This window comes from Takifugu flavidus, chromosome 4 (genome assembly GCF_003711565.1).
Source record: "Takifugu flavidus isolate HTHZ2018 chromosome 4, ASM371156v2, whole genome shotgun sequence".
Classification (NCBI taxonomy): Eukaryota; Metazoa; Chordata; class Actinopteri; order Tetraodontiformes; family Tetraodontidae; genus Takifugu; species Takifugu flavidus.
In genome coordinates, this window is record NC_079523.1 from 16830392 (window position 1) to 17085391 (window position 255000).

General features: G+C 45.3%; 11 protein-coding genes and 4 long non-coding RNA genes across 26 annotated transcripts in view; 9 read left to right on the forward strand and 6 right to left on the reverse strand.

Annotated features, from left to right (window-relative positions):
• Positions 1-15481, forward strand: part of igsf21a (immunoglobin superfamily, member 21a) — a 113132-nt gene extending 97651 nt beyond the window's left edge. For both annotated transcript variants that reach the window (XM_057031474.1, XM_057031475.1), the window contains exons 6-10: positions 4328-4799; positions 7926-8011; positions 10096-10288; positions 12025-12063; positions 14292-15481. In XM_057031474.1, coding sequence (XP_056887454.1) covers positions 4328-4799; positions 7926-8011; positions 10096-10288; positions 12025-12063; positions 14292-14368 — 867 coding nt within the window. In that variant the 3' untranslated portion in view covers positions 14369-15481. The remainder of the gene's footprint in view (positions 1-4327; positions 4800-7925; positions 8012-10095; positions 10289-12024; positions 12064-14291) is intronic.
• A 1470-nt stretch (positions 15482-16951) lies between these two features.
• On the forward strand, positions 16952-19781 carry klhdc7a (kelch domain containing 7A). The gene has a single exon (XM_057031473.1). The coding sequence runs from the start codon at positions 17075-17077 to the stop codon at positions 19307-19309; it is 2235 nt and encodes a 744-aa protein (XP_056887453.1). The 5' UTR covers positions 16952-17074; the 3' UTR covers positions 19310-19781.
• A 4309-nt stretch (positions 19782-24090) lies between these two features.
• Positions 24091-30075, forward strand: dhrs3b (dehydrogenase/reductase (SDR family) member 3b). The gene is made up of 6 exons (XM_057030786.1): positions 24091-24711; positions 28261-28404; positions 28552-28671; positions 29061-29299; positions 29401-29526; positions 29642-30075. The coding sequence occupies exons 1-6, from the start codon at positions 24514-24516 to the stop codon at positions 29724-29726; spliced, it is 912 nt and encodes a 303-aa protein (XP_056886766.1). The 5' UTR covers positions 24091-24513; the 3' UTR covers positions 29727-30075.
• An 11377-nt stretch (positions 30076-41452) lies between these two features.
• Positions 41453-42806, forward strand: LOC130524505 (uncharacterized). Its single transcript, XR_008950155.1, has 3 exons — positions 41453-41768; positions 42270-42467; positions 42636-42806. It is a non-coding gene; the product is annotated as an uncharacterized LOC130524505 (long non-coding RNA).
• A 5498-nt stretch (positions 42807-48304) lies between these two features.
• On the reverse strand, positions 48305-57906 carry lrrc38b (leucine rich repeat containing 38b). The gene is made up of 2 exons (XM_057030751.1): positions 56311-57906; positions 48305-49187 (listed from the first exon to the last, which is right to left on the reverse strand). Exons 1-2 carry the CDS (start codon positions 56936-56938, stop codon positions 48940-48942), a joined length of 876 nt encoding a protein of 291 aa, XP_056886731.1. The 5' UTR covers positions 56939-57906; the 3' UTR covers positions 48305-48939.
• A 4352-nt stretch (positions 57907-62258) lies between these two features.
• On the reverse strand, positions 62259-69366 carry LOC130524831 (uncharacterized). Of its 2 annotated transcripts, none has more exons than XR_008950257.1 (3): positions 69117-69366; positions 68981-69041; positions 62259-63308 (listed from the first exon to the last, which is right to left on the reverse strand). It is a non-coding gene; the product is annotated as an uncharacterized LOC130524831 (long non-coding RNA). The 2 variants fall into 2 exon arrangements; XR_008950258.1 differs by having other exon boundaries at positions 68848-69041.
• Positions 69367-76844: 7478 nt separating this feature from the next.
• ephb2b (eph receptor B2b) lies at positions 76845-156298 on the reverse strand. Of its 4 annotated transcripts, none has more exons than XM_057029516.1 (16): positions 156117-156298; positions 126355-126434; positions 120176-120860; positions 102492-102647; positions 100431-100766; positions 90282-90406; positions 88691-88853; positions 87226-87334; positions 86605-86669; positions 85307-85420; positions 84859-85106; positions 83162-83377; positions 82683-82832; positions 80883-81076; positions 80125-80280; positions 76845-79665 (listed from the first exon to the last, which is right to left on the reverse strand). In XM_057029516.1, exons 1-16 carry the CDS (start codon positions 156169-156171, stop codon positions 79557-79559), a joined length of 2961 nt encoding a protein of 986 aa, XP_056885496.1. In that variant the 5' UTR covers positions 156172-156298; the 3' UTR covers positions 76845-79556. The 4 variants fall into 4 exon arrangements, with proteins under 4 accessions (XP_056885496.1, XP_056885494.1, XP_056885495.1 ...); XM_057029514.1 differs by having other exon boundaries at positions 85307-85429; XM_057029515.1 differs by having other exon boundaries at positions 86605-86672.
• A 125-nt stretch (positions 156299-156423) lies between these two features.
• Positions 156424-186992, forward strand: lactbl1b (lactamase, beta-like 1b). 3 transcript variants are annotated; one of them, XM_057029517.1, is made up of 8 exons: positions 156424-156760; positions 178341-178407; positions 180021-180192; positions 180653-180759; positions 183036-183193; positions 184035-184282; positions 184375-184480; positions 185271-186992. In XM_057029517.1, exons 1-8 carry the CDS (start codon positions 156627-156629, stop codon positions 186247-186249), a joined length of 1971 nt encoding a protein of 656 aa, XP_056885497.1. In that variant the 5' UTR covers positions 156424-156626; the 3' UTR covers positions 186250-186992. The 3 variants fall into 3 exon arrangements, with proteins under 3 accessions (XP_056885497.1, XP_056885501.1, XP_056885498.1); XM_057029521.1 differs by lacking the exon at positions 156424-156760 and adding an exon at positions 174940-176662; XM_057029518.1 differs by lacking the exon at positions 156424-156760 and adding an exon at positions 174940-176662 and having other exon boundaries at positions 178341-180192.
• Positions 186993-187142: 150 nt separating this feature from the next.
• On the reverse strand, positions 187143-192297 carry nmur3 (neuromedin U receptor 3). 2 transcript variants are annotated; one of them, XM_057029523.1, is made up of 4 exons: positions 192067-192297; positions 190661-191231; positions 190299-190438; positions 187143-188477 (listed from the first exon to the last, which is right to left on the reverse strand). In XM_057029523.1, exons 2-4 carry the CDS (start codon positions 191164-191166, stop codon positions 188059-188061), a joined length of 1065 nt encoding a protein of 354 aa, XP_056885503.1. In that variant the 5' UTR covers positions 191167-191231; positions 192067-192297; the 3' UTR covers positions 187143-188058. The 2 variants fall into 2 exon arrangements, with proteins under 2 accessions (XP_056885503.1, XP_056885502.1); XM_057029522.1 differs by having other exon boundaries at positions 190299-191231; positions 192067-192296.
• A 6202-nt stretch (positions 192298-198499) lies between these two features.
• si:ch211-220m17.5 (guanylin family protein) lies at positions 198500-199689 on the forward strand. Its single transcript, XM_057030190.1, has 3 exons — positions 198500-198773; positions 198892-199084; positions 199182-199689. The coding sequence occupies exons 1-3, from the start codon at positions 198612-198614 to the stop codon at positions 199238-199240; spliced, it is 414 nt and encodes a 137-aa protein (XP_056886170.1). The 5' UTR covers positions 198500-198611; the 3' UTR covers positions 199241-199689.
• Positions 199690-207064: 7375 nt separating this feature from the next.
• LOC130524446 (guanylin-like) lies at positions 207065-208536 on the forward strand. The gene is made up of 3 exons (XM_057030594.1): positions 207065-207217; positions 207313-207499; positions 208183-208536. The coding sequence occupies exons 1-3, from the start codon at positions 207146-207148 to the stop codon at positions 208251-208253; spliced, it is 330 nt and encodes a 109-aa protein (XP_056886574.1). The 5' UTR covers positions 207065-207145; the 3' UTR covers positions 208254-208536.
• A 7246-nt stretch (positions 208537-215782) lies between these two features.
• LOC130524780 (uncharacterized) lies at positions 215783-216821 on the reverse strand. Of its 2 annotated transcripts, XR_008950246.1 has the most exons (3): positions 216362-216821; positions 215877-216267; positions 215783-215813 (listed from the first exon to the last, which is right to left on the reverse strand). It is a non-coding gene; the product is annotated as an uncharacterized LOC130524780 (long non-coding RNA). The 2 variants fall into 2 exon arrangements; XR_008950245.1 differs by having other exon boundaries at positions 215783-216267.
• A 6950-nt stretch (positions 216822-223771) lies between these two features.
• On the reverse strand, positions 223772-233725 carry alpl (alkaline phosphatase, biomineralization associated). 3 transcript variants are annotated; one of them, XM_057030692.1, is made up of 12 exons: positions 233567-233725; positions 231606-231783; positions 230977-231096; positions 228010-228125; positions 227322-227496; positions 226324-226499; positions 226091-226231; positions 225935-226004; positions 225717-225851; positions 224931-225122; positions 224731-224850; positions 223772-224516 (listed from the first exon to the last, which is right to left on the reverse strand). In XM_057030692.1, exons 2-12 carry the CDS (start codon positions 231676-231678, stop codon positions 224251-224253), a joined length of 1584 nt encoding a protein of 527 aa, XP_056886672.1. In that variant the 5' UTR covers positions 231679-231783; positions 233567-233725; the 3' UTR covers positions 223772-224250. The 3 variants fall into 3 exon arrangements, with proteins under 3 accessions (XP_056886672.1, XP_056886674.1, XP_056886673.1); XM_057030694.1 differs by lacking the exon at positions 233567-233725 and adding an exon at positions 232911-233242; XM_057030693.1 differs by lacking the exon at positions 233567-233725 and adding an exon at positions 232907-233242.
• A 5413-nt stretch (positions 233726-239138) lies between these two features.
• On the forward strand, positions 239139-240253 carry LOC130524674 (uncharacterized). Its single transcript, XR_008950181.1, has 3 exons — positions 239139-239193; positions 239666-239753; positions 239856-240253. It is a non-coding gene; the product is annotated as an uncharacterized LOC130524674 (long non-coding RNA).
• An 8015-nt stretch (positions 240254-248268) lies between these two features.
• Positions 248269-255000, forward strand: part of ece1 (endothelin converting enzyme 1) — a 10773-nt gene continuing 4041 nt past the window's right edge. Inside the window, exons 1-10 of the mRNA XM_057031306.1 lie at positions 248269-248412; positions 249777-249863; positions 250510-250648; positions 251252-251464; positions 251630-251754; positions 251859-252005; positions 253101-253166; positions 253558-253746; positions 253847-253989; positions 254069-254183. Coding sequence (XP_056887286.1) covers positions 248284-248412; positions 249777-249863; positions 250510-250648; positions 251252-251464; positions 251630-251754; positions 251859-252005; positions 253101-253166; positions 253558-253746; positions 253847-253989; positions 254069-254183 — 1353 coding nt within the window. The 5' untranslated portion in view covers positions 248269-248283. The remainder of the gene's footprint in view (positions 248413-249776; positions 249864-250509; positions 250649-251251; positions 251465-251629; positions 251755-251858; positions 252006-253100; positions 253167-253557; positions 253747-253846; positions 253990-254068; positions 254184-255000) is intronic.

Genomic DNA, 255000 nt, shown 5'->3' on the forward strand with positions numbered 1-255000 from the left:
GTGACAGCGCTGACGTCCTTGATCACGGCGCATGCTGCAGACATCCAGCATAATTTGCAAGAATATGTCGGGGTGATGAATGCGCTGAGAAGGCCACACGTGCGTGCGCACACCCACGCCGATTGTGTTACTGTGTGACACCGTTACATCCATTAGCCGCTGACGTGTGATTGATTTTTAGCGCTAATTCAGTCACGCCGTGTGGTCGTTAAAAAAAAATAGCTAGATCAGATTTTGGGAGTGGACACATTAGCGTTATTGATGATCACGCTCGATGTAATTTGTCTTGCCAGTGACACGATGACAATGATGATGATGATGATGATGACATTACATGCACTCATGCAGGATGTACATACAAATACAACGTGATGTAATGTGCGTGTCGCGTGCAGATGGATTCCAGGGTTTAAAACATTTTCCCTTTTGGAAATGGCGACGTCTTTAAAGCCTCCAAGGCGGACGCTTTGCTGATTGATATTACGTTAGCTCACAGACACACTTTTAAAGTGGCTGCTCACCTTCTTCCCACTTGGTCATTATTCATCATCTGTGATATATGTTAATGTCCTGGAGACCTCAAGTGCACCCTCTCCCAGCAATTATGAGCCCAGCGAGAGGGGAGTGCAGGGTGACAATGATTTCCATCTCTCGGGTGCCTGCTGGTCACCGATGTGATGGCTGAGGTTGTTCCCCCCGGCTGGGATTTCGCAGGAAACGCTAGGTCATTCCAGTGAGCGTGGCTGGACCTGTTCACCGCTTGGCAAGAGTGCAAAATTATTTAGGAAATGTGAAGCTGTCATCTGATCATCATAATCTCTGAGCGTGAACACTTGTGTTGTTTGATGGGCCAGAAAGCAACAGAAATGTTCACGCCCAGAAAAGGGCAGAAATGTCAGCATGACAACAAATGGACTTGAAGTTCACCGATCCTGCTGGAAGCAGCATAAAATAATTTCCAAAGTGGCTGATTTGGAAATTAATGAATGTTCTGTGCAGCAAACAGTTTGAAGTGAGACAAACGAATAATTTAAGACGCCACATAGCCGGCAAGGCAATACTAGATCTACCATTAATTACAATGGGGAAAAGGCCGTTACAAATCTTCCTATATTTTAATTTTTATTGGGCATTCAAGCATGAGCACAAAACGTCCCATTTAAACTGCGACTATTTGTCGCATTAATGCAGAAGTCCACAGTCACGGTGCGTGAGAAAACCCTCATTACCGGCTTGTAAGTGCTTGAATGTTGTTGCTTTGGCCCAGTTATGTGGCTGCAACTTCAAACAGCTTCCTTTGCTTTTTGATGAAACTCATTTAGTCTGCGCTTGCACTGCTGCCCCGGGGCAGATTGGGAAAAGAGCTGTCGTCAACCCAATTTTCACTGTAATGTCATTACAAGCTGGGTCTCAATAGTTCCCCAACTTATAGAAAATAGCCGCCGTCATTGAGAAACCAAGACTACTGTTTCCAGGTATCGTTGCTTTCTTTTTGTTGGATTACTAAAAGAAGCTCTTTGCTTTAAAAATAAAATCTCTTCTCTATTTGATGTGTTCTCAGCCCTCTGGCATCTCTTAAAATAATGATTAAAAAAGTGGGTTCCCTGAGGAAACGCAACTAAACTTTTTGGATGTAAGATTGACAAATGAAACATTTGAAATCCAGGCAGCATCTAACGTGGCCACATTTTGGCAAGATATTCAGGAACGCCGTCAAGGCCGTTGGGGCCGCGGAGTGCGCGGCCCGTTTTACAGCAGCGCCCATCGGACACGTGTGTTTTGTGGATTCGGATGCAAAGGATGAGTAGTCGATGAGTCCAAGCTGTTATTTGACACGCATCTCTAATAGAAATGAATCGTTTAATAGTAATCATTGAATAAAAGGGAAGCTATTCCAAGGGTTTGGCTTGGTCTCGGTGCACATCGCAAGGTCAGTGTTGCGGAGGCAGCGTTTTCTGAGCGTTTCCAAAAGAACAGCTCCTCCTTCAAGTGGTCCCAAGCGCTGCTGGGCCCGACTGTCTAATGAAACCCAGGAGACCCATCAAAAATGCTCTTCTTCATTTGTTTCCTCTCGCACGGCCACTTCCGGCTATTTCCAGACACAGTAACATTTATGCTTGTTTGCGAAATCATTATTTTGTCCGTGTCCTCCGGCGCGTCCGGCTTCATCTCCTCCGCTTTGACGTCTACTGCAGCTGATTGGAAGGGACGGCACTTGTAGAATTCGGCTTTAAGATCTATCATCATGTGATTCTGCAGAGCAATGCTCCCCACACATGAGTAACAGCTTCCCAGTACTACACATTTAAGCACCCTCGGAGCACAAGCAGGCCCTGATTGAAAAGAAGCGAGATAATAAGAGTTAATAATGAGACTCCAAGCTGAAAAAGTCTTGGCAATGTTTCTTTTTCTTCTGCCTTCCTCCCTTTTTTGAAACCTTCATGATAATTTTAATAACATAAAAGATAACTTTTAATAACATAAAAGTGCACATGGGTTTAAGGTGCTGTGGAGGAGGCGCATACGCAGGTTCGTTCACCGTTTTCTTTTCACAGCAGACCTGACAAAAGAAGACTGGCATTAATTCCTTTTCATTTTAACTTTGCAGAGTGCTGTCCTGCAGAGTCCAAGTGCTCTCATTTAAATGTCCACTTTTCAAAACGATACTTCAGACAGAACTCAAGCTCTTTTGTGACTGATTTCTTACTTAGTCTATATATAACTATGAGGTTTATGGAGGATTTTTACAGATGATTATTTGGTTCCCTGCAGTAACACTGCTAATGAAGATCAGCTAATGTATCCAGAAGACCCTGCACCTGTAAATACTAATTACCACCTTTGCCGGTTTGAATTTCTCATAAAATGTGCAAAACTAATGTAGCTTTTAGGCAAAAAAAGGTTGTGCTGAGGGATGGATTCAATAGATATTTGACTGAGTTGAAAGAGTCTTTGTATTAACATAATTACAGTGATGAGGCTGAACTGGTTGGAGAAGTTTGACCAAAAATCCTGTTGCTTTCTACAGCCTTCTATAGAAAAACCAATTATACAGTAGGATGTAATTCTCAATAAACTGTCAACCATATTACGAATTATTGATCATTCTGTTACATTTGAGGGGAGCTGCAGAAAGACGTCATATGATGATACATTACTGTTGTAATCAAAGGTGAGTTTTGCCATCGTCAGCAAGAAAATCGACCTTTGTTGACAGTTCAGAGGATCTACGATGCTAACAGATGCTAACAGGAAAAAGATTAATGCCAGTAAACATCTCCTGCTCTTCATAAGTCCGCTAAATTTATTAATTCTACCGTCACAATAAAAAAGGGAAATGAAGATGCAGCAGAGGTGTGAAGTGAGTCAAGATGTTTACCTCTATTCCTGTAGCCATCTATTATTCCTCCCGTAGTCTGAGCTGGATCTGAGGAAGGCGGTTTTCACATGGCAGTGGGGAGCATCCAAATAGGTAAAACATTGAATTCTCTGGAAGAAAAGAAAAATGTCAAGGGTTACTTTCACCAGGCTCTCATCTGTTGCCAACGGTGCTGCTATTGTGCAGACATTTGTGCATTTTTGTACGACTAGCTACGTCCGGGAACGTGCAAAAACCCTCGAATTCATGTAGCTCACCTTCCACCTGCTGGGATAATGAATGAGGCGCATTAATATGGAGAGAAAAAGCCGTCTTTGCGTTCCGTCACCAACCAAGAGGAGCATATGGCTACGTTTCAGCAGTCGTTTAGCCTGCAAACAGAAGCTAATGCTAAAGTTAGAGTTTTCCCTCCCTCCGATACTTTATCACCGATAGCTTTACTGTTCGTACCAAAAAGAAAATGAGACACTGAATTATTCCAGTTCTGTTAAAAGTCATGATGCTACCTAGAGATTAGCAGATGTCTCACAGCTGTCAAACACCTCAAAATAACAAGTTTCCTTTAATTTACGAAAAACCAAAAAAGCCAAAGTGATGTAGTCAAGATTTATAATAATCGGTTGGACATTTTCGCTGCAACCAATCAACTCCTGAACGTTGAGTTGACTGAGGTCACGACAACCTTCGTTAAAGGAATCCGCAGGTTGACCCTCACAGGTTGAGATTTTCCTCCCAAAAACATAAACACCAACACCAAAGGTGTCAGCTGAGAGAACATTTAGAGCAGCGTTACCCCTCCGGAGTTCTGCTGCTTGTATTGAACCTGGAATTCCCAACCGGCAGCAGTCACGTGTGTGTAAGCCAAGCGTCTGTTGCGTTTACTGACTGGAGGAATTCTGCCTTTGCTGTGGCCTCTCTGTAATTCACATCTCTTTGGTGTATTTTAAGGTGTATTTTAAGCGTGACGGCGAGCTGATAGAAGTGATCTCCTACACGACCAACGACCAGGCGGCCGGTTCAGCGGGATTCCGAAGAGCGAGACCTCTCGTCAGCCGGGACCACGACGAAACCAAACTGCAGCGTTCTCTCTCCCTCCTGGACCCCGACGGACGCTCGGCTCGACTCTACACCGACAGCCCCCGGCGCGTCCACGCTCAGGGCCAGCAGGCCCACGAACCCAGCCCGGCGACGGAGGTCATCCCAGAGACCGTCGTGAGTCGGGAGTTCCCCCGCTGGGTGCACAGCACCGACCCCCTCTACTACTTCAGCTACACTCACCTCCCCCAGAGCGACGGGTCCGTGGTGGTGCAGGCCCGACTCACGTGGACCCTCAACCCCCAGCTGGACAACGACGCCCTTTTCAGCTGCGAAGTCAAGCACCCAGCGTTGTCCATGCCCATGCAAACAGAGGTGACTCTAGGTGAGGATTCCCGATTCATTGGTTCTGACCTCTGCTCTCATTCCTCACCATCCTTTTTCTAATCTGGGTCCAAAACTCTCCACTGACGGGCCGATTCATCGAGCTGTCTGTCGCTGACGAGTCAAGCTGAATTAGACGAGTCAAACTTAGACGTCCTCCGTGTTGTAACGTTCGATAAAGACGGTTCCACGGTGGTTCCTGCTCTTCATGTGCACCTGAAGCCACCGGACAGGAGAGATCTCCTAATCCTGAGGCGATATTAGGGCCACGTCGCATTTGGATGGGAGGGAGAGAGTGGCGGAGCCAAATCGCACACTTTCTTAGCTTATTCCAAAAACCAAAATGACTTGCAGTGCATCCAATTAACATTTCAAAGGAACCTCGTTGGCACTGTCCTCCTGGAAAGCAGCCATGCGCTACCTACACGGCGAACAGAGACATTATCTTCCATGAGATGGCAGCAATGGGTGCCGGCTGGGTGGCGCTCTGATGGGGTTATTGGCATCGGTTTAGTGCAATATTCTTCTCATTATTTTATCTGTCATCGGCACCTGTCAACTAATTAAAAGTGCCTCATTGTGCTGGTGTGCAGCTGAAGTCGCGTTTGATCCACCGCATTAAACCCGCTGTAATGGATCTAAAACATCGCTAACATCGCGTTATTCTTGCAAAAAAAGCCAACATATATGTGGACTGAACAACAGTCTGGGCTGTTTGCGGGGGCAGAACGGTTACGGGGATGTTCCTTTGCGTGCGTCCACCTGTAACGTGTTGTTGCCTGTGGACCAAACTGCAGCCGAGTCTCAGAAGACTATTATCATAGAGCAGAAACCAGCCCACAGTTCCACCAGCACTTCATCCTCCTTCCATGAATAATGAAACGAGGAATTCTGAAGCAACAGTGTGTTTCTGACTGGGAACGCAGCCTATAATATGGGCGGAGGCGTCTGGACACTTTGGGGGAAGGAGCCACGTGACATTCCTCATAAATGTCAAAGACTAATATTTTGTCCAGTCTTTTTATTTTGTTTTTAATTAATAGCGCTTCCCTTTGTTCTTTATGTAAACCCGATGGAGTGGGAACAGGAAATGGGCTCTTTTTTTGGTGCTAATTGGAGCATACTTGAAATTCAAAGCACTCGCGTACCTGCTGGGTATGTCGACAACACAACTGTGCAGCAAAAGATGCAGGTTTTGATGTTAAAGGCTTTATTATAATAGTAAGAAAGCTAATTGGTCTTCTTCATTATTTCTTATTGAATGTGATGGTCCAAAATTGCTCATAGGCTTCTGCTAATTAGCATATTTCCTTTTCATGGTAAAACTTCAGCTACTAAGTGTGTAATTGCGCTGAGGGATGGTCTCGCTGTATATGCACGCACGTGCACGTGTTTGGACAGGAAATGAAAAGGTTTTTTCTGGTGCCCACGTGTGATAAATCGTTCCCCGATTTAATATTGCCACGTGAGATGGAACGCCAGGTTTACAATCTGCCATTGTTGCCCCGCCGTTAATGCATATTCATGAACCTGGTGAGTCCGTGCGCCCCATGTGAATGTGGGTGCACGGACCCACGTCTGCCACGTGTGCACGAGGTTATTAAACCAAGTTATTCCTCCTCTCTCCTCCAGAACACACCGCAGCTGTACTTCACTTTAGTTATCTTCCTCTGCCAATAGATTCAGAGGTGTGTGTGTGTGTGTGTGTGTGTATGCGTGTGTGTGTGTGTGTGTGTGTTGTGTGTGTGTGTGTGCTGAGGAGAACTCCCCCCCACCCATTCAGATGTCTCTTCATGTATTTAGAGAGGATTGCAGTGATGTGTAAGGTTATTTGTATGTAAATCAATATGTGCGTGTTTTTCCTAAATCCTCAATAATACTGTGTGTAGATTCAGAGGTGTGTGTGTGTGTGTGTTTGTGTGTGTGTGTGTTGTGTGTGTGTGTGTGTGTGTGTGTGTGTGTGTGTGTGTGTGTGTGTGTGTGTTTGCCCATGCACAGCTAGATTAGTTTGGCGTCTCCAGCCTGTTGTTCGTGTCCTCGCAGCCTGTCTCTGTTTCCCGCCCTTGAAGGTGGATGGCAGTCACATGGTCGTAGACCGCCAGCCTGTGCACTGTTTCTTTGTCGGACTCTGGCCCGTCTTGAAGTGAATGTTGTTTTGAAAGCTCTCGGGTAGACATCTGAGGCAGGGCGCTTGTTTCATCTTGCTGTTCGCGCTGCTGCCTGAATCAAAGTTGGTGACGTAGGACGCCAACTGTCGCTGCTGGAGCGAATCCCAAAAAATCAGCCCCCTTCTCGCCTCGCCGGTGTTGGGAGCACTCGAGCGACCTGGGTGGAATTTCAGTTTTTTTTCAGTCTTTTTGTCAAAACCCGTGTTTGCACGAAACGACGCCTCTCCCAGCGCCGGAAACCGAAACGGCCGTGCTTCATTAGCCAAAACGGGCAGCTGGCTGCACGCCAAGCTTTTTTTTTTTTTATTCATCCTCTTTTTTTTGTGATTTCTATTCCAACTCTAATGAACTGAAGAACCTGTGGGAAGGATAGGAAGGAGAGGGACACCTGAACTGTGTGTGTGTTTGATGATGCCGTTTGTTTAAGCTATGGATGTGCGCGGCGTATGAAGCAGGCATCTTAAAGCAAATTATTAATGGTCTCAACTCATGCAGAAACAGCTTATTCATGCATTATGTGCTACTCATAGCACTTAAGCTGTAATCAAAGCACTTATCATCCTGTAAATTATTAATTTTATCTGCGCGCCACGTTAACAAAAGAGTAATTAACCCCCCCAATCTAAAGATCTGCTTCCGTCTCCAGCTCCCACTGTGAGTGAAACTAAAGGAAAGCCATGTGGAGTTTTCTCCCTGGCTTCACTTTCCACCCCGTGGTCTCCAATTCTCCACAGTAATGAGCGTCTACCCAATTTAGTTGCTTTTATTTCCATGGGGGATACATCTGGCACAGTCCTTTGATTCAAGGAACCTGCGAGGGCCTTTTTCTTGCCCTGTGACCTTAATTGAAAGGAAATTGTGTTTGCCTCTATCCTGTGTGACAAAGTAGGTATCCAACAGGATTTTCTCTCCACGCTCACCACAGTGACCTTGCTTTGCTTTCTATGTCCTTGTTTTAGCGGCTCCAAAGGGTCCTAAGCTGCTGATGACCCCCACGAGGGCGAAGGTGGGCGACACGGTTCGTATCGTTGTGCAAGGCTTTCAGGTGAGATTACCAGCAGTTTAAAGTCTCAACCGTCAACAAATCGATGCGTCTTGTGGGAGGTAGAAGCACAGGACAAGTTTGCCACTTTGATGCATCAATTTGGAGGCAACCCGAGGCAATTAGCTCTTGCTTTTCTTCCTCGGGTCTGTGAGAACGTGAAGGTTTGGAGCTATTAAGTGAGCAGGGTAGGAAAGCTCAGACGTGGGCGATGCCGAGGAGCTGAAGCTGGAATCAGCTTGTTGAAGAAAAGGCACCGCGGGATGGGTGAAAACAAAGGAGAAGAGGGGGGTTGGGGGGGCTGGACCCTCCCCCGAAAGGGGCAAAAATAACAGGTTGGGGGGAAGACATATTTGAGCCATTATTAAAATTAGAGTAGCTTGTTTATGTGGTATTTCCCAAACCGCCCTTTAACGGACCGTACCACTCCTGAGCCTTCAGGGATTTCTGACTCGATATTCTGTGCCCGACGCCGCTGCGACACGAGGGCCTTGTGACTGCTCAATTATGAGTAAATTTGCCGTCTCTGATGCATTTGTCAGCCTCTCTACGCACGCTTCCAGCGCGTGGCCTCAGACGTGGTCGCCTCGTATTAATAGCTTTTTTAGCCTTCTTCTTGTCTGCCTGACAGTTGGCTACGCTAACACCTGGCTCGGATTTGCCCGCCGCACTGACGTTGACGTAGTGTTTGTTGTTTCCCTCAGAATATCTGTTAGCATGTAGTGTTACCTGGCATAGTTATTTGGTATCATGTCCAGTGAATGCAGGCTACACAGCGCGAGCATTAGCTTAAACACTGAAACGTGAGCAGAGCCAGTCGGTGTGTCAACTGTCCGTAGACGTAAATTCACGTGAATCTGGCATTCCTCGACATTTTAGCGGCTCAGATCTGTTCGTAGCTACTAACCAAATCTCCAAGTGTGAATGTAGCAACACAGAAAAAATGCTTGTCACTGTTGGAAATTCCAATTTTAATTCATGTTGAGCTGTATTATGTCAAAAATAAACCGATGCCTTTAAAAGCGTGATATAAGCGGATCCTAAACATGACAAACCATTAGAAATGTCAGACATTTAGATGGTTCAATGAATTAGCAACAGCTTTTTTTGGGGGGGAGGGGGTGTTAAAAAGGCCCAAACTGCTGAGTACTCAGGAGGTCAGATGACAGGAGTCAAAGGTTCAGGTGGTCAAACTTGGAATCAGACTTTAGCTCAGGCAGGTAAACAACGCTGGTGTTACTGGAACAACACAAACGTGCAATGACCCAGTCAAACATGGGGCTTTGAGAGACCAAGGAGGAGATGATGAGACGCAGGTGCACACCGTCCTTCATGTGGTCTCACATCCAAGGAAAGTGGGCGACAGGTGACGGCAGGGCCGTCGTGCTAGTTGCATTTCCGTCGTTCCCATCAGTGACACATGGCGTTTGGAAAGTAAAGTTAAAGTTACTCCAGCTCACTCCAGCAAATCCTTTTCCCATCATTTATGTGTTTTGCCATCAAGTGTCCTTCACGTGGAGGGTTTTGTGGGTCCTTTTCTTTGTCTTACGTCTGTGCTTGACACGGAGTCCCTGACAGTTCAGTTCAGTTTGATTCATTTTAGTCAAGTCAGTGGAAGCAAATCTACCTCGAGTGGCCTCTGAGAGCCATCAGCTCTGACGGAGCGCCGTTTAAGGGCTGTTTAAGAGGATAAAAATGGTATTGGTGTAAAAAGAGAGATGATGCATTTATTGAACCCATAATAACTTTGGATTTAAAGAAAAGAGGGCTTGATCTTCCCTGAACCTACTTCATCCCAGTAATAGAATATTTTTGAAACGTTATGTTTCCATTTCTTTGATGTCATATATCCTTTTATTTCAATTCAATCAGGGCTTTTTCATTGCCTGGATGACTGTAAACCAACGGTCAAGTTTTCATTGTTTCACAGCTAAATCGGTTGTTTCTTTACGTTTCCATTTTCAGCTGTGTGTGTGTGTGTGGGGGGGGGGGTTCAGCTGAGTGGCAGAACACCCCCCCACACCTCCTTTATCTGCTTTCTCTTCTTCGTCTCTCTCCTCTGTCTCACCTGGATTTGGTGTTGCTAGAATGAGGTGTTTCCAGAGCCCCTGTTCACCTGGACACGAGTGGGGGGGCGCTTGCTGGATGGCAGCACGGAGCGGGAGGGCAAGGAGCTGATCCTGGAGAGGGTGCCTGCTGAGCTCAACGGCTCCATGTATCGCTGCACGGCCCAGAACCCTCTGGGCTCCACGGACACGCACACTCGCCTCATCGTGTTTGGTATGTATGCACAGGCGCACCACTCGCCCTGGCCCCGGTTTCAACTGGTTACCATTGAATAGATATCAGAAGAAGAGCTTAACTGGACTCTTCGTTGATGCTCTCAGCCTTTCTGAGTCAGATCGATCCCGAAAAGGTGAATTAAGATGCAAAAGCATCACAATGACGGGATCACCGTGGCACTCTCCTGGCTCCCACCGGCCCGTTATCCTCCGGGACCAAGTGGAGCCCCTCCTTCCTGGAAGCTGCCCTGGAGGCTCATCGGTGACCGCTACAACGCTGCCGTGCAACAAATCAGCTAGGATGAGCGTCTGGCATTAGTCCTGGACTGAATTCACAAAAGATTCTCCTGTGTGGTGAGATGATGCCTCTGAAGCGATGATTCTGAGAGAGAATGACAACTCTAACGGGGCCTGATGGCTCTGCTGAGAATTTGACCCGTCTCTCTAATCGCTCTGACATGCTTCAGTAGAGCAATTATGGACTATTTGTGTACCAGAGATGTGTGTTTGAAGACCCACAAGACATTAGTGGGCTCTCAAAGAGCAATGGCATGATGTCAGGGGGTTTGACATTGGCACTTTGGAGCTGTCGAAGCAGATAGTAGGAAGAAGGACAACTTGTAACACACAAACAGGAGCTGAACAGCATTAGCAATACGATGCTATTTCCCTTCACCTTAAGTGGTCCTAACAGGTATTAAGACATGCTACAAATGTTCAAACTACCATACGGGCCTTAAAAGAACTCCCATTAAGGTGGATTTATCATTCATGAGGGGTTTTTCCTTGGGAGGCTTTTTACTCTGACGAGCGCTAATGTCTATTTAACACCCTGATGCACCCGACAGTGTTATTGGCTATGTGTCTGCTATGGCCCATCTGCCTACCTGCTCTTTGTAGATAGTTTTCACTCACACTTAGAGGAAGGAAACGATGATTAAGCGACCTTGGCTGCATCCCCAATTGGCTTTAAGACAAGACAGTCTCTCCTGACCAGGAGGCGTTCGCTCGGCAGAAGTGTTCTTTCTATATTAGCGGGGACCAGCCTGGAACTCTTTCCTGATGTAAAGCACCACTCGCTCCTTGATGATGCGCCTCGGTGATAAGGCCCTCTGAGATTACAGGGACATCAGGCAGTCGAGTGACACGCAGACGCTCGCGCGTGCTGAAGACCTGTTGAGAGGCGGGTAAACAGGGGCGTGAACGTGAGCGTGCACGGCACAGGAGAAAGAAAGAAAGAGAAAAGTTTCGCATTGCACCGCATCTACCTGTCTGCAAGCTGGAAGGTGCGCAGCAAGCCTTTGGTCTTCCTCCTGTGTAATTACCTCAACCCTCAGAGGAGTTGGGAGGGATTCGAAGGAAGCGCACTGTTGGAATGTGTTGTGCAGAGAAGACACTGGCAATACTGATTAAAGGTTAAAGGCAATTTCTTCCCGAGTTCACGTTCCTGGGCTGCGTGAGCCAAACTGGAGAGTTGTGTAGTCTCACAGCGACCAGAGAGGCTCTGCGTTGTGCTGGTGCAGCGCTCCGTGTTCCCACTTCCATTAGCAGGCCTGCTCCTCCTCATCGGGGACTGGGCTCTTTATATGTGCTTCGGGAACTTGGGGATTTCACTCTCATTGGCCAGGCACCGCCTCCGTCGGACACTCCCTAATCCCGTCCCCTCTCCGGCCGGGTCTTTCCGGGTCGCTGTCATTTGTGATCGTCTGATCTTTCTTCTCTTTGTCCCAACAGAAAATCCGGACATGATGAAAAATACGCAGAATCCCAACAGTAAGTATTTCAGCCCCACTAATCGCTCCTTTCCGAGGCTTTTGCGTCACCCAGCGTCCTAATGACATCGCGGAGGAAATGCCGGCGGGTTTTTCGCTGTTTCAGCGGTCAGAGTGCCGACGAGCGCACGTTGGGCAGCGACAGGCTGCTGCTCGGGCGACTCGCGCAGACGTAGCATCAAGATGAATCTTTGCCTGTCGTGATTAGGAAGTGAGCCTGTCACTCGGCTTGGAGGGTGGGATCAGCGGAGCGTCCCGTGGTCGCCGTGATTCATTCGCAGCTCCTGAGATCATCATATGTAAAGATGAGGAACCGTCAGTGGAGGCTGCGAGGCTCTTTGGGTCCCGGCGCAGCTCTTTATCTACTCGCTCGCAATCTTTCTTTCATCTCCGCTGTGGCCGCTTGGTTCCCCGTTTCCACTGCACGCTTTCACCGATGTGTTCGCGCTTGTGAACGCCAACACACACATGTTGGTAAGAAAGAAAACAGGCTTGACAACAAAAGAGTGCAGGTCACGTGACTGAACTCGAGACGGGACAGTTAAGACGTGTGTATTGAAGTCACAGAGAAGCATAGATGATGCTCCAGAAAGCAAAAATGAGAACAAGAGTCTCGCGACGACGGTTTTCCAATGAGTGGAAAATGCTTTTAGACCACGCAGTGCACCGTTTGCCGTGCTGTCCTTTGACTCCTGCTTTTGTCTCGGCATGCAGAGCGAACAGATTACCCAGCAGATGGCGAGCGGGCCTGTCTTTAAGCCGAACGGCCCCGTAGTCAGATGAGATGCTCCGGCTTCGCCTTTTTCTCTCGCTTTTCCTGTTTTCCATTTCTCCCACACTTGGTTTTCCCTATCTCCTCCCCATTTCCTGTCCCTGCTAGCCATATCTTCGGGAAGCCAATTTGAATATGCAAATGCTGCATGAAGTGGAGGAGCAGGTGTGTCACAGCAAGGACAGAATGGGGTCAGTATGGGACACTCGCGCGTGCCGTGCATGCCCAATGAATTTTGTGTACAAGGCCCCAAGTGGTTACTCCCAAACATGGCTGGATATCCGCGTCGCTGACTGCTTGCAAACGGACACAGTTCAGGAAATGAAGGATATTTATTTGGTGATGTCAGAGTGCTAAATAGAGAAGAAATGTGAAAATAAACAAAGCATTAAGATATCAGAATTCTGAGACTTCTCCCTCCACGATTATTTTCTGCTGCTCGGAGAAAGTCAGAAATATTAATAACAAATGACATATTTAGCTTATTTTAAGGTCAGACCCAATTGAGCTGAACGTTATAAATGTAAAAGCACGTTAGTGCAACAATCTGCTGCAACTGAAGCCCAGACTGGCGAAACACCCGAAAGTGGGAGCCAAAATGTGAAGGCAAACAGATGGCTGGGCGTCTCGCATCTACAATTCCAGACCGCAAAGGGACCTCAGCTGAGGATCTTATGCTCGGACGAGCTTCGTATTGACACGAAGTGGGTGCATCGTATGATGTTGGGTGACCCCGCAGCATGCGTTAAAAATGCAACTGTGTGACGGTGTGGCTGGAGGTCGGCGGATGAGCTCTGGAGCTTCCGTCGCTTTGCTCTCTGGCACTGACGGACATGATCTGTGGACCTTCTGCTGCTCAAACTGTCCACACTTGCACTGTCAACATCATTATTATTATTGTTGTTGTTTTTATTGCGGCGTCAGTGACCGAGAGGGTTATCTCATTCCTGTTCCGGGGCTACTTATGAAGGAAAGTCACTCTGTGCAGTGTGGCTCTACCATCAGCAGGGGGTGTTGCAGCTCCTTCACCTTCACAGAGCTTTGGACAAAGACTCCGTCGCTAGCTGCTAAAGCTTTAGCATTACATTAGCGTTCATGTTAAACTAAAACCAGGGAGTTCCTCCTGGGCCCGTCTTTGTTAATGTCACATTTGAGTGGCGCTGATGTCATTATTGTGAGGCTCCACATCTCACTCAGCTGTATGAACATCATTTCCTCTCACTGTTGCTACAGTAACTGGGCTACGTACAGCACACCCGTGCTTTTGTTTTGCATCAGATGTTATTGCTGACATAAAAACGTTAATTTGACGACGTTGTGGCTGAGCGGCAACGGCTCGCGTGGCTTTCAGACCTTTAAAACCAATAAAAAGGCGCGATAATAAAATACCTTCTCGTAATTGTGAATGGTATCCTCAGAAATGATTGTGTCTGATCAGCTCTCTCTGTGGTCTGCAGATGGTGTCTCCTGCGTGCGCACGCTTGGACCACCATGGGTGGTGCTCGTCCTCACGGTGGCGGTGTTGGTGACATGAACCCCCCCCCATCGAAGCCGCTCAGGCTCATCAAGTCTCTCTGGCACACGCATACGTACCTTTGACCTTCTTGCATATCTACACACACTTTGAACCTTTTTAGACGATCAGTAGGCCTCCTCGCGTCAGTCGGTCAGGATGGTGCACTACATACTTTTTCTAAACAAAAAAAGAAGATGGTGTCAAGAAAAACGTCAAACGGACACGAAAAGTGACAATTTTAACTGTATAGTTCCGTCTCGTCACACCTTTCCTTTCTTGTTCCATCGTCTGGACTTTAATGCGGTGGATTTGGAAAAGAGCCAAAAAAAGGCAGTGGATTTTATTTCAAGTGAATCAAAATGTTATTGTTGTTGGCTAAAATGTGAAAAGTGAAGTTTGTTTAAGGGCTGTGTCACCCTATCAACCGTACCTGTTTGTTCAACCCTGGGATGTACCTGATTAGCACTCAGCTAGTAAAAAAAGACAGTGGCTGCAAAAGAAACAGCTTCTTTTTCAAATGCACATTTACAGGAACTGTTTTTCCTGATGGCTGGGAATGTACAAGATGATTTAAATGCAGTAAAACTGCCCCCCCCCCCAACCCCCTGGGGAAAAAAAGAAACGCAGGGGGGGAAAAAACTTTTTAAGTGTATTTTGTGTACATCTATGTAAATACTGAAAATAAATGAAGAGGCTCTATTGGTTATGGCGAGGGCTGATTGCTGACACGTATCGCTCTTCTTTGTGCTTCATTCTGCATCATTCATGCCTCAAAGGGAGGTCCGACGCTTCAGCCCACTTTGTTACTCATCCAGGCCTTTAAGGGCAGATAAAAATCAACATTTCAGTTATGTCAGCTGTTTTGGGGGCTGCATGTGAACCATCGTTTTATTTTTTTCTCCTTTTTGGCGTGCTCTATTTCAACGCAACACAATGCAATTCATCGCCGCTGGCCTGTAATCGAGTTGTTTCCCTGTGACCATAAGTGATCTGCTGTGTACAGTAGGTCACTCACGTTTCCGCCGTTCTCGCCACCTTCTTAGGGACGTGCTCCCCTGAGGCTGCGCGTAAACAGGGTTGTTGCATTTGTTTCCTTTCGCCTGTATTAAAATGGACCGATGACGAACCCTTCCAAGCCTTGACTTTATTGGACCACTGTGTTGGGCACGCGCAGCATCCCTCTGCTAAGCTACAGCCACAGCTCTGTTCATTCATGATGATCAATCCAACGTTTCCATCATGAGATTTGCAACTTAAAGGCAATGTGGCCTCCACCAGGTGGAGGTCACCACAAGCCTTTTGAATAGAATAAATTAAAAATAGAATATAATATAAAACTATAGAAATATAAATAAATGAACTGAATGAATGAATGAACTGAATGAATGAATGAACTGAATGAATGGATGTCCCAGTATTATGTTATTGCAGTGTTGTTCCAGTCCTTCTGGTGGCCCTCCTCCCCCCCAGTGAGGAGTTGAACAGTCTGATGGCTCGTGCTACATGCTAAAGCAGCAACTAAAAAACTAGTTATGTGAGGAACCTCTTTTTAATAAAGTAAAAGCTTTACACGCAACTAGTCCACCTGGTCGTATGTTAAACCGTCTCCAATACGTCTTTCGTGACAGACCATTTTCACCTGCCCACAGGGAGATGTTTTCTTATTTACCTGCCGAGGACTTTTCCCTTCAGTCACGATTGTCCTTGATGATTTGGGACATCACAGGGAAGCGACTGTGTTTCTTTTTCGTCTTTCTTTAGCAGATGGAGAAATCTGAGCTGCTTCAGTGGGTTTTGGAAGAAAATATGGATGTTCGTGCCGGAATGTTCAAGGCAAGGCAACGTTTGGCTTCAGCAGCATTGGGAGTCGCTTACATGAGCCGGAGCGATGATGAGGATCAGGAGCCACCTCAGTGGCCATCTGTGAATTATTCAGCATTCGGCCTTGTTTGCAGAATCCAGTTTCTTTGTGCTGTGCAGGCTTGCTTATCAGACGAGCAAACACACATGTCATCTAAGACACCGGACACACCCTACGTGCACGTCTCCCAGGATGCAACTTTAAAAGGCTTCGCTACACGCTGTTACGATCACTAATAACTCGGCTACCGTGTCGCAGAGACGCATGTCGGGACTAAAATGTCCCGTGTGCCTTTATTTGCTCTTCCTCAGATTATCTGCTCTTTTTTCATGACAAACGACGCCTTCACTGCCTCTTCTCAAGAGCATCATCGCCGCCGGCGCAGAATGCAATCTTTGATTTGCCATGTGATAGCGCACGTAGCCACATCCTGGTTGTTAACGACTTGAATTACACCACCCACAACTTAAACATCTTTTTTTTATTTCCTGCCGCTTTATTTGTCCTATAAAGATTTTTGAATAACAAATTGTGACCTTTTCCCAACAGCAAAGATCAGATTAGAATATCTTCATAGCACCAATGAAGTCGGATGTGAAAAGCACGCGTGACTCAGTAAATTGAGCAAATATTGATCATGAAGGTATTTAAATATTCTGTGTATGGTTTGCCTGTCTGAATGCCACAGGTGGTGTTTGGGCCCCGCCCCTACAGGGCCGCCAATGCAAATACTGCCTGGGCCAGTATCATTTTACAGCTGAGCTCAGGGCCAGAGGCACAATAACCCTGCACAGAACGCTACTGTAAGCCGAGAGGCATCCATAGTAGCGTCCAAAGGGATCAGCCAACCACCTGCGACAGCAATGACCATTGCAGAACTCCTGGGGTTCGACATGCGCCTGCTGTGGAAGCTGAGCGTCTCGGCGGCCGCGGTGCTGCTGGTGTCCTGGGCCTACAGGTTCTACTGCTCCAGGGATGCAAGAGAAATCCACGGGAACAAGCGGAAGCCAGGAAACGCCACCTGCCAAAACTGCAAGACAACGTTGAATCATCCGACGTCAGCCAAACATGACGCAGGAGAAGAGGACAAGCAACCTGGACCTGTGCAACTGGACGCCGACCCGCCTTCTGACGGCAGCAGGGAGACTCGGTTCCTCGTACAACGAGCTAAAGAGGACGGACTAGCTGTGTCATGTTGTGATGGACACGCCACCTCGAAAAATGAAACGCTGTCTCATCAGGAGTGCCCGAAGGTGACCACCTCTGATGCTTCATTTGGGTCGCCTTTGAACATTCTCCATCGTTCAACAGAGCGTGGGGCGGCGTGTACAACAGGGCGCCACCCTTCTTGCTATTTACAGAATCTGGAGGGCATCGTGGGTGTACGCAGGGAGTTAAGGCAGGAGTCGGAGTGCCAGGGGGCTTACTCCAGCTTCCTCTCCAAGGCAGAGATCAAAGTGGAGGATGCTGCTGTGCTACTGAAAGGACCAGGAGACCAGACACTACGCAGAAAAATATATGATTATTATGTTGAGTCGTCCTCTCACTGTGTTACAGAGCCAGATTGTGTCCTGGGTCGCTCAGAATCCCAAGCAGTCGAGCTGAGAAGCCTTCCATTACCGCCGCCTTCTACGAGTCCCATCACTATGCGGGATTTGATTTCACCACAAAGCATCTTTGAGAATTCCTGCGTATTTGAAGCCACGACGCCGCGGCACCCCCCGGCGCTCCTGCGCAAGCAGAGCTATCTGTCTGCGACCGAGTGGTGTGAGCTTTCCATCCCTCCGCAAACATCGAGGGTGACAGCCGCGGTGCCTCAGTCTCCGGCATCAAAGAGCAGCGAGTCCGCCTTCACTCCCAACGTGAACTTTAGCTTTGAAGACAGCAAAGATCCTGAAGAAAGAGACAGGACAGAATCTGAAACTGCAGCAGAGGCTCCGTTGGCGCACTGTTCACCACCTAAGCTTGAACGTGCCGTTTTAGAAAAGTTTAAGGGCAAAATTGATCTGGGTAATTGTTTGGAGGCGCTGGACGTGGCCAAGAAATATAGCCAGACCTCTTTGAGGCAAGCAGCTTTGGGAGTTATGTCGGAAAACTACCTGCAAGTGCTGAGGGACCCCAACATTTACGGGTGGCTGTTGGCTGGCGAGCGCGATCAAATCCAGAAGAAGAGGATGAGAGGTAGAAGTTTTGTCATGGTGGCCCACATACACCCTCAAGACGGGTCAAGAACCTTTGGAGGGACGACAAGAGAGAAAGAGCAGAAGGAGTCTGGCGCCATCTACTATTACGACGACCACACAGACACCTGGCACACTCACTGCCTCATCCCGCAAGAGATCGTCTCGAAAGCCTGCGCAGTGTGTACAATGGATAATTACTTATTTGTGGCGGTGGGCTGCCAAGGCGCGCACAGTGGAATGACACCATCAAAACGAGTGTTTTGCTTCAATCCTCTGACATCCATTTGGAAAGAGATCAGTCCGATGAACGAAGCCAGGCCCTGCTGCAAGCTAGCTGCTCTTGGGGGCTTCGTCTACGCCATCGGAGGGGAGTGCCTCTCCTCGGTCGAGCGCTACGACCCGCGAGAGGACAAGTGGACATTTGTGGCTCCGCTGCCGAACAACACGTTTGCTGTGGCGCATCAAGTAACGGTTAGCAACGGAGAAATTTACGTCTCCGGAGGGACTTTTAAGTACATGCTTTTGTGTTATAGCCCCAAAACGAACAGCTGGAGGTCCAGTCTGCTAGTCGGCAGCAAGGATAAAACGGCCGATATGGTCGCCGTGAAGAGATGCCTTTATCGTTTTGATATTAATCCGATTTTGGGCGTCAGCGTGTACCGCTATCACACGGGGGTGCGGCTGTGGTATAAATGTTGTTCCAGGCGGCTCCTGCGCTGCCCTGCTTTCCACTGCGTGGCTCTAGAAGATACAATATTTTGTATCAGCCACCAGTTCACCGTGAGATTTCTCGCCGATGAGATCTCTCCTGCTTTCGGAGACGAACACTTGAGCGTCCTCTCAGCAGCAAAGGGTATGATTTTTCCCTTTGTCCTCTCTCTCCCTGATAAGAAACCCGTGCAGACCAGCGTGTAACCAAGCCGAAGTTTTCCATGATGAGATAAGGTGATGATGGAACGTCCCTGCTGGAGCTCGCTTGTGTCTTCTGAGTGCGACGTGTTTTGCTTCCAGGTTTATGCTCCATCTGACCCCGAACTGCAAGCACAGATTCTAAACCACAGAGCTGCTGAGTCTTTGATGTCGCCGTCTTTGCAAGCCTATCTGAGCCGTATTGAAAATGAGGTCCTTAATGGCAGTTAAACTGCCATTTGCTCAGATTTATGTAGCCTGTGTTATCATGTTGGGGTTTTTTTTCCTAGATTTGCCACATCTCAGCACAGAGCTGCTTTTACGTTGCACCCAATGGTTCAGGGCTGCAGATGTACAAGTAACTCATATCTCGTAGTAAATGAGGTCATTTAACGCAAACATAAGAAAAAATTTGCCTATGTGCTCATGGTATATTACTCTGCATGGCATGAATAAAAGTTCAAATCTGGAAAAGTTGCACTGCAGTTATCCGTCTCTAAAAATGGCATCATGCTGCAAATGGGTGTGTCCAGAAGTATAGATGAGTGAGCATATGAATGTCATCCAGTGCTCAAATGGCGCAGCACTCTTAACGAATTTAGTCAATCTTCTTTGGTGGTCATTGGTTTTAATCACAGCGGAGCAGATTCTTCGTGTAATCTACATTAGGAATGTCCATAACTTTGCTTTGTCAATGATTTACAAATGTAATTTGATGCAAAGTTTTTCTCCCAATGGGAGGCATCGCTCCAACTGAACGCTAATAACAGGAGCAATCAATTATCAGTACATTGTACATTTTCAGCAACAGGATTGGCTAATGTGAAGGACAGGAAAATACGCATTTTGGGCTCATCACTGGTCATGCATTTGTGCTCCCTCTCTGACCGTAAGCGCTTCAACGACAGGCTCAGGGAGTTCGAAGCGACGTGCTACTATAGCACCACCATGTGGCTCAAAGGCTAACGCCAGCAGCTCTCTGGGTGAGCCTCCCTTCTGCAGCACAGTGAAAACTGTCATAGTGAGGGGTGAAGCAGAGGACCTCAGCTCCGCAGGAAGACGACAGATGGTTAACAATGGTGCAATGCTAATCGTTCCTAATTTAACACCGAGTTTAAATGACGAAACAGTAAATGGATTTGGAGATAGACGCACGCATCCACGAGCCGAGTTAGGCCAATCGTCTTTTGCATCATTCTTACTTATCGTGAGGTAAAATGAAATAGGCACATAACGATTATCAGGAGTAAGCTTAACATGGAAGAATTTCAAATCATTAGCTTTGTAAATATTATACAGGATCTTTACCTTACTCTACATAAGGCAGCATGTCAGGGGATTCCAGGGCCACGGAAACATGCACCAGCCGGGTACTACGGTGGAATTTGCCTGGAAGAAGAATCTGGGATTTGAAGTAAGGTGTACCCCAGATCCAGAAAGCAGCAGAAGGAAAGCAAAAGTGGGGGGAAAAAAAGCAGGAGACACATGTGCAGCAAATAAGAAAATGCAACCAAGTAAGAGGATGGTTAAACAACCCACAGTAGGTTGTAGGACATTAAGAGAATTTAGGTTTAAAGGTCGTTGCCTTCATAATAATCAATCTCAGAGTGAGACAGCAGCTGTGACAGGTGCAGTTTAGACCCAAAAGCAGCACTCTGGAAAGCTGGGACCGTTGGTAATGACCTTTATTAGCATACGGGCTAACAGGAACTCAGGCAGACAAGGAAGCACAGGAAATAGTCCGTTCTTCAGGCTCAGGGCGCACACAAAAGTGTGTGGGTTTCAGGCTCGGGGATTAGGTTGAGCAGAGCCAGAATGCAGAACCGAGGGGGAGGACGTGAACCCTCGGAACCGTACAGTCCCGTTTACAGCGGGCAGGAGTGACAGAACGGGGCTTACAGGAGAGGAGGCCGACGATGTAGCGGAGCAGACTGGGGATGAACAGCAGAGAAGTCGGGACCAGGTGAGCAGACAGGAACCAGAAACGCTGAGGCAGAAGTCGGGGACGGAAGGATGGTGAGTTTACCGGGAGACAGGTTCGGCAACAAGAGGTCAGGCAAATAAGTGCTGGAGAGTCTTGCACAGAAACTCAGAAGAACAATCTGGCAAAGACTGAGAGTGCTGGGGGGGCTTATAGTCAGGGCTGATTGGGAATAAGCTGCAGCAGTGCTAGCAGGTGAGTGGAGTTGAGCTGACGGGGTGGGAGTGGCTGGCAGGTAGGGTGGAGCAGGGGCAGGGAGAGTGGAAAATTACTGGGGCAGAGGGACAGGAGGGAACTGGGGAAATGGGGCTCTGACAGCAGCAAATTACCTGAACAAGCCTTTAAGTGCTCCATATGCTTTTAAGCAATTTTCATGGCTCTTGAATCCAGAAAAACGTGCTTTCACAAAGACTTTAATTTAATTGCCTTCATCTGACTGTTTAATTTTATGAAGAAGTGGCTACAGTTTTTTAAATGACTTGTAAGTGCACAAGAGGCGTTCAATTCACGGCAAAGCCATAAATGGGCAGTTAGAGGTTAATCTCAGCTCTCAGCAGGGCAGATCCATCAAAGATGTCTGGCTCGAGGTCCCAGAGAGGCTAGTTGTCTGCATTAGAGCCGCTGGCTGTGTTTGGCAAACCGTGTCAGGAAGAATAAATAAAAGGACTTGGGGTCGTGACTCTCATGCAGGGAATCGAGTAATGAGCTCAGAAGAAGAATCAGTGGAAGCTCTCTCGTCACCATCGATCCACGCCGCCGTGCCTTCTCCCACCATGAGGCTGTGCTGATGTAGCAACACCCTAATCACCTTGCTATAAATTGGCAGCAAAAATGCTACAAAACTCTTATTTTGGCGTATTTGGAACCTGCAGCGTGAAAAGGTATTTGTGGATGGATGAGGTGTCTCACTGACCCAAACTAGCACGTCCAGAAGCACCGCGTCTTGCAGCGTCACCTGGATTTTAACAAGAAAATGGGCTACAAACCAAAACAGGCAATTAGCAGAGGATGCAGTCCTCATCAGAGATGAGCAGAGAGCCCGAAGGGTGTATGAAACAAAGTTTGAAACAAGAAGGTTACAGGCTCTTTGAACGAGCTGGGTGCTCGGTGCGTAGCTAATTGGAAAAACTCATTAGAGGACAAAAAAGATACTTCTAAAACAGCTTTTTAAAAGAATCCTTCTACCAATCATTTCATGATAACCTGACTACAGTGTGTTGTACAGACAGTTGCGTATGTGATGTCACAGAAACCATGTGTAGGTGCGAGCAGCCCTGTGAGGAACGTCTGAAATTGGCCGCTCAGAGTACAAAAGTCCAGTCCCCTGGATACAGCCTGCAAACGGATCAAAGTGTAATTATTTAGAGCCAGTGTCCACGCGCAGCAAAAGGTGCATCGTTAGGGGGAAATGTTCTCACCCCCCGGCTGCCCGGGGCCTTCCCACCCTCCTCCATGGACCGGCGCTTCACCTCCGGTTGCCCAGGAAAAGAATAATGATGTTCTTCCGTGTCTTGATGAGGGCATATTTTCCAAACAATCGCAATATCAGAAGTGTGCAGGTGCCTCCCGGCTCGCGGATGGCTCCTTCCCTTGTCTGGTGTCCAAGCAACGAGCACGCTTCCATTCTTCCCGCTGCAGAGCGGCCTGCTCTGAACTTTCCCCGCTCATCTGTAGATGGCAGTGATAGCATGGCAATAATGATCCAGGCCCTCCGACGTGCACGTTATTTACAGTTTTACCGTCGGCCTCGAACCCAGTCGTGTGTCTTTTCCTTTGACAACAGATACTTAGGGATGAAACCAAACTACAACTTGTTCGTAAACTATTTGGTCTTTTCCTGAATCTTCAAATAACCCCCCCCCCCCCCCTTCCCACCAAAGAAAGACAAAGAGCATGTGAAGTCGTGTTGTCTTCGAGTTTTGTCGCACCCCATGAGAGCCTCTCTGCCGTCCCTGAGCAGCTGAGCCGGTACAAAGACACCTTTGTGAGGCTGCTCTCTAAAGCCGCTGAAAAGCCCAGAAATGCCCCAGAAGAATCGCAGCGCCAAAAATCACAGGCGGGAATCTTGTCCGTCCACACGATGTGTTCAGGGGGCATCGCGCCATTTTCTGTTTGGCACCCTGCTGAGCCTGGGAGCCCCCCCCACCGCCCCCCCATCCATCCATCCATCCATCCATCCATCCATCCATCCATCCATCCACCCAACCACCCATCCATCCATGCATCCATCCATCCATCCACCCATCATCCACCCACCCATCCATCCACCCATCATCCATCCATCCATCCATCCATCCATCCATCCACCCACCCACCCACCTATCTATCTATCTATCTATCTATCTATCTATCTATCTATCTATCTATCTATCTATCTATCTATCTATCTATCTATCTATCATTTAAGTTTGCACTTTATTCACATGTAAATGATAAAGGATTTTTCTTGTTTGTTTGTTGAGCTACTTGTTGTGCTTGTTTGCTTATTGTCTCCTGAGTTGGGGAGGTCCATCGACCCCCCTGAGCAAATCCACCCATCTGCTACTCTCATATACCAATAATTAGATTGTCCCGCGCAGGTCTTTCGATAAGGTTCAAGTCGATTAAAAGTTAATTAATTACCCAACAATGGACACCCACCTGGAAACCAGTGGGGCATTACTGTGGGGGGGGGAAGCCTAGATTGAAAATCACCGCTGTTGTGCATGTGCACGTACATGGAGGGGGTGGGGAGGGGGCAAGGACGCAGCCAGCCACTTAGGGAGGACGGCTAGGGGAGCAAAATATCCATCCCCATTTAACATGCCAATCAGGATTAATGTGCTTTCAGAGCGAGGCTCGCCCAGGTTCCGCTGGATGCAGCGCAGCCGGGTTAGAGGCGGCGATAAAAGGCAGGAACCGCATAAGAGGAGCTCAACACAGCCCCGCGGCTCCAGTAACGCACGGCACGGCGCGTCGCTCCGACTCCGACTGGCGTCTCCGCGCGTCTACGCGTCTCACGCCGCAGTGGACAGTCGCGATGATCGATCGTTCGCACGCTCCGACAGCGTGATGCGCGTCGACTGATATGTCAGAGCAGCTCCGAGTCGCCCAGCTCTGCTCCTCCGGTCTCTCTCCGCCCGTGGAAGTCTTCATGCAGATGACATTTGCTCGCTCACGGAGCTCGCTGTTCGCTCTCCTACACCAGAACCTGTTGTGAACTTTCTGCAGTGAATACGTGATCCCGGCGATGATGGATCTCCTGGGCGCATGCCACACGCTGCTTTTCCCAGTTCAAATGCTTTACCACGTAATCAGGGCAAGTTTGACTTCGCTCTTGCCAAGCAGAAGAAAAGACCTCGCCAAGGAGGTGGTTTTGATCACCGGTGGAGGACGAGGCATCGGGCGTCACCTGGCCAAAGAGTTTGCCAAGCAGGGGGCCAAAAAGGTAAATCCACTCCATTGTTGACAACTTGTTGCTCCTCAGTAATGTAGGATAATATTCGGATTATGCTCAGTTTGTTCAGCACACACGCACGCACGCACGTGCCCCCCCCCCCCCCCCCCACACACACACACACACACACACACTCACACACTCATACACTCATGGCAGCCTAATCAGTCCTGTCCAAAGTGTCCATCCTGCCTAAAGCTCCATGCATGAAGCGCCTTAACTTTTGAGTAGCTAGCTGGAGATATTGACCTTCATTGTAGTTCAAGTATTGCTCAATAACTGGGGTCAAGAGGTCAGCTGTGGGCAGCTCTAATGGCTAATTGATGTCATGAAATCGCTACAGTCCATCCTGTGGAGGAATATGTGCCTCTTCAAACATTTCCTTGTGGTTTGCAGTTGGTTCTGGACAAAACCTTTCCACTCAAACCCTGATCAAAACGACGGGAGGATTCCTGGCACCTGACAATAAAGTGGTGCTTGGTCTTAATTTAGTGACACGGTTGCGATTTATAAACGGGGTTTCTGCAAAACAAAACCATCTCAACAGTTTTTGAGGAGCAGCTTATAGTCCTGGATTAGTCTCGTGGAAGAGCAGCAAGTCAAAGCCTGTAAAGTGAGAAATGACTTTGATTGAGAGCTTCATTCGCGGCTAATTTAGCGCCCTTGCTATCATTCTAACCATGTAGCACATGACTGACTTGGGCCGCCTCGCTGCATGTTTTGCTTAATAGCCCTGACAGGTCAAAATTGATATTTTAACTTGAAATTCAAAGTATCCAAGAAGAACCCGTGCCAAAGCCAGGCACTTCATCCGTCAACATCATGGCACCTTCCCACACTCGCTATTCCTCACCCCCTTGACAAGGAGCTGCCATTTGGGCTCAGCAAAGACGGACACAGACTGTCTGTGCCTTCACTTTCTGTACTGGACGCTGTGTTCTTTGTGGTTCCCATCCTTTGTACACACAGTCTGTCTGTGGGTGAAATGGGAAAAATGACACGACTGAGTGCCTGACGAGCAGCTGGTGTCCTTTTAGCGACGGCTCGTTTGTATCGAGGAGCTCGATTTTTGTTCACCTCAGGTGGGAGCCATCATTACGCAGTGAATATAACGCTAGCGATTCCCCTGGTGGGATGCAGCTCAGCTGAAAGCTGCCGCTCTTAATTATGCGTGCGTGGGTGTCACAGCTCCATCTCAGAGAGTCCTTATTCAGCGGCTTAAAATGATTGCTTAAAGCCCAGTGAAATGCTAACTGTCTGCCACTGCCTTTCAATGCAGTCTCCATAGGGCAGGAACCAAGAAACAGGCAGGGGTTTAAAGAACTGCCTGCAGCTGCACAACAAAGGTTGTCACCATTCTTTTCACCACCTCATTGTTGGGTATTGTCAAGGTGTGAAGGCTTTGAAAGCAACACCTTTGGTAACGTGTATGACATCTACGCCGTCTTAAAGAGATGCTAAAAGGAAATAGGGCGGCAATTATGAATATCCACTGCGAATGTTCACTCGCCCCGATTCAAGCCCTTTTGTTATTGGCTCGGAAGTTCAAATTATCCCTCCTTGTAGCATGAGAAAGAACTTAGTGAGCAGGAGAGCTGGGGTTTTGGAAGTGAAATTAGGGCCGTTGATTGAGGGAACTCTTACAGAACTAATAGACCGGTAAACCGAGTCATTCGTGTCACAAACCGCTCCCAAGTTCAAGGCACTGTCAGAGATCCTTCAATTCAGTAGCTAGTGGACCAGTTGCACGTTGTGCTGCACAGCAACGTCCTCAAATTTCCTCCCAAAGTCTTTTGCAAAGCAGGGAAACAAACCCAAGGTTGCAGGAAGCAGCCATTACATGCGGCTGTTAACCTGAAAAGATCACTGCCAGAAGGAAAGTTCAAACCGAAGCGCTGATAACAGGTTTTTCTGTGCATGTGCAGGAGGCGGAAAGCACACCGCTCCCAGCTGGGTATTGCCCCGCGACTGACCTTGTGGTCTCCGTAGTAATTAGACAGCAGCAGGCGACTGCCTCCTGAACTCCCGCTGCCCCTGCTGTGTGTTACCTCTGTGCTCGCCTATACAATGGGTGTGAAAAGTAGGGTTCCTACCCACCCATACATTCAGATCTGAGAGATAGAGTGTCACTGTAATTCAGCTGGGGCTACCAGGGACACTAGAGCCAGTATTGAGTGGCATCTAGACATAAAGTTTCAGCCTCCAGCTCTGTGACATCAGCCCGCTGAGCAGATAGCGCTGACTCGGTCTTGCTTATCCTCGCCTTGGCGGATAATTAACAACAAAAGCTACTTGAACAAGCCCATGTGAAAACACTTTTTCCCATAATGCTTTGGCCAGTGCTTGATTGTTCTGTGGAGCTTGTGTGCTTGTGTGACAGATTAAGTGCTGGCGTTTAATGAGAGCTGTCAGCATTGTTTGCAGTGCTCAAATCCCATTAACAGCTTTGACTTGTGTATTAAGACCTGTCTTCCCTTGTTGATTGCTCCAATTGCCTTGTAAATTAAGCAAACGTTAAAAAAAAAACATTCAAAATGAAGTCAAACAATGCACGGGCCCAGGGGGAGCCAATTTATTAGTGCTTTGGATCTGATAAGGAAATCAAGAACAAATTTCAGACTAATCTTTTGCGTCTCGGGAGTTTAGCGGCATCGTTGTTTCTTCACTTCTGACTATTGATTCCAGACGTTTCTTGACACACGAGCCCTGTGTTGCGGCAGCAGCAGCTCAGTCGTTCGGCGCAGACGTTGGCAGCGTCCCAAAGCGCGCCCATGCAGCAGCACGACGGGTCCAACGTGTGCAAAATAAATAGTTTGACCGTCTGCTGTAATGGACGTCCTGCAAGTGTCAGGAGACACACTCTCGCGTGTGTACACATACACACACAATCTTTGACTCTCCCATACACACGATCATTTACCCGGAGACTTTTTGCTCAAATATTAACCTTGGTCACGGGCAGCCAGCCAAATCCCACACTGGCGTCCTCAGCACTTCACACACACACACATATACACACACATATACACACACACACACACACAGTGGTTTCAGACTCCCTGACCAGAGATGACAGGGCTCATCTGCCCAACAGGCCGTGTAATCTCTTTGAGAATTTGTGTTTGAGAGATGAGCATGGCTCACCCCCTGATTTCATTACCTTTCCCTGACCCCAAAGACTGACAGATCTAATTGCCCAATCACTACCCCCCCCCCCTACCCGCCCCACCACCACCTCTATCCAAACCCATCTTGCTTGCTGAAATGACTGGTCTTGATGATGAAGAGATGATTCATTCACAAAGCCCCCCCCCCCCCCCCGCTTTTAATCTTGTTCGTAAACTATTTGCTGCAGTGAAAACGGCCTCTGTTCTCTGACCGAAAGAAAGTTTTTACACAATGACCCTCATCGAGTCGCGCAAACCCTACAGAATGTCGCAGCCACAACCCGTTGGGTCCCTTTTTAATGAGCGCGGCGCTTCGGATGTTCGGTGTTTTTCCCGCTTGCCTCCAGACTGAACGTTCTCTGCCATCCGCTAGGTGATCCTCTGGGGCCGGACAGAGAAGAGCCTCAAAGAAACGGCTGAAGAAATCACTCTATCGGGGGCCGAGTGCCATTACTTTGTGTGTGACGTGGCCAATCGCGAGGAGGTTTACAAGCAAGCCAAGGTGGTTAGAGAAAAGGTACGGCAGCATTTCCTCCTCTTCTCATAGCTGCTTTCCCATCTGGCACATGGATTAGGGTTGGGGATCTCCGGGGAAGCACAAATATAGAATTAAAAAGGGCAAATCTAGCAACTGCAACGCACCGACTGTTGTTCTTTGTTTCAGGTTGGAGATGTTTCAATATTGGTGAACAACGCAGCTGTGGTCCACGGGAAAAGTTTGATGGACAGCGATGATGACGCACTTCTCAAATCCCAGCACATCAACACCATGGGACAGTTCTGGGTAAGACTTGCTCAAGTTGGAGCAACAAGAAGGGGGAATTTGCCCCCCACCTGATTGTTCTCGTCAGTTTCATTTCCCAGTTTGAGCATGACCTGTCAATCACAGCTCTTATTTTGTAGTAATAACCCAAGCATTTTTAAATTACTTCCTCTACCACCTGAACCATCAGAGGGATTTTGGAAGTTTTCTATTTCTTGGGGTGGGAGATCAAAAGGCTGTCATGGGCTGTCAGAAATTCCATTATCAACCAAATGGAAATTGGAATTGAATCTTTTCCTCGCCAGTTCCCTTTAAACCCTGAATATATTTCAACTTTTATTTCCATGCCTTCCTCGCCCCTTTTCTTTATTCTTTTGCTTCATTTGCTCTTTATTCTCTGCTCATTCCAGACAACAAAGGCCTTCCTCCCTCGTATGCTTGAGCTCCAGCACGGCCACGTCGTGTGCATAAATTCCATCCTGTCCAAGTCCCCCATCCCCGGGGCCATCGACTATTGCACCTCCAAGGCTTCGTCGCTGGCCTTCATGGAGAGTCTGACGTTGGGTCTCTTGGACTGTCCAGGCGTCGGCTGCACCACCGTGCTTCCTTTCCACACCAACACTGAGATGTTCCAGGGCATGAGAGTCAGGTATGTCAAGCTCTTTGTCCCCACAACCCCTCTGAGTGGGAACACGTTCGGCCTGAAATGGTCTGCCTCAGTGCCTTAAAAAGTGTTCTTTTATTTTGTAGGTTTCCCCAGCTCTTCCCGCCTCTCAAACCAGAGGTCGTAGCTCAGAGGACTGTGGATGCAGTCAGAGCTGACAAGGCTTTCCTCTACCTGCCTTGGACTATGCATGCGCTTGTCATCCTTAAAAGGTAAAGAAAGATGACCAAATAATCTTTTTGTATCGATAGAAAGATGCATACTGCACGTCTTTTATATCGGTAATTGCGGCTCAATTTCTGTTCCTGGTGTTTCTGGACTTTTCAGCTTCATGCCACAAGCTGCACTTGAAGAAATCCACAAGTTTTCTGGGTGTTATACCTGCATGAACACATTCAAAGGGAGGACATGAGCTGCACAGGATGTGAAAAGAACCTCGAGAGCTTTGGGGTGGATGAGGGAGCGGACCGCAACCCTGATGTGAAGGGGGCCCCCACATAGTATGAGACACTTTGGGAATATGCTGGGTGGCATCTGCAAGTACAATTCATTGATAAACTCTCCAGGGTGTGTGTGTGCGTGCGTGTGCGCCTGTGTGAAGAAATCGATGCCCTTCTTGTTTTGAACGGAAGCCATGTGTAGGTTTGTGCAAGTAGTTATACTGTGAGGGTTTTTTAAGAAAACTTTTTCTAAACTTAATTTTTATGCTCTTTTCATGTCTTTGCATCAAACCAAGATAATAAAACAGAGTTTTAGAGATGCCCCCTGTTTCTTTGCTCATGATACAATTGGGAACATTTGAGACATGCATTTTTTTGTGTGTGTGTGTGTCTGTCGTTCGATTCCCCACAGCGATAAAACATCTGAACATGAGATCGGTGTCGTAGGGTTCCAGTGCCTTTACAGGAGATCATTATTATTATTATTATTATTATTTGGTCTTTGCTGTCAGAAAGAAGGGCCGAAAGTGCGGTGACGTACTCAAATAAATCATTCTGGATCCAGTACAATAAATAATGTTCTGGAATGATTTATCTGAGTATATCACCCCACTAAAATTTAGTTATATTTTTTTATATTTATCTAATGTGATTAGCATGATAGCCAAAACCTCCAGTGGTTTAAGAGTTCAGTGTGGCTAACGAATGATGGGGTATTTTAATCTGCATGAGTAATGTAACTGTAAAGGCAAATGGTCTTAGTCGTGTCTGTAGAGCTACATTAACTTGGATTTTTCAAGGTAAGGTAAACAAGTAGGGATTTTATTGTACACTGAATGTAGAATAATATGTCCTCATGAACTGTTTGGACTTATCTCGTGTCCTGACCTCTCAGCCAGGATTACTGTTTTTCCACTGCTGCTGGGGAAAGACGGCAAACATGTTTTCCTCTCAAAAGATCTCATTCTAGGCTGTGAGAGGCTCTCTGTCCACAATAGATTGGCTCCACATCCTAAGAAGTGTTCTATTTATTTCTTTTCTGCATTAGAAAGTGGGGTTGTTCTGTCTCCTGCCAAGGAACACCGAGTCCTGAACTGATAAACATTGAAAAGGCTTCTACGCTCATGCTGCACCCTATTTAAGACAGACTGATGTGTTTTGAGAAGCGGAGGCTTCTTGGTTCAAGTCCTGGTGCAGACAAAACTTGGGAGGTGTTCTAGGGCCGGGGGGGGGGCTCGGACCCCCTTGGAGCACTGCTGAGGTATCCGTGAGTGAGCTACTGAACCCCCCCTGGCGACTCCTTCAGGGGTGTATCCTGCCTTCGCCCACCATATGCAGCTGGGACAGGCTCCAGCACCCTCGGAGTGATCCCCAAAGGTATAGAGCAGTCAAAAATAAGACAAAAAAGGGAAGAAAGATGCATTTTAACGAGATAAACTGCTTACTTTTGCAATGCTCAACGGCAGTTTAGAAATGGCCACAACAGCACACATGGACCATCAACTGCAATAAAGAGGATTACTTTTAGAATGGTTAGCGCTGTTTCCTCAGGGTAGAAAGGTCACGCCTTGTTCCCCAAGTCCAGGATCCCTCTGAGTGTAATAAACCCCAGAAAGCACATGAAGCTGATACATCCAGTCGCACAGAAAATCCAAAAGAATGGCTGTAAAACGTGGGATTTGGCCGCCCTTTGGCCAGACAAATCTGATCAACATTTATTTAAATCCCAGCGAACCATAAATGCCCCTCTGAGCTCTCACAATAGAGCCACGCATGATGATCGGAAGGTGACCTATTGTTGCGCGAGAGGAGCTGAGCGGCTCTGCACGCCAAGCTTTAGCAGCCTGTTTCTCATCGTCCCGGCGGACTTGTGAAAGCCAGAGAGAAGACGCAAGCTCAGATGGAAACAAGGCAGCATGTACTCCACACATTCTGGAAGAGGAGGGCTAAAATGGTCTCACTAGACAGGTTCAGAGCAAGGTTAGCCAAATACGGAATAAATCAAAGTGGGCTTGGAAAGCTTTTTCCCGGTTGAGGGCGCTCAGCTCCAGGATGACTGACCAGTCACAGGTGGAAACAGAAGAATTAAGGTTTGGTCCTGCGGGGAGAGCTGCAGCAGTCTTGGCTCTGAATGCATTCCCAGGTGTTTCAAATGCATATTTCAGTTTTATTTTGGCCTCCACTGTGGTTGTAAAACAAGGGCTTAGAGCTCCGCACCAGCATTTCTTTCCCCTTATTTGCCTGTCAGGAGATCCTAATGATTTGCACATTAAAATGAATCAGAAACAGGTATTTTGCTGAGTTCTCGAAGAGTTGAGCTATTTCTTAATCAAATATAAACTCTTCTCTTTAATGGTGCAGCAAAAGCCATGAACTGACTTTCAGTCTTATGGATACAACACAAATAAAAATATACAAACATATCGCATATCTAAAAACCAGTAATTCCTTTTATCACCACCGTCGATGCTTAAAACAAGTATGTTCAACAAACTACACGTCTCTCTTCCTCTCCTCTACCTCCAGCCCTCTATAGGAGAGACCAGCATAACTGAGGGGACTTTTCCCGTTTGATATCCAACCGTTCGTAATTCCAACACAGGGGGTTTGGAAAGTCTGCCTCCAACGATCCGTTAAATATATGAGTCTGGATCCGGACTACTCCATTTGGCTTCCAGCGCGCTGATGCTGAACGCATGTAAAACCCCCTGCCAGCGCAGGATTCTGTCGTTATTCATCTCACAGACACTTTCGGATCCCATGACTCCCAATTTCCTGGCTGCTGGTTCGATGTGACTGAGGCCTAATATGCTTCCTCCTCCTGTGTTTCGCTTTAAATGTATTTGACATCCACAGAATACATCCAATTACCGCTGAAAGAAAAGTGCCAACAGAGCGCAATGACAAACTGTCGTCAGTCGCTGGCGTCGAGGCCGGTGGTGGGTGACTGTAACAAGCCCCGTGAGATCAGGTGTCCTGTTGGTCAGCAGAGAGCACCTGGAGCACGTAGCTGAAGAGCCTGAACCTGTGGGCAAACAGAAAGGTAAAGAACAATAGTTCACTAAGGTGTTATTTGTTCTAATCCGCTTTCTCCGGTCAACAGCGTTAGCCTTGACACGGCTTTGCTGCTGTGCACATCCATCACAGGGTGGGTAGTATGATAAAAGGGCTTAGGCCTAACCCACAACAGGGGGCCGGCCGAGAAGCCTCAGTTGACCTGTCAACTGTAAGAGTTATTATACGCTGTGGTGTTAAAGGTCAGGGGCAGCAGCGAGCGCGGGGGTGTCAGCCTACACCCGCACAAGCCCGCAGCAAAGAGGTGAGTCAAGGACCGCAGAGAATCAGCTGCAGTTCCCGCATGAACGAAGACAATTAGACAACATGGTAACGTCACAGAGCGGACCACTGTCCCACTGCGGACAAAGCCAGCACTTCTGGACGGCTTTCCCACTGCAGGAATCCAATTTCATTTCCTTTTACTGCTTTTTAAGGGTGGATTCATCGGGCTGCTGTTTCAGAATACCAGCCAAAAAGCCGAAGCTCTGGGCTCAGAAATTCCCTCCCTCCCTGTCTAATAACGGCCGTCTCTCCATGGCAAGCGTCAAGGAAGCCAAAATGTTAATCATCGCGGGGAATAGACGCTGGCGCTGTGCATAAATATCGTCTCTCATTGGTGCCGGCATCACTGTCGCTATGGTAACGCCTCCGTCAGCACCAAGCCACATGGTGAGTCCCAGTTCACAGTCTGACTTTTATCCCAAATGGATGCAAGGCACCAACTTTTGGGGTCTGAGGACTGCACCCCCCCACCCCCCACCCCTCCTTCAGGCGAGTGCACGCATGACACGTGACCCGTTTTGCATTTAAATTCTCCACCTCTTGCTGTCATGCGGTCTGTCGTCCGCACATGCCTGCAGGCACACATATGGAGAAATGCGTGCGCGAGTTTCCCGAAATCCCACAGCGCTCAACAAGATTCCTTCAGGTCCTTCACCTACATCACGAAAGCTCTGTTGCACATGTGCTTTCCAGTGTGGTGCTGTTAAACGGAAAGAAAGTGGGAGGCCGGCTCCGAGGGACAAACGGAGCAGAGCAAAGCTCCGAGAGGAAGGGCGTGAGAGGCCGCAAAGCAGTCCACATAGCATGGATGGGCTTGCTTGTATTTATAAAGCCCACTAGGCACCGCGTCAGGAGATCTCTGCCTAAAAAATGTTGTTCCCAGATGGACAGCCTCAGTCGGATTTATTTATTACAGAGCAGCTTCCTGGTTGATTACGCAACAGTGTCACAGCATGGACTGAACTCTTTGGCTCTCAGTCTGTTGCCAGCCTGCCTTGCTCAAGGTGAATCAGATGTGGGTCAGGGAGAGGACAGCGTCCTCTCCCTGACCTCATCTGAAATCCAGAGCAGATATCAAGAGCTTACATAACTGCCTCAGGAATGCTCTAATCCTGACAAAGGGAGACCTTAGATGGTCGCGGGCTTCTAACACCCACAAGAATAGCAAGTATTCTAAAAACAAATGAAATAAAGATTTTAAAAGCTGTTGTAAACCAGCTGGCAGGGAAGATGGTACATTTTTGTGGAAGTGCGTGTGCGAACGTGTGCAACTGAAAGTCACATGACCAGCGTTGGCAGCATTTGAACTACACCTGAACTTAGATAAATGGAAACAGACTGCAGCCGTTTGCGTCAGGATGAAAGCATCCCTCCGGAGAGCCGTTACTATGGGATGTGAGAGGAGGATGTGGGTTATTAAGCAGCACACGAAGAGCATAAAAACACTTCTCTGAACGTCGGAGTCAGCACGGTGCGATACGTCGGGGCGATAAAAATCGCACCCCAAGCCCTCACATCTCAGAGGCGCAATGGTCCTGTTAGTTCTACCCACTTTTGGTGGAGGTCACAAACATATGGTCCCTCATCATACCCTTTGTGGTATCACTATCCTCCGCACGCAGCTTCTGTAGAAACAGATTTATGTTGGATAAGATACCGGCAGAGTCGACAGAGCACATCGATGCGCCCGTGAAGCAGAAACCGCGAGAGAAAACGTGGCTTCGGCGGTTTGTGTTTGTACCCGTCACACGGTAGTGAGTAATAGCCTGCTCAACACTAGTGAGGTGAAAGGGCTGCTGGGAATGCATGTGTGTGTGTGTTGAAGGGGGGGGCACACATCCTGCTGCAATTACCCTGTAAAAGGACAAATGAGCCCTTACAGCCAAATATTTAGAGGATGTCCGATTGGGAATACGGGCAAATTGACAGATCGCTTCTAGTGTTTTGAGCTCATTGTGCACGTGCAAACGTGCATGTTTTGATGTCTATTTTAGTTGTCCTGAGAGCTTTTTTAGCTTTATGCCATGGAGAAGGGAAGCCTGTAGCGATAACTTTGTTTAGAGGAAAACGAAAGCTTGGTGAAGCTTGGGGTTGTGAGTTTACAGGAACTGGTATGATCAGAAATGCCTTCTTCTCGTCCCTGCCGCTGGGCTGCTGCTCCGAGTGGAGGAGCCCGCTTGCACCAAGACTGAACTGAGCAGAGGAGTTTCAACATCTGGCTTGTATCTACAGTTTACGGTAATTTAGATGCAGTTGATGGTTTCCAGTAGATCCACAAAGAGCGAATTGTTCTGGGTTTGGCCCTTGTCTGACTTGGAATTGAAGGGAGTGGTGCTCTGGCGCCTGACGGCCACAGCTGGGCCTGTCTGTCAAATCCTCATGTGTCACACGGGTCGGACTAATCCCCGGCATGAGAAATTGAGCGAGAGGTTCGGGTGGTCAGCGCATGACTGGAGGGGCTTTGATGAAAGACGAGAACTGGGTATGGGTAATGCTAAATCAGAGCTCTGTCTTTGAAAGGAACTTCCACTTTTCACAGCTTCCCCCCCTCCTACGGAATCAGCTAGCTGAGGAACATGGAGTCATTGCACCCAACATTTTGAAGGGACCGAGAGATGACAAACACTTGCCTCAGCCAGCGAAACCACACCGCGGTGCCTCTCCTCCCCCACCAAGGTCCCACACTACACTGCAAGTTTGACAATTGGGTTCAGCACGAGGTCAAGCTCTGGGTTTGACAATGGGCCAACCAGTCTTCAATGGGAGTAGAGCAGACAGCTTTCCCACAAAGAGCTCACTCACAGAGAGGGGATTCTGGCTTCGTGGCCTCTGCAGTTATAATTATACTGTCTGGGGTTAAAGGAACATCTCTCCCACCGTAATCCAGCTCACGTCTGCCTCTCACACCGCGGCTGTCTGTACCTCGGCGTATTTGCACAATTACAGGGGTTTCCGCACGTGATATATTCGCATGACGGGTGTTATTTGAGTGAGTCACTGGTGAACAAACTTGTAGCTGCCAACGACCTCCTGGATCTGTGTCTCATCGCTCCGAGGCAGAAGACGATTGCATTTACTTGCCAGCTGCTCTGAGGCACGAAGCGTTCAGAGCGGAGAGCCTCAGGATTAGTGCCGCACACGGAAAAGGGGAACTTGTGCAACTCACTGTGTTCAAATCGAAACTACAAGTAAGCTACACACTTCTCGCGAATGGGCATTCACCCTTCTAGCTGTTCCTCTTTTATTATTTGTGCTGCGGACCACTGGTTCGGTCCAGTTGAGACCCGGGGACACTTCTTTTCTCCTCTTTACTCCTGTGCAGACGTGCATCTATTCTGAAGTGCACGTCTGTAGGATGGGAGTGGGCTACAGCAAAGGTCCGACAGTGCAAGATCACCTCTTCTGAGTGGTGTTCTTGGTGCTGGATACTGTTCAGACCATCTCCACAGTAGCGCAGATATATATTGTATAGGCTACAGGCATATGTGAATCACACACACACACACACACACACACGCACACAGAAAGGTTTCTACCATATGACTGACTGTATATGCTGTGTATCAGGTTGGTCATCATTCTGCAGGTACTGTGAAGGCTCCTGTGAGTGTTTCTGTGTTCCTCCCTCTGTGCCGGTGTGCTGCTGGCGAGTGCTGACTGAGGGACATGGATCTTGCACACTGAGTGTGTGAACTCTGGCTGAACCCCTGGGTGTACTGTTTCAGGCACGCTCTGACAACCTCGCCCCAACGACCCGGCTCGCGACTGCACAGTTCACAGGGAGGTCCTCCACTCACGCAATGCCACCCCCTCCCCTCCCGTCCTGCTCCCGACTCCTTCTCTCCCTCCTCTATTTCCCCTTGTGCCCCCCCCCCCCACCGTACCCTCCTTCACCTTGCTTTTCTACCCTCCCTCTCTTCTCAAATTCTCTCAATATCCCCTTCCGTGCTGTTTTATTTCCCCACAAAAGTTCCGGCCGTCTTTGCTCCTTCTTAGTGTTTCTGCGCTGGTGTCAGCAGAAGAGAAACAGAGCCGGCGTTCCAGAGACGCAGGTCCTGCGCTCCTGCCAATTGCAACACTCTGCTTGTTTGAATTCCAGGACATCCTGGTCAGGCCTGTCTAATCAGCCGCTTTGTAGATAAGGGACGGGCAAAAACAACAGGTTTTAAAGCAACACGATTCCAGACAGGATCTTGAGGAATTATAGAAACTGAAAAGCAAAAATACATTCTTTCTACAGTCTGATCCAAGTCAGGGAAACTTTGGCTCTATACAGACTAAACGCACGGTCCAACACATTCAGTCAGCAGGCCAGTTCGGTTTTACATAAACGATATGGGGAAAATATGAAACACATCCTGTTTTGGTTATGAGGTCACAGTAGAACAAGTTCCCTCAGGCAAACGCGGCCCAAAAATGACCTCTGGTTGTCACCAAGCCGAGGATCCTTGCAACATAACCGTGCCGTATTTTGGGACATTCTTTGACCTTTGACCGGGCGGTTTCTGGCTTAGAAACGGAACCTTTCGAGGAGGAACACAACTGCGAAGAAGCGGAATTGCTCTCCCGAGCGGCGTCGTGCAGCGCTCAGAGCAACCACCAGCCGTTGCTCTCAAGGGGACCTTCGCACTCTTGTGGCCACCCGATGCGATTGGAAGCCAGCAGACGCATCATAAATCTCTCAAGTATTCCATCTCTATCAGCGGTGCCTTGTGCCGTGTCATAGGTCTTCAAACCCCTCACCGCTGATCACCCCACCACTCATCTCATTAACTCCCTGCCAACCTGTCCCCAACCCCTGCCGCAGGCTTTCCTCTTGACATTATGGGAGGTACCACTTAGCCGCTCAAAAGACACATGCTGTGCGGCCTGTGCAAACTGCCTGATTGGTTGGCCACCCCTGACTTGCTGTTTGGTCTGTGAGTGTCGAATGATAGACTGTCCTTCATTTGTCTCTTTCACAACCCAGTACAGACTTGTGTGCTCCATCTGCACGGCGTGCACATCCACCTGGTGTTATTTGAAGTTCACTGATGGACAGCCATGAGGGGAGGGAGGCGTGAAGCAGCAACGCGTACGTGGCTGGACTGCGCCTGGCGACGAGCTTGTGCGTGCGGTGATCATTTCACATCCAGGAGACGCACGCGCGACGAGCATTTCAAGGCACATCTTCCTCTGAGCGTCGAGGCAATATTTACGGGGGGAAAATAGTTCTCCTCACCCCCCCCACCCTCAGATTGACCCCTGTTTACCCAGGCCGTGCCCTCATTCCCTGCACACCCCGCGGAACTCCTGCTGGAACTGGGTTTGTGTTACATGGCCCCCGGGGGGCTGGCAGCAGGGGCTGGAGGCCGTCAAGAGCAGGCCCCTCCAGCCACGGACAGCTCCTCCGCTCTCGCAGAGTCAGCGAGGGAAAGACCTGAACTTGGAATGACCCCAGTAAGCAAAGTCCCCCATGGGTTCATCCACAGGCCAAAGCTCCGGTTCCCCTCACCCTTAAATTTTCCTGCTCTTCTCTTTTTTTTGGGACCTGTTTTTCCAACTAGACCAATACATTTTCCAGAGAGGTATCACACCACCCCCATCCACCCCTGCCCCCATTCTCACTTCCTCCCCTAACACACCACCACCACCACACCCCCCGCTCAACTCTCCCAGAGACAGTTACCTTCACAAAAAGCAAAAGGCTTTTATCTTTACTGCCCCCCCATATGTTGCCCCCTCTTTACACATGCACGCTAAAGTGATGAGAGTTTAGGGAGCTACAAACAAGTAGCCAAGTAGCTAAGTGTGAAAGAAAGAAAGAAAGAAAGAAAGAAAGAAAGAAAAGAAAGAAAGAAAGAAGAAAGAAAGAAAAGAAAGAAAGAAAGAAAGAAAGAAAAATTCTCAAATGGTGGTTTCGGAATCGTCATTAACGCTGTGTGAATGTGAACTCTACCGTACAGGAACTACTCTAATAGCAATGACGTTAGCATTGTCCAGGCTCATCAAGGAGGTAAAGCTCCAGCTGACCTCGAATAGATTCCTGGTCTAAACTTGATGGAACCCCTTATGGGTGTTTCAAAAGCATTCATTTCATGATTTCATGGATAAAACGGACGTCACAAATCCGACTGCAGGCGTCTTGTGTAAGAGGATGACGTGTTTCAGACATGCTAATGCTACTACGACATGATAGCTTGCTAATCATCGCACCAGCACACAGCTATTGGTCACGGGGAGGATGCTGGAGCCGACCCCAGCGAAGGCGGGGGCCACCCCAGCTCATCCCTATGGGAGCATGCAGCGGTTCGCTGCCTTGCTCGCGGGTACCTCTGAAGGTTTGCTAACCCGAGAATCCAACTACAGTAATAATTACAGAGCTTGCACACCAGGCTGTTACATATTTCTTATCTTTGAGTGAGCAGAGCGTTTAATAAGTGAACTTTAACTTTTCCACCAATGTTAATTAAACGTCTACGAACAATTGATGGTTGTCGTTGCTTTAATTGACACGTATGACCTGGCGTTACATAAGGTGCTTGTTAAGTTATAACTATAACTAAACTGATAGTAGTTAATACTGCCAGAAACGCCACGGCAGGTTGCTGTGATGACAGTGAGAATCATTCAAATCGATTAAAACTACATGACTGATTTTAAGGTATCATCTTTGATCGTTTCTTCTAAAAAGCAAATGTTTTCATAATGAGTTTGGTTCCCAGTTATTGCTCTTGGGAAGAACTCCAGTCTTTTGCATATGACACTGCCTCATCAGGGAAGCCCAGACAATTAGTGGACTCGTAAACTCATCCGTACTCTCGGTGAACCTGAACGTGTCTGGCAAAGAACCAGGATCAGTGCTGGAACCACAAACCAGGCCACTTCATCCGCATCGTCTTCATCGTCCACTCAAACATTCTAATGACAGGAAGTGCAGTAGATTTTATTTTTCTCTCTGTTTTCAAAAATGTTGGCGCGAGTGTGAGTTTTATTGAATTGTGTTCATGTGTGTTTTGGATGTATTGAGGGGACCTGATGTTTTCAGATATGGTAACAGGTGACCTTGAATACTTGATTGCATTTCTATGTTTCTATAGTATATTTACGACTGATGATTGGTTTAAAACTAATCAGAAATGTTACAGATAAAAAGGAAAAAGCATCTAAGATTAAAAAAAACCAAAAAACTCCCGAGTTGTCCGGTAATGCCTTTGCGCCCCCAAGTGGCGACCTTGTGTCATTGCTTCAGCCGTTATTACAGCTGAATTGATGGTTTCATTTCCCTTTAACCCTTTTTTCCTAAATACACCTCTGCTATTTGAGAAGAAGTTACTTTTTTCAGAGAAGTCAAACATCTGGAAGGCATGATGATTTATATATAGAAATACATTTTCTTTTTACATCAGTGTAGAGTAAAATGTCTTCGAGAATACCTTGAAATGTTGAATGGCAGTGTAGTTGAGTGACCTTTCCTATAATTTGTTCTAATTCACTCTGATTTAATTTGTATAAATGATCAAAGTGTGATATTATGGTGCAGATAAAATCAGTAAAGAGATGAAAATAGATCCGAGGCCATTTTGTGTTTGAACTGATTACAGAAGAATTCACGATGGGGCAGCCACGAAAAAGCCAGCAAAAAAAATCAACACAATTAATTTGACTTTTAAACAGCTAATAAAATGTTCCAATCTCCATATTTTGGGCACTGATAAGGAAATAAATATGCTGGAGAATATCTGATCCACGTAGCGTGGTGCCACCTCTCAGGGTAAAGTGGAATACTTTCAGCCCCCAGAGGACTTCCTGGCTGGATCTGCAAACTATGTCTTTTTGGACTTCAGTATAAACGGTTTACTTTTCAATTGCATCAAAAACTGAAGGCAGAAATGGTCTAAGACGAGCACGTTGTGCCGTTCTTGCTGCGCAGTAAAGTGGCTCTAAAATGGGATTTGCCTCAATAACTGCAGTTGAGAAGATGTGCCGGTGATTGATAGGATCAAATACGCACTTCCCATCATGTCTAACTGATGTTCTCCACTGTCCACTGGGTCATGTGGCGACTCCCTGGGTAGTGAGTAGTGCTGAGGGTACAAGCGTGTGATCTGAGACACAGCCAGGGACGCTGACAGCTGCTCCACAGCATCAAGCAGGTATGGAACGAGGCCCCTCGAGGGCACAAATGATCTAGTCCTCACTGATAACCACTATTTATTTTAATTTTAATTTTAATTTACTATTAATGTTAATGTTGTATTTTGTGTACGTGGGATGAATGTAATGTATCGCTCCTGCCACACGGGGTCAGTGTGGTGTAGAGTTGTCAGGTACTGAGACTTAGAAGAAGAATATACTCACCTGAGGTACACGTGGTTATGTCAGAGGTTTGAGGGGGAGGGGGGGTTTATTCTAAAAGAGGATGGGTTCTATTGAAATAGGACAGAACAAAACATGCTAACCAAAGATTATGTGGCCAAATGAGGGCTGGTGCCTCATTGTTTGGGCCTGGGCTGAGAAGCAGAGAGTGCTTGGTTTAAGGCCCAGTGAGGTGAGGTGCCCTTGAGCAAGATACCAAACCCACAAAGGCTTGTATAGAGACTTATCCAGTGTCTTTGCCCTCACCGTGACCCCTAAAGAGATAAAGCAGTTAAGAAGAAGAAAAGTGGGGAATGTAAGATTTCACCTTCTTGAGTGTAAGTTGACAGTTCATTTATTTCCAATAGAGATTACCTTGAAATTCACACCAAGCTATTGTGCACTTTTAAATACTGAGCAGGAATTCACCACATATTAAATTGTAATTCACCAGATTCACAAAGGAGAAAAGGCGTAAGGGCAATTTAACCCTATACAATGGCCACATAGATCTTTCTCTTATGTAATGCTGTGTGGTTTGAAAGGAAGGAGAAAATCATTTAACCTCTTGAATCATTGATTTGTAATGCGGACGCCCCCCCGCAAACCTTCAGTCCAGGCCTGATTTCCTTCTACAACGTCGATGAATGACCTCCCTTCATCAAAACAGGCTGTTCTGGATTCAGAGGACACGCCTCAACGGTCTAATTCAGGTGTCATTAACATGCAATCACAGTTGTAGTTCCCTTCATCCGCTGCGAGTGTAGTTTTCCAGATTGTTGTCATTATCACTGCTATTTTTATTCTTATTATTTTATTATTGAGTCATCCCTTTCCAGGGACTCCAAGAAGGCCGGGTAAGGACCTGTCCCCAACCTGGAGGCGCAGGGGAAACGACCCTCTTGTTCACCACATGGCGGCTGAGCTGGGGAGCTATGAGTAAGCCTACGCCACCCTCCCCCTGAGGAGCTCCAGACTTGTAGAGACTCCAGCCCTTCTCAAGAAGCAGGATTCCAGAGCCCATGCTGTGTGTGGAGGTGAGCCCAACAATCTCTACCTGGTACCTCTCAACCTCACGCACAAGCTCAGCCCCCTCCCCACCAAGGTGACGTTCCATGTCCCTATAGTCAGGGGTTTAACCTGAGGGTTGGGTTGCCAGGGCCTCCTGCCACGACCGCCACCCAAACCCATGGATCTTCCTGCAGGTGCTGAGCCTTCTGGAAGATGGGCCCACGAGGCTGCACCTGGCAGGGTTCCGTGGGCACAGACCTGGCCACCAGGCCTGCATCCAGAGTGGGGCCCTGGAAACGACGATCCTGGTGATACAAACAACCTTGATTGTGTCCTGTTCGTGTTGGGTTGGTGAACACCCCACAGTCAACTCACTCTTTGTTGGTTTAAATATTCTAAATTTTTAATTTTAAATTCCTCTCCTCTCCTCCCGTGGGACTCAGCAGTCAGAGCCGGTCTCCGTTCTGGTACCCTCTGTTAGAACGTGCTGGTGTCCCTCCAGGACTTTCCTTTTTTCCCTTCTAACCTTCATGAATCATCAGAAAGAGGATTTTTGTGTGTGAGGCTCCACGTCCTCAGATCATCCAAACAGATGTGAAGCTCTCTCCACCCCAGCAGGGGCAGCGGTGGGCGCCGTCTGGTCTGACTTCCACATCTGGACCGTGGCCAGCTGCTCCACCTGTCTGTCCTTGTTATTTGCTTTCTATAGTTACACAGCGCCCTTGGACACTCTGACGCAGTTTCATATTCTGAGTGTGTCGGAAAGCGATGGTCTTGATATGGAGGAGAGGAGAGGAGAGGAGAGGAGAGAGAGAGGAGAGGAGAGGAGAGGAGAGGAGAGGAGGAGAGGAGGAGGACAGGACAGGAGAGGAGAGAAGGGGAGAGGAGAGTAGAGGACAGGAGAGGACAGGACAGGACAGGACAGGACAGGACAGGACAGGACAGGACAGGAGAGGATAGGAGAGGAGAGGAGAGGAGAGGAGAGGATAGGAGAGGAGAAAGGCTCTGAAGAGGAGCGTTTTCAGCCCTATGAACGTCAACGCCTCTCCCCTCATTTCTTCAGCATTTGCTGTAAATCAAGTGTCCTCAGATCCTCCACAGCAGATGTGAAGATCCCTCAGTCTCGCTTCCCTTCCTGCGTCACCTGATGTGAAGCCCAGCAGCGGCACCATCTGCTGCAGCCCTTCATGAGAGGAGCTGACGTCCACATGTCCACTGCGGCCAACTCATCCACCTATTTGTCCTTGTTACCGCTGACAGCAGGTTCTGCCCCCTTATCCACCTCCACATTCTTCAGGTCCAGTAAGCTCCTGAAAGCTGTGGACTGTAGCGTCCAGGGACGTGGCCCCTGAATCCAGTAGCATCTGCCCTTGAATTCACCCTGAAGGGCTCTCGTGTTGAGACCGTGGATCATTCTAAAGACATGGTCACTCTTGCCCAACCGTTTCCACTCGATCAGCAGTCCACAGGTGTACTGGACCACCCCTGATCGTAGGACTAGAAGTCCCTGTCCCTTTACTCTATTCCTAGTGAAACATTCAGTTTGACATGATGAGAAAATCCTTAACAGCACTATTTTAGCTCCTGGAACTATTGTCAGGATACTTTTTATTATTGTCTGTTGACGTCTTCATTATCTCCTGATTACTCCTGCTTGTTTTTTTGGCCCCAGTATGTTCGACTGAGCCCCAAACCAAATCCCACCCCTTCGGAAAATAAACTGGACCCCAAAAAGTTCAAAGCCTTTTTGAGTGATTCTCCAGATTCTTAATAGAGTCCAACATCCATCGAGGAGACACTAATACACTAAAAGACCCCTTTACTCCTCCTCTCTGTTCAGGTACATTTCCAAAAAAAAGCACACCTCTAGCTGTGTCACCATGACAACCGAATGGGGTAAATGGTTGCAGGAGAATCCTCCTCACGACCACCAACCCCCCCACAGAACCGGGTGTTGCACCAACCCAGAACGTCTCAGCTGGTTCCTCCTGTGGAGTTTTATACTCTTTCAGGTTCTTAACTTGTCCTCTTTTCATCATGTCTTGGTCTCCAGTTTGACTCCTGGGACACTAAATTGACAACTTTGATGTGAGCTGCTCGGCTCTATTCAACCTAAAGCTGTCACCGTCCGCATTGGACACGTGTTTCATCAGTCAGAGTTTAGACCAGTGTGAAGTGGTGAGCAATAGTCTCCTAACTGACAGGCGGAAAAGAAAAGAGCAGTTAGCGCGACAGCAGCTGTCCCACGGTGTCTTCCTCTTGTGTGTCGGTAGCATCTGAGTGACGACTGTTTCCTCGCTCAGCGACGGATCTTATGAGACGCTGTTGTTGCACTAATTAGTGATGGAATTCATGACAGACACGCTTATAATAATATAATGAAGGGGAAACAGCTCCTCCAGTTAGCTTGACCTAGCGTAGCAAGTATTTATTTTACAGAGAGAAGGGTATATGTGTTGTGCAGTGAAAGTCCTGTAGGTTTATAATGTTTTCCCTCTCAGGGTCACCGGGATTAAATGTGAAGCTAACGGGCTACGCCAGGCCGCCGTTCGGTGATCTTGTGCACGCATTGATGCGCACGGTTACCCACGGCTGTGATGTCCTCGCTTCATCTCTACCCTCGTTGAAGGATTTTCCAGCATTCTTGCAGAAAGAAGGAAGGAAAAAAAGAATAAATTCAATGAATAAGAGGAATTCAGGAGGAACTTTTAGGTTTAAACGTCATCAGGATTACTGAAAAGGATCTCTGTGAAATCAAATGTTTTCTTTAGCACGAGATGGTCATTTCTAAAGACACAATTCCAGAACCCATTTTCTACTGAATGACAACAGAAAATCGTTTAAAATGGACTTTTTGTTGCCTGTAGATGGACTCTTAAGCTCAATATTGTGGAAGGTTTGGAATTAGTAAGGTCAGCATATTTCCGTCCAGAAGGGGGCAGTAAGTGACTGACTAGCTGCAACAAATCAAGCTGGTTACGGCACCAGGTCCGTCTGCACAGAACCTGCATGTCAGTCTCACAGTGAGAACCATTTTGTGTGGTTCTTGATCTTTGCAACCGGACCCCTCTGCGGCCCACTTCCTGCCACGAGCCTTATCGCGGTGTGACCCAGCGGGGCATTATTGATTCAAAGCTTCCTCCCTCGGGCTTGGATTTCATTCTTCTCTGCCCTATTTGCCTCCTCCCTTTATGGGTCACGAACAGCTAGTAACACAAAACAGACAGTAAAGAAATTCATGGCACTGTTCAATTTTAAATGAGCTGTTAGCCAAAAATCTTCAGTGTGTTTAGGCCATATATTTATTGATTTGCTTCTTTTAGTAATCCTGTCTTATTGAGTTATTGTTGACCATATTTAGTCCCATAATTGGCTAATTTGTGAGTGACTAGATAAACAAGTCACGCTGCCTCCAGCTGTGCTCCTGCTCTTCGCCAATAACGCGTCCAAATCTGGTCTAACTATTCCTTAGCGGTCGGTACGGAACACAAGTCAAGGCAGCCCCACGGAGGGCCGCGCTTGCCGCCATCCCTTTATTCCCTTTCTCCGTTTAGAGAGGTTTCCAAAAACTTCGACCTCTTGCTGTGTCGCCATGACAACCAAATGAGGTAAATGGCTGCAGAAGAATCCTCATCACGACCACCAGCCACCCTCACAGCGCCAAGTGTTGCACGAACCCAGAACACGCAAGGCTTTCTCCAAAGTCCTTTCCCAGCTGGTTTGGAATTGCACAGCGGTGGTTTGCTGACTCTTCTCCGCGGCTGTGTGTTTACGCTGTGTTTCCAGCGCCGCCTGAGGGGAGAGGACCCATTCTTGCAGTGTAGCATCTTGGATTACGTGACAGCGCTTAATAAATGTAAATGCCCCCCTCAAAAAAATGAGGAGTAAAACACAAACCAACTCCAAAGAATAGGAGCTGCATTCCGTGGCAGAAACTGGAATCACGTATTCCTCAGTCAGGCCTTTTCCCAAACAGTGCGTTTATTTGCACGACTGCAGCATCAACGCAGCGGTGTGAAATTACACCCTGCCAACAGATCAGCCCGCCTCGGTTGCAGCTGTAACAGAACTCCCAGGAAGTGGGGGGGGGTTCCAACATCAGATCGCCATTGTCCCCGTTGAAAAAGATTCCTAAGACTCGTTCCCGCTTGGGACCTTTTTATCCTTTGCAGGTTATTTATCAAACACATTATCAACCAAAGCGGACAGACAACATTCATGATAACAGATGTAAATTTATTCTTAATAATAGATATGAGCTATTTCTTCCTGTGATTTGCTTACTGTGTATACACATCCTCAACACAGACCAAAGGGCAAAAGAATGTATTTTATTGCCCCTTCCCCCTCCCACCACCCCACATGGCACAGATACACCAATCATGTATTTGACATTTGGACATTTACAAGTGCGGCGTCACGCTCCTCTTTGCTGTAGCTTTGTGGGGTTGAGCCATCGTGACGAGCCTGACACGGGTCTGGTTGGGTTTTGAAAAGCTGCCAACGGTGTCTGTGCTGAAAAAATAAAAGTTTCTGAAAAGATTGAATAGAAAAATAGACACAAATCTGAACATAAAGCTATGGGAAACTCAACAGTACATGCTTCCTGTCAACTCAGCGCAAGTGAACTGTCATGCTAACAAATGCTTTAAGCTAACAGCCAAGCTAAGGTCATCCTTTGTTAATATACAGTAACTACATAGTAGTTAGCTATAATAATGACATGTATAAAAACTCTCCCCCTTTTGCCTTTACAGCTAAATAAGCAATTTCTCATCTGTTCTCACTCAGAAATCACGTTTAGCTAATTTTTTAATCGGTAAGTTGTCTGTTTTTTCCCGGGGCTGTCAGTGCTATTTTGGAAACACAATCAGAGGTTACATGCATAGACATATATACCTCTGTCTATGCCAAATATATTGCATTAAGCTGATATTTATACTGTACAATTCGTTGTATGTAATTATAATGATCTATATTAATCTTTATTTTCACGAGTCATTCAAAATCCCATCAGCTATCTGACTGTGGCGCTACAGAGAACCGCATTGATGACCAGGAAATGACATGGAAACCCAAATATAGTAGCGAGTCTCAATGTGCACCTGCTTTAGTCCGGCTGAATTTGGAAATGCAGCCCGTGTGTCGCGTAAAAGTCTCCCGAGACTCAGATGTTGACTTTCAGTCTCTTTTGCTGTAACCGCCGATGCGTTTAACGGAATGACTCGGTGTTCCTTACGGTGAGAAAGCCAAATAACAAAATTCAAACATGCTTCATGAGGCACGGAAGCATGATTCAGCTACGACAGCTGTGAGCCTCCCTCCCCCACCCCATGTAGCCCACATGCGTTATTTCTGCACTGCGTGAATTGTAATCTGATTGAAGTGCATTAAATGTAGTAACTACCCCATAATAGGCTTCAAAGTCAGCAGGTGGGTAAAGATTCGTGTTGGCAGCCATTGTAATTGAATGGCGAGAGACGTTGGAAGTCCATACGGCAGTAGTTTATGGCGTTGCTGCTACCAAACATAGGCCTCCGTTGTGCTGTAGGAGCGTCAGGAATGTGCAACAGACCTTTGAGTTGGGACCTCTGAGCATCCCAGCACACATTTACACCTGATGAATGCCAATGGAAGCATTGGGGGCGGAGCTTCCTGTCATCTGTGCTCTACGGCCACTCTTGTGCGAATAAATGGTGACGTGCATGTTTGATGATACCAGGTACCAGGTACCAGGTTAGGAGAGACTCCTGGAGGAGTCCCTCTGGGACTGCAACAAGTCCTCCTTCCACTTTCACCCACCGCCGTCATTCAATTCTTTGGCGGGCGAAGACAAAAGCGTAAAGTGCATTATTTGACACAATTGTTCTACACATAGAGTTTATTTTAGAACTGTATAGCTCATAACGTTCAGTGGTAATGTTCTTGTTATACAGTTTTCCCCATTTGGTTTTCTTGGAATACACCTTTTTTTTGTACATCGATGTTTCTATAATTAAACACTTTTTTGTTTGGTTTTACCAACAATGTCTCTATCTGAATGAATGCATGAGAACTAGCACGATCATCTCTGACGTTCCGCATCTACGATCTACTCGTCAGTGTTAATGTTTAGCCAGTGTCACCAAATTACGTCAGATAAAATCACATTTGTTATTTTTTTGCCAGCTTGACATCCTTTTCTCTCTTTGATGTCACATGACAGAACCTGTGAAGGGACGTTGGATGTTGCACGAGGAGGAGCTTGGAGCACAGATCCGAGAGTCTGCAGCCGGCCACACGTCCTCACAGCCAAAAATACAATCTCTAGAAAATAGGGTTTCAGTGGATCGGGCCGCTTGCTCGTTACAGACTCAATCCTCAGGAATGTCCTGCGTTAAGAGTTATTAACATGTTCATGTGCAAAGAAAATGTCTGTGCAAAGAAAACTGCAAATCCCACTGCATCCCTGCATTTGCGTCAGTCATCGGAGCAGGTTGGGCCCTTTGAAATGGAATCTCACTCCTCACTTTCCTCCTCATCCCCCTTCGTGCCTTTGCTCCAGCGCTGGAAGCAATGAACGGTGGAGGCCAGGAAGAAGCTCGTCATGATGGCGACCACAGACACGGAGATACCGGAGAAAATGATGATGAGCAGGTCCGTTAGCGTCAGCGAGGCCTGGCACTCACGGAAGCTGTCCTTGGAGAGCTGGGTCAGGGACACGCGTCTGCCGTCCATGGGGAGGGAGCACTCCATGTCCTCCACTCCTGCAGCGAAATGGGAAATAAGACGAAGCAGATTTACTCCACTGTTGAACCAGAGTAACTGTGAATAATGCAAAGGGGGTTTTCCAGCTCCTACAGTCCGGAGCCACTCGGAAAGGATCTCACGTCCTGCATTAATGCGTTCATGGAGGGATAAAGGTCTAAATAATACATCCAAGAACTAAAACAAGGACGTTTAGATGGTTGCTGGTGCTTGGGAACCGCACCACGATGGAAAAGTATGGATTAGCATTTGTATTTCCAGCAGGCTAAAAGCGTCTTTTACATTTTGATCTTTCCAACTGCTTCCCATCGGTGCGTCTGCAGGTGCAGAGCATCTGATTGAACACTGGAGTGTAAGCTTCAGCTATGCTGGAACTCATAACTTCATCCACCCACAGCTCTGTGCAGGCTCACCGTACACGCGAACACACGTGATCCCAGCCGACTGCCGTGCATTCAGCCTCTCACAACAGTCATTCGCTGTATGGCTGAGCAGAGCGAGAGGTGTCCTGGCGAGTCTCTGGTGTTCCTGCTCTGGCTGCAGGTTACAAATGCTACACCTTGCAGCTCTTACCTGCTAGGATACCAGTGCTTCCCTATTTTAGACTTATATACTTTTATACTTATATTTTATTCTCTATATACTTCCGGTTTTTATATCTTCATCCAGCAGACAACTTTCATGAACTGGCCAAAAACGGAACATTTAACCGATGGCATCAAAACCAAAATCAGATTAATTTTGGACTTTTGGGACTGAACGCATTCATCCAACTGTAACAAATAACTTTTATTTGAAAAGCCTTTGAATTTCAGCCTCTAGGTGATCCCGTTGCAGTGCGAGAAATGTGGGCTGCATAGCAACTGGAAGAAGGAGCCCCTGCTATACAATCTAGCTGCAGACTGCGTAGCTTCTGTCTATGTGACCTTCATTCAAAACGTGCACGGAATGGCGTGATTTCCAAGGCTCTGATGGTGGTTAATTAGACTGAAGCCTCACAGCGGAGTGTGAAAACTCCTGCTTGATGAGGTAAAGCTCCTTGTAGAAGAGGACACAGTCACTAAACTCCTGGAGCAGCAAGCGAAAAGTGTTGATGATCATTTTTGTCTATTCATCTCAAAAAGCCTTGACTTCAAGAAAGAATCTGAGTAGAGAGACTCAAATTTGAATCCAAAGTGTTGCACTGTGCACAAGACTCTAGTGAGCTCCTGTTATCCTGGCGAGGTGCTGTGTAAAAATAAGTGTGCAGCTCATGGGTGGGTAGAGGTGAAGCCTGGCACTGTGGGTGGCTGCTTTTACTGAACGTGTGCATGCTAATGCGCGCGGCTGTGCTGGCAAGCGTGCTTCGCTCGCACAACTCCCCGTGCCATTAGGCCGTTGATGAAATGACAATATAAAGGGTAATTACCATTGTGAAAGAACTCAGTGACAATAATAGTTGCCAGTACCTTTGAGTGTGCGCTTGTTTTTAATTTGTAGGTTAAAAACAATCATTAGCGTAGCGCTTCATGCTATCATATGAAATGCTTTGATGTTACTTGTTTGTTTGTCTGGTTTCTCACAGGGACAATAAAAAAGTAGCACGTGTGTGTGTGTGTGAAGATGTGATAAGTGGGTGTTCCGTGTGGGGTTGGAGATGTTGGAGTAGGACCCACATGACATGACCCACAGGGGATTCAGCAGCCCTGAAGGGACTCGTGAAGCCGTCGGCCTGGTAAATCACATTTATTCTGCCTTCACATCAACGTCCAAAACGCTGCATCACAGTCAGTCGTCACCAGGGCGCCGTTCTAACACCGACGCTCAGAAGGAAGTTTGGACGACGGCCTTTGATGGGAGGCTGTTGGAGTTTGGGATGTTCTTTAATCGTCATGTTTACAAAGACGGCTCTGATCCAGGACCTCTGCAACATCTCCAACTCCCCATGGAACATACCTTCTTCTGTCTTCAGGGACGACCAATCCGGAACTGAGAAATAGTCTTCTGGAAATCAGGAAGAATCTTTGATCCATTTTTGGTTCATATGAATAAAGTCATAGTTTATCACTGCATGTTACGCAACGCTGTTTTATTTTTTTTTAATCTAGATTCAATTCTTCCTTATGTAACTGTTGGGTGAGAGTACGGTTTTTACATTCGGCCTTACTCTCTGCGTCCAGTCGTCAAAGACCCGGAGCACAAGCACAAGCTGGACACGCTCGGCAGAAGCCAGGAGCAGCCTTGGATGAACCTCTGATGAAGTGAGTGGGAAACAGCATTAGGATGTGTTTCCAACCTGATATGCGGCCAATATTATCGGTCCCTTGGGTGCCAAAGAAGTGCACCCTGGTTCCTTCTGAAGCAGGTCTGGTGCACGCAGGACGACCAAGGGATCTAACCAAATTCAAAGACTGCCTATGAAAAACTGCTAAATCTAAGGAAACAGATAAAAATACATTGCAGAAGTCATAACGATACAGTGGCCTGTTCAATGCTCCTTAACATTAATCCAGCAAACTCTAAACCTTAAATCAAATCCTCTCTGAACCTTGTTGGATCTGGAACCACATGGCTAAACATTTTGTTTCCTTCTCAAATTCCAAGCTTCACTCTGTCGAAGCACTAAAATGTCAGCAGTGTATCGTAAAGGACAGAAAGAGGGAAACGCCCACTTAATCCCACAGAAATACAGTAGGAGTTGAGCTGTATGCTGAAAACAGGAGGTCTTGGGGTCGGCAGCTGTGGTCCAGGGGATAATGCACATAGCATTAAGCAGCTCCTCACCTCAGGGACTTTGTCTTTATCTGTTCTTGACTTTCTAAAACCTGTGATTAATGACATCTCGGCCTAATATCATCCTGGTTTGGCTGCTGCAGGACTCAATAACAGGACTTATTGCATTTATGGTTATAAAATCAGCCTTTCCCCTCCCCAGATTTTCTTAATGCAGCCATCCCTTCTGTCAACATCCACCCATATTATAATATATACTATATATAATATTTTGGCTAGTTCAGATATCAACTTTTTAGTGGTGCAACTCTGTTGCATTAAGAGCTAAACTTACACAAGAGTGGGCACACATTTAACCGTCACAGGGGATAATTACTAGACAGCTGTGGCATCTTCTGGAACACACACCATAATTACTAGATGTTGGCACAAGATGGGCCCATCTTTCACAGAAAAGGATGTCCAGATTTACTCATTGTGACCTAATGTCAGATGTTAACTGACTACCACGGTGGGTTCAACATGAGATTCTATTTGGAACTGCAGTGGAAACGTAGATAAAACGAGCCCCAGCTGTTACAACTTTAGACCCAGAAGTGGGACGGCTGGGAAATTCAAAGATTAGAATGTCACTAACTACAGGCTCCAAAAAACTGGGACAAAAGAGTCTTTGACATCAGGACATTTAAACCCAAAAATATGTCCTGTCTGCTGGGAGCGGAGGGTTCTCGGTTCGAGTCCCAGGGCAGACAACACATGGAAGGTGTTCTGGTGGTAGGGGAGGTGCCAGAACAGCTTCAGAGCACTACCCAGGTATCCTTAAGCAAAGTACCCAACCCCCAAATGCTCATCTAGGGCCCTGCCATGAACTGAGAACCCATCCGGGGGAAGGGGGGGCGTAAATCTGTACTCCTTGTTAGGAAGTTATGATGGCGGCCCTGACAGTAAAATTAAAATAAAATGTAAGGATTGTGATGTAAACCTCCGAGTAGAAGCGCAGCACGTTGCTCTGCAAAGGTATAACTCGTATCGTGCATTGGCATTATCACGTATGTCTGGTTGCACATCGTACCTATCTGGTGCGGCCAGTTGATGGATTACATTCAGGATTACAGCAAACCAAGGGGAGAGGCTCTCTGCCGGCTCTGTTGTGATTGATATGGCTGGCTGGGGAGGACTGATAGGATAAGCTGGTTTCTGCTCCCTGCCTCAGCACCATGCTGTCTGTCCACATGAACGTCTCCACCTCTGGCAACGGCCGAGCTGCTGCAATCCCCAACTTCCTGCAGGATGCGGCTTGTGCGTAATACAATGCAGTCGTAATTACAGCGACGGGGGAAACGATTAATCTGCACGTCACAAGGAAGTATTTGACAGAAGCAGACTGCTGAATGTGTGTATGAACGCACTTAATGATGACCATTTACGTGGCACTAAAGTGAGGCTGAGTCACTCAAGAGGGGATTCCGCCTGCATGGAGAGTCAGTGACATTACCACCATATTTAAAAGCTCTTTCCACAAATGCGCACACATATTTACTTACTGACTACTGGAGTTAGCGAAGAAAAGATTGTAATTAAACGAGAGATTGTCTGCACTTCCTTATCAAAACCCAAAGTAAGGTTTTATTTAAGGCCTTCGACAAATCTTGGTGAATCCAAATCAGCCTGGTGTAGTTTTAGGACACTCGGCACCGAGACCTTATGTTCCGGCTCATCCATCATGCATGAGGCAGCACGCTGCCAATTAAACAAGCTTCTGGCTTTTCACCTTTTATTTCTGACACTGTCGGATCATCCCTTTCTGCCTCCATGCAGACGGCAGCTGATGCCATCTCGCTGGGAAATTCAGTCCGCCTTCTCAGCGCCACTCTCTTCTAACTTTAAACAAACATCAAATTAGGCCAAGATAAAAGAAGCTGTCAGCCGGTGTGAACTGAATAGATATTTTCTCATCGCACAAGCCTTTTTCCCCGGGTCGAAAAGATGGCAGGTACAGACATGTGAGACCTGCCATCACTTCGTTTTCAGAGCTTCTTGTGCCACATGGTGAACTGTCTCATGGGAGCGATTTAAAAGGCTAAGTGGAAAAAGCCTTCTGACTTCACAGGAACTGGCACTTTGTGGTGAAAGCAGAGTTTTTGCGAATAATGTGGACAGCACGGCCACAGTGGGCTTTAGGCTTTTGGCATGGTCTCATCTGTGGGCAATTCCGGCTCCAATTACCTTGGCCAAAATGCTATCCACCTGTGTCACTCTGAATTATACATAGCCTTTGTTCACCCTTAAAACAGGAACACACGTGTATCATGCTTACACTCACCCACGCTTTGAAACATTGATGGACCCGAGTGGTTGCTAAAAGCAGAGGGACAGATACGGTATATACGGTATGACTGGTCCTATTCAAGGTTTCTTCCTGTTCAAGGGAAGTTTTTCAAGGCTCTGCGCATAAAGTTGAATTTCCACTGTTTGTTACTCACCGCGAATGCTCAGAAACCACAGGGAAAATCAAAAACGGGTTCAGCATAGCTCAGTAGCTTCTACATGATGCAGCTCATTGCAGAGAAAGAGATGGCCGTCGTAGAGCCTCCCCATCATAAATGCACTAGTAGATATCACTGCCAAATGCATTTCATTGAAACCAGCGGGGGGTTCGGAAGACCAGACCATGTTTCAAGCGACCAATTACTTTCTAATGAACTTGTTATTTCATCAAGCTTGCCCAGAGATTCAGTCAACAGTGGAAAAACTACAGTTATTGCGAAATAGGTGTTAGCGCCTGTTATAGATTGGAATTCCGTTCTTTGATCTGTTTTGATCGCGTGATAAATGCCAGTCAGAATAGAAGGATGAGATGAAGGAAGTGGTCCCACCAACTGAAGCCTGATGATAGCTGTGAGTGTCAGCATACTGGAAAAGCTCTTTAAGGGGAAACCGCGCTGGAAAGACCTCACCACATTTTTTGTTCATCATTAGATAAATTAGGTTTGAGATTATGAGCTCTTCATCTGAACGCTACCATGTGTGATAGTTCAAGGCATTATAAACCTCTTTGCTGCATTAGCATTTGCGCTCTAACCATTCCTGTTTTTATATCTATATTTCTACAAGCACGGTTAAGTTGTTTAAGCCATTTCGGTCGTACGATTGTGGTCCAAACAGTAAATTAGTTTTAGTGTTGCTGGTGGTGACAGACCTTAGGTCAGAGATCAAAGTTAGGTCGGCGTTACAGCTCCAAACCTCAATAAAATATTTGCTTTCATTGTGCCACACTGGGGACAAGAATATTAGATCACACAGCAAATGAAAGCTTTTGTAGAGTATTTTCGGCTCATTGAAGGATATTTTTGTCCTCTCTCAACATTTAAATTGTAAAATGAGCTTTAAAGTTGTTGCTTAGTTGCTTTTTTTGGCTGAGATATATTTATAACTTTGAACCTTCCAGCATAATAACTATCACACAGTAGCACCGTGTTTGTGTGTGTGTGTGCTTTGTCTGGTGGTCTTTAGCCCCAGAAAGCTAGCACCAACTGAGAGGACTGAATTTTGGCAGCCATCTTTGAGCTGGCTGGGTTAATGGCTGCTTTATTGTTGTTGAAACCTTGCCTGACATGCGTAATGAAACTGACTACACCTCGTACATAACAACACTGAACACCTGCTTTTGAAGCCTCATGGAGAGCTAAAAGTGGGTCCTCTTGCCAAATTATCTTTATTTCCTATAGAGCAAACGTCAAAAGAACAGCAGAATAAGTCAGAATATTAGGCATTATTGATAATAATTAGGATGCAATAGCTAATCAGACTTTCTACAAAGCAATGTTAAATCCAGATTATAAAAACATACAAAAACAAAACACCATTGTTATTTGGGGAAATGAACTGTACTGCATGGCTCCCAAACAGCATAAACACAACTCCCACAGCCTTTTGGATTATAATCAATACACCGTTGTTCTGTTTTGCATAATCTAGCTAAAAATACACCGGCATCGCTGATAATTCCCTTCCAAGTAAATTTGTACCCCTTTATCTAATGCGGTCTTCCTCGAGTATACTAATAAAGGTGTGTTTTTTTCTTTTAAATATAGAGTAAATTTAAACAGGAGGAGTAAAGTAATACCTTTGCCGTTTCTAGATTCTATATTTCAACTGCACCAAATGTTAATATGAAAGAAAATCAAAGCACCCTTGTAGACTAACTACTGTTTCGCTTTTAAAAAACATGCACATTGTGGGCTAAAATTAGTATAAGGGCAAGAAAGAGGGGTTCCCTGTCCTACGGGGAAAACATAAATAGAACAGAGATGTGTTATGGTAATTGATACCGCTTTAGGATGTGCTCGGATTAGCTGTTTTTGGATCAAGCCCCTGGAACACAATCGCACGTGTGGATAATTAACTTACCATTTGGAAGCTTGTGACTGTTCTCCATGAGCCATGTGAACAGACTGGCAAAGTTGCAGTTGCAGATCCAGGGGTTGCCCTCTAACCTTACCACTCGTAAGGAGGGTAACTGATTCAATGCCCCCACTTGAAGTGTTGACAGAGCATTACGCTCCAGTTCCAATTCTCTGAGAGAGGTCAGGCCCATGAAAGCCTCCTCATTAACCATGCTCAGGTAGGGATTGTTGCCAAGTCGTAGTTTGATCAGGCTACGCGATTCCCCAAATGTCCCCTTTGGTATTTCAGTCAGATTGTTGCTACCCAGGTCCAGGTAGACCAGTCTGGAAGTAGTGCTGAGAGTCCCTGGTTCTATGTAAGACAGGGTGTTGTTCCGGAGGTCCAAGTACACCAGGTCGCTGTATAACACTAGAAAGTCCGAGGGGATGCGGGGTATCCAGTTGTCAGCCAGCAAAAGCCTGCGGACATCCAAAGGGATTTCATCGGGCAGGCGGGTCAGCCCACGGCCACTGCAGTCCACTGTGTGGGGATCTGGGCACAGGCAGGAGGCTGGGCAGTTTTCCCCCCGGGTCCATAACAGAGAGAACAGCAAGATGAGGATGTGTTGGAGCCAACAAACACATGGCAACATGGTCAAGGGGCTGAAATGAGTTAAGGGGAAAAGAGTCTCAAGATGAGGGCAAGTACTAAAGAGTGGGCGGGGGGAAGAAACAAGAGACTGAGGGTCAGAGGGCAAATCAGGGCAAGGGAGGGGAAGGGGAATGTAAAAGAGGGAAGAAAAGAATTAAAACCTCTTCAAAGAGCATTATATTGGAGAGTCAAATATCTCAAAGGAAAGCTTAGGAATCGCAAGGTGGTACACCAAAGGTGAAAAAAGCCACGGAAAATCATGAAGAAGGTTCCTGGCATGGAAGGGACGACTCCCTGCTCCAAAAGGAGCAAAGAGCTTGAGATAATGACCAGAATGAAGCAGAAGAGAGATGGAACTGAAGCGAGAGCAGAGGGTAGCTTAATAGAGGTAAATAGAAATGACTGAGCTCTGAGATATGAGAAGCTGGGGGCACAGACAAGGGAGAGGGGGATGGAGGAGGGGGCTCTGTCCGCCACACTACCTCACAGTTGATCTGATGGCGTTGACAGACAAAGACAATAAGGTCTCTGACACAAAAGGATATATTAGGCTGTGACTCAAGCATGACAAGCAAAGAGTAGCATCACTGTATCCGTCCATTTGTAGCAGGTTTCTGTGAGGAAGAGCCCGACGGTGTAAAACAAGAGAGAGAAAGCAGCTCACGGAACATCGCTCAAGTGTGGAAAGGCTGTCCCCTCTTAATATTCCTTTACTGTCTTCCAGCGCACTGCAACATGCTGTGAAACCACAGCTCGGCTCGTGCTGTGCTGTCCAGCGCCGTCGTCAAGGCTTTGTTGCTGTGCAGATAGTGTCCAAATTCCCAGGCGAGAGCTGCATGCGTGTGGATCATAGTGCTGAGCTGCACGCTGCCACATTAGTCCACTGTCTGCCTCTTGGATCTAACATGGTTTATCTCGTGCCCTCTCCCCTATCCTTATTTCCATGGAGGCGTGTCTAAACGGCACTGTCAACATGTGATGTCACTTCCTGAGGTGTAAAGAAATAAAGGTCGTTGTTTGTATAAACAATGCAAACATTTATTTATTGAAAGATTTGCTCAGATATCAATTGCTATTTTAGGATGGATGGATGGATGGATGGATGGATGGATGGATGGATGGATGGATGGATAGATAGATAGATAGATAGATAGATAGATAGATAGATAGATAGATAGATAGATAGATAGATAGATAGATAGATAGACAGACATATGGGCATTGTCCTAGCTTAGGTCAATCCTGCTCAAATATCTGTGCTAAATATTTGGCAAAAATATTGGCAACTATTTCTTAGACAGCAACAGCAGAGAGAATAATAAAATCCTGTTTTTGTTTAATTGTTGATGTTGTGAACAAAAGTTTCCCTACAGCAGTTTATTCCCATTTACTGTATGTTGAAGGTAGACTCTGCGGTTTTAGAACTGCTAACAAGTTTTGAATGTAGCCGCACGAATTTGCCCCCGCTAACCAAAGCCAAAAAAATAGCACTAGCAATAGCAGGCTAGCATTATCACTGTAAACAAGCCAAAGTTAGCCACAGCTGCGACATTGGTAACATGAGTAATTGGTAATGGAGCGTTAACTAAATGATTTCACTCGTATACTACTGTCATGTGACAAAAAGAAGAAGAGAAAAAGCTAGTCAGGCTATCCCAACAACTGGACCATCACCAGATGTGCTGACTGCGGGAACATACAGGCTCTCCAATGAGCCCTTAAACTCCTTCAGCCCTATATATTTTTCTGAGGCGTCATCGCTAATTCAGAAATCCAAGACCACCACGTGTCTTTCAGATCCCATCCCAACACACCTGTTGAAGGATGTTTTACCATTGATAGGCAGTTCTATCCTGCACCAGATCAATTGTTCTTCAGTGACACGTTATGTACCCCTGTTTGAGATGTTTCAGTCAGGCTCATCACAGCACAGAAACAGCACTTCTTAAAGATTGATTTGATTTGATTTGATTTGAATAGAATAAAGGGTGTGTTTGAGGACTAGCTGGACCTAATTCAGAATATAACCATTTTGTCAGCTCCATTCATGTATTTTTACTCCAGACAGTTAAAGTCAAACCTCACCCCCTTCGGTGTGAGTGTATGTGTGTGGGGGTTACTTTGTTTATGCTAATGAATGTGATTAGACCAAGGTTGTTATGAAGACTGATGAGAGGCAAGAGTGAATATACCTTAACTGATAACATATTCTGTATATATGTAATGTAAGTAACTAAAGGCCTGTTGGCAAACATATCTTTGTCACAGGTTATCTACTAACTAACACCACTGCTGGTGTCTCCTGAACTCAAAAGACTCTGCAACTGCACCACTGATGTTGACTCAGAGGAAAGAGAGTGGCATCAACAGATTTTCATCCCAGTCAGCATGCAGAGCAAAAATTAGCTTTTCTTTCACACGTTTTTTTTTTACACTTTTAATACCAGCCCGCTCGGCGAACTCATTACGTGATGTTGCGGTTGGCAGTTTTGCTGTTATTCTCTGACAAAAAGCTTTGAAGGCAGTCGGTTGAAAGTCAGGATGTAACTGATGTCCCTACAAGTCTGCTGCACTGAGACTGCTGCAAACACAGCAGTTGCTATTGTTACAGTCCACTTGAAGACCTGCCGGACTCCTCTTCAAATAAATAACCCAAGCATATCAGGAAGTGATTTATATACTTACACCTGCATTTACTGTAATCCTTTATGGAACCTTTACTTAGTGTTCCCTCCCTCTTATTAGTGCTGTATATCTGAATATGTCAGCTTAATTCACACCTAAATGACAGGAAGGTGAGTGAGGAGCATATGCAGAGGGGTATCTCTAAATTCTGTAACTTGTGCTTCTTCTGCCAATATTGTTTCTGGTCCTGAGACGGAGAGGTCATCTTCTGACGGGTGGGTTGTTTGGAGGACGGCCGATGTTTACCCGCTCTGCATTCTGTTCAGGCTCGCCACGCACGAGCAGTGTCCGATAGGCCCCCACTTCCTCAGAGAAGCAGCCAATCCCAGTGAGTAAAGAATTCAACAAGATCAATGAGTGGCATAGCAGGTCTTCTTCTTTTACACTGCCTCCTGGGTTTCTGATGGGGGATGGGGGAGGTCCTCAGCCGTCGCCGTCTGTTTACATGATGCTCCCAGCCAGGTGTGTCTGGGAAAGTCCTCAGGAATGGGGACGCTGAAGCTGGCCTGGTAGTGCTGGTGGTATTCCTTTGCCAGGATGAGGGAAGTTGCATCCTGAAGGAGACTAACTAATGCTAATTTTTCAATATATTTATTGTTTTGTTGACCTATGTTACATTGCCGGTACGTGGGGAGGGAGCTGGAGCCTAAATATTACTGTTTGCTATCCATTTACAATGATCCATAATAGTTAACTCACTAGTTATTTTGGTCTTTTCTTAGAAAATGTTAAATATGTCAGCTATTTTTTTCTTTCCTGTCTGTGTCAGCCGAGTTACAGAACTTGATGACCCAGACTCGGGCACACTTCAAATGCAGATGGATCCCCTTGATATGCGCCAGCACTTGTGACAACAATGGTGACTCTGTTGATGAGGCCATCTGGGCAAATGTCCTGCTCCCAAAGTTTTGTTTCGTTTTGTTTCGTTTTCTGCCGCTTATCCGGATCTGGGTCGCAGGGGCAGCAGCTTCCGGAGGGCTGCCTGGGCATCCCTCTCCCCGGCCACTTCCATCAGCTCTTCTGGGGGAACCCCTAGCCGCTCCCAAGCCAGGTCCTGGGCCGGCCACGAGGCCGCCTCCCGGAGGGACATGTCCGGAACACCTCTAAAGGGAGGTGTCCTGAAGGCATCCTACTCCGAGCCCCTCCCGGATGTCTGAGCTTCTCACCCTATCTCTAAAGCTGAGCCCGGCCACTCTGCGGAGGAAACTAATTTCAGCCGCTTGTATCCACGATCTCGTTCTTTCGGTCATCACCCAGCGCTGATGGCCATAGGTGAGGACTGGGACGTAGATCGACCGGTAAATCGAGAGCTTTGCCTTCCGGCTCAGCTCCTTCTTCACCACGACGGATCAGTTAAGCGCCCGCATCACTGCTGACGCCGCTCCAATCCGCCTGTCGATCTCCCGTTCCATCCTACCCTCACTCGTGAACAAGATCCCGAGATACTTGAACTCCTCCACCTGGGGCAGGACCTCCTCCCCAACCCGGAGAAGACACTCTACCTTTTTCCAAGCGAGGACCATGGACTCTGACTTAGAGGTGCTGATCCGCATCCCTGCCGCTTCACACTCGGTCGCGAACCGTCCCAGCATTTGTTGGAGGTCCCTGTTTGATGGCAGCAGAAGAACTACGTCATCTGCAAAAAGCAGCGACGAGATTTTCCACCCACCGAACTCGACACCCTCCACTCCCCGGCTGCACCTAGAAATTCTGTCCATAAAAATTATGAACAGAACCGGTGACAAAGGGCAGCCCTGGCGGAGTCCAACCCTCACTGGGAACGAGTACGACTTACAACGGGCTATCCGGACCAAACTCCTGCTCCTTTGGTACAGGGACTGGACGGCCCTTATCAAGGGACCTTCCACCCCATACTCCCGGAGCACCCCCCACAGGATGCTCCTGGGTACCCGGTCATAAGCCTTTTCCAAGTCCACAAAACACATGTGGACTGGTTGGGCAAACTCCCAACTCCCCTCAAGCACCCCAGCAAGGGTAAAGAGGTGATCCGTGGTTCCATGACCGGGGCGAAACCCGCATTGTTCCTCCTCGATCAGAGGTTTCGACTTTTAGCCTAATCCTCTTTTCCAGCACCCTGGCATAGACTTTCCCAGGGAGGCTGAGGAGTGTGATCCCCCTATAGTTGGAACACACCCTCTGGTCCCCACTCTTAAAAATAGGGACCACCACCCCGGTCTGCCAGTCCAAGGGCACTGCCCCAGATGTCCACGTAATGTTGCAGAGGCGTGTCAACCAGGACAGCCCTACAATATCCAGAGCCTTATGATATCCCGGGCGGATCTCATCCGCTCCTGGAGCTCCGCCGCCGGGCAGCTGTTTCACTACCTCGGCAACTTCTGCTCCGGAAATTGGATGGTCCTTGTCATCTGACTCTGTTCCACCTTGAGGATAGGTGTTGGTAGGATTGAGGGGCTCCTGGAAGTATTCTTTCCACCGCCGGACAATTGCCCCAGGAGACGTCAGCAACTCCCCACGCACCCCCCTCCTCCCAAAGTCATTGGGAAAACTCTTGTGACAGCACCTTAACATTAAACATGCTAAAGGAGCTCCAGTGTAAGGTGATGGGCCTTGGAGTTACATACACATTAATTATGGATAAGAGAGTAGTTTGGTTGTATAATGTATACATTTCACTGTTACTAAATGATCCAGGATGCAATTAATCTCGTTAGATAAGAACTTATACAGTCATCTTTTCCTAATGCATTATAACCTGTTGTTTAAATCCCCCCCCCACACACACACACACACACACACACACACACATACAGTGAGAAGGTGTGAGAGTAAAACGCCAACAAAATGAAAAGTGCAGGACAAACCAAGAAATCACTGCAGGTTATTTTTTTGCATGTCACAACCATTCTCAGTCAACAGTGAAGCTCCCAGCAGACTCAGTATGAGTGGGCCCTCAGTAGGAGGAGGAACTCCCCCCCCCCCTCCCCCCCGGATCAGCCAGTGTGAGAGCAGAGAAGCTCACCGCTCCTCTGCTGTATTAATGAATAGCCCATCAATAAATGATGAATGTCAAACACAGCGTGCTGTTTGGCCTGCGAAGCTGATGTAAACTAAAGGTCACAGCAGGCCAGGAAACACGATGTGGCATGGCGGCAAAACACTGCGAGGGGAGTCGAGAGGATGTTAAGAGGACTCCACAGCAAATGTCACTTTGTCCTTTTAAACTCTTCTCAAAATGTGGCGGCGGTCATTTAAAAGGCGGGAGCAGCTGCCACTTCTTAAGCCATCCTCTGACATTTGGGATTCTGGGCTGCATGCCCTGCACTAGTACAGGAAGTGGGATGACAACAGAGGGTATCCTCTTAGACAAGGGCACATGGGGAAGGGATACAGAGGGATACGTGCTCTGCACCCAACCCCCCCTTTCTTTTTTTTCTACAAAATTACAAGATTATATTAAGCAAGACCTTGTTTGGTTTTTGGGTTTTTTTAATCATTTTTTGACAATTGAACTGATACAGTGGATGATAGCGTCCTGTTACAGAGGCTGGAGCAGGTCACTGGGATTAATGCTGGGTGAAAGAGGAGGAGAAGGAAAGATAGGACGGGGGAGGGAGAGAACTTGGAACTTGGTCAGTGCTGCCAGAGGTAAGCGTGCAGAAGTCTTTATTCTGAATTTTGACGGCAGCATCAGCGCAGTGTTCTTCCTGTCAGAACACAAATCACAGGGAATTAGCAATAATACATCCAAAAAGTTTTAAACAGATATCTTCCCGGGAGCTTTTTTATTTAGTTTCTATAAAGGACCTAAGAGAGGAATGTGACTGTAACAGATGCTATATAAATGAAGCTTAATTGGATTTAATTCTAATGACTTACAGTAAAGAAACAGGTAAAGATGTCCAATATTCAGAAAATGTGACATCAGCTGTTTTTCAGTTGTTTACAATTGTCGTTCCAAACCCATATTGTGTGATTAACTGGCCTTCTAATATCTGTGGGAAGAGTTCTTTCTTTAGCCAGTTTTACCAGCTGGAGGTGAGCGAGTGTGACTCACAGCTATTATTGCTTCAGAAGCCTCGGTGTGTAGCTAAAGCCCACAACTGTCCACACTCACTAGGCCGAGCACATTCGGAACAGTCCAAAAACATCATGACTACTTCCATTTCACAGACACCAGGAAAGACACGCGGTCTTTAAAATCATGGAAGGCCGCGGCTGCTGCACCCTCTCTGGATCCCTTGACAGGAAATGATCCAGCTTCTCAAAGCTCTTGCTAATAACTGGAGTGAGTGCCACGCCACAGTGTGAAGAAAGGCCTGTTCCCACAGCCATGGAAATGGTGCTTTTCCATTTTGATAGCCTGCGATCTGTGCTTTTACATCTTGGAACAAAATGTTTCAGCTATTATATTTGCATTACTCTCAAAACCCAATGCACATCATCTCTAAAGAATAAACAGGAAGTAGAGAAAATGTGCTATATTTGTGAGGACTGAGATCAGCGTGTGTTTGCAAACTGCAGTTATTACAAGACGACAGAGCCTCTGTGTAGTTAATGCCTAAAAATATAAAGAATTTATTTGCTTGTACATAAAAATATGAAATATTTATTTGGCTTTTTTAGAGGAAAGAGTGAAAAACAGAAAAAATGGAGCGAAGGCAGAAGTAGTGAAGAAAATGCCTGCTTCAACTGGCTGACACAGTTGCTGATGCAGCACTTTTCAAACAGGATCCTGTTACATTTAAGTTCTTTTATTCAGACTCACTACAGGTTATTTGGATTCATCTCGTCTCCTTAACCGCTTCATCCCTCTCGGGGTGCATCGAGCATTTGTGGGTTGGGTACCTTTCTCAAGGGTACCTGGGCAGTGCTCTGAAGCTGTTCTGGCCCCTCCCCCTAATACCAGAACACCTTCCATGTGTTGTCTGCCCTGGGACTCGAACCGGGAACCCTCTGCTTATGTTCCATCATTGATAACTTCCCTAGATGTGTTGCGACCATCTGATCACTGGGTGTAAGCACTGGTTATTGGTCTCCTGTGTGCCAGGAACCCAGGAAGATAGCCAGACAAATTGAGTTAAAGTTCTGTGCGCTGGATGGGAAGATCGCTGTAAACACCCTCTGGCAGCTGAGCACTGCAGGACTCGGGAGCATCGACCCAGACAGCCTCGCAGAGACACAGTAATGAGGGAAGGGTGGTTATGTGGGACGCTGTGGGCACTTTCTGAGTTCAAATGTCCTCATCTCAAAGGGTGACGCCTCTAACACTGTAAGAAATCAACATACACAGGGGAAGATTCAGGTGAAATGCATGAGTGGGGGTGTTTTCACGAGGAATGGTTACATTTAAAATGGTGTGAGCGGTTAACGGGATCCTGGCGCTGTGAGCGTCATGTTGTCCTATAGTTCCGTCAACGCCGAGGCCTTGACCTCTTCTTGGCCAGCGGTGCGTATAAGTGCTGCTTTGTCAGCCCGCAGGATGAGCTGTGATTGCTTCCAGCTTCCTAACTGTGTCATCTGCCAGCAGGAGGGAGCGTGATGAACACAGAAGGTGCTGAAGCCACAAGATGGAAAAATCCTACGAGTGATTTTAAAGCTTGCAAATGAACTAGTGCCCGGATATGAGTCGAAAAAATGGCTGTGAGGACTTAAAAACAGAGACTAGAACCCCTATTTGTTAGCATTTGCTCTATTTTTTCCCCGGTCACGTTGTTTGCTGCTCGACAAGGAGTGTGTCCCGTCAGCCTTTGACTCTCCTCTGACTTGTCAACACTAACACACACCTCCCTCCTCTTGCCAACTGCCAGGGCAAATGAGATGGTTGGTTGGTCTTGGGTTTGGATTACCACTCTACAACCCAAAGCTCTGAGGCTGCTGCTGCCCCCCCACCCCCCACCCCCCTTCCCCCCACACCACCCCCTACTCCTCCCTGTCTGGAGGTGTTAGTATCACAGTCAGGGTTTAGTCATGTTTGCAGACGTCTGAGTTTGTGTAAATATATTAACTAGCCGTTTTAGCTATCTTCTGTACTGTATGGCTCACTAAGAGCCTTGCATACAACCCTAAATAAAACCTCACTAACTTGCCATCATTAAATATCAATAAAGTCAGTTTAACTTCTGTCGGGTAAATGAATCAAATTATTTTTCATTTTTCTTTAATTATATCAGCAGGTATTGAGAAAAAGTAAGGACAAACTTATGCGGATTTAGGGTTTTTTTGTGTCCCTTGTGTCTCTGAGTGATCAAGAAGGTGGAATTTTCAGTCCCTGCACACCCCCAATCACCACTTGGTCTCCATTGTCGGGAGTAAGTCGGCTTAGTTCCCAGTTTTTCAGCAATCAAAAGCAGGAGGCCAGAAAAAGTGAGATTTCTTCCTTTTTATATGCCTCAAACCCAATTCTGTGGATTGCAGCAGCATCAAACGTGCAGGGAAACCTCTTCAGGATGAAACCACTACAGAAGAGCTCAGCCTGATGCTGCAGCTGCTGAGGTATTTAACTCCTGAATCACCCCGGTGACTCGTCTGGCCGTGATGGACACACACACTCACGCACACACGCACTCACACACCGCTTGATGACGGGAGTGTCCACACTGTCCCTGCACTTGCAACACACTGAAGTTCTTGTTGTGCATGGAAATTTAAAACAAACAGCGCCAGCATGCACGGCTCCACATCCCAGCATTTGCCTTTCTGGATCAGAAACTTAAAGAGCATAAACAAAACACACACACACACACACACACACACACAGCGAATGAATTACATCATTGCAACCACCAACATATTTAGCTCCTATAATGACTGACAGTCCTGTGAAGTTCTGGATCCAAATGCAACAGCAGCAAGTACAAATATCGTCTTACAAATAAAGAACAATAATGAACAATAAAGAACAAATAATGTTAATAAAGTACCGTAATTAACCCAAAGAATAAATGAATCCAATTGGGACGAGGTGAATAACACATTACTATGGCCTTTGGGCTGAAGTAATTCATAAATTTAATGAACAAAAATGTCATCACTTTTGTGTCCACACACACACACACACACACCACACACACACACACACAGAGCAAATAAATTACATCATTGCAACCACCAACATATTTAGCTCCTATAATGACAGTCCTGTGAAGTTCTGGATCCAAATGCTACAGCCGCAAGTACAAATATCGTCTTACAAATAAAGAATGAACAATAAAGAACAAATAATGTTAATAAAGTACCGTAATTAACCCAAAGAATAAATAAATCCAATTGCGACGAGGTGAATAACACATTGCTATGGTCTTTGGGCTGAAGTCATTCATAAATTTAATGAACAAAAATGTCATCACTTTTGTGTCCACACACACACACACCAACACACCCACCCACACACACACACACACACACTGTCACATCAAGGACAGCCTCTTCTCCAGCAGTCCTCAGGCTGTGTGGAACGGTGCTAGTGGAAAGGGCAGCGTGACCGGCTTTCCAAGTAAAGTCTTTGCCCTCCATCTGGCTATTGTCAACATGGCGAAACCCAAAAAGTGCTGCTCATGATAGCAGACATTTCAAAAGAGACAATAGTGTTCTTGTGTATGACAACAACGTATGGCTGCAGGAAGAGGTAGAAGAATAAACACATAAGATTTGGGTCATATGGAGAAGAAACACCAGAAATGTCTTAAAAATGAATTTTAGTTCATTTTCAGCCTTTCGTTTATGAATCTAAACCTGAAACCAAATTTGTTTGAGTTGGACGTCGCCCATACTCGGTTTGGGGCAGCCCACACGCGTGCACGGAGCGCTCAGGGTGGCGTGGCGTGCTGGCAGGACGCCGTCGACACCTGCTGTGGCCACAGCAGCCACGTTTCTGCTTTCGTAGGAATCATTACATGTGACACGAACAGAGGGAGGGAGTCACACCTCGTGCACCCAGCACTTATCTCCTTGGCAACTATCTCCACACGGTTCGACGTGCACGAGCTTCTCTCTTCGTGCTCTGATATGCGGAGATCCAAAGTTAATGTGTCTTTGAATTCCGTCGTTCCTTCCGCCTGGCTTCCCAAGTACAAGGTGCCCCGTCTACATGGACAGAAGCGTGCACGGTGAACAAACCATTATTTGCTCAATCAAATCAGAGGTGATGACGTGCACGGTTGGAAAAACAACCGATATTGACGGAGATCTGTAATTGCAAAACTGGGACCTCGAAATTTCTTGTGTGGTGTTTTTTTTTTAATACCAGGCACTTCAGCTGCTGTCTGGGGGGGTGGAGGTGGGGGGGTGCGGAGGGGCAGCTGCCACACAGAAAGGCCTGTCAATCAAACCCACCCCTCTGGTGCCTGACAAGGTCATTAAGCATCATGTGACATCCTCATCCCCACATCAGCATGTTAGCATGTATGCAGATTCTCCTGATCTCTAAAAGCTAAACTTCAAAAAAAAGAAAATCAATCACAGACTGGGTCTGCGAGAACAAACAAGTTTCCTGGGTCAACGGACAATTCTCCGAGAGTCCGGTCCGGATTCAGAATTCCTGGTTCCATTTTGCCAGTCAGCTGAACCAGATCTATTTTTGCATGTTCCTGAACCGCAGGGTCCTCTCACATGAATGAGTGTGCAGAATATGTGATATCATCAAAGTGAGCAGAGCAGAAGAGAGAGCATCCATCCACAACAACAACAACAACAACAACAACAACATTCCTCTCTGTTCATTGAATTACATCAAAGGACTTCAGAAATGATCTTTTCAATAGAACTGATGATGGAAATTCTCTTTTCATTACTTTAATTGTTGAATGATGTGAAAAAAACTGGGTGGATCCCAGCCAAAAACTGGGTGGATCCCAGCTAAAAACTGGGTGGATCCCAACTAGCCCAGCTGGATCAGGAAGAAGGCAGGAGTGAGCAGCTCATTGTGGGGCCATGTGTCATCATTGGTAGCTTGCTCAAGGGTACCTTGGCACCTGGGTGTCTGCGAGCGTAAGGTATCGGTAACCCCCCCCCCCCCCACACACACACACACACACACACACACTCAAGACCAATATTGACATTTTGGAACAATATAGAAGCTATGTTATAATTAGCCACCTTGGGTAGTAGCTCCTCCAGCCATTATTATATTTGAGGATTATCGTTTATATTACATCAATTTGCACATTTCCCAGTATATAACAATTTGATGTTGTTGTTTGTTTCAGGAGGGAAATACACAGTTTCATCCGATTAACACCTGACCTTTGCTGACGACCGCCGGGGAGGGACACAGGCAAAGGTCAGAGAGGAGTCATCACGTGGTTTATGACATGTCGTTATCAGATGGAGCGTATGCACGTTCAAACCATTCTGTCTGTGGGACGCATCTTTCTACCTTTCATCCCTCTGCTCCTCACTCCAGAAGAGATTCTCTTTAATGACGCCGGGTTGGAAACCTGAGAGGACAAAAGGAGACGCTCGGGGTCTGTCATTTACTGATGCTGCACATGCCAGGGCAGTAAGTGTCTCACCTCCGTACGTCGGTCCCTCTAAAAGCAGGATTTGAGCTTCAGTGGAGGAAAATCTGAGAGCAATAAATGTCCCCATCAGTTCTCCTCCAGTCTGGTAGACGTCAGCTCCACAGGAGCTGCAGCAGGCTGCTCTGCAGTCGCTCAAAGATCCCCTGTTAGTAATCACAACACCGTCATGCCTGGCAAATGATGGTCTAACCGGAGTGTGTGTGTGTGTGTGTGTGTGTGTGTGTGTGTGTGTGTGTGTGTGTGTGTGTGTGTTGTGTGTGTGTGTGTGTGTGTGTGTGTGTGCATGTGCGTGTGTGTGTGTGTGTGTGTGTGTGTGTGTGTGTGTGTGTGTCAGGAGCACAGACATGTGAGTGTAAGATGGATTGAAGTGGTGATTTGGAGGGGGCAGGATACTCTCCCCTGCTGATACTAGTCAAAACAATTCTATTATTCTTCTCCCCACTCCTGTCTTCCTCCTCTCCTGTCTTCCTCCTCTTCAGTCTTCCTCCTCTTCAGTCTTCCTCCTCTCCTGTCTTCCTCCTCTCATGTCTTCCTCCTCTCCTGTCTTCGTCCTCTCCTGTCTTCCTCCTCTTCAGTCTTCCTCCTCTCCTGTCTTTCTCCTCTTCTTTTCCTCCTCTCCTGTCTTCCTCCTCTCTGTCTTCCTCCTCTCATGTCTTCCTCCTCTCCTGTCTTCTCCTCTTCAGTCTTCCTCCTCTCTGTCTTCCTCCTCTCCTGTCTTTCTCCTCTTCTTTTCCTCCTCTCCTGTCTTCCTCCTCTCCTGTCTCCTTTAAACCGCTGCAGTCCTCGGAAGGTGACTTGTTCTTTAGCAGGGAAAAATAGCTTCTATCAAACAGCGCCCTCTGGTGGTGGACTTTTGATACCTTGCAAAACAGGCAGATAAAATTCAAGATTTAAGATTCAAGATTTACTTTATTCATCCCCGTAGGGAAATTGAATTGTAATAGCAGCCTAGACATGGAGGGATATAACTGTAGTGTATTGACACAAATAGCAGCAGGTGTATTTACAAAGTATAGAAATAGAATAAATAAAATACAAATAAGATTAGAACGGAGGCATAGAAATAAAAACAATAATAAATTATAAGCATATTTACATAAATATAGAATAATATAGAAATCAAATTACAACATAAACATTAAACAATTATTGTAATTAAATGGGTTTGGAGGGCACCTGAGCTGATGCATAAATCCAGTCAAGAGAGCTCAGCTCTGACAGAGAAGGATGAATTATACATTCTAACGACGGACGGCAGGAACGACTTCCTGTACCGTTCCTTAGAGCAGCGAGGCTGCAGGAGTCTGCTGCTGAAGCTGCTTCTCAGTTTGTCCACTGTGTTATGGAGGAGGTGGGAGGGATTGTACAGTATTGTCCGCACTTTTAACACCATCCTGCCCCTCACCAGCTTGTCCAAGTTTGCAAGTTTACAGCCAACAACAGACCCTGCCTTTTTGATGAGTTTGTTAAGTCTGTTGGCATCCTTAGCTTTAATGCCTGCTGCCCAGCACACTACAGCAAAGAAGATGGTGCTAGCCATGACACACTGGTAGAACATGTGGAGCATCCTGCTGCAAACACTGAAGGACCTGAGTCTCCTGAGGAAATAGAGTCTGCTCATGGCCTTCTTGTAGACAGCATCGGTGTTTGTGGACCACTCCAGTTTGTCCAGCTGAACACCCAGGAACCTGTAAGATGGGACTATTTCCACATCTTTCCCACTAATGCAGACTGGGGAGGGTGGGGACTTGCTTTTACTGAAATCCACCACTATCTCCTTCATCTTGGTCACATTGAGCTGCAGAAGGTTCTCCCTCCTCCACCTAACAAAACTCTCCACAAGGTCCCTGTATTCATCCTCTTGTCCATTCTCCACACATCCAACTATTACTGTGTCATCAGAGTACTTCTGGAGGTGACATGTCTCAGAGTGGTACTGGAGGTCAGCTGTGTAGGTGGTGAACAGAAAGGGGGAGAGCACAGTTCCTTGGGGAGCTCCTGTGTTGCTCATCAGGGGGTCACACACAGCTCCGCAGTCTCACAAACTGTGGTCGACCTGTCAGGTAGTCCTCGATCCAAGAAACAAGGGGAGCATCCATCTGCATCTTCTCCAACTTAGCCCTCAGCAGTCTTGGCTGGATGGTGTTGAAGGCAGAAGAGAAGTCAAAGAACATGACCCGCACTGTGGTGTTTAGTCTGTCCAAGGAGGAGTAAGCCCTCTTTAGCAAGTATATTACCGCGTCATCAACCCCCACCTTGGGCTGATAGGCAAACTGCAGAGGGTCCTGAAAGGGACTCACCAGAGGTCTGAGGTGGGACAGCACCAGCCGCTCCATGACCTTCATAATGTGGGAGGTCAGTGCTATTGGCCTGTAGTCACTTGGTGCCACAGGATGGGTCTTCTTTGGCACCGGGACCAGGCAGGATGTCTTCCAAAGCACTGGGATCCTCTGAAGATGAATGCTCTGGTTGAACAGGTGCTGCAGTATTCCACACAGCTGCCTGGAGCAGTTCCTCAGCATTTGTGGGCTGATGCCGTCCGGTCCAGCAGCCTTTCTCTGGTTGAGCCTCTCCAGCTCTCTCCTCACCTGGCCAGACGTGAAGGATAGTCCTGTCGGGGGGATGGGTGACATGTTGGTATCTATGTAGGGTGTCAGCAGGGGGGAGGGGGAAGAAGTTGGCAGAGGTGTTCGGGGCTCTGGGAGGTGTGAAGGGGACCCATTGTTATCCAGAGGAATATTGGGACAGCTGGGGGAGGGGGAGCTAGAATCAAACCTGTTGAAAAACTGGTTCAACTCATTAGCTTGGTCCATGTTCCCATCGGCTGAGCGTATTCCTTTCTTCTGGAATCCAGTGATTGTCCTCATCCCACTCCAAACATCCCTGGTCTGGTTCCTCTCCAGTCTCTCCTCCAGCTTCTTCCTATAGGCGTCCTTGCTCTCCTTCAGACTGCGTTTCAGTTCCCTTTGTACTCTCCTGAGCTCAGCCGGGTCTCCAGCAGTGAAGGCCCTCTTCTTCTCGTTCAAAAGGGCCTTCAGGTCACTTGTCACCCATAGATAAAGAGTGTTAGATAAAGACTGGTGAGTTCAAGTTTAGATTAACAAGCAGAAGTGATCACACGTGTGTGGATTGAACTTCTCTCATGCAAGTGAGCATTCAGAATCTTTAAATCCATTTTTGTCCATGTTTTTACGCAAAGACACCTGCAAAAAATTCCCCATTTGTCCATGTTGGCAAAATATATTAAAGACAGGAATCACCCCCACACCACATCGAAACTGCCAAGACTTTGCTAAAAAGGTCAGTGGACTCAAACTACATCCAGAAGAGACTATGGTATCCAAGATGTCACGTCACTCTTCACGTGCATCCCCACCGCCAGCGCCATAGACACCATCCACAAGCACCTTCTATTGGACAAGAATCTTCCAGAAAGAACAGCCTTAACACCGGCCCAAATCTTCACCATGCTGGACCTGTGTTTGAACACCACCTATTTCCAGTACAGAGAAGGCTTCTAAAGGCAGAAACATGGCTGTGTCATGGGCTCACCAGTATCCCCCATAGTTGCCAATCTATACATGGAGAAGGCGGAATCCCAGGCCCTGACATCCTTCACAGGAAATGCACCAAGCCACTGGTTCAGATATGTGGACGACACCTGGGTCAAAATTCAAACACAAGAATTCGAAGCATTCTCAAATCACCTCAAGACGTGCCACCTCTTCAGGTCAGGACTCAGCAGTCCACTTACACTTAAAGGAAAGCGGGCACTCCTTCGAGGACAGCCAAGTACGGGTACTGGCCAGAGAAGACCGCTGGTTGGAGAGGGGTGTCAAGGACGCTATCCATGTGGAAAAACCATCCTTAAACAGAGGTGGTGGCCTGAGGCACTTCCTATCACCCACATACAATGCAGTCCTCCACTCCTTCCAACAACAAACCAAAGAGACCTGGCTTCAGGAGGAGGAGTATGTTAGCTTAAATAAATCTACTCCTCCTACCCATCTTAATTATCATATTCCTCGTGTTACTGGTCAAGGAGGGGGAGTGGCAGCAGTCTACCACTCCAAGTTATTAATGAATCCTAAACCAAAATATGGCTCCAGTTAATTTGAAAGCCTGACTCTTGGCATCACCCATCTGAACTGGAAGGCAGAAAAGCCACTTTTGTTTGTAGTTGTATATCGGCCCCCTGCTGGATGAACCAAATTAACTGCAACCTCTGTATGCTAAAAAATAAATACCGTATTTTCCGGACTATAAGTCACACTTTTTTTCATAGTTTGTCAGGGGGTGCGACTTGTACTTCCGAGCGACTTAAATAAATACATTATTACAGAATTTCACATGTTCGTTATTTTCACTGACAACCACAAGGGGGCGCTCTAGGCGTGTGTACTGAAGAACGAGTTCCTTTAGCGACGCAGAAGAAGAAGCGGTGCTTCGTCTATGGAGTTAGACTTGATTGTTTAGTAAACTTGCTTGGATGTTCTTTATGCTATAGTTATCTGAATAACTAATATGTTACGTTAACAAAGCAGATACGTACTCAGTTCGTTGTGGGTCATGTAGCTGAATTTGTTACGTTAGCATACCGTAACCCTATTGCTAATCCATGCTAATTGCCTTTCAAGATGAAATGTATGTACTTGGTCTCGGATTTTATCAAATAAATTTTCCCCCAAAATGCGACATTGTCCAGTGCGAATTATGTATCTATTTTTCTTCTTTATTGTGCATTTTTCGCTAGTGCGACTTAAACTCCGGAGCGACATATAGTCCAGAAACTTGGGCATCCCTTGACATTTGGAAGATTAACTATTTTATATAAAAACATTAACTTTATAACAGGGGGTTTGGGGTCACCGTATTTAGTTAATTTTGTTCTGGAAATGGATGCAATGAAAACACACATGCTGATCAAATTCCAAATTTTGCACGGAAATCAAAGGAAAAAACAAAACAAAACACATTTGCGCAGATTTAATGCATTTATGATCAATTTAGTAAAATAAGTGGAACAACTGATTTCTTTCTTAAAGAAAACGTTTGAAACTGATGTAAATTTTGGGATGTTTTTCATCACATTATAGGGTGTTTAAAATCTTGTGTAACTCTTTATACAAGTGAAGTATTTTAAGTACGTCATTTCATCACACAACTCGTCTTTTTGAGTCTCGTTCAGAAAATCTGACCGGATTTAAGGCCCTTGATATGTTGTAATACTCACAAGTGTCCAGTAGGTGTCAGTGTTGCCACGACGGTTCCGCGTCCGTCGTTTTAATACTCTATGTCTTATCTAAACTAATCTAATTTGTTGGCCTGTATTTTCATAACTTGAAATTATATAGTTTGTAACCTTTTTAACCCTCACGGACCCCAAGCCTACTATAAAACAATTATTTATGTGGGTTTTATTATTAGTTATTAATTATTATTTATTATTTATGGGTTCTGGAACAGAGACTGTTGATGTTTTTCAAAGTTTACTCTGGTTTTCACTAACCTGGTTAACTTGGTTAGCTTTTATACCCTTTATTTAACTCCGCCCTGTGAGTTTCTCAGTTTTGGGTCTTTATATTGCTTGATTGATTGATTTTACTGTTTTTACGTCACTACTGGTTTGGGTCGACTGTGTGTTTGAGTTGCCCGTGCAGGTGTGCATGTGTTTGTGCACGTCTACGTCTGCTACACAGACTGCTCCTCTGCTGCTGCTCCTGCTTATCCACCCGATCCAGGTACCGGCAGGAGTCTGATCCAGAGATGCGATCGGGTTCTGGAGCCCGGCTCTCGGTCGCCCTGGAGACAGAGAGAGTCTTGGAGCGGTCGGAGTCTTGGGCATACGGGTGCCGTCCCTCATCTGTCCATGTTTAATTCAACCGGAAATCTTCTCTCCACACATGATGGAGATGGTCCGTGACAGTTCTGACCCATTTGGAGACCTGACGTAAGGCGAGCGTGAACTCCTTCCCCTTGTTTGACCTCGTCAGAGACTGGAAGAGCTGGAACTCAGTCAAGCTCCTTTATTGAGCACCAGGAAGACCTTCAACTCAAAAATGACCCTGGTGACATTTTGAAGAGGGACCAAGAACTTTGAACCCCTCCCCTCCCCGTGCCCCACCGCAGCACCATTTAAGTGTTCGTTCACCTGTGGCCAACTTAAAGACCCTTTTCGTCACACAGCAGCAGGAGGAGCACCGGGGCCTGTAGGGTGGCCTCGGTGGAGTCAGGGGGGGAGGGCTGGTGAACAAGTACCCCCCACCCCACCCCCCCCAGAGAAGCCTTTTAACACACACACCATTCCCCGGCAGGTCAGGCCGAGGTCTCCAGCCTTTCGCACGTCTGCTGCTAATGAGGTTTGAAAATCTCTGGGCGAGGTGAAGGGAGCCTGACCCCCGCTCAGAAGAACGGAGGCTGGGAGGCGGGGAGGCAGGCAGGGGGGGGCCACGGCGGCACTGCTGCTCTAATCACTTCTGACGTAAACCCACAGAACAATTTGCAGGAGTCTGGATCTCCACACAGAGGAGTGTGTGGACCCCAGTTTGACCTAACCCCCCCCCCAGACAGGTCTCAAATGTGGGTTCTGTCTTAATTTATTTAACCTGACGTTTGAGAAACGCTCTTTTAAAACGGTTCATTTACAAATGCGTAGTATCTGAGCACATTCGTTTCGGACATCTTGAGAAGAATTGATTGTTATTTTTTAGACAAATGGGAAGCCGGAACAATTCCCTTCACCCCTCTGTGTTGGCCAGGGCGTCGAACCCTCAACCATCAGTGGGAATTCATCTTTATTCACAGAAATCCCAACGCTTTCCACCCCTCTTTGAGAGAAACATGTACTCATATTTTATTTGAATTCATCTGAACTCCAATCTGAATATTCTTGTCTGATTTGATTGTAGCTGATCAATAACGACCTGCTAATGATGTGTAGCAGGAACCCGTCCTGCTGTCGAAGCTATTAACATTTGGATGTTTTTATTTAGATTGCTCAGTCCCCTGTGGACGCGATAATAGCTAAAAAATAAAATTATTTGGGGGGGGGCAAATTTCTTAATGTGCATTAAAGCGAATAAATGAATTATTCTTGATGATGTTTCATGATTTCCCAGAGGGGAACGAAAACCAAAGGACATTTTCTTTTTTAAATATTCACGTGACACGTGTGATGCTGAGCGCACGTGGGAGGATCAACTCATGTGAGCGGAAAACCTCCATTTTTAGAGAATCAAAAATGCCCCGAAAAAGGCGGGTTTGATCAATTGGCCTTTAAAAGGCCTTTTAAACCTCATTTAAAGCTAAAACTATTTTAACAGCCATTGAAAAAATCATTAAATCAATAAAATCAATCAATAAAATTAGCATTTGCAGTTTTTTTAATGTTGTAATGACCAAAAATATACATTATTATTTAGTTTAATTATTTTCTTTACTAGCCTCTAAAAAAAACCTGCATACGTCATTAAATCACAAATCTAATTTTAATAAAAACGAGAAATTCTAACGTGCTATTTCTCACACACTCGCCAGCTTCTCACCTGCTCGATAACACACTCCAGTCACCTGTGGGGGGTGTGAGGCGTGCCGGAGGAGGAGGGGAAGCGGGAGGAGGAGAATCCCCTCAAAATGGTGGGAGTTGACCATCAATAATAAATAATCAATCAAAGAATGACTAATTCTTCTGCCGGTAAGAGCGGATTAACAGTGAATGGCTGCTTCATGACAGTTTTTTATTGAGGAGATTCAAGTTGGGCTTTTCCATTTTTAGAAAATAAACCAATGACAATATTACAAATAAGGAAATTGTTACATCATTCACAGGGTTACAATCAATATACATTTGTACAGAAATACAGGATCTGGATCACAGTAGTCTGAACCGGCTCTGGTCTAAAATGTTGGCCAAAGGAACAGGATAAGGGGGCCTGTGTGAAGATCTCCGTCCGTCCCGGGCCAGGGTCACAGTGGTCGTGGGGAGGGGGGGGGGGCAACGGGGGCAGCACACAGCCTGACAGGGGAGGGGGGCCTTGACAATAGCTCCATCCAGCTGGGTGGGCAGCGGTGGTTTGTTCTGAGCACCTCTGCAGCTGAAGCTGTCCACCCCCCCACCGCGGCAGCAGGGGGCGCTCCAGTGCTGCCGCTCATGGAACAGGAGCCATTTTCAGAGCTGCGCCCCAGGGGGGCAGTTTGATCCAGCCCGACCCAGACCCAACTGCTTCCCCTTGTCCTTCACAAAAGGGCACGTGGTGATTTTTCTAACAACTCTGCTGTGAAAGGAGGAGAAATTCCAGCAAGTTTACTTGGAAAACTGGTCGGTTAACAAAGTTTCGTTTCATTTACAAAGGAGAACTGTAAACTTTACAGGAGTTGGGCTTCTGTTACTTGTTGGGTTTTTTTAAAACAACTTTACAATTGTAAAAAAAAAAAGAAGAAGTTTCTTTTAAAATTATTATTCAAGGGAAAATATACGATTCAGTCCACGACTCCACTGTGCACGTTCACGGCGAGTGGATCTAGATTTCCCTGTGATGGAGGATGGACGAGCTGCTTTTTGCCCTGTGGAAACCAGGTTCACCTCAAGCGAACATGAAGCCCGATTTCAGAGATATTGTTTAAGAGTAAGCAGCACATGAAAGGTCCCTCACAAACATCTGCTTTTTTCCTTTTGGAATGGCTCGAGCTTTGGTCGGAATAAAGGCCCCCAGCCTGCTGATGTAAAGGAGATCTCTCCTCGAGGGCTGCAACAGTACGTCTCCATTGGGCCTCTGAAGTTAAATGGCACATAAATACTGCGATGATCCTCCTGAAGCATCTCACATCCCAACGGAGCCCCTGCAGAGGGCCACAGCAATCCCCTGGCCACCCCAAGGGTTCACAGCCTGAATTAGTTTGTTGCGTCGAGCTAAGTGGAAGGCTAATCGCTCGAGTAGTAGCTAAAGTCTTGGCAGTGTTGAATGAGCTTTAATGAGCGTGGAGAGCATTTAGGTCCCAGCATCGCTACGCAGTCGCCTCCCAGCCGTGAGTCTCCTCCTCTGGTTTCACACGTCAGAAAAGCTTCCAGGGAAATATTCCGGCAACAGGGAAGGACCCTCCTGACCCCCGAACGGAGGGCCCACGACAGGTAACGGCTGGGTTTTCTCTGTAGCCCCGCGTCACCGGCTGCTCCTGAACCCACCCAGGCTGGGAGCCGGGAGCGGCGCACAGGTGTGTGACAGGCGACCCAGCCGGCGGGAGAGCAGCCACGCCCACACTCCAACCATCTAATAAAGGAAGGTTCTGCTCACGACAGGAAACAGACCAAGGAGACCGTCGATGTGGAGTTGTGCAGGTTCCAAAAGGTCTGATGGAAGCGCCAGACTTTGTTAGAATACAACAGATGACGTAAAGGAGGGAAAAAAAGCGGAAAACTAATGAAAAATATCCATACGGAAGTTCTAAATCCTTCTTTTCTTTAGCTGAAAGACTAAAGGGTGGATCCCAAGTGGATCCCAAGCTCTCACCAAACCCAAGTGGTGTGAAGTGAACCGCTGAGTCAGCATGCTATCAAACACGGGCTCCATGTGCACGTGAAGGACAGGGCTTACTGCATGTGCACCATGCATGGAAACAGTAGAACCTGTTTCATGTGGTTGGAATCTGCCCAGGAGCTCATTTATTGCCCCACATTTTTTCTTTTTTCTTTTTAAATTTTATTCATCAAAATAAAGACAGCGAACGAGCCCCCAGTCATGCTGCGGCAGCTCACGTGCACCTGATATGTACAGTACAGGATCGTGATGGGAAACCTGGTGGGGGGGGGGGGTCGTCATGAGAGGAAGCACAGCGAGACGGGCTCTTCATCAAGTCCACACACACCGTAGAAAAAATGGCTCGCCATGAAGGACAAGTGTCTTTTTCTGGAGCGCCGCCGGAGGACAGGGTGGACGTCTGCCTCATTTCCGTGTCCTCGCCCGCGGTCGCCCGCCGCAGCTCCTGCTTCCGTCGCTGCAGTTTGTCCTCCCGGAGGCGTCCGGGCCTTCCGTTCTTCCTCTGCCCTTTTGAAGGGTAGCATTTGAAGGGTGTACACCCCCCCACCCCCCCACCCCAGAAACTTAGACACACCCTTTTTGCAGTTTATACTTTTAAAAAATTCTTTACAAAATTATTAGAACAATTAAATCAAAAAAGCAACTTTCACCAACAAAATAAAAATGGGTGGAAGATTATAAAACGCCTCGCCGGTTGATTCAGACCCTCCGCCCCCCCCCCCCCCCACGATGAATCCATGACCGTCCGCAGCTGATCCGGGAGAACCGAGACTGTGGGGGTGTGCAGGGGATGACGGGGGAAGGGGGAAGTGGACTAAGGTGTGTGTGTGTGTGTGGAGGGGGAAGAAACAAATCCTCCACACCCAGTTCTCCCCCCCCCCCAGCTCTCCTGGGAGGGTCAAACCTCCACCGACTGGATCTGGTTCATCTGTGCACGCATCATCTGGACACTGTTGAGGATCTTCTTCTGGTGGCCTGCTAGCGTCACGCCGACCCGCAGGATATCCCTGTGAGGACAGACAGGCGCAGGTGTTAGCCACCCACCCCCCCTATCGCGGGAGGAAGGACTAGTTTAGACTGGTTAACTGAACTTGTGGCAGGTTTGGGAACAAGTGAACCAGAATAAGAGTGTTGCTCTGCCTCAGGAACGCCAGGAGATGGAACTACACATCCCAGATTTAATGAGTTACATCCTTTTAAATTTGGACTGAAATATTTACTCTAACTGAGCTCGTGTAACAAGGTGACACCTTGAAAAGTCCAGTGATGAAGACCAGGTAAAGAAGGACGCAGAAGGACGAGCAGAGGACGTGGTTCTATGTCTGGTTTTTAACGTGTTAGCATTCACGTGTGTGGTTAATCCCGTTTGGCAGGTAGTGAGGGAACATTTAGGAATTTAGTAACATTCCTGTAATCAAGCAGATCCGACCAGAGGCGGCTTTAGTCCTCGGCTCATCGCTACTTACTCCATGGTCATCTGGGACACCACATCAAACGTGGTGAAGTCCGCGCTGGCAAAACTGTCTTTGTACTGGCCCATCTTGATCGCGTCCAGCCACTCGTCCACGGTGCTGAAGCTGGAGAAATCAGGGATGCTGCGGTCCAGCAGGGGCAGATGAACTCTACGCAAGACCAGAGCAAATTCATCAAGACTCAGAGCCGTCCAAACACATTCATCACGGTGCTGTTTTGGTTTTTTTTCCTCCCAGAATGATACCAGAGCGATGCACCACCAGCGTGGCTTATTCATGGACCAACATTTTCCAAAAGGGTTCTTCATACAAGCATTTTTGTAATGAAGTGACATGAAGCTAATATATGCAGTCAGTGCCCATGGGAAACCTGGCCGGAGCTCAAGCGCCGGCTTCACCACTAATGACAGTGCAGACAGGAAAGCCTGGTTCTGCGAAGAGATGAACGCCCCGGACAGAAACCTCGTAAAAGTGCTTTGTTTTGAGCATTGCGCAACGCTTTCTCTCCAGGTTTCAATCAAAGGATTTGATCTGTCAAAGCTAAAGACCCTAATTTACATAGCTGCACGGCGCCAGGAGAAAAGGGGAGACGTTGTGTTCAGACCCGAATGAGTCAAGCTACGGAGAGGAAAATAAATTTCCGGCTGAGGAAATCAGCCTCGTCTGACAGACAATCGGCCAAAATGTTACTCAGTCTAATATGGACTCGCTTTGAACTTCCCTCCGAGGATAAATGAAGATTCGACACGCACCCAGAAGACAGTGGGGTCATGGCCTTCAGTGTGTTGGGATTACGGATCATCTTGTCCAGGTTGTTGACGATCTGGCTGAACTTGGGCCGGTTGTTGCGGTCCTTTTGCCAGCAGTCCAACATGAGCTGGTGTAGCGTGCTGGGACAGTCCATGGGTGGGGGCAGCCGGTAGTCCTGCTCAATGGCATTGATGACCTGAGGGGAGACGCACAGATTTCAAAAGGGTCACTCACATGAAGAAGGTCTGGATTTTTGGGTTATTTTGAAGGGAAATGCGCCCTCCCGTGGCCGTGATGCGTCACTGCACATTTGATACTAATGGATGACGCTTTTGCTAGCGGTTAGCCGCCAAAGCCAATTAAGCTGAAGCTGGATTTGAATAGTTTTTTCATATTCGGCCCATTTTACCCGTAATCTGGTCAAAGTTTGATCAAAAGAGTTGTGAGATTCATTTGCTAACCAAGAGTTTTGTCAAGAAGAAAATGTACAGTCACTTGCAAACTAAATATAAAGTTAAAATAGCATAAAAAAAGAAAGAAAATAATGTTAATAGTGTTTAAAATGATGATGAGGATGCGACGGTCTATGCTCCACCAATACTTTAGCGAGTCAGATCCTAATTTTAGCCCCGTCCGTCAGCCGTGCTCGGCAGGATCCAGCCGACCCGTCTCCCTGAGACAGGGGCAGGGCGGGGGTCAGATCAGCTGCCAGCCGGGGTTGGTTTTCACACTGTTTCTCACACAGTCGGTAACTTTTGCATTTGCTAAATGAGGTTTCGCTCTAGAATGACGTTAAATTGTGTTAGCGAGCAGCTGACAGCGCCACGAATCAACTCTGACCTGAGTCAAACACGAGGAGAAAGACGGTCCAACTGCCTTGGCAGAATGCAGAAGGTATAGAAATATTCTGAAAATGTCAAAGGATGTGATGAATTCCACACCTAACATGTACAATCCCTTGCATGTGGTCACAATACCCAGGAAATATTCCCCCCCCGTACTGGCTGTAAGGACAGCTTATCCTGTCAGAAAGAAAGTGGGCTGAAAATGACTCAAAACAACCACCTGGGGGTGAAACTTTTAATCTACAGGAAGTACATGAGTGCGTTCCCCAATCACTGGATGGGTTCTTCGCGTAAGGAGACGTTAAACGCTGGTCATTGGAAGCGTCGCTCATATTCCAACAGCCTCGCCTTTCTGCCAACAATGACTTCATCCATGACCTTTACAAAGTATTTAATGCTCAGACTCTCTGTCGACCTACATCGGGGCCGTGTGGGACTTGGCCAGCGATGTCGTTGCACACAGAGGTGGTAAGCGGTTCACATCCCGAGGCAACCCAGAGGACATGTGCGATGAGGACGCGTGATCCTCGGCTCATTAATGAGCGATATTCATTTCATCCACAAGCGCTCCAAACCGGCACCCCAACGGAGCAGAAACGCTATCTCGACCTGCTAATAAGACAACTGTTGAGCTTCTCGGTCCCTCTTAGCACATTACACTTCTCGCTTTCAATTTGAGATTATTTTCATTATCTCTTTCTATAATTTGCTCCTGCCTCTGCGGTCTCCCGCTCTACCCAGTGGGAGACCGGAAATGGAGGCTTAATTCAAGAGCAGCAGCAGCAAGCGTTCGTGGAGAACGATCTCCTGTTTCTGCGGGGACGGCGGACTGAATGCTCCCATTGAGATGAAGGAGAAGAAAAACTCGACGACGATTGTGGGGGTTTTAGTTTACACTCACTTGTTTGAAACTCGTGTAGTCGCTGTAAACTGTATAAAGAAGGACGAAATACATACGTCCTGATTGGTCATGTCCCAGTACGGCCTCTCTCCGTAAGACATGACTTCCCACATGACGATCCCGTAGCTCCACACATCACTGGCAGAGGTGAACTTCCTGTACTGGATCGCTTCGGGTGCCGTCCATCGGATAGGAATCTTCCCTCCCTGCACACAGGAAGAGGACAACGGACTCAATGGGGAAACTGAGTTGGAAACCCGACCGTTGCGGTGTCCTGCTTCCACAGACAAACATGACAATAGTTACAACAAACCTCCCGGGAGTGAAGGGAGGGAAGAAGGAGGTCAAAACGGATGGGCGGAGAGGAGGAAAAGCAGGTTAAAAGCTCAGGTTAACTGACGCATCAGGTTAGAGGAGACTTGAAATAGCCCCAAGTCATGTAGACACAATGGGAATATAGCACAGAGTAACATCACAAACACCTGCGGAAACACAGAAAGGGTCCAAAGGAAGGAGCTTCCTCCTCTCTCCTCACCAGAGCGCTCGTGTAGGTGGGGTCGGACGTATCGTCCTCCAGGAAGCGCGAGAGGCCAAAGTCGGACACCTTGCACACGAGGTTGCTGTTGACCAGGATGTTGCGGGCGGCCAGGTCCCGATGCACGTAGTTCATGTCGGCCAGGTACTTCATGCCTGAGGCGATGCCGCGCAGCATCCCAACCAGCTGGATCACGGTGAACTGCCCGTCGTTTTGCTGAAAGACAGACGCGCAAACTGAGATTCAAGCAAACGACCTCCTCTCGTTTAGATTTGAGGAGTTTCCTGAGTCACGACTCCCCCTGTCCGGCACCTCCGTACGTCTCGAGAGGGTTACTTTGAGGTATCGGGTTCTTGGGACCGGCCCTGCAGGACAGGATGGTGACAGGAAGCTTTGGGTCAGGCACAGCCAAGCCCCATCCAGCTAAGCTGGGTCTGCCTGGTTGTCTACAGCTGTTGCCCTCCGCTGCGTGGGGGGGGCTTTACACCGTGTCTGGGGAGCGTCTGGAGCAATGAGGCAGCTGTGCCTCCAACTGTGCACACCTGCATTCTCAACACCACCCACCATGACCACTACAAACAGGATTCCAGAGAAAGGAGTCAGCGCGGGGGGTGGCCGAGGGGGGGCTCAGGGTTGTGTGGACAGAGATAAAGGCCAGAAGAAGGAATAAGAGGGGCAGGCAAGCATAGTTTTCAAACGCTGCTCGTTAGCCAGAGGGACGTTCTTTATGTCCATATGTCTGTGCTGTCTCTTTGGATACATCTGATGACCCCCGCCCCCTGTTTTTGAAAAAGAAAATGACATTTAACATTAAATATTGACATTTAATACATTAAATAAAGATGCTGGAAAACAGCGATCTGCTAATCACCCCCAAAAGAAAGACAATGTGTCCATAGTGTTGGGACCATAAGCAGCGGCGTCCTGAACCCTGAGATGCTGCAGAGGCCCCCCCCGCCCCCCATTGTGCTCAATAAAACCCGCTGGCATGTATTTAGCACACACATCTACACGCTGAGGGCTGCTTCTGGGTCTTTGATGTGATGTTTCAACTAAGGGCAGCTATTAAAGCCAGTGATAAAGGAGAGAAAATGGAATTATTCCCAGGTTTCCTTGTACAATGCTGCCGAGTTTTGCTGCTGAAAAGCACCAGTGAGATTTTCCCGTTAATCCCAATCAAGTTAACGGAGGAACGCATCGATAACTCCCATAACTTCACATCCCAGGGCAGATCAATCAATCAATCAATCTTTATTTATATAGCGTCTTATACAATCAAAATTGTTTCAAGGCGCTTTCCAGAATCCCAGGGCCTGACCCCAGACAAGCAACAGTGGCAAGGAAAAACTCCCCTTTAACAGGAAGAAACCTTGAGCAGGACCAGGCTCATGTAGATGGTGAGGCTGAACGGGGCATTGCGTCCAACAGCCAGCTCACTTTGGAAGCCTTTACGTGTCGTCTCGTTTGCAGTCTGGCAAAATATTTGAATTATTCATCCAGGACATAAATGGGGGCTGGTACTCCGAGGGCTGAAACGGGCAGATCCCTGTGATATCGTCCCCCTACTAGATTATGAAATGATGAATGCTAAGGAAAAGGAGCAGCGAGTGAGAGACCTTAACCAACAGTCTGCGGACCACGGTCAATAACAATGGCAATAAACACTAAACAATAACACTGTCTCCTCAACTGCTCACCCTGAGGAAGGCATCCAGGGATCCATTCTCCATGAACTCGGTGATGATCATGACCGGACTGCTCTTGGTGACCACACCCTCCAGGTGAATGACGTTTGGATGGTCGAACTGGCCCATGATGCTGGCCTCGCTGAGGAAGTCCCGCCTCTGCTTCTCTGTGTATCCAGTTTTCAGAGTCTTTATGGCCACAAACATTTCTCTTTTCCCAGGAAGCTTCAAGTTGCCACTGCACACCTCTCCAAACTCCCCTGGGATCATGATGAGGGAAGAGGTACAGTTCTGTTAGGCTCATAATCTGTTAGGATCTCCACATCGATATTGGGACCACTGTCGATGGTTTCTTCGGGGAAAGCTCAACAGTGGTATTGCAAACATGTAAATGCAACACACAGTCGCAACGTACCGTGAGAAAAATAACGCTGGGTTAAGTTGTTGAATTCAACAGTACCTGCTCCGATGACCTGTTCGATCTTCACGCACGATATGTCAATCTCCTTCGCAAACTCCCTCACAGCCTCATTGGGGTCCTCGTACGTGAACGGATCGATATAAATCTTCATTCCTGGAGTCACTTGGAAAAAAAGGGAGGGGGTTACGAATATTTGGCCAGACGCTCAAGTCCTCACGCGCATTCACGATCACTTCACCGTGAATTCCCTCCTTCACGTTGGAGCATGTGATCTACCTCAGATTCACGTTAACCTGGTCGAAGCCCTGAGGGCCACGTCATCAATAGAGTTCAGAACATACGCAGACAGTCAAGATGAATGCGTATATCAATAGAACAAAAGAGCGATAGGCGAGAACCTGTAGCCTTTATCAGGAGCGCTCAGCTCCACTTCAAGAAATAAGCCCTGGTGGCAGGTAAATAGGCTTAAGGGAGCCTTTAAGTGTTCGCAGATTTAAGTGTCCCCACTTTTAAATCCGATTATTTGGCTCTCACCTTCACATCAGCCTGAGGCTTTCTGAATGAATACCCAGGCAGCAGTGCTGAAGGAGCGCGCACCCTACCACAAAACCTGGCAAATTATGCAGACATGAGCAGATGGAGAGGATCTGTCTGGGCAAAACCCCCTGTCACTGAAGCTCCACAGTCATTTCCCAGACTGCCAACAGGAGGGTAGCCTGTTCAAACAGCAGTCTAGAGACACCCCCCTCCCCCCTCCCCCAAAGCAGGATGGACAATGACAGGGTGAGAAGGCTCCAGCCGTCAATACTGGCTTCTGCTGGCGACGGGTAATGTGGGAGACCTACATGTGTAACTAGCATGTAATAACTACACTGAGATAGAAAGAGAGACGATGGATGAAGCACGACTGTTATACAGTAAACAAATTAGGATTCACATATGTTCCCAATCAATATCTATGACAGAGATTAACCCTCTGCGTAGTCTCCATTTTCCTGAGAGAAAGTGAGAGCGAAAGACAGAGAGAGAGAGAGAGAGAGAGAGAGAGAGAGGACAATAAAAGGTGCTGATGAAGAGACGGCAGAGGATTACATCTGATGTGTTTACATCTAAACCCCTGGTGATCGGAGTTAAACAGCAGGCAGGATTACTTGTAGGGGGCAGTGGGCAAATTTAGTAGCACTGTGCTGGGCCATCGCCAAGGACACCAGCATGCAAGGTGGTAGCCATGGAGACAGGTGTGTGAAACAGTTGTCATGGAGACAGGGGTGTACCGTGGTGAAAGAGCACGTGTGTGGGGGGTAAATACGTGCGGAATGGGGAGGCGTTTTACTCACTGTGGCCGCTGGTGTAGTGCTGCAGTTTGTCTGTGTATTCTGAATCAGCCCTGTCAAAGCCACGCCTCCTGGAGGAAAGACAAAGAACTCTAGCTTTCGCTTCAAAAGCGGGGAGCAGGGAGAGTCAGGCAGATCAAACAGCCCCAGCTACACCTATGTGTCCAAAGGCACCAGCTAATATTGCACACAAAGGGAACAATCGGTGGCCTAGAAACAACAAAACTGCACACCAACGCAGAGTTTGTCAACGACACAGCAGTTATCTTTTATGTTGGGCTCATGACCCGGGTCGCTACGGCCTCAGTGGTACCATAACAACCGAGGTTGTCAAAAAAAGTGATTAAAAACAGAAACTATGTACATATATTGATCAGGCATTGTGCCACAAACAAAGAGGCTCCAGCTGGTCAGAATATTCTCGTGTTTTCAGGTGACACTGGGCAGACAACAGCACCTCAGAATGAGGATTCAAGAGTGTTAAACATCCAGCTGTGTGCTGTTTCACTCATTAAAAAAGATACTTGCTGGTGTGCGTTTATCCAGCCTGACATCTAAAAGAAGAATCACACTTGCTTGAGTACTCTGTGTTCTTAATAAAGGACGGAGACAATAGTCACTCACCGATTACAGACGATGATGATGACAACCACAGCGATGAGGAAGACTAGGCCAGCTGCTGCTGAACCGATGATGAGAGGAAGCTTCTCCTGAATGCTGGTGTTGTATTCCTCTATATAAAACATGGAAGTAAATGATTAAAGTCACCCGCCCAAGCGTATGGATTAACATCTGAGAAGAGACAGTGCCATTGGTGGCAGACAGGCATTGGTGTGGGTGAGCTGTTGGCGTCCTAACAGACGGTATGGACCGCTCTGAAAAGTACACGCTGCTCTCAAACAGCAACGGTGCAGACAAATCATCTGGCAGGGAATGTGTCAAGAGAGCAGAGATAGCATGTACCAGTGAGACGAGCCGATTCAGCAGCCAAGAGCTAGGCTCCAGCTACAGGAGCAAGGATCCAGCTACAGGAGCAAGGATCCAGTTACTGGAGCAAGGATCCAGATAGGGGAGCAAGGATCCAGCTGCGGGGTGAGGATCCAGCTGCAGGAGTGAGGATCCAGCTACAGGAGCAAGGATCCAGCTACAGGAGCAAGGATCAAACTATGGGAGTAAGGATCCAGCTACAGGAGCGAGGATCCAGCTACAGGAGCAAGGATCCAGCTATGGGAGTAAGGATCCAGCTACAGGAGCAAGGATCCAGTTACTGGAGCAAGGATCCAGATAGGGGAGCAAGGATCCAGCTGCGGGAGTGAGGATCCAGCTGCAGGAGTGAGGATCCAGCTACAGGAGCAAGGATCCAGCTATGGGAGTAAGGATCCAGCTACAGGACCGAGGATCCAGCTACAGGAGCAAGGATCCAGCTATGGGTGTAAGGATCCAGCTACAGGAGCGAGCATCCAGCTACAGGAGTGAGGATCCAGCTACAGGAGCAAGGATCCAGCTATAGGTGTAAGGATCAAGCTACAGGAGCAAGGATCCAGATAGGGGAGCAAGGATCCAGCTGTGGGAGTGAGGATCCAGCTACAGGAGCGAGGATCCAGCTACAGGAGCAAGGATCCAGCTATGGGTGTAAGGATCCAGCTACAGGAGCAAGGATCTAGCTATGGGTGTAAGGATCCAGCTACAGGAGCAAGGATCCAGATAGGGGAGCAAGGATCTAGGTACTAGAGCGAGGATCAGTCACTTCTTGTCCCTATACTGACGTCTATGTGAAGTAGTTTAGGGAAAGAGCTTTGCTTGTGAGGGAGCTGCAATATTTTTGAAGCGCTGAAGTCTGTGCATGTGGCAGCATCCAGGCTGCTGGTAAGACTTCAGAGGCCTGAGCGCCCTGGGAAATACCCACGGAACAAGATGAGGAGTTAGGGAGGGTAAACCCGGGCTGGCTCGGCTCTAACCTTAACCTCCATTCACTGGATGTTACTTTTATTTGCAGTTGAGCTTCGGTCACAACGTGTGATTAGATGTGTCATGGCATAAAAATGAAACACTTGTGTAGCACCTCTGAATGTAAGGAAGGAATTCTCACCCTCAGTCATAGTCTGGAAGTACAGTTTACCACTGTAGCGTCCAAAACCTGCCACAGTGCGAGCCCGGACCTGGAACACGTAGATGGTTCCCTGCTTGAGGCCACGGATGACCACTGTGTTGGTCGGGCTTCTGATGACAGTTGAATTCAATTCTGAGTGGTCCTACGGGACAAGAAGACACGTTTATTTCTAGAGCACTATTGAGACTAAAGGTGAATCACGGTGCTGTCCATAAGGAATAACATTAAAAAAACAACAGACAAAGAAGAAATCTGTAATAAAGGCTCCATTAAAATCGCAGAACGAAGAGAAAATAGACACAAAAATGAAAAACAAGGGTATTAGTGCTTGGATTTTAGATGGATTTTAGGATTTAAGAAACGGGATGTGTCAGCGGTGGGTAAAAAGGGAGATCCGGTGGCACTTTGACGCCAGGCAGTTTTCCTGAGCCGTCCTGTGCGACGATCAGCCACAACGGCAGTGCTGACAGGTCTGAGAGGGAGCTCAAAGTGAGACTCTTTTAGTTGCTCCCTTCAAACCAAGTGCACTTGTGAGCCACAGCAGGAGCTGGGACACTTGTTTTGACAGCTCTCTCCAGCGGTGACAGGGAGAGGAATTCTAATCCAAAGGGAAATGGCTCAACATGCAGATGAAAGCCTGACGAACGCCACGCACAGCCGCGGACGTCTGTGCAAGTGTAAGCCTCCGATGGCCCGAATCGATGCGCGAGACAGCGCGTGTTCTTGTGAGAAACCGCGGCGCTTTGGTGAAGCGTGACCCTTGCAGTCTATTTTTATAGCAGTCAGTGCGCTATTGTTGCAACCACAAGTCAGTGCATCAATCCCCAGCAGCCTCGCTGCAGGGCTGAGTGCGGTTTCCTTATGCAGTGGCGGACTGGGATTGGGAGCAGCGCACGCTCGGAGCAGCGTTTAAACGCTCCGTCCACAGAATATGCTGCGTAGAGGTGAAAACACAAAGCTAGCTTCTAAATCAGGGGTGGGCAAACATTTTGATTCGTGGGCCACAATGGGTTCTAACATTTGACAAAGGGGCCGGACCAGGAGCAGATGGATGGATGGAGTGCTTTGGTAACCTCACCTCATTGGAGAAAAAATACACATCTTGGGATATGGAGAAAACATGTGCTTTAATTTCAAATGAAAATGAAGAGAAGCATTACAACAAAATATATGACTTTGGAATGAGTCTTAAAACACTTAAAATCAAATGAATAAAATGTGCCTTTTTAAAAAAAAATTAATAACCATTTCTATTTTAAAGCACTGAAAGTTCTGTTATCCTTCAGGATATCACCATCACTCTCCTCCTGACTGTCTTTTTTCTAGTGGGAAAACACCAGAATTGCAGTGAAAATTTAACATTAACTAGGTTTATTCATTTAATTTTTCAAGTTTGGCGGGCCGGATTAAAACGTTTAACGGGCCGCGTGTGGCCCCCGGGCCTTAGTTTGCCCATGCCTGGTCTAAATGATCAATGAAGTTGCTGAGGTCAAAGGGGAGAAATGAAAGGAACTTTGTGTAGCAGTGAGCAGGTTTCGGAGGGAAAGGTGCATTACTGAGCCTCTAATACCTTCTCATAGTACTGCAGCTCGTAGTCCAGGATGACTCCGTTGGGCTGGTCGGGCTGGGACCAAGACAAGGTGATGCTGTCAACAGTGCGGCTAACCTGGTGCATTATGGACACTGTGGATGGAGCTGCAAGAAGAAACAGCCAGTAAAATGAACAGTCAGCACAGATGCTTCAGCCACACGGCTCATTCTTCCAACGTCTAATACAGAATCTGAAGGTTCCTGTCACATGCTGGCAAGTTAGCACACTGGCTAACACCCCAACAGCCATAATAGGCTTTTTATACTGCTGATCTCTGACGATGTCTTTTAATATACAAAACTACCAGGTATTCCACAAAATATTTGATGTATTACATAAAATATAGCCATTTGGTTCAGCTAAGCAGCCACAGGAAATCATAAAAGTCAAAACTCAACCATACAACATAATCTTTTTATACAGCGGTTTTGACCATAACATTCTAATTTAATTTGAGTTGTTTATGCATGTTTCCATGTTGATGAGAACATAGATTCGAGCTACTACAGTTGAGGTTTCCCATCTTACAAATTGCATCTGTTTTATATTGCAGCAAACAATTTCTTCAATTTCATTGTTTAGATCCTTTTCTTAGCTTATAGGCACATATTGTTTTCATGTGCATTTCAAAGAGCCTTTTTAAAAAAAACAATGCTCAACATGCAAAGGCCAACGCAACGATGATTTCATCAACTTTATTCAATTAAGTCAGATAAACCAACACGGGGGGGCGGTCAACATTTTTAAAAATCCATCCATCCATCCATCCATCCATCCATCCATCCATCCATCCATCCATCCTCTGCCGCTTATCCGGGGTCGGGTCGCGGGGGCAGCAGCCTAAGAAGAGAAGCCCAGACTTCCCTCTCCCCAGCTACTTCTTCCAGCTCGTTCGGGGGAATCCCCAGGCGTTCCCAGGACACGTGTCCTGGGTCTTCCCGGGGGTCTCCTACCGGAGGGACATGCCCTGAACACCTCACCAGGGAGGCGTCCAGGGGGCATCCTAACTAGATGCCCAAGCCACCTCATCTGGCTCCTCTCAACGCGGAGGAGCAGCGGCTCTACTCCGAGCTCCTCCTGGATGGCAGAGCTTCTCATCCTCTCTAAGGGAGAGCCCAGCCACCCTACGGAGGAAGCTCATTTCAGCCGCTTGTACCCGTGATCTTGTTCTTTCGGTCATTACCCAAAGCTCATGACCATAGGTGAGGGTAGGAACGAAGATCGACCGGTAAATCTCTTCACCACTACGGACCATAACTGCGGACGCCGCACCGATCCGCCTGTCGATCTCCTGCTCCATTCTTTCGTCACTCATGAACAAGACCCCGAGGTACTTGAACTCCTCCACTTGGGGCAGGATCTCCTCCTTGACTCAGAGAAGGCACTCCACCTTTTTCCGGTTGAGAACCATGGCCTCGGATTTGGAGGTGCTGATTTTCATCCCAGCCGCTTCACATGCGGCGGCGAATCGATCCAGTGATAGTTAGAGGTCACGGGCCGATGACGCCAACAGGACCACATCATCTGCAAAGAGCAGAGACTGGATCCTGAGGTCACCAAACCCGAACCCCTCAACACCATGACTGCACCTAGAAATTCAGTCCATAAAAATTATGAACAGAATCGATTCCATTTAAAAAAATGGATTTTCAGTGGAGGGACAGCAAGAATATGAGTTTCCATCTTATCTTCCTAAAGTTGTGGTATCTATGGGTGAAGTGCAGCGCTTAACGACCCACACTAAGATAACACAATAGATTTGCTTTTTGCTATTTTCTTTTTTAAAATTTTTGCCCCATCGTACGTGCAGAATGAAGGAAAAAAATCTCGCTCCTTTTCTGGCTCCTCCAAACAGCTGGAAAACCAGATTTGGCGCTTTTGGTATAGTTTGAAAGCACTTTACTGTGAAGCTGGTTTTAATGAATCCACATAAAAGTCAGCGTGAGCCGCTTCCCCACCGGCTCCTAAATAATACATCTTAATAAACTGCCACCACTGCCGGCAGCACAAAAGCGATAATTATCCTGTAACAGGAGCTCAGATGACGATGAACACTGATTCCACCCAACTTGCACTGCAGGCTTTTTCAAATTGAATTTTAGCTTCTATTTATTTTTTGTAGTGTAAAATCAAATAAATCTAGTTTTCATTATTGATGAAGCACTTTAATTCTCCTTCATGTCATGAACTACAGTCTGAGGCCGTGACCTGAATCACTGAGCACTGAGCATGAGGTCAATAGGGCCCGATCACCAAACGTCCCCTCGCTGTTGACATTAGATCAGGAGATCTTCCTACACAGCAGATCACATTTATTTTGCTCAAATGCTGCTGAGTGTAACAGCTCTGTCCACTTTTATGAATCATAAGGGTAAAATACAGCATTTATGGGTGGACGGGGACCCAGATCCAACGATGATAATAGTTTATAGAAGCTTAATCTTATCAGTTAATCAGTCACTGACTGTTGGCTGCAAATTATGATACCGATAAATTCTGAAGGTCGACGGAAGCAGTTAATCCTCAGGCTGCTGCTGCTGCTCTGCTGCTGCTACTACTGCTGCTGCTGCTGCTCTGCTGCTACTGCTACTGCTGCTGCTGCTGCTACTGCTGCTGCTGCTGCTGCTACTGCTGCTGCTGCTGCTGCTCTGCTGCTGCTGCTGCTGCTGCTACTGCTACTGCTACTACTGCTGCTGCTGCTACTGCTGCTGCTGCTCTGCTGCTGCTGCTGCTGCTGCTGCTACTGCTACTGCTACTGCTACTGCTACTGCTACTGCTACTACTGCTGCTGCTGCTACTGCCGCTGCTGCTACTGCTGCTGCTACTGCTGCTGCTGCTCCTGCTGCTGCTGCTGCTGCTACTACTGCTGCTGCTGCTACTGCTGCTGCTGCTGCTGCTACTGCTGCTGCTGTAGCTGCTGCTGCTGCTACTGCTGCTGCTGCTGCTACTGCTGCTCTGCTGCTGCTGCTGCTGCTCTGCTGCTGCTGCTGCTACTACTGCTGCTGCTACTGCTGCTCTGCTGCTATGCTGCTGCTGCTCTGCTGCTGCTGCTGCTGCTGCTGCTGCTGCTACTGCTGCTGCTGCTGCTACTGCTACTGCTGCTGCTACTGCTGCTGCTACTGCTGCTGCTGCTGCTGCTACTACTACTGCTGCTGCTGCTCTGCTGCTATTGCTGCTACTGCTGCTGCTGCTACTACTGCTGCTACTGCTACTACTGCTGCTGCTACTACTGCTGCTGCTGCTACTGCTACTACTGCTGCTGCTGCTACTGCTGCTGCTGCTACTACTGCTGCTCTGCTGCTATTGCTGCTACTGCTGCTGCTGCTACTACTGCTGTTATTACTGCTGCTGCTCTGCTGTAGCTGCTGCTGCTATTCCTGCTGCTATTACTGCTGCTGCTGCTGCTGCTGCTCTGCTGTAGCTGCTGCTGCTACTCCTGCTGCTATTACTGCTGCTGCTGCTCTGCTGTAGCTCCTGCTGCTACCACTATTGCTCTGCTGCTGCTGCTGCTGCTGCTGCTTCCTCAGTGAAGCACCAACACCACGGCGAGCAACCACTCCAGCATCACTCCAGTAAGCACAGGAGTCCCGAGAATCGGCTACATCTTAGTTCTCTTCTTGTTCTCTAAAGGTTTGTTTGCAGTCACAAGATGACAGCCTAATAAGGCAAACAGTTACGCTGCGACGAACTCACGAGTATCCCATTACGGACGCACATATATCCAAGACACATGGCCTTTTCCTGCATAGCATTTCCATTAAACCCAGTGCACAGCCATGCCCAGTAACCTGATACAAGGCCGGGGAAACAAAGGCTACTCATGTATTCATGTACAAAGGATGGACACATGCCAGCATGTGTCCATCCAGCATTGTTGCTGGAGAACAACGTGGTTTTATTCAGCGTCCATCACATCAACCTGTGATAAAATGAAGACGTGATTTTTACTGCTGAAACATTTGCATTTTAAAGAAAATAGTCAAGCAGCTGTTTTGTATATTTCACTTGAATATACATGAATTTCAAGCTAAGATGACATCAAACTGTGGAATGCATGGGATGCCAAGTCAGAAATTCACTGCAGCGAGGCCTGTGGCCATGGGCAACATGTGAAAACCATTTTGGTAGCATCCACTTTCAGCATGTCTTCGCTGTGCTCCGAATCTTGAAGTCAAGAAACCAAAAACCCGTTGTCGATCTTCCCGAAGTCATTCCAGCGTCCCTGCCTGATCTGCTTTTGTCAGGAAATTGAGCATCGATCAGGCCGTGTGTCCCCCGGGCCCGTTAGGCTGCAGCCCGGCGGCAGCTGCCACCTGCTGATTTTGGATGTGTACAAAGTAAAATTAAAATTGCACAATTATAGGAAAAATATCATCACTCTCTCCAGAGTCAAATGTCGTAAGAAAAAAAAACCAACAAAAGATCATAAATTTGCCTCCTTACAAGGAAAAAACTGTAATTTTGGGTGCTTCACTTTCTGGAATTAAATTCTATGTTTTAGTTGCCATCACATCATTTATCTCTTTTACATCACGTTTGCATTGGTCTACAGATTTTTACTGAATTTAAAAATGTAGGTATTTTATTACTATTAATTAATAATCATTAACAATCATCTCATTTCTGTTTTGCCAAGTAATTGGATCATTGGCACAAAAGTAGGTATATGCTTTTATTTTACATGAAAGACAGTTTAATAACGACCAGGTTTAGTAATTAAATGTGATGGTAAATTGTAAAGGATGAGGATGAGGAAAACATCTAAAGCTCTGGTTCCTACAGTGTTAATAGCTTTAAGATTAAAAGAAAGAAGTCCAGGGACCGAGGTCCATATGAAAGTTGCAAGGTTGTACGATCGCATTGCTTAATTGTGGAGGGATGGGGGGGCCCAGCTGTTGCAGGAGAGTTGGGTTTCAGAGCCCACATTATTACACCGTCTGGGACCTGATATAAAAGATGGTGCTGTGGGGTGTGTTGTAGCGTGACGCTCTGGCTGTGCCCTGCATTAGAGAACACAAAGGCTCTGCTTTCTTCGGCATTTTAAAGAAATGTTTTAGCGTTATATTTAAATGCCCGGGGAGTCCACTACTCAATTAAAGATGGAGTTTAAAGGGATATTTCCACCCATTTAAATCCAAAGCCATTTAATAGGACATGCTTCTGCAAGCAAACACACAGGAGTGCGGCTTTCATCCATGCCATTAATTTGTCTGTGCTCAGTCTTTTATTATACCACACTCTTTGACCATTGCCTTATTGAGGAAACCTGGATTTCCACTGTTAAGCTTCATTAGTAAGAACAGCTATGAATGTGATGGACATTTTCATTAAATGAGGCTGGTGATGTGAGACCACAGAGGAAAGACGGCGGCGGAGGGCTCAGTCATGAGTTCAAGACAGTTTTGTGAAGGCCAACAAGAGCTTCAAACCCTTCGGTTCGGAACTAACAAGAATAAAATAATGATTGGGTTTGTTTGGCTTTTTTGCTACGGCTATTTTTAGGTGCAGCAAAGGGACGCTAAATCCACAGTTTGGTACTGTTAAGGAGATGTAAACGTTCACCGTTTTCCTCTACATGACGAATGATCTTTGAAAAAAACGTTTCAGAACATAAAGTCTTTGGTTCTGAAATCTTTATGGGTCTACAGCCATGTGGCTCTGATATGATTAGACAGTCTGCTGCAGGAGGCAATGCTATGATTTAAGAGAAAACGGGGGATGAAGCAAAAACAGGTCAAGGCTTGTAAATCTCTTTTCCTTTTCATTGTAAAAATCCAGTTTCCCCGCAGCACAACCTCTCCCGAAGGGCACAAACCACCTGGTCTTCCACCAGGCAACCTCCCATACAGACCGCCACTGTGCTGCTCTCTTCCACTTCCTCCTCATTTATGGGCGCTGCATGGAGGCGTCTTAAAGGGTGAGGCCCATATTTGCATGCTCGCTTTTAGCATGCCGGCCACTTGCCTCATTGCAGCTGCAGAGGATTGTGGCTTTTACAACTATAAAGATTTTCCAGTGAAGTAAAGCTACAAATGGGAGATTTGGCTTCTTCAAGTATCAAACCATCTGTGCTAGAAAAAGTTAAACCCTAAAAAGTTATTTCTAACATAGGCCCTTCGGGAGCTTAAGGAGTTTCCAGTTACTCTCTGAGGTTACGATTAAAATCAGAGACTAATGTATTGATCTCAAAAAGTACAAGATAAGGAATGACAGTAAAACATTTAGCATATGGAGTAGTAGTAGTTCAGTTTTAAATAGGATTAAAAATAGTTTCTGATTTCAACTAACATTTTAAATAGATTTTATTTTAAATATAACATTGCATTATTTAATACCCAAACAGACGGACTCCATATCATCACTAAATTAAATGTATCTACTTGACTCGTCTATTTTTCTTATTTATTTAATAACGAGGTGATCTGAGCTACTCCAACTACATTTGAGGTGTCCACTGTAGCGAAATGGGAAGAAAGGCTTGGGGCAAAACATGTAAAACTGCTCTTCACAACATGAACTACAAGGCCCCCACCGACCCAGGATCCATGTAACAACAAAATAAATAAATATGTATGCTAAATTTCCAAATAATGTCCAAAAATGGACATGAAACATAACTCTATGAGCCCTTTCATAACTCTATGAGCCCTTTCATGTCAAAATTAGCAGGGGAACATGCGCGTGGTGGCGTCCACACTGATGCGGGGTTTTGTGCAGCAGATTATGACGGGGCGTTCGAGGTGATCTCGTGAGAAGCTCACCAGAAACGGTTCAGCCAAACAACCGAGCAACTGAGAGCAAGAGGATTACAAGAGACACTCTCACCTTGAATTCTTGCCCATGTTGCATCTCAGAAAGTGGGAAAACTGCAAAGCCAAAGAAAATAAATGGCCATGGGTGCTCACGTCGCCCTGGAAACGAGCGGGTGCACCCAGGTCTGCTCTTCACGGTGCATGCCAATCAGATACAAAACAGGTTGTTTGCATGATCAAATGACGCCATTTGTTATTCTCATGCCGACAAATTTGGCTTTTTGCTAATTACAAGATCAATACGTAACCTGATGCCAAAAAGGAGTTTGCCAATTATTCTGAAGGACTGATAATCCAAAATATATGGTGTCAAGAAGGTATTGAAAAGAATCTTGCTGAACCTTTCGTGCAGGCCTTTATCATCCAACGTATGGCTAAAGTGATCCCAGTCTCCTCCACTGAGTGCTTGTCTAAATTCCCCAGGATCAGCACAACAACCTCAGTCTCTTTAAGACTCGCTGGCAGGCTGTTATATCCACCGTGCGTCCTAATTCTGTGATCACTAATCTCCCGTACACTCCATGGCCTTCAGGGACAACCACCTTTTGTAGTATAGTTTTTGAGAAAAGCTTGAGCGTTCTTTAACATCGTGGCCCAGAGGCGCAGCGGGTGTGCCCGTGGCGCATGGATCACACAGGACCTAAGCAGCGATTTGGTAGATCCAGTACAGCTAGCAGGAAGCCGGTTTACCGCTCATCTTGAGTTGGTTAAATACCAAAGCGAGTACACCTGGCCACAGTAGAATCCATCAGATCACACCAGCAGATCAGTCAAATGATCCACTGACAGGGCTGGATCAAATAAAACATTGGATCATCCCCTCAGAGACTTCATACAGGTTTTTTTTGCTGAGTCATGACAGTCTCTTTAATTGTGAAAACAAAGGCCTGAGAGTCTAAAATGTTAAGACACAGATAATTATGCAGCAATATCATATCTTGATCGATTAAAACAGGTGGTGCTGTTTGTTTACACTTGGTAGGGCTACTTTGGCACATGTCAAATAATGCCAAAAGAACACGAAAAAGCAGCAGAGCCGCTTGTTTCAGACTTTACTAGTTGCCCTCACATCACGACACGTAAGACCAGACTTGGGCCAACACTTTCCAAATTATATCACTCATGCGTCAAGTATTTATTTGTTTATATTTAACATTAAAATCCTAAAATAAATTTGGGGATTTAAAGCCTGGGGCGCTCCATCTGCTCTTCTAACTTCTTGTCAAGAGTACCAGTTTTTGTAGACAAAGTAGAGCTGAACTGGGGTGGCTTACTTGTGGCTCATTACTATAAAAAGGCTTGGAGCGGCTTGAGGGTGTTTGCATATTCTACATAATACGCAGTTTGGAGAATTAGTCATAGGCTTCAAAAGCAGGCTCGGATATCAGTCAGTATGGCATCTCCTTTTGTGTGGCATTGCAGTGTATAATCAAGCGCCACACTTTCCATGGTAATCATCTTTATCACAAAGGAATTGTTGCCAACCACCTCCAGAGTGGGAGGAAAAGCCTTGTGGGTGATGCCGTGCGGTGAGTGCTTGACTGGGTAGGGTAAGATGTTTTGCTCACATCTCCCAACACTCCCCACCCTCGACACAACCGTGGAAGGAAGTGTCAAGGAAGTGTCAGCACTTGCTTCTTTATGTATTCTGAGAACTATATATCCATAACTGTAAATACAAACATATTACATGTACTTTTCATTGTTTTGGTATTTTTGTCTAATCGTTTTTTTTTTTAATCGAATGCTGCTATTTTCGCTGCAAGACGGAACACGGGGGCTGCCTGAGATAATTACTGGTGACACAATGTTTTTGTAACCTCAATGCCTAACAAACCAGATTCAATTATGCTCTCCGCGTCCCTGTGACCCAAGCCCTGTTCCATCGCGGCAGAACGACAAACCCGTGTCCCAGGGGTGTGCTTGGTGCTGCAGGGTGATAGCAGAAGGTGGGAGGCTGGCCTGGGAGCGAGCAGGAGTTGAGTTCTTTCCCCTCTCCCTCTGATGAGGGTTCGTGCTCCCTAATTCCAAAGTGACAGGCCCTTCAGTGGAGAGGGAGCAGAGCCCCCAATTTCCGTCACGACCCTATGGCAGGGGAAGCAAGGAAGCCAAATGCTGGGGTGGCAGACTTATTGTGGCCCAGTGTGAAAGAGTGGGGCAGGGGCCTCATTACAACGCTTAACTGCACTCACAGGCCCTCATTAACCCACCACACCAGTGACTCAAATCAAAACAGACAATAAAAGGAGGTCGCTGTTTGAATAAGGGCCTTCATTTTAAACAGTCTAGGACTCTAGGTATTGTGACACAGAACTTTATTATGAGGCAAATAAACCAGCTTCTGCTAGCGGTGTTGCTAGAGGTCACCGGTCACTTTCTCTCCAATGTGTTGATAGATATTGCACTTTTTAATATCCATTTTTTAATATGCAAACTGTCACAAAAGCCCCATAATATAGCCATGTTTTAGGTGTCACACATGAGCACCCTCTGTGCAGGCTGATGGATGATGAAAAATGACGGGCACTTGTATATGCTGCTAATGGGATGCAAAGCCAGAGCCGCAATAAAGCTCAGCCTGTCTCCTCCTGCTCTGATGAGCAGGGAGGGGGAAGCTAGGCATGCCAAATTATGCGTTTCATAAAGACAATTAAAGAGCAAATCAATGCTGCTGCCTCTGTAAAGTAATTACAGACGTGGCCAACTTCGACCACAAACCACACAGTGGAGAGCAAGGATGACTCCGGCAGTGGTGGGACAAAGATTGAAAGAGATTTTGTATTTGTAGGAGATTTAACTGAAAGAAAACCTACCGTACTGAAGTTGCCAACCTGTTTTTCATTAGACCACAGAACATTTTGTAATGCGTTTTAGTTTAGAAAGCAGCTTATACCCGTCTGTGTATACAGTGTGGTTTCATTTTTGAAGTAACACCACAATCAAGTAGGTGGAAGAAAAAGTAGCGGTAATCTGAAAAACATGATGGTGAGGTCACAGTCTAAAGATCAGTAGGCCATCACATTCTGTCTGTCACATCATCAACAGAACTCTCCTTTTCAGTTCAGGGCTCTTAATCTGCATATATCAACCTACAGGAGAGCGGAAAAAAAACTTGCTCAGTGGAAGTCAGTGCACTGTGCATTATGTGCTTGTAGAGGAACGAGTGTGATGAAGAGGCACTATACGTGGCCACGTGTGACAAGAGAGTCGTGCAAAAATAAAGGTGGATCAACCGAGGGAAAAGAAGAGAGTCGGAGAGAGGACGAAACCACAGAGGGAATATGAAGTGTAGAAAATGACAGATGGAGCCACTTACCAGCCTGGTTAGTGGTAATGTTGACTGAGGCATACTGAGGGGAGTAGGGGCTCTGGTCTGACACTCCATTGACAGCCTGAACCTCAAATGTGTATTGCGTGTGGGCCAACAGGTCGCTAATGTAGACCCTCGTTTCTGTCAGGCCCAACTGACGGGGCAAAAACTGCACGTTGTCGCCACAGCGGGTGCAGCCACCCCGACCTCCGCCGCAGCTCTTACAGATGATGTTGAAAACCACGTCCTCACGTCCCCCAGAGTCCCGTGGAGGCAACCACTCCAGCATCACCGAGGTTTCGTTCACACTGGAGATAACGGACTGTGGCGCTGAAGGGACAGCTGGAAACACAAACAGGGTTCATTGCATTTTATTAAGAAAATAGTTGTCCGGTGTTTCTGTGGGTTGTCATCTGTTTATTGACCCACCAGCACAGATGCCTCATTAGCAACCCTCGTGTGTGCCTACCCTCTCGATAGTGCCCTCATATGCACCCTTCATCCCCGTCACCGCAGACTTCCCGTTTCATCCGTCAACCCCACACTTGAGCCTCTGGGACCACCAATTCTGGACTTTATATGATTTGTTGTTTCAGTGTAACCACTTCCATAATGGTGTCTATATTGGTTATTATTGAGCTGAATTAAGATGACTATTGTACAGACTACTCTAGCACAAGATAAGAGAAAACAATAAAGTGGTCCCTTTCATCCTATACCCCATTTGAGGTCTAAATCTATGGTCCAAAGTGATGTTTTCCCCTTTGGATGATGAGCTGCATCGTCTCCAGCTCCCCACTAGGTTTCAATGGAAGAGAAACCTACTGTTTCCTCTGCTGGGCCAGTCTTAGCAGCAATGCATCGCAGGGTGGAAACTTTCCACATGCGGCTCAGTGTTGAGTGACAGGCCAAACAAACAAACACTAAGAACTGTTTACATTTTACAGGCATGTGCTCCTCATTATGGAAGATGTATCTACCAAGACTAATGAGATAAACATTTCCACTCCGCCCACAACATCCGAAATCTGAATCGATCACTTCTTATTTAACCCCATTTAATTGCCAGCAATTAGCAGATCTCCGGCTCTGGAATTAAGCCCACCGGAGTACCCTTGTTGCTGTCTCCAACAGTGTATAGGGAAACATAACTCTTCCTTGGCATCTCCTTGATAGGAAGGAGGAATCGTATTCTCCCCCCACCCCATTAGCTGGCAGACCGCACTGATGGTCCCATTCCCTTGCTTTAATCACGCATGGCCCTGCTGCACTTAATACGGGTGACGTGACGCTGCTGCTTTCTCATTCACAACAGCTGCTCAACTCCCAGAACCAGGCTTATGCAAATCTCCTTTGTTGGAGGCCACCGAATCTTTTCAACAGGCTGAGGAGTAGAGAGAAGGGAGGGAAAAAAGAATACCAAAATGTTGAAAGGGGCTGTTTTTTCTCATCCCATTTTGTTTTAGTTAGACCACACTCTATGCAACAATCCCCTGTCTTGCTCGCATACAGACAACAATCTCTCACTTTCTATGAAGTTCTCTCTGCTCCAGTCCTTCCCTACAAGTATTCCCCATACACTTTACCCCTCCTGCCTTTCCTTTCTCTTTGGTCTGTCCTTCAGTGTCTCACTCAACCTCTGTGCTGGCCTCAAATTCAAATTCAAACAGCTTCATTGGCATGACAAGAGATAGTCTTCCCCAAGCTTATTCTCAATGCCTTGGCCTTCCACAAAGAGACTTGCCCTGGCCCAGTAACCTCTGGTTTAGCTTGGAGTGCGGCCTGTATGATCTTGAGGAGGGGTAGCCATCTTTGTGTATGGGGTCAGAACTGTGGACAGCAACACTATAGGCATGTCAATGTCATGGTGGTAAAAGAGACAGCTCTGACAGCGTCTCTATTTCTCTACTAACACAGTGACTACCACTGTCCTTTGATCCCAGGACTCTGTGACTTACGGATGGGAAATGCTTATACGTTAAATGTAAAATAAAAAATAAACAAGCGAAAGCCTACATGAGACCGTGTTCAAGTGTTTCGCAAGAGTGATTATAGTTTATTACGTACTTGTGCAAGGCATCTGTAGAGGGTCAGAGTCAGTGCGATAGTATCCATTCCGGCAAACACAGTTAATGGCGCCTTCACTGGTGGTGCGGCTGTTGATGGGACACTGCATGCAGGGCTCATCTCCTTGAGTTGGCTTGAAAAAGCCAGATGGGCAGGCTAAAGGACAGAGTTTATAGTTAAAAACAGATTAAAATTCGATACACATGCTGTAATATGTTGACATTAGGACAAGTAAGCCTAACATCCTCCTAAGTTTCAATACGTCTGAAATTCCTGAAAATTCCACAATCAAACTTTGTTAAAGCCCTAGTGATGGCAAACATCTTGCACACATCAGTCTCTGCCACGTGACTTTAAATGAAAGCTAATACATGCTAGGCATTTAGGAATAGTTTAAAGTCAAATTTCCCTTATTTTCTGTATATTCTAAGTGACGATCTATGTCATGTTTTTGGTGGAAAAGGCCTGTAGGGGACATGAGGTGACCTTAACCCAAAATACAAGAGTCCAACATTTACTGTAAATACAGGAAGGAATACAGGAATACACCATTGCAGTTGACATATATACACAAACACCAGAGCAACATCACAGCAGAACCATCTCTGCTGACATGGTAACATGTTTCCTTTTAATTAATCATCAGGCCTGAGAAAAGTGCCCTGCTTTAGGTTGAGAGCCCTTTTAGGGACATGCTTTGAAAAGAGGAAGGTTGTACTGATGACAGAGACAAAGATGAACTCAGACACTCCAGCTGCCATTAAATTCTGTATTTATGTTTAAGCAGGGTTCCCTACATGCCTTATATGAGGCGTAAGCTGGTTTCCATGAGGCATCCATCAATGCTAGAAGAGAAACTACGCTCCCTTCTGAACTCTCTACTGATTCACATACTACCCAAAATAACTGAAACCCTCCAGTCTTTGCAAGTGTACCCCATTCAGATCTGTTCTTACATTTTGAGCCAAAATCCGCTAAAGTTTTGCTCCAGGTAACCCAGCTCAGTCTGATCCACCCATACTAGAAGTGGTAAGTAGAGGTGTTGAAGCGGTGTTTGAACATCACAAATGAGAGGCCACCAGGGAAGCTAAAACCCCTCCGGTATGAAAGAGCTCGATGCTTTTCTTTTGGAAACAGCATAAAAGGCGCAAGAAAAAAAATAGTGTTTTCTGATATCCTGTATTTCTTTACACAATATAAGATGGTGAAAATATAGAAATAAATCTTTATTGTACAGTTGCTTGTACAGTAATAAAACTCTTTCTTTCTCCAAAAGGGAATTGCTTTTCCAAATTTCAGTATGTTTCTAACTTATAACATGACAGGTCTGCACATTATAATAAAATACAGTAATAAAGTAATAAAATACAGCCACTTTTTCATTTTGAGGCATCTCAAAGCAATTTCAAATCAATGACAGCATCTGGAATACAGAAACATCTGCAGCTGCAATTTCCATCTCAAAGACTTCATCATCCAAATGAAGAATTACTTTTGGTCTAAGCTTTTTCTTTACTTTGGTTCACTTTGCTTGTATTTGTTTTTCCTTTTTTTTGCCTGCAACATTTTCCCCAAATCTAGTTGAGGGAAGTATGAAGCTCTTTTCACATGCAAGGATTTTAGGAGCAGGGTGAAACACGAGGCCTGGACATTCGCAGAGCCAGTCAAAGGGCTGTGAGCTGAGGGTAAGGCGACAGCTACGAGGAGCACGAGTGCAACGCTCACAACAGCAACAGCAAAAGAAGCAGCGCAAAGAGGTATTGAATGGGGTGGGGTAAAGATGGGAACAAAGAGGCATGAGGGGAGAGGTGGGTAATGGCTGTGTTGGGGATTTTTTTTCCCAGCCAGGAGATTCAGCATGATACTATGCCTGCACATTGACTGTATAGGTTGCAACGCTATGCAGCAGACTGCAAAACAACCACAACAATGGCGTTTAAATCTGTATGCAGAGGTAGATGAAAGAGCTCACAAAAGGCAACGTGGTTCCTAGAAAACATAGCGGTTTTATTTAAAGATCTGGTGGGTGAAAGGCACATGAACCAGTCGTGCAATTGGTTCCCTATAGAGTCAGGTCTGATTATTCATTCATCCTCATGGTGTGAGGATTATGGAAGAGCTAAAAAGTTTAAATGGGTTCCATTATGCTTGGACGCTATTGTATCGCGAGGCTGAATGAGAAACGTTGCATATTTCAGTTATTTTACAGTTTGATTTTACGATTTAGTATAGAAAATGTGGAATCAGGAAGCACTGGCCTCCTCCCATGTAAGGGCCGATTGGTATAAGGAAAATTGAAACTTGATTTAGTGGAATTGACAGTAAAACGGTTCAGAAGAACACCGTATGATGTTGTTATGGACCTTTAATGATACTCAGTGAACATATTTGAAAATCGCACAAGACTGGCAAAGTGAACAGATGTCAGATGTGGAGAAGCAAAACTGTGGAGTGATTATAAAAACAGATCAGAGCGCTAATTCCCAACGGCATCTCCCTGTTTTCCCAGAGCTGTTGGATCACCACCATAGCTTAACTAGCTAAAGGCTGTTTTTGGAATGTTTTCCCAAACTTCAGATATCCTCCGAGCAAGAATGGTTAATTACTGTTCGAATATTAATTGACAACAGCTCCACTTTTTTCTGACTTACATACAGGTCAGATACACACATTGTACACTGATATTATAACAATATAATAATAATAATAATAATAATATCATAAAGAAAAGGGGCCATATTTTTTTCTCGTTGGGGAGTGCAAACATAGAAACTGAAACTATGACATCACCCAAAATCCAAATGACCAGCGGCTCTCGACTGTCAACAACCTGTGATGGAACAAAACAGACCTTGATTTAACTGGGGGATTCTCTCTTATTTTTGAGCAGAGGATCAAAGAGATCCTTTGCCAATGATTGGTCATTGTTAAAGTAGGTAAATTGATATTTAATTTCTGTCAATCAACCGATTATAGCCAGAGGCAGTAACATGTTTACTACCTTTAAACAATGTATGGCAACGGTAAAGACAACAGTGTCACAGAGAGAGAGAGGAAAGACAGATAGGCAGATAGACAAATGGATAGAGTACCAAGTTAGAAATATTCCTGACATAAACTAAGCATGACCAACCAAAAAAAGGATGTTTGACGTTTCTAATACGGTTGCCTCACAATACAGTACCAAACTATCAGGTAATTAGCCGATGCAGGTGATACAACTCAAGAATAGGTGATAAGTCCAATACACATCCATTCTCTGTCACCCACAATCTTTCATCTGCACTACCCGACAGAGGGACTCTTTGTACCCAAGTCTGTTGCGCCGCTACAGCCGCGCACCCTTCCAGCCCCCTCATCCCCACTTCCCCTCTTTTAGGATCGAATCCACCCTCCCCCAAAATGTGTCTATTTAATGAACACACCATTAAAGAGGAGACCAGGGAGACAAAGACCGGCAAGGTGTGTGTGTGCGTGCGTGTGTGTGTGTGTGTGTGTGTGTGTGTGCGTGTGGTGTTCGGGGTGTGAAAGAAAAAAGGCTGCAGGGGTTGAACGAAATCAGAGGTGTTAGATTTTAGTGAGCACAGCAGGAAAAAGTGCTGAAAGGGGCGAAATTGATGAGTGTCGGAGGGACTGCACGTGTTTGCCACCTTATTTCCTCATGTTCCATTGTGACCAAAGATGCTACAACAATGAGCAATGCACAGATTTAAGGCTGGTAGTAAAAACAACAACTCTCTGGCTGTGGGGACACCGCAAAGGCTATAACCAGTGAATGACTGAAACAGTGTGAAGCACTTTGAACAACAGGACTTTCTCACCAGTTTATGTCCAAATACCAACTGAAAAACTAATCAGAGGATTCCAATTATGCTGTGTGTCTGTTCCTAGCAGCGAGGACAAGCTGGCTTGTTTGTCCACTGCTGCAGGACTTCAACAAGAACACTATACTCCCTTGTTTGCAATACAAGGTCTCCGCAGTTCAATTAGGACCACGGCCCTACTCATCACCTAATTCAATCAGGCTTGTGTGAAAGCTATTAGACAACTGGCATTCGCTTCATCCCACATGCTCTGCACGCAAATGGGATATTTATTTCTCCCTCTAGGTTTTAATGTCTTGAGCAATTAACAGGTCTGGGACTTTGCGTGGCTCTTCAACACTGTGAGTAAAACCAGCTTTGTGGCTGAAGGTGTCCGGTGATGACCTATGAAGTGTAAATTAGCCTGCTACAACTTTCAAGGAGAGGAATGGCTGGCTTAAATTGATTATTTTCTAGAAAGCCGTGGGCCAGTGTCCTGGGCCATTGCGTAAGCTTTAAAGAGACAGCTCATTGCCTGTTTTTGCAGGAAGCAAAGCAACCAGGAACGGGAGAGAAGTTGTTTTACTAATGCAGCTTAACATTCTGCACTACTAACTTATTAACAGGAAATAGCAATTGACATTAAGCAACATAGCCAAAGTCAAAAGTCAGATTTTTAACTTGAAACACCTGGCGTAAATAAAACATATTTATTTAGTCTAATGTGAAGCAGGAACAACACCTCTTGTTCGCAGACAAACACATTTATTTGCATAAAAATGTTGGCCATATTATGGCCAGAATAGGGAGCGCCACATTTTTACCCATGTGTGTACCGCAGCATTTAGTTGTAAGCTGCAACATCTCTGCAGTTGTCACCAAGCCCACCCAGCAGCCTCCACCAGAGAGAGATTAGGGGCCACCGTGAGCAGCAGATTAGCTAGAAATGTGGGACACCTGGGAAATGAGCTTGTCTGTGCACAGGCTACATAGAAGGGTCCGAACATGAACTGCATACCCTTAGGAACTGAAAGCCAGACCTAACACGGCCACGCAACCCTTGTACTTATATCTTTGTAACGACTCACAGCAAACTTCCCAGCCCCTTACCCTCACCATCCCAACTAACCCCCTAACCCTAAACCAATTCTAACCTCAACCTTAAAATCAGGTCTTAACTCTCAAACAGTCCTTTGAACTTGTGATGACCAGCCAAATGGCCTCACTGCCCCTAAAGTGTCCTCACTTGGCTAGTAGAATCCATAGTTTGATACTCAAAATAACACACGTGCAATTTTATTCCAATATACACTACAACACAGAGTTAAGTGGAGACCACAAGAAGAAGAATCTGCTTTAAACCCTTCTTGGCAACAATCCAAATGACAATTTCAGCTGAAGCTTTAACCCATTTGGAACATTTATATTAGGTTGGCCATCACAGGCCTTGGTATTTACAAGGACAAAAAGAAGTGTAGAGCACTATCGGAATGTCAGCGGCAGCTAAAAATACTCTGCTGCAAGGGTAATATTCATCATGTTGCAACTGGTGTAAATTAATTTCCCACTTACTGACCTTAATCCTAATTAGTTTTTTAATTTTGGGCACAAATGCACCACCGTGCAATGTTGAATAGACTGTGTGTGAAATCTATGTACCAGTCATAATGAAAATATATATATATACTCAACACCCTTAGCTATATAACAGGAAAAAATATATATTAATGTGCAGTATCAAAATAAGTAGTCTTCTCCATTTGTGCTCTTCACATTTAAAACTGCTGGTGCCCACTCTCTGGTTTGAACGAGGAGAATATGGTTGGGCGGTGGGGGGCCACGGCTGAGTGAAGAGAGCTAAACAGAACAACAAACCTTTTTACTGAAAAATGCAGGTAGAGACATTGTGCTGTCCCATTTCTGCCTAAAGACTGTTATTTCCACAAGGTTGAGTTGACAATGCAGCCAAAGTCTCTGTTTTGACCACAGCCCTCTCATGATGATCATGGGGTCACATGTACCAAGGGAAAAACTCTTGCTAAACCGCCTTAACCACTCTGTTTCCATCCCAACTGATAACTAACATCTGTCAATAGAGCAGGAAATAGATGAAAGTACAGTGTGGAGCCATGAATGCTACATGGTAATGCTGTCTGGAATTTGTAATGCACTCCCTTATTTTTTTCCACTTTTTTCTCCAACCATTTTTCTGCACGGGTAAGGAAAGAAGTACAAGTGTAGACTGGTGAAATTATAGGCATCTCAGCCAACACATATATTCACAGGGATATGACGGAGACAAGCAGGCAGGCAGTACAAGGAACTCGCATGGAAACAGCTATTTTATGACGGGAGATCACTTGACAGCTTGTTCGCCAGAGGACGTAGAGGCCCAATCAGACTGTTGGTGTACCGCAAAGATAGTTCGGGCTGCAGATGGCAGGGGTGTGGCAGGGGGCATCCCCCTTTGTCAGCGTTATCCTTCATTTCAGATGGCATGCCAGCCTTCAGGAGCCCAAACACTTTGAAAGTATGTACATGCCATTTCATAATTCTTAATGGCGGATTACGACTGGAGGTGGGCAACTTTCACCAGGCGTTCAGGCTGTAAGATTACAGTACCTTAAATCATGTGGTCTTTCACAGTTGCTGAAAAAAATTCATTTATATTTAATCCAGTTAAATTACCTTGCTGCTAGCATGGTTATTAAAATATCTGTGACTGATGGTCACTGGATGTAAAATAGTCTAATTTCTATTAATTTTTTAATAAATGACTCATTCCCTTTTTAATGGCTGAGTTATGTTATTTAAAAAGTACACTTTTTTTTTTTTTACTTACAAAATTCCAGATTTGCCTCCTCAAATGAATGAAAAGCTAAACGTTCGATGTCTTAAAAGAATGTCAAGTTGACCTGACATGATGAAATGTCAACGATACGAGTGTGAACAGAGGGACTACCTTCACCTGTACGTAAAATAACATCTCCTAAAGTGCACACCTACTCGCGGTAACTCTCACATGGCGTCCTTTGCCCATCTTGCTTACTGCAGCCAGCGTAATTTTATACTGCGTAGACACACAAGTTGATATATATGAAGTTTTTATTAGTTCTGACTGGCTCTGTCTCTGCTTCCGTCCCCTCCACCCACAAATATGCCCTTTCCTCAAAGACAGCAAGTTACTAAGGCAACAGGGGCTATTGGGATGTAAGTCAGCTTCCCCACATTGTTCCAGAGGCTGCGCCCAGACCTCTGAGCCCTGATCACAGCTTCAGACTGCTGATGATGGGCGTGCAGATGAGGTGTGGGGAGGTAAACAGTATTGGCTAGAGAGGTGAATGAATACAGTTTAGGTGCGTTGGCCCACACAAAAAGCTGCCTGATTTGAAATAAGGACTCCATCATGTCATTTGGATCTTTTGGCGCCTGCAGGTACATATTAAAGAGTAGAGTCTTCACGCTGATTTCAACCATTCGTGTCCTGTGTGTGTCACAACGGCCGCCCATCTACCTGGCGTCCAGACCACAGGTGACAGGAAGGGGAACGTTGCTCTCCTTACTGTTCTTTTGTGCACGCATTCAGATGTAAGAAAAAACTTGACAGAGGCGATCGGTGTTGAGGATGTGTGTCTCTGTGTATTTGTAAAGGACAGCAGGGAGCAGGAGAAAACAAGAAGGAGTGAGAGCGACGCAGAGGAGGGAGAGGGGCGGGGGTGGGGGGACATCGCCAGAATCCCAACAAAGGCAGCTTCAAACTCAGTGACTGAGGCTCCCTAAGGTACAGTCTAGCTGATGGACAGGTGGCATAAAGGGCCTGTGTGTTGTCCAGTCAGAAGGGACAAAGGGGTGTTAGTAGAGGGGGTGGGGGGGCGGAAGGGAGAAATAAGGGTGGAATGGCAAGGAGCAGCTGGTGCTGAATCCTGTCACATATGCACGGTAACCCTTTAACACCAAAAACACCCCAAACAGAACACAAAAGTAAGCAGAAGCCATACAGAAGCGTACGTGTGAGATTGTATTCCAAGGTTGGCCATTATATCTCCGGTTATTACTGCATACCCCCCCTCCCCACACACACACACCCTCCCCAGGGTCCATTTATTAAAGATGAGATCAACTCGTCTGACCACAGAGACTTAATGAGGCAGCAGTGAGATTGAGTCCTTCTATCTATGTAATCTACGAGAGAGAATTAATAACACCACCTGTAATGTGCCCATTTCATAATTCATAGATGCATCACAGAAGTAGTACCCACAGAATTTTGGCACGTAAAAACTCTTTTTTGTCTGACGTCTCCAATAATTAGAAGATAAAAAGAGAACAGCGCTCCAAAGCCCAGAAGCAAGTATTCACAGCTGAAACGGGCAGGAGCACCTCGCCCACCCCAGACGTTTCAAAATGAAAAACAGTCTCTCATTAACATAAAAATAGATTTTTTTATATTTCAAAAAACAAATAATGTGGGGAAAAATTAATCGTTTGGAGAGTTTTGCTGTGAATCTGTGATAGCGCTTCATTAATTGTAATGTTGTTGCAACGGTCACCGCTGTGACGCAACTTTTTCTCTCACCTTTGACGCATGCAGAAGTGTCTAAAACTGGAGCGAGAAAATGTTCCTCACAGTTTAGCTCGTTTCCTACCACTTTGCCACAATAAATGTTTGGATGGGAGATATTTCATTTGTGAATTAATCCAGAAAAACTATGACAATCAGGAACATTGAAGATCCCTCAAAATGGTGTAAAAACGCGACCAAGATTATTTGGCAAACTTCTATTAAACATAATGATCGAAAAATGTAGGGGAAAAAAAACAGATGTTGCTTTTGAGTTGTGGTTCAATAGAAAAATTTAAACCACAAACAAATGAATCTGGACGTACTTTAGAATGTTTTTGCCTGCTGAAACTGTAAAGTTTACATTAGGTTGGGTTTGAAAGGTGACACATTGAGCCAGAACATGACAGAAGATTCCAGAAGGGTGTCTTCTGCAGCTGCCAGGAATGTCCACGGGATTTTAGATCCGGGGTTAATTGAGCCGCTTTCAGAAGACCCTTATGTTCTGTTGGCTGTCTTTAGCTGTGGGGTTTGGGTCATTGTCTTGTTGGGGGACCCATGACTGAGACCAAGCCTTCTGCTACTGGGCAGCACATTTAGCTTCAGAAAGCTGTAGAACCTAACTGGTAGAGTCTTCTCCTCTTCGCAGGCTTTATATTTGCATCTGAACACATAGATGATGGGACTTGCTCCAGCTTGGTCTCATCTGTCCAGAGAACATTCCTTCAGTAGGTTTGTGGCCTGTCAGTGTGCATTTGGTGGATTTCAGTCTCACTTGCTCAGGGTTTGTTTTCAACAGTTGTGTCTTCCTCAATCATCCTTCATGAAGTTCACTTTGTCCCAAACAGCAACAGATGGTGCAAATAGACACCGAGGTATCTTGAGCCTGGACTTCATCCTGAATCTCTGTGGAAGGTGTTCTGCCTCTTTGGTCACCAGAAGTAGTATCATCTATTCAGTTTGACCTAAATCAATAGAGTCACCATCATTTTTGTCCAGACCAGTTTCTTTGTTTTTGGGGTGTTTGTTAAAATAATGATTCCATTGAACCCTAATAGTTTAAAGCTACTTTGTGGCCCATCGTGGGCTTTTACTTCTTCAAGGGAAGGGTACCAAAAAGTTCTGCTTGCCTTTATGTGTAAGAAACCGACACCTGACTGACACCTAAAAGATGAAAATATGCACATGATATTTCTATTGTACATATGCAATCGTATAACACTAGAATTGTTAAAAGGAGATCAAGTAGACCGCTACAAGTGATGACCCCGAGAAACGGGAATGGGATAAACAGATTAAACAAATGACCCTTGTAATGTGCCAATGGTTTACAGAGACAAGGGATCCGTGATAGTCATGTGCTTGCTCATGGCTCCATCCCTGACCCTGGTAGAAGACGGGCTTGGCTGGCTCATCTCGCTTCCATTTGTGCTAATCAATGGAAGCTGCACAGCCCATACCCAGGGGGTCAGGAAAACTAAGTACCCGGCTCACAGAGAGGGGGGGGCCTGGGACAGTGATTGTTGAGCGGAGACCTTGGAAAGACACTGTTACCTTGGCAACTTCACTGCTCTTCTCCTCTTGTTCCAATTGTTTGGACCAAAATGGCTTTTCTCAAAGAATATTGCTTTTGGTGCCGTACAGTCATTGCTCACAATGGAAGGGCCGTGCAAACGGTTTAAAGCATTGATTAAAAGTTGAAAAAGTTTTGATTAAGCATTGATTTTAAAATTTCAGCACAGCTGCATGTGTAATGAATTCATCTAAACTGCGCCGCTGTTAAAAGACGCCTTGAAAAAAGATAAATGTGCTTCACTTCTGTCTTGTTTTTAAAGTCACGAAACATTTAATGTAATGCCTTCTTAAAAATATTTTTACAAAATGCATTGACACATTCGTCCACCCGGAAGAGCTGGAAGAAGTAGCTGGGGACAGGGAAGTCTGGGCCTCTCTGCTTGGGCTGCTGCCCCCCGCGACCCCACCCCGGATAAGCGGTAGAGGATGGATGGATGGATGGATGGATGGATGGATGGATGGATGGATGGATGGATGGATGGATGGCATTGACAAAATTCATACAAATGGATAAATATGGGTTTTTAGTCTGAAGTTTCAGTTCATACAGTGGTAATATTTCTTTGGTACTTTGGTAAAAGCAATCACAATCACAGGCTATTTGATTAAAATTGGTGGAAAAAAGAGCTTTTCGGGGTGATGCATTATAAATATGGTTAATGGAACTCATTGCTGTGATCCCAATTTCACCATGAATGAAATTAAACATCACAGGAAACAAAGACCAAGCAAAAACCAAGCACCCAGTGTTTGAGCATGCACACCATGTTGGGAAATGTGCTACAGACTAAAGACACACTGCAGGACCCAACACCAAAAACGGGTCTCATATGATAACAAAATGGTTAAAATGTTTATTAAAACACGTGCAGGACGTGTGAAGGACAGCCACCAAAGCCTGTAGGATTAAGGACAAGTCTGCATCGGTTGCACTTTAGTCACTAAATCCACAAAATTTGCCTCGTGGCAAGCATAAATTCGACTCAACTTCAGAACCATAATTGATTTGAGCCGGTGCATACTTACCACTGCAGCCCTTCTCATGGTCCTCCATCTGAGCAGGATGTCGTAAAAGAAATAACTGTAGGGATATGAAATTTCCAATACACCAGCACTCAGACCTGCGCTGCATGAAATATACTGGGCCAGCTGGTTAAGCATCAAGTCGGTACCACAGTTTATAATTCCTATTGGATTTACTTGCAAGTATTTAATATAAAGTGACAGGTTTCCTTTGGCAGTTTGGCTTGATGCGTTTCAGTCCTCTGATGAAGCATTTATATAACTGTTATATAATGGAAAAAATAGGAAACCATTTGAAGGCCTGTGTGCTAATAATAAAATAATAATAATAAAAACTATACTAATAATAATAATAGTATTAAAGTAATATGACAAAATCATTAAAATGAATTTTTTTAAAAGACATCGAAACTTTTCGTAGAATTTTTCGCAATTTTTAAAAACTAAAATTCATAGTAGGATTAAAAAAAAGTAAGACACCTTTTAAAATGGCTCAAATTATACGCGGATGTGTGGCATTAGCTGCACAGGATTAGGACATATTACTCAGCATTTTGACGGAGACTTTTCCGATTTAAAGCTCAGACATGGAGTTTGATGAGCTCCTGGCTGCTGAGGTGAGAGTGAACAAATCATGGGCTGACAGGCCCTGATCTGGGCCGCCATCCCCCGACGGTCTGGAGGAGCTAATGGGGCTCAGAGCTAGGCCAAAAATCCTCTCGTGTGTTTCCAGCCTTAGGAAAACACGAAGGCCAGACGGACATTTGCCATAAAGAACAGAGACTTCAGATAAATGTATCAATGTGTCCCGAAGTTTCCATTTTCCTTATATTTTGTCATAAGCTCCCAAACCAATGGAATAATCCAGCTGCACTTTTAAACTGTGTCACTGTTTTTATTACTGGAATAGGACAGAATAAGACAATAAAAATATAATAAATGGTTAGGTAATTAATGAATTAATGGTCATGTCAAATTCTATGTCATATATATGGTAAACCAAAAATTGCATAAACCTGATGACACATGCTTACCCAAATACATTCTACATAAATACCACCACTAATAATAATAATAATAATAATAATAATAATAATAATAATAATAATAATAATAATGCATGTGATGATGATTATGATGATAAGAATAATAACAGTGATAATAATAATAATAATAATAATAATAATAATAATAATGTTGATGATGATGGTGATAAGAATAATAACGGTAATGATAATAATACTAATAATAATGATGATATTATTAGTATTGTTATCAATAATACTACTAATAATAATATAGATAGATAGATAGATAGATAGATAGATAGATAGATAGATAATTATTATTATTTTAGATTTCAGGCGAAAGACAAAGATATACCAGCCTGAGACGTTTCTGCCGAAAAAAATAAAGTCTAGAATACACACATTTTCATCTATTAACTATCCAAATATACCTGAATAAGATCTTTCAAAATATTCTCATTAATGTGAAATTAAGTGGAAGTGTTCAGCTTACGTTCAGAAAACAGCTGGTGATATTCCTTAATAAAATGGTAAAACCCGAGGAACAATTAATGCCTCTGAAACTCTGAAGACTTTTTGATCCTGCAGTTAAGGGAAAAACGGATGCTGTTAAGCTCTTTGGTGCACTTTTTAAATGGGCAGACCTTTTTGGATATTTTTGTAGTCCATTCTGTTGTCCCAAACACACCACCTATCACAAAAACACGATTCAAAATAAATGTCTAAATACCTGAGACAAATATAAGGCAGTGAGGAAGCTTCCCATTTCACAGGGAAGGGATGCACATGCTGACGGGGCCCTGGCGTGCGTCTAGACGATGCCATATTTAGATGGCTGGCTGAATAGAGAGGGGAGGGGGGGAGTGCACCCACATGTGAAAATGTGCTGATCTCTCCCCCCTAAACAGCCAAAATACGTCTGGAGAGACCACACAGCCTTGAGATCACCGCAGTAAACCAGAACACTGATCCCAGCACGGAGTGAGCATTTCCCAGGCATGGAGTCTTTGTAGTCGACACTGGCGGGTGATTAATATCCTGTACAGAGAGGTTTGTACGTGAGGTTTCCCTTAAACCTGTTGTCTGTGGGCCAATGGTTTACTGGGCTCATAAAGTCTGCATTTCCATCTACAGCAAACACATGGTTCTTAAATAGGAAGTCAAAATCTGGCCTAAAGCAGCCAGATTACCGCATCAGTAATGCGAATAATTGTTGCAAGCAGAATGATCTCTCACAGCATTTAAAGTGGCCACGTTCGTTCCTTGTGTCTAGACCTGACTGAAGCCTGTGGGGTAAACAAGAAGCTATCAAAGTCAAGAAGAAAATGTGTTCAGGATTTAAAGTTAGTTCTTGTGAGCATTAGAAATGGGGCTAAATTTCAATCTGAGACACATCTCAGCGTTGTATTGCAGGATAGCTCCTGTTGGGATATGAACAGGAAGTGATTGTTATTTTCCACAGGAGGAAAAACAGAGCAATTTTCTCATTAGCTCAATGTTTATTAGTCTCACCACCTCCTTCTCCATATAACTTCAGTATAAATATGGAATCCCAAAGGCTTTCCGGTATAAACTGTGGGAAAGCAGCACTAATCACAAGACAGAAATTAAGAGGCTGGGGAGTGAAAAAGTGGTTGAGCATGGTGGGATTATCCTCACCTCTGAACCAGCGGCACATTACAATATCCTGGTTAGAATAGTGGGCTAGATAAGGATTAGCTCTTTTATCTTGCCCGGCGCAGTATAAAACAGCACATCCTCTGGATGAACCCAGTGCTCTGCAAAAGCATGTCGAGCCATACCTCTCAGATGAAGACTTGGGAATTCTACAGGAGACTGGAGCAGCTCATTATATTGAGCAATTTATTTGCTTAGGAGCCGCCTGAGGGGAAGCAAAAAGTTTTAACATCCCGACAATTCTGTAAGTGGTCTATTTATAAAGCAGAGTTGTCCCCTTCAGCAACAGAAAACAGAACCCTCCCCCTCCCCCCCAACCATCATTAAGTATTGCACGTGCCGTAGAATCAGGGCAACACCATAACATCTGTAAGACAGTATAGAGCTTGGGAAAATGGGAATTCCAAGAGGCAGGTAGGTACAGCACAAGAAATCCTGTGTTAGTTATGACTAAAGATTTCCATAAACCAGCATCTTTGGCCGTTTCAGAATGAAGATCAGATCAAAATCAGTCTAAATGAGAGTATTTAAGAGAGTATCCCTTTTAAGTATTTAGGATTTTGTGATTTATGGTCAGTTTTCACCAGATTCTGTCGCCGGCGTCGATCATACTGAGCCTTTTTGTCAGGAGAAGACAAATTCCAACATAACAGAGTGTGAAACTTGGACGTGTGTGGCACTCTGTGAGAGCGCCGAGGAGCTTCTCAGTCTAAAGATCATCAAAATGGTGACGGGAACATCCAAAATGTTCCTCTCACCATTTTCCAGAGGGCGAAAAACAAATATCAATAGAAAAGACTTGATTTGGTTGTTGATTTTGGTCAAATAGGCTCTGGAATTATTAGTTAATGCACTGCAGCAGAGATCAGGGCATATACCTACTGAAGCTATTGCTTAGCCTATATGAATACAAGCCCCTTATATAAAACAAAGTGGGTTTAAGGGTCAAGCAGAATAGGTTTAGAGAACCTGCAACCAAATCTGAAAGCAGGAAAAATTGATTCCTCACTACTTCCGTGCAGCTCTACCTTTCCCTACCTGCTGCCCGAATCACCTGGGTGCCTGGAGGGAGAACAGGCACTACTGCTGGGTGACGTCACCTTTCTCATTTCAATTCATTATGTGTCTCCTTGGGGTAGGGGGTGGCGGGGGTAAAAGCTTAACGTGTTTTTTGACTGCATCGGCACTACCCATCCTTGCAGTGCGAACTTACACCGCATAGGTCCCAGAGGAGCAGGGTGTCTTAAAGCCAGCGTATGCACAGGTCATGATGAGCTCATTACGAAAGACAGAACGGCATTTCAAGATTTATTCCATTGGGGTTGGGGGTATAGAGGGGTATATGCTTCTATAGAGTATAGGCTAGACAACCAAAACAAAGGCCTGAACCAAGGCTCCCACTAATTGTGAATTCATTATGTCAGCAGCACTAATATAGAAGGAGCTTCTTAATGAATGACCAGGGGGTTAGCTGTGTGAACATCTCTACTCATAATCTGGATGCTGCAGCTCTGGGCACCTCTCGCCAAATGTCAGGAATAGATATGCCTGTGCAGTGTTCCTCCACTATAGCTCTAATGTAGGTCAATGGCGCCCAACAGAAGAATCCCCAATTTTCTCTCAATATTGCCCAAGTCCTAATACTGAAGCTCACTGGAAAACAAGGTCATTGATCCTCAGAGGGATTCACATCGTTAGCAGTGAGCCCCATTGTTTCTCAGCTTATATGCAGGCAGATGTTTTAAGCCATTACGCTTAACCCAAAAGTACTTGAACGTGGGCTCACAAGGACATGCTTGAGAAGGTCTGCAAGAATAAGGGCTTATTTATCATAGACGCAACCCTAACGGCCAGTTTTCCAGCTTTGTTCGTATTTGATTAGCACCGATCTTCATAACTGGCTTGTGGTGAGGTTGTCTGTCCTGAGCCGACAGTGACAGATGGGGGTAGGGGTTCGGAGCAAGGAACGGGCGTAGAGGAAACCCACACCGGTGGAGGAACTACCGATGATGCAGATAAGAAGACGCTGGGATGAGGACGAGGAGAGTGACCGCGGGCCACATGGAGCACAACGATGATGTGCAAAAACATGCGGAAGATCTTTAAAGGCTAAACGGGCCGCGGTCCGCAGGGTCTGCCCACCACACAATCACAGCACCGACGATGCACAGGCCGCGTGCCTGCGCATAATAGTATATCATAGCGTCGGCATTATAATGGTTAGAACATTTAATATACTGTAATTACATCATATTACGCGTCACTGGTTGCTAATTTGTTTGCTTGCTCTCTTCTACTAAGTGGATGTGAGCAGAGAGCCAAATAAGCAGAAAGAAAACAGGACTGGTAGACAGCCAGGCGAAGGAGCATCAGGCCACATTAAAGCCCTATCACATAGGGAAGGGGACTAGCTTTAGGTGGCTGACTGCACCCCAGGGCCATGTGGACAGAGACGCACATTCCCTCGCTGGTTTCTCGCCGCACTTCCAATTTCTATTCTGTGAAAGCCAAAGAGCCCACCTCCACCAAGTCTCCTGAAGGCAACGGTAATGTTGAGCTTAAGGTGCAGGACAACAGGCAGCGGCAGCAGAGGTGAGCATCTGCTCAGCCACTAATTTGTATTCCTGATGTTAGGAGTCAAGCTAGGAGTCAAAGAGAATAACAATGGCGTTTGCTTCGTGTGGGCAATCTTCACAGTTGTTGCCTCGTTTGTCTCCTTACTCGTTTCCTTTATATTCCCTCTCTCTTCGTTAATGCTGTCCAAACCTTACTTGGGCTTTGTTTGGGGTGGGGTGGGGGGGGGGGTTGTTTTCTTTTGTGCTTTGTTCCAGCCATCCAGCTCTTAGCATGGCTGGTCCCCATGTGTACCGTTAGTCAATTAGAGCTGCCATTAAAGACAGAGGTACCCTGGGAAATAAAAGCTGTTCTGTGTGTGTGTGTGTGTGGGTGGGTGTGTGTGTGTGTGTGTGTGTCTATGTTGATTTTCATTTTTAAACTCTCTCCATACAGAAAGACAGCAGTATCTGGGGTTCTGACAGTGGGTTGTGGGGACTCATTTCCGGCCTTGACCCCTCCCTTCTTCATGTCGATGCAATCACGTCCCTCCAATCCGACCTTTGACCCTCAGTCTACTAACTCTTGGTCTGCTGCTGCTTCTTCCTCCTCATTTAACTGGTGCCACAACAGGAGCGTCACTTCCCTGCAACTGCCGCCTACAACTGATGCAATCCTCACCAAGAGACTAAAAATAAAAAAGGCAGTAGTGCTCCAGATTCTCCACATTGTGACCTTGTAAATGATCCAAGTCTTTCCTGACTTCCAGGCAGCAATTATCAGAATCTGTTGTAGAAATGATCCAAGAGTGGTAGCAAATATTATAAATATATACAGAAAAAGAGCCATTTTCCAATATGTTTAACTACAGGAGGCCATTTTAAGGGAAAAATCTTTGCTTTTTACAATGCTCTTTATTAAAAACATCACCTCTTACGAAGCTCCGTCGCTTTCTTTCTGGTGAAGAGGATAGAAAGGATCCTTGAAATTTCACTTGAATAGTCATTGCAAACAAAGGGTCTTAACACCCACGGGCGCCGCCTTGCTCTGTCAATATTTTGACAAATAACTTGACAGCATAATTATTTGGAAGGGCGCACGCCAAGGATTTAATTGTTGCGTGCATGATGATACCTTTAGATCCATAGATGTTGGCAGGAAGCGTCGGTCGGTGGAGAGCACCTCCAGATGGAAACAATCTAGCTTAGAAATTCTGTGCATGCAAAAATGTTCATCTGAAGGTAGTTTTCCTATTTAAATATTCTGCAGCTGCATTATTACTGATTTTTCTAAAGTGCATTGGTCACACATGACGACGTTCGGTTCACTTAACATCAGCGCGGTAGCGTGGTGAGCTAGTCATTGAATGTCCTTTTATTTCGTACACAATAATGACGACACACACACACACACATGGATAAACGCCTGCATATCTTGCAGTGGTCAGCTTAGGCTTAAACGTACCTCGACACACGGTCCCGTTCTCCACAGCCTCATTCCCAGCCTTGCATACGCAGCGTCCGATGGGCACCATCCACTCTCCGTCTCCATTACAGTACAGCTTGATCGGCACGTCCACCTCCTCCGCGTTAGGAATGCACACTCCCCGGGCAGCCACCAGAGAGGTGCTTTCTGCCCCTGAAAGTGTTTCTTGAAAGAGCGCCCCATTTGTGATGATGCGAGGGCACTTCCGGTAAAAGACGCGGACAGCAATGAGAGACATACAGCCGCCATAGTCCTGGAACGCAAGGTAGAAGCCATTCCGAGACACAGGACCGAAGCTGCGGACCTCGGTGTTAATCTTCATGACTCTGCCCCCGAGGTCCACCTGGGAGAAGCTCTCGTCTGCTGCAATGGTGTCCACTTTGATCCAGGGGTTCTCCATCCAAGCTGGAGAGGTTCTGGTGGCTGTGTCGGCATCAGACTCATAATAAAACAGGTTAAATGTCTCTTTGCAGGAACCGGGAACGTTGGGAATGCTGCTGCAGTCCCTCACTGAAAACTTCATCTCCACGTGGATCCGTTGGGCTCCGCGACGTCGGATGTACTTTGTTCGTACCCAGTTGTTTTGATTGGAGTCGAAAACATTGCAGACCTGATATGTTCGGATGGTGTTCATGTTTTCATCGTAACCGCTCACCTCTTCCCACTGTAAAGCAAAGTAGAAATAAAAATCACAACGGAGCGAGCGGTGAAAACCTCACGAAAGGCACAAATGCAAAGATTCATTTTGCAGCAAAGCGCTAAAGATTTAGCATGTTTCCCATTGTGTGCACAGAAGTTTGATGCTTTAAATCAATAAAAAACAACTGTTACGTGAGGTCCAATTTAGGATTCCGGCACGTTCCGGCTTGTGTGACAGCGTGTGAGCCTTTTTACTGTGTGTTAATAGCCATGTTGCTAGCACATGCTGTCCTGGGTTACTGGTGCTACACCGAAAGCCCAGTTATAGTCCTTTAAAGAATAAGCTACAGGAATGATCTACTCTGGGTGTTCTACTTTAGAGTCGGCAGTTTGTTCACCAGTTGAAGTGCTCACTCAAACCTCAAAGATTCCAGATGTCATCCGGGATTTTCCTGCCCTTTGGCCTCGGATCACACCAGCTTTAAACACCATGTGCACCAACCACCCAGCATGCCATGACCTTGACCTCAACATTCTAGTCAAGAAAAACACCCATATGCCACTTTTCTTCAGCAGCACACTCTGCTGTTTCCACCCATCTACCCCCCCCCCTTCACTCTTCACTTCACAGCTGATATAATTTCTCAAATTAGTGCCCACTTAGTGAGGATTCTGACAGATTCTGACAGGTTCAGAGGAGAAAATCAACCCCTTTTGTTGCAGAGCAGCATTCTATCAAACATTTCCTGACTAATTAGGGCAACTTATTACTGTGTTTTAATTAGGCATTACTAGTGTTTTAGCTTGGATCAAACCCAGACCATTATGGCCAATCTAAACATTCCAAGCTGGTATCTCTACAAACTGATTTGTGGTTTGTGATGGATCCTAAATTGGAATTTACACACCGATGGAAACTTATCCGAGTGCGAGTGCATTTAGCCACATTTGGACGTACAAAGAGAGGCAGCCTCACGTCCTCACGGCCTTTGGGTGCACGGTTAAAAGATAAATATGTCTTTTGGCTCACGCTGGCACACACCAGCGTGGCCCATGAGCAGCCATTGACCTTCCCCCTTGTTTTCTTATTGTTGAGGGGCAGCGGGGAGGCGGTGGGCCAATTAAGAGAGGGGGGGGGGCTGCTTCGACCGAGCACAAGACAATTGCAGTTTAATAAAACCAATGTGGAGGCAGGTGGGGGTGGTTCCTAATGAGGGATGAAGACGGGGGAAGCAGCAGGGGAAAGTGTTGAAATGGTGTGTGTGTGTGTGTGTGTGTTGTGGGGGGAACTGGGGCCTAAAAAGGACCCCAAACAAAATGTGTTTTGATGGAGGGCCCCTTTCTGTCCTGTCATGGCCTCTTCGGCCTGCTTTCATCACAGCCAGTGGAGAGAAGCAAATGGGGCATAATAAGAGCCTAACGATCAAGCGCAGAGTGTGAAATTAGAAGAAACGTCTTCATTTTCACAGCTCTTTCTCCTGGCTTTTACACCCACTGCTATTTAAGGCTGGTCATGTGTTTTCAGCACAGGGGATGGAGGGAACCCTGGTGCTGCTTGTCAGGGTGGATTCGTTCGGCGTGAAGGGCTCCCCTCAGGTGACGATGCAAATTCAAATGGTCGTTTTTGCCTTTACTTTCACAAAAGTGCACATTTATTAAAATGATGAATGGGAACGATCAACACTGCGATAGCAAAAAAGAAAAGTTTGACCTGCAGAGATGCTCAGAAAATGTTTAAATTGGTTTTAAATAATTATGGTCAGAACCTAAATGAGCATTTGCATAGTTTAGACCAGGGGTGTCCAAACTTTTTGCAAAGAGGGCCAGATTTGATAACGTGAAGATGCCCGGGGGCCAGTAGATCCTTCTGATGTTTTTTTAACCAGAAAACTTACATGCAAATGTACACTATTATAAAACAATTTTCATTGTCACGATTCTCTTTATTTTTCAAATGGCAGTGTAAACAAATATAAGCCACTCAGGCAGACGTGAACAACTCTAAAAACACAATTCTGCCTTTAATTCATATCTGGAGAGTCAGATAACATTGAACACTGAACTGTATGGAATACCTTAAATTTCCATGAGTTTGATAAATGTAATGCAAAGTTGTCTGTTATCATTCAAGTTTAAAACAAGTAAATTTTGCTCTTGCCTTTTACAAGATCTACAAGAAAGGAGGGATTACATTTTAGTGATTTATTTACTCTGTTAGTGCCAGCGGGCCATAAATAATACATTGTAAGACTGAAGTTGCGGGCCGTATGAAATCTTACCGCGGGCCGCGATTGGCCCCCGGGCCGGACTTTGGACATGCCTGGTTTAGACTATCCAAGTTGCTCAAATGACAGGAGAATCCTGATCATTAATATTGGATTATTACCAAACTGCCAAGATAGCGTGCCAGAAAAGGTCCTTCATCACTTTTATCTAGCGTTTTAAACGGGAGGGACGGAGCTTCGGAGAGCGGGATATTCTGCAGCGCTCCGAAGGTGAGACGGTAGAGTTGAGCTGGAGGCCATTCGTCAGCCCGACGGGACTCGGCTTCATCCGGAAAACCAGGCTAAACGCATCCCACATCCTGACCGGTCCTCCCTTCCCTCTTAAATATTTGCATGCAAATGTCATTGGCAGTTTCATTTATGGCGAGGATTTTTCACGCCATGCATTAATCCGGTCACTGTAAAGTAGTGAGCAATTCCGTCGCTCCATTCATTCATTCATTCATTCATGCAACAAAAAGCCCAATCAAGCTGTCGGGACTCTGGCTCCTGGACACGTGTACGTCCAGGAAACAGCTGATGCGGTGATGCTGCTGGGAAAAGCTGAGCGCAGCTAATCTGCCAGGACCAGCGGCCGTCAGCAGCCACAACAAAAGGGGATTGTTCTCACTTTGGCCTTTCATGCATGTCATAAGCATGTAATGACATGTGCGTTGGAATGTGGCGCGAGTCATTGGTTGAAAGCGCGTATCATTCTTTAGAAAATAAAAAAGTCAAACTAATCATATATCAATAACGTACTGATTTACATGCTTAATTATAATCTTAGACCACAGGCTTTACATTCAAGACAAACCCAGTGGTTATTTTAAATCAGAAAGGTCCAAATATGATCGTAAATGTCCAACAAATTATTAGTTAGAGTTATCCACCTCTTCCTAAATATAGTGTTGTTAATTAAAGAAAGCTGGTCATCCAGCTTGGAAGTGTTAAGAAAATGAACGTTATTTCCGCCGTGTTTTCACACTAAACACTTTTTATTTTCACACACAACCACACTGAACACAGCCCCCCTGAAGGGGGCTAGTAATCCCTTTACTGACACACAAAAACACGAGGAGCACATCAGTCTGGCTGCCTTCCAACCGGGCCTCCGCTGGCTAACACGCTGTATCCGTAGCGGGGGTCATCGGGCAGCTGGAGCAGATGTCGTGTCTTCGGACTGTGGGAGGAATCCCGAGTACCTGAAGAGAACCCACTCGGACACGGGGGTGGGGGCGCACGCTCTACACAGAAAAGCCCCACAGCCCCCGCGACCTCTCGCTGTGAGTCGACAGCGCTAACCACCGCGCTGACATTTTATACATAATTAAAAGGAAGAATAGCCCAGTTGTAAAGAAAAAGGGATATCAAATTTGCTTTGAAGAAGCTCAACTGTAAAAGTGTGAAAAACAAATCTCCATCCCGTTTTATAGTCCTTCGCAAAGAGCGTTCTCATAACAATAAAGTGACAGGCCACCCTAAAATAAACTGTAAAATAATAGAGGGGGAAACAGCCATAACACGTCTGCCTTTGTATCAAGCTGGTTCTTGTTTGCTTCTCCGCTGTGAGACAGTATCATGTGTCACCTCAGAAGACAGCTTATGAGTTAGCTGGTGTAGCAACGGCCAACTGCTGGGGCGGCACGCTGCTGGATGTTACTGATCCACCACCTAAAGCCATGCAGTCACACACATACGTGTGTGTGTGTGTGTGTGTAAGACAATAGCTTCTGTAAAGCACCTCTCGCTGTTATGCTGAGAATCCGCCTGAGCTCTGGCCCCACACCTGTTACCCAGGACCGTGAGGGACATGCTATCGCCCTGGCTTTCACTCATCACTTTCCAACCCACCGCGGTTTCACCAAGCTCGGTCATATTGTCGTAAAGCGCCACTGCCCGTGCTGATGAGGCCAACTTAGACCTGACCAAATCCAGCAGCTTAGGGACTCGTTCACATTTCACTGCGCTCCGAAAGAACACGCCAGTGGTGCATATGGAGCTTTTTAAAGGAGCCAAGAAGTGCAAAACAAAGGAAATAGGAGCACAGCACAAGCTGAAAAGTCCTCACACATAGAACCTTGTAAGTAAAACCAAATGTGAAGATATTTGATTTGGAAAAATACCATTGAGTGGGCCAGTCGCCACATGCTGCTGGAACAAAGAGGATCTCAGAGAAGAGCTCTTAAAGCCGCGTCTCATTGTACCGACTTTCACCGCGCAACGTTTACAACCATTAGCTGCATTTTGAAGTGTTACGCCGAAGGTTGGAAGGAGGAAATGTGACTGGGACGTGCGGACCGAATGGCCTTCTCTCCCATCTCTGATGCTAATGCTCAGAGACAAAAAGTACGATATGAAACCATCTTTGAAGCCAGCGCGTGTTTGCGCTGCCAGGAAAAGAGGAAGCCTGCTGTCTTTCTGCTATATGACTGATTGAAGGAATTAGAAGGCGCTAGATAACGTGCCCTCAGGTTGTGTGGGATGAAGTTGTCCTAAATTACTGCTCAACAAATTTGAAATTGCAGGATGGAACTGCTGCGGGCCAGAAACACACAATGCCAGCGTTTGCTCCCTTTTTCCCTGCATGATAGAATAGAATTCAAACCATCTTTAATACGAAACCTCAGAAGTGTAAATAATTGAATAAAATCGGCGGTGGTTAGTTGAAATGTGCCCAGCAAATGAGTATACAACTTTTTTCTTCTCTTTCTCTCTTCTGGGCTCTTTCTTAGAGCTCTAAATCCTGTGGTGGGGGAAAATGTCAAGAAGGCCGAGACTCTGGTTTTGGCTGGATTTAACTAGGCCCGGCTTGCATGTGGGTAAGTGGAACCAAAGCCTGGCACACCATGTGGAAATACTTGCTGCAGATACCAACAGGGTCCAGTTAGAGTCTCGTCTACTTAGAAAAACATTTGCATTCATCTTTAAGTTCATGTATGGTGTTTTGATGCGATGCTAAAAACCGAATCGCGCATGAAGGAATATGTGACTGCGACGCTAAACAAAACGCCTCGGGGGAAGAATTACTCTTCGCGTTATTTAACAAGAGATTCTTCTCTCTTCTTCTTTCATTCTGGAACTTAAAACAGGAATAATCGCTTTCTTAGTAGTTGAAGTGAAAATTAAACACGACCATTTACACTTGGAGCCTACTGTGAAATGGGTTCAATTCTTTAATGTATGCTAATAACAACATAATAATAGTGTAGCTACGCAACACGGTGAGGGTGAAGGGTGGAGCTCATCACTCACGCTGTTGTCGCTTGACCCTGACACAGGGTAGACTGTCCAGCCCAGCTCCGCTGTGGCTGTTGTGGAGTCCATAAGCGTCTCTGTAGAGAGATGCAAAGAGAGGAGACATTTAGAGGGTTAGCGTCAGGGTGAAACAACGCACACAAACCGCGTAGCAGACTGCAACATTTCTACAGTTTAGGTGATATAAGCATCCTCAGTAAATTAAGAGGCCATTGTTTGGCTGAACATGCACCTTTGAGATTAGGAAACCCCCCCACCCCCACCCCCACCCATTACACGATAAAGAGAAAAGAGAAGGTCATTTATCTCCAGGCGCTAGCTCCGCCGCTGCCAGTTAGACCGACACTAGTTTCAAGGTCAGTCACACGGTGGTCAGCAGAACTAAGCAATCATCTACGGCTCCCAGTGAAAACAACTGGCCGGAAGAGCAAATCTCCACAGCCCAGTGCAGGGAACACCCTAGAAGTCTTGGATTAGCTAGTGGACACAAACACCTCTGGTAATTGGAGTCAAACAAGATGGGCCTCCTGTCTTTCAGGCCCACAAATTCCACCAGTATGACCACTGGGTGTGTGATAAACCTTCTTTAGCGTAACCTCCTTTACCTTTTCCTCTTTCCGTCGCCAGCAATGGGGCGGAGAGCAGCTCTAATGGCGTTTATCAGGCAGCATTTATCAGCCTTGGGCCTGCGTGTTGCGCTGCTTCGTGGGGATTGAAGCGTCAGCTGCAGCTCCAGAATGCCAGGGAGACATTTGCGAGAACTCCTCGACAAATGTTGCAGAGCTCGTCCTGAACGACTGCAAGCGCCTCAGCTCCATCACCAATATAGTTCTGACACCAGCCTATTGTAAAATAGTATCAACACTTTTAATGATTTATTTCTCTTTTGCTTTATTCCTAGAGATAATGGCTTTAATTAGGGACTTCTGTAAACTTCCACTGTCTGCGCCAGGCAAAGATTACCCATTTATTCACTTATCACAAAGCCTGAATCAAATAATTACGCAGGCTGCGGCTGCTATTGATAACCTTGTGTGGGTTCGGAGCTGAGCTGTGTGCATGGGTGTTAGCCGGAGAAACGGTAATTATAGCCCGTAATGATAATTAGCAGAGGAATAAAATGAGAATAATGAACTCCCATCGAGCGGCTTTAAGGAGTGTTGCTGGAAAGAACGCAGGTTTTTTCTTTCCTCCGCAGAAAGATGAAAAAGGAGGAGGCATCACACCTTTCTTACGCCAGTGCACATTCCCACTTCAGAGGTTTGTCTTCCCTCTTTCCCTCTATAGTATAGAGCAGGGGTGTAGATCCTTCTGATGTTTTTTTAACCAGAAAAGTTACATGCAAATGTACACTATTATAAAACAATTTTCATTGTCACAATTCTCTTTATTTTTCAAATGGCAGTGTAACCAAATATAAGCCACTCAGGCAGACGTGAACAACTCTAAAAACACAATTCTGCCTTTAATTCATATCTGGAGAGTCAGATAACATTGAACACTGAACTGTATGGAATACCTTAAATTTCCATGAGTTTGATAAATGTAATGCAAAGTTGTCTGTTATCATTCAAGTTTAAAACAAGTAAATTTGGCTCTTGTCTTTTACAAGATCTACAAGAAAGGAGGGATTACATTTTAGTGATTTATTTATTCTGTTAGTGCCAGCGGGCCATAAATAATACATTGTAAGACTGAAGTCGCGGGCCGTATGAAATCTTACCGCGGGCCGCGATTGGCCCCCGGGCCGGACTTTGGACATGCCTGGTATAGAGGGTATATAGAGTCTATACCCTGCTGCCCCTCCCCCCATCTTGCCCTAAAAGACTGATCACTTTTCTTTAGTCCTGGCAGACACACAGATGTATGAGCTCCCCGAGAGCGGAGCAGCATGCGGCCCGGCGCCGTCAGCTACGTCCTGATCGCCAAGCTGGGTCCGTTTTGAACGCGGCGGCGTTGCAAGGCAGTGTGGAGGAGCGCCGGGTGCAGGCTTGACTGAAGCCATCTGCATGAATTGCTTTGGTGTTTTCTTTCTTTGTGGTCTTTGGTGTTCTTCGTTCATCCATTTCCTGTTAACGGCACTTGTTCCTAATCAGGGTCACAAGGGTGCTGGAGCCTTGGCCATGGGTCACTAAGCAGCAGAGGCATGAGTACACCCTGGACCGGTTACCACCGTGCAAGGTAGGGCACAGCACATACGGGTAGGTTGAATTGGTTATCTAAGCCACTCTACTGGGACCAAGTACATGATGGTTTCGGAATCTCAACTCCCCGTATAGTGGTTTTGTTAATCCTGCGCTTTTCTCAATCAAAAGCATCTGTTTCACGTTAAACTAGGATTACAGACGAACCCAAATTGCTGCCAGTGGATGCAATAATAGAAAGAAAGAAAAGGCCAAGCGGGTCAAACCGTTTTTCCAAACCGTTGCTGCCAATAATTAATGAAAAAGTCGTTGATTTGGTAGAGTCACGTGGACATTTCCTCTGTTGCTACACGTTCCCTTTTAGCTTTAAAATGAAGCCAACGGACCTCCAGGTGACTGCCGGCACTCAGAGTCTGACGAGTTGGAACACGTCGGAGCAGATTTCCCAGTCCTCATCTAGCCTTTTCCCCAATATTCCCCTTAAATCCCGATGCCTTTGTTGCCACACTGACTTCTTTTTCCAAGACTCACTGTAGACAACTGCTAGTGCACCGAGCAGCACGTCAGCGTGTCTGATAACTAATGCAGGTCCCAGAGCTTTTTGTGTTGCCGTGGCAGGTGAAGGCAGCAGCCATGTCAGACACATCCAAAGGAGAGCTTCTAAATATAAAACATTGATGTCCAGTGTTTTATATATATACTTTGTGAAAGTCAAGTGGATGCTACAAACATTAAATAATTTACGGACGATGGGCTTTTGTCTTTTTCAGACTTGATACTGTGGCAAGTGTTATGAATATGCAATGAGATCCGCGGGTCTAAGAATAGCCCACTCGGCTGAAAGTGCTGCCTCCGACACTTCCTGAGATGAAGGAGAGAGTTTAGCAGTGATCTGAGAGACGGAGAGCTCTCCAGTAAAAAGCTGTGACACCAGGGAAAGGGAGGGGGTACAGGTGAACCTGCTACTGCCACAACGGCTGCCCTCAGCCTTCTGACCCGAACTGAAAGTGTTGTTTTTGGTAACAACTGCTCCCACAAATCCAGAACAAAGAGACAAAAGGAGGCAGGAGGCTGGAATTCATCTACAAGCTGCTTTGTTGCTGAAGAAATGAGTACACCTGAAAACGAATCTGTATGTCACCCTTGGAAGTTTATAGCCAGGGAGGAAATGCAGAGGCTGGTGGCTCAACATTTGCAGCTGCTTTACCATGATTACCAACCAAAGGGCAAAGGGCACGCCACTCTGACAGATAGATGGCTGATTAATTACTGCAAACGGACAGATTTCTGCAGTTTGAGAGATGAAGAAAGAAGCTACAATGATTCATGCCTAAGCTACCGCTTCCAACTTGTACGCCCCTACCACATTAGGCAATATGCTCTTCCTTCCAACTAAACTTTTTTACCTTTTTATCGCAAGCACACTCGTGCGCTGGCCTCCTGGTAATCATTAAATCCAAATTCTGATGACGTTTGCCTTCCCACTCCCAAATGGTTTTGCATCTCATTGCATTGGTATTAAAGGGGGGAAAATCTATCTCTAACTTTCATTTGACAATTGCTGCTTAAATCCAGGCTCGAACAATAATAAACCCCATTTGGTGCGAGTAAATCTTCCCTTCGTAAAAGCAAAGACAAATGCATTTGCTCGCATTTCACCAAGCACCTGAAACCAGAGTATTTGATGGCATATGTGGAGCAAGTGTGCATGTGAGTACAGTCGCAGAGTAACACGAGCAAGCTGTTGGGCTAAAAACAGAACCCAATACAGTGCACCCCGCATTGGAGATCTGCACAGATTAAGAGACAAGGCAATGATATACCCATGAGGGAGCCAGCGCGGAGGCATGATTCATAGTTTTAATGACGGACGGGGCTACTGTATCGCCTGTTGGAAAGAATAACAGTCTGTTACATGTCGTGGGCAGACAGGGGTCTCCACCCTGCTCCAGAGGAACGCTCTCTGCTCAGCCTATCTGTCATCAAATGGGGGGTCCAGTGAAGTACGGGAGCACTCCCACCTGTGTCACACAATAGTTATGCCTGTGCTGCATATATATTTACCATGTTCTTAGAGTGTTTTGTGGCCCAAACCAAAATAGGTTGGAGAATGTTTGTGCACCACCAGTGTGTTCTATGGTAGAAGAAAATAAGCAAGTAGAGAGTAGAGGCCAAGAGAAGGAGAGCTAGCCGTTGACAGAATGATACAGCATGGCGATCCTGAGGGGTTTCCAGCTGGATGTACAACAGTAATCCCTACACAGCCGAGTTGCGTTATCACTCAGAGCAACTTAACCTGTCACTAGCGCCTAGAAGCAACAGTCGGAACACTCCGGAAGCATCAAAACTGCTTCATGTGGGAATTAAAGCGTAGCACGTCGTCCGGTGTGGCGCTAACAGCAACGGCCTGTGTTTCGTACTTATTTCTTCATTTAAACAATAAAGGAATGGAAATTGGGATGTTCTCAAATAATAATAATAATAATATAGTTGGTTGCATGTAGCAAGGAAATAGAATAAAGTACACATGGGTTTATAGCTTAACTGACCTAATGGGCTTATGCCTTCATTAGCATTAGCAGGTGTAGGTGCGTCCTGAGTCATGGGTCGCCACAGCAACGCTGTTTAACCCAGTGAGGGACACCACACTGGAACAGCCATAACCAGAGGTTATATAAACCCCCAAATCCCTGACAGCACGATGAGAACTGGTTAATAGATCAGCACTTAAAATTCTGCAAAGGAAAATTCTGTAAACGTTCCATATTTTTATAAGCAGCAGTTAAAGACAGCATGTGCTAATTCAAACAAAGGCCGCACCGGTAGTGCACATTCGAAGCACCACCTGAGCCCTTTGGGCCGTAAATCCAACAGCGATGCACACGGTTCCTCATCAGTGGCTGCTTTTCAGATTACCAGTTGTCTGGATGGAAATAATCTTTGCAAGGTTCCGAATACGGCTGTAAAATGTAATGAGGTAAGAAGAAAAAAATGCTCCTCCAAGCAGTGACATCACTTCTTAATAAGACATATGGGCCAGACTTTGCTTAGTTTACTTGTGGAAATGAAAAATAGCCATATATAAAACCCACACTTGAAAAAAAACATTCAAATTCTTTGATTTGAAAGGAAGTGTGCCTGTGTTAAATTAAAGCTCCTAGCATTATGAAGTTTATCACCTAGAAAATGAGACTCAGTCAACCTACATCCACATAAATAACTTGTGTTTAACTCTGACAAACAAATGCCCTTTTTGGTCCATTCGTCACCCCTCTGAAGTACCTTTGGTCCTTTAGGAGATCCCTTAAAACCTGCCGTAAATTCCTGTTCTGTCTGGAGTTTTAACCCTTTGATATTTTCTGATAAGTTGACTTTGTTGACATGCGAGATCCACAAAATCCTAGTTGGGGGGTGGACTTTAAAGCACTGAATAACACCACTAGCAGGAAGTCCTACGTCTTCTTTAACAAACCAGATTACGAGCTCAGGACACAGACGGTGTCAAACAGCTCCGCTGGGTTCTGAGTGTTTCGTGAGTTCCTACGATATCCGAGATACTGCCAACAAACTGGCTTATTAAAGGAGCAACATAGCAGGTTCCATTTATTCCTTACTTTGAGCAGAAGAACTGAGTAATAACTTGGGAATAGTTGAGTTAAAAAAGGTAGAAATGATTCCAGCCTAATTTTGTTCTGTTTGTTAAAGTATTTCATGTCAGACCAATATGCTGAAATAAAGGGGAAATTTGTAGCTACGTGCACGGTGGGGAGAGTGAACATGCTGCGAAACAGAATGTTCTTCAAGTCACTGATTCACAAATACGGTGGTGGCGCGTGTGCACGTTTCTGCTCTCCATCTGTGCTGCAGCAGATCTTCAGATCTTCAGGAGATTGTGGAAACCTGTGGTTTGGAATAGTTATTGAGGGTCTGGGTGCAAAAATAACAGCAATTAGCTGCAGGAAGTTCATCCATCATCCATCCATCTATTCATCCATCTATTCATCCAACCATCTATTCATCCATCTATTCAACCAACCATCTATTCATCCATCTATTCATCCAACCATCTATTCATCCATCATCCAACCATCTATTCATCCATCATCCAACCATCTATTCATCCATCTATTCATCCAACCATCTATTCATCCATCTATTCATCCATCTATTCAACCAACCATCTATTCATCCATCTATTCATCCAACCGTCTATTCATCCATCATCCAACCATCTATTCATCGATCTATTAATCCATCATCCATCCATCTATTCATCCATCTATTCATCCATCATCCATCCATCTATTCATCCATCCATCATCCAACCATCTATTCATCCATCCATTCATCCATCATCCATCCATCTATTCATCCATCATCCATCCATCCCTACATCCATCTGTCATTCATCCATCCATCCATCCATCCATCCATCCCTGCATCCATGTATTATTCATCCATCCTTTCATCCATCCACCCCTCCGCCCTCCCCTCATCCATCCATCATCCACCCATCCATCCATCGACCCAGCCGACCCATCCATCCATCCATCCCTTCATCCATCCACCCATCCACTCATCCATCCATCCATTCCTTCATCCATCCACCCATGTATCCTCTTTTAAGCTCCTCTTATAGCTAATCCCAGTAGTCACTAGGCGGGAAGCAGGAAGCCATCCATGACATACTGGTGTTTTGGACTGGAAGACCAGCAGAGGAAAGGCTGAGCCCTGGGAGAAGATGAAAAGCCCATACAGAGCTGGACTTGCTTTGAGGAGCTTGTTCTAATCGAAGAATCGGTTGATATTTAAGACACCAAACACGTCACACGTTTGGAATGCCCTCAATTCAAACGTGTCTGTGCCTCTAGAAACCTGTCGACAAATAGATTAACCCGACTGCTCTGAGAACCTGACACCGCTGGATGATCCAAATTAGTCATCCGACTTTGTGTGCCCATTCTGAGCAGCCCGCTCCCGCTTCCCTCCCAGCGGATCTGCTGCCAGTCAATAATGACACTGTAACAGAGACGCTTGCTTGATGATAAAACTTCGGGACCTTCTAGCCATCGGAGCATTGGCTGGTTAGCTGGCGCATTCCAGTGGAGGTGCTGATTTACGAATGGGATTAATTATTCAAGAAACAACTTAAAGTGTCGACTAATTGAATAACTTAAGCTGACCAACCAGTACACAAATACCTCCAATAAAATATGAGTTTCAAATTATTTGGGCCTATCAACAAAAAGAGGGAGCCCAGAGCTGATAAGGTGTGCTTTTTCACAATCTGTGCACTCATGTAGGAATGGTAAAAGCAGCCAAGAGGTTTTCCTCCTTAACAGTCCACTTCAGACGCTGTCTGGCATGTTTCTCTGTCTTATCTTTTCCAGCTGCTTCCCTTCCCTCATCTTTCCTCCCAGACCTTCTTTTCCACTCTACGTGTGTCTCTCCAAATCACCAACGAAGATTCAGGTCTAATAATTCTACATCCATGACTAAAGAAGAAGAGGAGCGTACTTCCTAAAAGCCACGGCGAGTTTACACATTTCAAACTATGAGGCAGGAATCATCCGGGAGGGAAGAATTCCAGGTCTGTGAGTTAGTGTCTTTCCCCTCTAGATTTGGGGGGGGGGGGTCCCAAAGCGGTAGGATGCATTACCTCAGCTCGGTTGCTAAACTTCCTCCTACTCTTACTGCAGCCAATCTCAGCATCCAGTCTGGTAGAGCAACAAGACATTGGGGAGTAAGACAAATATCACTTACAGTGCAGAACCCCTAAAGGCCCTGCAATCAACAGTCCTGTTAATTACAGCCCCAACAGCACAATGAATATTGTGTTGACCAACCATTAAGGCACCCACTTAATGGCCCTTCTAAAGACCCTCCATCTGTCAACCTAACATCATGTGGGAGATGGTTAATACTGGCAAAGTGCAAACAGAGAGCTAATGGTTTCACTGTGGTCAGCTGGGAAAAAAAGGAAACTGAATAAGAAGGATGAACGATGGAGAACTGTGAGGCAAAACAACACAATCCCCCCCGTACTGCTAAACAGAGCGAGGAATAACAGCAGACTCGTGTTCCTCAATCCTCACCAGGATCTGTCCACGAATCCTCAGGTTAGTGGATGAGAACCACAACAGGAACGGGCAGAGAGACAGACAGGCAGGCAGGCAGACAGGATATAAAGTGAAGGATAATATTGGTGACCATTTCCTGGCTGAAAAGGGGCCCTTCCACTGTCAGTTCAGCCGCATCTGTCCTCCACGTGCTCTTGTTGGCCTCTTTTTCCCCCAAGGTGAACAAAGAGCATCTGGCTTAAATGAACTCCAGAGATGTGTTCAGGTTTTCTGTGGAATGCAACGTCCCCTTTCTTCTGAAGAAATAGACCCACCATCTGTTTGTTTTGCAGCCACTTAGCCTGACAGAGGACTTTGTTTCCCTTATCTCCTCACTAGCTAAAATGTCTAAGTGTTTTTCGCATTTGTTCGACCTTGGATTTAACTCCTATCGGTGTTTGCTCGTGACACAAATCAAAGACAGATTGCTTCTGCATGAGCGGCGGTTAAAAGGCGAAGGTTTCATCAGTGACGGCCACTTCTGACAGGTCACACAGGAGAGGGAGGTGTGGAGCAGTGCAGGCAGCAGATAGCGCTGCTCAAAGAGGGGGGAGGAACGCACCATCAAGTGTCTGATTGACTGATTTGCTCACTGTGTCAATGCCCAAGACTTGACATGCCAGAGTAAATGTCCGTTGCTATGGTAACCGGTCTAAAGGGTTTTGAGGTATAATGGGGAGTGTGTCGTTTATAGTGAAGGATGACTTCATTTGCCCTAATCCAGACAGCATTGTTTAACAGAAGGAAGTAATAAATGAGGTGGTTATCTGAGGAGGAGATAAGCCTGTTGAGTTAGACACTCGCACCACAGAAAGGTTGCATTCCTAAGCGCCGGGGACGGCGGTGCACTGCTGTCGCTAGCATCCGAGATTTCTTTCTGATTTAGCTCCGGATCCACATTTAGAAACTGTTTGTTATTGTTGAACCTCGCCGGAAGACAGAAAAAAGTAGGAAGAAACGCGAATGATCTTCAACAATCAACCTCTACTTTCCCCTCACAAGCGTCTCAATGACCACCGATGCTGCTAACGTCAATAATAATCATTTCTTTGAAATTCAAATATTCACATCGGATTTGCCCCAGTCTGTGCACTTCTAGTTTGCAATAAAAATACATCCCCGCAAAAGTGTTGGAGAAAAACAAGGTAGATTTGGGAACTAAAAGGCACCGAGTGACAGAAAAATACAGGGATGGATGGAGTGAAGGCCTGGGCCAACTGAAGGACAGAGGAGCTGCTTCACAGGAGTGCTGAGCCATTGGCATGCTAATCAAGCGGCTCCGTTGCTCCCAGCAGAGTCAGAAGCAAGTGTATGAGCTGCCTTCTTTGGCAGCCATTTGCCTGCAATCACCTCCCATTAATATCAGGGCTGATTAATGAGAGGGCCTGGACCGATTGGGGGGGGGCACCATCATCCAGGTGTTGGAAGAGGCACGGAGAGAGAAAACACTCAACAATCCCTGAGGAATTCCAGCTCGGCAGCAACAGGAGTTGGGTGTTTTTGGTCACAAAGCACATTGACTGACTATTACTTACTGAGCTCCTTTTCACCGCTGATAAATCCTCGGTGGTGACGAGATATGTTCTCCACTTGACCATGGAAAATAAGCAGTGTCACGACTGGATTGTATGACTTGGATGTTTTTTTGCTTAATAAAATGCCATTAAGAACGTGCCTGTGTTGTGTAGGGTGTCCACCAGCGGGTGCATATTGGCACAACAGAGAGGAATTAGCCTATGAAGCTTATTTAGCATGTCTGTGTTTGTGTGGGGGGGGGCAGGGATTGCAGAGACTACAAGCGCCAATGTCCCTCTCCTTTCACGCAACGACTTGCCAGGTCACGTGACTGCTGGTTCTCACAGAGACGCTGGATAGGCAGAAACAAGTGGGCAGCATGTTAGGACAACATGCCTGTGTCATTGTTTCTGGAGGGTGCCTCGCCGCTGAATGCAAACAACCCAACACTGACAACAAGAGCATCATCAACAAGCAAGCAAGCGCCCAGTGGACTGGAGAAGAGCGCCCAGAGGCGGAACTGTGGCACTTACACGTTGGGAATGGCTTCAACAGCAGGGAAGGGTCTGTTTGCCTCCTGTGTATATGGCCCTTCATTTGCCTCTTTCTCATGGCATCCAGGAATGGGAAAATATGCCCCATCTGTCAATGGTGTCTTACCTAACATCTCTATGTTAATTCAAACATCAAGGTGAACGTGACAGAAGGCTCAGTGGATTATTTCCATTTTAACAAAAAGACGGAGCGCGAAGATCTGAAAAATGCTCCAAGCATAATCCAGGGCGGTACAATCTCTGATAGATATTAGTAAAGGTTAGCATATATCAGCTCAATTTAGCTGAAAATTCCATTGCATGTTATTTTTTAACTCTTAAAGAAACATAAAAGAATCAAGGTTTGCCAAACTAAATGCAGTGGAGGTGGCGAGGGACAGATCCGTGACTACGGATGGAAATCTAGAAGTGATTCTAAGAAACTGCTCCAAATGGTTTCCTCCACCAACAATATTTGCTTTCATGCTTCACAAGTCCTCTCGCACGGCCTCCCGTGGTTCCATATGCTTTTGTGATAACAAAGGAATCAAAGAAGCATTAATGGCGGAAAAGGGATATAAAGATTCCAAAACATAGCTTCAGGTCATAAATCGGAGTCTTCCCAGGCAAGGCTGGAGAATTATATGTAAATGGTGATAATGATTATTAATGATAATTAATGACAGAATCATTTATCTCATAAAGACACATTTTTACTAAATCAATTAGCATGGCTAGCTGTAACAATGTGTTAGTTAGCCGTTAATATGGGGTAGCAGGAGGTGGCAGCGTCATTCCAGCAGAGCGGAAAACGCATTTAAACAGGAACAGAATAATCCCCATTATTTTGCTTCCTTGTTAAAATTTTAAAAGAAAAAAAAAAGGTGGTTGCGAGATGTTAAAATGTCACTCATCCTCTATTGGGAGCAAATGATGAAGCGGAATTTTTGAAAGAATCTCAAGGAAAAACATTAGCCAAGGCCTTTACATAAAGAGTAGCTGAGCTTTTAAAACCAGTGAATTCTTTGAAAATCGTCTCTCAGTGTCGTTCTCTCAGGCTATGAGTTCATAGCTGTGAAGACGTAATGTCACTCATTTAAGAGTCGAGCCACACAGCCAGCAGGGATCCAAAGTAGCCATTCATTTCTCCCACCAAATTAGCTTACTGATGGAAGTGCACATTTTGTGGCTTTGACCACATTTTAAAACTCAAGGAACAATGTGAACCTCTTTGTTCCAAGACGTGTCCAGTCTGACAATGATAGCAATGACTTTCGTGCACAATATTTAGATATCAGCCCGCCGAGATGGCCGGAGTGACCGATTCCTGATTTCTCCACAGAGTTGCAAGCTTGGCTCGGCCGTCATCATTCCAGGTCAGCTAAAACTGGGAGCTAAATTAAAACAGAATAAATAAAGGGGGATCCTGGTACAACTCTGCTGGGGTGAGGGGGAATCAGAGCTGTGATTACAATGGTTACCTTTCTTTCCACACAGCTCAGTGATTCCCAAGGGCATGGATTGGGCCTGTTGTGGACATTGTGGGCTGCTCCGTCTGACTCTGACAAGTCCTCTGTGGAAGCGGGTGCCTCTCCTTCCCCGGTGACCCGAGAGTGTTCGGGCGCTTGTTGAATAACCAGCTCTATCCAGCACATTCAGACGAGGGCTAAAAGGTTAATTGAACCTCTGTGCTGCGCCTTCCTCTGTGTAATTTAGTGTGATTAATGCATGGAGGTTACTGTCAGACCCATTTACTAAGTGTCCAAAGCAGTAAGTAATTAACCACATCTGCAAAAACGTGTTTGGAAGTGTTCAGGGCTGGGAGAACACAGAGGTTCTGTCTTCTGAAATATGTGCATCTATTTTCCCAGTCAACAGGAATAGCAACTCTAAAACTGTTCATGGGACTTTAGTAACGTTTTCCGCATATCAACACCCCGCTAGCGTCGGCACCACCTGAGGTCCCTGACGTGTACAACCGCTGAAGGCAGACTGGGTACTTTCCAATGATGAGTTCCTGACCAGCAAAGTGGCATTTAAGGTAAAACCCTTTCAATGGCAGCAAGTCTCCCCCCTGCTGTTTCTGTCAACTGTTCCTGGAACCAGTTTGAGGCAGCGTTCTGAAATCAAACAAACCCATTAAAGTGACAGAATCATAGAGGTGCTGAGCGAAAACAAGGACTCGCAACTAAGCTACGGCGCTCCGTAAGCCTTTGCGTTTGAGCTCCTTAAAAATTTAATGGCGCCTCATTTTTGTGGCTGATATGTTAAGAGGAATTTCTGCCGGGTGTCATGTCTTATCACTGGGAGAGAGGTTGTGTGTGCATGCATTAATTTTTGTGTGTATTGTCTATGTTGAGGTGTGCGTCTGCATTCATTTAGCACATCCAGCTAACCCAGTTCTACGGGTGCGGGGTGGGGAGGGGTGCTCTTCTTGTAGTTGCTACACGGTATTTACTAAGATGCTAATTCAATGCAAAGTGAGGCTATTTTTTTGGGAACTGGGAATATTTTGGCTGAGCCTCACAACTTTAAAGGAGCGTTGATGGTCATCACTGGGTTTTATGGTCAGGGTTAGAACCAGTGTTCGAAGTTCAGCTGCGACGGTAAAGGCTGGAGGAAGGGGCTGGGGAATATATAACAAACGCCTATGAAAATCCTAGCACCCAAGTTCAAGGAGGTGTGTGCGTGTGCGTGTTGTATTCTGCAATCGGAACATAGCTGGATAAGCTTTGGCTTATCACTAACGACCACTAATCTAGAACAGTTAAATGTGGTTGCAAATGTGAGGTCATGACATTAGGGAGAGAGTCGTTGTTGAGGGGTACGAGACAACAGCCAGGGCGATACGCCCTTGTCTATTTGTGACTTTATGGGCGGTTAAAGCCTTTGAGGAATCCCTGAAGGTGAAATTCATCATCCACAGACATCCACAGTACTGAAGCTTCAATACGTTTACACAGCACCCGACCCTTGGGCGTATACAGACGAGTCGGTCTGCAGTAGAACGAGATGTTCTGCACCTGCGCGGAGCTTCGGAACACTAGAACGTTGGCATTTGTAAACGCTGCTGGGCCAGTTTTGGTATTCCGTTATCAAGGTTGCGCTGAAATGTAGGTATTAGCTGCTTGTTGCGTATTTCATTCGACACACGCCCAGAGTTCAGCAACGACAATACTAACTCCCTTTTAGTGCGACGCCACACAAATCATTGACCAACAACAATATGTTTATTTTGGGAGGATGTCCTGGGAAGTTTGGCCAGGAGCAACAGCTCGTGTCCTTGTGGAGGGAATCAAACAAGATCTCCAAGATTGCTCTCTTCAAAGACGTTAAGGAGATTTAGTCACCCTCCATATTGAAGCTCAGGAAGCAACTCCTTGGTTCAAGGACGTTTTATTCACAGAATAAAAACCAGCCAAAAAAAAGGAAGCTCAATTGGGAGCGAATGTTTGTTTGCATTTCATTTTAAAGACTCAAGAATTCATTAGTTTAGCTGGAAACAACAAAATGCATCCAACATCACTTTGTAGTTTAGTTTGTAGTTGTATTTCCACCTCATTGGAAAAGTTTGAACTAATTCCTCCCTAATAATAGAGGGGATAGACTGGAAGTCTTTCAGGAAAATAATAAAGGACAGTTCTTTCACTTATTTTATGACTTATTCTCTGAGCTCTACAAAGCAGAAGCACGCTGAAAAGGATTAGTCATTTCTAGAACATTCTTGCTCACTATAACTTGGGCTACAATTGCAGCTTGTCCCTGCTTCTCGGACACAAAAGATTTTGGAGAGGAGCTTTCGGAACACTTGAAAACATCGCTCCATTTTGTCTCTTCTCACACTCTTTTCCTGTCTTTTGATTTGCACTTCCACAAAGGCAGTCAAAATGCAAAAATGTTTGACCATTCCGCAGCCGTTCCTCTTCTGCATAAACTTCTGGGTTCAGGCTTTGTTCGATAAATACCTTCATGTCTTTCAGACCCGTTCCCTTCAAACCGAATCCAAAATCACGATCCTAGACAAGCCTTAGTCTTCATTGTACACAGCTTCCACTTTAGTTCCCAAGATTAGGCAAATGAGCTTCCAGGCAGTCTATAGCCAGCAAAGCAGGCCCCCCGCCGCTGTCACAATCACCCCCTATGTCCCTAACACACCAAAAGTGCACTTCATAGACACATTTTACAAAATATGATCACCCTAAATTGCAGTTTGCACTGATATGCATTTTATTCATCAATACCATTGTCTCCTTGTCAATAACAAATAAGGAGTTTGGAGCAGTGCCTCTGAGCGTCCATCACATCTTATACTGATGCAAATATATTGCTGTATTCTAGATATTTCAAGAATATAAACATTAATTCAAATTAATATGGCATTACAGTCTATTGCATCAGCGGTTCTACTGTGCCAGGATTAATTATGCATGGGAAATCTATAGGGGTTCAAACTTGATCAAAAGAGGCAGCTTTGAATGGCCGCCGCAACCATGAGCCATTAAATATTATGGTATATTCTGTGTCTCGCCCTATTGGAAATTTTCATTTGTGGTGGTGTACATCGCAACCCTTTCCTTCCATATTTATTTTCCGAGCACAATAAACTTGCAAAGACCCAATTTTGCCTTATCAGATAATGGAATCTCACGCGAGTCTCATGTCCCAGATATGTGCAATTTCCATCCGAGAATGCAGTTAGGGGAGGCCTTGTGTTGAGGCAAAAGGTGATGTGGAACACTTTCCACCTGCTGTGGGTTGCCATCCAACAGCTTTAACCCCCTTCCATTTTTCATGACTGCAGGACATATTGCAGGAGAGGTAGGACACCCAAACGTATTATTCTACATTTTAAAAAATGTTTGATTTCTTTGTTTTAAGACTGTAGTTTTCAGCCCAAGACGAATGTTAACATTAGCTAAGAAAACTATGAACGATGCTAATTGTTTAAAGAGTCATGTCAGATAATACATATAATAATCTGTCTGTGACCACGAACCAATTTGGATTTCCTCAGGTGCATTTTCATTTAAATATAAGTCGAATTTACAGGATGGAATACGAACTGAAGGACATGACCTCCAGAAGCTCAGTCAACAGCAACTACATAAAAATGCAGAGCACGTGCCAAAAAAGAACCCCATTTTCTTTAAAACCTGATGAACAAAGCTGGAAAAGTAGCAGAGGAGAATTTGTAATTAACTCGACTCGCTTGCTCATACTCAGCTTATAAAAGGGGCTCTGCTAAATTACTAAATAAACATTATTTTCTTGCATAGCTTTTGTGGAGGGAAGCGATATGAACGATGAATTGGGCTGAAATTGGGAATGCGAACTAGGGATCTTTGTGAGGTATCCCATAAATCCCGACGTTTAGCTGCATTTGGTTGGTTGAGAAGTGTTTATTTTCCTCCTGTAGACAGCGAAACATCACCTTTGTCGTTTAAAACTCAGCGTCCCAACGGCGTGATGAGGGAAGATGCTCAGAGAAAAGTGTGAATCCAAGCAGGCAGCCAAGATAATAACGATTCATCAAATACGGCTGCTGATTCAATCCATGCTGGAGGACGGCCAAAACAGCACTTTCAGGAGAGAAAAGACACCTTTGCCTTCTAAAGGAGTGATAAATCCAATTGATTGGAGTTAAATGCTTTCATTCTGTGGATACTGGCTATTACACCCGGCAGTGTGTAAAAGAGGCAAGAGATCATTGTCAAACAGCAACGTACTCCACTAATGATAATTCCAAAGGAAGTCAATATTGGCCTAGATGTGAAGAACAGTACATAACTGAGGAAGATGTTGAACTCTCCTTGATGGCCTTTGCTACAGTTTTTGTTCCTACACGTGTTCACTAATTGATGAAGTGATGGTGCTGCAGTGGTTGGTACCTTAGTCCTGCTACAGGAGGACCGGTCCTCAGCCCAGTCCAGCCCGTCAGAGGACTTCTAATGTGCTTTCTATGTTCTCCATTCTCCCCCAACATCATATAAGACCAGAATTGGTCACTCTCCGGGGGTGGGGGGGTGTCACCTTTCTTAGTGTTGATTCTCTTATTTTGAAAGTTTAGCTGCTTGCATGATTGTGATTACCGCACGTGTGCAGCAGCACGACCGTCTCTAGAAACAAAGCCATTATGCTAATGCTTTCACAGGATCTCTGTGCCAGTAAGGATTTGAAAATGGACGTGCACTCGTCTCTGCGTATAATCAGGCTGAAGGCACTTAAGTGAAAAAAATAATTTTGCACTGTACGTCAGGTTATATTCAGTTAATTGGTTAGTCACTTTAAATTATTCTGCTCATCCTTGTAAACACCCTGACGTACCCCAATGTGTGATTCTGTTCCCGAAACTAAGAATAAAATCTAATGACAGTCTTACTGAATATTTTCAGTGACAAGAACGTTGGATTATTCAATTCACCACCAGTGGCGTCGTAAAACAGCCTGGAATTGTATCCTAGAGAATATGTTTCTGTGATCTCACTGTAAAACACTGAATTATTGAGTTGGAATCGTATCATCGGTGGGCTCGACGTCAAAGGAGAAAGAAATCGTCACAGGTTGTTGTAGCTTCGAAAAGAAAAGAAAAGAAAAGCGCGGCAAGACAACATTTGTGCCCGAAAGGCCGTGAGCAGAAATCTCTGGTTAGTGTAAATGGCTTGATAACTGTTGTGTGTGGTTGGACTGGGAGGTTTAATGAAGAATACCTCATGACGCTCAGCTTTTTGTTTGAAATGATACAGCTTCAGTAGTGTTTCAGCACTCATCACCAAGGCTTTTCGCCACAGCGCTAGCTACTCTGGGCTCATTGGAGGGGTGGGGCTCTGTGCTGGATATCAGAATCTGTTTAGAGATTTGCATATAATATATCTTGACAACTCTACTCCCAATGCGTACACACCCGTCAAATGCTTTTGAGTCAAAAACGAAAAAAATCACCTCACTCAGCCCCTTTCCCATATTCATGCTCACATTAAATATTGAAGGAAGTACATGCAGAGTGCCAGATTTGTGTAAGTTAACTTCTGAATGGTTAATGAGGAGATAAGGTTGACATTTTCTTCCAGCGGATCTAAATTTGATTGCGTGCCTGCACGATGTATTGCTCCTTCCTGCCAAGTGTGGCCTCAGTAATCAGCACATTCACTACAACTGCTGACAGGAGAAACGCAGTTGGTCACGGTCAATTCGGCATCTTGCTGTCCAACCAAAATATGCAACTATTGTTTTCAGTAAGTCCCTCGGCAATCCCAGAGTCTAATATGCAATCTGCTCAAGTCCACTTGCCAAAAAGCCAAAAGGAACTAATGACTCATGCTGCACTGATGGATCTGCTCCATGTGTATGTCAGGGTATGTATTTCAGAGATATTGGAGGTGAGGCTGGGCTCTTGCTAAGATTTAACCCCTCACCCTCGCGTAGCACGGATCAAGATGGAGGGAAGGGCCACGAGGGCCAAGTCGTGGCAGGTTAATTCGCTCGAGGAAGGAGTGAGTTTTCCAGGCCGGTTTTCTACATCATGAAACATATGTTGCGTGAGCGAGAAAGGAGTTTATGTACAGAAGGTTTGTTTGAAAATCGCCACCACTCAGCCATGCAGACGTTTGACTGAGGCCCATTAATGCCACAAATGATAGGGCAACAAGACAAAGAACTTTACTCATCACAGGATCGATACCTATACCCATCCACCTGATGAGGAGTAGTGCTGGACAAGTGCTTCCTTAGGTGCATTTACAAATACTGACATTTACTGTGACATATTTAGATAATGAAAGGTGACATTTAACTTTAGGTTTTGTGTTGATTGTAACCACGGGGGGCATGTTGTTGCCTAGCTTTCCTTCTATTTTTAGATTGTCAATACGGGAATAAAACCATCAGCGCCGTCAGTCCCTTCCTTTTACTGCACTTCACTTTGCATCAATATAGCCAGCAAACAAAAGTGCATCAAAGAACAATCAAAATCATGGGTAGTGCAGTGTACAGGATGATGTGCACATCAAAGCCACAGTCGTCGGCTTTGATGTACACATCATCCTGTGCAACAGACTTATGCACAGCCAGTTCTGCACACACCAAAACAAATCCTCCTCTGCACTGCTCTCACAATTTAAGATCATTATTGAAACTGAGACTAACACAAAGCCAAAAGCTGATTATTCAAATGTGGATAATTTGCTGTAATGTAACTCCACTAGTGAGCCTGTATGAATGAAGCCTGACTCTTTATTTACTTCACAAAGGGCTTTTCAGGCTGCCAAGAGTCTGTATCTCATTTGAGACTGATTGCACAGTGACCAAACCCCTTGATACCACAGTAGTGCTGTAAAAACCAAACTGAAGCAGGAAAAACACCTGATCACCTGATCTTTGTGCCAATGTGTGCTCTGTCCGTTTTACAGCAGGAGCATCTCATTAAATGAGAAAAGCATCAAAAGGTTACTTATATCCTCACCTATCATAGAGATTTGTTGGGCATATCTCAAGTGTTCTCTTTCTTTGAGTCTTGAGTCTTAATAAAAACTGAAAATTCAGCTGCGTGGCGGCTGTTGAGGTACCGACGCCACCTGAGTGGACTCTGGTTTACAAAGCTCTACCAGGAGTTTCCCTTCCATTCTCCTTCCCACTAATGTACTTGAATGCAGCGCTGAGAGAACAGGCCGCTTCTCTAGGGATGACCTTTATTGTCTGCCCTTCCTGGTCCAGGGTGTCAGTCATGAGTCATGGTCTCCTGGACCATAATTGTGTAGTCGACAGAACCGTACCGAGATACTGGCTCAGGGGTGGTTGCAAGTGTCTTTTGGTAATTAGCTAATTAGCGTGTGCTACCATGAGTGTCCAATATTGGACTTTTTTTTTTTTTTACAATATTCTAATTTTCTGATTCGCTGAGTGATGAGTTTTCATGAGCCGTAAGCGATCCTCGTCATCATTCAAGGAAATAAACACCAAGGCTGTGCATCATGAATCTCTGAAAGATGATTTTTTTTAACTTTTTTTGGATTGAATCACGACAAGAAATCAGCATTATGAGGACATTCCAATTTTTTGAGAGGGTTTTCGTTTTTTGTATTTTCCTTTTGCCCTTTTTCATAGATGGGACACAGAAGGACAGACCGCGGACAGAGGTGGGCGGGAAAGACACGGCCTCTAGGTGAAAGGGTACAGGTGAATCAAGAGAGGGAGTTTTATGTGCAATCCTGACCCGTGGTACGAACTGTATGGATAAGGAGTCTTCAGCCCTGTTCACACCATCTCCACATGGTCTCAAGTGGTCACAGTAGTCACGCGTGTCACAGGGTGAGGAGACAAGGTGAAAACAAACATTCTGAAGGCAGCTAGCTAAAAACATATGTTCAGACAAGGTGAGAAGAACACCTCTGCTGCTATGTGATGCAGCCGGAGTGGTCCTGTATAATGGATATCCATAAGCTGGACCAAACCACACTTTGCTTCAGGCGCAGCCTTGTACCTTCTCTTTGGTACTTCCCACAGGAACGGTTCTCCGTATCAGCGAATCTGTCTGCTCTCAGCTATTTTTACAGCTTACCACATTTTCACTCACTTAGATGGTCACACGCTCAGAAGAAACATGTAAGCCTTCATGCAAGAGGGTTCCTTTCTGCCCTTTTTCCAATAAGCTGCCTTTAGCAGACAGGGATTCCCAACAGCCAGATTTGTACAACCGCCAGTAAGACTTCCTGGGTACACAGCTTAAACAGGAATGTTCAGGACTGTAGCAATTACAGAAAAGCATCTCTTTCCAGGCAGATTTTGGTTTGAATTCTCAGTTCAATGCCCAGAGATCTGTCCATGGGCCACAGCAAGACAAGCAGAGGTAGAGTTGGGGAGGAAGGTTGGGATTAAGCTGGGCTTTAAGCCAGGCTGAGATAAATAGAGATTGGACTGTGGCTGAGACATTGCTGAAGGCAGCTAAAATAAGGAAAACAGAACAAACAAGACCTTGTATTATCCCTCTGTGTATGGACAGAGGCACAATATTCACAACACTCATCACTTGGCCGACAGAGCAAATATCTCTGTCATTTTCATTTAGTGCATAAATAGCTTTAGCTGATTAAAAACAACCACTGAACGACCAGCGCGGATTCAGCATTAGCCCCGTAAAGAACCACGCTGCCTGCACCATAACCGTGAAATTAATCAAGTTTTGCTTATATCCAAGTTCATTCCCTCTGTGAATTAATGCTGCATTATCAGCAGCTGCCGTATTATTAATGTGGTGATGAGGAGCATCTGTATGCGCTACGTTAGAGAAAGACTTAATTATACCTGCTGGTTCTTGCCTCTTTTCCTAAACCCTTCCTACTGTACCATAGGAGTCACTCGCTGAAGGAAAGTCAACACCACATGCAGAAAATACCACATGCTTGTGTGAGGTTTAAAAGACAGGCCTTTCTTTATGTGTCCACCATCCTGCCCCTCTCACTGATCAAGCTAAAGGCCTTAAGGCAACCCTTCCATGCCATCCGCACCATTCCCAAAATGGGATAGTGGGCATTTAATGTACTTATGTCCTGAAAAATAAAATGCCAAGAGGTAGTACTTTATTGCCAACTAGCTGGACATTTTTTATATGATATTCCAGTGACATTTATTGTCTTTTCTATGGTTTGAAATTACAGTGAAACCAACGCAACAGCTGCAGAAGCAAAAAGTCTCGAAGCACTTCTATTTGGACTGTAAATCTAAATATTTAAACCATTTGTCAAGCCAGATATTTTCAAACTGTCACCTGGAATAACATTTATCCAACAATTATCTAACATCTAATAATAATTAACACTCCCCACAAGCACATGTCTCATATTAGGACTTGCTCAAATATGTACATGTGAATTATCAAGACAAAGGGGGGGGGGCAAGAATGCAAATGCACATGACCATTTTCCTTGTAACAGCACTAATCTGCCGGTTTAAAAGAAATGCAAAATAGCCTTGCCTGACCTTGTTTTCGCACTTCCGTGTGACTAATCCTTAGCAAACTAGCTTTTGCGTTAATTCTGTAATTCCATAAAGAACCCCAACAGGCCAAGAACCAAGCCCTGAAGTCTGTTCTCTGTGATATTGATAGTGAGGTAAACACAGACCAAAACACTGTGCTAGCCTGTCAATTTTCAGGCAAATAAATAAGTGTTTAAGGTGAGAATCCAAGTCATTTTAATGTCTCACAAAGTAGGACATAATCCTGTTGGCACCACAAGCAAAGGGAAAATAATCATGTTTTGCGGCTTTGGTTCTTATTGTGGTAAGAAAATTACAGTCACATTGGAAAATAAGGAAAAGCCTTTTCATGTGGCCTAAACTGAAGCCAAGATCAAAAGAATGGTTGTTGTCTTTTTTCATTTTTCTTTTGTTAATCAGCGAATCCAGCAAAAAGGTTGGTGATTTTTCTCCAGAGCTTCGACACCGCGTATGTACATTTCCGACGAAAATGTTGGAGGTGTGTGTGCATCTTTGTGTAAGGTTGTGCCAGGGGTCGGGTCATGAGAGAACCAGTCCGCGTCTATATTCTATCCCTCGTCTCCAATGCAGCCCCCCCCACCACACACACACACACTCCACAACCATGTCTGAGCGTGTCACAGAGATGAAGGCAGACAGCTAATCCCATGCACATTTTTTCAATCATTCAGACAGACAGGCTTCCTTGACAGCGACCCCATCCACTGGTATACTGGTATCACATGAATAGAGCATGTGTGTTGGACCACAAAACCATGTCGTGGCCTCTGTTAGGGAAGGCAAACAGTTCAAATGCGGTTGAGTCTAGTGTGCCCCCTTCCTGTCGTTGTGCAGTGTATGAACGCATTAAAATGTAAAGGTTATTGGTTCATTGCCCAGTAAAGCTGGGAGGATAAAAGGGAAGATTTATAACGTTTGCGCGTTGTTCCGTTCATTTTGAGACCCCTGATCTGTGCAGGTCAAATCAATGTGGAAGTTCGCGTCATGTGGCTAACGGAAAAGACGCTGTTTAGCTGCAGCTTCCAAATTGTTGAGATGATTTCATCAGAAATTGGTGGTTTTGGTGGTGTGAAATTCCCAAAACTCGAGTCTAAAGAAAACTGAGTAATTAATTACAACAAAGGGAAACTAAATCAGTACATTTTGATCCCCCCCCCCCCCCTTCAAATAAAGACACATTTAGTAGCCCAAACATAAAATATTGAAGCTACAGTTGGTGGTTTTGTTGACACGGATGTCTACATTAGTGACGAGTGAAGAAGCGTGTATATTAATAATCTGTGGTTAACCTTATCGTATGTATAAAACGATCTCACCGAGTGGCCTTGGCTGGGTATCTATTGATTTCACAACCACAGCGGGTCTCCAGAGGTCTCGTATAGATTTTTCAAGGTGCCCAACCAAAGGCTCCATCGTGCTTTTCTGCCCAGAAGAGCACAGAGAAAGAAGCGTCCTGCTCTTTGAATGCCGCCTCCTCTAATTACTGTACTGTGGTTTTATTGACCGCAAAGAATTTTAGAGACAGTATTTTATGTTGGAGCCAAAGAATTGCTAACTGGAGGAAATATCAAGCACAACCTCTGAAAATGTGGCAAAGATGCTGATTATTTATGGCTGGATTCGTTTACATGGATGTGAATTGGCCAGTCTATTTTTAATCATCTTATGTTTTGAAACGGCTACAGTTAATTAAAGTGATTGCACTCTATAGTTTAAAAGTGCGTAATGTCGAATTGGCAACGTTCAGAAAATGTATTAGCCAGAAGCTATAGATAGTAGCCTAGCCTAGCATCAAACTAGAGTTGCATTAGTTTTAGAATAAGTGCTGCGCATTGATAGAGGTGTGTTTCTATAACACCCCTTGACATATTATTAGTGGTTTGATATTCTTTTAAGGCTTCAATAGTCACCGCTTCTAGATGGATCTCTGCATTAACCCTTTTAAACTCTCATTCACTCGATGATAGAGAAATAACTAATCAGAATTTGGGCACATAATCATTCATGCACATTTACACACCAAAGACGCAGCTCAAGCACACGGAGGTCTGGGAAGGTCCACTGACCTTGGCGTCACCCCGGCCCACATTCTGAAAGCTTGTTTTCTGCATTCTCACTTTGTTTACCTATTTCAGGCAGGTATGTCAACGTCCGATATCTGATTCCCGATGGTTTACGAGACTGTGTCTCTGTCAGTGTATCATTTCTAACACATTCGTGTATAACACCTAATCTGGAAAATCACAGCCAAAGGCTAAATATCTTAATTGGCTTATGTTAATTCCCAATTGTCTGAGCTGATGCGGTTAGTAACTCTTTAGGACGTACAAAAGTCATGCTTTGCCTTTCTGTCACACTGCATGCTTTAAAAATAACTAAATAAATAAGAATCAACCCCTGATTCATCTATGGAATCTAATCCTAAATGCCTTTTGATACTTTACAAGCTTCGTCTGACCGAGGTGGGACAAAACTGCCAAGCCTGAACTGGACCTTCTGCCGTTGCTGCCTGAGCAGCCTGTGTCAGCAGCGTATCTGTCACCCGTGACACGGTGGTGGAGTCCGTCTGCTTGCACGGAACAGCAATCAGATAAGGAACGTCTGCTTGCTAGCACCAGTTTAGCTGTAAAGCTCTTTCTGTCCGACTAATACTGCAGATATGTAAAGCTCTGACAGCGGCAGACTGAGGGTCTTTCCCTCATGTGCGTGCACGTTGACAGCTGGAAAACACTCCATAACCCTCAGATGGGAAAAGAGATGCTACTGCCGTTGTGTAGCTGGCCACAGAGAATATACAATCCGTACAACGCCATGTCAAGCTCATGTCAACTGAGGGGGAAGGGGGAGGGGATCCTGGTCAGAGGGAGAGCGGCACGGACCGTGATTGGAGGAGGAAAGGTAGCGGTAGATGTTGCTAACAGTGTTGCTGGTAGATGTGCTGTGCAGCAGGGGAGTGGCTCAGGTACAAAGAGTTTCCCTTTGTGATGCAGATGACAAGATAATCAGTTCGGCTTTGTCTCTGCTCATTGAGAGGCAGACGCTAATCCACCGCGCTCGTGGTCCACGGGCACACTTAAGCCATGTCACAGCACCTGTGGGGAGCGTGAAGGGAATGACGCAGCTCTTATTGTGAGCGCGGGACATGAACTCGTACGACTCAACATTCCTATGAAGGAGGTGAGGCTCCTCCGGGTTTTTAAAATTAATTCGCTGATCATTTTGATGCTGACATTCAGTAATTTTGCAGCCAGGAGCAAAAAAAAAGCTGGTGATTTACTACGACAAAGTATTAGACACACCGTTTTGAAACGATGAGTGGGCTTTCTCACAAATTAAGAACACACAAAGAACTCAGATTCCAAATGAGGCCCCTGGTTGCCATTTTCATTGTGCACACATTTTCTGCGATGAGCAATTCCTATTTTACTGTCCTCAAATGATTTATATTCCCAAAGGCTTCGGATGAATCTGGGCGTCCTAATAAATATGACTGGGAGATTGTGCGTTGCCAATTAGCATGTGCTAATTAAGACAGCAGGCTACTTGAACATCCTTGATCTATTTTTTTGATTGATACATTAGAAAGGTTACATAGAGGTAAAGATTTTTTTTTTCAATGAGATCCTATTAAGCTTTTACAAAACAGGAATATGAATTACAATAAACTGTAATAAATGGTTGAAACTAAAAATACTAGATTATAACACTGTTATAATGCCTTCATGGACCAGGCCACACGGCGATATGGAAACTATAAAAAAAATCCACAATCATTTTTTTAATTATCGAAATTAGTAAATTTGTTTATCAAATTCTAGAGATATTGATTATAAAGCTGTGCATGTCATAGAACGCTGTTGAACATTGTACATCCCATCTGAAATCTCATGATACAACTGGAAACAAATGGGAAATTTGGACTTGGCCTGTCGCATATTAAACCTTTCCACTTACTTCCAGCTCACTTTTCTGAGTTGCTGTTGCAAAAGAAGTTGCCTTGGGAAAAAATGAGGAGAAAAAACTGTTGACTTATGTAACGTTTCCTCATAGCATCAAATACCACTAACAGGTTCCACCTCATTAGTATTCAATTAAAACAGCAAATTCCAAAGCACTTCCAAGGTGCCCTTGAGCCTGGTGCCTAACCCTAAAAGGCTGAGAGCCACCGTCCGCTCTGACACCTCTTCCTCCATGGCTCCACCTTTTCTTTCTGTGTTCATGGACCAGTGTGTGTGTGTGTGTGTGTGTGTGTGTGTGTGTGAGAGGGCACCAAGCCGTGTTCTGAGCGTGGCAAAGCCGAGGCCGCAGTAACATTAACGCCATCGTCCAAGCACACCCAGGAGGTCCAGAAACCGGCAACAGGACTATCTCTGCTTTAAACAGAGCTTTGTCCTTCAGGGCAGACAAAGCAGACGGGACTTTGACAGCGTCGAGGAGGGACATCAACCCAGCGCCCTGCCAGCGTATCAACCATTAAAATGCACCTCTGTAAATGACTCCGGTCTTCTCAAGAGTGCTCTTTGCCATTTTCCATTTCCAGGATTTTTGGATCTCTGTTCTTAAATGTGAAAAGATGATAAACAGCTGAAAATTTTGACTCCGGTGGTTCTTTTTCAACCCCCCCCCCCCCCCAACCCCAATGTTAGCTATTTTTATTATTTATAAAGCTCCAAGCAAAAGGAAACGAAAGGGCGGCGAGTCCTCCAACCAGGACCAGGACCAGGGACCAATGTTTGTCCTCGATTAAAGTTGCTCCTTCCCAGACAACTAAAGCAGGCAGTAACAAAAACGGTGACCCACAGGAGAATCCGAGCAGCAAAAGCTCTTTGTTGTACAACTTTGGTTGGTAAAACAGTGGACGTTTGTAAACGGCGCCATCTTCGGATGCCTAACGTAACAACCTTTCCTAATAATAAATCACACTGTAATAAAGTTGTCAGTTGGTTAAAAAAAAAGGATGTTTTAATTTACCGTTTTAAACAAACGTGCGCGCGATTAATGCGCCTGTGCTGTTTGACACGCCGTTGTGTAGCTGCTGTAACCCAAGGCTTAGCTGCTACGCCACACGACAGACAAGTGATTTAATAATTACTTATAAATATTGTTAAGCAAAAGCAACTGGTGGCTAACTCCCACGTAAAGGTAGCCATCTCTGAAATGTGAGCCAGCCCCTCTTTAACGGAAACAACTGGTACCAGCACTAATTGAAATTTTGCATGCAAAGTGACAATGCCTGCACCCTCGGCTGCATGGATTAAGGACTGAATAGAGACAGATTCTTTGTGAAAGCCTACTGTGGCGGTTGGTGTGCACGGCCGCTCCCTGCATCTGCTCATTGGGCAGACTGAGAAAATACTGGATTGTATACAACCTCTCGTTTTACCTTTATCTAATCCCATTTCGCAGCCGCCCTATTTTTGTCTTTTCTTACGGTTCCACACAACAAAATGCTTCCCATGTTACGCCCCTTATAGAACAATTCTGGTTAAAACGTCGCCTCAATTTGCATCTTTAACCAAACCTGGCGGGATTTTCCACCAAGCTGCCATGCGTGATGCCAGAAATCATGAGTGAAAAGTTGTGTGGCATGCAGATATGAGCAATTTCCTTACTGAAGTGAAAGGAAAATAAATAAATAGGCTCCGATGCCCTTTGTGGTTGCCAACTTTTAACTGAGGGCTCCAGCAGCCAACAGGGCTAAAGCGACCCAACCCCTACGCAATTGTAATCTGCAAGACATTTTTGAAAGGCTCCATACTGTGATCTCATTACCCAACTTTACCATCCTCTGTTGTATGCTTCCTTCAAAAGAAAATGTTCTGTTAAAGTGAGGGATCGTCATGCTGAACCCCAACAACTACGCGCGCACTACATGCCTGGATTCAGCCCGCTATTGTATCAAAACCAGTCCTCCCAGAAGACATCTGCTTTGTTTGCACAGTACAAACTATAATGGCCCCACAAAGGAGGGAGTGGAAGTGGGGGGCAATCGGAAAGGCCCAATAATGGGCCTAATAAATTTCATCACGGACAAACAACATAAGCAGCTGCGATTTTACGGCTGGGGATGAATCAGAGAATTTCCACTCAACAGAATTAGGCAAGTACCATTGTTAGAGTGGCTGTAAACTGGGTATTGATGACAAGGAATGGGATAAACTCATTATGGAATAAATCTCCGGTGTGTTTTCATAGACAAGTTTGACATAGCTTAACTAATTATTCTGGCAGTCCTACCTCCATTAACTGTGAAAAACGGCCTGCCCCCCCCCCCCCCCACCTCCACTAAACTGAAGCTTTGCCATTGCCACAGAATAAATAACTCAATTAAAAAAACACCATTTGTAACGACACAAGACGGTGATTAATAAAGAGCTAGTGCGATAGACGATGAGATGCTGGAGACGTTTTAAATTAGCGTTTAAAAGCATGGCATTACTTGTCTCTATTTATTTTATGGATACTTGGTACATCAGCAAATGGCCCCCGGCTAGAGTTAGTGATTATTTAGATTAAGCATAAGCTTTGACCCTGTTGGTCTGGTGACGTGCACCTCAAATCGATGGTATGATTTCAATTTAATTTTCCCAGTAAAGCCAACCCACCGCACAATGACCCAGTTTTCCCGACAGTTTCTTATGATGATGATGAAGAAGAAGAAAAGATTTCACAATTGATCAAATGAAAACAACAAAGAAAAAAATCCCTTTCGCAGAGATCCACTAGAGGGTTCTAGGGGATGGGTTGTTCTTCTTCTCTTTTTTTTAGAATAATGCTGCGGTGACCTCTTTTTCAACCCGTTATTTCTCATACGTAGGCTATCCTCGCAACTTCATTGGACAGTCAACTAGGGTGATTCAGAGTGAAACGGAAGAGGGGGCTGCGCTTGGTTAGCAACACGGCTAGTCCACATCTACGGTGAAGTGAAACGCCACAGGAACAACCAGCATCCGATATATCGGCACGTAAACATCCGCGTTACGTATCAATGAGAGACAAATCAAATTGATCGAGACAAATTCAACTTTGTGAAGTCACTATTTGAACCCCGCCGAACTCCTTACGTACAATTCTTTTTTTTATCTGGAGGGATTTGAATGCTACACAAAAAAAATTAAATAAAATCAAGGGAAAAAATTGTAAGAATGAAATGTTTCATTGTTTGAATGATTAACATCTTCTCGTCCTTATTCCCTTGTTCTAAAATACAACTAAAAAGATCAAAATAATAAAATTAATTAAATGCACTGCAGAAAAACAACAAACATGCTTTATATTTATATGTAAGCGTAAACGTATGTGTGTGTGTGTGTGTGTGTGTGTGTGTGTGTGTGTGTGTGTGTGTGTGTGTGTAAAATGGCATTGTAAATATTAACAAATATTTGCTTTTATGACGAACGGAAATAGGAGAAATGTATTTTGGCACTTTTTAAAAAATGTTTTAGATCCCCTTAAAGACCGTATTTAATTCAGCCATTTCTGTGGATCGAACCAAAATAAACTCAAAGCGTCACGATGCGAAATTTAACATATTAATGCAAAGATTAATCCAGACAGTAACTCTTTCTAAAGTTCTAAAGGAGGTTTTTTGTGAGTACTTTAAACAGCAGAAATCCCAATATAATATATTATAGTATAATATTAGTGGAGTGTGTGCCGGCGTGCGCGTGACCCGACAGGCCCCCTGACCTTTGCCGCGTCTGTATGGTGACAGCAGGCCGTGATGTAAATGCACAGATTCCCTGTCTTTGGGCTCGTTGTTATTTTATCAGCTGGTGCCTGAAATTTCCGATACTTTCCTATGTGCACCTGTAATTATGAGGTTTGCGAGCTGGAAAAGGCAAATTTGTTACAGCGCAAGTCAGAAATGTAAGTCGCTGGATTTTTCACAGTGCCAAAAATCTCTTGTCCAACTCTTGGGTCAGGAATTCTCTTCTCTAAAGTGAGTTTCATTAATCACAGAACAAACATTACCCGGCTCCTAAAAGTACCGGTACTTCTGATCCATGACTTTTGCTTTCCCATTGTGTTTTGCAGACCCAGTGCGTGCGAGAACATGACACACGTTATTGTCGGACATGCAGCAAATGCTGCAGGCGTCCGTCCCGACGACGGTCCCTCCCCCCCCTCACGCCGCGGACTGAAGGGCAGCAGCCGTCACACCTCCGTAAGGATGCCACAATAACGTGCTGGAACCATGCGCAGCTGCCCGGGCTTTTGTAGCACTGGGATTGTCCAGTGCGCGTTTACCTGCGCGGATGCGGGACCGGGTTTTGGTGGAGGCACCATTAGAACCGAACCTAGCCGCAGCCACCTGGAAGGACCATCAACCCCGGCTTGTGTCGCACTTGCAGGCAGCAAGAGCCAATCCCCCCCTAATTAATGGTTATTCGAATGAGACCCTCTTTTTGTCCGTAAGTCAGGGTCGGCAGGAGCTCATTACCAGAGCATTCGCTTACCTTCAACAGCTATTACGGCCGGTATGGTCCATAATATCCATAGAATATCCATCATTGGTCACTTATACTGTCCCGACATTCAAATAAGATACGTCCTGAAAGCCATTGACAGCCGAGACAGAGAGGGAGAGAGAGGGGGGACAGGCGGTCCTCCAAGTCCAGCAGACCGATCCCGGATCAGAGCAGAGAAAACCAACTCAAATGTGAACCAAGTTTGGGCGAAACCAAACGGGGACAGACAGAGGGGCGCACCGCGGAGCACAGCGTCACAAGTCGGTCCTTTAGCGACGCCCGGAGCCGCTCAGCATTACTAGGTATAGAAACTGTACCGTTGTGGGTGTCATTGTGAGTGTTGGTTCCGATTGGAGCTCCTTACTGTCCGAGTGGTTGATGAAGTGGATCGTTCAGAGGAGCCGTGTCCCCTCCCGGGACTCTTGAGTTGATCGCGCTGTCAATCATCAGGACCGTCCATCCTGCTGGATTTAACGATAATTAAGGGGTTTTGCGACCATGTGGATCTTTTGTAAAAGGTGGAGAAACGTCCGTTTTCTCTTCATCCTGCAAACCTGCAAATTGATTTCCAGGTGTTTCTGCTGCCACAACTCTCCTGAAGGTGTAACAGGTGATGGCCGCGGGAGAGGAAAGTAAGTCCCACTATTCTCCATCTAATTCCTCTCATTTCACACGGCTGCGCTTGGTTTCTCTTCCGAGCTTCTGCGATGGTTTCAGGTAGAACATGTACAGTAGGTCAGCTACCAGTTTTAGACCTTTTATGACTGGAGAAGGCTTCGATGGGTTTGCACCAGCCTGGAATGGCCAGTACGTTTGGAGGGAAATAACGGGGGGAATTCTGTAAAACTCAATCAGTAGGTAGGTTTTAAAAAAAATTAATTTAGTTCAACTCAAACGAGCAGCTCCAATTCTGCTTTAAAAAAAATAGCAACTTATAAAAATAATTCAAAAATAATAGGGATAACTTTTAGGGTCTTTTATCGTCGGGTCTTTTCAAAACCCCAAGTTATTAAAACAGAAAATACAAAGAGTAAAGGTTTAGCAGTGTATGTGATATTAATAATATTGAAATTGGTGTATTTCTAATTATTAATGAAATGGGTTTATTTAATAGTACATGGCCGTACCCAACACTTTATTATTGTTCATTAAAAATAAAAAAATATTATTATTATTACTATTATTATTATTACTACTACTACTACTACTATTATTATTATTATTATTACTACCATTAATTACAAAAATGATATTGTTAAAAATAACAGCATCAATAATAATACGAATAATAATAATAATAGTTTTTACTTGGGGATATTATATGAAAATAGAGCTTTAGAACAATGCCATATATTGCTTATTGCTAAAGTCCTACCAAACTCAGACTGTTCTCATATCTGGCCAACATTTTTCAGACAGGATATGACTGAGCAGGTAGCTGCTAGTTAAGGTGATAAAGGTAAAAGGTACATTTTTAATTGAATCATTTTTATTGATTTTCCTCCAAGGTGCAACATTATCCCGCGTCCAAAGGAAGTGCTGTAAACAAATAATGGACTAAAACTTGTCAACTGGCCCTAAAACCCCTCACAATGAACTTGCTTTATAATCGCATCTTTATTTTCAACATTTACTAACAGCTGAAGAAGCAGGCGCTCAAGTTATCTTTGTACTCATGATGAGTTATGATGGGGAAGATATGAAGGGTGGTGGTGGTGGGGATGGGGGGGGGGGCAGGCATCACCACCACCACAGACAACCTGAACTGGTTGTTGGACTTGTGGTGTTGCTGTGCTGCTTCTGACAGTACTGGTGAAGGATGAACACGGCTGGACTTTGGCTCCATCCTGAGCGTAGAGCCAGATGGACCAGGCTGGTTTATCAATAACCAATAAGTACTGATTCCAGGTCACTTGACTGGCCAGCTTCAGATCACGTTCAGGTGACTCGGTGATAAAACGGACGGATCTGCAAGCAGCTTTTTTATAACGTCTCCCATGCCGACAGTGCTACTGGCACGCCGTGGGCCGCCAAAATGTTCCCCAGCGCTTCGTAAAGGTGGCTTCTTAAAATGTGGCTTCCTAAAATGTGTGGACTGAGTGGGACAGCCCGAGTAAGGCGAGTCTTCTCGTCTTATCAAGATGAAACAACGTTTCTATGCTATAGAATTCTCTGCTATAATGATATATAATCATTTGATATATTCATATATATCAAATGATTCAGGCAGCCATTTTTCCCTATTAAAGTAATTAAATCAGTCGTAATAACTGGGTTTTATTATTATTGAAGCAGACATCTTTCTCGTGAAAAGATTAAAATCAAAACTCCAAAAGCCACCATTTTACCATACAAAATAGTCTTAGCCAACACACACAATAAATCTAACACTGTCAGTATTATTACTACTGAATAACAACGATTGATCTAATTACATTCAGTTGGCTATGTTATACATGCTTATTATTTAAGTGTATAAGACCATCGCCACCCACCACTTTAGAGGAACATTAACCCAGTTTTTCTAGCAGATTTTTAAGAATAAAAGAAAAGCAGCTGCCGGGTTGTGTCGTTGTGCCAACACTGCCTCCTAGAGGATACATGCTGAACTCCTCTGGATGTGCCATGAAACACGCTGGTCGGGAGAGAAATATGTTTATCTGAAGGTCACCTGCAGAGCACCAAATATTTAATTGCTTTCATTAATTTTTTCCAATTTAAGGGGCCCATTTAGTCCCCAAAAAGACACGTGAATCGTGTAAATTCTTTGAATTGAACCTTTCATTCCACCCAAATAATCCCCATCAACCTCTGAGTGAGGTGGTTGGAGTCGAGCAGCGGCGTATTCATTTTTATTTACGTGTTGATAGTTTATTCACTCAGCTAACAGAACATGAACAAAATGTGCCCCAGCGGCTGCCTTCACATCATTTATTGATGGCAAATGTAAACGCAGCTAAATGTATAGGATTGATGTTGATGGAACACATACGTAAATGTGTCATTTTCTGTCTCACTCAAGTCAAGTGCTGAATTTTTAAAGAGTGTAACCACAGCCATCCCTTCATATAAGGATGAGTACATTAATAGTTGTGTTTTTATTATTTGCCAGCATCAGTTAACATTACAGATGTGTGTGACAAGGCATTTGCGCAACTTATCAGCCTTTAAAATATTTAAGGTGAATTTAAGACAATCAGAAATGGATCGAATCCACGTCGTCCCGGGGTTTTTGTGGGCTCACGGTGGAGTCTTGCAGCCTGTCGGCATCGGCAGCCTGGTAAAGAAGGAGGAAATAAAATGGCCCACTCCTTTTAAAAGTTGCTATGTGACCCCTGACCTTTAGCTGAGACAGAGCCACAGACCCGTCTAATCTAACGAGACCTTTGGCACATGGATTAACCCGGCCGGCTCTCCGAGGAAATATAAAGAACTCACATCAGTACGAGCCCAATTTACCCTCAAAAACAAACACATTTAAATTTTTCTGCGTAAAAATTCCCACTGCAGAGGACACTGGATTATTTTCAGCTTTTAAAAAGACAACAGTGAAGTAATTGGTCTTGTCCTCCTCCGGCCTTCTAACCGCCCACTCAGCGTCTTAGATTCCGACTGCAGTAAGAGAATTCAAGCCCACAAGTTTGCCCAGTAAAGGTGGACTAAAAGAGCCTTGTCAGAATTTAATTTACATTTCTGCAGAGTGAGCTTGCAAATACAGAGGATCTGGTTTACTCGTGCGTGTTTAAAGGCTATGTGCAAACGCTGAAGAGCAGCGCAGAGACATGCAATCATTATCTTGGCTCAATAATTGCGGGCTACGCTAATTCCTTAAACAGCTAATGTGAAGCATGCACACAGCACTTTTTGATCAGCAAAATAAATCTAAAGTGCTGTGTTAAAGACTGAGATTGACCTTGCAGTTCTTATGAACCGGACAAAACGGCAGCCATCCGTCACGGCTCTCTTTTTTTTCTTTATTTATACGGATGCTAGCAGCATCTTCAAGCTGTTCGCTAATGCGTAGGACGCGTCCTCCTAAATCAGCCACCGCTTCTCACCGGCTGTGTGACATACTGTGTTAAACTTCTTCTAAGCAAAAGCACGTTTTTATTTTCATGTTTCTCTCGAGATTTTGTTTTATCTCAGGTCTGAGATGCCAGGTAAAATAAAACGGCAAAAGAAAATTTCCGTTTAAACGTAACTATAGTTGCAGTACATAAACTGTTAATTTAGCCAGGTGTGTCTGTTTTTATACCATATTAACATGTTTTTAATGTAGGAATCACTGCCGCTATCGGAAGCATTTTGAAAATGGAACGGATCCAGTTGCCATCGGGAACAATAATTTCGAAAAGAAACGAGACTAGGCAGCTTTCACAAACTAATTCAGAAATTATTTCCGCAGAAAAATAAAACATTTATTTTGAGGGCGGCGACGAGCATTATTGTGTGTTTCAACATGTAACATGAGGCGTTTAGCACTGAATTATTCTCCCCCCATTTTTCCTAAACGAAAGAACGTACTTGTCACAACATGTACGGCAGAATTTAAGTGCATCCGTTTGCATTTGAGAACCAACAGCTACGTTTGCCCACCTAACAAGTCCGTTTTGAATATCAAGAGTGAACTGATGTTTCCTCTATCAGCGTCAATGATCAGAGAGCAACAGATGGAGGTGCACAACAGGGTACAGGGACTAAGAGGATTCCTCTATGTTCGCCTGTCTCCCTGGACTTTCGTTGGTACGGACAGACCCTTTCATCGTCACCCAGCTCGGCTGGCTTCCTGAGTCTGATGCGGTGTTGTTGATTAAGCCCTCTGAACTCAGAACCGCCCGCGTCGCCCTGCCTGGCATGGTGGATCATTTCTGCTGTGGAGAGGGTGTCATGAGCCTGTATCGGCAGCAGTACTGAGTGAACCTTCCTTTCACATGCAACCAGAAGACAGCGTGAAAGAAGCTCGTCTTCCCGTGCTGCCATCCCAGTGACGGCCATCCCAGTCCGGAGAGCCTCATGAGAAAAAACTGGACAGACAGACGCAGCATTGTAATAGGTTTATTGAGACTCATTTCAGCAGGAAGGAGATCAGAGAGAGAAGTTATCTGATTTCCTTACTGGCGGCGACAGTGAGAAGCTGCGCCTGGCGCTTTCGGGAAAGACGACTTGTGATGAGATGACCAGCAGCTGTTGAGATGCTGAAGAGTTGGCAGCAGGCAGAAATGAACAATAACATTGTGGAAGTTTGTAGGGATGGTCCCAGCACGAATAATAAAATACAAGGTATTTTTAGTGCCTTTCTCTTGGTAAATACCCTGATTCTTTCCCCACAGAATATTAGCCCGGCCTCATGCTAGCTTCTTTTCAGCTGCTGCTTCCTCTCACACAGCCACTTGCATGTCCCTCAAAGAGCCTCGGAGGAATGGTGAAATTCATGTGAAGTTTGTCTGGAAATGTCCTTTAAGGCTGTTTAGCCCAGTGGTTTGTGGTTTCTTTTTCTCAATTGTGCATTTCCAACCAGCATTGCAGATGTTTTTAGGTACTTAGATTAGGCCGACTGATTGAGGACATAAAGAACCTACACAACCTAAAGCCAGTAGTATTTGCAACTCCAGCTATTGAGGCGGGTAAGAGGAATAAGCTTGGCTTTAAGCGGTGAACACTGAAACAGGAGCAACTGAAGGCTTCGGGCTTTCGGTAGGAGGCGATCGACGAAGCAACGCCAGCGCAGGAGGCTGTATTAAGAATATAGAGACATGGCTTTAGATGGTTCTGAAAGCAGAGTTTATGTGTAAGGATGGAATAAAGGGTAGTAGAGGTGGGAATACAGGGAGCAGCGCGCTCGCGCGTGTGTGTGTGTGTGTGTGTGTGTGTGTGTGTGTGTGTGTGTGTGTGTGTGTGACCGGAATCAGTAGCACTGTCATCTTAACTCGGAGATGTTGTGCAGAATGTAAAGTGAAGCATATTTTTTTATGGTAAAGAAAAGAAGTACGACATATATAACATAATAACATTTGCTTTATGTGAGGTTCAAATGAGAGTTTACTGTCACAGCAGATCCCGTGACGTTTGAAGCTTCCCACATGTTTGAGCTGAGGGCCTCCAACAGGACCACGTCTGAACCTTGTTTTTAAAAATCAAAACTAGACAAGGAGGAATTAGACGGATAAACAATGGTGTCGTCAGCCTACAGGTGTATAACGTCTGTAAAAAGTATCAACCTCTCCTTGGTGTTTTGTGGATTTTTACACATGATTGATATAATTTACACATTAGATTTTACACAGACTCATTTAAATTCATTAAAATTATATGGTGTACAATTCATGTTGGCCTAAATTCCCCCAAAGTCGGGCGAATGACCTCATACATAGAACAAAACCACCCGTGTGCGAGAGGTCCGGTCTCGGCTCCATGAAAATATCTGCTACAACTCCACCGCAAGAGACACACGGATGCTCCAAGCAGCTCGGACAGAAGAGCACTCGTGAAGCGTGGTGGTGGCATCATCGGGCTCAGAGAGTTTCTCAATAGCAAGCCAGGGAAGGCTAGTTAAGGTAAAGGGCACATCAATTCTGAGAAATATCATCCTATACTTTAAATTCATTGCCATCCATTTGCTTTTTTTTTGCAAAACATTGTTAAAAAGCCAAATCACACAGATTACACTGACCAATAGTCCATGTAAAAAAGCACCCAAAAGGGGTTAGTAACTGTTAGTAACCATTACTAACTGTTAGTAACCCTTAATAAACATTAGTAACCATTAATAAACATTAGTAACCGTCAGTAAGCATTAGTAACTGTTAGTAACCGTTAATAACCGTTAGTAATTGTTAGTGACCGTTAGTAAGCGTTAGTAACTGTTAATAACCGTTAGTAAGCATTAGTAACCATCTAATGGGTGAATACTTTTCACAGTCATGTACGTGAGAACTGAATTGGATTCCACAGAGCAGACTTTGTTGTTCACAGCACATGTTGCACCTGCCGTGTTTCATGGGTTTCCTGGCGTAACGGTGATTACTTTGTTATTGTAACTAGCAGCATTTCTCCAGCCCTTTTTTGGGGAGCAGATATTTATGGAAGAGCTGGATTTTTAAGGCACCAACTATGGCCAAGAGATTTCGCTCAAAGTGTAAAACGTGTGCTTTCCCCTGGTGTGCAGCGCTGGAGGATAATACGTCCTTATTGTATTTCCTTTGTGTTCAACCTCTACCCTGAGAGGAAGGAGGGACGGGACTTTGGAATCTCCAGAGGGATTCAATTATATGTTCTCTGGTGTACGCTGCAATTTAATGACTTTGCAACAGGATCGCTTTCAGCTTTCCGAGGGTTTTTTTTAGATGGTATCTCTGTGGAGTTAAGACCTTCATATTTCTACGGGGGGCTTTTTATTTGACCTCTTTATTTCTCATGTGGTGTTGAGCCCCTTTGTCACCTCCTGACTTGAGTTGTGCCTCCCTGTTGTGTGTCAGCAGCTCATAAATGCTCCGTTAGACGGAGGCTTTTTCGATGGAAAGGACTCTCATTCGATCACGCTAATGTGTAACCTTCACTGGTTGCTGGAAAGCCTTTGGTCAGGGTGGCTCCGGTTGGTTATTCTCACAACTGGATCAAGCGGATTCCCACACAGGGGACGTTTCGAGATTGCAGGCTGTGACTTCAGCCTCGACCTTCCAGTATGAGCTAACGCGGTAGCCGTCCAAGAGCTTGTGGCTTCTGCAAGCATGTACAAATTTGTCCCTGCTGTCCAGGATTTGCCAGGAGGCTTCGGGCTCTTCGGATGACGACTGAGAGGAGGAAGCCACTTGACAGATTTGATCGTAAATGACTGCAAACAGTTTGAAGAGAAATAAACACACTTATGCTGGACAATGAGCGGCAGGCGTGTGTGTCTAAGTGGACCGTGTGTGTGTGTGTGTGTATGTATGTGTGTTGCAGGGCAGAGACACAGGAGTGTGTCTGGCTGAATACACACATATTTCTCAGCATGCACGCCAACTGCTACTGCCTGCAAAACTCGATTATGTATGTATATGTGCGTGCGTGCGCGCGTACGTGCATGTTGTGTTCAGATGTGTGAGGAACTGAGGGAAGGGAAACTGCAGAGTGAGGAAATAGAGCAGAAGATTACAGGCATAAAGAAATCCTGGATAATTCTCCCTTAAGATGTGCGAGGGCTGCAAAGAGCGAGAGAGGAGCACGCAGAGGTCGTTCCCATGACAACCTTTGCCCGCAGATCTGACCCTCCCACCCCACAGAACAGGCAGAGCGCACATTGTAGGTCACATATGGCACCAGAGATCCTCTCAGGTCTAATCTGCCTTGAACTATGAGCTCTAGATGATATTGGATGGCTGTTTACACTCGCCCACCAAGCGACCCATCAAAGAGCACAAAAGTAGCTTTTGTCTCAGTAGAGAGCTACAGACAGCTAACGTGCACGTTAATATACATACGTCAATGTTTAGGGCTAGATAAGAGGTGTGTGATGGGCTGGAGTCGCTAGTCTGAATGTTTGACGAGGTGAAATAAATTCATTTATTTACATTTATTCTGCTCATTTATAAAGAAACTCTGTCAAAATGTAGCAGAAGATTTTCTTCGTATTAATTAAACCTTAATGTGTGAAACTCCAAATCCAAAAATTGGATTTATTCCTCGTATCTGTGTCGTGTTGTTTGACATTCTCTTTTTAATATGTTTTATATCAATTATAAAAAATAAATAAATAAAAAATGAGTGCAATTCTTTTAAAGAAAATATCAAAAATATACACAGTACATCTACCGTGTTTATTCATATTATTTCATATTCATAATGGGGGAAGGCCAACAACATTGTGACCTTGGCAAGGCTTTTTATGCTCTGTGTTTCTATAAAAGAGGTCACTGGGAATATGTCCAAAGTCAATAGGCTAAGGATATGAAACATCCTTTCATAAAAACAGAATTTGCTCTTATACAATAAAGGATTTTTACATTTGACCGAGTCCTCTGAGTAAGCGAAGTAATCCAAGATTAATATAGCTATATATTATATATCTAGTATATCTATCTAAGCAAAATGGTGCTGTCCCAGGCAGCTCCCTACATCTAATTGTTCTTTTTAAAATGTTCTTAGTGTTCTCCATAATTCTTCTTGAATCTAGATATCTATATGTCTAGATAGATAGATAGAAAGACATTTGCGTTTGGAAATGGGAGAAGTTATAAGATGATTTTTTTTTAAATGCTGCTTAAAAAAACAAATGAATAATTCTGAATAATTCTGAACAATTCAGAATAATGTAGAACGTCCACGCTGTAACAGTGGTGATTTATACGCCTCTCATGTTTTGGAATTTCAGAGATTTACATTTTATAGAATTGTGGAGGAAACATGTGCATTTATGTAATAATCTGACATTTTCAGCACTGTAATAGAACTGTAAGTTATTTTTCAAGTCATTTTAAATCCTTCATGCTGCTCTGCATGGTTGAAATTAGTTCAGAAATACTGAAAGGGGAATTCTGACCATATTTGTTTGAATCTTATTTATTTCAACATAATAATGAGTCTAATTTCCAGGGGAAGCGTCACCATGAATAATGAATCGTTCTTTCTCCTCCGCTGTCAGCGGGCGAGGCCAACCGCGGCCTCACGCTGACTCCAGCCTCCTCCTGTGATCTTGATCCATCTCTCCTCGCGCCCGCTTGGCGATTTCATGAGTGAGCTGGTGATCATCACGGGTGACTGCTTCCTCACCTTTCTGCTGAGATCTATAAGCAGCGGCGCAGCCCCACTTGGGAGACTTTCCCTCAGCGTGTGGGAATGCTTGAGGTCTGAAGGTCGACAAGGCTTCACATCTGCTCCTCATACCTCCGCGTGCACGTCGAGGGGGGAAACAGGTAGACTCAAGCACGACGACAGTAATTGTGGGAGCATTTTTGGAAGCGTGGTTCATTGTTTGGATGCTGGAGGAGCTGAGCTTTGGAAAGAGCACCGCTGGGAGTTGTGATATGGGCATTAGCTCACGTGTGCGTCTGAAACATTACTCCACATTTGTTGTCTTGCCTGGAGGCAAAGAACTCTGGGATTTAAATGTTTTAAATCAATTCAATGAGGACGTGGTGGCGTGAGCACGCTACTGTGCTCAGATACGTTCACACTGACCTTTCTTCTTTCTCTTTACTAATTTTATTGGCTCGTCTACACTAATTATTTCCGCTCCAGTCACTCACATTTTAATAGATTTACTCAACATTTATTCAGCCTTTTTTTCCCCTTTGTAACTCATTATTTCAACATTTAAATTGGACAAGCTCATTGGGCTGATTTCAATACACATACAAATGTAAATAAATTCAACCATAAAAATCGGGATTGATTAAAATGTTTTTTATTAAAAGTTAAAATGTTTTTATTAAAAATTCTATCCATCTATCTATCTATCTATCTATCTATCTATCTATCTCTCTCTCTATCTATCTATCTATCTATCTATAGATACAAAATAAATTAAAAATAATTAAAAATAAAATAAAAATAATAAAAAAGATTATATATATATATATATATATATATATATATATATCAAGAGACAGAGATAGTGGAGCGAAGAGTGTGGCACCTTTGTTGTAATTTTTTATGTATATTCTCTGCTTCTTGATTATTTGCTCATAAAACAACTCTCTTCCCATCTGCGTATCGGGGCTTTCGTAAGCTTCCCGGGCAGCGCCGCTCGCTCAAACTCAACGTTGAATAAAGCTCTTGCTAATGGAAGCAGATAACAGAGAAGCTTCTGCCATAGCGCATCAATCCAGACGTTGTCATGTTGCCCTTTTGAACTCTGCAACTGTATCTTTAAAATGTCTTCAGGGTTCACTGAGCTTAATGGAACTTTCTGGAACAGTCAAGTGCTCACAACACGAGCTTTTCTCCGGTTACCCATTCACGGATGTGCGACCTCTCGCTCTCGTTGTTTCGACGCTAATGCTCCGCCACCTTTTCCCAACAAACATGGAAGAAGAAAGCAGAAACGCTGCGATCAACGCTGACACTAATGCAAACTGAGATGGCCTTTAATGCTCCTATTCCAAATTGGAGAAAGTGACCTTCTTCGGAGACGTGACAAAAGCGCAGAGCGGGAGATGTTTGGTGGGCTTTAAGGCTTTGAGCAGACTGCAGCAGACCCTTGAGGTCGGGCAAATATTTCATGAGTAATTTAATATCTGGCACATGAGTGTGCGCTCCACGCACGATGCCGGTCGGAGTAGAGACGGTGATGTGGAAAGAATGGTGGGGGGGGTGAGGAGGTAATGCTTCATATCAGCTTTGCTCCAAGAGTATGGAAGGGATAACGCCAAAAAGCCGAATTCAAGGAGAAAAATATCCCCTCGTAGGAAGAGCATCAGCACGGATGAGGCTTTTTGTTAACAGCAACCATTTTGATCAACGAGCCTGCATTCAGGATAACCCTCTTGGACCCATGGAAAAGCTTTAAAATGGCTTTACTGGCAATGAAACATAAATTAACGGAGCAGTTTGTGCAGAAATTCGTTTAGAGTCATCTTAATATGGCCCCAATATGTCAACAGTGGGGAATCGTGCTCATTTCAGATACTCGTGTTACTGACCACAGTAGTTCAGACAAAAGCCCCTAAATAAGCCCCGCCCCCTGCCCATCGACCAATCACCTTTCGGCATTGGAGTTGCCAGGTATCGCTGGGCTTCGTCTACGAACATTTCGGATCACACTTGACTGACGATACTTATGATTCCCACATTGTCATGGCATTGCGAGAAACAAAACAAGGATGTGCGTCGGAGAGGCCTTTGAAAGCTGGAGGAGAAGAATTTGAGGATTGATTTGAGGTTGCTAGCTAGCTTTCTCCTGGGCAGGTAAGATTCAGCTTAGCTGCTTCCTAAATTCATCCCGTACCCTCACGGGGGAGGCGGTTGATTGGTTGCGGTCCCACACATGACCCACCTCTGATGTCATTAATCACCTGTAAATAGTTGCCAATACAGCTGCTGTTGTTGTTGTTTTCTTTTTTTTAAATTAACCTGTTTAGATTTAGAACTGAAAAAGCCTCATGGGTAAGAGGTGAAAGGTATGTTTGTCATAAAGATTGCAATATGTGAAGGGAATACTTTACTGCATTTGGTTGATCACTGCTCTCATCTGCTCTTTATCTGAATGATTTGGGGGGGGCTTTATATTTTTCTAGGAGGATGCTGCATTTTGGCAAAGCAGTTTAGCAGATACGTTATGTATAATACGATTTTTCTCCTGCCGGGTCCGATACCGCGACAGTCCTGGCCACTGTTGGGATGCTTGAACTGCTCTAAAGTTATTTAGGTCCAAAGGTAGTTATTGTGGCAGCTAACCACCTTGGTTGCTAATGTAGCAATGGGAAACTTCCTGTTGTTTAATCATATTCTTTATTCTAAATTTTCTTTTTCTTTTTTTTAAACATGTCTGCTCTTGCTAACAGCACTCACACAAGCTCTACTCTCCACAGCGGCTCACTGGGATCAGTACCTGGTTCTTGGCGGCCTGTTCAAAGTAAAATGGCATCAGATGGATTGGATGGAAAATGTTCACACCACACTGACTGAGTCAAGTGGGATGAAATCCTGCAGCTTGATCTGTTAGTGCTGGCAAACAAGCACACATATGCACACAGTGAAACTCATGCATTATTAAGGGTCGGGTGGCTCCCAGGTAACGTTGTGCACAAATGTGCTGGCCTCGTTCTGAACAGATGGGTCTGTGACTTCACAAGGTCCACAGTACTATGCACCATTTAAGTTGGGATTTTACACGTTTCCCTTTAAATGTCATGTATGGGCAGACAAGGTTAGAAGAGACTTAATTCTCTTTTAAATGATTGGCTCAGGGTTTGGTGGCAAACATATAGAAATCCTAAGCTTGTGACAACGGTTACAAAAAGGGCCCTCTACTCTATAGTTGTGATGTGGTCTTATTTACTGCACAAAAACTGTACAAATTCTATTTGAATATCTAAACACCTCAAGCCAACTCTGGAGGCACTCAAGGCTCAAGTAGTTTGTCGCCCTGAGATTAGCAGGAGCCCCACAGAACTATACACACTGAGAAATACTGGGAGAGCCATGAGTACCAAGAGACACGGGGGATTACGAAGGGCCAGGACACGTGTTGAGCAGACAGACTAGAATCCCAGCCTGAGGGGTTTGCACTACAGCACACTACTGGAGCAGCAAATGTTTCCAACCGCATCATCGTTTTGTTGCTAGTTGATGCAGAGTCGGGAGCAGATGGGACATTCGCCAACGCAGAGGCAAAACCAAAAGTAGGGCTTGCTACCTTTTTGTAGCTGGAGCAGGCCTAAGGCTAACTGGTCGGATACTTGTTGGATGTAGGTTTGCAGGCTGGGTTAGGGTCAGGGTCAGGGTTGGCGTTGCTTAGGCGTATGCTTATGGTTAGGGTTGGATTAGGTTAGGGTTAGGGTTGCTTAGGGTTTTGATTATGGTTGGGGTTAGATTAGTTTTAGGGTTAAGGTTAGGGTTAGATTAGATTATATTAGGGTTAGATTGGGGTTAGGGTTGGGGTTGCTTAGGGTTATGATTAGGGTTAGGGTTGCTTAGGGTTATGATTAGGGTTAGGGTTGGATTAGGTTTAGGGTTAAGGTTAGGGTTAGATTAGAGTTTGATTAGGGTTAGGATTAGATTAGGGTTAGATTAGGGTTAGGATTAGATTAGAGTTCGATTAGTGTTAGATTAGGGTTAGAGTTAGGGTTAGGGTTAGTTTACTCTAGTAATTTATACGTGTTTGCCTGTAGTTCACTTCAGATCCTCACTGGATTAACGGGCAAAGCCTCATAAACGTGATGTCCAAACGTCTTCGAACGTGCAACACTCTCCTCCAGCAGAGACCGTGAAGTTGCTGACATTAAAAGAATCAATTGCTGTCAACATGTTGCCACTCCTGAACCTGCGAGGGACGGATTCCTGGCGGGGGTGAAGATGTGCGTTTGAGGAGGGGCCGAGACGTGATGCCCCGACGGCGTGAGCTGTCGACCCGTCTGAATCCCTCATTGGCTGTGTTTAAATTTACCACAATGGTAACCGAATCTTTGGTTTGAGTTTGTTTTTTAGGGGGGAAATGCACCATTTGTTGTTGGAACCCGCCTAGACGCCCAGTAGAAGAGCTCTAATGGTGTAAAGTTTGATAGGGACGCCCCAAATATCCAGGTCATTTTACTCTCACTACAACTTAATTCTGTATATATGGAAGCAAAGAAGTACAAGGAAGCAATGTAAGAGATGTTAGTTGGAGAACCGGCATTTGCATATATTTAATCTTGATCAATGACTGAATTCAGAAAATTTGCAAATTTAAAAGGTTAAAAAGTAGTTTGTTTTTTACAGCGTTTTTTTACAGGAGTTTGTTTACATGGATCTGTTGGGAATTGATCGCTGAACCCACCTGATCTTCACTTTAAGAAGAACCATGTTAAAGGTTCAAAATATCTCGTAAACACTTTCAGTGGAGTCGTCAAATCTTGTCGTACGAATGTTTCTGGGATTCAGCGAATCAATAAGAAATGATCAGTTAATGGGATTTCGGGAGGTTGAACATAAGCCACGGCTGGCTGGCTGGGCGGTGTTCCACAGGGGTCACGGAGAGTTTGGTCCCCTGATCTCTCTGATGTTAGCTGAAGCATGTAAGCATAAATGTTCCACCCTCCAGGCTCTGCTGCCTGCTCAATCTGTGTCAAACTACGCAGACCCAATAATGCTGCTCGGCTGCCGCCGCATCCGCTATTCACCTCTGCTGATCAGGGCTGATCAATGGGCCACCCGTCGTCATTAACTTATGCAAAGTGAAATTGATAGATTCAACTGTGTCAAACGGTAAAGACACATATTCCGTTACCTTTAAGCTACATGCAGTTCAATCATTATTCATTTCTTAATTACAAGAATGGGATTCTTCTCTTCTATTAAGGGTTGCTTCAAATTTATATATTCCATATTACCATATATTCATACATCACATTTGTCTGTGTCTGTGTACAAATGAGGACTTTTCAATGAAATTATTCCCATTTGGATTGTGGGAAATGTTGGTGGTATTCAGCTCGCTCGCTGGGCAGGTTGCTATGTCATCTCAACAGGCCCCAGAAAGAAAATAACTAGATGTAGAAAATATATCTTTAACAGTTTTTAAAAAATGGGGGTTTAAAGGTGTGATTACATTCCTTTTTATAATTTCAATTTGTGCTTAGTCAGTTTTTTGCAAACGTAGCCAAAAATGCTTCTAATTTTATATTAGTCGTCAGAAAAATTGTGATTACTAAGTATAAGTAAGTAAGTATATTTCAGTTCTTGCTTAAGTTTAAAAAAACAAACTGAAGCCTTTTTGTCGGGTTTGATATTAAAACTGTACAAAAGACGATCTGAGCAGCGTAAATTCATATTTTACTGCCCCCTTGTGGTAAAACATAGATATAACGTTGACCGAATAAAACATAATATTACAGCACAAAGTGTCAGCTCTCATTTTGTTGCATTCTTCAAGTATGAACAAGGTAAATCTATAAGTATTGATTAGCACAACACATGTCTACGCGCGCCATGTGAAGTCCTAAAAGCAATCAGAGCAAGAGGAAGAGTTGCGCCGTCATCGCATGAAATGCACGTTTACCATATGATTCATTCATTGTAGTTCTATAGCACACACGCTGACATACACACCTCGTCTCACACTCGTCCCTGGCGTGTTTGTGCTCTCCGTGTGACTCTGAGGGCCATCGGCTGACCTACATAGACCCCTGCTGTCCTTATGTGCTTAATGGGACCACGGGGTCCAGATGCCCTTCTCCCTACGGAGGAGCGAAAATGGGTCAGAGGTCAGGATTAAAGCTTACTCGCTCAGTCTTCCACACGGTGCACGGAGAGGAACAACAGGGCTGATTGTTGCTGCCGTTGGGCTGAGCTGCCTGTGGCCACGCAGCTCAGACGTGAGCCGTCCCGACCGTCACACACCATGTGTGTGTTCTACACGAAGCACAGCTCATCCTGCAAATGGAAATAAATGAATTACACAGGGCCAGAAGCACATATAATAATAATAACAATAATAATAATATTAATCATCATCATCATCATCATCATCATCATCATCATAATATACAATCCATTTTGAGCGTGAATGCTCACTGAAATCAATTCAAACAATAAAAAATACAGCAGAAATTGGAATTATACTGTATAAAAAGATCGTGGAAACAACCTTCAGAGCAATATAGAAAGAAAAGTAGTAAATTTACTGTAAAATAAAATAAGATGCGCCAAGAGACAATTGTGATCGTAACAGACGCTGTATGAATAAAGCTTGATGGAGTGATAAACACCTTTATTACCGCCTTTATTCTTTCGCATGATCATAACATAATGTACAGTACTTGTGCATATCTGCGCCACATCTTTGTTTTTGCCTGGACATTTGAGAAGAATTGTGTTGGTTTTATCTAAATCAATAAAAATAAAAATCAAGGAATTTTTTCTTTTCTTTTCCTTAATAGATTTTTCTATCACTCGCGCACTTTGTTTGTTCTTTGTGGCGCCTTGGCAACAGAACCAAAGTGAAGCTGCCAATAAACAGGTGATGAATCAGCAGAGGACATTTTTAAGCATTATTTATTTTAAAGAAGGCAACATTTCAATCCTGTAGAGGAAAAAAAAACACATTTTTCCTCGATTCTCTATTTTAATGGGTCACAGAATTATAGTCTTTCTTCACGGACCCAAACTAACTGGACCTCTACCGCCATCTAACGGCCAGAAATCATATCGTGAATCGTTTCCGAGGAAGGAAAAAAGCACCAATATGAACGGTTGATGCTCACAGTGGCCTTTATAAGGACAGAGAATCCCAATAAAACCACTGTGAAGGGGCTGCAGCACCTGACGGGGGAGTGTGTGCAGTAATTAGGCAGCTTCATCAGAGTATAATAGATGAAGGAAGGTCAAGAACATGGGCACGAGAGGTAACTAAAAGCATCTTCATGGCTATCTTTTAGTCTGTTTACACCAAAATGGACAACGGACACCTCATATCAATACAAACACGTCCACATGTCCACTCATCAAATAGTTTGCCAAAGTCCATATTGGACAATTTAGGTATACAGTGATCCCTCGTTTATCGCGGGAGTTGCGTTCCAAAAATAACACGCGAAAAGTGAAATCCGTGAAGTAGTCAGCTTTTTTATTATTATTATTTTACAATGCAATACTGAACTATAGAATGAAACCAAAAATCAAAACCTGTTTTAAAGCCCAAAATTTGTTTAAAACAATAATTTTAATCTAGTAATACAAGGTTGGAAACATTGTCACTCGCGTATTTCACAGTCCCAGCTGTGCCTCTTCGTCCTGACTCCGCTCCGCTGTAGCGTCTGTTTCTACTGAAGGCGCAGGAGTCTTTCTCCGAGAGAAGAACATTGTTATGGGTAGTTGTTGGCGCTCTTTCTTTTTCTGTGCAAGAAGATTTTTATAAACGGATATGCCACCTTCGATTATATTTGAGAACTGCAATGAACGACTCGCAAAAAAAATCCGTGAAGCAGCGAAGCCGTGAAAGATGAAACGCGATATAGCGAGGGATCACTGTACAGTAGATATCACCAAACACAGTGGGATTTAGATGATGATTTCCCCCCAGTAGCCTAAAGCACAAACCTAACACAAACTATATGTAAATGATATGAATGTCCACACGCTTGGGCCAGGGGTAATTTGAAAGTCATTACAAAGGGCAATTTTAAAAGGAAATCTGATCAAACTAAAGTGACCAAAAAAAAAAAAAGGACCAAGAGAAGCCACAGCTACAAACACATCAGAGCAGATTCCACTTGAGATTTGTGTTGAAGTTGTTCAACATTATCACAGGGAGCAGGGTTATTAATTAAAACTCACCGGTCTTTTAAAACAAAAGTTTAGGACATGAACTTCATTCAGTGTTTTCATTCAATGTTCTGAAATGCGTGGTTTAAAACAACAAAGAGTTCCTTCACACACCAAAGTCACTGAATCAATGACACTAAGATTTTTGACAGCATAAATACAGCTGCAGTACAGGCGCCGTCCACCAGAGGGTAGTAAAGTACAATTAAAGTAGGCCCCAATCCCGCCAAAACTGTGTAAAATCGCATTTTATGTATTTTCAGATAAGAGAATCAGGCACTTGGAGAGAGAGCAAGTTTGTCTTCACTTAATGAAGGCTGTCAAGATAGAAACAAGCAGCTCCTTTACCCTTTCTCTCCTCCACCTCTCTCCTCTCCTCTCCTCTCCTCTCCTCTCTCTCCTCTCCTCTCCTCTCCTCTCCTCTCCTCTCCTCTCCTCTCCTCTACCTGTCCTCCCCCTTCTCCTCTCTCTCTACCCAGCCGGCCATCAGCAGGAGGGTCCCCCTACATGAGCCTGGTCCTGCTCAAGGTTTCTTCCTGTTAAAGGGGAGTTTTTCCTTGCCACTGTTGCTTGTTGGGGGTCAGGCCCTGGGATTCTGGAAAGCGCCTAGAAAAAATTCTGATTGTAACAGACGCTATATAAATAAAGATTGATTGAGGTAACTATGATGGCATGATGGCTCAGCCTGCACCCATCCTGCACCCATGGGATCCTGGCTGGGAAGAGTTCAGAGAGACACCACAGTTGCACCCATGAGAGGGAGCAAAATGGTCACAATGTGAGCTGGGTTTTTGCTGAAGTTGGAGACCACTTTGGTCTTCAGTCTGTTCATTGGCTGCAGTTGTCTCAATATGTCAAAGAATGTCACCTCTATGGGAAGAAGGAGAGCTGGATCACAAGTTCAGGAGGTTCCAGCTCGGTATAGTTTTGCTCGCTGAGTTGCCAGTCATCTTGCATGTGGTGGGACCCTTCTACTTGGTCCTTCAAGCAGGTTTGGGCACAACCTAAGAAGATTATGGACAGTGCAGCTTCAGACTCTTCAGAATCCAGGAGAGAACACCTGCCTGCTCACTTGAAGGACTACCAGGATTACCTCCAGCTAGCTGCACATCCAGTTCCACTTGCTACTGGGTCCCATCACAGCAGCCACCTAAGCAGGTCATCCCACAAGAGAACCCACACACCCATGGCAGGTCTAGTAGGGAGACAGCTTTTTCTGGTGGGGCCTTTTCTACTCGGGGCCTCTTATCCACACAGGCTGCAGCCTTGGAGGAGAGGGTAAAGCGGATGGAACTGGAAGACGGGTGCAGAATACCAGGAATAGGGAGGAATATCAGGCTGATAAGAAGTGCAAACTACTGCTTGATTGGATCTGGAAGAGAATCCAAGAACAGTGGCTTCAGGAGGAAGGCCAGCATCCACAAGAGGAGGTGTAAAAGGAGGAACAGCAACTCCAGAAGGGGGCACAGCGGCACCAGGCAGAGGTGCTCAGCGCATTGCTCATTAACAAACAGGAATGTCTGAGAGACAGGATTGCCTGGCACGGGCAAAAAGGAACCTTGAGATCACCAGGCTTCCAATGGCGGGACACCTCCACCAACTCCCACGAACTCTGACAGGCTGAAGCTTTCCTTACAGGCGCCACCATTGATGTGGGCAGGGCTGGCATACCCTTGTGGACCCAGCAGCCACTGCTGCCAACTCATTCACCTCCAGGATTGATCTCTGTGGCGTCCAGGGTGTGGGAGGACAGAGGAAGCCAGTAGACTCGGGGCCCTGGTGGGCTGGAACAAAAAAATGGCTCACACTATAACCAGACGCCAGCCCGTCCCGGTGGACCTCAGCCTCCAAGAAAGAGCCGACCCGCTGGCAGCTGGGCCCAGCTAAGCTGTGAATTTTCCCGACCCCAATGGCTCCGAGGTCCAACACGTATCCAATGTTGATTGTCACATTTCTATTTTCTTCATATCGTAATTCAAACAAAGATGACAGGGCCTAGATTTAACATTTTAGACTTTGCTAATTTTATCAAACTACAATGTAAACCCTGATATTGTTGTCCCCCCTCTCCCTCTCCTCCCATCCCCCTCGGGTCATGTGACTGACCAATTCCTAATCCACGGTAAATGAGAACACTGGGGATAGAGGTCTGGTTTTGCTTGCAATAGGTTTTTTTTATTTATTGAATTAAATATTTATTAATGGATTTTTATTTCCTGTCAGCAGGCTATTTAAAATCAACAACCTTTGATTGTGGGTTCTTTTTCTGCCAGTAAAACCTGTTTTTAGCTCAGGGGGCAGATGGAGTTGGCTTTTGGGTTTTTTTCTCCAGTGAACCACCTGATGTCAGACTAACGCATAAACACACAAAACACACTACACTAAGAATCCATTTTTGTGCTATGGCAGATGTGACCATGGGCTTGGATAGATAATCCAGAATGCTGGGTTTGATGCAAGCAGGATTTAGCCATGATTCAACATCTGTCAGACTCCTGCTTTCAGCCTCCGAACCCGCGTAGATGAAAGAAGAATAATTTCTATCCTTGACTTCATCTTTTTGTGGAAAACAGTCGATAGACACCGAAGCAAAGGTAAGCAAACGAGATATTGAACGCTGTAGGTCTTTGTTCTCGTACACAGCATCTGCACCATGTTTTCCCCCCCTGCTCGGTGATTTTTTTAGTTTTGATGTGGGAGTTAAAATCAGGACATTTGTGGATACAAAAGTAAATTTAGTTTGTTCTCTTGACACTGATTTTTCCCAAATTAAACCATAACAGTTGATCTTTGAATGTATTGATACACCAAGAACACTTTCAAATGGTAAAGACTGAAGGAAGCGATACAACAATATAACAGACTCTGCAGAAAACTTTAATACAATTGTGTGTAAAAATTAGGTTGTTTTTTACTTATACCTATTGACATGGCTGTACGTGTGGTGTTTGAGGGATTAATTTGAAAACATATGATTTAAGTCAACAAAAAATTAGCATATCTAGTATATCATGATTAATGCGTTTATGAATTTAAATTGCATTTTTACTTCCTGTTAAAATGAGTCACGCAAAACACTGATTATACTTTGATGCAGTCAAGTTAAGTCCCAAAAGAAGATCTGAAAAGATTGAAAACATGCACCCATGGGTCAAAGAGCAAGTCAAAATATTCAAAACACTACATGCATGTGCAAGAGACTCCACGCAGGTGGAACAAATCAGAACAGGCGTTCAAAGGCTGGACTGCGAACTGTTGAGTCAGGAATCGGAGCATGATGCAGCTATTTGACTCCAGGCTTGGCTTGAGGCTGCTAGCTGAACCTACAGCATTTCTGTTGCAGAGGAGAATTGCGTTAAAGGACGAGTCCATTCAGAACCAGCTTTTAATCAATGGCGACGGGCTCGATTAGTCGTGTTAACTTCTCAAACATTACTGGGCGTCCCTTCACTTCAGTGGGACTAAAGGAACTAGTTTATCACCTTGAAACCCGGCGGTCGTTGGATAAATGCTACAATTTTGCGCCCCTTCCCTGGAAGGTCAGCGTCTCTGGGGGTGAATGCAGCAATGGGCCGGCCTTGGCTGACCCGGTTGCTGGGCTTCCACATGATGACTGGAGCATCAGGTGAAAGTCCAAATACAAACTACAACCCCTTTTTATTTGCTTGATGAAACTCCTTGATCATTTACATTGTTTAGTTCTTGCACTGTAAAAAAAACCAAACAAAAAAAAACCTCTCATTGTATTTCCTTGTTTTACTTGAAGATAAGTTCCAGTTTAATATCGTTTGGGTCGATCAACCACTCATACTGTTGCTCAGCTGCTCTGTAAGAGAGCGATTGTCAAGGCAACAGAATGTAAGCCGTGAGTCATTTATGGTAGTTTGGGAATAACCGCTAGCCAACAATGGCCCCCTTCTGCCCTTTGGAAAGGTTTACAATTTTCAACCACTGAGCATAAACTGTGCAGGGTTTGAAAGCAGATATTTGAACTGGAACCTGTCCTCACGTAGTCGAGACAGTCAAGACAGTTTATTTGTAGCGTGTCCCACCTGGTGGATTCCAGCCTCACCCTTCCCCAAATAGTCTGACTTTAAAAGATGCAGAAAATAATGCATAATACAATTGTTAACCAGTAATTCTTTCTGATTTCAAAACTATTGTTAGTGTCAAGTTTGGTTTTCTATACAAATTTATCATTTTGGGTTGGTCGCCAAGAGCAACCCAACTTCCTACAGATTTATATGGGCTTCTTTTTTCCCACAATTGCAGATTAACCATGGGAAAAAGGGGGAGTAAAGTCCTGAAAGAAGCTTCTGTGGATGGGATTCAAGCACAGGTAGATGTACGTTTGTGCCCATGTATTTTACTGACCTGATGCCTGGCGAAAGGAAGCAGCTGCTGGTCAGGTTATGTAACCAGGATCAACCACACGCATACATTTTACTCTTTGCATCATCGTGCGTGTATGTAAGCAGCATTAAAATGCATTGCTGAGCTCTGAAAACACCCTTAATAGACTGTGGTTAAACTGACCAAGGCATCGCTGGTTACTTGGTAATTACATGTCACAGAATTCTTAACAAGCTAAAATTAAAAAAATCATCTTTCATGTGTTTTTTGAAAAAGAATTTAGAATGTGCACTTAAAAATGATGGTCTTAACTTTAAACTGTAGAGAAGAAAAGAAAGAGGAAGTTCAATGTGCAGCAATGCAGGCCATGATGCTAGTAAGCTAGCAGCTAGGTCTGCTGTGTATTTAAACTGTTAATTCTCCACCATGTTTCTCCTGAAATCATGATAGGAGGTGCTGGAAAGCTCCTTTATATGGGCTCCATTAGTTCCTGCCAACTACTTATCGGTAGATTTTTTAAATAGATGAGGGGGAAGTTTTTAGATGCAGCAACATATTCATTAAAGTGACACATTTACTCACCATCCCAGTACTTCTGTTCATCTCAGTCAAGAATAACACTTCATTTGACAGCAAACTTTTCAAACTGATGATCCTGGCTTGGGTGTTAATTCTTTTTGTGCTGGTCGGCTGACCGAATTTGTTGTTTTCAGTTGTTTCTTTTTCCCCACCCAGTAAGGAAGCTTTTCCAGGGTAAATCAACTGAGCTCAGCAGCGTCAGCAGCCATTAGTGTTGCATAATTGCTCCTGGAAAATGGCTTATACATAACTGTTCCCTCATTTAAATGGATGGTTAATTACACAGGCGAGGGTATAATTAACATTTTCAAGTTACTAAATGTTCAATCATTGGGCATGTTTCCTGCTGAGCAAATTTACCATCAGAACTAGAGTAAAGGAAGACGACAGCATGACACAACCATAAATGTCATTGTGTCGTCGACTACCCCAGCGCTGACGGGGCGGCCTCTGCTCCTGTGTTACCACCCGTGTAACTTGACGCCGCGCAGCCGAGGGGGCTCGAAAGGAGACGCAACCAAGCGAATTGATTCTCAGGGATTAGGGATTAATACTAGCCTAACTGCTTTGGTGGAGTAAATCTGGGGATTATGATGTCATCAGCCTGTGGCTGCACAGGAGGAAATTGAATTGTGAGCAATGGGAGCACTGATGTCAGAGATTAAGTACAGTCAGGGAAAAGTCCGGGGTGGGAGCCGATCTTGACTCCTTTTTCTACCCAGCAAAAACTTGATGGATCACTATTTACAGCATTTGAGGCGTAGAAAAACAGGCATATTTCTACCGTTGATGGACGGATAAGAAGATTTGTGTGCCACAGGTTATGCAGCCTACCCTACTGAGGCCTGCGTCAGGTGGTGAGTAGCATAAACTGCAAGAGGGGGAGGGATGAACCCGGGTTGTGCACTTTAGTTAAACATAAGAACAGATAACATGTTGGTTGTGAGTCCAAACTTAACAATCACAGGAAAGTGTGAAACTGCTTTCTCCCTCTTTCTTTCTGCTCGTGTCTCCATTAAGCCGACTCCTGCCGTAGATGCTCCTGCTGGTAACGTGCAATTCAAAGGATTGAGCAGAACCAGCAGGATGAAGTTGAAATGGACCCACGTGGGTCTGGTTTTCTTCATCTTGGTGTCACTGGTGATGACAGGGTGCTTCTTCTGGCAGTATCAACTCCCCAAACTTCTGCCCGGTGAGTGTGAGGCTGATTCCAAAACCCAACCACACCCTCTACTGTCACTACAGAAGAAACATCTAATTCTGGGATGGAGGTCTGTCACGCGCACTAAGTCTGAGAAAGCTGAGTGGGATTTCAGAAAATGCTGCCCTTCATCACATAAATGGAACATTTGGGTTGAACATGTTAGCACTTTAATCTGGCACCTCATGAGACGCCCACATTCAGGTCCTGATGCTTTTGATCCAGGACACAAAGGGATTTTCTTTTGGTCATCCAGCACAGATGATGCTTTTAATGGGAATAATGGGACTCCATAGGGGCTGAGTCACAGTGTCCAATATTAAAGTAGATACTTTCTGTATGTTTAGAATTATAAAGAGGTGCTTTACTCATTTAAATAGAGTGTCCCACCTGTTAAATACCAACCTGAAACTATAACATCCAACATCTTTCTGTCTGTTTTCCATCCAAGATGAAGAAAGGGGTCGCAATGCAAAATTAGAGACGATATGTCCCCGTTTCCCTGAGCCTCTGCCGTTGCAGCACCCCATCCCCAGCCTAAAGGAAGCCCTGGAAAAGGTAAGAGCCGTGACTTGGATGTGTAAAAGACACTTCCCTCCCAGCTCTAAAGGCTGAGGACATGTGGAACACACTAATCCTTAACACAAATGCTGCTGCAGCTGCCAGATGGTGATTTAAGATCAACACCACTACACACACGGGTGACCACTCATGGACACTCATGAAGACTATTTGATGTCAAATGTCCTGTGAGCTCCAGCGCATTTGTGCTATTTGATTTTTCCAGAAGACACTTTATAAAGGAGTTGAGGTTTGATTTGTAATAAATTTGCAGCGCCGCACAAGAATAGAACATGTGTGCAGCACATAAACGCATGTCTCAATAACGCACACATGTTTCTAGAATCCCACATGTTTTGACGCACCAACCGCGTGGTGTGATGAGGGAAACTGGTGGTGCGGCGGATGGAGAGCAACCCTCATGGTCACAGTGCCAATGAAACACTCCCAGTGTATTATGGTCTAGCAGTTTCCCACACGTCTAGCCAGGAATGGGTGACTATGACACATTAAAAGGTGCGTCTGTAAGCCGTGTGGGGTTCTGCTGCAGCACTTTTTATCCTCTTGCCGAGCCCCATCACAACTGTGGGTATGGTTAGCTTAGCTAGCAGAGCAGCTAAAGAAAATCCCAGTCCAGGGGGAACCTTTGACTCCTATGATGGGCTTTCATTTTTGCTTAACAGATTCATTAAAAGCTCACAGCTGGTGTTGCTCATCCTCTGTGTCGGATCAGGTGTTGCGAGCCAACGGCTGAGGCATCCTGCGGTGCGTACGGCTGATTGGTTAGCTTTGTAGCGAAGCTATTTTTCATGAGAGACTTTAATTTAATATGGTGCATGGCCAAGAACTCCAGATAGCCTATTAACAGTGGAGTGAGTGGGATTTCTAGGGATTCTCTGGATTCCCTGAACCATTGGTTCAGATGTTGTGCACAGTCTTGATGAAAAACTAATCAGGAAAGCTAAAATACCATCTCCTCCATCACTCAGTAAGGTGATAAATTATCAAAAAAAAGTTACCAAAGAAGGAAAAGTCACCACCCTGATTTAACCTAGCAAGCAGGTCAGAGCCCTCTATTGGATAACTACTGCATCTTCCAGCTGCCACCAGGTTCTTTAACTTTAAACAAGGAGAGTGCAGAATCTACTAAAATTGGGTTAAGAACTGTCCAACGCATGATTAATAACCAAGGATGGGGGGTGGAATCCATCGTCTTCGAGGAAGAAATGTGGTCAATAAAAAGCCCTGAATGATGGTGATTGGCAATTATGTAAACAATTTGGTTCTAATGGTAGAAAAACAATTGGGATTGAACAGCAGGGCAACCTTAAGAAATCCAATAATCAGTGACATAATCAGAATAAAGGCTTCAATCGGCTGGGAGCCATAAAGATTGGACCCCCGAGCTGTGGAAGATGGTCAGCTGGTCCGATGAGTCCAGATTTACCCCATTCCAGAGTGAAGGGGCATCAGGGTAAGAAGAGAGTCCCTGAGAGTCTGTGAGATGTGCTAGAGAAGCGTTGGACACTGGTCTGACTGTGCCGTCGTCACTCTCGGTGACAAATGAATGCAAGACGGGAGGGAAATAAAAGTGGCAGGAGGAAATGGAAGCAATGATGCAGCGAATGCCTGCCGAAATCAAGACTTCAGGTGGTCCAATGAAATATTAGCCCGTGGGTCCTTTTCTTTTTTGGTGCAGACAGGGACAAAGAAAAGGTTCGAACATTTTCAGCCAAGTTCTTTATCTGTTTAGGCTGACGTGCATCACGTTGTCTAGAGAAAGGGCGAGCAAAGCAAGTCCCTTATGTGCAGAGGTAGGTAGACTAGCAGGACAAGAACTGAAGGCTAGTGATGTGTGGAATAGCTGCCTTTCTATTTAGTCTCGTAAACCTCTGAAAAATGATACTTCCATTTCTTTTGGGGGGATACTTGCATTTTAACTGTCATGGGCGGCAGCAGCTGAGGTGGTCGGCTGGTTGGGGCGAGCCTCCATGCTGGACAATTCAAATTAAATCAGTGTCTTGCGGTCGTGTTTTCCAAATTTAAGCTACTTTATTAATGCTACTTGCGTACACCCATCAAACAGGTGCAGCAAAAAAAAAAAAGTGATCAGAATGAGAAGCACTTGAAAGTGCTGCAAAATGGAGTAAAGACTTGGGCTTCGGTTAGCAGATGTATGTATAGTATAAAGTCGCAGTGGCTCAACTGTCTGCCTTTATTTTCAACCAGTGAACACCAGGAAGTTTTCTCAACTCCTGCCCGGTTCTCTCCAGGTGGACGCCGTGCTTCGGCAGAACATCAACCCAGTCAGCCTTCCCGCTCTGTCGGCCATTGTGATCCTGAATGACACCATTTTGTGGACCGGCAACTTTGGCAAAAGAAATTCCAGTGACCCTCACTCAGGCCCTCCCAATGAATACACCATTTATAGGTGAGGGAAAAAAGGAGCAAAAATGCTGAAATGCTAACATAGCCCAATCCGTGGACCTGGTACCTTCTCGAAAAAGCAGCATTTGATACTGTACCCGCTTAAACGATTTGGTTCATTTTCTTTGAATATTTAATGAGGATATTTCTTTTCATATTCCGTTTGATCTGTCAGCTACATCGATGAGACGCTCCTTTCGCTAGAACAGCTGATTCCAAAGTTGAAAACTGTGAATTTGACACAGTAGGTGAGAAACACCTGGTGGCTCTGCAGAGCGAGTCACCGGGAAGAATGCCAGAACTATGTTATTATGTCTGACAACATAATTAAGGCCTATTAAGACTCATCATATCACAGTGAGGGAGAAAAATAAAATTAAAAAAATAGCTGCTTTATTAGTGGCAGCAGTTTGACTCGTCAACAAATCTCTAAATTTTAGTATAATGGCAGGTTAGCTTGCACGTGAGAGGCAGGGTATTGTTCTCTTCAAGTATTTGATCAATAAATGTGATGAGAAAAAGGGTTTTGGGTTTAAATGAACAGTGAGAAACAAGCTTCAAAATGCACATTTTAAATACCCGGGGTTATAATTACACTTTGGCATCGATTAAATGGTAGCTGCAGTTTTTAAATGAAAGACACGTCCAAGATCAGGTGCACATGAAATATTATTTTTTTTGACCAGCTCTCCACAACCATCCTAAATGGGTCCCCGACCCTATGCCAATGCTTCTTATTAGCTGGTCAGTATTCCTAATTGTTATTGTAAGACAGATTTGATGGGACTGAGAAGAAATGCAGTCATTCTGAGAGTTCACTCGTCACTTTATCATCTATCCCTCAGGATCGCCAGCCTGTCCAAGATCTTCCCAACTCTGATGCTGTACAGACTGTGGGAAGATGGGAAGATTGGCTCCTTGGATGACCCTCTGGAGAAATATGTGGAAAACTTTACCATCAAAAATCCCCTGGGGAAGACGCGAGACTCCCAGCTGAAGTATGTGACCGACGGCCTGATTTTCCTGGACAGCGGAGAGGTTCAGATCCGCTCCTCGTCGGTCACCCTGCGCAGGATGGCCAGCCAGCTCTCAGGTACGCTGGCATCAACACATGTGAAATAACGGCAACGAGGTTTTAGATGAACTCACTCTGTCACTCTTTTCGTTCCCGCTGGAACGATGCAGGTCTTCCCAGGAGACTCCGAGCCACAAACCTCCTTTGGAAAGGAAAAACACAATCTGCACTAAACCTGCTCCAAGATGACATCCTGGTCGCAGACCCTGGAACTAAGTATGTTTTGTCCTGTGCTGTTGATTTCAAGATTTATATGTGTACATTTAGATGCAAGATGTAGATTTTACAATCGAAATGGACCAAGAGAATTCCCCTTTAAATTATAATCAGTGAATTTGGACTTTTCATGACTCAAATCCTTTTTAAAGGAGTTGGGTTTTCCACATTAACCTTCCTCAATCATTTCCATTCCATATATTTTTTCCATAAAGTCTCCCCTCCAATATGCATATGCACTAATATATGAACTGGTATAGTTTGGAATGTTATGCTAGCACAGAAAATCATTAACCTTTATGCATTTTTTTAATGAACTTTAACATATAGACCCAAATATTATTATTTTTATTAATCTGTTCATTTAAATCTCCAGGCCTGACGTGATAAGAAAGACTAAATTAATTGACGTTATCATTTAATGATGGTTTTGATCTTCCAGGTATGGTTAAAGCACTTGGCAGCTAAAGGCTGGCTGACACAAGGAATGGAATTAATGCAGAAAATAAGAATTCAGACTGGGAGAATCTGTGCTGACACCAAAAAGTCAAAGTTTGTATTGGCTGTCAGTTTTGATGTGTCCTGGGTCACGACTGATGAACCTGTACACAGGACCTGGACTTCATGGCTCCTGCCATGCTGGTGTCACCAGGTTACATAAAGAGATGGGCCTGTGCCCGATTGGTTTTTACAGTGTGAAGATGGCGTGTTCTGTTATAGAAGCAAGAGAGTATATCGAGCATATCACCGGGAATAACGAGCCCTCTTCTGTTTACCTCTTTCTTGCCAGATGCCACTACAGCAACCTTGCCTTCTCGCTTTTAGCTCACGTGATGGCGGAGCGAGTGGCCGTCGTCGACTACAAGCGGTGGATCACTGACAACGTACTTGACCGGCTGGGGATGGAGGACACTGGCTTTGACCTCACCCCAGGCCTGCTGCCTCAAATGGCCGTGGGAGTGTACTCCAATGGAAATCCAGCCCCGCTCTATGACCTGGGCTGGTACAGGCCTTCTGGACAGATGTTTTCCACCACTGCTGACTTAGCCAAGCTCGCCATGATGCTGCTGGGTGCGTACCACCGTAAGCTGCTGGAGCCCGATTCGCTGAAGATCATGCTGACGCCGCTCTTCCAATGCGATAAGGACTACTTTGCAAACCGCACCGGGACCCCGTGGGAAGTGAACGAGCAGCTGGGCTATGAGATGGTTCGCAAAGACGGGGATTTGGACGGCTACTCTGCCACCTTCTCTCTGGTGCCCCGACTGAAACTCGGTCTGGTGGTCCTAATGGCGGGAAGCCGCTTGCAGAAAGAAGACATTGTCACCAGGGTTTACAACCACATCATCCCAGCCATAGAGAAAGCATTCAGGGAGGCCAAAAAGGTCCTCTGTCCTCCACCAAACCCAGATCCTTACATTGGTTTCTTTACCTACAGTAACATCACCTTCTACGAGATCAAAGCTGGACCAGACAAAGTTCTGGTCATGCAGCAGTTTGGGCCTCAGATTGAGGAGCTCATTCCTGAAAAATACAGGACCATTAAGCTCAACTATCTGGTTGATCGGGTTTTCAGAGTGGTGTTTGAAAAAGAGTACCCTTGTGTCTTGCAAGTGGGCGCAGCCTCTGTGTCCCTGGAGGCCCAGGACGGCCAATTATTTAACTTCTACACCTTTGACAAGCGCGGCTTATCCCCTGGCTTTGATGCACCCGGACTGAACACATATAACGTAGTTAGAATAGCTGGTAAACCATCCTTCCCCAGCTGAAGAGCAGCATGGCCAAATGAAGGATATATGGTGCCCATATGCATGTACACGTGCGGCTGCCCTTCATTATACGCCCAATATTACGCCGTGTAATAACAAGGTGCTTTGTACTTGTTATTTGGAACGCCGGCTCGCTGGTTTGTGCAACTCCACACACTCCTTGTATTGTTAATGTGCAATGGAATCTCCATTGGCAAATTACTCCCGAGAGTGCCGCAACTTCAAATCCAAATGTTTCTATGGCAAATAGACTTTATTTAAAAGGGTTTTTATTAAAATCCAATATACAACAGCACTCAGACACACCTTGGTCGTTACCTGGTGACCATTGTGGGTACATTTCTGGTGTGTTTATGCGTTGAACAGCCTCTTAGAAGGTGTTGTTAGTCTAAAAATGCAGTGTTCGGTTAAGTGGTACCATTTTTCCCATCAGTGAGGATTCCTGACAGCCCCCTCTTTGCTGCATGCAGCATTCATGAGCTGCCACTAACTCAGTCACACTCAATTTATTTATGGTGCTGCAATGCCACATAAAAGCAAATTTGGGTTGAAAACAGTCTTTTATAGATTCTTGGAAGCACAGATGGCCCATGTGGACTCTGGCGGTGTGTCGAGTTTGCTTTTGTGTGTTTCTACAGCTCTGGAAAAAAACGTGGAATTCCAGAAATCGTTTTCGCAGTGACCCATAATTTACATATTGATGTCTGCTTTAATAAATATTAATCACATATGCGTGACTAAAATGAGTGTGAGCTTGTTATTTTATCTTTAAATCGGCTTTGGAGGTTGTGATTTTCCGGCGGACCTGAAGGCAACACGGCAGATGATCCTCAACATGCTGGATCCATGAGGCTAGCAAAGCAGGCAACCCCTTACAATCATCAACACAAATGTTTTGGCAGTGTTAATATTTATTTATGCATCATTAAGCACCATCTTAACAACGAATGAATGTTTGATTGCTACAGACATGATGTGCTCCGTTCATAGAAGCCTCCCGGGGATACACAGAGAATCACGTCAGCGCTTTTGACAGCCTAGCAACACGAGCATTTTAACAAATAAACGGGTACTTGTCAATTAATTCATAAAATACTGAATCGAGCATTACATGACGTCTTATTGTCGCACACAGAAGAAACAGTGAGGAAAACTATGGAGGCACTGCTGAAACATATCACCCAAACCAATTAAACTCCACAAACGTGACATTTAGGAACATTTAGAACATTCCAAGAATCAACAATGAAACATTTAATAGAAATGAAACCTGCCGAGTCTCTTCTTGGACTTGCTGCTGATGAAGGGACAGCTCATGAATAATGACCAGGACAACAAAGAACAGGTGAAGCGACTACCCTCAAAATATCAAACACGTTCAACGGCCTCGTACTACTGATTGTGGACACAATCGTGTTACTGAGACAAAGAAAAACCCAATCTATTCTCCATTATTTAGGGGAAGACTGAAGCAGAATTCCTGTCCTCCTAAAATGTCCTGTCCTCCTAAAAGGCAGCATTAATTATCCTGGCGGGTTTTGAAACAATGCTATCGCATGCACCAGTTTGGCTCAGTTTCTAAATAAAAAGAAAACAATATCGCCAATACAAGATGGCCACCTGTCCTGGCAACAGGACGTCAATCATTCATGAAGCAGCACGGTCACCACGGCAATGAGGATCAAATGATCCAGGAGCCACAATGGCTTTCTAACAACAGATATGAATGAAAACTGGAGTCAGATGAACAGTTTTTTAAACTGCTTCTTTTAAAATGGCGTCTACCTCTTCAGCTATCCAACGCCAGTGTCAGAACTCAGATGTTTTTTCTTTAATAGCAGTTGGGATGGCAGCAGCTGCATTCTGGGCCACATTGACAGACAGCAAAGGGATTAAACCCTTGGAGGCCTCAACCTGGATCTGAGATCTACAACCCGAGACGGAGCGGTTCAGCGAGATCTTCAGGAATGGCGGTGAGCCCCTAGTGGAGATCCTTGACTCAGTCTGGGAGCACATGATTTCTCGGAAGCTCTCCCTGAACCGTGTGGAGAGCAGGCTGTAGATAATGGGATTGACTGCTGAGCTGAGGTAGAAGAAGAAACCCGACACAACGTGGACATACTGATAAACGCTGTGCATCAAGTCCGTCCAATGGCTGATGGAACTCCACAGGAGCCGTTCTATGTGGAAGGGCGCCCAGCAGACTCCGAAGACTGCAACCACCATGGCTAAATCGGGCCAAAGAAGACCATTCATTAGACAGGTCTTGTTCTATTAAAAAAAATCTACTGATGGTCAAATTTACTAAATAACAGATTTTAATTAATACTTGAGAGAGAGAGAAAGTTAATGTCCAAAATACATCATTTGTGATTTAACAACAGTCATATGTAATCACTATTCATTGTGTGTGTGTGTGTGTGTGTGTGTGTGTGTGTGTGTGTGTGTTGTGTGTGTGTGTGTGGTGGATAATACTTTTGAACCTGTTTGATGGGCTGAAGTGGAGTTTTGTTCAGACACATTTTGTTAAAATCAACTAGCATTGTGAAGCTAAACCCACCTTGATTGTCAATCATTAAGATTGTGACATCATCTCTGTTGGAGCGAAACATCGATACTGCACATTGTTGTTTACGTGTCACTTTTTTATCTTCATCATTCACGCTTGAGCTGAACTTGAGCTTAGAGATGCAACTTTAGTCAGAGTTGCTGCTGTCGCAAGGGCAGTTTAGGACGCATTTGTTACTGGTCAATTATTTTATGGTATTTATACTAAAGCTTCCAAATGTTTTAGCCCTGGTTAATGAAGTTCTGTTGTTTTTGAACAAAGAGCTTCTGTCAGCATGCTGGGATTTCCTTCAGAGGAATAGAGCTCTGTTGTCTTATCAAACATTTTGATGACATTTGCCTGGGATGAAATACATTTTGGTGGTGCATCATGGGCCTGTCTAGACTGGCTTATTTAGGAAATAATCAATGGGCCCCTTTACCTGAACATAAATCCAAAAATTATCCAATTTCTGGAGATATCATATTATTGACGTCATCATGTAAACAACTTAATTAGATAACAGCCATTATCTGAGTATGAGAATTGTCCTGGGTTCCTCAGAATTCAGCCACCCAAACTCCTCTAAAGCCTATAAACCCCCTCTTTAGCCTCACATTTGTTAAAAATTTATCATTTTTAAATATGTTTTTGTAATATGTTTAACAATATGTTTCATAATATGTTTAACAATATGTTTCTTCATGATCTCATTCAGAAAAAAATGTAGACACAATGTCAATATTGTCAAATTCTGGAATAGTCTCTTGCCTCCAAAAGGCCACATTTATTGTTGAAAACATTTTCTTGATCTTCTTTTCTTTAATCTTTCTTCATCATTGAGAATCTTAGATGTTCAGCATGTCTTGAGGTGTACTTAGAAATAAATGAGTAATAAAGCTGAATGATTTCTGACTTGGATGTCAATAAATTACATGTAAAACTGGAATTAGACGCCATCTAAATTGAAATTGTTCTAGGCCCAGTGGCTTTGTTGAGGTTCAGTATTCCTCTCTGCGGCTGTGTAACGTGCACAGAATTTTAGATTAGCACCATCAAGCGTGGTGGAGAGACTTCTAAAGCAATTTCACAAGAGAAAATATTAAAAATACAAACAACAAATGAATCTAAATACTGTTTCCATGGTGATCATTGGTAAACTCCTTTCTAAAAGCCATTGATTGGGACTAAACCAACTGATATTATGTTGGTCTTTCCTAGAATAGTGTTTATTTAAGGCTATGCTAAGACACTAGCCAATTTTAATGTTTGAAAATGACCTTTTATTCAGCCAAACTGTCCACATTTTCAGTGGCAAGCAATTAAATCATTTAAGTGTGACACGCATCACAGCCCTGTCTCCGAGGTTGCCTTGGTAATGATGTAGGAACACCCATATAGATTGTTTCTCATCATATGGCTTTGCTAACAGGTGGTAGAATTTGGCATTGACAGTAAACTGAGGTTCCTGGAGAGAGAGAAATGAGAATAGAAAACTCACAAAGCATCTTATTGACTTGGGTCTTCCGTCCATTACCAGTAATCTTCCCATGGATATTGTTGCCATCGTTCCCTTCTAAGTTCCTTCCGGACTGCCGTCCTTCTCTTCCTAAATGCAGACCCATCACCAGGTACAGCATACTGATCACCATCATGGGCACAAAAAAGAAGCACACAGTGGTGATCTGCATAATCATGTTATAGATCCATATGGGCTTCAGCACCATGCAGATGGCCGACTCCTCCATTTTTTGTGGAAGGTAGAAGATGCCATGCAGGGACGTGTTGGGGATAGCACAGATCATCGACACCACCCAGACGATGGCAATTACCCGTTTGACGTGTTGGTTGGTTGACAGGTACCTTGTTTTAAGAGGGTGCAGGACAGCAATGTACCTTTCAACACTTAGAGCGGTGACGTTGAGGATGGAGGCAAAGCACACTGTTTCAAAGAGGAAGGTCTTGAAGTAACAGCCGCCCTCCCCAAAAGGGAATGGATAATTTTGCCACAGTTCGTAGATTTCCAGGGGCATCCCAAACAAAAGCACAAGGATGTCTGATGAAGCTAGGCTGAGAAGGTACAGGTTGGTGGGGTTTCTCATTTTTTTGCGCCTGGCTATCACTGTGCACGTGAGAAAATTTCCAGACAAGCCGACGAGGAAGATCAAAAGGTAAATACTGGCAACTGGGAAGAAAAAAGGAGATCGTTTGGGACCAAGAATTTCAACAAGGTTGACTTCTGTGAGTTGGCTGTTGGCGAGTATTGTGTGTGCACTAGTATTTTTTGAGAAACTGCAGTTATGGAACTGACTGGATGCATTTGAAAGAGAATCCTGCAAAGAGACCTCCGTTTCCATTTGGGCTGTCATGGCACAGATATAGGAATCAATATGCTCTTCCCTGGTTCCTGCTGCTCGTCCACACTGGAGCCCCCCTGTCAGAAGAATAAAAGACTGCTTTTAACAGCTTTCTGATGTCTCCAACACTGAAGATTGCAGAAATCCCATCTAAATCTGAAGCAAATGTTATAAACTTGGAAGAAAAAAAACCACAATGCAGACTGACTACACTGCTTCAAACAAAAGATGGGAATACAGGTAAGATTTGTCCTCTAGCACCAGTTGAATAAGGTGAAAGCTCAGAAATATTAATGCATAACAATACAAGAGCACCAAAGACTGGAATGCCAGGATTTGAACATTAAGAGGAAATTGTCCCTTATGACACAGCAGAATACCTAAATATGATGAAAACAGTTAAACCATTATTATTATTATTATTATTATTATTATTATTATTATTATTATTATTATTATTATTGCAACACAAATGGGTGGGTCCAATTATCGGAACATTTCAGATATGTGTGCGATTGTTTTGTTGCATGAGCTACGATCAACCCCCGGAGACTGAAATTAACCACATTATGCGGACGTCAGCCCCATCTAGCAGATTCAGGGTTAGATTTATAAATGAAATGAAATAATCACACACAGCCTTTAACTGGGGATGCACCAGACATGTTGAAATTCTGCAGCAAATGCTGCTGTAAATGCCCAAAAGCCGGACATAAACATTAAAATTCAAAGTGGATGGAAACAATTGGACTCGCGTCAGCTGTACGGACAATTTTATAACAATTGTGTTTATTTATATGTAAATTCGTGTCTACTTTTTTCCATCATTTTAGGAGTGCGTCAAAGGCGAATAATATTGTAAGGTAAATGATCGAATAACAGCGGTGTCGTTGAGATAATAAAGTAACTCACCTTCACTCGCAGCTCGCGTTGTACCTTTGTAAATGATGAAATACGCGGCGGAAATCGGACTATTAACAAGGAATGTAAAGTTTCGGTAGGAAAAGCCAGAACTGGGGGAGAGACTGGTGGTCTCTGGTGGAATGAAGGCGGAGGGGTTACGCCCCCTCGCACGCACGCGCTTGCCGGGTTTAGGTTTCGGTGATGAGATAAAGCATCAATGAATGTAGGTGATTGGAGTTAATCGGACATCTGTAAATTAGGATTAATTGGGATTAATCTACACCTGATTAAACACAGCGCTAGACACAAATGTGAATAAACTCGAATACTCGTTGACACTAGTTGAGTTTACCTCTAGGGTCGGTCCCTAGAGGAGGTTTGATGCCCTTCCAGCCTTCACTGACATTAGGAAGTGGTATCATTTCTGACAATATTTTGTAAGAATATTGTGAATTTTTACATTAACTATAGCTCGAGATTTTGTAAATATTGTTTGAATGTAATTTTGATTTAGAACAATTTTGATTCCAAGTATCGAATCTTGGCCAAAACAATTAAAGTTGGTTTTAAGAGCACTGCAGAATGCCTGTGGATTTGTTACTAAAATACACACATATGAGTGTCTCACATCAACATTCGGTCACATTTAGCATCAAACAATGTTAAGAAAGAGTACTATTAAATGTAAATATTAAATTTTACAGTATTCAATTTTGGCTTTTGATGTTAAATCTAGATGCTAAATTTTAAATCTAAATGGTGAACCCAAATGTTGAATCAAACTGGTAATCTAAATGTTATATCCAATTGTTAAATCTAAATGCTAAACCTAAATATTATATCAAATTGTTAAATCAAAATCGAAATGCTAAATTGAAATGCTAAATCGAATTGTTAAATCCAAAAAAATGCTTTTGTTTTCATCAGTTGCAGCTGTCCAAGAATCTCACCTCAAGCAGCATAATACGAGTGGCCCCAGCCATCCCTCCTAATAATGACAACTAATGACTTGATCGGTTATTGGAGCTGGACTTGACAAGGCTGCTGGCACTAGACTTGCGCTCCAATGGAATTTTGTTAAAGGAATTAAATTGTACTCATTCTAATTTCAGGGACTCAGAGGAGTCGTGTATTTTTCACTTCAATGAGACATCGGTGCACAGAGCCAGCGATTGTCGCAAAGTTATCTATAGTCCCCAAAGCAGGAGGGGAGAACAGCCCCACATGGGATTTGAGTCTGATAAATGCATAATTTCAGAGCTCAGTGCTTGTTTACATGTAAGATTGCCAGCGTCTCCAAATAGAGAGACTAACAGAACCATTGAATACCACCTATGCAAACTTAGTTAACTGGTATGACTTAACCTTTGAGACAAGCATGTGTCACTGGCAGCATCAGGTGTACCGCAAATGTCTAAAAAAGGTGGTTGAGGAAGATCCATCACTGACCCTAGAAAGAGAAGGCAAGGATCCCCTTTCTGTACCTCCACCTGTCCGTCCATTCCAGGCAGAAGTAGGGTGGTGTGGTTGGGTGGGGTAGCTAGTCCTCCTTCGCTGGCTCCCCACAAAAATCGTTTAAGGGACGACCTTCCAGAAAGCTTGTAGTGCATCAGGGGAATCCTTCCCCAGTCAGAGGATTGCCAGGCTGTGGGCACCATGGCTGTATGACTGGGGCAGACAGGGCACCTCGCTACTGTGGGCAGTAGTCTGAGCCTCCATACCTGGGAGCAGGCCTATGCCCAGCACGCTCTGACCCAAACTGCACCATCACCTGGTTTCATTTCTGCATCTCGCCCCTTCTGCCCTCTGGAGACCAATACTTTCAAAGAATAGGTTTCTGTAAACCTGCAGGTAGTGTCATGAAGGTACGTACCTCCAAAGCAAGTCCTCTTACTGAAAATTATTTTTGAGAAATATTACAGTCATTTCAAAGATATCGAACACAAAATATTTCTTAACATGATAAAATAATGTTTACCTGCTATTTAATACTGAATGAGTCAGATAAGTAAAGTGTGTCACTTAATCATTTACTTTAACCTACCACCAGAGGGTGATCAAGCTGTTTAACAATACTTGTGGGGGCTTTTCATGTTGTCTATCATATATATAGTGAGTCAGTGATGCTTAGGAAGGGTCCATTCCAATTTCTACTCAAACAATGTCTTTTATTTCTGTAGCTGTCTTATCAGTTTCTACCAGTAGTATCATAGTCACATTGTACTTGTTTCCATCTGTGTCCCAGAAAACACGCCATAAGATGGTGGACACAACATCCGACACCATGAAGCCCATGAAGAATTGTTGAGGCACAAAGCATGTTAGACCCAAACTGAGGTCGACAGAGTGCAAATAAGATTGTTGTAGCTCGTCGAATGAGAGCTTATTTCATTCCCTTTAGCAAATGTAAAGTGTAAGCCTCCTTTTTTGTTGACTGTCACAATGTTGCTCTTCTCTTTAGCAAATGATTTGATGGACGATTGTATAAGCATCCAATCGACTCATTTAAGATGTTAATATTCAGAGTGAAATGTGTTAAATACGTTCCAAATTCATTTTAATGAATTCCGAATGACTGAGAACAGCAGACTGAGCTGCATCTTGCTGTAATATGTCTTCCCTTTTCGCACTCAGCCGACAGCCAGACACACTTATATAAATCCCACCTCTATTGCTCCTCTTACAATTTTATCCTTTTGTGGTGATACAAAGGAACTTATCTGTAAATAGGCATCTCTTCTACTTTTCTCTTCACCAATTCTCTCAGACTGATCCTTAGATACTCAATACATATTGTATCGCCGGTTTCCTACTTATACTGTATTATCTTCCATTGTTGTGTAGGTGAGCTTCTACTAGTGTATAATAGATTTTTTAAAATTCTAGAATGTAAAAAAAAGAGGAATTATCTCAATTAGCTTGATACTGAACTTGTCAGGGTCCTGGGTGTTTTGGTGTTCTTTGGTGCAGCTTCCCTGTTGCTGCTCTGTTCTGTCTCTAGGTGGCGTGGTGGAGCCTCTTTCCCACAGCAGGCACTGGTACCAGTCCCACCTGCTGTCAAATACTAGTCGACTGGCTGTTTAGGCCTCCTGTTCACCAGCGTCTGTGCGTTCCACCAGTTTTGTGGTGAACGAGGACTCAGCGACTCCATTTCTTTGAGGTTCTCGGTTGGTGTTCTTGGCTCAAGGTCACCATGCCTCCCTCCTTTGGTGACAAAACATGCAGGATTGTTTCCGCCACAGAGTTCGGGGCTTCTTTTGTTTAACATAAACCTTTTTTGAAACCGATTTGGCTGTTTCCTGGCTCTGTTCAAACTAAACCCTAACAAAACTCCCACCTTCTATACCTTATTATGATTTATGTGCACTTCCACTTATCTTTATAATGCAATCACCATTGGCCTTTGACTAGTCCTTGTCCTGGTAATAATAACAATAACAATACTACTACTACTACTAATAATAATAATAATAATTATAATAATAACCAGGTATAGCTGAAAATAACTTCTATGGTTGAGATGGAGACCATACATGTATACGTGTATATACATACAGATGATGGTACATGGTTTCCTGTACTATTGTTTATGGCATCAGAGCTTCCTGCCGTTATCTTTTCTGGAATGTTGTTCAGAGTTTATGCTTTTTACGTTTTGTGGGACTTACACTGATTTAATCTGCTCATGGAAATTAGAAGAGAAAATAAAGCAACACTGCAGCACATCAATATTTTTCAAGCATTGTTGAATGAATACAATTAAAGCAACAGATTTTTTCATAAATGTATTAACAATGTCATAAGCTCTACATTGTCCATGACGTCTCCAACGTTAGGTCACGGTTTGTTATTTATGAATCGGATTTTATATATCCTAATGTTGTGGTTCCTTCTACGCCTGAGAAGATATTTTATCATTCCACCATGCAAACAATGAACCGGCCTCACAGTAATATATGTATTTAATGATTTATGAGCCCGATTGCTGATTATATAATCGCCAACTTCTTCTTTTGTGGACTCAATCCTGAGAATATTGTTGTTGTCACAGAACCCCTGGAAGTCCGTGGAGGCATTTTGGGAGGCAGACAAAACCAGAATCATCTGTTTTTGACCACCATGGACAAAAACTGCTCGAACATTTTCCTTCTTCAACATTTCTGATATTCTTGATGTAATCATGCAAAGGCAGCCTAAACATTATTTCCCATATATATATATACGCTCTGTATCTGATCCTGATGCATGTTCAGGGCCGTCCAGCTGAGCCACTCAGATGAGGATGGCTAGATCATTTACCTCAGCGCATGGCTAGTTTTAGTGTTTTGTAGTAGGTGATTACAGGCACCACTGTAGCGCTGCCAAAAGGGATAAGATAGGATCAGATATGTCAAAAGAAACTGATTATCCATCTGATTCTGCAAATCAAGAGTGTCTTTACTTTTGCCTTTCAGCCAGAAAATGGAAATAAAATGAGTAATTCTGGGTGCTGAAATGTTAAAGTCTGTTAATATTACTGAATAACCTGACACTTGTTACTTAAACAAGAACCACTTTAGCATTTATAGCTTTTAAGGGTTTAAATAAACAGTGGAACCTGTAGTACACCAAGTATCTTTTGATGCTCTTATTGCGGGATGATTTTTACGTCTACGCTTTACCAAACAAATGCCTAATCACGCTACACGCCCCATATTCAAGATACACAGAGTAAGAAACAGTCTAAAGTTCATTAGACTCGAGGCATCTCATATAAAAACACCGCCTTTGCACCTGTAACTGAGTGGTGACGCTATAATGGGGACAGTGTGGAGGTGGTGCTGAGTCCAGGAGTCTTTTATGGGCCCACTTTTATGGCCCAACCAAGGAACGGCTGCCACGTGACTGCTGCCTTCTTCTAACACCTCCAGCAGCTGCCATTAAAGATGAAGAGATTAAGATGATACAATAAAGTAAACGGGATTCTTTGATTTCTCCAAATATAGCTCAAAGGAAACGTTAATGTCTTTTATATAAAAGGCCTTTGGGTCGTGGAAGGCGAAAGGAGCGAGCGGATGAGAACAACAGCTTGTCCCATGAACTGAGCTGGTTGTGCGTTGAATAGCTTGACTTTATTTCATTTAAAATCATGAAACGCAAATATTATTTCATGGCCTGTTTTGCTTGCCAAGGGCTCGAGCCTCTATGCTGAAGAGGTGAGTTCATTGTCAGTGGGGCTGGAGGGTGATTACACTTCCCAAACAGTCTATTCACCCTCAGGCTGATGATTTACCTCTGGACTTTAATGAGCCTCCATTAGTCTGACCTGACTGACTTACTGCCCTTTTGAGTGACATTACTAAACGCCTCATAGTTACATTTCCTGTAAACAAACCTTTCAAATCCATCATTTCCAACACCAACGTAAGAAAGGATACTAAACTAGTCCTTTTCATATGTGAGGAACTGTCGGTCCGTCTTAATTCATTAAGGAGTTCCAGGAGTTCTGAGGGAACTGGGGCAACACTGGCCGGGCCTGAGGGCATCACCTGGACCTGGTGGTGGACCTGGGCTGAGGGTTCTCTATTGAGACCTGTGCTCACAGTCCAGCCTTGTGCTGCCTGATTGTGACACGTTCAAGGCTGTCCCATCTCCCATCATTGGTAAACCGTCCAGGAGAGTGTGGTGAATACAGTCCCTTTCGCGATGACGAACACTATTACTGTGCCGCTAACACTCCCAGCTGGGCTCCCAGGGGCTTGGCGCCAATCCCATTAACTTAAAAAGGTGTGTTTTCTCGCCGCAGCTAAGGCTGCTGACTGTGGATGGAAGCCTGTTTTCAGGAAAACCTCATCACTGGCGTGATTCAAACGACCACGCCCCCTGACTCAGGGGTAATCAACACACATGTATGCAACGGATTTGGTTTTATATTTTATGAAGACAGATATACAGCGTGCCTGCTATATGTATGTCTTTATGGACTTGTCATGGTGACCTTCTCCTTGTGTTATTTGGTTCGTCCAGGAAATTGATTAAAATTGTATAATTCCTGGCCCTTAATGACTAAAAAGTGACCTCCCGAATTCTTCAGTTGACAGACATTTTCTATGGGCGCGCCGTTTCTGTGAATAATTAAAGATGGACTGTGGAATATTGATGCAGTACCGGTCAATCTCTGCGTGAAGGATTGCTTTAATGAGCTCGTTATAAAGCTCACACCGTGGCACAGCCCGGGCATGTGCACGTTTCACTCCTAAACGGAACTAACTGGTTCCTCTGGTTATGTCAGCGCTTCAGGTTGCGAGCAGCTGATGAAGCGCTGGCATGGCATTGATGTCACGGTCCGAGCCTGTTCAAACACTTTCACACAATAAAAGCCACCATGAGTTCCTCAAAACGGAGAGAGAACCTCATTAAGATCCATAAACCATAATCAGAGAGGTGCTGGATTCCCTTTTACAGCCACGGAAAACCATTAACTATTCATTAACCCATGAGAAAAACTTTGTTCCCATCTTGAGCAGGGCTGGTCACATGACCAGAGGTGTCACGCAGACTTGGATAAAGGGAGGATGTGGACGGAGGTGAAGGGCACAGCGAGCAGAGCGCGCCGACAGACACAGACAGGTTCCCCACCCGCTGAAACAAGTGTTGACATGAAGGCCACGTTTGTCACCACCGCCCTCTTGGTCCTGGCTCTCAGCTGGACTGGATCTGGAGCCGTGGAGGTGGAAGTGAGTGAAGAACTGGAACAGGAGATGTTTATTGTTCTGGATTGTAAATTGCTGCTAATCTCTGCACAGTCAGCACCTTTATGATTTCAGCCTTGTACGAACTGCTTCCTTTCTCTAGGAAAATGGACTCACCTTCTCGTTTGAAGCCGTCAAGAGGCTCCAAGAGCTGGTGCAGGGCAGCGGTCTGATGGGATCAACCAGCCCTCGGCTCAGGGCGAGCGCCGGGTCGCCCTGCGCCGACCCGCTGCTGCCGCAGGAGTTCCTCCCCGTCTGCAGGCAGAGAGGAGCGTCGGCATCTCTCACCAGACTGGGTGAGCCAGTCTTTTATATTCAGCTCATACGTGACAGACATGAGTTGCTGTTGCTGTCTGCACATCTGATCCGCGGGCTTGTTTTTGTTTTTTCCAGCGATGGTGCCTTTGGATCTCTGCGAGATCTGCGCCTTTGCCGCCTGCACTGGCTGTTAGGGCAACCCGGCTCAACCACGCATGGCTTAAGACGAAGGACTGGGCCCTCAGAATAGACGCTTCAGTGGCTCCATTCCAAACATTTCACCTGCCAAATGGAGGCATTTATCTCATTTGTTTGCAAACTGTTACTTTGTGGCATATTGAACCTTTCATTTTTGAACTTCAGATGGTTTGTTACATTTCTCTTCCATTTTGTCCCCCTATTTAAACCATTTTCCTTTATACTATTTGGAATAAAAAGCTGTAGTTGAACATTCATGTTGCTGTTGTGTGCTAATTCAATACTTGGGCCAACAAAATTCCCTTTGTTAATGCTAACATTGAATACTTTTTAGTTAGCGACAGTAAACGTGACAATTGGCATATTTTAATCCCTTTGTTTCTCAACCACTCAATTACAACTCAATTACTTTAATTACATAATAAATCAAATTCCATTCCTGCTACGGTTGTTTCATCCCTTCATCTTTCACTGCTATTGGCCCGTTATTAAACACAAGTAGAGCTTTTCTGGCTACATCGTCCACCCCGCAGGCCAGTGTGCTGCTAGAGGTTACTGTTGCTTTCTTGCCTTGCTAAGTTCGTGGGTATATATTATCATCTTTATACATATAGATCTATATCTATATATGTACTCACCTGCCACCGGTCCGTCACTGCAGGGTGCCACAACTCAGGCGTGTCTGTCAGGTGTGCTGCTGGTTGTATCATCAGTGGCTTCCCCTTATTCCAGCTTCTGAGCTCCGAAAGGAATTCTGACCTGTTCTTGTCGTTTTAAAGAAGAACAAGGGTGTATTTAAGTGAGGGAACACTTATTTTAGACATTTCCAACTGGTTTCAGCACTCTGAGTGTGCAGGGGGGGCAGGTTTCATTCCCATCATTCATCTTCTAGTCATTGTTCCCCTGCAAGGTTGCCGGGGTTGATGGAGCCAATCCCAGTTGATTCGGGCAGCAAACTGCACACAGAAACATCCCTTCAGGGGATTTTAACCCTGAAAGCTGCCCTGAGTGAGCCGAGGTTCCGTCTTTTGAGACAAAACATCGCCATGAGACAAAAAGGAAGATAATGGAAATACATTAGTAGCACATTAGAACACAAGAACGTAAAAATAACACTTGAGCCCAGCTCCAGCTCACCAAATCCTCATAAAACCATCAATCAGGCTGAGGCCACAGATGCAGCGGTGCCGAAGCGGTGCCGAAGGGTGGGCCACCTATAGGTGTGGGCCTCTACAATGAGGGCCCGTCACCTCAGTCAGCAGAATTCCGATATTTGATGAGAAATATTTCCCAGCCAAACCCTGAAACTGAGCCTAGCTGATGGTTATCGAGATGCTAAAGCCTTTTCAATAATTGTTTTACGCTTTACAGTGATACACATGTGCTGTTGATGTTTTCATCATTTCATTATCCTGCTGATAACATCACAAAAGACGGAGATTTAGAGCCCTGGGTTCATTTATTTAATTAATACATGACGATGTGTTTCTCCCGAAAAACACACATGCGTGTTTCTACCCAAACGCGCACGTGCGTGATTCTTCCCAAACACGGAATTCTCATCTCTGACCAGACAAACGCTCCCATGATGAAGACATCGATTCCCACCATAAAAGGAGGAAGCTGCTGAACAATGACGGGCAATCATGAGATTTCCCAGACGTTGTCTGATAAAAAAGCTGGAGGAGGAGGGTGAGTGAGTGAGTGAGTGAGTGAGTGAGTGAGTGAGTGAGTGAGTGAGTGAGTGAGTGAGTGAGTGAGTGAGTGAGGGAGGGAGGGAGGGAGGGAAGGAGGGAGGGATATATTTATTTATATAGTGTCTGTTACAATCAAAATTGTTTCTAGTCACTTTCCAGAATCCCAGGGCCTGACCCCCAACAAGCAACAGTGGCAGGAAAAACTCCCCTTTAACAGGAAGAAACCTTGAGCAGGCCTCTGAGGACCTTGTAGGTCAAAAGAAGGATTTTAAAAATTATTCTAAATTTAACGGGCAGCCAATGAAGAGACGCAGTACAGGAGTTATGTGATCTCTGTGGTCAATACCTGTCAGAACTCTGGCTGCAGCATTTTGGATCAGCTGGAGGCTTCTTAAAGAGTTGTTTGGACACCCTGATAATAAAGAATTACAATAGTCCAGCCTGGAAGTAACAAATGCATGGACTAACTTTTCAGCATCAGGCCGTGTCAGTAGTTTCCTGATCTTTGTGATGTTCCTCAGGTGAAAAAAGGCACTTCTGGAGACTGTTTTAATGTGTGAGTTGACCCGCTGACCCCTTGTATAAATAGTGTATTTTTGTATGTGTTTCTGTGCTCTGTGCCCGTCCTCTCCTTTCCTTTCCTCTCCTCTCCTCTCCTCTCCTCTCCTCTCCTCTCCTCTCCTCTCTCTCCTCTCCTCTCCTCTCCTCTCCTCTCTCCTCTCTCCTCTCCTCTCTCCTCTCCTCTCTCTTTACCCAGCTGGCCATCAGCAGGAGGGTCCCCCTACATGAGCCTGGTCCTGCTCAAGGTTTCTTCCTGTTAAAGGGGAGTTTTTCCTTGCCACTGTTGCTTGTCTGGGGTCAGGCCCTGGGATTCTGGAAAGCGCCTTGAAACAATTTTGATTGTAAAAGACTCTATATAAATAAAGATTGATTTGATTTGATTTGATTTAGTGTGATCATGTGATCTATTCTATCCCAGAGACGTTCAGGACCAAACACCATGACCTCAATTTTTCCTGAGTTAAGGAGGAGGAAATTTGAAGCTGTTTCCGAAACCACACACTCGTTCCCTATTCACTACTCACTACATGGGGGACATGGATTGAGTGAACTACGTAGCGCACTCAATTCAAAGTTAGCTTTCGGACACTACGGACCCTACGGCGCACGTAAAATGACGTAATGTTGTCGCATAATAATAACGAACCGGTCGCCGGGAAAGGTGGCCAGGTCCATTTAATTATTTTAACCCATCCGAAACATACCCAAACACATTCAGCGGTCGTTTCTTTGAAAATGCAATAATTTACCCTATTATTATCTTTATATAATAATAATAATAGATTAAAATATTAATGTCAATAATAATAACATAACACTTCCTTATTATCTAAAATAATTAGTGTCCAGTGACATTTTTGCGCCATGACATGATGGTACATTCTCAAGTATATATATAAGTAATAAAGGAATTTTACATCACAAAATGGCTCCAGAACTAGTTTTCAATATCTTTAATATTTTTTTCTCCGAAGGACAATTTTTGCTCTAAGATCCAAATGTCAAACTGTAAGTGAGGGAGGGGGGGGTAAACATTTGATGGTAGATTGATTTCCACATTTATGTTGTGTTATTTTAAGATGATCATATTGCACCCCTAGTGAAAACAATTGTAAACTACACATTGGGTTCTTATTTCCCAGAAATTTTATCTAATTTATCAAACAGCACAGTGAAAATTGCCTTTAAAAAAAACAACTTTGTTTTACCTACAGAACGAGCACTCATAACATTATTGTGTGGGGAACAGGCATGTTCCATTGCTGGCGATGTACATTGATGGCCAAACTGACCTCCGCCCAGACTTTCGTCTCTCTCGGTCAACGGTGGCCAAACTCATCGATGTCCTGCGCTCACCGTTTGACCATAGCTGGGGTCTGGAAGTGGAGGTTTTAGTCTACCTTTTCTGGCTGGCAAGCACAACCTCCTACCGCCTGGTGTCAAGGGGATTTTCAATTCCACAGTCCATTATCTATGACATTGTTCACAGGATGTCAGACAAAATTCTGTCCCTGAAAAATCGGACCATCAAATTTCCGAGTCTGGTAGACATTCCAAATATCGCTGCTGGATTTCAGCGCCTGTCCGGATCACCGGCTCTTCAAAATGTGGTGGGCAGCATTGACGGGTGCCACATTAGAATCAAGTCCCCAGGTGCACATGCTCACTGTTATTTTAACAGGAAGCTTTTCTACTCCATCCAGCTGCAAGCAGTGTGTGACCACCAGGGCCTTTTTATAGACATTTTTACTGGCTACCCAGGCTCAGTCCATGACGCGCGAGTCCTGGGAAACAGCCCTCTGTATGTTCAGGGACTGTACCCACCTGAGGGATATTGTATAGTTGGGGATGGTGGCTATCCCTGTATGTCCAGGCCTATAGCCCTGGTTACACCGTACAGGGAGCCACTGAAGAATATGATGGTGGCCAGGTTCAACAGACATCATGCAAAAGCTCGTTCTGTGATGTGGGAGAGCAAATTTGGAACAGACTCGCTGCTGCTGTCAGCACCAACCCACCTCCCACCAGCTCTCCAAGACCACGATTGTGTGTGTGTGTTTATGTAAATAGTTTTCTTTTCAAAATCAAAAACTGTATCAATTAAATTTAAACTTTGAATAAAGCATTTGTTATAAACCATATGCTGCCAAGAAAGCAATCTTTGATGGAAGTCAATCAAATCAAATCAAATCAATCTTTATTTATATAGCGTCTTATACAATCAAAATTGTTTTAAGGCGCTTTCCAGTATCCCAGGGCCTGACCCCAGACAAGCCTTGAGCAGGACCAGGCTCATGTCGGGACCCTCCTGCTGATGGGTGGGCTGGGTAAAAAGAGAGGAGAGGAGATAAAGACAGAGGAGAGGAGAGAGAGGAGAGGAGAGGAGAGGAGAGGAGAGGAGAGGAGAGGAGAGGAGAGGAGAGGAAACCATGACCCAGTGGGGTGACAGAGGCCTGTCAGGTGATCATGTTTCTGGACCCCAGCAGCCTTGGCCTATAAGAGCACAGCTAAGATGTGACCTAACGATTAGACGACCCCCTAGGTATGATAATTTGTCTGGCTATAATAGTAACTGGAACTACAGAATTAGTAACAATAAGCTTTTTCAAAGAGGAAGGTTTTAAGTCTAAGTCTAAGTAATTTTTCAACATTATGCCGCGTCAGTAGTTTCCTGATCTTTGTGATGTTCCTCAGGTGAAAAAAGGCACTTCTGGAGACTGTTTTAATGTGTGAGTTGAAGGAGAGATTTTGGTCAAAGGTTACTCCAAGATTCCTCACAGAGAGACTAGATGTTAATGAGATACCATCTAGAGTGATCATATGATCTAATCCATCCCTGAGAGGTTCAGGACTAAACACCATGACCTCAGTTTTTCCTGACTTAAGGAGGAGGAAATTTGAAGACATCCAGGACTTTATGTCTTTAAGACAGGTCTGGAGCTTCACTAACTTCTCTGTCTCCTCTGGTTTCATGGATAAATAAAGCTGAGTGTCATCAGCATAACAATGAAAATTTATCCCATGCTGCCAAATAACGTTCCCTAAGGGAAGCATGTACAAGGTGAAGAGGATTGGTCCAAGTACAGAACCTTATGGAACTCCATGGCTAACCCTACTGTATGAGGAGGGAGCACCATGGACATGGGCAAACTGGTATCTATCAGATAAATATGATCTAAACCAGTCTAGTGCTGTCCCTTTAATCCCAATCACATGTTCCAGTCTCTGTAATAGGATGCTGAGATCAACTGTATCAAAAGCAGCACTGAGGTCCAGCAGAACCAGCATAGAGACCAGTCCATGATCTGAAGCTATGAGAAGATCATTAGTAACTTTAAGAAGTGCCGTTTCTGTGCTGTGATGAGCTCTAAAGCCTGACTGAAACATCTCAAACAGGCTGTTCCTCTGCAGGTGCTCCAGTAACTGAGTCACCACCACCTTCTCAAGAATTTTAGAGATAAAAGGAAGGTTGGATATTGGCCTATAATTTGCTAAGACATCAGGATCCAGTGATGGTTTTTTAAGCAACGGCTTAATCACTGCCACCTTGTAGGACTGGGGTACATAACCTGACACTAAAGAACCATTGATCTGGTCCAGGATAGAACTGCCTATCAATGGTAAAACATCCTTCAACAGGTGTGTTGGGATGGGATCTAAAGGACACGTGGTGGTCTTGGATTTCTGAATTAGCGATGACGCCTCTGAAAAATATATAGGGGTGAAGGAGTTTAAGGGCTCGTTGGAGACCCTGTATGTTCCCACAGTCAGCACATCTGGTGATGGTCCAGTTGTTGGGATCGCCTGGTTAGATTTTTCTCTGATAGCTAGAACTTTATCAGTGAAGAAGCTCATGAAGTCTTCAGCACTAAGGGAAGAAGGGATACGCGGATCTAAAACACTGTGACTCTTGGTTAATTTGGCCACAGTGCTGAAAAGAAACCTGGGGTTGTTCTTGTTTTCCTCAATTAAAGAAGAAAAATAAGCTGTTCTAGCCTTGCGAAGGGCCTTTTATAAACTAATAGACAGTCTTTCCAGGCTACATGATAACTGTCTATTTTACAAGAATGCCACTTCCTTTCCAGTCTTTGCACTTTCTTCTTGAGGGTCCTGATATGTGAATTATACCAGGGGCCACACCTCCTCTGATTTACTATTTTCTTTTTCAGGGGGGCAACAGAATCAAGCGTGATTCTCAGTGAGGTTGCTGCACCTTCAGCAATAGAGTCAACCTCAGCAGGGCTAAGATTATAATGATTGATCCCTGGGGAAACACACGGTGGTCCTGGGATCAGCACAGGGATCACTTCCTTCAACTTAGCTACAGCATTATCTGAAAGACATCTGCTATAGTACAACTGTGCTCTGAGCATAGAAGAATCCTTAATCATAAATGTGAAAGTGATCAAAGAATGCTCTGACAGGACTGGGTTCTGAGGGAACACTGACACATGTTCTACCTCAACACCATAAGTCAGAACTAGATCTAGGGAGTGGTTGAAGCCATGAGTTGGTTGGTTTATCTGCTGGAGGAAACCAACTGACTCAAGTAATGAAATGAAGCCATTTCTAAAGCTGTCATTTACAACGTCTACATGGATATTAAAGTCTCCAATGATAATGACTTTGTCCGTTCTAAGGACCAAGTCAGATAAGAAATCAGAGAACTCAGACAGGAACTCTGAATGTGGCCCAGCAGGGGGCCGATATACAACTACAAACTAAAGTGGCTTGTGAGTGAGTGAGTGAGTGAGTGAGTGAGTGAGTGAGTGAGTGAGTGAGTGAGTGAGTGAGTGAGTGAGTGAGTGAGCGAGCTGCATACCTCTGCAGACCTGCACACACCTTCAACTGTGTGAACTTCCTCAGGTGGAGCAGCCTTTGGCTGTGCTGAGGTGTGTGTTGGGGGTGGGGGTTCCAGGTGAGGTCACTGTGATGACTCCACCCAGGTAACACGGGCTCCCCTGGATGGTGGCTTCAGCTGTCCCCCCCTGACCACTATCTCCGTGATCTTTGAGGGCTTCAGGTTGATCAAAGGTTGATCTCCATCTTCTCCATTTAAACACCAAGAAAAAGCTCAACCACAACCAAAACAAGACCAGGTAACGTTGCTCCTGTGCCCTGGTGGTTGGTGCACACAAGCAGAAAAGCTGTGTTTCACCAGTGTGAATACCTGAAATACTTCTGGACGTTTATGTTTTGTATCCAGGGGAACCAGATGACCTTTTTTGACCTTCAATGGGAACAACCTGCTCCAACAAAACAACGTCAATCCAAATACAGGATTTTAAGGAAGTAACTGACTTTTTAATTGCTGCACATCCTCCGGTCTGCATCATTAGCACGCCGTGGCGTGCGTTGGTGCCCGTTCCTGCATCCTTATCAGGCACAAATGTGTCAAATACCTGTGGGAGAATGACGAGAGCCAGGATTTATTAGGTGGCATTGTGTGTGTTCTAACAAATGCCGGATCAGTAATAAAAAAAAAAAAACACTTGTTGGTTGTGGTCATAAAGTCAAAAAGAGGATCCAGTCAGACCAACCCAGTGCCCCCCCCCCTGCTAAGGCAACACCTTAAAAGGGGCAGCGCAGGAACCGAGCAGGCACACACAACCCTCCTGTGGAAACATCTTGACTCTGCTGAAAATGAAGGCTGCTGGCATTCTGCTCCTGTTGGCGCTGTCTGTGTACGGAGGCTCTGCGGCCGTGCAGGTTAAGGTGAGGGGAGCCCCCAGAGGGCTTGAAGGGTTGTGGATGCTGGGGGGCTCGGTTGGGGTCTGCAGACCTTTGTGACGCCTTTGCGTTGCTTGCAGGTTGGAGAAAGGAGCTTTCCTTTGGAGGCTGTGAAGCAGCTGAAGCAGCTCTTCAATCTGAACGATGATGCGAGCCCCCACCTGACCGAGGCCAGCGTGGTCTCTGTGTGTGGCCACCCCCTGCTGCCACAGATCTTTCGGCCCGTCTGTCAGGGGAAGGCGACAGACATCATTCTGTCCAGACTGGGTAAGACACCCCCTACCCACCAAGGGACTCCTGATCGATACCAGAATTAGAGATTTAGGCAGTTTTAGTGCTTTAATTCAGGGGTGCCCAGATCCAGTCCCCAGAGGCTGTGGTCCAGCCAGGGTTTTCTGTCCAACCAGGCAGAAAAGGCTTCCTCCAACAAGAGTAGGATCCAGGTAAAAGCGCATCTACCTGGTGGGATAGAAGTCCTGGGCCGGACTACAGCCGTTGAGGTTTGGATTTGGGCATGCCTCTTTAATTAGTGAGGCAGAATGATCAAATTGTTTTAGTATTTTATCCACAGTTAATATTGATTATTATACTGAAGATTATAATTATAATAATGGATTTTTCTTCATAAACCGTGAACTAAAGTGAGAAAAGATTCGAGTCGAACATCTTGGTCACTTTTGTTCAGCTTGTTTAAGGCAGGCATGTCCAAACACAGTCCTCGAGGGCCATAATGCAGCCGGGTTTTCTATCCCACTGAATGCATTTTCAGCCTGGTAGGAAAGAAAACCCGGCTCGAGGACCCGGTTTGGACATGCCTGGTTTAAGGTGTTGAAAGACTCTTTTTTATGATTGTTCCTAAACTGCAAAGTGTCACTTTTTGATGGCCAAAAACTGTTGCAAAATTCCCAAGTGATCCAATATTCATGTTTTTCTCTTTTTGCCTGTGACAGTTTACGCCATCACTCCTCTGGATCCATGTGAAATATGCGCCAACCCCTCTTGTTTTGGCTGTCTGAACTGAAGCATCCATCTGCCAAACACCTAAACACCTGAACCACAGGGCTCTGGCGGATCATCGCCACGGCAACAGCTCATTCCTTTGTATGAGCCACCCATGGCTGCCGCAAAACGTGTCCCATCACCAACGTAGCAAACCTGTTTCCAGGGGAGTCCAACCCTGTGGACGTGTGATTTGGCTTCCTCATTTCAATATCTTCTACAATGTTTATCGTCCCTTCTTATTGGAGTTTTAATTTATTTACACTGGTGGAACTTCTTAAAAATAAATCGTATTCTTTGCATCCTTAAAATGCATGTGATCACTCATTTCTCCTCTGGAAGTGTTGGCTTCTTCACATACAAACACAGAAGAGGGAGAGAGCAAGAAAGAGAGGGGAGAGAGAGAGAATGTGAGGGAGAGATGGAACATTAAGCTGGCAAATAGACGACTTTAAGCACATCACCATGCAAATGAATCAGCCTGCCTGGGTATTTATGAGAAGATATGGTGTGAATATACGCTGTTGTGGTTATGAATGATTGACATTATTTTTAGAAATCTAACTACACAAACCGCCGGGATTAACCAGAGACGGGTTGAAAAAAGTGAATCTGGCTTCATTAATCGAGAAGTATTTGTCACCATCTAGTAGTCGTCTATTGGCGTTACAATTGTCGGATTCGTAAATAGTTTCAACTACAATAATACGACGGTGGATATGATGAGATAGTCTAGATCAGGGGTCGGCAATCCGCGGCTCTAGAGCCGCATGCGGCTCTTTAGCGCCATCCTAGTGGCTCCCTGGAGCTTTTTCAAAAATATAAAAATGTAAAAAGATGGTGTGAATATATGTTTTGTTTTAATAGAATTACTGTAAAAGGAAAAACATGACAAACATTCTTCAAATTTGCCATTTGCTGTAACAATGTGTATAATAAGTCATATAAGGCTTATATAAGGCTTTTAATTTTTTGCAGACAGATTTTTTTTTTGTTTTGTTTTTTTGGTCCAATATGGCTCTTCCAACATTTTGGGTTGCTGACCCCTGGTCTAGATAGTAGCATGATTTAATAGTGATGGATATAAGTTGAGCAACGTGCTATAATTCACAGGCAAAATAATGATAAACTAACGCAAATATGCTTATATAAAATAATAGGGTGATGCGTGCTTTTATCCACAAGAGGGCAAAATTTAGTCAGTTATGTGGCGTCAGTCTCATGTTGATTAACGTGAAATCTGACTTTTTAGCTGTATTATTGTTGTTGTTGTTGTTGTTGTTGTTATTGCAGTAGTAGTAATATAATTCATATAATTAATTAATATCAATAATAATAATAATAATAATAGGACCCAGTGGACTGTAGGGGACTGGGCTGAGAGGCGGAGGGTTCTGGGCTCAATCCCCAAACATGGAAGGTGTTCTGGTAGTAGGGGGAGGCGCCAGGACACCTCTGGAGCCCTGCCGAGGTACCCTTGAGCATGTTAGCAAAGCCCTAAATGCCCAGGGATGAGCCGTATGGAATTCCTCTGTAGGCTCTGCAGCTCTCTTCCTGTGACCCTGAAAGGGATGAAGCAGTCAAACAATAACAATAAAAACAACAATTACTTTTGTCAGCCTGTGCTCTTTAAAGATCGTTCAGAACAAATATAGCGTTATTGGTTGGTTTGCAATTTATATTTAAAGTTCCACTAATTTGCAGGGCACTTTTGGAATAAAGGAGATATATTATATATTTTATATATGTTTGCTGGTGTCAGCTTATTTGCAACAGTGATTGTTTCTACGCCTTCCAGGGCCCTGTGTTCAGGAGCCATCTCAACGGTCCTGGAAATTGGGTACTTGTGTGTGCATAACCAGGTTTTGTTACCCCACTCGGTTTGCTGTCTTTCTCTGAACTAAATAAGGTGAAAAAATTCTAAAAGGAGCAGGAAACTGCTTGTAAACCTTTTGTCGACCCTCCTTCTCTGTCATTAATAGAGTGTTCTGTGGAATAAGAAGCAGATGATCTGGCAAAAAGAGAATTTTTTTTTCAGGACTGTTGTTGTTTCTGGATTATTTGCAACTGATGTTACAGGATGCGTCAGTTTTATGGAACTGTTTGATGTTAACTGGTGAAAAGATGTTGAAAACAGCAGAAATCGGGCCCGGGCTCGGTTCCTAATGTAGTGGGTCTGAAATAGCCACATATAGTTTATTATGTTAACAGACACCCCCTCTTTTTCATTTTAATATTTGAACCTTTATACGGTTTGCAGAAATCATTGCCACTTTGCACCAGTAGAGAGTGCTTTAACACCAGTGGGTCCAAGCAAACAGTCTATGCTCTGCTTTTGCTCTGCGCATGTGCAAAGAATAAACTACACTGCGCAGCAGTAGCGTGAGCTGACAAAACTCGCGTGTTGGATCCACAGGTATGTAAAATGTACTATTTGTACAGTTCTCTTCAGTTAAACTATGTAGCAACATATAAGCGAAGTCATGAAGGGAAGCTAAGCACTGTAAGATGTTGAAATATGTACTTTATCGTCGTGGTTTGTTATCGGGCATTCCCGTCAGCAAAAGGTTAGTTAAACACGAGTGAGTGTATATGTGTGTGTGTGCGTAGTTCCGACCATAAAAGTTACTGGTGACTAGTTATTGTTTGTTAGTACTATTCTGAGAGTAATTGGTATGGTACTTGCCATGTTGTGTATATGAATGTGAACATTCAAGTGCATGTGCAAAGAATAAAATACACTGCGCAGCAGCAGTAGCGTGAGCTGACAACTCGCGTGTCGTGTGTTTGGATCCACAGGTAGTTATACCGTAGCTCAGCCGCTCAGCGCCCGCCGCCTGAGTGGCTCATGCTGCCGGACCAGAGACCCCTAGCTCTGGCGCCGGTAACATTTGGGGGCTCGTCCGGGATCATTAGCGTTTCTGCCTAGTGAAGTGAGTGTCGCGACGACGTGAAACGGTGCCCAAAGCTTCAGGGAAGGCTGCAGTCCAGAGCGTCATCCAGAGAGCGGAAATCACCAGAGTAACGCCAAGATGGCCACTGTCACCCCACGGCGGATGCTGATCTTCAAGATCCAGAAGAATCTTTCATATTTGAGTACAGACCAGCTATTGGCAGTTGTGAGTTCAATAGACGATGGCAGCAAAAAACATGAGGTTAAAGATTTGAGTGAACCAGAACTGTATGACCTGATTGTGGACTACCTCAGGAGTGAGAAATTAAGTGCTATGGAAGATGAAGGTATGACACAACTCCTTATCCTGAATGACATGCTGAGTGACCTGCTGGCCACAGACCCCGGTGGAAGTGAAGCTCGCCAGACTGCGCCGGAGACAGGACAGCCAGTGGAGGAGTCATCACCCCACCAGGAGCAGCTATCCACTTCACCTCATTCTGATCATCACGACACAGTCACACAATCCACCACAACCCCACACAACCACAACATTCCCACACAGCCATTGCAGATGAACAAAGACATTCACATGCATCCAGCACCTTCACGAAGAGACAGTGGACTGCCAGCAAGGAACTTTGACACTTCCACAGTCACCAGGGCTTTCACCGCAGGCGTTGATGGATCTCCCCATGGTAGAGTAAGTCTGTCATCCAGCATGGGAGACCAGGTATTGAGGGTGAATGATTTTGCAGCTCTGCTCCCACGCAGAGAATTTAAGTTACATGGTGGACAAATCTCTGATGTTGGGTCTGATATGTCATACAGTAACCTTTGTAAACAAATCGAAGAAGGTATACAGGAAGGTTTTACTGAGTCAGAGGTGATTCGCACTGTGATGAAAATAATCAAACCAGGTACATTCAGAGAAATGTTGACAAACAAAAGTGATTTAACTGTTGATGAGCTAAAGCGGTTTCTCCGCGCACATATCAGGGACAAAAGCAGCACTGAACTTTTTCAAGAGTTAAATAATGCTAAACAACAGGACAAAGAGAGTCCTCAACAATTCCTATACAAGATAATGGGTTTAAAACAGCGTGTTTTGTTTGAGTCACAACAACCTGGTGCAGAGTTTAGCTACGACAAAAAGCTGGTTCAGGGCACCTTTCTTCACACTTTGTATCAAGGTCTGAATGAGAAAAATAACCATGTTCGTTATGATCTCAAACCTCTTCTCACAGACTCGCAGGTTAGTGATGACTTTCTTTTGGACCAGATAACTAAGTCTACCAGTGAGGAGACAGAGAGACTCAGACGCCTTGGCACAGTAGCTAAAAACCGACCAGTGACCGTGAGCCCAGCTCAGCTTGACTGTAGTGACTCAACTAAGCAGACTAGAGTTGACACTGAGTTACAGGCTAACCGTGCCGCTATTGAAGAACTGACTGCACAGGTGTCCTCCCTGACCAAACAGCTGGCTCAAGTGGTGAGGCCTGCTGACACTGCCACCCCTGTGAACACACACTCAGCCACAGCCCAGCCAATGCCACCAACATCTGAAGCCCGTGGCAGATGCAGCAACTGTGTTCAGCAGGGCAAGATGAGTTGCCCTCACTGCTCGTATGTGGCCAAGCTGGACATCGGGCGGTCGGCTGTCTTCAAAGGAGGACGTCGGGAAACGGGATGAGGTCACTGGAAAAGGGCAGCCAGTGACCGTGACAGCTAAGGAACCCCCAGCCCAACCAGCATGTCTAAGGCAGCAAGTCCTGTAAAAACAAAAGCACAGTGTCAACCACCAACAAAGAAACGCTTAGCACAGCTCATAGGAAAGCGATGTATGGTCTCATGTACTCTGAATGGTGTTCCTCTCCAGATGTTGCTTGACTCAGGGGCTCAAGTGACGATGGTGGGGAGAGGCTGGATGGAAGAAGCACTCCCCCATGTCGATATCCAGCCACTTGAATCCCTCCCTCTTGATGAGCCGCTGGTGATTTCTGCAGCAAATGGCACAGTTGTCCCCTTTGATGGATGGGCAGATGTTGAACTCCAAATCGGTAACAAACACTGTGGATATGTCACCATTCAAGTGCCAATGCTAATCAGCCAGAACTGTCTCAACTGTCCTCTCTTAGGCAGCAATGTTTTAGTTGAGATAATCAAAGAACAGAGAAGTGAGGTTGATATTTCTGCTTTATTAAAAGAAACCTTAAGTATAAATGACAGTGCTGTCGAAGCCCTAGTTGCCACTTGCCAGATGTTGACCCCAGGTGAGACAGCTGTAGAGTGCAGTGTGAGAACAGGGAAGACGGGTTCCACCATTCCTGCAGGGCAGATTTGTGAGGTGAGGTGCAGAGTCAGGGAATGGCCAAGTGGTGGGTTATGCTCTTCCAACCCGATGTAGTGAGTAACTGTCCTGAGGGGTTGGATTTGTTTCAGGCCTTAGTTGATGTTCCAAGTGGGGCCACAAATTTGTCAAGATACCTGTTCAAAACCCCACTAAACATGACATCTACCTCCCTAAGAGAACAGTTTTAGGAACATTAGAGGAAGTTACTGAAGTTAAACCAGTGAACTGTTTTCCCGGTGGGTTAGAACCCATGTCCCCTAACACTGTTAGTACATCCTCAGCTCAGGTTAGCACAGACAAACAAAGAGGAACAAGTGAGAAAAACAAGACAGAGGACACAACAACACAGAGATGGCATCCCCCTGTTGATGTGTCGCACCTGGAGAGACATGAACAAAACATAGTCAGAGACATGTTGTATGAGGAGTCAGATGTCTTCGCCAAGATGACTGTGACATTGGGTGCATCCCAAGCCTGCAATTGAAAATCCATCTGAAGGATGACACGCCAGTGCAGACGTCCTACAACTCTGTTCCGAAGCCCTTGTACAGGGAGGTGAAGGACTATGTACAAAATCTTCTTGACCAGGGCTGGATCAGAAAGTCTACTTCTTCCTACTCATCTCCAGTGGTCTGTGTTAGGAAGAAGGACAAGAGTTTGCGTCTGTGTATTGATTTTAGAGGCTTGAATCGGAAAACCATCCCCGACCGCCACCCTCTTCCACGCATCCAAGATCTGTTAGACAGTCTGGGGGGTCTGGGGGGGTACTCATGGTTCTCCATACGGACCAGGGTAGTGCATACCATCAAGGGTTTGTCGATGAGAGCTCCAGACATCTGACTGCCTTTAGCACACCCTGGGGGCTTATGAGTGGACCCGCCTCCCATTTGGTCTAACAAACGCCCCAGCGGCTTTTCAAAGATGTATGGAGGGAGTTCTTGACGGGTTAAGGGACGAGTGCTTTCTCCATATTTGGACGACGTTCTCTGTTTTTCCAAGACTTTTCATGACCATGTTGAAGATCTGAGACGGGTGCTCTGTCGCCTGCGAGAGTATGGTATCAAATTACGTCCAAAAAAATGTGACCTGTTTAAAAGCCAGGTCAGGTATTTAGGCGCTTAGTGACTCGCGAAGGTGTTCAGATTGACCCTGAAGATATTGAGGCAGTTCAGCATTTGAAAGAGAAAGAGCCAAAGAATGTGGGAGAGGTCAGAGCCCTCTTAGGTTTTTTAGGCTATTACAGAACATTCATACAGGACTTTTCTAGGATAGCAAGACCTCTGTTTCAGCTGATAGAGAGTCCTAGTGAGCCTAGCCAGAGAGCTACCAAGGTTAAGTCAAAAAATACTAAGAGTGGTCAGCTCTTATCCAAAACACCTGTTTATTGGACACCAGATCATAGTGCTGTAGTATCACGCCTGGTGGATATGTTAACCAGTCCACCCATTTTGGCTTATCCAGACTATGACTTACCTTTTGTACTCCACACAGATGCCTCGAACGAAGGTCTGGGTGCTGTGCTCTATCAACAGCAGGGAAACAAGCTCCGGGTTATTGCTTATGGCTCCAGGACACTCACGCCTGCTGAGAAAAACTACCATCTCCATTCTAGCAAGCTTGAGTTCCTGGCGTTAAAGTGGGCAATCTGTGATAAATTTAGAGATTACCTCTATTACGCCCCCACTTTCACAGTATACACGGATAATAACCCCCTTACATATGTTTTGAGCTCAGCCAGGTTGAACGCAGTCGGACATCGTTGGGTGGGTGAATTAGCCGACTTTCATTTCACCATCAAATATCGTCCAGGCAAGTCAAACACTGATGCTGACACCCTGTCAAGACACCCAGTGCATCTTGATGGTCACCTGAAAGAGTTCACAGAGACAGTGTCCCCTGATGTAGTCTCCGCCATCTGGCAGGGAGACACAGCTGTAAAAGACGGTGATGTGCCGTGGGTGGCTGCATTACAGCTGCAGTCGGATGTAAGTGACGCACACTTTGGAGGCACCCCTGTCATCACACCAGAGAGTGTCAGAGATGCACAGAAAGAAGATGCTCCTATCTGTGAGGTGATATAACCTAAAGAAAAATGGATGGAGTCCTCAGGATAAAGGAAAGAGACAAATGGGACGAGAAACACGCAGACTGGTACACGAATGGAACAGACTCAGACTTGACAAAGGGATTTTGTACAGACAGACAGGACAGAGGAAACAGTTGTTGGTTCTCCCCAGTAAACTGAAGGCCACCGTGTTAAAACACCTGCATGATGACATGGGACATGTGGGCGCTGATAAAGTCATACATTTAGCACGAGAAAGGTTTTTATTGGCCTTTTATGCAACAGGACATAGAAGATTATGTGATTCGCCAGTGTCAGTGTATTAAACAAAAACATCCAAACAGACCAGAGAGAGCACCTATGGGTTCTATAACAACCAGTGCCCCATTTGAGCTCATCTCAATTGATTATTTACATCTGGAACAGAGTAAAGGTGGTTATGAGTACATTTTAGTCCTGGTAGATCACTTTACTCGGTTTGGTCAAGCTTATGCCACAAAAAACAAATCTGGCAGAACAGCAGCCGAGAAAATCTTCTATGACTTTATCCCTCGCTTCGGGTACCCTGCAAAGCTACATCATGATCAGGGCCGGGAGTTTGAAAACAGTCTCTTCCAGAGACTTCAGCAGCTCGCAGGAATTTCCCCTCACGAACCACTCCCTACCATCCGCAGGGGAATCCTGTCGAGCGCCTGAACAGGACACTTCTACAGATGCTCCGCACTCTGCAGGAGGAGAAAAAAACAGAGTGGAAGGATCACCTACCTCACATTGTCCACGCGTACAACTGTACAAGACATGAGGGAACAGGTTATTCACCATTTTTTCTTCTTTATGGTAGAGCTCCACGTTTGCCTGTAGATCTGCTCTTTGACTTGAAACCTGAAGAGGGACCACGGTCCAGGCAAGAGTATGCACAGAAATGGGCTTCACGCATGCAGGAAGCATACAAAATTGCTTCAGAAACCAGTGGGAAGCGTTCAGCTAAGGGAAAGAAGTATTATGATCAGCATGTGAAAGGTATTACACTGCAGCCTGGAGATCGTGTGCTTGTCAGGAATCTGTCGGAGAGGGGTGGTCCGGGCAAACTTAGAGCTTATTGGGAGAAAAAGGTTCATCGAGTGGTTGAAAAGATGGGAGACGGACCTGTTTACAGAGTTCAACCAGAAACAGGAGAACGCACTCTCCGTGTGCTGCATCGCAACCTTCTGCTACCTGTTAATGATTTGCCTTTAGAAGTCCCACCGAGTCAGTCCGCACCTAGACAGAGACAAAGACAGACAGACTGTTAACAGAAACAACAGAGAGACAGTGGAGCAGGAGTCTGAACACTCTGAGGAAGAGGAGGAATACACATATTGCCTTCGAACAATTCCAGTATATAGCAGGAGGAGAGTCAGACCGGCAAGTCCTCAGTCTAACCCACCAGATGAGCTCCGACCTATAGCCCCAGAGTTTCAACCACTGAGACATACTGAAATGTCAACTGAACAACAACGTGATCCTGTCACCGTCCCAGATCCAGTGCAGACACCAGACCAGCAGGCAGCTGTTCCACCACCAGCTCAGGAAGTGCAAGGAGAACTCATAACTGATGACACTGCGGAGGAGGCTGATTCAAGAGAGCAGGAGGACAATGATGAGCCTGCAGTGGAAATGTCTGAGGAGGAAGTGCAACCTGTGAGGAGGTCAGCTCGAGCACAGAGACCTCGAGAAATGCTCACATATGACACTCTTGGACAACCATCATACCAGTCTTGGGGACCAGGTGCAAACCTGATGTTCGCCTATGCCCCTTACCCCATGTCTCATCTCCCATTACCCCTCAATCCATGTCCCATACCCTCCTTTTACCCAGCTGTCCCCGAACATTGTTTCTACCCTGCACAAGCAGTGTGGACATGCTAGAGACACACAAAGACTTGAAGGACAGACGAGACCAGACTTCACTGTACACATACACACCTACACTGGCACACACTTACACACACATGCTTACACATACACACCTACACTGGCACACACTCATACATATACACACATAACTGTACGTTGACAATTGGACTGTTTTGAGACATTTTCTTTTAAAATTTTTTTGTTAGTTTGGTTCTAGATGTCTGGAGACATCTCTTGAAGCAGGGGAGAGGTAGTGGGTCTGAAATAGCCACATATAGTTTATTATGTTAACAGAACCCCCTCTTTTTCATTTTAATATTTGAACCTTTATACGGTTTGCAGAAATCATTGCCACTTTGCACCAGTAGAGAGTGCTTTAACACCAGTGGTCCAAGCAAACAGTCTATGCTCTGCTTTTGCTCTGCGCATGTGCAAAGAATAAAATACACTGCGCAGCAGTAGCGTGAGCTGACAACTCGCGTGTTTGGATCCACAGGTATGTAAAATGTACTATTTGTACAGTTCTCTTCAGTTAAACTATGTAGCAACATATAAGCGAAGTCATGAAGGGAAGCTAAGCACTGTAAGATGTTGAAATATGTACTTTATCGTCGTGGTTTGTTATCGGGCATTCCCGTCAGCAAAAGGTTAGTTAAACACGAGTGAGTGAGTGTATATGTGTGTGTGTGCGTAGTTCCGACCATAAAAGTTACTGGTGACTAGTTATTGTTTGTTAGTACTATTCTGAGAGTAATTGGTATGGTACTTGCCATGTTGTGTATATGAATGTGAACATTCAAGTGCATGTGCAAAGAATAAAATACACTGCGCAGCAGTAGCGTGAGCTGACAACTCGCGTGTGTGTGTGTTTGGATCCACAGGTAGTTATACCGTAGCTCAGCCGCTCAGCGCCCGCCGCCTGAGTGGCTCATGCTGCCGGACCAGAGACCCCTAGCTCTGGCGCCGGTAACACTAACAAGAGCCTGAACGAGGACACGCAAAGGGGTCTAATCCAAACAAACAACAATGTCCTGTTTCCTGCCGTTCGAAAAACGAATCTAATCTTGTTGATCAGTCGTTCAAATTTCTCTTTATTTGTCTTCCAGCTACTTCCTGCCACGGGGGCTTTGGCAGCCATGACAGCGGAGAGGGAAACACGAGAAGTTCACAGGCACAGTTGCTCCGGCTGCCTGCAAAGACCTCAGGAAGAGAAGATGTTTGCAGAACAGCTGAGAACAGGCCTGACTTGAGATGGAGCCAAAAGGCATAAAACAGAGACCAGCTCCTCCCTAAGGCATCATATATTTGATGTCAGCTTGTTCGACGACTGGAGCGTGTGGCAACAGATCCGACGCCATCGGCCTCTTGCACAGCCGTGATTTGCAGGTTTCAAGGTTTTCAAGGACAGCCTGGACCAAAAGGATCAGCAGATTGGTGGATTACTGACAACTTCATACACCACCATGACTACTGGGCACTACGGTGCCTGACAAGGACAAATCAGCAGCACAGATCACAACGCTACAGCAGAACAATCACTTTGTTTCTGCTCATCGCTGGCGTTTGACTACCTACTCCGCATGTTGGTCACTGAGGAACAAGCTATAATTGAGGAGTTAGCTTCTAAAACCAAAGTTTCAGTCATGGTAAACAGGTCCAGCCAAACTAATGGCCATAATAGCTCAAACATGGACCTTGGAGGACAGGGAGAGATGCCGCTTATGTCCTCTAGCGGATGAAGCCATATTGAAATAGGATTTTAGAGCAGCACAGGTCCTGAAAGGAACATAGGGCAACAAAACAGTTGAAGGAATACCGATGATGAAGAAGAGCCCCGGTTCTAAAGGACCAGGTCAATTAAGCACACGAGCCTGTGGGTGTCCCAACAGTCCCTGTAGGACAGCAGGACCACAGAACACCAGTTTTGGACAGGTTCAGAAAAAAGGGCAACACAGGTCCTGGAGGAACAGTATTGAACCAGAGCGTTTGGGGTTAAGGGGGACACGCGAAGCTGGAAGATTTCTTCAGGAATAGAGAACGAGGAGGGCGCTCACAAATACTCTTTAGCAAACATCAAAGGCTCCTTTGTTTTAGGGGGGAAGCAAATCAAATCAATCATTGTTTATATAGCATCTTATACAATCAAAATTGTTTCAAGGTGCTTTCCAGGATCCAGGGCCTGACCCCAGACAAGCAACAGTGGCAGGAAAAACTCCCCTTTAACAGGAAGAAACCTTGAGCAGGATACCAGGCTCATGTAGGGGGACCCTCCTGCTGATGCCGCTGGGTAGGGAGAGAGGAGAGGAGAGGAGAGGAGAGGAGAGGAGAGGAGAGGAGAGGAGAGGAGAGGAGAGGAGAGGAGAGAGGAAACCATGACCCAGTGGGGTGACAGAGGCCTGTCAGGTGATCATGTTTCCGGACCCCGGCAGCCTTGGCCTATAACAGCACAGCTAAGATGTGACCTAATGATTAGACGACCCCCTAAGTATGATAATTTGTGTGTCTATGATAATAACTGGAACTACAAGCAACAATAAGTCGGATCTTAAAAGTAGCGATGGGGTCAGCCTCCCGTACCTGGACAGGGAGCTGGTTCCATAGCAGGGGGGCCTGGTAGCTAAATGCTCGGCCCCCCATTCTACCCCTAGAGACTCTGGGAACCACAAGTAGACCAGCATTCTGAGAGCGGAGCGGTCTATTGGGCTGGTAAGGTGTCACTAGCTCCTCCAGGTAGGATGGAGCTAGGCCTCTGAGGACCTTGTAGGTCAAAAGAAGGGTTTTAAAGATTATTCTAAATTTAACGGGCAGCCAATGAAGCGACGCCATTACAGGAGTTATGTGATCTCTTTTGTCAATAAGCAAGCAGCCAGTGATGGGCTGCAGCCTTTAAAAAGGGCAAAGAGGAGCCTATCTGGTCCAAGGAAGAACAGCCTTCCGTTAATGGCAAGCTAATGAGCAAAAAGGTAAACCGGATGCAATCTGCACTTGGCAGCTCATCCTCTGTCGGAACCATCAGACCAAGGTGGTGGTTCGGGGCCAGAAGAAGACGCCGTCGATCCTCACGACCACGAGGGTGTCTCGCATCCTCCCCTTGATGCTCCGCATGCCTCCCTTTCTGGGAGCCTCTCTGAGCACAACCAAAGGATTGTCGCAGCAAAGCTGGATGAGATCAGGAGGTCACTTCATCACTGGATCAAAGCACTAATCCTCAGACCTGCGGCCGGTTCTCCCAGTTGTTTTTCCAGTCAAACCACAGTTGAAAAGACACAAGAATGCTGTTTTGACAGCGTGTCCTCACTCAGATGCAGCAGGTGCGCGCTAGAGGGTATTTTTAACAGTGCAACCGGCAGAGAAGAGGCAGAAGCCCAAGAAGCAAAGTGGTTCTTCTGAACCGAGATTTTTCTGAGATTTCTGTGTTTGGACCTGCTGTAACCTGCCATGCGCTCTGGCCTTTGGGAGGGAAGGGCGGCGCTGGGTGGGTCGACGTGCGCATGCCGCTGTGGTGGGGGAGGAAAGTGAGGGCTTAAAGGGGAGGAGGAGGTGGAGGGGAAGGGTGGGAGAGAGGAGACGACAAAAGAAATGGCTCCGATTCAGAGCTCAGCTGTTGGGTAATACAAAGGGGAAGAGGCACCTTCCAATCCGCTCCGCAGGAAAGTTCTCCTATTTTTCATTTTTGTGGGTTTTTTGGGTGTTTTTAGACATGATTGTGCAGCCAGTCATTGAAACACACTCATTTAAGCCTGTTTGCTTTCTTCATTTCTGATTAAAAAACAGACTCTTGTTAAAGTGTCCTTTTGGACAAACCTTCACAATCGCTCGGAGCTGCTGCCCTCTTGTTTTGTTCATTCCTGGAAGCTTTTACACCCGGCGCGAGTGTCTAATGTGGGCGGGGGAAGGGGCCCTTAACGCTTTCAAGATGCGCTTCCCAGAGTTCGCTTCGGACTGGAAGCGGGTTGCTAGAGCCATCATTTGGCCGATCATGTTGACCTGGGGGGGAGGGGGGCTGCGACAACACATCATGCCCGAATCGTCTCTAAATCAACCCCACTAGCTCTAATCTGTGGCTGTATGTAGCTATGTAACCTGTAGCTATGGAGGCGTTTTAACGATCACCTTTATGGTTCGGAGCACACGGGGGGAGGAGATGGACTGATACCAAGCGGAAATATTTGCAGAAGTCAGCTTGCAGGTCCGAATATTTCTGCAACCACTAGCTGCAGAGGGATTAGACTTCATGCTGGTTGCCCTGATAGGGGCTTATGGGAGCTGAAGACCAGGGGATTAGGACTTATTTACCTCTGTCAAGTGGAAAATGACACAAGACTGCAGCATTATGATGAGATCATCTGATGCCTGAAATGGCAGGTGGGACATTCCTCTGTGGTCCCAACCCCAGATATCTCACTAGCGATACACACTGTCCAGGCCTTGGGTGTGTGGGGCAGATTTTGGTCCAGGCACTCAGCAGATCGCCCATCGGTGGAAGGTCAGTGGAGGGCTATTTTAAAACGGGGATAATTAGCATCTTCCTGCAGCTAATATATACGTATCGCTGTCTCCGCCGTGAATCCCGACACATTCCCGTCTTACTGTGGAACCACTGTGGATCTGAGGGCCAGAGATAACGTTTGAGACGGACTTTGATACTGACTGTTGCAGAGTTTTGCCTTTCACTCTTTCGCTGCTCCAGGGGGGGCGTTTTAAGACGTGACTTCAAGGACGGACCTCGATCAAAGATTAGTCTACGGTTGCTGGCAGAGAAAGTGGAGGCTAAAGAGATGCTATCAGGAGAAACAAGGCGAGCGCCTCGTCTTCCCGAGGACTCGAGAACACCAGGACCTCGGTTCTGTTCCCGTCTTTAGGACAAGCCTGGAGATGGACAAACTGCTTCCGATTCCATGGATGAATCTAGCAAAGGTGCTTGATTCCGGATCAGTTTTCCAAATTAAAACACGCACAAAGTGAACTTATAAAGTTTAGCAGTGTCTTTGTAATTGTTTTCACCAGCTGGAATAAAACTGGAATAAAAAGACACGTTTTCCTGAATCTGTCTCACGTCACAGTTAACAATTTGGAACAGGTTTAAGAGATGATTAACAACCTTCATCAATAGGAAAAACATGTTTTTGCTGATATTTGCAACCTTTATTTTGAGACTAATTAGTTAGAATTGAACTCTACAACCATTTAACATAGTTATAGAGAGGAAAAGCTACTTGAGGCGTCTTTGTCTTTGCTTAAAAGGAAGAAATGGATAAAGTTTGAGTGTGTTCATGGCTGCCTGAGCAGGATTCTGTGGACCCAGGCCCGGCTTTAACAGCACACACCCCAGCTCCTTATCGCTCGTTACCGCTCGTTACCGCTCCTTACTGCTCCTTACCGCTCCTTACTGCTCCTTACTGCTCCTTACCGCTCCTTACTGCTCATTACTGCTCTTTACTGCTCCTTACTGCTCTTTACTGCTCCTTACTGCTCCTTACCGCTCCTTACCGCTCCTTACTGCTCCTCACTGCTCCTTACTGCTCCTCACTGCTCCTCACTGCTCTTTACTGCTCCTCACTGCTCTTTACTGCTCCTTACTGCTCCTCACTGTTCTTTACCGCTCCTTACTGCTCCTTACTGCTCGTTACTGCTCATTACTGCTCCTTACTGCTCGTTACTGCTCGTTACTGCTCCTTACCGCTCGTTACTGCTCGTTACTGCTCCTCACTATTCTTTACCGCTCCTTACTGCTCCTTACCGCTCCTTACTGCTCGTTACCGCTCCTTACCGCTCCTTACCGCTCGTTACTGCTCTTGCATCTTTGTAGTAAAATTCCAGCCATGGCTTCCTGGAATTTAATACCGCCCATGTCTGTCACATGCACATAACTGAAGACATGTGTGTGTGTGTGTAGGTTTGTTTTCTTTGTTCTTAGTCTTTAATTTGAATAAAACTGTTTTTGTTCTTTATCAAATCAAGTTTCCTTAATTCCTACCCTTCCCCCCCCATCAGCTAGTCTTATGGAGGTCCAGCAGGACGTTGTTATGAAACCGTAGGAAAGGAAGACGTTTGGAAGCATTTGGGAGGCAGCCGCCACGTTTTTCTCATCCGTTTTACATTCCGCTCAAACCACAACACATTTGGAAAGGGAGAGTGTTTGTCAGGCTTACTGAGCATGAATCTTTTCATCGCTTTTAATTTGCTGTGCAGTTTTGGGACCAAGGGTCTGGGACACGGCGCCGCCACCCACCACCCGAGTTAAAAAGGCAAAAAAAAAAAAAAAAGGTTTGGGGAAAAGTCCGGATATTTGAGGCATGCAGGCGTTTGTGTTTCAATAAAACTTACAGCGGATGATCAGAAACCATTTCCTTTATTGGGTAAGTGACTCGACCACTTCTGTTACTGGGCACACACAGGTCCTTGGGCTTTTCCAATCAATGAAATACATTTACACATTTACGTCCCTCCGCTTTACATTTTTGTTACTTTAGATTTCCATGTTCGTGAGGTAGTTTTGTTAACAGGACATTTAAGCTACACATAATTCCATGCCTGTGAGTCTGCCTTCTCAAAAACTACATTTAACAAAGTAATTCCAAAATATTGTGCAAGGCCTGGCTTCTGCTTGGTATCTCCAACGCCGGGCTTCCTTCCAGTGCGCGGGGCTGTCGGGATGTTTGACCTTTCGCTACGAAGAATGTCGGTTGACGCCTTTTGTGTAAAAAGGATGCCTCTACAACGGTATTACGAGTTAAAACTCGGAAACAGAGAAGTCAAAATCTTAACGCGTATGAGTGGTTAGATGCTCGACAGGGTGACGGAGAGGGAGGTCAAAACAAAAGGCGGATAAGCGTGAAAAGAGCTGCGATGCTGGGGAGGGCGGGACGCAGGCGGGAGCCCTGGTTGTGCCCCGCGCAGTGTTGGCGGTTCTGGCCGATGCAGCTTGCGTAGGCCATCACGTGGGGGATGTAGTTCTGCTCGTGGACCCCGTGCAGCAGGTGGGCCATGGGGCCCTTGGCGAACACGGCCACATCCTCTCCTCCGTGGGTCTCCATGCTCAGCGGGACAGCTGCCTGGGCCTGGTAGTTATTTTCCTCTGGACACAGACGGAGGACAGCAATTAAAGAATGAAGACACGGCCACGGCTAAACTGTGGAGAGTCATTTTTGACTGCTTTCTGGACTGCTTTCTCCCCTTTGGCAGGGGCCGATCGCATATGTGAGCCTCCTCCAGCTTCCAGAGCGCCTCCCAAGTTATGTCCAGTCCATTACAGACTGCCGCCTCACCGCCAGAGACATAGATATACTCACGATAGTCAATAGCAGAAACGTTCTCCCTCCCGCCGTTGACTAATTTGTAGCCCGGTCCGTTTCCATACAAGATGGCGGTGAAGGGCTTTTGGTCAACATCACTCACAGCTGGTGCCAGACCTGCGGACGGGGACATGCTCCTCAACACACGGTCCACGGGGACAGCAGGTCTGCTTCTGCTTCTGCTTCTCATGACATACCAAATATCGTGTTCCCTCTGTGGGTGTAGCCGCCGAAGTTGAAGACGTGAGAGTGATCAGCAGTGACGATGGTCAGGGTGTCGTGGATGCTGGTCATGAGACCCGCCCGGCTGATGGCTCGGTCCATTTCCACAGCTTCGTACAGCGCCTGCTTGGCCTTGCCTTCGTGGTGTCCGTGATCAATACGGCCCCCTGCCACCGGCGCACAATGACGCATGTGTTAGCATTGACAAGGTCTTAAACAATCTGTCATCTGCTTCTAAGTCAATAAGTCAAAGTCACAGCCAATTTTTCAAGTCTTGCTAAGGTCAGCAGGTATGTGCGTCAGGACTTTAGACGCAGCCGGTCGATGACGCATTCCTCTGACAACACCGTTAGACATTGAACCACAACTGGACTACACGCAGTCACGCTGACCCGTGGTTACAGTTCAGCCAGGATGTGCCGGGCATCTTTACGGGCCAAAGTCTGCTCTGCTGCGCTAGCAAAGCTGATAATACATCCCATTCAACCAGGGGACGGTTCCTAACTTACAGGCAGCACAACAGTCAAGTTAGCAGAAGGAAGAGGAGCCGAGGAAGTGCCACAATACACAGGTGACACCACAGACATTGTTGGGAAGGTCCTGAATCTCCTCAGTGAGGGCGGAGGTGGCAATAAAAGGCAGATCCTACAATCAGCAGTGATCTTCCGCTTTGACCCCAACAGAAGATCTAAATGCTCCATCAATGAACCACCGCTCAGGCCTGATGAAGTAAATGCTGCCCTAATATTTATGACAGTCACCTTCCACGAGCAGGTAAAATCCATTGGGATTCTTTTTCAGGATCTTGATGGCTACTTCCACCATCTCCGTCAGTGACGGGTCTGTTTCTGGATTCCTCTCCAAGTCGTACGTCATGTCTTCAGGCTCGAATAGACCTGGAATTACAGGAGCCATCATTGGAACACAATAACGGTACCATAATGATGATAATTACGGCGCCCGCGCGCGCGAGTCTCACCCAGCAAGTAATCCACGTTGTTGGGATTGAGCGATAACAGCTGCTTCTTGTTCCAGACATAATGGCCGTTCTGCACAATTGCAAAAACAGAATGTGCTTTGAGCTCCGCGTGTACGCGGACCTGACAGCGGGAAGCAGAACGTGGGAGAAGCTTACCTTATCCTCCATTTTTTCAGTCCACTCCCCCACCAGGTTCCGACCGTCCTTCCGGGTGCCGCTGTACTTTGCAGTATCGGGATACTCCACATCCACCTGGTTTTTAGGGAACATGTACTTCCTCCCGCCGCCCATAATCACCTGCCGTTGAACACAGAGGACGCTCTGTGTTGGCGTTGAATCCAACAAAAAGGCGGATGCTGAAAACGCACCCTGGAGTGAAATGGCCTTACATTGATGTCGGGGATGTTTTCGAACAGTTGTCTGGCGATGTCTTTGCAGCCATCTTGCACTGCCTCCGCCGGCATCGCACTGTCGGACAACCAGTCTCTGTCCACGCTGTGGGCATACGAGGCGCTGGGCGTGGCGTGGTTGACGCGGGTCGTTGTCACTAAGCCCACCGACTTGCCTGCCACACACACACAATACATGAAATAGCATTGCCTTCTAAGCTAACTGCAGTTTTAGCATCTATCCTTGACATACGTCACAAGTTGCTATTCCCAAGTCTGATACTAGAACAGGGGTGGGCAAACATTTTGATTCGTGGGCCACAATGGGTTCTAACATTTGACAAAGGGGCCGGACCAGGAGCAGATGGATGGATGGAGTGCTTTGGTAACCTCACCTCATTGGAGAAAAAATACACATCTTGGGATATGGAGAAAACATGTGCTTTAATTTCAAATGAAAATGAAGAGAAGCATTGCAACAAAATATCTGACTTTGGAATGAGTCTTAAAACACTTAAAATCAAATGAATAAAATGTGCCTTTTAAAAAAATTAATAACCATTTCTATTTTAAAGTACTGAAAGTTCTGTTATCCTTCAGGATATCACCATCACTCTCCTCCTGACTGTCTTTTTTCTAGTGGGAAAACACCAGAATTGCAGTGAAAATTTAACATTAACAAGGTTTATTCATTTAATTTTTCAAGTTTGGCGGGCCGGATTAAAACGTTTAACGGGCCGCGTGTGGCCCCCAGGCCTTAGTTTGCCCATGCCTGTACTAGAATGTTTTCTCTACTCCGCTAGCACAAGTTGGGCACAATATACCAAAGGAAGTCATGTAACAGGAGACGACTGCTCCAAAACATGCTGGCGTACAGGAGAGGGCAGAACCATCAACAATGCTTCAAAGTCTTCCCAGCTCAGATTAAAACTGACTTCACAGAAGAAACCCTTTAAAGTGAAAGACAAGGTTTCCCTCTTCATGTTCCAGGTTCCTACCGGCGTCCTTAGCCCATTTGAGGATAGAGGTGACTTCGTTGCCCTTTGTGGTGTTGCACTGGGACCGGACAGCAGCCGCGCTCACTCCCACCGTGCCCTCGTTGGCCTTGACCCCGCAGAGGAAGGCCGTGGCCGTGCCCGCGCTGTCGGCCACCTGTGCGTTGGTGTTGTACGTCTGTACGCGGAGAAGAAAAAGTGAAATGCTCCGTTTACACTTGGGAGGATGGACCTTATTAGAATTATTGAACCATCATTGAGCTTCCAGAGGAGAGACGTGAAGCTATAAGGAATAGAGAATTTAATTTACAATCCCTAAAGTGTACTTGTGTATTTCTTTTGGGGGCGTGCTGATCACTGTCGTCAAAGACACGGGCTTTCCAAGGTTTCCACACTTTATCTGTTCTATAGTTCACAGAAAATAAGTGCGAAGTGGGTCTGTAGCGTCCTGTTGTGACTTTTAGCGCCCCGTCTAAATAAGGCCGAGTGATTAAATTCCTTTTATCATTTGACAGCCCTCGCTTGTTTTATCTGAGAAAATGTAAACTAAAATATCCTGTAACATAACACAGATGATGATGTGATACACTATGACCTCGTTTACGGTCAAAGACCATTTAGGAAGCCATTAGAGCGACGGCAAAATCAATGCATTGTCCCATACGGGCTGATATAATAACAACTGACAGACCTTGGCCAAAGACACAAAAGGGAACTTGTCCATCTCCAATTGTGTTTCCTCTCCGCTCTGTCCACTCAGCTGTCCCTTCAGTATTCGGGCCGCTGTAACGGTGGGCACGCCCATCCCTGCAGACACCGAAAACAGGTCGATGAACCGCCACGGGCGCTTTCTCACACATGATATTGGTGTTTGCTTTGGCACGCGGGAGCAAGACGACCGCGGGGAGACAACCGCTTTGTCTTTCAGTACAAAAACAACCAGAAAATCCCTCGATAACACAAGCAAAGACATCTTGAAATGAACACAGAGCCAGAACAACAACCGCGGAGAAGGTCCACCGTCCTGATCGCGACAGGTCATCTGGTGTTTATGGGATGGAGGGATGGGAATTCATTCCCTGCCATGGAAAATGAGTTCAGAAAAGACTAATCGTGAGAAACCGCCATCATGAGGAACATTAGCCAACTAGCTGGAGGCCTCGGGTGACCCCACTTCCTTTCTGAAGCAACATCCATTTCCCCCACTGGGTGCCTGCTACACAACGCAACGCAACACAACACAACACCTGTGGTTCTGACATACACTGGACAAAACGCCAGTCATAGCGGGTTCTTATGCAACCCAGGTTTGCCACTTTCATTACGTTGCCCATAGACCTTCCTGAGTCCAACTGGGCCTGTTCTTTTCCAAGGACAGTGCGTCGTGCCAGTAGTCCAGACAGAGAGAGCGGAGGCCCGGTGCAGGGTAAAGATTAATATGGGACCAATGAGCACTGCAGCAGAAACAGTTGCCCAGTGTTCTGGTGCCACCACAGTCTTAGGTTAACACCATTCATTAACTTCTCTGTTAAAAAGAGGGACAGACCCAGCCGACATTGGTATCTAGATGGGGTAACACGTGGTCATAGCTCCGCTTCAGAACCTCTCACAAAGTGTTGAAGCCCACTACCTCACGGTTAATCGCCTCTGGAAAACGAGCCGATGCTTCAGCTCCCGCGTTGACGATTCTTTTAAACGCACAAACATCCTAAAGTTTCCTCTTGAAGCAATATGTTAAACTAAAATGTTCCGTAGGTGGAATTTAAACGCGTTCTCCCACAGCGTTTGATGGACCCGAGTTTTTCTGCTTCCCCCACCCCCCCCCCCCCCCCCACCCCCTTCTCTATTCATTTACAGGTATCGCCGCCTTCGGAGCTGCATGATGACCTCCGGCCCCGCTAACCCGCTGTATAGTGGATTTTTGTGTGTGTTTCTGTGCCTCTTCCTTTCCTCTCCTCTCCTCTCCTCTCCTCTCCTCTCCTCTCCTCTCCTCTCCCTCCCCCCCATCAGCAGGAGGGTCCCCCTACATGAGCCTGGTCCTGCTCAAGGTTTCTTCCTGTTAAAGGGGAGTTTTTCCTTGCCACTGTTGCTTGTCTGGGGTCAGGCCCTGGGATTCTGGAAAGCGCCTTGAAACTATTTTGATTGTGTAAGACGCTCTATAAATAAAGATTGATTTGAATCTCACCGCAAGTCACCCCCCCATCCACACATGTTTAAACAAACTCTTATTTTGACCTCTTGCTTGTTAGTGGGACATGTGGAATGTCTACCAAGCTCGTGAAGCCGTTGGTTTATTTATGAACTTATTTGAATCATTTCATGAAATGTTCCACCGGTCAGCAACACTTGACACATACAAAGTATTGCAAGTGAACGTGTGCTGAAAGGTAGCAAGTTTGTCTGCAAGTCTCTTGAAAACAGTTCACTACTGGGGGGGGGGGCATCTATGTGATGGAACCAAACAGGGCCGAGACCCATGTCACTATCACCTGGGTAAATCTGTGACCATTGGTTTGGTGCACTCTAAAAACACAGAAGAGAGAACAAGCTTCAGAATTTGGTCCCACTGGCTCCCATCTCCCACCTCCCCCACCCAGCTCCGCTGTAGGCGAGTCGCTTGTTCAGAGTAAAGGGAGTCAATAAAGTAGGAAATCACAGAGATGGAGGCTTTGGGCAGGGTGGAGTGTGAACAGAGTTAGGAGCCTCTAACAGCTGGTTGGGGATCAAAGGACTAGTCCTTTGGACCAAGTGCCAGATTTTGGCTGGATATTAAAAATGAGCTGCGACAAGAAAGGTGGAAACAGATGGGTTTTACACAATCGGGGCTCGAGTTGGAGCTTCAATTAAACCACAATGTTTACGCAATGGCATGCGGTTGATTACAAAAGGGTTCTCTGTGACAAAGGAGGGACGAGCTGGGGAGTCATACAGCCATCAGTTAAGATTTTTGTTGAGAACAGCTTTTAAATGATCCTATTGCAGCCATGGTGGAGCACTTAAATGAAGTTCCACTTTACTGGTTGTCCTGGGATCATTTCACTGGGCCGGGGTTGTTGCGCGTCTCCACTGCAGGAACCTCCCACAAACAGAAAAGCTAGGAAGTTTTACGGGGCCGAACCGAGTCCTTGATTCAGGGTAGGTACGTAGATTGGCTAAACCCAAGTATTTAGCCTTCCAGAGACCGTCGTTCATGGCCCCCACCGCCTGTATCGTCTGGTATTTTGGTATCACGGGTCAAGAGCTGCCGTTTGTTGCCAGTTGTCTTCAGCGAATGTGCCCCCCATCCATTCCACGGCAGAAAACAGGACCCTGGCACAGGGAGGGTGGGCAGCCTGTAGCATGCTCAGAGGCGCCTGCTGTGGAACTGGTGCAAATATTTTAAACGCCCGTGCCAAGATTTGAGCTAATCGGTTACGAGACCAATTGCTTTGCCCCGAGCCTTGAGCTGCTGGTAGACGAGGTGTGAAAACCACTCCTTCACCCCGGCAAAGCCAAAACCTTTAGACTCTAACAGAGCTTTTGGTTGTCAGAGGACTTGTGTCAACTCAAAGGTCACAGTTTCAGGTAAACAGTCTAACCTTCATAAGATGTCGAAGACGGCGCAGAAATATCGCAGCAGACATGACGGCAAACTGTCCCTGTGGTACGGAGGACTCACCATCTCCGAGGAAAAAGATGAGATTCTTTGCTTTGTTTTGATTGAGGGTTTGGAGGCTCAGGGCGTTCTTCAGGGTCTGCTGGGCCCAAGTGTTCCAAAACTTGGGGTCTTTCTCTTGTTCTGTGGACGACAATAAACCAGTCCACCTGGATTAAATGTACATCTGGCAATTCTTGGTGAGATTTATTAAAATCTCCCACAGGAACTAATTTCACAGGAAATTCCACCCCTTCCCAAAAAAAAAGAAAACTTCTAGCCAAAGATTCATTGCTGCAAGCTTTAAAATACGGGCAAAAAACTAAAATCAGGAAAGTCGTTTGTAGACAAACAAACAAAACAAACAAACGAACAAAAAAAGAAATTCTGGTCCATTACACATAGCTACTAAATTTTGGTTTGTGTGTGTGTTCTTCTACTTGCTACATAACAAAATCCACATTCTCCTACCAAAGCGAGGACATTTTTGGGACTGTTTAAGAACGCAGTTTCAAGGTTGAGCTAAGATTTGGGTTTAGGTCAGGGTTAGGGGGTTAGTTGGAATGGTTAAGGTTAGCTAAGGGTAAAGTGCCTCTGAAAGTGTTCCAGCAGGTAGACGTAGAAGGATGTGCGTGTCTGGGATTAAAACATACCTGGGAATGATGGCTTTCCCAGACTTCCTAAGATCAGACAAGAGCCAATGACGAGCACGGCTGGCGCAGTCATGATGTCGTCTCCGGCTGACGCGTTACTTTACGCAGCTGCAACCTGCTACTTTGAGGCGCTGAAGAAGCCGAAAAAAGCCAGCCTCGCGGCAGACGTCTCACCCAACTACAGGGAGAGAGAGGGCGAGCAAACACACACACACACACACACACACACACACACACACACACACACACACACACACACACACACACACACACACACACACACCAATAATCAAGTCCCGTGGGACACACTGACATTGGTCATCTGCTGGTTTAACAAGACTTTCTGCCTGCACTATACAATAACCTCACTGTACTGAATGAATTATCTATTTGAGTGAAAAATCCCAGTATTAGTGTTGGATTAATGTGTAGTCATTCTTGTTTTTCTGGAGCAGCGCACCAGCCCTGTCCTTTGGCGCCTGAGTCAGCCGTCACAGAAACATGATTACAAGGCAAGAAGTCAGCTCGACCGGCACAAAAGCCCGATTTTCCACGAAGAAATAAACAACCGAATGGAGGAAAGTTGTCTGCGTGATATACATCAACGTGGACATCCGTTCTGCCGTGGCCACATTTACAAGGCTGACGGAAGGAACAAAGTAACCCTTTGCTTTCAGATGTTCTGAATTAAAGAGACTGCAGGGATGTGAAGGCTGCAGCGGCCTCCGCTGTTGCCATGTCTGCAGAGCTGCCGTCACACACATATTTGTGTATTTCAAGAGGCAGTCAGTTGCGATAAAGTGGCATCCTTCAGGCTATCGTCAAGCTTTGAAACAGGGTGGGTGTTTTGCGGAGGTCTTGATGGAGTTAAGCTAAACTCCTTACTGTGAATGTAAGTAGCTACAATAGGAGCCTTATGGGTCCCTGCAACTTGGGCTTTCATCTAGACTTATCCACACCCTCCTCCCTTCCTCTGTGCGCTTACATTCAAGGTCGTTTTAATTGGATTTAGCGGCATCACACTGAAAGGTTTAAAGGCCACGATAAAGCCGATTAACAGCAAATGACTGACTAAAGGCAAGAAAACTTGTCAAACACAAACGGTGAATTCTATTGACAGAAGAACTTGTTGGAAGATAGTCGTGCAAACAAAAGATTAACAGTAAATCAATTTTCTTTCTTCATTGCTAGCACCGCGTACATTACAACATTGTCACGGCATTGGAAATATTTCAACAATGACGACCGTGGCGGGTTGAGAACCAAACCGAGCAGAAAAGAACCAACAGGCAGGAACCTACTGACGTGCTGAATGAAGTCCAAAGTGACTTTTCAGGTCATGTCAGTATTCTCTTGTTTCCATTTCTCAGACCCAATGACCAACGCGGTGGTGGTCACCCTTAAAAGGTTCCAGGTCCACCTAACGGCAGAGAAGCGGCCAATCTGCAGATAAAGTAGCAAAGCAACGCCAGCACGGCCAGCAAGAGGAGCCCAGTCAGACCAGTGGTCAGAATCACGTGGAACTGGCCTTCAATCATGCTGTCAGGAGAGCTGCCCCAGTCTGAATGTCCAGGGGTGAAAAATGGAGTCGAAATCAGGCTCCCACACTGTTTCTGAGCTGCAGCCACAGCAAGGGGCTCGCATTTGTCATTCCAGCAGGGAGCTGCTCCAGAGGGAGGATTAGACTCTTAATTAAGCTGTGTGAGGGACCTAACAGCCTCCAACAAAAGCACAACCCCAACACGTTTGTTGCACTGTGCTGTGGGTGTCAGACAAAAATGTGCTATTCCCACACGGTTGACACACAGCAAAAACACTACATGGATCAGATAGTTGATCCAGATTACATCAGGTAGACAGGACAAGCTGTCGGGCCGACAACGTGTTTCTCCAAAAAGCAACCTGTTATCGGTGCGTGAATGAAATGAGCAGGAGAGAAGTTGCGCTGCTGTTTCACTCACCGTAAACGATGTTTTTCCAACTGTGTCCGGAGTTCATTCGGTTCTTAATGTGCAAATACCCGCCGAGGCGCTGGTTCCGGGCGCTTTTGCACAGCCACAACAGCACCACTTTGACTCCGGAGGTTTCCGAATAACGGGTTGTTCCCAAGAGAAAAGAAAAAAGGGATGCCATGCTGCCTCTGCGCAATTAGGTGGGGAGCCGCGCCCCCTGTCGGATCATTGGCGATATAAACAGTGCAAGAAATAAAGCACCTTAACGTACAATTGATTGATGATCTCACTTTTTTGTCATATGCACAAAGATTGCAGCAGTAATGTGAAGCTGTCAATCCTGGGGAAGGGGGGCTCTGAAAGCCAGTTTTGCGTGACTCTGCGTGATGACCCGGGCAGCATACTCCGTGCATGGAGCCTGCTCGCTGGCACTTTTGCTTCAACTAACCGCCTTTTCAGTCGAAGCCTGCAGACTGAAGGCACACATGGCGTTCCCCTTCCAGATCCAGCTGACATCGAAGCGCAAAGACTCGGCAGAAATGTCTCTCGGGGAGGATTATCAGACCCGACTGGATGTTTTATCATTCATTGTGGTCAACCAACAGTTTGGCAGAAGCAGAAACGCCAGCAGACAGTGGAATTCCACTTGCTCTGTGTATACGAGGCATTACGGTAAATGAGTAGTAAAACCTGGAGAGATAAATATGTGGAATTTCGTTCAGTAGTTCTGAAATTCTTCATGGTTTATTAATCGGAACAATGAATATGTGTAAGAAAGCGAAAAAGACCTTTGCAACAAGCAATTTTGGGAATGATGAAAACATATTGAGAAGATACATATTTCATATTTTGGGGGAAATTCCTAGTTATCACTCAGTGATTTCACTTCGGGCTGATAGCACTGGACCCCAGGACAATCGTTAGGGAATTTTAGGAAATGTACCATTGCCCGAGTTCATCTGGGACAGGGACATCTAAGACACTGACATCTGGGACAAGGATCTGGCACGGGATGGGAGGGGCGGGAAGTAGTAGAAAAATTTATTTCATTTTAAATGGATAGTTATTTTATTATAGCTATAAATAAGACAGTTAAGGGTTGTTGTTTGGTTTTTTTTACTGCATTGCCGCTAGAGTAAACATAACACATAATGAATTTTAACGTTTACAGTAGCCTACAGACCCGTTTATGAGAGCAGTGACACAGTGATTAAACATAGCTGTCTTTCCGGTCTCTTTCACCCTTACAGTCTGTTGGTCTTACGTTAAAACAGCAACTTCCACCAGAAATAAGAGTAGCAAAGTTCCAGTTACCAAATTACAGTCACATTAAAAAATGGCTGCCAAGAAAAGCAGCAGTATTGTATTTAAATAACATTATCATGCCACTTCGTGTCCAACTTGCTGGGTGCAAGCCTCCTGTACAACACTAACCTCTGCCCCAGAAGCAGCATCAGCACTGGGCAGGAAGGCCAATGCAGCATTACAGATCTCACCGAGCTGGCATCCTTTTGCTTATTTATAAGATCTTGCATGAGAGCTGGTCATCTGCTCTGGAGTTGTAATATAGTTCGGGGTATGTGCTCTAATACGTTGTATTGTTGTGTAATACATGCAATCTAATTCACAAGTAGGTACAGTGCTGTTGTCCCCATGTATTTGAGTTGTTCCAGCGCTTACGTCACCTGCCGAGAGGCTATAAAAGGAGCCACCTTGGCTGAACTGGCATGTTTACGGCAATGTTTTTGAATGTTCCCGCTCTCGGTATATTTTAAAAAGATAGTTCGAGTCCCAGTGCAGACAACACATGGAAGGTGTTCTGGTAGTAGGGAAGGTGCCGGAGTACCTTCAGAAAACTGCCCAGGTACCCTTGAGCAAGGTACCCAACCCACAAATGCTAATATAGGGCCCTGCCATGAACTGGGGACTCATCCGGGAGGGGGCGTGGACCTGCCTTCACCCACTGTGGACCCTCCCCGTGACCCTGAGATCAATCAATCAATCTTTATTTATATAGCATCTGTTGCAATCAAAATAGTCTCTAGGGGCTCGGTCACGTGACAGTGTTTCAAATCACTCCGCTTCGGGAAGAGTGACACAAGCTCGGAAGCCTCGGTATCATTTGCCCATCACTACTTGTAGGTCAAAAGAAGGGTTTTTAAAATTATTCTAAATTTAAGGGGCAGCCAATGAATAGACGCCAGTACAGGAGTAATGTGATCTCTTTTGTCAATACCTGTCAGAACTCTGGCTGCAGCATTTTGGATCACCTGGAGGCTTCTTAAAGAGTTGTTTGGACACCCTGATAAAGAATTACAATAGTCCAGCCTGGAAGTAACAAAAGCATGAATTAACTTTTCAGCATCATGCCGCATCAGTAATTTCATGATCTTTGTGATGTTCCTCAGGCAAAAAAGGCACTTCTAGAGACTAATTTAATGTGTGAGTTGAAGGAGAGATCTTGATCAAAAGTTACTCCTAGATTCCTCACAGAGAGACTAGATGTTAATGAGATACCATCTAGAATGATCATGTGATCTAATCTATCCCTGAGAGGTTCAGGACCAAACACCATGACCTCAGTTTTTCCTGAGTTAAGGAGGAGGAAATTTGAAGACATCCAGGACTTTATGTCTTTAAGACAGGTCTGAAGCTTCACTAACTTCTGTCTCCTCTGGTTTCATGGATAAATATAGCTGAGTGTCATCAGCGTTTACTTCTCGCCAGCAGCTTTAGATTAGCTTCTTTGTTGCCCGCTCTGGCCCCCAGAGTGCACCCAACTATGGTTGCTGGAGTCCTCTTCACGTATCGCCAATTACCAGAGCCGGTTGTAGTTACGCTTGGCAGCTCCGCAGCAGCTACCTGCTCATGGCTACCTGATGCAACTCCAGACAACTCCAAGCTGCGGAAACGTGTTTCAAGCTGACCAAGTCTCGCCTCCAGAACCATTAATAAACTACACTTTCTGCACCTATTCCCTTCACTCAAGGAGGCAGAAGAGTAACTAAACATTTCACACACTGAACAGACACAGGGTGAGACACCGGGTGAAACAGATGGTGAGGCCATGCTAGTGCTAGTGATCGGTCGAATCGGCGGAGTCCTGTATTTGTTTAATATGATTTCTCCTTGTTATCGAGAAATTAGAATTTTCAGTATCCAGTTTTAAATAAAGTGAATCCCACACACACCGTGCACCAACAAACTCGAGAAACTTGAGAAAACAGAAAGTGATGCAATACATTACCCAATGGAAGCCATGTCTCTGTCAAATTTGCAGGGAATCAATGCAGATGACTCTGGGTTTGGTGGCCATGGCTCTAGATCAGCAATCTAGTCGCAGTCTCATGCAGCCACTACTCGCCACGCCATGGAAGTAAGAAGTACTCAATCAGCACCCTCAATCAGCTCCTGCTCTGCGAATAAGCTTCTTTCTTGTTTCTAGCAACAGTTTAGAGTGGGAATTTGTGATAACTTCCATTGTAATTTCAATTATAGGGGCAGAGTTTCTGTGGTTTACTGGTGGATGTTGCTAAACGTAGTTTAATTGATGCCGAGTGTCGCAAGAATGGTCGGCGGTGGAGGAGACAGAGGGAGATGGAAGCTTCTTTCCCCAAGAATATATTTTTATTTTTCTATGTTTAAAAGCATGCAAAATTTTCCATGCTCAAAGTATAACCAAAACACAAACTAAGCAAAACAATAACTAGAAAATACCACAAATAAAGTGGCTTCAAAGTTGCCAGGCTAAATCAATACAATACCATAAAGCCCCTGCACACATCTACTCAGCCACAACTTCGACCCTTTCTCCATCATGCCAAACCCAATAAGAACAACCTGTCTGGGCCTACTACAGGCCTTATATACCTGTAGCCCCTCCCACAGATTAAACCCATTATCAAAATCTACTACAGGCTTGTATACCTGTAGTCCCTCCCACAGATTAAACCCATTATCAAAATCTACTACAGGATTTATATACCTGTAGCCTTTCCCACAGATTAAACCCATTATCAAAATCTACTACAGCCTTGTATACCTGTAGTCCCTCCCACAGATTAAACCCATTATCAAAATCTACTACAGGATTTATATACCTGTAGTCCCTCCCACAGATTAAACCCATTATCAAAATCTACTACAGGATTTATAACAACTGAGAAGAACATACATAATATGCATAAACATCCAAAGGAAATTTCCACAAAAACCACCTACTGCATAGTAAAATACATGTTCACCCTACCACAATAAAACACCCCCGCTAAAATAGATTGTGCCGTAGCCCCCGCGCACCCCTCCATAAATACAAACATTGAACAGTCCGACGGGTTCGCAAAAACCAGGAAGTATGTCCTGCGGGTGAGTCGCTGAAATACTGATGCTTTTGATAAATGACCAACAAATAAACCTTGATGTTTTAAACAGCCATAGTTCAGGTGTGATTCTTTGAGGATGTTGGGCAATGTTAAGCGGACGGAAGGTGTTACTGGGAGACAATATGAAGTGCATTGCTAGGGCGAGTGGAAACAATTGTAACATAAATGCCGGTTGGCCAATCCGTGCATGTCGGCTACAACGTAATCCCATGAGAGGCGATGGCAAAAAGTGGTGTGTGACATGCTTAAAACCAAGTAAACCTAGACAAAAGTGTTTGTGTGTGCGTGTGTGTGTGTGTAAATAATTGCACTGCCTACATCCGTTTATTTGCACTGCTTTCCATACTTTGCACATTTTTTACGACACTTTATCATTATTGTATAGTCAAAACATACACATATGCTGCTTTATGGCAAAATGTATGTTTAATGTAAAACTACTGAACCCTCCTACTGGTATAGACATGCATGGTCTGATAGAATGCAGTGGGAGTTGTTTGTTTCTCCCATATGAAGTGTTATTTGTTGGTGGGCTGTGGAAAATCCACAAGGATGTTGATTTCTTCCTGGTGCATTTTTCATTCATTCAAAAAAACTTTGCATCTATATTCAGAATTAAAGGAAGATTCCATTTGGAGTTAAAGGATTACTTGCACTGAGATGTAAAAAATATATCAGTAAAGTCCATTTGCCTGATAATCTGAGTGATCAACAGCCATAACATGAAAACTAGCAGTTAATTTGAGTTTGGATACAATATTTAAAATGCTACATTGTCTGAGGGATTGTTAACGGCTGTGTCAACCTTTTCTAAAGGTAGAAAATTTCACTCTGATTCAAAATCATAATTTGATAACCCCCAATTTACATGTCTATTAACGAGATAGTGAACCCTGAAAGGCCTGGTTGCCTGGGTCTGTTCATCGCACCGGTAGTTGGGATGAAATGTACAATGTAGCAGAAAATGCAAGTGCTCTCAGCAATGGAAAATCCACTAAAAATTATTATATGAAGCAGAGAATTTAGTGTGCGGAAAGAACCCAGATCCCTCTGTGTGGCATGGAAAAGTATGATTAAAAAAAAAAAGTATGATTAGGTTAGATTAAACTTTATTGTCATTACACGTCACAAGTACAAGGCAACGAAATGCAGTTAGCATCTAACCAGAAGTGCTTAAGTAGCAAATAAAACTGATGAGGTATATACAATATATACACACAATGGCGGGTAAACGAGGAGAGATGACGTACAAATGTATGTATTATGTTATTATATGCTATTTGTTTCACATATCTTACTAGAGCGTAAAATTCTTTCACTTTAGCGCAACATTGCTGACTCCATTTTAAATATGTTGCCTTTATTTATTTATGCGCGACTATAAGCATCTTATTAGGTTACGTACCGCTTTAATTCCACCTTGCTATTTGCTAATGCAAATTTAAGGTACTGTAGGAATGATATTAATATAACGCAGACTGATGGCTTGAATTGATTTCTTAAGGGAGTGATGATGACATTAGTAAGATGATCCGATGCCGGATGGAGAAGGACCACCTCTTCTCCGGGAAGAGGTTTCTGCTGCAGCAGGATGGGAGTGGGTGGTGGCAAAATGTTATTAAAGACTGTATTTTATTGCTATAACTTGGAATCTGGTGTGATCACAATCCAGAAACTAAACTGATGGACTTCTGCAATTTGTTTATGTCCTTGTTCCAATTTGTAGAGTTGTGCTGAGGGAAATTGGCCTGAATGGAATGCTGACTCCAGCACGAGCAGCAAAAAAGTGGGAGAACCTTAAAAAAACCTACAAGGTTTGTAATAATTGCTTTAAATTTAGTCTAAATGTGACAGACTAATAATTATAGGAAATGTTGCATTACTGTTTGAATTATTCGCTTATTCCCTATTTGTAGGAGCACCGGAGACCACCGTCAGGGTCTGGCACTGAATCTGGGGAGGTCACTGCTGTCAAGTGGAAATAGTTCCCTCTCATGGATGAGGCAATAGGTGGCAGGCCCTCCATTCGGCCCCCATGCCTCATTGCCTCAGCCTGGGGGGAGAGCCATTCCTTTCTGAGTCAGGCTCCCCATATTCAGTCCCAGATAGACCTGATGGAGAGTCAGGGACAGAGGAGGAGGAACCAGGGCCAGCACCATGCACGTGCCAGCGGTGCGATAGGGTCCTGGAGCTGCTGGAGAGGGCCGAGGAAAGGGCGACAAGAGAAGAAGCCAGGGAGGAGAGACTTTTAAATCTGTTACAGAAACTGATAGATGAAATGTAAAAAAAGAATATATTAAATTGTTTAAATCAAGTTAACTTCCATCAAAGATTGCTTTCTTTGCATCATATGGTTGATAACAAATGCTTTATTCAAAGTTTAAATTTAATTGATAGAGTTTTTGAATTTGAAAAGAAAACTATTTACATAAACACACACACACACACATAAAGAAATTGCATTTATCCCATTGGGATTTTTTAATAACTATTTACAAAAATGATTCAAATTAAGAGGAACCTGTCAGAAAAAAGACTTTATGATGGCAGTCAGGTTGAGCAGACGTCATGCTCCAAAATGCTGGATTATGAAGACCAGTCCTAAATGTAATCGTGGTCTTGGAGAGCTGGTGGGAGGTGGGTTGGTGCTGACAGGGCAGCAGCGAGTCTGTTCCAAATTTGCTCTCCACATTGTAGGTCTGGCTGCATTTGACCAATGTTATCTGACCCAAGTGCCTCTTCTGAGGGTTCCATGCTGTCACCATTCCGCAAGCACATTGTGCAGAATGGTGCAGCATGCAATGACCTTGGTGGCAAATGCAGGCTTCACCTCCAGAGCTTTAAAAAATATTGCCCGCCATCTGGTCTTCATAATGCCAAAAGCCCGTTCTATCACAGAACGGGCTTTTGCATGATGTCTGTTAAACCTGGCCACCATCATATTCGTCACTGGCTCCCTGTACGGTGTAACCAGGGCTATAGGCCTGGACATACAGGGATAGCCACCACCCCCAACTATACAATATCCCTCAGGTGGGTACAGTCCCTGAACATACAGAGGGCTGTTTCCCAGGACTCGCGCGTCATGGACTGAGCCTGGGTAGCCAGTAAAAATGTCTATAAAAAGGCCCTGGTGGTCACACACTGCTTGCAGCTGGATGGAGTAGAAAAGCTTCCTGTTAAAATAACAGTGAGCATGTGCACCTGGGGACTTGATTCTAATGTGGCACCCGTCAATGCTGCCCACCACATTTTGAAGAGCCGGTGATCCGGACAGCCGCTGAAATCCAGCAGCAATATTTGGAATGTGAACAATGTCATAGACTATGGACTGTGGAATTGAAAATCCCCTTGACACCAGGCGGTAGGAGGTTGCGCCTGCCAGCCAGAAAAGGTAGACTAAAACCTCCACTTCCAGACCCCAGCCATGGTCAAACGGTGAGCGCAGGACATCGATGAGTTTGGCCACCGTTGACCGAGAGAGACGAAAGTCTGGGCGGAGGTCAGTTTGGCCATCAATGTACATCGCCTGCAATGGAACATGCCTGTTCCCCACACAATAATGTTATGAGTGCTCGTTCTGTAGGTAAAACAAAGTTGTTTTTTTTAAAGGCAATTTTCACTGTGCTGTTTGATAAATTAGATAAAATTTCTGGGAAATAAGAACCCAATGTGTAGTTTACAATTGTTTTCACTAGGGGTGCAATATGATCATCTTAAAATAACACAACATAAATGTGGAAATCAATCTACCATCAAATGTTTACCCCCCCTCCCTCACTTACAGTTTGACGTTTGGATCTTAGAGCAAAAATTGTCCTTCGGAGTCGTCTGTTCCTCACCAGACGGCGGGATCGCAGCAAAAGAATATTAAAGATATTGAAAACTAGTTCTGGAGCCATTTTGTGATGTAAAATTCCTTTATTACTTATATATATACTTGAGAATGTACCATCATGTCATGGCGCGAAAATGTCACTGGACACTAATTATTTTAGATAATAAGGAAGTGTTATGTTATTATTTACATTAATATTTTATTCTATTATTATTATATAAAGATAATAATAGGGTAAAATATTGCATTTTCAAAGAAACGACCGCTGAATGTGTTTGGGTATGTTTCGGCCTTGAGGTTTTTTAACATAACATGGATTCATCTCTCAGCAGCATCAGCCACAAGAGCAAATGTATTTAATGTTAAGTAGTGTTTTATTTACAGTGAGTTATAGGACAAGGACAGGCAAGTGGAATCTTAAACAAATAGTGTCCTAGTGAACTACTCGTCTTCAGAGGGAGCCCAGGGCCACAACCTCCATAAAAAAGGCTTTGAAACAACCATGAGAGAAAAAAAGTACATTGGTTGTAAAAGCGGTGGAGTGTTTTGCAGAGGAACCAGGTACATCTCTAAACTAGGAGTTAGCATCGGACGAGCTAACATGGCTATGCCCCGAGGCTGTGTGGGTAAATGTTAATAGGCAAAGGAGGATTTTGAGTTTGGGTCTTGAATGTCTGGTGCAATAGATCCTCATGGCTAATGAAGTTACATGCAAGAAGAAGTTATGTGTGTTCTGTGATCGAAACTGCAGAATAATCTGGATTTAGCGATGCTAACTACTACAGTTTACTCTAACAGCAATGCAATATCAGCAATATGCTGATCTAAAGGGAGTGTTGAGAGCACGTTTCAAGCCGGCACCAGTTGTAATTGCAGAGTGTTGTTGCTTTCAAAAAGGAAGCCCAAAGGAGGGTGTTGGAGTTTTTGTGTATGTTGTGGCTAAAGATCTGCTTACTGCTTTGGGAGGAGGAACTTCATTCAATAAGCCGGACCTGTTACACGCCTACGAGCAGTTGTTATTAGATGAAGGGTCAGAAAAGGATTTGACGTTCTGCACTCATAGGGGCTGTGAAAGTGTCACTGCCTTGGATGTTATCCTCATCGCTGCGTCATCGGAGGAGGAGCACTTAAAAGGCTAACTGAGGTGCTGACAGGTCCAGAGAAACATAGCATCTGACTGAAACTGATACGGGGAAGTTGGAGGTCCATACAAACCTTAAAATGAGGATGTACTAATGGAAAAGCTTTCTTTGAGCTTTGTCCATTAGTCACAGACTAGCAAATTTCTCGGTATTGTACAGGCCAGACGCCACCCGCAGTTCTCACCCACAGTAACTATTATCCAACCAGCCAAACGCAGGCTTTCACAGAGGCTTCAAGCTCAGCCACAGCGACTGAAACTTTAAAGGCAAGACCTTGAATCTGCACAGTGGAATGTTGTTGCACAGAGAAAATAGATGTTGCATTTCAAATATTTGCTGTTCAAGAAACATACTGAAGGTCAGCATCTTGTTTTTCTTAAATCAAGAACTCAATTTCCTTGAGTCTTGCTGATTTTGAAAAACTGGGGAGAAAACAATGGTGTGATAGTATTGAGTTCTGCTGCCACCTTGTGGTCGTACCTTGTTGTTAAACAAGTGTTGGTTTTTGCTGATTATTGTAGATGCGTGTATATTAGCTACGATCCTTGCATTGATGACTGAACGTGTTGAAGCTATACAGTCACTCCTCGATCTATCACACCTACTCTAAGTGAAACATGAGCAACAGGTTGTGGACAGATTATCTAAAGCAGCCCACTTTCTCCCCTTGTGGAGAGTTTTGTCAGGTGGCGCAGCTCAACGTGACCAAGACAAAGGAGATGGTGGTGGATTTCAATAAAAGTAAGTCCCCTCCCTCCCCAGTCTGCATTAGTGGGAAAGATGTGGAAATAGTCCCATCTTACAGGTTCCTGGGTGTTCAGCTGGACAATAAACTGGAGTGGTCCACAAACACCAATGCTGTTTACAAGAAGGCCATGAGCAGACTCTATTTCCTCAGGAGACTCAGGTCCTTCAGTGTTTGCAGCAGGATGCTCCACATGTTGCTAGCCATGACACCATCTTCTTTGGTGTACTGTGCTGGGGTGCAGGCATTAAAGCAAAGGATGCCAACAGACTCAACAAACTCATCAAAAAGGCAGGCTCTGTTGTTGGCTGTAAACTTGCAAACTTGGAGAGGTGGGGAGGGACAGGATGGTGTTAAAAGTGCAGACAATCCTGTACAATCCCTCCCACCTCCTCCATAAACTGAGAAGCAGCTTCAGTGACAGACTCCTGCAGCCTCGCTGCTCTAAGGAATGGTACAGGAAGTCGTTCCTGCCGTCTGCCATTAGCCTCTATAATTCATCCTGTTCTGGCCGAGCTGTGCTCTCTTGACTGGATTTAAGCATCTAACCCTCCAACCCATTCAGCTGCATTAACATCTTATTCTTAGTTTTATGTTTATGTTCTAATCTTATTTGTACTTTATTTATATTATGTTTCTATGTGTATGGAAATATACCTGCAGCTATTTGTGTCTATATACTATATTTTTATTTCTTTATGTCTATGCTGCTATTACAATTTCCCTATGGGGATGAACAAAGTAAATCTTATCTTATCTTTATTCCACTGAGTAAATTGCCATCTCCACCAGACACTAGATCTTTTTAAACATGTGCGTTGACTCCAAGGTAACCAAGCCCTAACCTAGCCCTGTGGGTCTCTATATTCACTGATAGAGACCCACAATTCACCTCATAAATTTGGTAGTTTGTCTGCAAATCAGCTGGTTTTACATCCAGTCTTTCCAAGGGGTTCCACCCCCAAACTAGTGGGCAATCCAAAAGGGTTAACGAATGCCTTCAGAATACCTTATACACCTTCAGAATACCTTATTCTGCCTAACTGAAACCCATCCTCAGTCTTGGAGCAAACAACCACCGTGGGTCACAAAACTTCCTTGTTAACAATTTTAACGGACTCCCCCATTTCAGGCCTGCTAAGGGGACCAGCCTCCTCTGTTCCTGAAATGAGAAGAAGAAATAGAGATGGCAGTCCTGTCAATTCAACATCTTGCTCAGCGCTGTCAAGCCATCTGGAAGGAGATGTGGAAAACCCTGCTATGGACCCAACATTCCAATCACCTTTTTGCCAACCAACACTGCCGCTCCCCCCCCCGGTATACCACAGGTCAGTCTGTCTGGCTATTCACCAAGAACATTCTTCTGTGAGTTGAATCTCGTAAATTGGCAACTCAGTTCATTGGCTGATTTACCGTAAACAGAACTGTGGATCTATCAATGGTCAGACTGTGCACATTCATCAAGCGCGATGATTATCCGGCCTTTACATTCTAACGCCTGTTCTGGGTACGTCAAAGTTTCTCGTGAAATGGGAAGGATGTGGCCCCAGAGAGAAGGGAACTGGGTCTCTGGGTGTTTCATTCTGGAGTCATTCATTGATGACTTCTATAGAAAGAGCCCTGATGTTCCAACTGGGCCCTTCAGCTCTTCCTTATTTGCTTTCCCTGGCTGGCCTTGCTCGTCTGCTCACTAAAGACATTTTCTGCCCCTGTCACCACCTGGTCTATATCAACCTTAATCAACTGCAGCATAAAAGCCTATTCTTCTCTCCATTCTTTGCCAGTTTATTGTCTGTTGAAGCTATAATATGGAGGTCTCCTGTGGATTTAACTACCTAGTTTTTGTTGTTCCATATAACATTTTCCCTTTGTTCACCAAAAATTAGAGATGCGATAAGATAAAACTTTTTTGATCCCACATTGGGGAAATTCACATGTTACAGTAACCAGTGGTATACAACACTAAAAGAAAAACTATTATGTTATGTACATTACTATGTACATTATGCATTATATACAGAGGGGAAATTATATACAGAAGGGAATATTATACTAAAAAATGAAAGTGCAAATAAGAGATTCCGGAGGTAGTATGATTAAGTAGTGCAGAAAAATATGCCAACTATAAACAACTGTGCGCTACATTCAGGTTAGAAAAAGAGACTTTCCTAAATGTTTTTAAGAGAAACCTCTGAAATAGAGCGATGTGGGGGAGTTGGGTGGATTCAAATTTACTGAGAAATAAAATGGTATACGGTATTTGGCTCTAAATCACAACTTTTGATTAAAGTTGCGGTGTTTTTAGTCTTTTTGTAATTGTTCAGCGGAAGCAACTTCCGCGTACGGCGAAGTGGCTCCACAAGGGCGGGAACCATCTTGACGCAGGCTTCGCGGCGTGTTTGCTTGTCCCAGCCGAGGATCGCTCGTCCCGGGTCAGAAAGCAGCTCGAAGTGACGACAGTCGCCGCTCACAATCACAGTAAGCTCACAATATCTCTGTAAAACGTGTGTTTTAAAATTGAACCAGGCTGTGATGACCGAAACTTACTGTCAGCATCCCAGAAGCAAAATAACACCACGTTATAACCGGACATCAGCTGTTATTTTCACGTTATAACGCGAAACGATCCCCCCATATCCTGGGCTGGAATAAATTGACTTTTGTACGTGATATTTGTATTGAGCCGCTGAATTAGTCTTTTTTGACAGCATAAACGTGGTTGTGCCGTGCCTGTCAAAAGCAGGCACGGCACAACCACGTTTGTTGACATGGCGCAAAGTGCTGTTGTCCTAACGAAATATCCAAATAAGGTCACGTTATTCCGCATTTCTGCTCGCCGGAAACGTCATTAAAGCGTCATTAAAGGTCATTTGTACCTGCATGAAGGGAGTCCTGTTAAAAGTAACTGGCGTCAAATATGGAGTCAACTTTTTCCCCACTTCTGACCCAGAAAGAATGGGTTTTTATTTCAGTTTGAAGTTTAACCAGACCTTTCAGTGAGTCATAAGGTGGACATTTAACTTCCTCTTTAGTCCCCATGATGCTAACATCATTGCTCTTTATGGAATCTTTGCTCCCAGTATTCCCAGCAGTACCAGTACAGGACAGTTTTGTTTCCCTCTTTGAATCTTGTGACATAATTCACATTGTGGCTGAAATAGTGTGTAAAAGTAACAAGAATGCTAAACAAACAATTCAACAACAAAATTTAATGTAACCAGCTATTTTTAGATACGGCGTATCAGCAATAAAGAAAAAGAAATGAAGCAATCAGAAACAAATGAATCAATAATGTTAGATGCTTGTGTTTAATCAGCACTCCGAGGGGATTCGTTACCTGGACGTGGCCGCGTCTCCATAACGACGGCAGGAATAGGTGATCTCTTGTTATTTGTCTGCTAACCGTAACCTCGTGCAATAAAGGGCCACAAAAGGACAACTGCCACATAACGCACAAGCGCGGCCTGTAAATATGCTGCTTTTTTATGACCGTCAACATTTGAGACTGAGAAAAAAGAGGTGCAAAAAAAAAAAGTGACCTCTGAGACCCTGTCGGCATCGCTGTTATTGTGACGTTATTGTCTAAAAATAAAGCAAAAGTGTGGTGGCTGTAGTCCACAATCCTCCGCTTAGCTAAATAATCCCTGGGCAGAGGGGAGAAAAGTTGACCGGAAAAGAAGCTTTATTTTCTCTCGTTAACATTTCATTATCAGGGCGTCGGCATGGTTCACACACTGTTTCCAGAGATTTCCTCATGGCAGAGGTCAGCCTGAGACCGCGGTTTCTTATCTGTGGCCTTCTGGCAAAACCCCGGTGCACAGTTGTGCGTGGCGCTGCACTGTTTAGCCGCCGTTACATCAGGAACATCCGGAATCAACATCACCGCTCGTTTGAGACGGGATCAGGACCGTCCGAACAGGTGAAGGAGTGGATCGTTGTGGATCGTTCCTACGCGCGTGTGACGTGGGCGTGCCGTCGTGGCAACAACACGCTGCTCGATGTGCCTTGACATCGCACGGCTGTGCTTGTGTCGAGCTTCCCTTCCCTTATTCTCTGTGGAGGATTCCCGTGCTCATGTCCGGAGGATGTTGGTGTTGCTGCAGCTCATCCCTGCGACAGCCCCAGTTTTACTTTAACGTACAAGAACTTTAGCTCTGCAATCCCCCACCTCCCCCCCAAATCCCAACGGCTAACACTCTTCTGTTATTCTTGGCAGAGCGCCCCAGTGTTGCAAATAATCGTGCGGTGTGTAGGCTCAGTGACGAATTACTGACGCAGGTTCGAGCTTTTACGGCCTGTGCGAGGTGACGCGGCCTCGCGCCATTTCCCCTAAGCGGGACGCCCTCTGAGAGCATCTCCCCTGCTTTGAAATGACTCGTAAAGGCTCTTCGGCATCCGCAGTCCTGCAGACGTCGACGGGGATTCTTTTGTAGTGCCGCGTTTTTAAAAAATAAATAAATAAAAATGCGGTCTCAGCGTTACGGGGCAGTGATATGTTGCTCTCATGCACGAGCTGGTTCGCATGAGCGGCGCTCGGTAGGGTTGTGGGGCAACATGTGCGGGCACATCTGAGTTCAGTTCCAGGAATATGCTCAAAAGCTGTGCATGTGCGCTGAGGAATGTGCGCGGAGCTTCGACAGCGCAACCTTTGCCAGCCAGATTGGGATCGTTTGGTTCTCTGCAGTGTGGCACAGAGCAGACAGCCGCCTGGATTGAGCCATTTTCACCACAGCGCCTCGTCCTCCCAGGTTCCTCCACAAGCTTTTTTTCCGATTTTGCTGAAGCGATCTGGGCCTTCCGCAGGTGGCGCTGCCTTTATTTTGGCCTCAGCAATGAAATAAAGTCCTTGAATTCATGAAGAAGTGCCGTCTTTGATAGCGCTGGATTTGTAAATGATTGGATTGTGTTGAGTTTTGTGTTATTATTCAGGGATGTAGCGGCGACTCTGTCAGGGTGACAGACAGTCAAGGTTAATCCTCCTCTGCACGCTGCTGCTGCTGCTGCTCAGGAATAATGGAAACGCTCTGCTGCCCGGTCCTTAATATTCATCGGCACAGCATTCCGGTGTTGGATACATAAGTAATGAACAGGGTAATGATTAAGTCAATTACAGGCATACGGACCCTTTATAAGCTCGCTAACCCTCTGCAGCGCGCTGACTCATTAGTACTGATGTGTTTCCTCGAAAACAACAACAACACGCAGAAGCCCTTTTGAGCTTAAGGACTAAGGATGGGTTTTATTAGTCGGTTCCAAGAGTTTAATGTGGGCGCTCAGCCCGTCTGTGCGGTTTGTGGCAATCATCTGGAGGTTCCTCGGCAGATTTAACCTGCAGCAGTCGAACGTTGCCCTGATGTTGAGATAAAGGTTTCGGGGATGGGGGCGTGGAGCATCGAGGAGCTTGGACGAGGGATTCTATTTTGACCGGGTGGATTCCGATAGGTGTTCTGAAATCTGTTTTAAATCAGCTGTTTGCGCGATGTGGCTGTGGGGCTGTGGGTCATGTGTTTCAGGTATGGCCTGTCCTGCAGATCACGTAACAAACAGTGTGGTGGGAGGAGAGAACGCAAGATCCTCCCCCACGTTCTCATGTCCTATAGCATAACGAGTGGGTGGAAACCACCAGGATCTACTTTAAGTGAAACCACACTTGTCGCAAGTTGCTCGGTTCCGCTCACTTCCTGTTTTTCATGGGTCGGGACGCCTCTCGTGCCAGTTTGGTGGAAAACGCGGGAATCCAGGAAGACGGTTTGACTTAAGAGGAGCCACAAGAGGACAGTACAGGGAATTCTGGAGAGGAGTCTCTGAGGCGGCTGTGATGTTTCCCCCCTTGTGGGTATTTAGCATGTGGGCCGTGAGGGTTTGTGGGTGTGAAAAGGAGCCCAGCAGCGCTCCAGAGAGAAAAGTGCCCGTCTGTGCCTAAGTGGAGGAGCAAAAGACAAGACGGATAAAACATGTCCCGCGGGATTTTAAAGGGAAACCTGATCCCTGAACCCTCACAGACCGACGAGGACTAGCCGCCACGCACGTTCTTCCTCACGTGCGTGACCGAGGAGCACCTTGGCTGAACATGGAAGCGCTCAGAGAGTCTTTTCTGTATTTACCCTTTCAGATGTCCATGTATAAACGAGCCACTCTGGATGAGGAGGATCTGGTGGATTCCACCGGTGATGACATCTACCCATCATCTCCGATGCAGGTAAACGGCACGTCGCGGACACGGCGCCTCCTTTGGCTCTGCAGGACCTGAATTGATGTGTTGTTTGATGGAATATCATCTGCTACCACTGGCTCCTGTGGCTTTGGCCACCTATTAGGCCAGATTTGGTTCCGCTGTTGACCCACAGGTAATAAAAGCCAAGCTAGATCATTCCTTCAGGGGTCAATATCCTTCAGAGCAGAGTGTGAGGTCCAAATCTGGCATTTATTTACACAGCGGGGATTATCTGTCGAAATTCTGCCTCGCCAATACGCCTGGAATCAGCTCACATTGAAGACAAATTCCCTTTCCTTCTGTAAACCAAAGGAATATTCAGTGTTTGATAGAGAAGAGTTGCTGCTCAGAAGCTCTAGCGCTCACTGAAAACCCAAGATTTGGGAGCTAAATACTAAAATCGCTTGCTTATTTTTGGTTGGGCCCTCCTGTTTGTGTTCAACACATGTGCTTCATTATTCTAGCTTTGCGATATCATTTGTAGGTGAACGTTGAGCTGGGAAAGCGAGGGTGGGAAGGGCAGAGATGTAAGCGGGAGAGGAGCTCCAAGCTAGCTTCCATGCAAGACGAGAGCGTTTGCCTGTATTCCCTGACTTTAGAGCACTGGCATCACCGTGCTCGCCCTTTGCAGGTGACGTTCCTCCGCAGCCGCGGCCCCGCGTGTTGTCTGAACTCGACCCGGCGAGAGAGGAGGCTGCTGGTTCTGCTGTGCGTGGTGTCTGTGGGCCTGTTCGTCTGCCTGGTCTCAGCTGCCGTCTTCTACAAACAGGGTGAGTCCGGCAGAATCAGGAAAACACTCCACGCTCAAATAAACCGCACTGTGAATGTGCGTCATTCATTTGTGCAATTGAATAAAGAGTGTGTAAGCCCCCCCCCCCCCCCAACTGTACATACTGTACATCCGGGTACAAGCACGTGTGGATCAAGCATCACTCGTAGGGGGCTTGGAAACTCTGTGCCATTTCCTCCCATTCACAACTGCGTGTCCCAAATAATAAAAGGAAGGCAGATGTGTTCTCCAAAGGGCACTAATCTCATCACTGCTGGAACTTTAGCTCCATCCGTGTCTGGTACTTCTGGATAGGGACACGCGGTGAAGGTCTTCCACTTCCGGGCTTCCTAAATATACTATTATTGGCTGTAAAACTCTTCTGTGTACTGTCCTAATCCTTTCTTTTTAACAATATGCGGCACATTTTAGCCAATTGAATGTGGAGCACAATGACACTAAAGCAATAAAGTATGTATAATGTATAAAACCAAAGTTTCCACACAGGGGAAGACCCCCCCCCCCCCCAGATCCACTCGGATCTTCAACGACATCCATCAAAAGATGCGGTTTCCTGCCTCCTTTAACTGGCTTTGCTCTGCAGGTCACCCTGGGCTCTGTCTGAGCCAGCCGTGCATTTCTGTGGCCAGCGTTGTCATGGGGGGCCTGGATCGGTCTGTGGACCCGTGCAGCGACTTCTACAACTATGCCTGCGGGGGGTGGATGAAGAGCAACCCCCTCCCGGAGGGCAAGTCTCGCTGGGGTACTTTCAGCAACCTGTGGGAACAGAACATGCTCGTAATGAAGCATTTATTAGGTAAGAGCTGCGCTCAGAGGAGTATTTGATTAAAAATGGAGATGTTTTGTTGGTCAAAGCCCCCAATCCTGCTCCGGTATTAGCTCAAACCTGGATTTATGCTAAGCTACGCACGTATGTGGTGCCGTGCCCCTTGATTTGGTTGCTCTTTTTTCGTCGTTGCAGAAAACACGTCTATAAACGGTCTCAGTCAAGCCGAGGAAAAGGCCCAGAGATATTATCAGGCCTGCATGAACGAGGACAAGATCGAGGAACTAGGAGCGAAACCACTGCAGGATCTCATCAGTGATGTAAGCCGTTCGCACGTTCGTCCTTTCCATCCCTTCAGGAAAGAGACGTCCACGGAGCGGATTGTTTTGCATTCCTCCCTTTGTCTGTCTCAACACTGATTCAGATCGGGGGATGGGCTCTGACCGAACCTTGGGACAAGGACAACTTCCAGGAAGTGTTGCGCATCGTGTCGGCCAACTATCGCACCTCGCCTTTTTTCAGCGTGTTTGTCAGCACGGACTCCAAAAACTCCAACAGCAACGTCATCCAGGTGAGACGGGCAGGTGTGGCGATCCGGTCGTGACCGTCCTGGCAGCAAAGCTCTGACGCCGGATGGTTGACGTTGGTGGGCCGTTAGCTTAACATTTAATTAAAGGGATTACACTTTCAAGGTGGAGTTTACGGCCTATTTCCCACTGTTGATAATGATGTTTTTGTTGTATGAACATTAATAATCGGTCGTTAATGATTTTCTGTTTTAAATATCAGACGGTGGGGACGGCCCCCTTTAAGCTTAGCATTAACATGCATTTATTTGATCAGAGTGGACTCCTCTGAGCTTGACCACGTGACCGGTGTCACCAGCGTGGACACATTGTCCCGTCGGTCCACATACATGTCTCTGTCCGTGAAACAGGAATTGTGACACAATAAATGCAGACGGCAGGTAGGAACACATAAAACGCTTCTTGGGTGGTCGACTGGTAAATGTAGGAAAGTTGGGAAATGTAGAATTTTGCAGATTGTTTTGGGAACGGCGACATCTAGTGGCGACGCTGTTAAAGACGCTTGCGCTTCATTATTTTAACCTCACTATCAGCAAACCCCCGACTGTATGTAGAACTTTATATGGATTGTGAGGGCGACTGCTGCATGAGCATGGGGTGGCGCCACGTTGGTGACTGGTGGGAAAGAGTCTTCGCTCTAAACGTGCTTCAGCTGAAACGTGCAAAGGCCGCAGCCCCGCCGGAGTGATGTTATTTGGAGTCTAGACAGGAAGCTGAGCGGCAAGATCGGTTTCCCGTCCGTACAGCGTCACGCTTAATTGAAAGCCCGACTCACGTTATTTAGTAAGTGATAATGGATATTGTTGAAACGACTTTTGTCTCCGTACCAGGATAAAGGCCAGGACTCGGCTACTTCTACGACCAAGCAGTTTCTCTGTTTTCTTTGTCTTTTTGAATCTCATTATTGTTTTACACTGACAGTCTGAAGCCGAGATGTTATTCCTGCACCATAAGATCATATTTTGGGAGGCTTCTGCGCGTAGCCTGCACTTTGGAGACACGGGAATGAAAATGAAACAGTTGTTCTTGTGTTGACCTGGGGAGTAAAGACGTTAAAATAATGTTTCTCTTGAGTCCAGATAGATCAGTCCAGCCTGGGTCTGCCTTCACGGGATTACTACCTCAACAAAACGGCGCATGACAAGGTATTTCCAATTACTTTGATTTCACACCAACCAGACGCATACTTCCTCCCAATGAAAGCTAAATCAAGTCGTGATTGTGCCGGGCCTTGAAAGTCGTGGGAACGTCCGAGCTATATGAACACAGGAAGAAAGTGGGGGAGAGCTCAGGCTGTAGGGGACTGGGCTGGGGAGCAGAGGGTTCAGAAGAGGGAAGAGGCAGAGATCATGCAGTACATTCATTACAACAAGCAGTGTAAGAGGTGAGCGGGGTCAGAGGTCAGCAGGCGTCTGAAGGACACCCCCAGACCACTTCTCTTTTACTCAGAGACAGGCTCCAGCACTGCCACCATGACCCCAAGAGGGAAAACAAAGTGGCTTTTGCCTAATCCAGCACCACCTTTGCTATTCGCAGTACCTATCAGCATACCTGAACTTCCTGGTGGATTTGGGAGTTCTCCTGGGTGGCTCGGCGGAGTCTTCTCGGACGATGATGGCGGCGATCGTGGACTTTGAGACGGCTCTGGCGAACATCAGCGTCCCCCAGGAGAAGAGAAGAGACGAAGAGCTCATTTACCATAAGATGAAGGCAAAGGATCTGGCAGTATGTAGCTCCTGGTTTGAAAAGCTAGAATTAAACACAAGAGACATGGAGTGCAGGGCACCGCTCATTAAATGCTGTAATATGATGTGTTTCCCTGCAGGAGCTGGTTCCTGCGGTGGACTGGATGCCCTACCTGACAGCCGTCTTCGCTCCTGTCGTCCTCAATGAGTCAGAGCCGGTGGTTGTCTATGCCAAAGAGTACCTCCAGGAAGTTTCCGATCTCCTCCAAAAAACAAACAAAAGGTCAGATGAGAGGTTCTACGGTTGTGCGGTGCCACGTGGTTCCTGCTTGTCCTCTTCGTGACAGGACGTTGTTTTGCAGCCTTCTCAACAACTACATGATAATGAAGGTGGTGAGGAAGATGGTGTCCATCTTGGACCAGAGGTTTCAGGACGCCGAGCAGCGCTTCCTGGAGGTCATGTACGGCACTAAGAAGGTGACAGCTTTTCAAAAGGAGCTTGGTTTGAAGTCAATGCAGTAACATCTGGACTAACGTCTTGTAGCGTCTCCTTTTAAAGACTCGAGTGCTTGATTTTACTGGGCTCGGGTTTAATTTTGAGGTCCGCTTCCGTCACGTCCCAGCAGGCACAGTGAAGAATTGGGAAAATTGGGGTTATGTGTAGCAGGTGGCTGGTTGCTGGGGGTCCTGGAAACATCACCGTCCACTGTTTGGGAAGGGTGGGGGGGTTGTGCAGCTGCTTTCTGCATCCTTCCTTCCTCAGTGTGATTCCCCTTCGTATCTATTCATCCATCTGCCGCTTGTGTAAGAATGTTCTGCCGATGACTCGCGTTCCCAGACTTCTGGAGTGTTTTCACTTGGTTTGAAGGTTTGGAATTCACTTTCTGGTCTTCCTGGATCGGCCTGCTGTCCGAAGGTTTTTCCATCCCATCCCACATCTAGAATGAGCTCTTTCCCCTCCGCAGCCAAGCTGTAACAACAACCCAAAACCTTTGTTCATTTCCTCCGTGCCCTCGAGTTTCCTGTCGAAATGGGGCGACTCCATTTGCCCGCGTTCAACCTGTCACTCGACAACCTCTGAACCTTCACGGCTGTAAAATAAAGCTAAAATAAACGCGAGTGCGCCTCCGACGTATTTGCACCTGACTACACACCTGTGTGGAAATGCTACAAATGTGCCGCTGCTATTGGATATTTGCGGCGTTATCTAGTTCTATTCTGCGAGGTTCGACACGTTAACTCTCAGAGCGTATTAACGAGGGTAACTACCGTATCGGCCCGAATATAAGACGAC

What these genes read in the sequence shown, in the direction of transcription:
- dhrs3b (XM_057030786.1), top strand. Translation starts at nt 24,514, where the DNA reads ATGATGGATCTCCTGGGCGCATGCCACACGCTGCTTTTCCCAGTTCAA. An exon ending in CCAAGGTGGTTAGAGAAAAG is followed by an intron (nt 28,405 to 28,551) that starts GTACGGCAGCAT and finishes TCTTTGTTTCAG; the next exon opens with GTTGGAGATGTTTCAATATT. An exon ending in ACACCATGGGACAGTTCTGG is followed by an intron (nt 28,672 to 29,060) that starts GTAAGACTTGCT and finishes TGCTCATTCCAG; the next exon opens with ACAACAAAGGCCTTCCTCCC.
- lrrc38b (XM_057030751.1), bottom strand. Translation starts at nt 56,938, where the DNA reads ATGTTGCCATGTGTTTGTTGGCTCCAACACATCCTCATCTTGCTGTTC. An exon ending in CAGTCACAAGCTTCCAAATG is followed by an intron (nt 49,188 to 56,310) that starts GTAAGTTAATTA and finishes ATTTCGCTGCAG; the next exon opens with GAGTGGAGGACATGGAGTGC.
- si:ch211-220m17.5 (XM_057030190.1), top strand. Translation starts at nt 198,612, where the DNA reads ATGTGGACGGAGGTGAAGGGCACAGCGAGCAGAGCGCGCCGACAGACA. An exon ending in CTGGAGCCGTGGAGGTGGAA is followed by an intron (nt 198,774 to 198,891) that starts GTGAGTGAAGAA and finishes TCCTTTCTCTAG; the next exon opens with GAAAATGGACTCACCTTCTC. An exon ending in GGCATCTCTCACCAGACTGG is followed by an intron (nt 199,085 to 199,181) that starts GTGAGCCAGTCT and finishes TGTTTTTTCCAG; the next exon opens with CGATGGTGCCTTTGGATCTC.
- klhdc7a (XM_057031473.1), top strand. Translation starts at nt 17,075, where the DNA reads ATGACCATTGCAGAACTCCTGGGGTTCGACATGCGCCTGCTGTGGAAG.
- ephb2b (XM_057029512.1), bottom strand. Translation starts at nt 156,171, where the DNA reads ATGATGGATATTCTATGGATATTATGGACCATACCGGCCGTAATAGCT. An exon ending in TCTACAGATGCCTTGCACAA is followed by an intron (nt 100,767 to 102,491) that starts GTACGTAATAAA and finishes TTGTGTTTCCAG; the next exon opens with CTGTCCCTTCAGCGCCACAG. An exon ending in CGAACAGGTCATCGGAGCAG is followed by an intron (nt 85,107 to 85,306) that starts GTACTGTTGAAT and finishes TCATGATCCCAG; the next exon opens with GGGAGTTTGGAGAGGTGTGC.
- LOC130524446 (XM_057030594.1), top strand. Translation starts at nt 207,146, where the DNA reads ATGAAGGCTGCTGGCATTCTGCTCCTGTTGGCGCTGTCTGTGTACGGA. An exon ending in CTGCGGCCGTGCAGGTTAAG is followed by an intron (nt 207,218 to 207,312) that starts GTGAGGGGAGCC and finishes CGTTGCTTGCAG; the next exon opens with GTTGGAGAAAGGAGCTTTCC. An exon ending in CATCATTCTGTCCAGACTGG is followed by an intron (nt 207,500 to 208,182) that starts GTAAGACACCCC and finishes TGCCTGTGACAG; the next exon opens with TTTACGCCATCACTCCTCTG.
- lactbl1b (XM_057029517.1), top strand. Translation starts at nt 156,627, where the DNA reads ATGTGGATCTTTTGTAAAAGGTGGAGAAACGTCCGTTTTCTCTTCATC. An exon ending in AATGAATACACCATTTATAG is followed by an intron (nt 183,194 to 184,034) that starts GTGAGGGAAAAA and finishes TCTATCCCTCAG; the next exon opens with GATCGCCAGCCTGTCCAAGA. An exon ending in GTCGCAGACCCTGGAACTAA is followed by an intron (nt 184,481 to 185,270) that starts GTATGTTTTGTC and finishes CTTTCTTGCCAG; the next exon opens with ATGCCACTACAGCAACCTTG.
- nmur3 (XM_057029522.1), bottom strand. Translation starts at nt 191,166, where the DNA reads ATGACAGCCCAAATGGAAACGGAGGTCTCTTTGCAGGATTCTCTTTCA. An exon ending in CCAAGTCAATAAGATGCTTT is followed by an intron (nt 188,478 to 190,298) that starts GTGAGTTTTCTA and finishes GGCCCGATTTAG; the next exon opens with CCATGGTGGTTGCAGTCTTC.
- alpl (XM_057030692.1), bottom strand. Translation starts at nt 231,678, where the DNA reads ATGACTGCGCCAGCCGTGCTCGTCATTGGCTCTTGTCTGATCTTAGGA. An exon ending in CTGAAAAAATGGAGGATAAG is followed by an intron (nt 226,005 to 226,090) that starts GTAAGCTTCTCC and finishes GCAATTGTGCAG; the next exon opens with AACGGCCATTATGTCTGGAA. An exon ending in CGTTTCTGCTATTGACTATC is followed by an intron (nt 224,517 to 224,730) that starts GTGAGTATATCT and finishes GTCTGTGTCCAG; the next exon opens with AGGAAAATAACTACCAGGCC.